This window comes from Candoia aspera, chromosome 5, assembly GCF_035149785.1.
Source record: "Candoia aspera isolate rCanAsp1 chromosome 5, rCanAsp1.hap2, whole genome shotgun sequence".
Taxonomy (NCBI): Eukaryota; Metazoa; Chordata; class Lepidosauria; order Squamata; family Boidae; genus Candoia; species Candoia aspera.
The window spans coordinates 32,812,155-33,100,512 of NC_086157.1; the positions used below are offsets into that span (position 1 = coordinate 32,812,155).

General features: G+C 39.7%; 5 protein-coding genes and 1 pseudogene across 13 annotated transcripts; 1 reads left to right on the forward strand and 5 right to left on the reverse strand.

Moving 5' to 3' along the window:
- Positions 1–8,920: 8,920 nt before the first annotated feature.
- On the reverse strand, positions 8,921–35,475 carry CCDC138 (coiled-coil domain containing 138). Its single transcript, XM_063304907.1, has 15 exons — positions 35,345–35,475; positions 34,329–34,389; positions 32,131–32,260; positions 31,834–31,952; positions 30,141–30,319; positions 29,875–30,033; positions 28,907–29,026; positions 26,858–26,935; positions 26,664–26,768; positions 25,242–25,394; positions 23,379–23,495; positions 22,491–22,683; positions 16,420–16,596; positions 10,365–10,503; positions 8,921–9,125 (listed from the first exon to the last, which is right to left on the reverse strand). The coding sequence occupies exons 1-15, from the start codon at positions 35,408–35,410 to the stop codon at positions 8,954–8,956; spliced, it is 1,968 nt and encodes a 655-aa protein (XP_063160977.1). The 5' UTR covers positions 35,411–35,475; the 3' UTR covers positions 8,921–8,953.
- Positions 35,476–36,962: 1,487 nt separating this feature from the next.
- RGPD4 (RANBP2 like and GRIP domain containing 4) lies at positions 36,963–78,749 on the reverse strand. Of its 3 annotated transcripts, none has more exons than XM_063304910.1 (29): positions 78,534–78,749; positions 72,521–72,588; positions 71,591–71,702; positions 70,084–70,236; positions 69,189–69,419; positions 68,130–68,275; positions 67,681–67,873; positions 64,713–64,803; positions 64,138–64,347; positions 63,774–63,952; positions 62,997–63,172; positions 62,520–62,643; positions 61,993–62,154; positions 61,021–61,158; positions 60,791–60,937; positions 59,717–59,893; positions 59,554–59,637; positions 58,135–58,270; positions 55,637–55,734; positions 50,972–55,430; positions 43,693–43,857; positions 42,752–42,838; positions 41,452–41,654; positions 40,508–40,775; positions 40,082–40,180; positions 39,804–39,949; positions 38,720–38,993; positions 38,285–38,619; positions 36,963–37,523 (listed from the first exon to the last, which is right to left on the reverse strand). In XM_063304910.1, the coding sequence occupies exons 1-29, from the start codon at positions 78,606–78,608 to the stop codon at positions 37,218–37,220; spliced, it is 9,042 nt and encodes a 3,013-aa protein (XP_063160980.1). In that variant the 5' UTR covers positions 78,609–78,749; the 3' UTR covers positions 36,963–37,217. The 3 variants fall into 3 exon arrangements, with proteins under 3 accessions (XP_063160980.1, XP_063160979.1, XP_063160981.1); XM_063304909.1 differs by having other exon boundaries at positions 43,693–43,860; positions 78,534–78,748; XM_063304911.1 differs by lacking the exons at positions 50,972–55,430; positions 55,637–55,734; positions 58,135–58,270; ... (15 more) ...; positions 72,521–72,588; positions 78,534–78,749 and adding an exon at positions 49,382–49,442 and having other exon boundaries at positions 43,693–43,860.
- A 4,470-nt stretch (positions 78,750–83,219) lies between these two features.
- LIMS1 (LIM zinc finger domain containing 1) lies at positions 83,220–163,661 on the reverse strand. Of its 5 annotated transcripts, none has more exons than XM_063304916.1 (11): positions 163,470–163,661; positions 109,043–109,202; positions 105,067–105,133; positions 100,762–100,882; positions 98,816–98,965; positions 97,151–97,301; positions 92,719–92,811; positions 90,305–90,353; positions 88,059–88,134; positions 87,133–87,327; positions 84,927–85,027 (listed from the first exon to the last, which is right to left on the reverse strand). In XM_063304916.1, exons 1-10 carry the CDS (start codon positions 163,502–163,504, stop codon positions 87,180–87,182), a joined length of 1,050 nt encoding a protein of 349 aa, XP_063160986.1. In that variant the 5' UTR covers positions 163,505–163,661; the 3' UTR covers positions 84,927–85,027; positions 87,133–87,179. The 5 variants fall into 5 exon arrangements, with proteins under 5 accessions (XP_063160984.1, XP_063160983.1, XP_063160986.1 ...); XM_063304912.1 differs by lacking the exon at positions 163,470–163,661 and adding an exon at positions 111,383–111,836; XM_063304914.1 differs by lacking the exons at positions 87,133–87,327; positions 163,470–163,661 and adding an exon at positions 126,901–127,105 and having other exon boundaries at positions 83,220–85,027.
- LOC134499396 (U5 spliceosomal RNA) lies at positions 132,712–132,802 on the forward strand (annotated as a pseudogene).
- A 12,418-nt stretch (positions 163,662–176,079) lies between the features above and the next one.
- GCC2 (GRIP and coiled-coil domain containing 2) lies at positions 176,080–206,586 on the reverse strand. The gene is made up of 23 exons (XM_063304917.1): positions 206,480–206,586; positions 203,478–203,537; positions 201,695–201,779; positions 201,353–201,420; positions 199,829–199,933; positions 196,320–198,800; positions 195,208–195,268; positions 194,340–194,440; positions 193,294–193,392; positions 192,501–192,620; positions 191,769–191,933; positions 191,584–191,688; positions 191,206–191,368; positions 190,664–190,764; positions 190,490–190,567; positions 187,634–187,771; positions 185,365–185,480; positions 183,479–183,655; positions 182,762–182,979; positions 182,128–182,322; positions 180,819–180,958; positions 179,070–179,271; positions 176,080–178,392 (listed from the first exon to the last, which is right to left on the reverse strand). Exons 1-23 carry the CDS (start codon positions 206,483–206,485, stop codon positions 178,322–178,324), a joined length of 5,055 nt encoding a protein of 1,684 aa, XP_063160987.1. The 5' UTR covers positions 206,486–206,586; the 3' UTR covers positions 176,080–178,321.
- Positions 206,587–211,203: 4,617 nt separating this feature from the next.
- Positions 211,204–220,680, reverse strand: SULT1C4 (sulfotransferase family 1C member 4). Of its 3 annotated transcripts, none has more exons than XM_063304919.1 (8): positions 220,524–220,680; positions 219,985–220,187; positions 218,811–218,939; positions 217,654–217,751; positions 215,902–216,028; positions 214,199–214,293; positions 212,625–212,805; positions 211,204–211,441 (listed from the first exon to the last, which is right to left on the reverse strand). In XM_063304919.1, the coding sequence occupies exons 2-8, from the start codon at positions 220,154–220,156 to the stop codon at positions 211,329–211,331; spliced, it is 915 nt and encodes a 304-aa protein (XP_063160989.1). In that variant the 5' UTR covers positions 220,157–220,187; positions 220,524–220,680; the 3' UTR covers positions 211,204–211,328. The 3 variants fall into 3 exon arrangements, with proteins under 3 accessions (XP_063160989.1, XP_063160988.1, XP_063160990.1); XM_063304918.1 differs by having other exon boundaries at positions 219,985–220,191; XM_063304920.1 differs by lacking the exon at positions 220,524–220,680 and adding an exon at positions 220,341–220,430.
- Positions 220,681–288,358: the final 67,678 nt, after the last annotated feature.

Genomic DNA, 288,358 nt, shown 5'->3' on the forward strand with positions numbered 1-288,358 from the left:
TTACTATTTTAAGGAAGTACATCCATAAAAACAGGTGGGGAATAATTATGGATAGTCATACTGTAAAGGTATACATCAAAGAGCAAAATGGGTTCAGAAGGATGAGAGTTTTGAACAGTAATGCAGAAAACTAGTGCAGAGTCTATAGAAGTGGGTGGCAATACATCATCATCAAGATCTGAACTGTCAAGATCTGAAACCTAAGGTTGAAAGACTATGGCATAAACTGGCAGTGGTGGTCCCAGAGGTTATCGGCACACTGGGTGCCCTACCAAAAACCTTGGACAGCACTTAGAAAATCTGCACATTGACAAAATTTCCATCATAAAAGGCCACACTGCTTCGAGCTGTACATATAGTACACCAATACATTATGACATCCTAGGTTCTTGGGAAGAATTTGATGCGAATGAAGGCCAGCACCTAAAGAACTTGCAGCTGTGATCTCACTTTGTTGTGTAAATAATAATAATAATAATAATAATAAAAATGGATCCTGCTGAACATTGAAAGATGACACAGATTTACTACATCTTAGCGATGAGGTGGACTTTCCTGCTGTTTTGGTTTGGCCCCAAAACATCTTGGTTAGATGAGTGAGTGAAAGATTTTGAATTAAGAAGAACTGCGAAGAGCTTAATGAATGAATGAATTTCTGGTAAAAGAAGGAAATCTCCTTTTAGATCTTTGAAACAGAGAAGTTCCAAGTTTCCTTAGTCTAGAGAAACGTGTGAGCTATTTCTTCACCTAGTTTGAGAATACAATTGGTTCTCTCTCATCTCATTGCCACAAAGAAGGAAGATAATTTTCCACTTAACTCACAAAAAATGTTAGAATTGCCTGCTTAGGCAAACTCTGCAAGAGAAGATGAAAGGAACTGCATCACTTTCCTGGGGGGGGGGGGGGGGGGGAAGAAAGAAAGAAAAGAAAAGAAAGCCATTTCCTAAGGGTAAGGTAAGCTGTTCAATTTATAAAAGCTGCCCTGTAGCAACTATGAATTATGAGCTTTGCTCACAGATCTTCTTTAATTTGAACTGATAAATTATATCATTCAGGATCATGACATGTAATGTGAATGAAAACTCTTAAGGGTGAGAGGAGAAGATCGCCAGGGGCATATTTCCTATCCTTCAGTGAAAGGCATCTGCTAACACTTTTTCCATTAATTTATTCTTTAAAGGCAGCCTATGACACATGGAAAAAGAGGAACCCAGTCATACCTAAAAGTGGAATTGCTAGTTCATAAACAATTCTAGAGAGTTTTGGTTTTTATTGTTTTATGTATTGGTTATACTGATATACCTGAAATGTGGTAAATCATTGAGAGTAATGCTGGCATGTGGTGGTCTAGAGCAATTGTTCTCTAACATTTTGGTCTCCAGACTCCTTTACATTCTTAAAAATGATTGAGATCCCCAAAGAGGTTTGGTTTATGTGGGTTATATTTATTGATATTTACTCTATTAGAAATTAAAACTGAGAAATTTTAAAATGTTTATTTATTTGACTTTGCAGCCCCCTGAAAGGGTCTTGGAGACCCCCAGGGATCCCCAGACCACACTTTGAGAACCACTGGTCCAGAGGAATGGTAAATCCATAATTTTGTGTGTGTGTGTGCCTTTGAGTCAGTTTTTGAAGTTTTCTTGGCAAGGTTTTTCCAAAGTGGTTTGCCTTTGCCCTCTTCCTAGGGCTGAGAGAAAGGGACTGGCCCAGGGTCACCCAGCTGGCTTTGTGCCTAAGGCAGGACTAGAACTCACAGTCTCCCGGTTTCTAGCCTGATGCTAAAAGGAAATGTTAAAAGGAAAAATTGATGAATATGCTTTAGTATAAATCTTCTTATATGTTTTCATTTTACATTATATAACATGCATTTTATTCCTGTAGACCATGTGGAGCAGCAGAATCAATTAGACAAGATGAAAATATTGCAATTAAATAAATCATGCAAAATGATTTACCAATAGTAGAAATAAGTTATTTTTAATGCGGCAGATGGCATAAATTGAGTACTGCAAAGTAATTTGTTTGATAAAGTTCCTCTTGTTGTCAGTGTAAGTTGAACAACACACCAGTGTGGGATCTCTCAGTATCCTGCAATAAGCTAAACTTGCTTTAGAATTTCGGAGTCTTTAAAAACTGATTGATTGATCAACTATGTGTCATCAAGTCATTTTCGACTCCTAGCAACCACATAGATTTCCTCCATGATGATCTATCCTTAACCTGTTCTTTCAAGTCTCCCAACAGTGCATTCATCGCCACTGTAACTGAGTCCATCCACCTTGCTACTGATCATCCTTTCCTCTCTTTCCTTCCACCTTTCACAGCCTTTTCCAGAGAGCTGGGTTTTCATATAATACGTCTGAAGTAGGATAATCAGTGAGAGTGCGTTGGACTGCAAGAAGATCAAACCAGTCCATACTCCAGGAAATAAAGCCAGACTGCTCACTTGAGGGAATGATGTTAAAGGCAAAACTGAAGTACTTCGTCCACATAATGAGAAGACAGGATACCCTGGAGAAGATGCCGATGCTAGGGTGAGTGGAAGGCAAAAGGAAGAGGGGTTGACCAAGGACAAGATAGATGGATGATATTCTAGAGGTGACAGATTCGACTTTAGGGGAGCTGGGGGTGGTGATGATCAACAGAAAGCTCTGGCATGGGCTGATCCATGAAGTCACAAAGAATCAGAAGCGACTGAATGAATAAACAACACAAGGATAATTTGAGCCTGGGTATTTGTGCCTTGAGTGAGAACTCTGGGTTGATTTGTTTGATGATCCATTTGTTTGCTTTCTTGGCTGTCCACGGTAAAATATTCAAAACACTTTAATTAATTTTTTTAAAGTTTAAAATAGCCTACTTAAAATAAAATGTGAGTATGTCTCCCATCTATCATCTCTAAAGTGGAACAATCATCCTGTCAAACCAGTTTGGGCAAATCCAGATTATATCATATTTAAATAAATGGGAGGAGTTAATCATAATTTCATAGATTTCATTGGGTTTTCTTCTAAGGATGCTTGCATCTGGATTCAACCCATTTATTACCTGGCCATTTTTAGTTAAGTTTTAATTAAGAAGAAATGAATGGAAACGTGACATGCTACTAATCAAAGCCCCAGCCTGTGGAAGCATATTTAAGTATAGGGTCTACGGGCACTTTCAGAACATAAAAATGGTGGGTGACTGTCACCCAGCACTTTGTGGGAAAGTGTGCCTAATCCACCTACCACTCAGAAAGATACAAGTCAACTTGGGGGGGTGTTGGGGAACACTCTCAATTTGCCTTCAGGTCAGTGAGTGTTTGTGAATGAATATACTCCATGGAGGTCATGTTCTATGGATAGGTGAGCCCCCATCCTCACGACATGTATTTTACAAGAGCACCCATAGTTTGATTTTAAATATGCCCCTTAGCTCCAAAAATATTATCTACTAAAATAAGGCTTCTGGCAGAGAGAGAACAGTTGATTAGCAAGATTCTTTAAAGTTCCCACAGTTCAAAAGAAAGAAGAAAGATCAGTCATGCCTTTTGAACAGCAGCAAGCTGTATTTTAAAAGGAGAAAAAGAAGAGTCCTTTTTGACAGGACAGTTTGCAGGATGAATAGATGCCTGCCTCTATCACAAACGCCAGCAGAGCAGACATCGTGGCATCAGGGACACTAGTATGGCCATCCTAAAATACAGATAAGTGAAGCCCCCCCCTTCCCCCCCCCATGAAGGCTGTCGAAATGAGTGTGTCTTTCACAGGAATATGTGCTTGCAAATATTGATAACGACAAAACAATGCCCAGTATTTGCAGAAATTTTTGGCTGGTGACCTTAAACATCCACTTTGATGCAAGTTGGCTTACTTCCAAGTAAAATGAAGACAAATACTAAGCCATGATTGATAGATTTTAAATGCCAATATTTTAAATGGATAGATATTGATAAATTTGTATGGACACCCATCTCAACACTGTGACTCTGGATGGTTAAAAAACAAAAGAACTGTAACACCCCAATATATATCATTCTTATTTATATATAGTAGGAATCCAACAAAACTTCTATTCAGGATGCAACAGCAAGTGCCTACACAGAATTTTTTTCCTTCTGAATCATGAATTCCCATTGTTGCTGTAATAGTCTTTCTGAACCACAGGGCTATTTACCATGAAAAAAAATGGCTTAAAATATTTGAATATCCACTAGATAACAGGAAATAGGGCTACGTGAAACTTTCTTTTTTAAATTGACATTTCCATTTCCATCACTATACTATAAATATTTATGTAGTCACAGAGCAAAAGTAACAAGCAAAAGTAAAGCAAAGTACAGATTTTGTAAGAGCAAGCTCCCAAAGAAGAAAGTTTATATTATTTGGGAGTTTTTTGTTTAGAAACATGGAATTAATGACAGGAAAATATGACAGAACTGTATGAAATTATGCATGCTGTGTAAAAAAAAATTAAATAGCTCTCAATTCAAGTTCATCCCTCCCACCCCACCCCCCAAAAAAATTTGGTGGGAGATTCACAGATAAAAATAGAACCATGCAAGTATTTAGATCTGAAGAGGTAAAGGTGATTCAGACTACATGTGAGCTGTACCTCCTTAAGTCAAACACTCCTGCTGTGAAGTCCAGGAGGAGGTTTGGCATCTTTAAGATATCTGGTTGGTCACTGATGGAACAAAGCTATCTCATCCTACACGGCTGTTCCCATGTTCTTAAGGCTGAACAGGGAGGAGCTAGGACCAGGAGTGTCCTCCCCATGCATCAGACTGAGGAATAGCGTTCAGGGAAAATTGCCGAAGTGCCTTTCTTCAATCCTGCGTGTGTCAGTCAATTCATTGCATACAATTCTATGACCCTCCACTCATTCAATTAAGGTGCTTTTCCTGGAAGGAGATAATGAACTGGAATGGAGGATGGGGCCCACTGGAGACTCAGAGAACAGTTCACCCAGCATCAGTGGATTCGGACCAGAGTGGGGTGCATTCATTCAGTTTATACAGCTTCTGGCTTGCCCCAGTAAGCTCTCCCCTCTCCCCAGTCCCCCCATCGCTGGATTGTGTACGTTCAAGGCAAAGCAGGAAGGCTGGTATAACTTACACAGAGGCAGCAAAGCAGCAGAAACAAGTACAGGACAGAAGCAAGCCAAAGAACGGCATAAGAGAAGTGAAAGCAGAAAGACCCTTCCCAACCCGCTTATTAAATTAAAACATGCTAATGCCATTTTAATTTTTTTTTTTCAAATTATAACCTCCACTGCTCTGCCTGCAAATAAAAACTGAATTTAGTAGACATCCATGGGAGGAAAAGCTAGCACAATCAACTCTCAGAAAAGCTCCTTTACTACTGTTTTGGTAACTGAGCATTTTATTAGAAACTTATTCATATTCTGATCACTGTATTCTATGTTCTATTCCTCACTGTCCCAAGCTGCACGTTTGCAATACAGAAATCATGCATGGGCATGTCTCTTTTAGGGGTTGAGTGGCATGATTAACTATCTGTTATATTTAAGTCCGTAAGTCTCCAAAAAGTTAGGGCTATGGAAAAACTTAGCTGTGCGCGCATGTACAAAACATTTATAATGAAAGTTATAACAAGTTCCAAAGTTTTCCATTCCCGCCTTTGGGTTTTACTTATTCATCTTATGCAAATTGCTGTTCTCATACAAGTCCACTGTAATCACAGGTCTGAAGACTCTACTGGATGGCTGGCTTATTTTAGTTCCTAAGAAATGGCAAGTTTTTGAAATGGAGATTGCAAAGTTCTGGTCTTGCTTCAGCCATAGCTCTGTTTCTTTTGCAAAGGCCTGCTTTTAAGCTGAGAATGACAGCACCTTCTCAAATGAGTTTAGCAGGAAGGGTTAGCACTAAGCAGGGAAACTAGCTGGCCCGCTCTACAAGGATGACTAGGAGGAACTTGTAAATCAAGTGTTTACACATCCACCACTTTTTTTTTAAATAGAATCTACTAAACGCTCTAGACCAGTGCTTCCCAAAGTTTTTCCTTCATTACCCAAAACCGCTTATCAGAAAGTCATTTTTAACCAATATAGGTAAAACACTTTAAGTCAAGTTAAATGTCCCTGTTGTGATTGGGTAATGGGCTAGGGTTGTCATTACCCAAAGAAAAACCACTTTTACTCAATTTTGGGTAATTTACCAGGTTTGGGAAGCACTGCTCTTGACTAATCAAGCTGAGATTTTTTTTTCTTGTTACCTTTCCCCCAAGACTGCTTCCCCCCATTTATTTATTTATTTATCAATTTATCGCCCCCCATCTCCCCTACAAGAAGGGACTCTGGGCAGTTCACAATAAAAACACAATATAATATAAATAATATACAATAATATCAATAACATAAAAATATAAATATGTTAAAATATAATAAAATCCAGATGGCTAAGACAGTCTCTCTGTCCGCAAGCAAAACAGGGCAATTCTACAGAGCTAACCATCCCCAAGAGGAACTATTCTCTTTCCCACCCCAGGCCTGATGACAAAGCCAGGTTTTTAATTTTTTTTGGAAGTCCAGGAGTGAGGAGACCTGCCTCAGCTCCGGGGGGAGAACGTTCCAAAGGACAAGCGCTATTGCAGAGAAGGCACGCTTCCACAATCCCGCCAGATGAAACTCTTTAACAGATGGGATCCGTAGCATGCCCTCTCTGCATGCCCGGGTGGAACGGGTCAATATAATGGGGAGATGGTCCCTCAGGTAGCCTGGCCCCATGCCATGTAGGGCTTTAAAGGTCATAACCAACAACTTGAATTGGATCCAGAAGCAAACTGGCACCCAGTGCAGCTTGCGCAGTCAAGGTGTTACACGTGCTGCCCTAGGGGCACCTAAAATTACCTGCACGGCTGCATTCTGGACCAGCTGTAGCTTCTGGATACTTTTCATAGGTAGCCCCATGTAGAATGCATTAGAGTAGTCTATATGGGAGATAACCAGGGCATAAGTGACTGTTCGGAGGGCATCTCAATCCAGGAAGGGGCGTAACTGGCGCACAACACGAAGCTGCGCAAAGGCCCTCCTTACAGTTGCTTTTAGAAACTGAGATGCTGTTTTCTTTTATTAAAAGCTGAAATACCCCCAATGAAGAACCAACTATTAGGGCTGCACAAAACATTCCAAAGACATGTTTTGCAACATGTGGCAGCTTGCATGAAGACTTTTCATATTGTTATAGCAGCTTCATCATCTGCAAAACTTGCCCTCCTTCTTGGTGATCTGCTTTTGGTTGTCTACGTGGGTCTGTGCCCAGACAGCCACTTTGCTCATCATGTTCCTGTCATTTTGCTGACTCCACCATTTCCTTGCAGCCTCCTGAAAAGCTGCTATGTGGGTTGGGGTGGTTCTATGGAACAAAATGGAATAGACAATCTAAATTCAATCCAATATATTAAGTTATGAATGAAAAGGCTACAATCCCAAAAAGTAAAATAGTTCAAAGAGTATATTTTCTCAAAGAATAATACTGTCAACATAAATAAGGATTTTAAGTTATTTTATTACTTTAAAAAGACAATCCAGAGTACTCACTATAAAATGGCAATAGACAATAAATACACAAAAAGGATAAAACAGAAAGTATTTTTGAACCTTATGAGACCCAGCATATAGAAAATATCAGAGGGAGTAAATTAATGCCTTCTAAGATTGAGTTCAGTAGCTGGGCTTTTTCTAACATAAATCTGGAAATGTTTTAAATTTTAATGATTTTAAATATTTAATGATGCAGAAGAAGTACTTTGGAATGCACTATAATACAAGCACAAAAACTCTTTAAAGCAGCTGTGTTTTTAATGTGCCTTCTTAAAGCAGCTGCATGTTTTCAGAGTCTTTAAAGATATAGCTACTTTAAATATATGTGCTTCTACATGTTTTGAAGCATGTCTTTAAAATAATTTTCAAAACATGCACAGTTCTATAGATTATTGCTTGACTTGAAATGCTCTGAAGAAAAGTAGGTTTCTTCTAAGGGTGCCCCATAGCAACAGTCTTCAAGCACGCCACATTCAAGCTTTGTGGAGTTCCTGACACTGACAAAGAAGCTCTTGGAAGCTCAGCTAAGAATCAGTGCTCTCTTTCCATAGGCCAAAACCAATCTTTCCAGCTACTAATAAACTCCACAAATCAGGTAAACACATATTTAATGAAAGAACATACCACTCACTTTAGTGATTATGTTCTCACTGTATTGCTGGGATGAAAGTGCCAGGAACTCTGATCATGTCAATTATCACTGAAACCTTGGGGTCAAGCATTAAGAGGAGGAAAATGACTATCTCTAGAGAAGGTCCAGCTGCCCAGGCAAAAGAATATTACTATTCTTTCTGTACTGACTGGGTGAGCAACCTGCAGGTCATAGAACACCGGCTGACTTCCAACCCCATATCAAAATTTTGTGCCATGATTTTTTCATGGTTTCTAAACAAAATTGGATGCATTAAACTTCTGGGAAGCTCCACAATGCACACATTTTATCCCTTAGCTGCCCCCCAAACAAACCAAGAAAATAGGCTGCATATGGTCCCATCACTGCCTCACCAGTCATGCCCTCAAAGGTTGTGGAAGGGGAGAAAATAAAGGGTGGCCTCTGCCCACAAAAATATTGCCTGCCCTGTCCTAATGGATGCAAGACTAATTATGCAAAATGATGCTGTTATGTGGCTCTATTCGGCTTTGGCAGCATTTATCACGTTGCAAGGACAGGGTATTGTGGGCTGCTGAATGCCTGTCCTTTTGGCTTAAGACCAGTCTAAAACAAGTAAAATACTTACAGGTAAACAATCCAGTATTATAAAACTGACAAATTCTCATTAAAGCAGTTCTAACCAAAGCATTCTGAAGGCTGGCACAACCAAGACACCTATTCCCATTCCACATCTTGTTAATTCATATAATCCAAACAAGCCACTAGAAACAAAATTTATTAAAATGCAACCTGCTAGTCACTTGCATTTTGACTATTTTCAAGGGGGTTGTTTTTTATTAAACCCAAATTAAAGAGAATCGAGTTGAGGTTAATACATAAAAAGGCATGATCTGGATGTGCTGTCCTCAGTAGTTCTTGAATCATCAGGTGGATAGTAAACAGCTCAAACATCTTCTTATTACTCCTGTAACATATTTTGAAAAATATTAGGCAATTAAAAAAAAATCAGTTCAAATAACTAGGGTCAGAAGTTCAATTACATTTGATTCTGAAGGTTTAACTTTTCAAACTGAAATAAACAGTATTTGCTGTTATTCACAGATATTTTAGGTGGTTATTTTTTAATAACAATAACAATTTATTAAATTTATATACACCTGGCTCCCAGCAACTCTGGGTTTTTGTTTTTGCAGCCTGGAAAATAAACTTCATAGGCTGTATGCAGGATACCCCTTTTAAATAAATATGACACAATGATACCTGCAAGACATGGCACTGGTATCCATTATTGTAGAAAAGGGAGTAGAAAAAGAATAGGCACAAACTAGTTAGAAAAGCCTTCAAAAGTTGAAAGAGAAAGCCATTATTCCCATATTTTACAGACGCGGTGGCGCTGCGGGTTAAACCGCTGAGCTGTCGATCGGAAGGTCGGCGGTTCGAAACCGCGCGGCGGGGTGAGCTCCCGTTGTTAATCCCAGCTCCTGCTCACCTAGCAGTTCGAAAACATGCAAATGTGAGTAGATCAATAGGTACCGCTTCGGCGGGAAGGTAACGGCGTTCCGAGTCGTCATGCTGGCCACATGACCCGGAAGCGTTTATGACAATGCCGGCTCCAAAGCTTAGAAATGGAGATGAGCACCGCCCCCTAGAGTCGGATTCGACTGGACTTTACGTCAAGGGAAACCTTTACCTTTACCTTAAGGTATGTTCAGATTACATTACCAATGTTTTTATTTATTTAAAATGTTAAAAATATCATCTGTACAAATATAATTTTAAGAACAAAAACTTCACTTAAATATCTATTATTACATTTGAAAGCTTGAGGACTCTCCTGCCCTGCTATATGGTTTGTTTGTTTACTTAACACATTTTTATAGCTCCCCATCTACCCAGGGAATTCTGGGCAGTGAACAAAAATAAAAACATAACCGAACTATACTTGTAGAGCTGCTGAAAAGTTTCTCCAGTTTCCGATGAACTTTCTGTCTGTACCTCAAATCCATGTCTTTCCTTGGTGGTTTGTGATTGGGTCTGCCCTATTTTATTTTGGCTGACTGCTGTCTAGTTCAGCTACTGCATCCATGTCTTTTCTGTTACTTTTCCCACGAATCTCCCAAGCTATGGAAATCCTGGGCTGTCCCACTCCAACAAATACGTAATATCACTACTGAGCAAAATATTTCGAGGTTGGAAGACTTACTTGATTTTTGAAAGTTTTTGAAGCAGAATGCTGAGTTTCTCCAGGAATTGGATATCAGGCGTAGAATTTCGAAGAAGCACTGAACAAGTGCGGAAAAAGAGCTCATTACTACAAGCTTCCAGAAAACGATTCAAATACCCTGAAAAATAAAGTGCTCAATAAACATAAGGAGCTCAGCAATCGTAATTGGTGTGTATAAACATAAAGCATGTTGTATCCAAACATCCTCCAACCTGGAATTCAGCAAACTATCAAGCTTTCTAAATTCAAATTTCAGCAGATAATACAAAACTGATGATACGTGGTATTAACCGGTGTAGTTTCCAGTTTTTGTTTGAAAAGCATTAGAATCCATTCCAGAGGAATTTAAATTCTGAGGTGAACAAATCTCTCATGCCCGTCACTCATACATACATATATGACTCATACATATAGTCAGTTGGAAAAAAAATGGTATTTTATTTATTTATTACTCAAATTTAGCCACCGCCCATCTCCCCCAGAAGAGGGACTCTGGGTGGTTTACAATAAAATCCCACATAAAACATAAACATTAAAATCACATAAAACAATTATGATAAAACACGATAAATAAATAAAATCCAAGAGAGATGTAAAATCCAGGCTGGTGGGAGGGACTCTAGGGTGCAAGCCATCTCCAAGAATGGTTATTCACTTTCCCGCCCCAGGTAAGACGGCAGAACCAGGTCTTCAGGGCCTTCCGGAAGGTCAGGAGTGAAGGGGCCTGCCTCACCTCAGGGGGCAGGATATTCCAGAGAGCGGGGGCCACCACAGAGAAGGCCCGCTTTCTGGACCCCGCCAGAAGAAATTCTCTTACGGACGGGGTCTGCAACATGCCCTCTCTGGATGATCGGGTGGGGCGGGCCAATGTAATGGGGATGAGACAGTCCCTCAGGTAACCTGGCCCCATGCCATGTAGGGCTTTAAAGGTAATAACACCCTGAATTGGACCCGGAAGCAAACTGGCACCCAGTGCAACTTGCGCAGCACTGGTGTTATATGTGCCCACCTAGGTGCACCAAAAATAGCCCGCGCGGCTGCATTTTGGACCAGCTGAAGCTTCTGGATACTTTTCAGGGGTAGCCCCATGTAGAGCGCATTGCAGTAGTCTATATGGGAGATAAGGGTGTGAGTGACTGTTTACCTTTGAAAGAACAATGGTAATTGTATTTTTAATCCCTGTCCTTTACAGGGGTGGTTTCTTAGAATATCCCACCACCATCTTGACTTGCCCAGCTCTACTTTGCCATGTAGGTTTTGATACTTCAGCTGAAGAAGATGAGGTACAAAGAAGTTGCCATCCATGTGCCTCACTTCTGACTTTAGAATGCTGACCAACTGTCCTGAACAGCAGCTTACCAGGACACATTTTACCAATCAGCCTCAATGACAGTTCCAGAAAATCTCAATCCTGAAGGTTTAAAAAATACCTTTCATACCAATCTGTGCATGTGAAAAGCACAGTTTTCAATGCCTTGGCTTTCTTAATGGTGGGAGAGACAGCTGTCTTGCTTAGCATAGTTCTGGGTTACAACTGTTTTCTTTAATGATGCCAGTGCCTGCATCCTCTTGTCAAGCAAAGCACAGAATTAGCCTAAATGTTTACAGGGTTTTGTTGGATTTCTGAAATATATTAATGAAGTGGAAACCCATTTTAGTTCTGTGATTTCCCAACAGTATGAATAAGGAAAAAAATACCAGAAACATCAGTGTTTGCATATTCTTCAACACAATCATCAATATGGTAGTATCTTTGCAACATTATTTCTAATGAAGGAAGGTTTCATTTCTTAGGGAACTAGCTGAGGTTTCATTTTTCGCAGAAAATGTTTTTCTCTCACTATTTGTTTCCATTTCCCGCTTAAGCAGCTTGTAGCTATCAAATTTATTACAATACAATAATATATTTATGTTCTGCTTCTGTAAGCAAAAAGCTGAAGAATATTTGAGTGCAGTCCATTCTGTATAAAAGGAAAAACAAAATTTTATGAACATGTAAGAGAAAAAGATTTTTGGTGTTAAATGTAGGAGCAATATTGTAATCCTATTTATTTGTTTGTTTGTTTGTATGCTGCCCACTTGTACAACTGTAGGTGACTCATAATACACACAGTAAACCACCACAAAATCCAATGTGTTACTTTTTAGCTTCCTCCAAATAAATAAACACTTTAAATATTAGCATGCAAAAGCCACAATGTCTACCGAGTTTATAAAGTGCTTTAAAGATTTCCTATCAATGCAATGCAATCAGTGGTTTCCATCTGAGTGTAGATTTTCAAAGGAAACATCTACAGTCTAATTACATATACACTGAGTATCAGATGTAAAAGCAAGATTCTTATTCTGCTTGTTTCCATTGCTTCTGCCCTCCTATGCAGGGTTAAGAGTATCTTGATTATTCTTTTTGCCCCAATTAAAAGGATATTGTCTTATACATAATCAGACTCTTTGCCTATTGAATCTAGCAACCTCTGCTGTCATTCTGTATAGTACAGATGTCAACATCCAAGGTACCTTAGAAGGTATTATATTACTTATTTGCAAGAACCTCTAGTACTAGAAAATGAAGTTAGGTCAGCACTCCAGTCATTACCAAGTCAGAAGGCTACAGGAATTAATGGTATATCTACAGAAATATGGCAAGCAACAAGGAGAATCAGTAAAGGTTCTAACCAAACTATACCAGCAAATCTGGGGAATGACACAGTGGCCAACAGATTGGAAGAGGTCAGTCTGCGTACCAATACCAAAGAAAGGAGACTTAACAGTGTGTAAACTATTGTACAATATTCTTAATATCATATGCAAGCAAAGTAACATTTAGGATCATCCAGCACAGATTAGAGCTGTGCATAGAAAGGGAAATGCCTGATGTTCAACCTGGCTTTAAAAAGGCCAAGGAACCAGCCACATTACTTCTGATACCCGCTGGATAATTGAGAAATCCAAAGAAAACCAAAAAGAAATTGGTATGTGCTTCATTCATTATAATGGCCTTTGATTGTGTGGATCATGTCAGGCTGTGGATGGATATCTCTGAACATCTCATTGCTCTCATGCAGAACTTATACACAGGACAGGAAGCCACAGTATGGACAGAACATGGCAAAACAGAATGCCTCCAGGCTGGCAAAGGAGTGAGCCAAGCCAATTCTCCCCTTATTTATTGCTTGGTAGGGTAGCCTTAGAAAGATATTTAGATGCTATGATGCCTCTACACTTACAAAATCAGAATTATGCAGGGAATGGTTTTCCCTATGACACTTATGAAAGACAAAGTTGGACTTTGAAGAAGCAGTATGGAAAAAAGTATTGATGCTTTTGAACACTGATGTTGGAGAAGACTTCCAAGAATACCATGGATAGCTAAAAAAACAAATGGATCACAGAACAAATCAATCCAGAGTTCTTATTCAAGGCACAAATGATCAAGCAAAAACTATCATTATCTTGGACATATTTCATGAAGACCCAGGTCCCTTGAGAAATCCATAATGCTGGCAAAAGTGGAAGGAAAGCGAAGAAAAGGATAAACAGCAAGGTGGGTGGATTCAGTTAAAAAGGAGATGCATGCACTTTTGGGAGACCTGAAGGATGAGTTTGGGGGCAGATTATCCTGGAGAAGGTCACTAAGAATCGACATAATCAACATAATCAATCAATCAATCAAATCCATCCATACAAAAATCTATCTAAATCATGCATACCTACAGTCCATTGCTATTACTGATCTTTCTAAGCCAAGCTTTCGTTTATTTACTGTTTAGTGTTATTTCTGAATACAGGCACAGTCACAGAGACTTCAATTAAAGCCAACAGTTCTTTAGTGTTCCCAGAGGGGTGAAATCCCAAACTGTGTGGGTTCAGACAGCTCACTTCTGTTTTGTACTACATGGAGCAGTACTGCTTTGGTCATCTCTGTCTTCAAATTAGAAGAAAAAGACAGTCCAAACCTATCAGACAGAACGTTACAGACAAGATGAGGAAGGAAAGGGAATCCTTTAAAAAAATGTATGCCACTTATCCTACATAAGCTATAAAGTATTTCTTGTTCTCCAACTTCAAATGCCTCTGTTTAAGATAAGTTTGCACCTGTTCTTTAAAAGAATAAAGGATGGGATGGATTAACTCTTGCAGCAGTGAACATAGTTAATGCTATGGAGAAATCATACTAAGGAGAAATCATACTCACAAAGTCAAGAATCTAAATCTTAGCCTTTTAAAAATATGTGGTAGGAATGTGTAGGTTCCTTCTTGTATAGATGAGAAACAAAAAAAGATGCATGCCAGAGGCTTAATAATTAAGAGGACTGTATCTGTAGCTACACAGTACTCAGTTTAATTCTAGATAACTACTAGTCCCCTTTAACCTTTCAACAAGAGTTGGTGCAAAGTCATCTTTAACAAAAGCAACAGCTGAATTCTTGTTATCTGCTCAACTATTCATTAGTGGCATCTTGAACTAGTTAAAGGCCTTGTCAGGTGAACTGCTTGAGTCTGAAGGATTATGTTGTACACCTTCCAAAGAAGCAGGAGAGAGGAGTATGAAATTATTTCCACCTAATTTCAGGCTAACCTTTACCCCAGCCTTTCCTAACTAGGATTTAGAATTGAAAGTCACATTGGAGCAAACCTTAAAAGGCAAAAGCCTTGTAGAGCCTCTTATTTTGAAAAACTTTAAGACAAGTCTTATTCTCAATTGTCCTTCCACAAAACAAACAAACAAACTTTGCAGTAGCCCCAGTACTGCTCTTCTGAACAGGATGTTTAAATTGCAAGAATAAAAATGCAATGTTTTCAAGCAAAGGTGAAGAACTGGTTGTGTGCAGTTCTTCAGGACCAATTTTGTGGAATAGGAGAAGGCAAGGCCAACTCCTTTCTCTGCACAAACCTTTCCTTCTATCTCTCTCTGCAAGCTCATTTAATAACAGTGTCTTTAATAACTTCACATACGCTACCACTTCCTGCCAAAATCTGGTAACATATAAAGCAAATCCTGTGTGGTAGCTATTTAGAAAAATGTTAGGTTTAAAGCTGCCACATGGATTTTTTGTGCAACTGACATAAAAGAAACATACTCCCAACAATGTATTAAGTGTCAAAACAGCTCTCTTAACATTAGGATGCAGAGGCTAAAGAAAAAAAAGAGAGTTATTTCCTAGTTAAGATAAAACAGCATAATCACTCTAGGCAGAAATTGTGGGATGAGTCCTTAGCAGTGATTTATCTCAGTGGAAAATCAAGCTGTCTTGTTTGTATAGGAATGCAGAGTGCTTTCTTTTAGTTCCACTAACTGTGAGTTTTAAACGCAGAATGATTATTCTGTTTGGCTGGAGGCACATCTGGAGATCTTACTTAATTCAGTGTTAAAGTATGACCGCAGAGACAGAAATTACAGCGTTCTATAGAATAGAACCAACAGCTGCAGTTCAATAGTGTTTACACGTGAAAGGTTATACAATTCAATTATCCAGGTAACAATTTAAGAACTCATTAGTTAAACTGTAGTACAAGAAACAAAGCAATCTTGTAGATAAAACTGTTGTGTGCTTGATTGAGTTTATTTCTAGAGAGACAGCTTACACATACTAAGAATTGAATAACCATTAGGAATCACAAAGAATTTAAGGGCATCTTATTACTAGAATTGATATTTACATAAACAGGCCTATGCTGATGCTCTCAGAGCTTGTTGAAAAGGCCAGCCCTACAATATCCAGCTGGACATTGTGTTTCCATACATTGGAACCTCATACAAAGATCCAATGGGCATAAGGCTTGAAATCATGTACCTTCTATAAAGGGTAAATCTTTTAAAGAGCATTCAATTTTTTTTAACTAGCTTCCCAACACAACTATTAAACTACAATGGGGGAAAACACATTTTCTTTTGCAGAGTTTCTTGTTCTGCCTAATAACAACAACAACAACTCTCCTGTGCAATAACCTATCAAGCAATATACCAAAAGTAAACTTAGAAAGCATACAAAATGAACAAAACAATGTTTAAAAAAGAATGTTGATCACTTACTAGATTCTGTTGTCATCTGAAGTAAACTGTCAACGGCACTGGAAAGGAGGCCTCTTCTTGATATTCTTAGGTGAGTCAATACAATGGGCACAGCTTGGTAGTCCAAAAACAAGACTTTCCCTTCATCTGTCTTCAGATCAATGCAAAGTGAATCAAAGGCTTGTGCCAAATAATCAGCTAAAAGATACATTAGAATTTAAATATTACAGATGTACACCACTGTTTCTAGTCACCCATAGAGGCCATCTCTAACATGCATAAGATACTACACAATATGCTACATCAATGTTTTTAAAGTATTCTGCTTACTAAATGAATTATTAAATGAATGTTTGCTCATTATGTGTGTCAAGCAGCAGCATATTAAGAAAGTTGACTTGAAGCAAATTATGCTCACAAAATCCTGTTATGTTTTATTAAACACAAGTTCCTCAATAACTATATAAACTTTACATTTACAGCATGCCTAGGTTATTTTAAAATGATTACAACCATCTTATACAGTAAGTAACAAAATCCTTGCTCACTGTAGGTGATGTTTCTTTGCATGTGTTCCTTTTGTTCATTTTACCCCTGCCCTAGGACCCCAAATTTCCAGGACAGGATGTTATTTAGTTACTATACAGCACAATTCTTTTTTTTTTTCCTTCTTCATAATGGGGAAAGTTTTGAGAGGACAAATATTCCTCTCAAGTTTTAGAAGTGACCAAATGGCAAACTCATCTAGTTAAGGAGCAGAACTCCAACCTCAAGTAAGCAACAAGCATTTCCCCCAAGGGACAGTACAGGCCCAAATTCTGTGGCAGTGATGGCCTCTACTGAACCCTTGGTCTTGCATTTTAAGCCAATAAAGTGTATGTGAAACAATTTATAATCCTGAATCCCAGGGTACGCAATCTTTTTGAGCCAAGAGGCATATTTGAAACTTTGAGTGCCTACTTTTGAGTCCTTTCATAAAACACCTCCATCGAAGATGCCTATTCACCAGGACCTGAGACAAGGATGACACCACTCCAAACAAGCTGCTCTCTACCATCCCCAGCTTTTTAATTTTTTATGTGTGGGCATATTTACAAAGCTTTGGGTTGCAGCCACCACTATTTTATTTTTCTTTAAGTATTTATGGGCCTATGTGGGTACAAGAGACATTTGTGTAAATAATTATGATGCTAGGGAATTTGGCACAGCATGCCTATTTTTAATTTAAAATGTCTAAAGCAGAGTCAGGTAAGAAGCCTGGAAGGAGAAGGACCTAATAGACCCCTTGCTGAATGCTCCTGGTTTACAGACCATTTAAAGCAGTGTTTTTCAAACCTGGCAACTTTAAGATGTGTGGACTTCAACTCCCAAGCTGGCTGGGGAATTCTGGGAGTTGAAGTCCACACATCTTAAAGTTGCCAAGTTTGAAAAACACTGTTTTAAAGTGATCAATGCTCAGTAATACTCATAGAGGAGTGGTTTTTGTGGGGTTGTCTTCAAGTCAGTCTTGACTCCGGGTGACTGCCTGGACTAGTTCCTGCAGTTTCCTTTTAAAATTTTCAGAAGTGGTTTGCCATTGCCTCCTTCCTAGGGCTGAGAGTGACTGGCCCAAGGTCACCCAGCTGGCTTCATGCCTAAGGTCGGACTAGAACTGTTTCCCAGTTTCTAGCCTGACGCCTTAACCACTACACCAAATCGGCTTTCTACACAGAGGAGTAGATGTAATGAAATGAATGACAGTTGAGTCACAATTGATTCAAGCCCCACTTATTTCCATAGATCTATTCTAATACTAATCTAATATATTCTAATTGGGGAAGGCAATAGCAAACCAGCCCGATACAGTCTGCCAGGAAAACGTCACGAAAGCGGCATCCCCCCAAAGGGTCAGACGTGACTCGGTGCTTGCACAGGGGGCCTTTCACCTTCTTTTTTCACATTCTAATTCTAATTAAATCTGAACACTAAGTCAGACAGAAGATGCTTGTTTTAGTTTCACAGATTATAAGTATAGCTATAAGCACAAGTGCTTTGCATTCAGTTTTCATTATAATCAAGCTATTCTTTTAAACAGACAGACAATATTTAAAAAAACAATAAACCTTCCTGCCTGAGAAAAAATACATTCACAACAAAACTGTAGACAGTGCAGCCTAAAAGATAAAGGAATATAAGGATATTTTGTAGTAGACTTCTTATAGCATTATGATTCCATAGTCTATTTCTCTCCTTTCATCCCTTCAACAATGTAGGCTGCATTCTACAAACATCTAATAATTTAAACATGCCCCAGGATTTTCTGGTTTTTGTTTCAACATGGCTGGTTCTCTGGAATGGATATAGTAAAGTAGAAAAAGATCAATAGCTGTTTAGATGTTTGAAGAATGCTAACACTCATCTACTCAGACGACACGTGACTGATTTTTTTCACTGGTCATTCAAAGAGTAACTTACTGTTGTATTGTGCTGTATTTATTATTTTATTTATTTATTTATTTTCTATCCTGCATTTTTTAATATATATAAATAACTCAAGGCAGCAAACATACCTAATCCTCCTTCCTCCTCCTATTTTCCCCACAACAGCAACCCTGTGAGGTGAGTTGGGCTGAGCTAACCCTCAGTGAAACAAAAATAATCCATATAGTAGCTTGCTAACATCAATCTGAATCATAAAATGTTGATAGAGAAAAAAATAGGAGCAGCAAAATCCTACAAATGTTTTCTAAAAAAGAAAAAATCCCATGGTGTTTAATGTAGATTATTAGTTAGTATGTTTAAATCTATACCCTAAAATAGAAAGTAGGTAATAAGTCTATTCATGGTAGACTTATTACCACTTGAAAAAAACTGAAAAAAACTGGCATCTTAACCCAAACTACACTAATTCTGGACATATTTCAAATACTGTAATATGTATGTAGGTTAATAACGTAATATTGTTCTCTTGCAAGATTATGTAACTCAGAAATCGCAAAACCTTACTTACAGTGCCCCCTACTGTATTATGTCTTTAAAACAATACATTGTTTACTAAGTATATCAGTACAATTAATTTAATTGATAATGAACACACATTTCACAATTTTATCTGAGAATGGAATTTTGGAATTTATTATAAGGCTCCCCCCACCCCCCCACCATGATGGACTGAGGGCATCCTTCATTGCTCGTACTTGCTTTAATAGGTATGATCATGGAGGTCTTAGATACATCGGTGGGAGGACTGACTCACTTTCAGTCCTGCACTTGAAAAGGTCACTAAAGAACTCCATCAGAAATATAACCTAAGAGAAGACAGTGAAAATATCCCCACTCCCCACCCCGAATAATTCAGCAAGTTAATGTTCATTTGAGGCAGTGACCATACTCTCCATCCACCGTATAGAAAGGTGTTCCCCAGTAAGGTCTCATTCTCCTAAAGCGAACCATAATAAAGCAGTCCCCCATTAAACGTAGGACGACTGGCTGAAGGAAGGCACTTTAGGAGGAATGGACAACCCACTGAAGGATCTTCTGCCAAAGAGGCTTCAACTGAAACAAAAGTACCTAACGGAATATAAGATAAATCGGAAGACCAGTTAGCTGCCAACACATGGCTCCCAAAAAGTCATTGTTGGAGAAAGCACTGAAGTGTTGGTAGGGTGAGCTGTGACACCCAGTGGATCGGGAGCCAACAGAGGTCCTCAGCTGCAGAAGTTTACTTGGTAACTCTAGGTCAGTCAGTCTCTGCCAGCCCAACCTAGACTGGGAGGAGGGAGCATTACATCCCCCAATAGAAGATAAGATCTGTAGCTCAGGGTTGAACTGTGAAGTCCTATTATATCCACTGTCTGAAGTAAAGGAGGGATATGAATCTAACAAACAAGCAAATAAGCCAGGGTGATGTAATCCTTAATCCATCTATGGATGACTGCTATTTGCACCTCCCAATCTACATTCATTGAAGAAAAGAAACAAAAGATTATCTAAAGACTGAAATTCGTATTTGCACAAGTTTTTTTTTCCTTTCTGGACATCTAGTTTGTGCCACATCATCTTCAACCTGGACTTGCTCAAGGACAGAAGGAAAAACTACTTCCTTACTTCTACGAAACATGTATTAACCTTGGATAGAAAAACAGGGCCTGATCTCAATACTATTGCCCAGCTCTTTTCAGCAAGAATTTTTTGTTGTTTATTCGTTCAGTTGCTTCCGACTCTTCATGACTTCATGGACCAGCCCACGCCAGAGCTTCACGATAGCAACAAGAAGAGCTACCTTCCAAGATAGCAATGTAAGGTCTCCCAAAGGTCTACTTCTGGTGACAATGTGGATGTTTTTTGGCAAGAATATGGAACTTTGAACAGTCACTAAACAAATGGTTGTAAGTCAAGGACTACCTGTATTTCCACTTTAAATGCCTTCTCTGTCTTGTAATCCACACTTTTTTTATCCAATATTTCTGATTTTACTATTTTGGCATCAAGCAAGATTTGTTTCACACCTGTGATTTGTATATTAACATCCTTTAGACATAGTCTATCCATAGAAGCAGACATCGTTACTAATGATATTGTGGCTACTAATTTCTAGCCCTATTCTTTGAAGATTTCAAATGTGAAAATATTTCAAATGTGGTAGTGTTTTGTCATTTTGTAGTCCTAATCCTAATCAAAACCAAAGGCAGTTTTCTTTTTGCCTTGAATCTTTAGTTCCCTCTAGCATCCAATTTAAATCATAAAGATTCTTATCTCTGTTATGAGTTACAGTAACCAAAGAAGCTTTGGTTCCCACAAAAAGCTGTTTATTTTATATAGTTAGTTCCAAAATCTTATAGTAAAAGTTTCAATATTCCAAATTTGTCTGGACCCTTAATTCCAATATAACTTCCTTGGTTCAAAATCTTATTTAGCTTTTTGCTGTTTATTTCAAATTCTTTAGGTTCTTAAACTTTTAGTTAATTTTTCTTTTGTTCAGAAATAAAGACAGACTCATCAGGTGGCTTTTCAAACTTGTTGTTCTGAAGACCTCTAATAGCTTTAAGATGGCTAGATAAGCAATTTCCAAAAGTGATTAGAAGTGAGATTAGAGAACTTAGTGTCCTTTAAAAGGCTCCGCTCCAGTTGTGAGCTTGATGATTGATCCCTTCATCTCCCGGCATTCAAACCTGTGGGAGACTACTGTCCTGTGGTCTCCTTGCAAGGAGCAGCCGTCTGGAGCACATGAGGGTGATCTCCCGTCCTCTTCTTGTCTGGAGATATTCTGAAGAACCAGTCTACTCACTGGTTCTTTGGTCTTTGCCGTGGAAACCCTCCAATTCAGATTCTGACTTACCAGACAGGCCCATAACTTGGAACTAGTATCCCAGCCCTTGGGCTGCTTGGCTCCTTCCTTAATCTTCTTCTCCCTGTTCACCCTCTGATGATAAGAAAAGTACTGCATGGTAAAGCCAACTACCATTCCTGATCATCAGAGATTGAGATGAACAGGAAATGCATATACTATAGCCAATATTTCCAGAGTGGTTCAGAGTAATAACTTGTAGCAGTCTTTGTAGGTGCAGCCTAAAGAAGATGCCTCCAAGTTGCACATTGCCAAGATGTAAACTGAGCTGGTATATGCTGCCGCTCTGGGAGATAGCTCCAAGAAGGAAAAGGAAGGGGGATAATTTATGCAGAAGGTTGTTCCATCTGGAATCAAAGCTGCTGGGATCCATTCGCCTGATGGTTGAGGTCACAACCATCAGAAGATCCTCAAACATGTCTCTGGAGAGAGCCAGTTATCTGCCCTGTGGTTTCCATGATGGCCCTCGCTGAAAAGAGTGAAGAAAGGAGCTTTCAGAGTATTCTACAAACCAAAGATAGATCCGAACTGGTGGTAAGTAGTATGTAAGAATTTTGTGATTCTGCCTGATGCAGCAAGTGAGAGGAGCAAACCTAATAAAGGATAGCCTTTCCCAACACTGCAGGAAAAAGACATGTTTCTGCACCTTAAATATTTTAAGCAATAATTGTAGGAAATCAGCAACTTAAAAAAAAATTCTAAAGAGACTAATAATTTTCCTAGGTTCCTAGTGTTAAATATTTTCAAAAATATTTATAGAACTTACCTTGTGTAACTACTTTGATTATAATTAAAGTTGATACAACTCGTAAAGATAAACTACAACTTTTAAAGAAAGATGCAGCCTTGGGCTTGGAATCAGTAGCAAGTTCAGAAGAACTGTATTGACTTCCCTTAGGGACAACGCCTTTAAATAAGTCTTCACCCAGCCTTCTCATGGTTGAGGTCATTGTTGCATGCTATTTATGCAAGCAATAAAAAGTAGAAAATGATCATACTATTCTTTGTTAGGTATTGTCATAACATATTTATTCTATATACATTTTATGGTAATTTAAATGCTACAGACAAAGATTATCAATATTGCAATCTGGTCATTTGAAATATGCAATGTACTTTCAAACCAGTGATCTCAGAAGATAAATACTTAATGTAATAGACCACTGACGCTACGTTTTATAATCTGAGTTAGAGTTGAAGGTGTCACGGTCCAGACAGAAAGTAGATTTGCTTATGGAAATGCTCAAATTCTGCCTAGCACAAATCTCTAACGAAGATGCATTGTTCCATAATGATTAATTATAAGATTGATACAAATTTGCATCAAAGCAGAAAAACAAAAGGAGATCATGCTGGCTTGAGGCCAGTAAAAAAATTATGTAAATTGTATAAAGAGAACCATACAATTTAACAAAGCATAGTGTTCAGATCTAGAATTCTAGTGGTCTATACAAGATGGATTTACAAAAGGACAACTGTGTTTTACAAGAAAAGAAGTTGTGGAATATAACTGTATTAATATTAAAAATGATTTACCTAATATTAAATAATACTAATCATTTCATTTTTAGATTAAGCAATGGCATAAAACTCAAACGCTTCAGAGAAACAATCTTATTGAAAAGCACATTTCCAGCATGAAAACATAGATTACCTGGGTACTTCCATCTAACTGCCTTAAAGCCCAGTAAATGCACTTAACCACAGGGAAGTGCAGGTTAGGATTCACAAAGGGCAGCCACTGAAGTTGTTCCGCAACTAGAGGCAAAAGCTCCAAAACACAAACAAAAAATTGCAATTATTTTCCAAATTGGGGTCTCACAAATAGCTTCTTCTTGGAAGCTGGTTCTTATGTTTTTACTCTTACATGAAAATAAGTGCTGCAATAATAAAAAAATTAAAATCCTCAAAAGTTAAATATTAATCTGTGAACTAGAGGAACATAATGTGTTAAGTTTTTTCTCACACTAATTTTTTTTCTCTTATTTTTTCCTTGCAAACTTTCCAAATCCAGGCTGGAGCTCCAGCCCGCCCAGCCCCTCTTTTTTGGCTGATCCAGGTACTAAAATTGTGCTCCAACTTGATTAGCAATAAAAATGTTGACATGTTTCTATAACTTTGAATGTTAAATAATTTAATTGTATTCAAGCAATAATGAATTGCCAAAAATGGTTGATTCTGTCTTTTTCACTGAACATTCCAGTTTGAATTATCTCAATCCTTTTACAGATTAGTTTAATCCTTAATAGCCTACTTTTACTACTGTACCAGTTTCTAATCTAGTGGTTTGCCATTGTCTTCAGCCCTGGGATATGGTTATGGTCACCCATCCATGTATTAACCTGGTCTCTCCTGCTTACATTTCTGAGATTAGCCAAGATCAACTAGATGGTACCACTTATCAGGGCCACAAACTGCTATTCAGGATAACATTCTAGGGACACAAATGGCATATAATTTGGCCAGTCACTATTTTGCATAATAGGTCCCATTTGGATCTGGGTTTGTTTATAATGGCTGGGATCAAAGAAGGCTGTTGACACAGCAATACTATTATGGAATGAGGATCTCTCCATGCAGGGAAACTTTACGTACACTTTGAACTTCCTGCACTAGGAACACAAGCTGGATCACAGTGTTAATAATGGAAGCCTGTTAATAAAATCTCTATTGCAGCTAAGATCTTGAAACTTAATTTTCTGAGAAATAGTGTATTTGACATTATGCTGGCATTAATAAGTTTTAAATATTTTCTGTATGCAGCTTAGTTGAGAAACAAGTTTTATAAAAATCTCTTTAAAAAACCACACTAAACTCATTCTTCTGGCAGTATCACAACTTTTCTATTACAGAGGAACATAAAATAAGCTTAGTTTGGCCTGAATGGAATGGACAGTGCAATCCTATGCATGCTGAATTAGAAGCAAATCCTACTGTAACCAATTGGCTTGCTCAGGCCCGCAACTAGGGTCTGTGTCACCCAGGGTAAACATGGATTCCGTGCCCATTTTGGTGCCCCCCTGCACTCATTTTGGCGCCCCCCCAGTGCTGCTCCCAGGGCACATGCCCCACTTGCTCCCCCCAGTTGCGGTCCTGGGCTTACTTTCAGGTAAACATGTTTTGGATTGCAACTAATGGACATATATGAACACTTTAGTTTTGTAATTTTCCATCTCAAGTAACCATCATCTCTAGTTTAAAAAATTCTTAAATGATGCAAGATTAGAATTAATTGATCTGAGCTAGCCTGGAACAAATCCAACTCACAATGAGCAAGATATGCTAATTACATATCATGAAACATACCTGTGGTTATATCTGAAGTTACACCCAGTAAACATGGATCCCTCGTTTTAGATAACAGGCTGCCTAATGATATTAAAATGAAGAACAGCCTAGGATCTACAATATCAAATTATTCTGTTTAGTCAGCAAAACACTTAAACACACAAGTACTGAACATACAGATTATACCAATATAACCTTTTTATAAAATAAGTTGGAAAAAATCCTCTACCTTGACGCATTTCTCCTGTATGTAGTTTCTGTTGGAAATAAGCTTGTGAATGTTTTCTTTCTCTTCCTCAACAATCAATTTGCAGAGGTGCTGCTCTGAGATCCAGTCCATTAATACCATTAACAGGTCATAAATATGTGAATTAGGTGGTAACTGCAAAAAAAAAAAAACATCAGAAGGGAGATTTGAAATTTTTTTTTACTACAAGATGATATTGACAGGATGAGCCAACTTGTATGTTTGAGAGTCGCAACATGCATCTGGTTTGAATCAGCTGCCTCGAAAGTGCATGGAAATCCTGGCTGGTGCTGGTAGGAAGGTTGGGAGGAAGGGAAACATTTTTCCAACTTGACGTGCAGGATAATCATCCTGCAAAACTGAAGGTGGAACTACAGCTGCCCCTTATTTTGCTGTGGGGAGCCACTACAGGTAGTTCTCAGGTTATGACAGCAGTTGGGACTGGAATTTCCGTTCCTGAGCAATGTGGTCGTTAAGTGCGACATCACATGACCACATCAGTTAGTGAAAGCGATCCTGACAGTCCTGACTGCCACTGTAACCTCAGGACCGTGTGGGTCGTTAAGCAGGAAGAGGTGGGAGTCCCAGGCAAGTAGATTGGCAGGTGAGACCTTGTGATAGGATGTGGGAAAGACCTTGGGAGATTGGGTCAAGAGACGCCACCAAGGGAACGGTCAGGTAAGAGACTGAATTTGACTTGTCAGGCATCCACAGTTGCACATACAAAAGTACACACATATTAACTGTCAAATCAGCACACTATAATGTAACTGCAAGCATTCCTTGTGTGTTTAACCATCCCTCATCTTTGTCTTACTCCCTGCTCAATGCTGAACCATTTATGAAGGATTCCATTTCTTCTCGTGCATCGGTTTAATGTTGGCTGGGACTTGGTTGCTGGAGGCAGAGGTGCGATACATACAGCAACCAACCTTCAACTCCATATTTGTACGAAGCATTCCGTAATTCAAGCATACTCTCTAAATCAATAAATATATGAAAAGATTTTAATTTCAGATTTCTTTAGCTCTTGATCTTTTCCATTTCTTTCCTCCTTAAACATATATGCACGGTTGATACATAATGTATGTTAATGACACAATATCATTAGTTTATTAAAAAAAAGAAGAAGAAAAGATATTTGGCAAGAGTTTTTAAAATGATTGCTAGTAATTCTAAGAACTCACTGATTACCTCCAATAATACAAATGAATGTAACTCAACATCTCATGCATACAAATATCCAGTGTCACAAGGCACTCTTGTATATAAAAGGGTTAACTGTACATTTTATATGCGCAGCTGCCCTTTCCGCTTACAGCCCCTTACACAAAATAATGCCTTTCTGGCTTCAAAATTCTGAGTTGGGGCCATTGCGTGTTTCATAGCATCTGCTTTACTTACTTTATAAGCTTTTGATGGTGCTATTGCTCTCTCTGACTTCATAGGCTTATGGTCTTGGAACAGGGCTTCTTTAGATTTCTGTACTGATAAAAATTCATGCTTTCTCTGAAAGAGGTCAGAGAGATAAAATGTAAGATTTCTGAGGGTGTGGTGGGTGGAGGGCAAGGATAAAAAAAGCCAAGATTAAATGTTACCTGTAAATTCTCTAAACGAGCCTGTACTTTTCGAGACTGGACTTCAAGCTTCTTGTTTTGCTCAGTCACATCACTTAACTAAAAACAGGGAGAAAATGTTGAACCCAACCTTATAATTAAATGTTTCTATTATTCTATTACTTTGTTTTCCCTTCCAATATGAGGAAAAACTCATCTGAAGTTCTAAACTCATCTAAAAAGGGAAGACTCCAGACCAGGGTTTCCCTAGGGTTCCTTGAGAGGTCACTAGGGATTCCCTGGGAGATGATGAGTTATTTAAAAAATTATTTCAAATTCAAACAACTTCACATTAAAGAGGGAAGTTTCATTCTTTATTTTCAGTTTAAGAGCATTGTTAATGCATATTTACAGGCCTACACATGAAACGAATGTAATAATTTTGTCACTTGTGGCCTATATTTGAGCCTGAATGTGCAGGGGTTCCCTGAGGCTGGAAAAATATTTCAAGGGTTCCTCCAGGGTCAAAAGGTTGAGAAAGGCTGCTCCAGACAGATGGTTAGTCCAGAGTCCAAAATGACCTAGCTACATCAACCAACAGTATGAAGATCAAAATCATGCTGACTTCAATCCTAAATACGTCCAAAGCACATTTATCTAATGGCATGTTTTACTGAAACTGTCAAGGATTTTATTTTTCAGCACTGTGGTTAAAGACTATTCCACACATATTTTCACATTTCCAGCTTCATGCTGACAACATCAAATCAAATAAACCTTTAGTATAGTCATAGACTAGCATAAGGGGATGGGGGCAGCTAATAAAAAGAAACATAAAAAGATAAAAGATAAAAATAAAGTTAAAAGACATACATACATACATACATACATATATAAGAAAGATAGAAGGTATAAAATATAAAAAGTGAAAATCTAAAAGTTGTAAAGAGCTAAAATATAGAAGGTATAAAAGATATATATTGTATAAACTAAATATATGAGACACAGAAGGTATAAAAGGTATGAACAGTTAAAGAAAGGAGAGGTGGGAACATTAGAAGAACATAGGGGAGCATTAAAAGTTTGCATGTGAAAGGCTATATTTGTTAGGTGACAGAGCACCCCAATATAGCAAACCAGGTGCACACTGAATCTAATCTTATAATGCTGAGCCCCAGACACAAGCCAGAATTCCTCATCTGACAAATTTCACAGAACCTGGCAATGACTGTCTGCTGTACCAGGATTAGTATCTGAAAGCAACAGGATGGTGTAAAATTGTCCTGTGTGCCCCAGGTATTTATGTAGTAGTGGCAGGATGAGACTAGTGTCTCTGTAGTACAAGCTCTGGAGAAGCACAGATTCTGCTGTTTCTGTGTGTCCAGAGTCACAAGGGCACTGCTGCTCCAAGGACGGAGTCTTCCCCTATTGACCTTCAAGGATGCCTGATGGGAGGGGAATGCATGACTTTGTGCCAGAGTAAGGGGCCTTCTGGGCTTAGGGACAGTTTAATTAGGTAAGCCATGAGGAAGGCAGAGTACCTGCTGGCAACACTGACAAGAAATCTTGGGGCCCTGGTTAGGCCTGACTGGCCATGTGGATTACATCTTTCCTAAGGTGCTTTGAAAGCTACTTACATATCTGAAAGCACGTAATAAGCAGCCACAATTGATTGAGGCTCCCCATGATTGTGGTTAATGGGTGTCCTTTTCAAATACTGCAGATGTGTCCAATCTGCAATGGAAACATGGGCACTTATGCCCACTGCTAAAATGTATGAAACTGTAACAGATTTACCATAATTTGAAAGCTTTAATTTTCAGATAGAAGAGCTTAAATCATTAAAAGACTATTAAGCTACACTAATTCAAATGCTAATTTTTCAAAAGATACCATTATGTACTACGGTAAGTTAACACAAATTTTCACCGCAACTATATTTCTTAAACAGCATCATTTGTAGATACTTGTCACTGTCGTCATCACTACCACCACCACCCCGGTATTAATACTTCATTTTAAAAACAATACCCTTCTAAATTTATAGCATTTATAACACCAGATTAATGAGTCTGTTAAAACTGCTATTGCCTGTTTTTTTAAGGTGTCATTCAGCTCCTTTAACGTTTCAAATGATGTCTTCAGCCTTTTGTTCTCCTTTGTTTTTTCTTTCAAGGCATCAGACAACTGCTTTATTTCAGCTCCATGTTGCTGCAAACAAAACTAAGAACTTTTAAAACAGGATTAACCATGGTTTTCAAAAATCACTGTAAATCAAAAACAGTCTCTGCATATAAGGTAGACGTGATATAAATGCAATATATAAGGAAAGAAATAATTGTACCACCCAGCACTTTCTCAAATAAAAATCCAATATCCTCAAGCTCAAAAAAGAAAAAGATAAACATTCTAAAGGAAGATAAAACTTAATCTTCCTTGAGTAACCTTTCTGTCAACATTCTGAAATATAGTCCTCTCTAGTACATGGCAGAAAAACTGGCTAATAAACAACAGAAAGGAAAAAGAAAACAAAACAAACTTCATAGTCATGCTAACAGAAGCAGCAATAAGATCAAACTCTAATGCATGCATCATAGATACCTCTCTCTCTCTAGATACACACATGCGCGCGCACACACCTATCATGGCTACATAAGCTCTACACCATCAGTCCGAGTTTTGCTAACAGAGAAGTCTTTTTCATTTGTCCTTCCCATTCCCATAACATCTTCTTCAGGGCTTCCACGTATCCTTTGATTACCCAAACGTTTGTTTCTCAGTCCACTTCCACTACTGATGCCCTCTATTTAGTGTCTTCTGTAAATTACCCAGGAAAAGAATTATTTCTTTACTCTAGGAGTAGAGAACTGATACATTACAGCACAGCCTGATTCCCTGGCTGCACTGCATTCCCAACTGCGTGGGCAATACTGATGTCTAAGGACATTATCTGTCATGTCCTTAGGGAAGACATTTCACTACTTCTATCTGATGTTATAAATACTGCCTGTGTTTTCGTTAGAATAATCTTGTCAAACTTAAGAAGAATTTTGTAATACCTCCTTCATAATTTGGAATTTTGTGTGAACTTCCTCTTCAACACCCCTTATCTTGGTCAAAGCAGCTTCGTGTCTACAAAGCTGTACTTCCCGTTCAGCTATGAAGCACTCTCGCTTTTCAAGTTTCAAAGCATATTCTTGCTGACTTAATTTCTCTTGCTGCACCATAAAAGACAAAAGAACAAAAAATAAAATACTGCAACATCTGCTGATATTGGAAAGAAAAAGAAAAGGTACTGATACCTGAACCATAATTATGATTTTACCTGTAGCTTCTGATGGATGATAGATAATTCATGATAAATTTGATTGAACTGGGGTGTTATCAGGCTTTTCCCATTCAATTCTTGGGTTTCAGAAATGCTCACACTCTCTCTTACTGCATCACCGTCACTATTATAATCACAGTACGCGGCCACTGTAAAAGTGGATGGCAGAGTAATATCTAACAGATGAAAATGGAAGCAGCATGATCAGCATGTTATTCCTCTATTTTACAAAAGCCATTACAAAGGGATTTTTCCATTATGGAAAGACTGTATGCTGGTTGTGCGATTAACCAATTTTCTAGCTGATGACGTGGTAGACAGGGTTGTGCCTGTCAATTAGTTCACATTATAAGTTATCATCAACGCATTCTGTTAACAGGGAAGTTTAACGGTTGGAGATAGTTCAACAGAATTGCACAGCACAATTAAATCTGAAAGCTTAGCCATGAATATGCATGAACCAAAATGTTGCCCAATTATTTATTTTATAGATTCTGCCAAACCTTGACAAAACTTCCCACAAGGTACCTTAACATACAAAATTATCAATAGGATACAAATTAAAACAGATAACAATATCAAGACAATGTAAATAGATCAAAATTAAATAAATAAACACACCAGATTTCACAGGGAGAGAAAATCCTGTAAGTGCTGAAATTTACATTCAATTCTTTTTCCCTTCATCCCAAAGCAACTGTGGCCTTAAGACTCTTTGACGTCTTAATTAGAATGTTTGATACATTTGCACCTGACTAACTTAAAATTCCTTAGGAGTGCCAAACCTCCTCACCAGTTATGTGGGTGCCAAATAATAACAACAACAATAGCAATCTCTCCCTTGAGGTCTCATGTTGTCACCTGAAGTCACTCAAGATTTCAGTGTTCTGACATTTGGTGAAGTTGTGAAATTTTAATGAGATTTTTTTAACTGGACACAAATGCCATGCAGTGAAATTGTGCATTATTTAGTATGCCCATGGTAGTTACATTGCCAATACTTTTTGTAGCTGTTATATCCTGTTACTTGGAATATAACACATCCTTGCCACAACTTTGAAAAGTACTCAGGATTACTGTTAAAGAAATACACAAGAATCAAACCTTGAAAATATCCAGAGTGATCTCTAGCTGCTCTTATGATTTCCCCAGAATGGAAAAAAAATACTTATTTTTCTCCATTCTGAGAAGAATGACTAAAGTTAAAAGTCCTGGACATGACCAACTAAAGCAACTCATAATGATTGTTTTGTTTAGCAAGGTAGATAAAATGAGCTACGTAACTAATACCACAAATCATTTTGCTATTCAGCGAAACACAGATTTAGTGCAGAAACTTGCCAATATGTTTAATAAAATAAATAATACTCCACCCCTTGTCTGGAACTAGGGAGAGATATTTCCTCCTCGTTGGCATAGTGACAATTTGTCATTACTGAATCCTGAAAACCTCAATATGGTGAAAAATGGAGTCTCCATGAGTGAAATGCAAATGTGAATTAAGAGGACACAAGGGAGGAGCTTAGAATAAAATTCAATAACCATCTTGCATAGAATGACACCAACGGTATAGTTAAGAGGCTAGAAAAAATGTAGCAGCAGATCAAGCTAATGATGAATTCTGCATAATTTCAGATGTGAAGCTGTTATTTCGCTCAAGTTGTGTTAGAAACAATAAGTATTTGATTACCTGTTTCTGAGCATATGCCTTCACTTTGGATTTCACTGCTTCCAAGAAAATCTCCAATCAGTTCTGGCTGTATATGAAGCTGGTCTGAACTGTACAGGGACGCCAACTCATCATCTGGCCTAACAAACACAATTATTATGGTAAACTACGCACGATATAAGACAACGCTAGAATAACCAGAACGTTTTAGAATAAAAAAATATTGTACTTCACAGGAAATTACTGAACTGAATTAAGTGACCTTTAGGTTATGCAATATAAAGGATATACGTTTCAAAGAGTAAAGAAGTTTATTACCAAGCGAGGTTTTTCAAAGTTTTTGATGAGTCCAATAATCTTCTATTCTGCTTTCTTCTGCAGTACAGAAGTTTTGATTGTGACGAATTTATCAGTATAGATGCAACTGTATCATCAAGTGAGCTGTCTCCTGTGAGGAAACTTTACTTCAGTGAACTACAGTTAGAGACCATCATGCATTAGTTACAGAAGAGCATCACTGAATTAATTATGGAATATTTTGAACTGCATTACAGCAAACAAATAAAGAATGAATGTTGAGTTATTAAATGAAGGTACACACCCCAAATATGCATATTGCCAATTCTTTAATTTAAAGGGAATTTTCCACCCTTCCTTAATCTTCTGGAGCAGATCTAAGCGGCACAATGTTGGGATGGAGAATCCATCTTACTAAAAATGCCACTCCATCTATGGGAGATCTCTGTTGGTTAAAAGCCTGTTTCTCCCTCCACAATACAACATCCCAATTTCTTTGGAAGGTGAGGCTCTTCCTAAATAAAGTAGTAAAATAGGATGTAGAAAGATGTCTTTGTCTCATGGTGGCTAATTCTGTTCTCCGCAAATTCTTGATGATGCTTGTGTATTTTTTAAAAAGCAACAGATTGCTTTATACAATTGCTCAGTATCATTAATTGGCTAATCTTTGGCTGCAGTAGTAAAATTTGAGTTAAATACTTTCACTAAACAGAATTTGCTTTTATAATATTGTGATACACAATGTTCCTCCTGATGCAGGCTCAAGTTCACGTGACTACATGGATATGCCTATCCTGTCTTCTTGGCAACAACATGGAAGTGGTTGACCATTGTCTTCTTCTGAGATACTTATTTACTTCCCAATTGAGTCTTCAGCTCTGGGATTTCCAGATTGTCTCCCTTCCAAGTTCTAACCAGTCTGAACCTGCTTAGCTTTTTTTAGATCAACCAAGTTTGAGGAGGTGCTGCCACTTGGTGTGACTGTTATAATACATCATTTTTAGGTCAGTACAAGTTCTACTGATTATTTGCTCTTCTGAAGTTTTCACATAGTATCAGTGTTATTAAAAAATGTCAGAATATTACTTGCTACTACCTGGTATTTTGCAATTTTAAGGTATGGAAGGGAGCAGCTAATTTGTATTTTTAATGCCTAGAGTTGTGTAATTTTTAAATGATCAATAAACCAGCCTTGGACTCTAAATGTTATAATATCTAGCCTGCAGATATTAAATATGTTACACAGGATATTCACCTTCAGGCCCACATTTCAACACTGGCGTCATGGATCAAGGAGATTATTTCTGGTTTCTAAATTGGTGGGAGCCCAATTAAACACTTTTAGGGGGCAGAGATCAAATATGCTGTCACTCAGGGTTTTTTTTTACCTTCAGAGAAAATGTACTAGTAGGACTCAAAAATGACATCCTCTTTGTAAGGCCACACAAGAACACTCTACAAAAACCAGTAATATTCCCTGGACCAGATTCTGTTTTTACAATGAAATATTTCATTATGCCAGTTTGGCTAGAAACCAGGAGACTGTGAGTTCTAGTCCCACCTTAGGCATGAAAGCCGGCTGGGTAACTTTGGGCCAGTTGCTCTCTCTCAGCCCTAGGAAGAAGGCAATAGCAAACCATTTCTGAAATCTTGCCAAGAAAACTGCAGGGACTAGTCCAGGCAGTCCCCAAGGATTGGACACACTTGAATGGCAAAAAAATAAATAAATCATTATGTATCTACAGAGAGGACAGCCATAGCATCATCTTGGTCAAGGCCCAGATCTAGAATCACATCTCAGTAGCATCTCAGTTACTCTATCAATATGCCAGCATGTGAACCCAAAAACCTATTTGTGTGTTTAAACTTGTACACAATCCTCATTCATAAATTCGGAGTTGGAAGAACCAGTTTTCATAAATTTGGAATGAGGGAGCAGGATCATTGACCAAGAAGACTCTCAGGAAGGCATTGATAGCAGGAACATAATCAGTTTATGATTCAGTATATTGGATGAAGTTAGCAACTGGGTTACAGTAATTCAGTGGATCGTGCTCAGTAAACTGTTACTATGTTATGCAGACAAAGCTGCTGCTAAGAAAGTACCATCCTTACCCATTGTTTTTGATGGAGAGATAGAAATAAATATTAATGAATGCTCTCTACTGAACCTATTTTTGTTAACAAATGAAACAAACATGTCTTTTTAAGTGTCTTACCTGTAGCTATCAGGGCCCTTCTACTTTTACTTTTGGCTTGTGTTACATCCAAAAGATAACCCTGAAAGAGGAAGTGTACACCTGAATTAGAAGCATCATCTACATAGCTGCTTATGACATACACACAGATTTTTATTGTTCCTCTGCTCTCACTCTTAAGACTCTCCCTCCAAACCCTTTTCAAACAATGTTCCTAAATCAGACTGAGGACCAGTTAATATTTTATTTATTTATTTTATTAAACAAATGTATATGGCCTCCCAAGTCACACACAGTGATTCTGGGCGGCTTACAGAATTAGAAAGCAATAAAACAAGAAAAAAACCAATAAAACCTCCTCACCCACCCACCCTGGTGGCAACAGACCCACTCTATATCAACCATTTAATTGGCTCTGTATCTGCTTGGGGTCCCCAGGCCTGCTGACAAAACCTCTTCAGAGCCTTCTGGAAAAGTATCAAGGTGGGGGTCAATCTTATCTCAGGGGAATGATATTCCACAGGGAGGGAGCCACCACGGAGAAGGCCCCTTTTCTGGGTCCTACCAGGTGCACCCCCCTCATTGATGGGACCCACAACATACCCTGCCTCCCTGCTCTGGTGGGCAGGGTAGATGTAACTGGGGTGAGGCAGGGTATCCTCAAACAGCCTGTAGGGCCACTGAGTGGGGGGAGATTTGATGTCAGTCACGGACAGTCCAAGCTGGGGAATAAGGAGCACAAACCCGCTAGAAAGGCCCATTTGAATATCGCTTCCAAGGTGACCTGTCTTGTGCGATGCAGGAACCCACACCAAAAATACGCGCCTCTGAACACGTGCACATTATCTTCCGAACCCCAAGTGCAATGGCCACAGGCCCACCAAGCCCACCCTTGTATTTCAGGGCAGTGGCAAAACTGGCAGTTCAGCATTATATCCGCAACGCCTCTTTCAAACTCCACTCCGCGCCCGGATCTCGTGGGGATGGAGCTACAGGTATTCAGACTAGCTCCCGAGCCCCTCGCGCACAGACCCCACCTCTCCGCTCAGATAGCGTCTCCTCCAACGCTCAACCGAGCTGCTCAGCTCTGGGGAATGCGCCATGGAAGAGAAGCCAGGCAGGTAGTCCCCCCGCCGCCCTCCCGCCTTTCATAACAACCACCAGCTAGGCGAGCAGGGGGCGGAAGGAGGAGACAGCCAAATGAACTAAAAGGCGCTTGCGCGAGGTGGCTTTGCTCCGCCCCCGCCTTCCTGGGCCCCGCCTTGTTTCCAAGGCGACCGGCTAAGCCGCGTCCGGAGCCTTAACGTTCTGCTTCGCTGCCGCGCGAGTAAAGGTGCGAATGCGGGACTCCAGGGAGCTGGGGGGGAGGGGGGGCTGGTCTAGGCTGCGGTTCCATTAGCCGAACAGCGAAAACCCCAGCTAGGCTGGCTATGTTTGCACAGCATCTTTATTTACGACCTAGTTTTCAGGAGTTGCAGGACACCAGGAACCCTAAACCAAGTACAGGGGTTGGGTACTGCGATGGTACAAAATTGCGATGGCACAGAATTCTGAACCACGATGCCGAACGGCCATCACGCTGGTACCTATGGAGATTCACATCCTTGTAAGGGCACCTTTTCTCCACATCTTGTCAAATTTGATGGTGCCCTTACAGCAGAACAAGCAACTTTGAATCTGGTTTGCTGGCCCAGGCTTTTCTCTAGAACCGAGAGACACATCACAACAGTATGAAAGTTGTTTGCCATTATCTCCCAGGATTATTTTCCTACTTCCTACTTTAGCCTATAACCCTTGTATTACCTGGCACCATCCAAGTACCAATCAAGCCCAAACCTGCTTAGCCTTCAAACTCAAAAAGTTCAGCCAGATGCTGCCACTTGCAATTATAACTGATAAGAGATAGAAAGAATGCCAATAGTTCCCTTCAGTTTGAATACAATTTTGCTTTAGGCACTACAGTTCTTAATGGCACCCTGCAACTGCTGTACAATGATTGATGGCACAACTAGTTTCCAAGCCAAGAATGCAAAACAATGCACACACCGCCTATAATTTCAGGCAGTAACCTATTTACCTGAAGACATTAAAACAAAATATAGTTTTAGGGCAACTAAATATCACCACTTAAGCCAGTGGTTCGCAACCTTTTTGGCACCAGGGACGAGTTTCGTGGAAGACAATTTTTCCATGGACTGGGGAGAGGGGATGGTTTCAGGATGATTCAAGCATTTCCCCTTTTTCCTGACCTTTTATTCTTTTTTCTTTGCGCCATTTGGAGATAGCAGCCAATGGGCTTGCTTTCTCTGACAGGAGGCAGAGCTCAGGCAGTAATGCGAGCGATGGGGAGCGGCTGTAAATACTCAGGCTGTAAATTCACTCGCTGGCCCACCACTCACCTCCTGCTGTGTGGCCCGGTTCCTCACAGGCCACGGACTGATACCAGTCCACAGCCCGGGGGTTGGGGACCCCCGACTTAAGCAACTCAAGCTGTAGCAGCATTTTGTGTGTTATAGGAAAACATTCTCTAACACAAGGAAAATATGTAGAAAAAAGTAGCAATCATACATTACTTTGTAATATTATTTGAATCATTCAATTAAGCCAAGAAGCATAAACAAACTGAGTAAAACACAGAACTCCAGACACCTGGGATTTCATTTTAAATTATTTAATACAAAAATCAGGAGGAAACAAAAGTACACCTGAAGTTGACTAGTGTTTGAACGTTTATTTCACAACATGCAAAGTCAACTGAAACACCTTTTAAAAAGTATTCAGCTATGAACTGTAACTTTACATTTATACATCAGAAGTGTTCATTTTTAAAACAAAAAAATCCTGAACATAATCTTGTCTAAATCTTCTGAAGATTTATGTTTAATCTCTGAACATGTCAGCACAATCATTTTATATTTGCCCACACTCTGTAATCACAATTCTTTTTGACACTATTCCTTTGGGAGAGCCAAAAGATTCTATTTTTTTCACAATATCCATCCCATCCTTTACAAACCCAAAGACAACATGTTTAAAGTCCAACTGTTCTGCCTTTTTGAGAGTAATAAAGAACTGAGAATTGTTGGTATCTCTGCCACGATTTGCCATTGATAATAGGCCAGGACCAGTGTGTTTTATTTCAAAGTTTTCATCTTCAAATGAATTTCCGTAAATGGACTGTCCCCCTGTGCCGTCATGGTTAGTGATGTCACCTCCCTGGAATATAAGAAATTGAGAAAGTTTAGTAAAATATTTAATAGATGGAAACATCTCAGATATAACCCAAAACATGTTTACCAAAAATAGTGCATCCTTAAACAGGAAAGAAACCCCTCAGTGAAAGTGGAAAATTATATAAGATCCAGATTGATTAAAAAAAAAAGGATATTCAGTCTATTCATATAGATGGTAGCATTCAAACATAACAATATACTGTGTTTTGCTTTTACATGGATGAGCCCAAAGGTTTAAGCTAGTATGTTCCATCTCCTAGACCTAAGATTCAGTATTATTCATACACAATGGCAACAAAGCCCAAATACAAATATAATTTCCAGGTGTGTTTATTTTCAAATTATTTTTTACTGGAAGACCTAAGAGTCACTTCAGGTGAGATGAATAGCCATATAAATTTGACATAAATAATAAAATAAAATAAAAAATATATAAATACCCAAAAGGTAGAGGATTGCTCATGATTACTAATGGGAAGAGAAGACCTTGGAATAAATTCTGCTGTGCCAGTGTTAAGAATCTCCCCTTCTGCTTTTCTCATCTGTGATTATATTTTCTATATTGGTAACCTTTTCTGTATTGGATCTAAATTGGCTCCAATTCAGAACAGTCTACATGTGGATTTGCAATAGTAACTCCACATTTTTTTCTGAGTCACAGTTTCCTGAGGAACTCAAAATATTATGCGTCAGCATGTGGACTGGTGAAATTGAAAATTAAATTTTGAATGTATTTTCACTTACTTGACAGACAAAATCTGGAATTATTCTGTGAAATCTAGTGTTTCGGAATCCAAATCCTTTTTCTCCTGTGCACAATGCCCTGAAGTTCTCAGCAGTTCGAGGAACAACATTGGAAAACAATTCTATTGTTACATGCCCTAGAGGTTCACCATCAACAGAAATTTCAAGATAGACCACAGGATTAGTTTCCTTTGATAATTCTGCTGCCAGGGATACATGTTCCTTCTGCTGTTCTGACATACTCAGTTGACACTCTTCAAATCTCCTCTTGAAGGAATCTGCCAGCTCCTGGGTTTTAAATCTAACTGCAAGCTGTTCTATCTTGACTTCACCATCTGAAATTGAAATTCAAGTATTATACATAGCACAGTGATCATGCTGGGTTATATTAGGAACAAAAGTGAAGCTATGGGACATCTTTACACAAATACTCACCAGCATAATCTGTTGCAGTCCAAACCATAGCATTGTTTGAAGAATTTAAGGGTTTTAAGTCTATTGCTTTTGTGATTATATGGTTTGCACAGACTTTGAGAACTTGATCCCTTCTCATTAAAATTCGGTAACATTTCTTTTGCGTATGGAAGAGAATCTTTATTTCTCCCACACCACGTTCTTTCCACTGATTGACTTCTCTGTCCCATCTGTATAGTTTTGCCCTCTCTTTGAAGATAATTTCTTCATCTTCTTCTCCAGATTTTACTTCAACCTAGCAGGAATAAGTAATCATGTTGAATTTGGACACTACTACAGCAATGTTTAATTGGAAGGATAAAGTGATAAGGCCTGTGGGCCTATTAGTGGAGTCTTGAATGACAAGACTTTTTAGAAAACTGACAATTAAATGTTATCTGTAAGTCTGTCCAATTAAGACAAAGTAGAAATACCTATGTCAAGAATTGTATAGGTCATCACCATCACATATGACATAGAACTTAAAGGAGCTGACACTGCACATAAACTAAACTAACCCAAAGATTAAAGTAGGAAGCACATTAAATCACATTAACATATGAGAGAGACAGAACAAGCAAATAAAATTCCAACATTGCACTGAACAAAATCAGTTTAAAAGACTGAATGAGACATGATCAGTATCAGTTTCCTTAGCCAAACAGGAATACCCTGAAGTGCTGCCTTAATTCCTTCAAAACATGGCCAGATTCAACTAGGAGAAGATGGCATATTCCAGTCTGAATAATCTTTATAGATTAAAACCAGCAATCAAAGTAATCCCTGCAGACATATACACAGAAGCTAGTCTACATTTTTTTAAAAAGTGGCAATGTGTTCCATATAATCCATGTTACATCAATAGGCTAATTTCTTTAGTTCCATCACACAGTAGGCTGAATCCCTATTTTTCATATCTTAATCTTTTCATTTATTTCATGCAAGATCAATACTGACTAGTGAAAAAAAGTAGCTACAAATAAGTGGAGTAATACTGTGTGCGCATTAAGCCAGGAAGCTGACAAACTAGATATATGCCTTCCTAGGTTCTGAATAGAAAACTTACCTCTGGCAGTGAGACTATTGGTTCAAAATGAATATCATCACTATGCACTACTTCTTCATCACTTCCATCATCATCATGATCCCCTTTAGTGGCTGCTTGTACTCCAAATACAGCTGCTCCTGTATTTGCCCACTTAAAGTTTTTGTCTGTTTAGGTGGGGAAATAAAGATATTAAAGGTTTTATATGCCCACATCAGTTTACTTTTCGTCTCAATTTTTTTTATAAAAGCTTCAACTAGTTTTCTCACATTGATGGTTGATAAACATGTATATCTTACCTTTAGAACCAAAAGCAAAATCCCCAGAATTGCTTGAAGCCAGATCAGCAAATGACAAGCCCGGTATGTCATGAAGAGCAAAGGAAAAGGGGTTATTCTCTACAAGGAAGGAGAACGTACAATTTTATCATCCATCTGTATACCAGAAACTTTCTCTTTCATCCCCCACTGCAATAATGACCTACACCAAAGTGCAGGTAGTCAGCAGCACAAGTAAGATACTGCCAAAGCGTTACACATCCCATTATGCATGCATCAAATGCATGCTACTAACTGAACAAGCAAGTCATGCTTCTTATGAAAGCTCTTCTACCTTTGTGGAGGCCAGCTTTTAACCATCCTGGAATTACCTGTACGGTTAATACTTTTTTATTTTTATCTGACATAGGATATTTGACATTTCATATACCAAACGAACAAGTATACCTTGATTTGCAGAAGATGTAGAACTGGAACCACTTTCCTTTTTAGTTGATAAGTCAACAGGTTTGTCATCCGTTCCTAATACATTCTGAACAGTGGGTGTAGTTTCAGGACTTGAGGTGCCATCTGTTCTTAATGTGTCCCATGCAGTATACACAGGCTTGGTTGTAGAACCTGACTCCTCAGTCATACTGCAGGCTACGCCTGGCTCTCCTTCCTTACTGGAGCATACATCATCAGTTGAACTAGTTACTTCTTCTACCTGAGCTTCCTGAAAGATGAATCCACATTTGTTTTTATTGGTTTTGTTTTGTTTTTTAATGTAACATGTATGTGAAGGTTATTTAGGTAAGTCCATCAGATAGCACTTGAAACACAGGCATGGTTCAGGTAATTCAAGTGTGTAGAAAACCTATTAGCTTGGCTTCATATTACATTCTTGCATTAGTAGAAAAGAATTCAAAGGGTTACACAAACCAAAGTGTTGTCTGTATGTAAAGTGGTTCCACAATGTTCCACAACTAGAATAAGCACTGAAAAATGTTGAGAACCATCTCCTGCAAATGAACCCAGCCAGATGTGACAGAAGAGAGCCAAGTTCCTGAGGATTACATCTACTGTGTTTTGAGGTTTTGCAAGCTACATCATAAGAACTCGGGGTATATCTCTATGCCATTCAACTTGATGTTAGTAAATGAGCAATTCTTCAGCTAACAGAATATGGAAGACCCTATTTTATATTCAAAATGCACAGGAAAAAAATGACCCTGAATACAGAATTATCAGTACACATATTTTTATACTAGTAAGACTGTTTTAGCAGCAGACTGAAGTGCAATAAACCGGAATCTGGAGAAGAACGGGAAATAGAGAAGTGAAGGTAACACATCAAGACTATGAGAAAATCACTTTGCATGGATAGTATACCCTATTCTTCTGTTACTTACTTTTGTTTCTTGAGTTTTCCTAAGTTCTGTCTGAAAGTCTTCTAAGTTGTCATTGTCTTCATCAGTGTCGCTGTTAATACCACAGAGAAAAGTTGGAGGAAGCTTTAGAATTTCTGCTTTAGCTTTTTCCTCAGGTGTTGGTTTCTTTTCCCAAACAACAATACACTCATTCCTACTTTCCGGTTCAATATGTTCTACAGCACCTGAGCAGATAATACATTATCATTTACAGAAAAGATCAGCAAAATATACCAGTTAAATAAAGCTTCTAAATATGCTAAGTAAATTGGAGAAAGCTTTTACATAGAGTCAAGCTAACACAGGGACAGAAGCTTTTGCAATAACGTAAGTAGACAGGGGCAGCTGGCACTTTTAGAATCACATGGAAACCAAGAAGCAGCTCTTAGGGTACAAAATTTTTGGTCTCATTTGTGGCAACAATTAAGAGATATTTAAGAAACAACAGAGGTTCAGCCTCAGGCTGAGGCATCAGTATGTTCAATTGTAAGGATCTATAATAGCCAAATAAAGTTGCCTGAAGGATAAATTCTGGAGACCAGGCCTCACAACTCATATGGATCTCACTAAGTCTAGAAAATCAGTAATAGTGTCATTTCCTTGTTATTGCTACACTCAAACTATAAAGCTACTTTGGCAATAGCTTTAGGATTAACTTTTATGATGCCAAACTGCAGTGGGTGAATAGCTCTTGCTGTGAGACTACTGAAATCTGAGGGTCCTTTTTCCCATATACACTAGGTTCCAACACATTCAAAAGAAGAATGTGAAAAATCTTAAGCAGTATTTTTCTCATACTGCTTAAGACTACAACAGAAGTTAGAGATCTACTGACTTTTAGATATCACTGGTTTCCAATTCTTACCCACCCAGCAAGTCTGGCCAATGCTCAGAAATTACTGGAATTCAAGTCCAACCACATGTGTAAGGTGCACAGGAATAAGTAATATCCAAACTGTTTAGAATTCTCTCTTTTCAATTTGAAATAGTCAATTCAGAGTTCAAAACAGATGTTTCAAGTTTGAAAAACTGTTTCACATCTGAAAGAGGATGTTTTTCATCATTTTGCAATGGGGCACTGTGAATCTGAAACATTTTGCATAGGAACAGGAATCCAACTAAAAGTCAATTTAAGTTTCCCTTCTTCTTACAGTTTTCAATTCTATTTCATTCTGAAAATCTGTGCTCTAGCACGAAATTATCAGAAGAGTTTAAGATTCCTTCCCTGTCTTGTTTGTAGAAACTCTAAAATTAATAGTTAAATTAGATTAATATTGTTTACTTGTATCCTTTATTTGTGTGTCTTCTTTAGGTTCATCTAAATACAATTTTCCATTAAGCCTTCTGACAGCTGTTTCATAGTCTTCATCTAAAATATGAAAACAAATAACCACAGAGTGATACAACATGAACTTGCAGCTGACGTTTACATGTATATCGTCTTAAACAAAATCAGCAATAAATGCTAGTATCTGTTGAACATGAAAATGGCATCACAGCAACAACAAAAGTCCAAGAACCTTGTAAAGGAGAACCCACGGATAGTCTAGCACTTTCCCTGATCACTACCTGCCTTTTCCTCAGAGGTAGAAGTAGAAAAACAAGGTCTGACTGGCTTTAACAGAACAAAAATTATATTTGCCATAGTTCTTTACTTCCATGGCACAAATCCTTGCCCTTGAACTTTCTGCAGGAAAGAATGTATAACTAGCATTCAAGAGTCTTTGTGAGACAGAGAGAGACACCCAGCCACTTCCAACACTCCTTTCCAGCTTAAGCTGGAAGGCAAGTACGTTAGCTTTCTCAACCTGTATATGATCAGACTTGAAACAAGCTCATGCTCTTCCATCTTGAAAATGAAGATCTGCTATAGATCTGCACCAGCACCCAGGAAGTGCAAGGCCACAATAAATTCAAAGGATCTGCAAATACACTTTCTTACGCTTATCACTCTTCCCAAAGCCTGGCTCCCAGACCATCATGGCAACTCAGACTATCAAATCCTGTTGCTTAGTGTGGCACTTTAGAACTAGTCTTTTACCTCCCTTGAGAGAAGCAGATGAAAAATAGGGCAAGTATCATCATTTTCATCCCAACTGGAGGGCAAATTGATGCAGAAAAGCATGGGAACAAATGGAACCTTGCAGAACTGACTCCAGGCTGTATCCTTTCTTATTCTTGGATCTTGTGTAAGACAAATAACTTTCAAGAAATCTTCCTTACCATCATCATCTTCACTCAGATACCCAGGTTTGTTCTTATAGCAGAAGAACGTTGGTGGTAATTTAAGAGATTCAGCTAGAGCTCTTTGCTCAGTAGTGGGTGTTAACTCGTACACAATCAATACATCATCTGATGTGACTGTATTTGGTTCCTTCTTAATTTCAACTGCTAAAAAAATTACAAATTAATTGCTTGAGCAAGTCAGAAATCAGAAATTACAATACCAGCACATTTACAAAGCAGACAAAAGTACATAATTAATACGAAGACGATATATTTTATGTCATTCAGCAAGAAGGAAAGCTTAGTTGATATGAGAAGGGTTTTTTTTCCCCCAGCCAAGAACATAGGACAAAATCATGCCATGCTTCTCATTAGACAACTGTTTCTAAACGTCTGTTATTTCCCATTTATTTCCTTAGAGAGAACAGAAGTAGGAAAACAACCTCTTTACAAATGATGTTATATGCAAATTCCAGCAGCCCCACCCTGCATAGCCAATGAGATACTGGAAGCTACAATTCAGCAGCATCTTGTGTGATACAGGATGAAACCTAAAGCCTAAAAGTAACTTTACATGGCTATGTACTTTGTTTCAGAAGATTCCTCTAGGGAGTTCAATGAAATTGAATAGAATCATTCAGATATTAAACTTGTAAAATAGTAAAGTTATTATTCCGCTAATTTCTGTAGTAGTTTTGGCACTGGTTTTAAAATCTGAAGTATCTTTTAACAACTGTACACATCTTTAGACCATTTATTTTAGACTTGGGGTTTTTTCCTCCTCCCCTTTTCAGCTTGAACTGGAACTGGTATTTTCTTCTTCAGGGGATCATACTGAGGGTGAAGGATAAGGGAGCTTTGGATCCAAACTTCCCCTGGTCTGTTCTTCTCTTTTCTTTTCCTAGGATCCAACATACTGATCTGCTTCACTCTTAGATTCTGCATCTTTCCTCCCCTATGGGAAACAGATCTGAACTCTTAATTTTGTGAACATGCCACACTTCATTTGGCTACTTGGAATCCAATTTATTTTGATGAAATTAAATTTGTAATGGATTTGTTATGAGGGGAACTCTCCTATTATGGATCCTGTATGCTGCTGCTGTTCTTTGACAGTGTATTAACTTTTTCTTTTTTATTGCAATGTGTAAGCCACTCAGAATCCTGTTTGGATTGGAGCAATATACAAGTTACAATAAAGAAACATCCTGTCAGAGAAGGCTTTATTATAGAGTTTATTCTGAATTATCAAATGACTTTAAGGTATCAATATTTTATATGTCAATTCTCAGGGCCAGGATTAACTAGAGACAAGATTTGTCCAAAGATTATATATTCCACTGATTTTGAAAAGGGAGGGATTTCAGCATTTCCCACTGAACTGCATTAATGGAATCATAACCAAAAAAGTAGCCTATATAATTCAGGGATTAAGAATTATCAGCTCTACGAGGCAGACCAGACCACAAAGACTCCACAGAAGACTAAAAACTACTTTTATTTAGATTGGCTATAGTGACAAAATCCTGCATGTCTGATCGTATTTCCCCTCCTCCATTTATATTTATGTGAATTGGGGGGGAGGTGTTGTCTGTCTGAGAAATGTTCATAATCCTCCACCATTGTTTGGACTTAAGCAATGTTTCCCTTATTGTTTTGGATCTTCCCTCGCTCCATCAAGGTCACTTACTCTCTACACGAATACAGCCTACATGATATCCCTAAAGTGTGTCCACTACTTTGTCAAACTTAAGAATTGTCAGTATCTTCCCTTTAACTTGTATCATGAAAAGGTTAGGGGTTGCTGATAAGAATAATATATACCACTGCCATCAATGTTAAAGTAGCTATCAGTAAGAATTCAGTTATTCTGTTCATTTCAACCAGCATTATGCTGGCTTTGTTGCTGTTTTCTATTCAGGACAAATGTATAACTATTGATTTAATTGTTCTCATTATATAATTCTGGAAAAGAATCAGAATAGAGAATTGTGGAAGCCTCCAAATTTGAAAACTGTTCTGCTGGTACAATGTCAATTTAGCATTATAACACAGGCAATCAACTCTAACCTACAGTGCTGCTGAGAAATATGCATGTATGTTACTATAAAATATAGGGAGCTGTGTTAGTAAGTCCTCTGACGGTACATTTCAATCAAACTCACATTTCTTCCTTGCCTGGCCTAAGAATTGCTCTTTTTTATAATAAACTTGGGTGGTGATGGTTGAAGGTAAAGGTAAAGGTTTCCCTTGACATAAAGTCCAGTCGTGTCCGACTCTACGGGGCGGTGCTCATCTCCGTTTCTAAGCCGTTAGAGCCGGCGTCGTCCATAGGACACTTCCGGGTCATGTGGCCAGCATGACGACACGGAACGCCGTTACCTTCCCGCCGAAGCGGTACCTATTTATCTACTCACATTTGCATGTTTTCAAACTGCTAGGTGAGCAGGAGCTGGGATTAGCAACGGGAACTCACCCCGCTGCGCGGTTTCGAACCGCCAACCTTCCAATCGACAGCTCAGCGGTTTAACCCGCAGCGCCACCGGGTGTTATTTAAACATCAGAACATAGTCAACCAACCCCAAATCTGAATCATGGGAATTAATTTTTGTCCCAAATAAGCCTGAAGTTTTTGATCCTAAATTATCCCAGTCATATGCAGTGATATGCAGGCAGGATTAACTGGATTAATTAACTCTTGGCCTGTTTCCAAAGCAGAACAGCACTGAAAAAAAGCTATTACAATTTTCTTCTTGCACGCACCCACCTAGGGGTGGAGAGAAGGCAGGTAAGAGAGACAGAAAACATCAGTGAGTAGAGAGCCAGTTTGGTTTAATGGTCAAAGGCAACAGACTAGAAACCAGAAGACTGTAAGTTCCAGTCCCTCTTAGGCATGAAGCCAGATGGAAGACTTTGGGCCAGTCATTTTCTCTTAGCCCAGGAAGAAGGCAATGGCAACTTCCAAAAATGTTGCCAAGAAAAGTCAGGGACTTGTCCATGCAGTCACCAAGAGTCAAGGATGATTCAAAGGGACCAAAAAAAGTATTAAGCACTGCTTCTAGTGCAAAGCTTATTTGGATTGCACTAACTGTTCAGCTTTCGCAAAATATCTTTGAATTGCCAATGCTGTAAGTGAACTGTGACACTTAAAATGTGACCAAAACACTACTGTATCAATTCCAAAGTGAAATCATATGGGAAGGCAGACAGTAAGATATTTTAAGTTCCAGCAGAAGAAATCTCTTTTCAAATGTAATTTAATTGGTAGGTCTGAGCAGAAAAGATCCAAGTATAGTGCAACAATATCAAATAATTGACCAATTAAAAGAAGAAAAATGACAGGTCCTTTTAATCAGATAGATATATTAATGGTAAATAGTTTAGAAACCTTTTCAAATTTCTTCCACCCAAATACATGTGAATCACAGTTATCTATTCAGTCAGAATTCCAGTGAAATCACTGAGTTTTAGTTCAAATGATCCTCTTCCCAAATAAACTATATGCCAGCCGTTAGACATTTAAATCTCCAACATATCTTAGAATGCATAATTCCAACACTGTGTAATCAAAATACTTTCATGCCTGCTTACTGTATCAGCCTGTACGTTTCCACTAAAAACGCTAGCCAAATCCTGAATGGGTGATAGGATTTAATGTTCCAGAATTCTAACAGAAATGTAGAATTAAGGGTTCTAGAATTTGTCTTTGTGTGTGTGTGCGTGCACGTGTGCAAATAAATGCTTTAGAAAAAAAATTAACTGAATTAGGTTCAGGTTTAATAAAATCTAAGCCTGTGAATTTTTGCTTTCCTAATAATCCTACTTATTAAGCTGAAAAAATGAATCAAGACATGTGGCAACAGCATAATTATTTTTAAATACAAATGCCATTCACTTCTGTTTCCACTAGGCTGTATTCCTAAGGGTACTCGTTTTGGAGTCATTTATTTCTGAATAAGCCTGCCAAAAATTGTACTACTATAGATGTCAGATCTGACAACAGAGTATGCACAATTTTTTGCATAAGTTGCTTCTGTAATTGCTTATATATTGAGGTCAAATAAAGTGCTAGAATCTGAACCATACAGGTTCCTTCTTGCAATTCTTACCCTCTACTTACTTCATATATGAAATTGATTTGGAAACTGCCGTTATCTATATGTTATTCACTTTTTAATGTGAAAATCAGGATTACAATATTTGGTTCATTAATTGACTAGTTTAACAAAAATACTTCAGCAGTTAAGATGGTTATCTACAGTTAATTAGGAATAATATGTTCTAATTTAGTACAGAACTAAAAAAATTGGTGCCAGTTTAAAAGACGTATCTCAGTATGTAATAAAGAATGGAAAATGTCTCTTTTGAGAACCTGGCTATACATGCATTATTTAAAAATCAAGTATCTTTTGTCTTCAGATCTGAGGGTTTTTACATAGCATTACTGCTTTATTTCGAATGCATAAATAACTAGAATAGAATACAGTACATGCATTCAAATTTGCAGGAAAATATTATGGTTAACTTTGTAACATAGAGAAGTTGTGTCAACATGCTGTTCACTTAGGGATTTACTGAAACACAGCAACTGACCAGGGGTGCCTAAACGTTGCGGGCAATTCCATGACTATGGAGGGTTTGTATGTATCTCTCCACTTATCCCTGCATGCATACATGCATGCACACACATGTGGGGAGGGGTTGCAAGGAAGGTGTATGTTGTAAGTAGCCTTGAAGGTTCCAAAAAGTTCTCCATTCCAACAATAGAGAAAACTAGCATGAAAAATTCCTTGTTTCAAGAAAATTTAGAAAATTTGAACATTAGGATTTATAGAAGTTTTGGCTTGGATTTAGAGATCTAAAGAGTAAAGTTCTATTGATAAGATGATCGTGAAGGAAACATTTACCAGAAGCTTCCTATGCTATTCCCACCTGCTAACAATCTCCTCTGGAATACTGGAGAACCTATGAAAAATAGAGTAAGAAGTTACAGAAGGAAGCGGCCACTTCCTTACTGCTTTCTATCCATGGAAACCTCTCTTCAATCAGTAACTCTTCCACAAAACAGAAGGAGCCCTTCTGTTCACCTATGAGCCAGTTTGGATTTAGGGTATCATATGCAAATGTTTTGTTTTTGTTTTTACTAACACTGCAATTTTTTTAATTGGATGAAAAGGCACCAGCTATGAGATACTGAAAAAGGAAAATAGAATTAAAAAAAAAGATTATGGATGACTGCTACTTAGGTACTCATGCTTATCCATGAATAAGCCAAATCCTCTGGAAAAAAATTGGAAAAGAAAAACTCCTTATAGGTTAATACAATACACCCCCATCATCAAAGTTTACTTCAGAAGGATAGTACTTACAACAATCCTCTCAATTTTTTTCTAACTTCCACTAAGACCAGCAAGCACCCTTACTAATCTTTTAGCATCATAAATCAAGCAACAATTGAAAGCTAACAGATAAGCGCTCAGAAGAAAAAAGAACTGAGCAATCCAAAATGGTAAGTGTTTAAAGAATCAGCCTTTGTATCACAAATCAATGCAGTCATTATTATTTTTCTTCAACATGCATGTTAATCTTTGTTTCCATACTGTTAAAATAATAGTTATTTGATGAGAATTTGAAAGCTGTCAGTGATTTCCAAGAAGTGATGCACCACTTCATTCATAGTAAATACCTTCACTACTGGGTTGAGAGGGGGATGAACTCGTCCAAAAGGCCATTGGGTTAGATTTAAAAAGACTAAAATTAAATCCTAGAAAATAAATTGTGTGATATAAGTATTGAATTACCATTACTAAAGGAGAAATGGACACTGATGAATAACTAAAAATACCCCTAATACTGCATGTTTATAATATAGGTAGTCCTCACTTAACAACCATTTGTTTAACGGCGGTCCAAAGTTATGAAGGACTTGGAAAAAGTGCTTTATTATCTGTACTCACACTTACAACCAATGCAAAATGCCACACCACCTCCACAATCACATGGTTGCAATTTGGGCACCTCACATCCAGCTCGCATTTATGATCAGTTGCAACATCCTGTGGTCATGTGATAGCAATTTGCAACTTTTGCACATTTCCAGGAAAAAACATCTATTGGAGTAGCTGGATTTGCTTAACGACCATGGTGATTTGCTTAACAACTTATTATTCACTTAATGACTGCAGTGATTCACTTAATGACCATTGTAAAAATGGTTGTAGAAATGGGTGCGGTCACATTGTGACTCACTTAACCACACCACTTAACCAGCTTTCTGATCCCTACTGTGGTCATTAAGTGAGGACTACCTGTACTCCAATAAGAATTGTATTAAATTATTATTTTTATTATATTTCTAACTGCAGCAATTAAGCAGGAGCTACAAACTTGCATGAGATGCGGAGTCCTACAATTCTTTAATCAGATCAACTGTACTTTCTTATACTCATAACAAAAGACTGAGTTGACTGAATGAAAATGTAGACGCTAGTTTCCAGTATCGCTGAAAATGACAGTGGAAAGAGCTCATGCAATCTATTAAACTATGGTTTGTACTGATGCTGTTGTTCAATAAGTCACAATGACTATGTTCACACACTACGCTTTGATATAAACCGTTATATAGTTTATAAACTATAATGGCTGGATTCATATAAAATGCAAACCCAAAACCAAACAAACTATATTATGGTTTAGAGCAAGGTGTATAATCCAGCCAATGTTGGCATTATGTGAAATGAGATCACCTCCACTCAATTGTCTAATTCTTGTCCCAACCAACCCAGGCCTTTTTTGAGGCTCCTTAATCTTTAAAGGCAGCTTTTTAGTGGATCAAATAAAGAGAAGGAAGCCTGGATATAATCTTGGGAATTAAATGCTAATAGCTGCAATTCAACTGCACTAATATTCCTAAAATTTAACTACAAAAGAACGTTTGTGAGAAATTTATATAACAAATACACTTAAAATATTAGGCAATTTCATTAATTATTTAAGGTGATTCATCTGTTTTGGCTTTTCAGGAAGTAAAAAAGCAGCCAAGTAATAGTTAGCATCTAAAGCCATACCTGAACATGTAATTGTAGGTATCAAAAAGAATCTAAAGACCATGATAGAAATCTATCTCTAAACCAGAACTTCACGTTTAGCACTGGAGGTTTAGTAAAAGTGTATGATAAGCATCCTAAATTCTTGAAGGCAGGTGATAGAAAAATAAAGAGATATACAAAGACTTCAACTGCAGCTTGTAAGCAAGCTAAAATTCAAGAATGCTCACCTTTTTCTAGTGTTTTAAATGAAAAGTTAGAAACCCCTTCCACTTTTGAGATAGTCACTGGAGTGTCTTCTTTGCCTTCCAAGGGCTTCCAATTAGCAGCGCCACCATTTTCCTGGCATTCTGCAAGCCTGCCAGTCTTCGTATCCTGTGTGCTATCTGGTTCTTTCAGATCCATGGCCTCACACACTGAACCATCACTTTTACTCTTGGGAGGGGCATTAAAGCTAAAACCAAAGAGTGATCCTGTTGCTGATGTGTTTCCAAATGTAAAAGGCTTTGATTTTTTGTTATTAAATATAGTTTTGACAGATTCTGAGCCAAACACAAATTTAGGAGGCGACACAACAGCTTTGGTTGGCATCTCAGATGTGCCCTCAACTACTGAAATCTCTGCAGCTGGGGTGACTGTTTCTTCAGCCTCCTTTAAATCAGTTCTCTCCCTGGTAGTTTCTTCCAATACTGCAACAGCGATCTTTCCACAGGGAGATTCCTTTGGAGTGCTGGTACGGGAAGAGAGTGGAGTGATTAATATATCTTTTTCTTGAGCATGTTTTGCTTCCTCAAAAATTTGCTTAAAGGAATCAGCAACATCTTGCAGTTTAAATCGCACAGCCAAGAGCTCAATCTTTCTTTCCTCTTCGGCAAAGTCACACGCAGTCCATACCCAGGCTCGCTCTGCACCTTTCATTTGCTGGATGTTCATATCGGGGGTTATTCGATGGTTTGCACAAAGCTTTAACACCTGATCCCTTCTCATAACTACACGGACTTGCTTAGTGTCATAGTTCTGCAAGATCTTTATATCCCCAATGCCCCTCTCTTTCCATTGGTGAGCATCTTTATCATATCTATACAGTTTAGCTCGGTGACTAAAGACCACTTGCTCATTCTCTTCACCGCTCGTTACTTCTACAAGGTCAGGTAAAGGTACAACTGGTTCAAAATACGGACCATCTCTTTCATCTTCTTGGGTGACATCAGACTCCTCATCTGTCCCAACAGAAACCCTACTCTGATTCTGTTTGGAGGGTGATTTTGAAGGACTTAGTGCAGATTTGAAACTAAAGTTAAACCCTGTTGTAGACTCTCCAAACCTAAACAGATTTTTCCGCACAGGGCTACTTGCCCGAGGCACTGCATACACTGAGCTGTCGGTGCTATCATCTAGTGCTTCCCCACGCAAGTCATAGTTGTCCCACTCTAATGTAGGCCCAGTACTTTCAGCATGTGGTTTTATAACTAGATCAGAATTGCTAGAGGAAGACACTAACGTTTTATTCTCTTCATCTGTGAGTTTAGTTTTATCGTCTGTCAGGAAGGTTTTGAGATCTTTCAACCCACTTTTCATTTCTTCCGCTTTTTGTATCAGCTCAGCTGTTTTTCCAGTATCTACAAGTTTGTGTGGTGTTTGAAGTGGTATATCCAGCAATAGTCTTTGACACTCTTCAAATTTCAGTCTGAATTCCTCAGCCTGTTCTGAAGTTTTGAATTTAGCTGCCAGTTGCTCCAGCCTTGCATCTCCGTCAGAGAAGTCATTAGCCAGCCACATCCATGCTTTGTCTGAGCCAGAGAGATGTTTCAGATTCATGGTAGTTGTGATCCAGTGATTTGCACAAACCTTCAACACTTGTTCACGCCTCATAAGCATCCGCAGTTTACCATTAACTTCATTCTTAAGGATTTTCAAGTTGCCCACTCCACGTTCTTTCCACTGCTTAACTTCTGCATCAAACCTGAACAGTTTCACTCTTTGTGAATACAGTACCTTCTCATCCTCTTCACCTGTCACAAGTTCTATTTTTTCAGGCATCTGAACAACAGGTTCAAAATGAATATCGTCGCTATCTTCTGTTTTATATGCATCGTCGTCTTTTTCAAGATCAGCAGATGTATTTACTTTGGAAGACATTTTAGCAATCTGAGAAGAAAAGAGTTTTTCACCTGCACCTGTGAAGCCCTTGAAATTAGGATCTTTTTTACCAAACTGAAACCCTTCACCTGTTTTGGCAAGATCAGCAAAAGTGAAAGTATTACTCTGATGACCAAAAACCAAATCACTGCTTGGTTGGCTACATGCATTGTGTAATTGTATTTCAGCATCCTTCTCACTGATCTTCTCTTTATCATCAATTCTTTTAAAGACATTAACTTCTTTATTCTGTTCATCACTTGCAACCTCTTTACTAGTGTCCTGAATACCAAATTTAAATTCTCCTGGGGGGATAGGCATTGAAAAATTAAACCCTCCTTTTATAGCCTTTGTCTCAGCAGTAGCGGGAATCTGAAATGGAAAGGGAGACTTCTCTGGCTCCGTAGGAAAGCCAAATTTAAAAGTCTTGTCTGATATTTCACATTTAAAACCTGTCTCTTGTGGTTCACCAGCAGATTCAGATAACTTGCTTTTGAAGCCAAACACAGGCGGTGCACCATTAGCAGATAAAGGCGCAGCATCACAGGATGGTTTTGGAGCCTGACAAGCTGCACAAGTTAGCAAAGAGCCTTCATTTCGTACTAAACATATACTACAGTCCCACTGTCCCTCCTTCTTCATAAAAGCAAGCCCAAAATCACTCTGGGGAACTTTTGGAGTATCTTTTGAAGTATCTGTTAGGCCAAATTTGAATGTGGTTTGAGAACCAAACATTGGAGTGCTAATCCCACTGGGATTCTTGCAGCTAATACAATGAGAAACACTTGCTTCATTTTTCCGAGAACAAATCCTGCATTCCCACTGGTTCTCCACTTTAGTGGCAGGGGGTCCAAATGTATTCCGTGCTCCCTCACTGCCAGGCTTCAAAGCTACAGATGATTCTACTGGAAGCACAGCCTGTGCGTCCCAATTTGATGGGTTTGGAGACTGGCACGCTACACAAGTTTGTGAAGTTATTTTATTCTTAACTAAACAGGTGTTACATTCCCACTGGTCTTTCTTTAACATGAACTGCTCTCCAAATCCATATGTTGCGTGTGTTCCAGAAACATCTTTCCCAAAAGAGAAGGATGAAGGGGCAGTTCCACTTGGGGTAATTGAGGAAGTGTTCTTGGCATTAGTGTTTTTTGCCGCACTGTTACTATCAGGACTAGGGACCTGAGAGCTGCCACTGATGGAGATCCCCCCACTCTTGAAGTGAAACCCAGTGCTCAGGAATCCAGTTTCAGCTTTACCAGACTCTTTCCTATCCTGTGTAGCAGTTTCTCTTGATGACCTAATGTTCGGAGCCACTTGCCGACCAATGTCTGATCCAGCACCTTTCAAACTATTTTGTGCCTCCTGAAATTTATGCTTGAAAAGGAGTGCTTCTTCTGGAGTTTTAAATCTGATGGCAAGTTGCTCAGGTTTTGCCAGTTCATCTGCATAATCCAAGGCATGCCATACAAAGGATTTGTCTGACCCAGCATTTGGTTTCAAAGTCGTATCAGGATTTATATAATGATTTGCACAAATTTTTAGCACTTGTTCCCGTCTCATAAGGAGTCGAATTTTGCCTGTTATTTTATGCCTCAAAATTTTCACATTACCAACCCCTCTTTCTTTCCATTCTCGGTATTCGCTATCAAAACGGAAAAGTTTTGCTCTGTTACAGAAAATCTCTTCTTCATCTTCTTCTCCTGTTTTTACTTCAATCTTGTCAGGCAGAGGGACAACAGGTTCAAAATGAGGACCATCATCATCTTCTTCACCACCGTGGACACTGCCACCATCTGCGTCATGACTTCTGTTTGCTCCATCTGAGTTTGGAGTGCCAAATACAGGCTTGCCAGGTTCTTGAAAGCTGAACATATCATCTTTACCAAATCCAGAGGGCTTGGGTTGATTTTGTCCCATTTTATCTGTTAATGAAATACCAGAAGAATTTTTCCCACCAAAACTGAATACGTTGCGCTGTCCTGTGACATATTCAGCAAGTGGTTTCTGTGAGTATCGATCCTCTCTGATAGGTTTATCGGATGTCAAAAGACCCAATAGACTGTCACTGTTACTATAGTTTGTATTATGGGGCTGTGCTACAACTTGAGGTGATGAAAAAGTGAAGTCACCATCATTAGATTTGAAATTAGAATTAAATTTGAAAGTGGTTGGCTGGGCAGAACTTATTAATGAAGGTTTTGCTCCCTCTACTGATACAGGAGGCTGTCCAAAGTTTGGCTTCCCAAATTCTATCACCTTTGTTTCTGCGGATCTGGAAACTGGAGGTGCTGCTGAGGGTTTAGTAAAATAACCTGGCTCAGGGAGGGGTGGATTTGTGCTTGTCGGTGGCACACTATAATTGTAGTAGTCTTCACTACCCCGAGGAGACAAAATTCCAGTTGCAGGAGAATCGAAACGCAGTGGAGTACCATACATTTCTTGTGAAAACATACAAGCAGAAGTATTCTGCAGTGGAGGAGTATGCATGGGCTGTTGATACGTATATATATGTTGCTGGGGTGTAAGTCTATTCATGGCATAGACAGGAGCCTAGAAAAGGACAAAGCTCCATGTTAGCTTTAATGCATCCTTTATCAAACACTGAATACTAATTTTAACAATGGCTTTGATTTCACTATCTTCTGCTAGTTCCTGTTTTGTTCCATAAACTGTGTGACTGCCTCAACTTTTTAAAAATTTAACATAAAGAATACAATTGGTAGCTTACCCCACCTTCCAGAAACACTGATCATTACCTTTGTGGGAGTCACATTGGTTGCTGCTGTTCGTAGAAGATACTGAGAATTATATGCTGGCGATGGGTTGTAGTAGACTGATGGCCCTGTGGTGGCAACTGAATACATAGAGAACATAATAGTTAGAAAATGTAAGCATTTACACATCTTTCTGCATTTCTACTATGCCACCATTTTATGCCATAATATGATGTCATAGCCTAATATTCAACACTTCTGATAATTTTTAAACCAGAGTTTAAGATTATAATATCAGTAAATTGAAAGTATCCTAAATCCGCCTTATCCCTAAAGAAATCCTTTAAATAAAATCTCCCCTTAAATAAACTGTTATCCAATTAAAATTCCTCATTGCTGGAATGTCATTGATTATCAAACTTCATAGAAATCTTCTAGAACCCTCTAGTAATAGCAGCAGTTTTATTCAGTGTGTAATTATGACAAAATACATTAAAGGTAAATCAAAATTATATACAACATAAACCAGTATTATAATAAAAATATAATGATGCATGTTATTTCCAATAACAATATAATAACTATATAAAACAGAAATTCAGTATTTTATTTATTTATTTGTATTTCAAATTTAGTCACGACCCATCTCACTCAAAGAGCGACTCTGGGTGGTTTACAATAAAATAGAAAAATAGCCTACAACAAATAGAAAATGAATATATAGAAAAGATTTCTTTGGTTTCATATAGGTCTTGCAAAAAGAAGCATTTTAAGGGCTTTTTTTAAACTAGAGATTGAACTCTACAGGTAACTCAAGGGAAAAATCAATTCCGGAGAGTAGGAGTTAAAATGAGAATTTTATTCCCTAAATGTGAGGTGGTAATTTTACCATAAAAAAACCCAATTGACCTTGACTGCACTACTGAGCCTAGAATAATTCCTAATTAAGTTTTTCATTAACAGGCTATTCTTCTATGCATGGCCCGGAAGCAAAACATCAGCAATTTAAACATTCCCAAAGGCCCATCCAATGAAGAGATTGATGAAAAGAAGTTATGTCAGGGATATATCAGGAGAGGTTCAGGATCACTTAGATTCACCAGTAAGGCTTCCTTGGTTTCTTACTAACCTAACCTTCACTCAAACTGAACAATGAACCTCAAGGAAGTCTAGTTCTAACCCTAACTTCACAGTAATACAAACAGAAATTTTAAATGCTGCAGTTCTCCCTGGAGACAATCCTATCATAACATGAAAAATTTAAGACTATTTATATTAATACTAATAAATACTCATCATAAAGTACCCCCCATTAAGTATAACCTTGGACCTCAAAGAAGCCTAACCAAAAAACAAATTCTTTACTCCAAAAGTTACATGGTCAACAATTCCTACTGTAACAGGAACATAAGACTACCAAGTATGGTAACAACTCACCAAAAACCTAACAGTACCATTAAACGTAATCCTAGTCCTTAAGAAAACCTAACTCTAACCATAACTCTACGTTCATACTTACAAGAAACATTACCATAAAATTTTCAGAGCAAGCACATGCTACCTTAATGCAAATGTAAGATCTGACTAATCATTAAAATTGACCAAAAAACTAACTGTTCCATTAGCCTTTATTTAACCTTAGACCTCAAGGATATCTAACCCTAATATCAAAAGAAATATATTCTGTAGGTTCTCTCAGAAATTATTGCCTAATGTAACATGAGTTTAAGTCTATCACTAACCAGAAAAGCTCAATGTAAAGCTAACCCTCAAATCAATTGAACCACAGATCTCAAGGAAGTCTAACTTTACATTAACTTCAGTTTAATGACAAAATAAATTTTGTAACTTGTCTGTGCTCTCAGACAGAATTCCCCATTGCAAGATGAATTTAAGACTGATAACCATAAAAATATACCCTCAAGCTAACCTTTGCACCAAACTGAATTACACAGCTCAAGGCAGCCAACATTAACCTTACTGTCACAAAATTGAAAACAGATTTTCACTCATTTGCATCCTTGGCTGAAGGTGAATGTGTAAAATTCTTTCCACCCTTTCTTTGTTTTCCTTTCTGAAGGCATTATAAGGGTTTTTATAAATTATTTATTTTTATTTATTTATTTATCAGATTTTTATCACTGCCCATCTCTCCCACACGGGGGACCCTGGGCGGTTCACAATAAAAACAATTTAAAATTTCAATAAAATCATAAATTCTACCAATAATCAATCAGTATAATTATGATGTTCTCCATCTACAAATTCTCATTCCATAACAGAAGTTACTTTGCTTAAAATTTTTTCCCTTTCTCTGGCACCCAAGGAAACTGGTTATTCCACATAGCTGAGTTCTTCTTGAGTGGTGAGAGAGGCCCCATCACCATGCTTCACCCCAGTTAAAATGAGAGTCCACTGGTACAAGGGCTGTTCCCTCCCCCTCAAGGTAATAGTGTGTATCTCTATACTTGCCTCTCCTACTAAATAAACTACTACAGGTACTAGTGCCACTAAAACTCTTATTTTCATCATGTATTTACCAGTTAATGGTGCTCCATGAAAGTTTTGTGCTCCCTGGTACCCATCTGGCATTGTCTCTGTTGCATAGCTTTCAGCAGGCCACCGATTAGACAGATTTGTGTTAGAGTTGTTAAGTTTCATTTCTTGCATTTCATGCTATCAAAAAGAAGAGGGCTGACATCAGAGATCCTGCCACCAAGGTACTTTCAAAAAAATCGTAATACAACAAAAAAAGGAAATCAGTGCATATATATGTTAATATCCTTCTTGATGGAGGTAAAATTCCATTCAACCTGTGTTGCTGGATCACCACATAAACTGTGGATCATGAAAAAATCAAAAGTGGAACCTACAACAACATGTTGCTACTAAAAAGGTGTGTTAATTTTGAAGGCTTCTAGGCTGGCCAGATCAATTCAGACTTCAAAAAGGGAATTTCAGGGGCAACAGGCAAAAGAGAACTCTTCTCCCTATCCCACCTCTGTATAGCTTTCTGCGATGCTCTATAACATTTAGGGGCTCTTAGCCACAAATCTGAGCATTTTAAAGCCACAACTAAACATGGAACAGGGAATTCTGAAGAATAGAAAAATGATGTTATTGGATATAACTTGGTGTGAAATATATCATTCCATAACATGAATCAGAGAGAGATCTAGTCTATCAATGATCTTTTTGTTCCTATCTCATTCTCCCCATTCTAATGTCTTTTGTTCATTTTTTTCTCAGAATTGGAGCCTACAAAAAGGAGCACGAAAACATATCTCCCTACCTTCTTCCACATCCCCCTGTGGAGTCCTTGCCTTCTTTCCTAGCTAGCCTCTCCATTCACCAACAAGTAGCAATTTGAAACTGTGGGGCTGGCATGGCTATATATATTACTCTGCAACAGCTACTTCTACCTGGTTCATTTTTTAATTGATTCAGTCATTGTTCCATAGTTCCCATATTAGAAAAAAATTCCCCATAAACTTTTTGTACTACAGGGAGCCACCAAGCTTGCAAATATTTCCACCTCTTGAATGTGGATACTGCTGTTTCACCTATATGGTATGGTCAAGGGAATCAAGTTCAGTGGTATTTAAAATAATAAACTAAAGTATAAACCAATTGTTAAAAAAGATTAAAATCATAAGCAAAGTGATTATATTAGTCAAATCTGTAATCAAAGTAATCAGATTTGAATCAGATCAGTAAGAGCTGCTATTTCCAAACAGTTCATCTACTGATTTTAAAATAAATAGCTTTCTTAATTCAGGAACAATTATCTTCCAATAAGATAAATCATAAATGCTCTAGAATGTTATTATAATCATTTGTATATCATTTTTGGGATATTTGACACCGGTCTCAATTCTACCTTCTAACATTAATGTATCACACCTCTGCCCTAAAACAAAATTTACAACACATGCCCAGTGCACAACTGTTTGGTTTACCTTAATTGACTCCACTTGCTGACAGATCATTTGTAGCAGAGATTTCTGATCCTCGACCCAGCGAGGTGGAGTTTTGGGAGAGAACTGAAAAACAATCGTTAGACCAATTAAACTAATCAAACTAATTAAAACAAGTTAGCTTTCAAATATTTGTTTGATGTACCTTGTAGCTTTTACTTGGAGATAGTGAAAATGTTGTGGGTGATGGAGTAGAATGTTTTACTTCTGATTCCACTGGATGGCTCAAATTATTCACAAGACTCCTTTCTTCCCCACTGTCTCCCAGTTCTTGCATTACGCACTCCAGCATCTCCTTAACCGTCCTGATGGATACCGGTAACTAGGGCAAAAATTGTAGAATATGTCTGATTTTAGATTCACTGTAAATATATACTGCATAATTGAAGAACTGTATGTTCTGCTTTAAAACATATCTGATTTTAGAATTTGCTACCTCATTTCATTAATTCAACTGATCACATGCACTTAAGGCAGAATGTGTTTGTGAAGTGTAAATATTCTAATTTACACTATTCACAATTTTGACTTAGTGTGATATGCAACTCCATCTAGGATGATTTGTAAATCATTGTCTCTTTCTTGAAATGGACTCACACATCTCTTTGATCCAAAAATAACCACATTATGAGCTAACATAATGTGCAACCCACAGCAAAATGTAAAAGCATCTGGTAAATTACAGATAAAGTTGCCTCTCAGAGTGGGTTGAGAAGAGGGCCACAGAACCACCTTGGGAGAGCACGGGAGCTCAAGAGAAGTACAGAACTGAAATGATCTGTGCACTTGTGTGATGGAAGAATAAGTTGAACGGGCGAACGTCTACTAAGTTGTTTATTTGAAAGAAAGCCTGGGATAAAACAGATGTGTACACTATGTAGTTTTGGAAGGGACATACAAAATGGAGTAGTCTTGTGTGCTGTCTATTAACTTGAAGAAACAAACTTGGTGTAAAAACTTTGGAAACTTTGAGAAAATTTCCTGGGTGTCTTTCTGGGAAGTAGGTTTCTATCTGAGCAAGAAACTTGAGTTCACAGGAATAAGTGCTTGTGTTGGGGCTCAAATGCCACCCATCTTTGTACCCAGTTTCTTGAGTTTCCATATATTAGCTTCTTTTAGGGAAGTTGCAACTATGCCTACTAAGCCATCTAACCTAAAATGATTCCTTATAGGGAGTTCCCTAAGATTTTTTTTTAAAAGGCTAAACTAAATAATGAACCTTTTCAATTACAGATGAATCCATGCAGCTCTCATCAATTATCTTTAGGAGATAATCTCTGCTCTTTTTCAAATATTTCCTGCCTTCTTCTTGTTCTTCTGGTGACAGACCATCGTTTTCTATCTCTTCAGCTTTCCTCTGGAAAATCTATCAAGCCAAAAGAGATTGTCATTTGGAATGCAATTCATAAAGAGAGGATAAAAAGATCTCATTGAGAAATTCATCCTTACTAAAGCAAGATTCCAATATGCAACAACGTTTTTAATAGCTTCAAATGCCTGCGTAGCATCATCTGTTTTCCCATCAACAGCATCCAAAATAGCAAATGCTATACGTGCTTCTTCTTGATATTCTTCAACCTGAGAAACCTAAAAAAAAAAATTACTTTGTTAGCTTTACCTAAACATTTTCTCAATATACAATTGTTTTATAAATGTCAAACTAAAGGTAACTTGATGATACCTAGAAAAGAGAATGACATGTCACTCCAATGATTTAAATACATTAGTAGGCAGAGTACCAAAATGCATAATACATGCAGTAGAATGATCAATCTTGTTTCTAATTAAACAGAATGGACAGTTTTCATTTCTAATTCATTCCTTAAATATAGGGGAGGGCAGCCCACTGTCACAAAGTCCTTGAAATCATGCTACCATTTGGTGTAGTAATACATGAATCTCTGTATATGTATTTGCCCTTTTCTTGATCAGCACCATAGGTTTCATGGCCACTGAAATCAGTTTTAAGTAAACAATTATTTAGACATGGAGGACACACTGAACAATTCTTTACATTATAATGAAAACATATAACTGGTTTAGCATGCAGTGGAGTGGAGAATCTTTATACCACAAGTTAATATCCTTCAAAACTTTCCTTCTGGTTGTGAATTCTATATAGTTCCAGTAAACCATTCCCTAGACTTTTTCAGATAATCCAGGAAAGCTGTGAAACAATGATCATAACTGCTACATGATTTATGAAGGGATAATAACCGAAATCTATTCAGGTACGATAGATAATCTTAAAGATATGGACGAGGAGGAAATTTAGCTTCCAGTTCTGAAGCGTAGAGGGTGATCTCTGCTTACAGGAAGGAAGGTAAGCAGGTATATATTAGAAGTGGAAACTGGACAGAACAATAAAAAAAGGATCTGATGTAGAAAATCTAGCACAGGAGAATTCTTACTCTTTATTACCTGGATATCTTCACTATGAAAATGTTTGAACAATGGGTCAATAGGTTCAGAAATACTCCTCTTTTTCTTTATTGTCTCAAGCATTGGCAAAACTTTCTTCCAATAATAAACACTTCGTCCAATGTATTCTCTTTGGTCATAGAAAGAATTGAGACTGCAGCCCTATGGAATAACACAGCGTAAATTATTCTTTATTAGTTATAATTCTTGTGACAGCTTAAATTATTCTTTATTAGTTATAATTCTTGTGACCTAGTTCACAATTCTCTTAAAATTCATAATTCTATCCACATTACAGAGATATGTATGAATATATGTGAATTATGCTCTTTTTAAGTCATCAAATGTAGACCTTGCTAGATATTTGTTGGAATCACTCATTAAATAAACTGCACTAAGAAAGTATCAATTACATTCTAATCTGGATTTACCATATCAGATCTAAACATCCCTGCATTTAAATGCATGAATTATACAAGTTTAAACAATAACTTTACATTTATAGAAAATGGCAACGGCCTACTTACTGTTTTAAGGAGACTTTTTGCCCAGTGCACTATCAGAGACGGTTGAAGACCATGTTTCCCTAGGGCCCTGAGGATGTTCAGTTCATGTTGAACTAAAAGTCTCACTTTTGCTGCTGTCCCAGGTCTGAAAAAAAGTATTGACACAGGAAATATTTCAGCTGTGTAATATTCAAATTACTGATTTCTCTTTGGCTAATGAGCCAATCCATTTTCAAATATAAACCAGAAATACAAAAATCAAACCAACAGCATTGAAAACCAGGCTTTCAATGAAAAGCCAGGCTTCTAATATCAAACCAAATTATTTATTTATGATGCCAGACCAATACAAATCTAGTATCAAAGTTCCAATAAAATTAAGAATTTGCTTGAATTGACCAATCTGGAAAATCGTGAGGAAGCAAGATCAAATGTTGGCCACTGAATAAAGGATACTATGGTACATCTACAAGAACATCTACAAGCCAGGCTACTTACACCGCTTGCTTATGAATGAGCGTATAAACGGCATCCCACCAGGCTCTTTGTCTTTCAGTACAAAGTTGCTTGCATATTGGCAGTGGTAGGAATCGAGGCTGATGTACAGTGTACCGAGTATTAAACTTCTCTTGTAATTGCAAGTGACTGGTAAATATTACCCCAAGTAGAAATACCTGTTCATAAAATACACATTAAATTGTACTAAAAATAGAGTATATGCTTATGATATGTTTAAAGGTTATTACCTTTAAAGCCCTACATGGCATAGGACCAGGTTACCTGAGGGACCATCTCATCCCCATAACATTGACCTGACCCACCCAGTCAGGCAGGGAGGGAATGCTATGGACCCCATCAGTAAAGGAATTTCATCTAGCGGGGTCCAGGAGGCGAGCCTTCTCAGCAGTGGCACCCGCCCTTTGGAATATCTTGCCCCTGGAGTTGAGACCAGTCTCCTTGCTCCCGGACTTCCGAAAGAAATTGAAGACCTGGTTCTGCCGCCTTGCTTGGGATGGGGAGGGTGACAGCTCCACCTGGGGGTGGCTGGCGCCACAGCACCCCCTACTGATTGTGGTTCCATCTCCGCTTGGATTTTATATTATTCTATTTACACTTTAGACTGTAACTTAGGTTGACATGTTTTTATTATTATTTTATTGTAAACCGCCCAGAGTCCCCCATTGGGGGAAATGGGCGGTGATATAAATTTAAATAATAAATAAATAAATCAAGAAAATATGTCAAGAAAACTCAATTTGGAAAACATTTTCTTACTTCAAGATCCAGCATACAAATTGATTCAGGAGCATTGGTTTCAAGCCGTGATGTTTCCTGGGGCAAATGGAAAAGTTGCTTTAGCCATTTACGAATGGCTGGCACAGCTGGTGCCGAATTCCACTGTAGACCAAGCCAAGTGATATGCTGGAGACTACCATCATGTGCTCTAATAGCACCTATGAAAGAAAGATTAAACCACTTGACTTCTGAAGACATATGGCACAATGTAAGAATACAGGAAAGAAATTAGTGTTGTTTTTACTTTAAAATTAACTTTAACTAGAGCTTAATTTAACTAGTTTATGTACCTTATATATGTAGCATACATTAAAAAATTAAGCACTCAAACCAAGTGGCTTACCAATATCATATCTAGCTAATTCTATGCATTCTGGTGCCTGTGCACCAACATTTTTGATATTGTCTGTCCCAAGAAGTGAGTTTTCTTTAGATGAAGCGTCCCCAAAGAGAGCATAAAATAAAGCAGACTGTCCACTCTCATTTGCAAATGACTCAATGATCTCTGTTAAAAAATCCTGCTTGCCATAGCTCAGGTTTAACAGCATATAGCCTGAAAAATAAAGATACAGTGATTAATTACAACAACAATAGAGTCTATTACACCAAAAACTACATTAGAACTCTGTAACTTGAATTCACAGACCTTAGCTTTTAAATTTATAATACTCTCAACATTAACAGGAAAGGAATATAAGCCTAAAAATATTCCAAATTGAACGTGATCTATTGTCACTGAGGGGATAAAGACTATCTCAAGATACTTAGATTTTTATCACTTTCTAAACCCACGAAATCATTTAAATTTTTATAGTTGTGACAATGATTTAAAATTTCTTCAACTGTCAACAATTGAATTGCATATCTTGCCTGACAATACACTGATTAATTTAACAAAACTGCTATTATAATTATTACCAGACTGGCTCTGTCGGTCACAGGCTAACATTTCCAACTTTTCTTGTTCAGCATGATCTCCTTTTATTAGTTTTGACTTTGGTCTAGGAACCTGTTAGAAATTAGACAAATATAAGGAATTCTCTTGGCAGAAAAATATATGGAAAAAATACATTTATTTTCTCTTCACAAACTTCAGATATCGAGACTTCCGGTAGGGACATGGAGGATTGAACAGCTGTGCTTGCAGGCTCAGCGGGCAGAACTGACAATGCAGCAATTTTTTCAGGCTCAGGCAGGTTTTTCCTGAAGCCCAGGAATGTTTTTCCGGAAAAAGGAAAACACCTGGAATCACCCCATCTTCCTCCAGACAGCTGCTTGCAGCCAGAAGATTGCAAACAGTGTTCGCGTTCGACTGGTAAGAGCAGCCGGGAGGCTGTGACGTCACCATTTCCAAGCCGCGCTGTAGCCTTAAAGGGACACTAAGACTGACCACCCCGTTTCTAAATCACCAAATTTATATTTCTTTTAAGTACGTGTACCTTAAGAGGGGCTTTCCACAGCAAGGAGAAGCAAGTTCTCTTGGTCTTATTGTTATTTTGGAGATCAATTTTTTTTAAAAAAATCTTTTTAAGTTTTGGATTTTGTTTTCCATTCAAATATTAAGGAGGATTGAGAGTAAATAACTGTCTCCCTGTTATTATTTTTGTACTAAATTTGAAGGTATTAGCATTTTCCTACATGTTGAATTGGCTGTTTTGAACTTTCAGTTTTCTGCTCCTACTTTCCCTGGGGAACTGTCTGCATACCTCACTTTCGCCTGTGAAAACACATTCCAGAATTCCTTCATATCTTCGACTGTCACTGGTTAAGCTCCTAGGGAGTGCCATAATCTACTGCTTGAGATATGGAGGATTTTAAACAGACTTTCTCTGATTTCCAACAAGATTTTTAACAGATTCTTTCTGATTCCTACCAAGTTTTTATGCAAGGCATTCAGGACATTGTGGAAAACATGAGGTCTAAAATGTGTCATCTGGTTGGGGATGTCGTGGATGAAACTGAGGAATTTAACGACGATAGAAATGTGTCTTCTAAGAGTGAGAGCAGGACTTCTGTAGAAATGCTGGATGAAGATCGGAGAGTCGAGTTGAAGAAATTAAAGGGAGAGAGCGAGTTGCAAGCCATAAGTGAAATTGATCTTCTGATGGAATGCCACGGAAAGGAAGGGGTTATTATGTATGGGAGGTCTTCTGAAGAGAAGTCAGAGTTTTTGAGGGGGCCAGCTGGGCTGTACGATTTTAAGAAAAAAGCTCTGTGTGCATTGTGGGGCTATGTAAATGCTCTGGTTTATTTTGAAGTGGGATAAAGGTTTAAGAATATTTAACTGGATTCCTTTCAGGGTTTCCCTGATTTAATTTATCTTTAACTATTTGGATTAAGATGATTAAGGTATAATTAAAAAATGTCTGGTTTTGGGTTTAATATGATTAAGGTTATTAAAATTGTTGTATTATCAAGTACAATGGCAGACAATATATATGTTTTTTAGTTTGATCTTTATTATAGTAGACAGGAGTGTATAGAATAGTAGTGGGAAGGAAATAATTAAATAAATGTTATCTTGGGGGGAAGTTGATTAGGAGGTTTATATTTTTTCTTTTCTTTTAATATAAGGGGAGGGAGCAACTGTATTTAGTGATTTTCATAATGTGCCAATGGAATGATTTATTGAAATAATGTGATTTTGGTTTAATATAGAGTAAGGGATTATGGAAAATTGTTGTATATCCTTGCTGTTAAAAGTCGGAAGTCACCTCTTTTTGTAATTTTGAAAAATTTTCTCATGTTTCTACACTTTTTTAGTTTTTTCTTTGTAGTTTTTTGTTTTTCTGTAGCTTTTATCTTTGCTTGAAACTTAATAAAATTCTTATATAAATAAAAAAACAAACTTCAGATATCTTGGACAGTCATAAAATTTGTCTTCCTACATTACGACCTGAAAACAAAACTCATTTTGATATTATGCTATATACCAAGAAGTTTACTGGATAAAGAATTATCTCAACTTCATGAAAAAGAATAGCATTTAGTACAATAAGGATTGCTTTTGCACTTGAAGACACTGACAGAACATTTAAAAATTAAATGAAGAGAGTCTAGAAAAGTCTAGGACATAGGGAACATAGAGGAAATGGAAGAGAAATCAAGAAAGACCAGATAAAAAAGTCTCGGGAAGAAATCCACATAGATCCAAGAAGAGGAGAAATACAGACAAGCCACACTCTTTTGCCTTTCATTCCATTACTTCATTTCATCCTGTTCTCCCCATCCCACCCCCATTTAGGTTGCATTATCCTTCCACAACCAGGAGATTCCTTTTTCTATACCTTCCTGGCAAACTATTTCTGAAAAGCTATTTCCTGTCTTTTCATCCTAGTCATTCTATTTGGGCACCAGAACAGTGTGTGTGCCTCAGCCTGGAAAAAGTATACAAAGAGGCAATCAGAAAAAAAAAATCCTCTTCGTGTTTCTAATTTTACTTCCAGATTGGAATATGCCAGTAAAAGATCCCTTTGAATCTTTCTCCAGCTAATTTTATCTGGTTCAGAGTCCTCTATAGATTGCAGATATTCCTACAAGAAATAAGTGGATGTGAATAAGAGCCTATTTCTTTAATTCCTACTCATATTGATACTTTTCAAGCTGCTGCCTTTCTATTTCTGTGGAAGAGAAATAATGGGCAGAGAAATGGAAATGGAGAAACCCTGATGTTGTTGAAAGATGCCTTTATGTGTACCATTGTGTAGATAGGTAATATCTCAATGTACCAACTTAGTAAGTATAACTAATCTCTAGTTTTTGGAAAAGAAAATGTACACAAGAATAGGAAGGACTGATCCAAGCTTTGTCCCCAACATTTCCACAGTATTACACAACACAAATCATGTAAATGATCAGAACAGAGATTTGCTTAAAAACAGTTTACCTGAAAAGCATGAAGATAACACAAAGCTGCAAGTTCAGAAACAGCTCTCCACTGCATCTCACTTTGCTGGGCCATTTTCAACAGCAGAGTTCCAGCATGCATATAGAAATGTCCTCTCATCTCCAGAAAAGTGACAGAAAGTTCATCACTTCCATCTGCATGTGGTTTTACTAAATGAAGTGCATGATCAAAGCTACAAAAAAAAAAAAACAGACAGTAACAAGTGAAAATAGCATTTGGTCACATTACAACAAATAAATTGGTTCAACATTGCAAATATGCAGAGAAAAGCATACAGTACTTCTCCCCCCCTTGAAAAAAAACATGACAAAGCCATCAATAAAACACAAAGGGTCTTTACTGAAGAGACAGCATTGAAACATAAATGCTTCTGAATGAAAAGGGACAGAATTTGAAGAGTTCTGTACTGATTATGCAAAGTGAAGTACCTTTCAAGGGATTCTCTACTTTCTTCTACATCTCTAGCAGAAAGTGTCATTACTACCAGATTAGAGTATGCCAGTAAAAGATCCCTTTGAATCTTTCTCCAACTAATTTTATCTGGTTCAGAGTCCTCTACAGATTCCAGATATTCCTACAAGAAATAATTCAAAGTAATAAACAACACCGTAATACTATTTAAACATCAGATCTTCATTACATTATATTTCATTATGCAAGGACAGACCTTATCTAATTAATTCACTCTGAATAAATACAGTAATCTTTAAATAAAGCAATTAGATATGCAGGTTACAGAAATAGTTTTTTTTTAAGGAACTTAAAGCTGACTTTTGGAACAAAACTGTGGTTCACTACTTCATTAAATGCCCAGGAAAGAAACAAAACTAAGGTTTGGGAAGAGTGTTATTCCCAACAGATTCATCTGAAACAATAAGGAATGCTAATATACTTTGTGCACTCCAGGAGATCCTTAATATCTACCGTAATACCTTAATGTCAACCACACCATACATCGCTGCAACAAAATTTCACCTTGGGATAAAGTAAAATATACTGGATCCCAAGCACTGCAAACAGGAAAAAAAAAAGCCACTAGACCCATTCCACAGATCTTCATAAATTCATTGATATGCAAGTTCTAGAGTTGTTTTTATGCTTTTGCTTGAGGCTGCAAAAATACAGTATCTCTGGCTATAAATTTAACCTTTCTTGCATAATGCTCTAAGACAGGCAGGCAATGGTGTTTTCCAGATATTTTATATTTCACCTCCATAAATCTCTTGTCATTTGGCCATATTAGTTAGAATAATTGGCAGTTTTAAGTTCAAAACATCTATAGAATATCAGACCATCCATGAACTGAAACACCTTCAGCATCTGGGAGGAAACATGAGGAATCATCACCACAATAAAAACTGTAGCTGTGTAAACCTAAGTCTATCTTTATTGCTTCATTACTTGCACAAACAAAAGCAATAATGTATGCTATAATATTTCCTAGCACAAAGGTTTTTCAATATCTATAAGAACACAAGTGAACAAACCTTAAATGTTTGAACAACACAGGAACACCATTCCAAATTTGACCGTAGGGATATTTTCTTCTCCGCTTCCTGGCAATGTGCCACAGCATCTCCAAGTCTTTTATTGGACAAGTATAATTTTACTAATCTGATATTAACATATACATCATCTGGTCTAGTATACAATTCTGTTTGAATCAAGTCAAAAAGCTGGTTCCACCCATTTTCACTTTTGCGATCCAAAAGGCTTTCCTGAATCAAAGATAAAAAAGGTAAAGAGCTTTAACATTGTAAAAGAACATTTGAAAAATAAATATAATTTTTGTTTCATTTTTCCAAAAAATTGCAGGGATAAGTATACTCATTTAGATATGTAGATTCTAATGCTGATTACAACATAAAAACAATTAAGGAATCCACTGCTGTTTGTTTAAAGATTTTAATATAACAACTGCTACGTAGCATTAGATTTGCTTTTTTAAAATTAGTAAAGAATAAAGAATCCCCAGACTGTACTTTTGATAAACTATTAGGTTATTGCCACACTTAATTTTGCATATAATCAACACCATCTAGAACTTCTGACCAAAACTTGTGTCTATCAAGATTCAAGCTGCACACAGTCAGTCAGTCAGTCAGTCAGTCAGTCAGTCAGTCAGTCAGTCAGTCAGTCATTAATTCATTAATTCATTCATTCATTCATTCATTCATTCATTCATTCATTCATTCATTGCCTGCTGCAATCTTGCAGCTATCAACGAATACAAAGTTACAATCAAACAGGAACTGGATTAGAGCAACATACAATCCAATCATAAAAAATATTACGAACAATATGTACAGGTGACATGACACTAAACACTTGTGGATTACATATCTATGTCATGTTACACACATATATACACAAAAAGATTACCTTCAACCGGAAAATTGAAGGACTTCCAGGAAAAAGTTTAGCTGCTCTCTCAACCCAATATTTTGCTCTTCCATCTGTAATGTCATTATTACATAACAGTTCCGCAATCTTCAATACAAGGTCTTTCTGTGTTGGATTCAATTCCACTGAACGCTAAAGCCCCAATTAAAATGATGAAATGCATGTTCAGTTATGTTTTGAAATATACACCAAGGTATTTAAGAGACTTTAAAAGTATTTGAATATGTGTAATTATGTTAGACTGAAACATAAAGGTAGAAAATAGGAATTAATATTAGGCAATCATTTTTCTTGTACAGTTTTACATCATAATAAATATAGTTTTACAAAATAATTCAAAACAGGAGCACATTCTTTTCCAGGCCAAGAGTCATGTGTAGCTACAAATGAAATATCAGGAGCCATGTGTGAAAGAGTAGACTGACCAGGAAAAAAAAATTCTAAATTAGACTTAATTTACTTACAGTTTAGTTTATTGTACCCCATGTGTTTCACATTTTTTTCTGTTGCACTTGTAAGATTTAGAGAGACTCTGAGACCTGCACTAAAAGCTTTGGCAAGCTATATACCACCAAGGGTAAACAAGAACTGAGGATCCACAAGATACAAATTTTCTAGGCTTGAGAAATATGCTTAATAAATCTTCCATGCTTGCAGTTATTAGCTCTTACAAACTCAGTTACATTATTTAGCCTCTGATTCAACTGACCATAAGATACTGGTGTAAGCAACCTGTCAAGAACTCCTGAATGGATCAAATGACTTTGCTGATTTGTGCAGGGCAGGGGGCAGTCTCCAGAGACTGTAACAGGCAAGTGTTTCAATTATATTCCTTGCCCGAGAGGACTAACAGCATTCTAGCTAAGCTAACAGGAGTTCGGCAGGGGAGTTCAACTGGAGAAAGGGAAGATCCAGGGAGGAGGAGAGACTGCGCTGCTGACGGATTGCTGACTGTAGTGTGTATGTTAAAAGCGCTACTTCTTGTACAGACCCTCAGCTGTATGGCATGGTGTACTGTTAAATATGTATGGTTCTTATGTTCGGTTAGTCTTAGCTGTTAATATCTGTTTACTGGTTTAGTTTTGATTGTTTTTATGCATTTATTTCTAATTAAGTGTTGTACGCCACCAAGAGTCACTTTTATGCGAGATGGGTGGCTATATAAATATGATAGATAGATAGATCAATATTAAATTGTAAACTGACTTCATTGGATGGAACTTTGCAATTACTATGCTATTCCAAATTGTACCATTCCTGATAAAAGCAAATAAAATAATACTAAACTCTTTAAAGCTTTATCTATGTTTAGGCACTGCCATTTCTGGAAGGAGCACAACATTTTATTGGGCATTAGGAATAAAAAAGACATGCTTAACAATTCTATGTTATCATTAAATGAAATATTCAAAATATATTTTATTATTTAAACATATAATAACCACTAACAGCAATGTAGGAAAAGCACCGAGTCATAATTTCTTACTTTATAACAGCCTACTGCTTTTTCAATATTATCTTCAGCTTCATACAGTTGTCCCAAGAATTTGTGTGCTTTGGGATCTCTTTCTTGGACACTGAGATATATAGATATATACCTTCAGAAAAACACAGCATGTTAACATTGTGACAGTTAATGACTAAATCAGTTCAGTCAGGACAAGCCATACCAATGTTTCGTAATTCCTCTTTAAATTAGAATTAGGAGCCCTTTTATGTACTGTAAGTCCAGTGATCCAAAATCATAGGACTTGACATGAAGCAATGTCTACCATTAATCTTACATATAGTAAAATGATAGCATATTGATATGGCTATTGCAGCATATCACTCACTATAAAAAAACCTAATTGAAAACTTGGGAACCCTCTCAATTAGTCAATCTTCAATAAAATCTTCAAAATACAGGCAAAGCCTCAATTTAACAGACTAATGGGAGCAAGAGTTGCCCATTAAAGATGAAGGTTCATTAAATAGCAAATGGGATTTTTCATGCCTGAAAACACACCCATAGATAAAAAAAGAAAAGGAATTCAAGCCACAGCCAAAGAATCACCATGATACATAAGCATTCAAGTGCTTCAGCAATCACAGGTAAAATACACTGGCATGCCAATGATATGTTGCAGCCATGAGACCGTGTGAAGGATGAGGATCAAATCTAAGAAACTCCGAAGCCAGAATGATCCCTGGTCTTATAGACCAGGATGACCCAGAAACCAGAGATTCTTCCAGAAGCAGTGAAGAAATCAGTGGCATACAGCACACTAAGCATTAGGCAGTTTCAAATGCAACACCATCCAGACCCAGCAGATTTTGTGTGTTAAATATGAAGTCTGTTAAATCAAAGGTTTACTATATAATCATGTGTTAAATCAACTATTTTGAAGAATGAATCTTTAAAGAGATTTATTACCTTTTAGCAAGTTCATATTCCTTTGCTTCATAATACAACTTAGCAAAAAAGAATCCTTTCATGGATTTCTAAAAAGAAACAAGTAATTTCTATTAAAATATTGCTTTTGGTTCAAAAAATGGAAAATTCAGAATTCTATGCACATATTCCTATTTTAAGTATTGTAAGACATACACATTCTACAATAAGAAAGTAGCTTGAGTTCAACCCTAAATCTTTTAAGAGCTGCATTCAGATATTTGAAAGAAATTACAAGCAATTAGATTTGGATAAAATTTTAATTTCTGTTCATTGCTATGCCTTTTTAAAGTGTTTATATAGATCAGATTTTCTTCCTCTAAAGTTTATTCTTTATTAATCTGATTTAGCAGCAGGTACTTCAACAAAGGATTGTTACCTTGTCGTGGTGCTGGAGCTTGAGCACCTCAATGATGCCATGAGCTAAACCGTGAAGGGCCACCCAAGACGGGAAGGTCATGACAGAGAGGTCAGACTAAATGCGATCCCTGGGGAAGGTAATGGCAACCCACCCCAGTATTCTTGCCATGAAAACTCAATGGATCAGTACAACCACAGATATGTCGGTATACCATCGGAAGATGAGACCCCCAGGTCGGAAGATGGTCAAAATGCTACTGGGGAGGAACAGAGGATGAGTTCAACTAGCCCCAGACGTGATGACACAGCTAGCTCAAAGCCGAAAGGACGGCTAGCGGCCGACGGTGCTGGTGGTGAACGGCGAATCCGATGTTCTAAGGATCAACACACCATTGGAACCTGGAATGTAAGATCTATGAGCCAGGGCAAATGGGATGTGGTTATTGGTGAGATGTCAAGGTTAAAGATGGACATTTTGGGCGTCAGTGAACTGAAATGGACTGGAATGGGCCACTTTGCATCAAATGACCACCAGATCTACTACTGTGGACAAGAGGACCACAGAAGAAATGGAGTAGCCTTCATAATTAATAGTAAAGTGGCTAAAGCAGTGCTTGGATACAATCCAAAAAACAATAGAATGACCTCAATTCGAGTTCAGGGCAAGCCATCTAACACCACAGTGATCCAAATATATGCCCCAACCACAGATGCTGAAGAAGCTGAAGTAGAGCAGTTCTATGAGGATCTGCAGGACCTACTGGACAACACGCCTAAAAGAGATGTTATTTTCATCACGGGAGACTGGAATGCTAAGGTGGGCAGTCAGATGACACCTGGAATTACAGGTAAGCATGGCCTGGGAGAACAAAATGAAGTAGGACATAGGGTGATAGAATTTTGCCAAGACAACTCACTCTGCATAACAAACACTCTCTTCCAACAACCTAAGAGACGGCTTTATACGTGGACTTCACCGGATGGACAACACCGAAATCAGATTGACTACATCCTTTGCAGCCAAAGGAGGCAGACATCTATATAGTTGGTAAAAACAAGACCTGGAGCTGACTGTAGTTCCGATCACGAACTTCTTCTTGCACAATTTAGGATCAGACTAAAGAGATTAGGGAAGACCCACAGAGCAGCTAGATATGAGCTCACTAATATTCCTAAGGAATATGCAGTGGAGGTGAATAGATTTAAGGGACTGGACTTAGTAGATAGGGTCCCGGAAGAACTATGGACAGAAGTTCGCAACATTGTTCAGGAGGCGGCAACAAAATACATCCCAAAGAAAAGAGAAAACCAAGAAGGCAAAATGGCTCTCTGCTGAGACACTAGAAGTAGCCCAAGAAAGAAGGAAAGCAAAAGGCAACAGTGATAGGGGGAGATACGCCCAATTAAGTGCAAAATTCCAGAGGTTAGCCAGAGGAGATAAGGAATTATTTTTAAACAAGCAATGCGTGGAAGTGGAAGAAGACAATAGAATAGGAAGGACAAGAGACCTCTTCCAGAAAATCAGAAACATCGGAGGTAAATTCCAGGCCAAAATGGGTATGATCAAAAGCAAAGATGGCAAGGACCTAACAGAAGAAGAAGAGATCAAGAAAAGGTGGCAAGAATATACGGAAGACCTGTATAGGAAGGATAACAATATCGGGGATAGCTTTGACAGTGTGGTCAGTGAGCTAGAGCCAGACATCCTGAAGAGTGAGGTTGAACAGGCCTTAAGAAGCATTGCTAATAACAAGGCAGCAGGAGACGATGGCATCCCAGCTGAACTGTTCAAAATCTTGCGAGATGATGCGGTCAAGGTAATGCATGCTATATGCCAGCAAATTTGGAAAACACAAGAATGGCCATCAGACTCGAAAAAATCAACTTACATCCCCATACCAAAAAAGGGAAACACTAAAGAATGTTCAAACTATCGAACAGTGGCACTGATCTTACATGCCAGTAAGGTAATGCTCAAGATTCTGCAAGGTAGACTTCAGCAATTCATGGAGCGAGAATTGCCCGATGTACAAGCTGGGTTTAGAAAAGGCAGAGGAACTAGGGACCAAATTGCCAATATCCGCTGCATAATGGAAAAAGCCAGGGAGTTTCAGAAAAACATCTATTTCTGTTTTATTGACTATTCTAAAGCCTTTGACTGTGTGGACCAGAACAAGTTCTTAGCGGTATGGGGATACCAAGTCATCTTGTATGCCTCCTGAGGAATCTGTATAACAACCAAGTAGCAACAGTAAGAACAGACCATGGAACAACGGACTGGTTTAAGATTGGGAAAGGAGTACGGCAGGGCTGTATACTCTCACGCTACCTATTCAACTTGTACGCAGAACACATCATGCAACATGCTGGGCTTGAGGAATCCAAGGCTGGAGTTAAAATCGCTGGAAGAAACATTAACAATCTCAGATATGCAGGTGATACCACTTTGATGGCTGAAAGCGAAGAGGAACTGAGGAGCCTTATGATGAAGGTGAAAGAATTAAGTGCAAAAGCTGGCTTGCAGCTAAACCTCAAAAAAACCAAGATTATGGAACCAGGTTGATTGATAACTGGCAAATAGAGGGAGAAAACGTAGAGGCAGTGAAAGACTCTGTATTTCTAGGTGCAAAGATTACTGCGGATGCTGACTGCAGTCAGGATATCAGAAGACGTTTAATCCTTGGGAGAAGAGCAATGACAAATCTCGATAAAATAGTTAAGAGCAGAGACATCACGCTGACAACAAAGGTCCCCATAGTTAAAGCAATGGTGTTCCCCGTAGTAACATATGGCTGCGAGAGCTGGACCATAAGGAAGGCTGAGAGAAAGAAGGAAGATCGATGCTTTGGAACTGTGGTGTTGGAGGAAAATTCTGAGAGTGCCTTGGACTGCAAGAAGGTCAAACCAATCCATCCTCCAGGAAATAAAGCCAGACTGCTCACTTGAGGGAATGATATTAAAGGCAAAACTGAAATACTTTGGCCACATAATGAGAAGACAGGACACCCTGGAGAAGATGCTGATGCTAGGGAGAGTGGAGGGCAAAAGGAAGAGGGGCCGACCAAGGGCAAGATGGATGGATGATATTCTAGAGGTGACGGACTCGTCCCTGGGGGAGCTGGGGGTGTTGATGACCGACAGGAAGCTCTGGCGTGGGCTGGTCCATGAAGTAACGAAGAGTCAGAAGCGACTGAATGAATAAACAACAAAAAGCAGCAGGTACCCACCATCTGAAAATGTGATCATTCCAGCTTTCTGCTTTTTAAATCTTAACCAATTTAAAAAGTCAGATGAAAAGTTATCTGGGGGTACCCCACAAGCACAGATAACAAAAACTCAATTTTTAAATTCCCCTATTCACCTCACTCAAGAGAACACTTACTTAAAGCATAAGATTTTTTTTTAACCCGTTCAATCATGTCCGATTCTCAGAGACTGCCTGGAAAAGTCCCTGCAGTTTTCTTGGCAAGGTTTTTCGGAAGTGGTTTGCCATTGCCTCCTTCCTAGGGCTGAGAGAAAGTAACTGGCCCAAGGTCACCGACCTGGCTTTGTGCCTAAGGTGGGACTAGAACTCACAGCCTCCCGGTTTCTAGCCTGATGCCTTAACCACTACACCAAACTGGCTCTCAAAACAAAGCATAAGATACACATCATTTAAGCACTAAACAACCTAAAGAAATATTCCATGTGATGTGATTTATTATAAGTTAGGGCTAGCAAATTGATGTTACAAACATCTAGATAGCCACTAGCAAAGAGTTACAATATTCTGTACCTTTTGCTGACATAAAATTGTTGTCTGGATTTTACAGTGCAGATTTGGTAGCCCTACTGGGTCATTTTGAATGTGTTAGTTACAAGTATCTTTTTTACACCATCATATGCAAGATATATTCTGATTTTAGATCAAAGACTCATATTCTTATTTTATGTCATCTTATTTTCTGTTAATTTTTAAAATCTAGTTTAGCGGTTCTCCAACCATTTTGGGATGCCAGATAGATTTAGAATTATCAGATACTGTTATGGGCAACCTCACAAAATGGCTGTCATGGCTGCTGTAGCCAAACACCCATTATCCAAAGGCAAACTGATGAGGGTGTTTCCAACTGCTACCCATCCTCTCAATATTCTCTCTACAAACCCTGGTTACTTTTGTCTTCTTTCTTGAGAAGTCATATCAGCCCTTCAGGGTAGACCGGGTCAGGAAACAGACACCACAAGCAATATTAGAATTCTATTTTATTGATATAAGCTATAACAGAATCTTGAAAGCCTGTCACTTTCTCCTTCCCTCCCTCTTATACCAGAAAGTCAAGGCAAGGCAATCTTGAGTTTCCTCCTCACACCTTCCTGTTTTCCCAGGCAAGTTCATGTTTTCCTAATGACTGCCACATATCTTCTTCAAGGCCATCTCATTTCCAGATGGATGCACTTTCAAGGAAAGCATTAGGTTGTAACCACCTACCACGTTATTGTCTAATAATTCTATAGCATCTTTTTATGCTTAAATATGAAATTATGCTTTGAAGCATAACAACACTCCATTTTTTAAAAAAAAAGTTAAAGAAACAATAAGAAATAGATGGAATAGGCAATCTGGGTGATGCCAAGGGTCACCGAACTTACAGATGAATGCCGTATTATCTACCCAGAATCTACTTGCAAACATTTTTAAAGTGATAACTAGTTGGGGGAAAATAGTTCCACTGCGTAATACAAGTCTAAAAGGGAGAGAAGTAGATCAACACTTGGTTATGGCTAAAGGTGATGCACCAATCTAGTTCTCTGGCCATTATCACCTGGCCTGGCCAATGCCAACTCCAAGACAGTCCCCCAGAGGTTGGGTCACTTTACTGAAGATTGGTTGCAAAACAATACCTCCAGTGTTTCTACCTTGTCTCAGTTATTTACTGTTATTTGTCTAGGAACAGTTTATCTACAAATCAAGAATGTCATAGCATGAAGATGACATTTTACAGCAGTTTCACGTTGCAAGATGCACAGAGGATGAGACAGCCATACCCCAGTGTCCACAGAAAAAACAAACAATCATCTTGTAGGACTGACCTTCTCAGGACTGAAACTACTGCAACCCTACATCCCCAAAGCCACCCTGAATGGATGGGTACCATATCTGTTATCATTAAAAGTTCAGACAAATCAACAGAATGTCACTCGTCCCTTCGCTACTAGGAAAATCGCCCACTAGGGTCATATTAGAAACTCAATTAATGAGTGAAACTTTTGCTTTGCTGTTTCTGGATTGCTGCATCACCTGCGCTTTTGCTTTCTAAACTAATGAAGAGAGATTTCTATATCATTAGATCAGTAAGAGCCCCACTGAGTTCAAAGCCCAGTATTAGAAACTTTCATTAGTCACAGACGACTACCCCGGTTTAATCCCTGAAAGAAGCGGCACGAGGGTCGCTTCCGCCCCCAACCGCCTTCCATCTCACATGAGCCGCAGCGCCAGGTCTCCGGCGCACATGCCGGAGCTCGTCCGTTAATTGGACAGCTGCGAAACAGGCCGCCGGGAAACCCAATCACCGGCCGCCTTTGAACGACTTAAGAACGTTGGGGGGGGGGACAAGGTAAGGAGAGCACCCGCCTCCACATGTCTCCCCTCACTCACCTCCTTCGGCGAAGGGGTCGAGGCCTGTAAGGAGGAAACATAGCGGTCGACTTCCGCCCTGTTGCGCCTCATCATGGTGGCGACCGAAAGCAGCCCGGCAGCGGCCAGGCCCCCGTGTCCTTCTCGGCAGACGACGCCGAGCGGGGGATCCCAACTGAGCCGGAACTAGACTGAAAGCAATCACCTCTCCCAGAATGGTGACGCCACCAGGCGCGCTAGCTCGCGCAGAACTAAATACCGCTGTTGCGTCAGTGGGGCCGCGACGGAAAGGAGACGGGAAAGAGCGGAAGTGACTTAATAACAGGATCCGGATTTAGCTTCATAGAGATAAAAAAAATTAAAGACACTCAGTTTGCCTCATACATCTACCACAGGCAGAGGCATGATGGGAGCGAAACTTCCGTGTTTGGGGAGAGAAATGAGAATTAACGTTTGGAAACGATAGCGAAATCCAGGAATTTGAAGAAAGCTGTCTCTGAACAAAAGTGTGATGCCCATATGGCAGCAAGGAAAATATCCCGTTTCTACATTCTTGCAGCCTGTAGAAATCTATCTGGTCGCTAAGAGTCGACACCAGCTTGATAGGAAAGGGAGGAAACGTAAAAAAGAGACGCTGCTGCAACTATCCTACGTTTCTTTCACACTCTCTTGCCAGAAAATGGATATTTGAAGCCCACATGGCAAATTGACATGGACGATATTGTGTTCTCCACATAGTCTTCCAATGAAATAATATTTTATGTACCGTAATAAAACCTAATCTACCTACTTGTACAAGCCCTATTGGCTGTACCTCACTTAACAGGGATTATTGGCAAATGTCAGGTTGAATAGCTACGAAACGTCTGTGAGGTGTTTGCAGAATAATTCTTAATTCTAGAATTAACCATCCTGTTTTCTCTGATACACTTTCCCCCTGCAATCATGTGAAATATTGATGGGGCTTTCCTCTTCTCTCTGATAGGCTTATGTTGTCCAAGCCCTTGCTTCTCAGCAAAACTTCAGTATTTTTATTAATAACATGGATGAAGAAATGGAATGCATTTTATATTTGCAGAGGATCCCAAATCGGATGGAATAGCTAATAACCTAGGGGACAGAAGTAAAATAAGCTTGATAGTTTAGAGAAATGGGTGTAAGGAGAAGAATAAAATATAACAGCTGCTCAAAGCCCTTCACTTAAGAATTAAAAATCAAATGCACTGGTACAGGATAAGGAATACTGTACCTATGTTGATAATACTTGGATAGCATTTGTGGAATAATGATTGGTTGCAAACAAAATACAAGCCAACAGTGATACAGCAGCAAAAAACCCAAATACAATTTTAGGCTTCATTAGAAGTACATGGTCCTGCTCATCAATAATAACCTTTCTACTTTATTTTGTGTTGATCAGAACCCAGCGCAATTCTTTTATCCAGTACTGGGAACCACACTTGAAGAATAGCCCATAGAAAGAGCTGAATCCAGTTGCTTGTCTCTGTAGTGTATTTGCCACCAAACCCCCTGTCCAGCCCAGATAAAAGAAAGAAACCTCAAGATTCTGGAATTTTTGTTGGATCAGTCTGTCCTTGTCTTCTACACCAACTCTGGAAAATCTGCCAGGTCTTCGAGAAGCTTTTTGTGGTAGCTGGTCATTTCAAGGAGATATGCTACAGTACTGGGTTAGAGTGACAGCTATTCAGAAGCCAGCTTTCATTCACATTGGTCAAGCTAGGGATTGACCCCAGGCCAACTTGGTAGACGGTGGTTTCTCTATCAGATCTGAGAAATACAGATTCTGAGGTCAATAGAGGATTATGAGAATGTTCTGTTTAGGGATGTATCTGGCCCTCTACTTGTCTTGCATTGTTCATCACTCCGGAGTAGTGTTTCTCATCCTTGACAGCTTGAAGATGTGTAGACTTCAACTCCCAGAATTCTCCAGCCTGCATGCTTCTGGGAGTTGAAGTCCACACATCTTCAAGTCACCAAGGTTGAAAAACACTGCTCTGGAGAATATTGGAAATAGTGGGAATGCGATGGAGATGCCTGAGAATTTACTGGCATCACTGGACACCAGAAAACTGAGTGCCTCTGTCGCCTTGTTTAGCTCTTCTGTCAGGTGTCTTGCTTCTACTGAGCCCACTGAGAGGAAGGCACCGGCTTGTTACACTGTAGCTCTGACCATGAAAAATGTTGCTATTGTCACTCTGATTACGTGTACCACAGTTCATGTAGCTGCACTGATACATTTCAGGCTCTCTTCTCCCCTAATATCAGTGATGGAGTCTCCACCCTCAGCCTTTGGGACACGGCCATCATTTTAGCATCAGTTATGTGTGGAGACCAAGGCAGTGATTGGGAAAAGTAAATACCAAGGTATTTAAAAGAATTTACTTGTTCCAGTACATTGTCATCAACAAACCATTTATGTCTGTCTTTTGTCAAAAAAAAAATCTTGCTTCTAGGGTAGAGGGGCAGGTTAGGGTTAGGTTAGGGTTAGAGTTAGGGTTAGGGTCAAGATTATAAAGTAATCTTGAGGTTCAGGATTTTTGTCTTTGCCAAAACAATGCAGAATCACACAGACATTTAGAAGCTTTCTGCCTAATTAAAGGCATCTGTAACCAGACATATTTGGCTTTTAGTGGAGATATATTAGGGCAAATGCAATAGGTTGTTGATGTTGTGTGAATCAAGGAACAGCTGGGGAATGGATATCTGGAGGAAGGAGGAATCTGCAGCTGAGGAGCAAGCAGGATGAGAGATCTGCAGAGTGGACTGGCTGGTGGAAAATGAGTGAAGCATTTGGAAAGGACAGACTGGGAGTCAGTGAGGAAAGCTTGACCAAGGGGTTGGAATTCCAAGAAGTTCAGGAAAAAGTTATTTTTCACTCTGTCTATTCTCTTTAGGGTACAAGCAAGTCTAAAAGTTAAAGTACTATTAAGTTGTCTGAGTGAGCATACCAAAGTATGCCAAACACCAGTTTCAATGAGTGAGATAATTAAAACTCCATATGAAAATGAATGTATAAAATGAGTAATGTGTTAAGGACACTGGATATATTAGAAATCAGCCTAAAATATTTGCTGGCAAAGCACTGTAACCATAAACACCACAGTAATTTAAAGAAGAGCCAGTTTGGTCTAGTGGTTAAGGCATCAGGCTAGAAACCGGGAGACTGAGAGTTCTAGTCCTGCCTCAGGCATGAAAACCAACTTGGTGGCCTTGGGCCAGTCCCTCCCTCTCAGCCCAACCCACCTCACAGGGTGGTTGTTGTGGGGCAAATAGGAGGAGGAAGGAGTGTTAGGTATGTTTGCTGCCTTTTTAATAATTTAAAAATTATAATAATTTTATTATAAAAATAATAAAGGCAGGATAAAAATTAAATAAATAAAAACTGTGTGTGTGGGTCTGGAGCGTTCCTGTCCTCTTTTCCCACCCACTGACAGATAGTTAATTATAAGTGACTGTAATCTACAGTTTGCTCAGGGTTTTCAAAATTCTGCATAAACCAAGTTGTGTAGTTGAAAGCCGCATCATCTGCATATGCGTAACAGAATAGCTACCTTGACCAACAGATGGTGGAAAAAAGGGGATGGGGGAGAAATGGCACTAGGATACAACTCTGCTGCTTTTCCCTTATTTGTTGTAATTTTTCCTATAAATCTATTGGCTTTATCTGTATGCATCTGCATAAATACCACTGTAAATTCTATATAGATCAGAGCCATCACAGTCTTCTGTTCATGTTTGAGGCTATCAACTTTCCCCACTGTCTAGCTCTGTCCACCAAGTTAAACACCATAGATCAACACGTGCCACGAAAAGGCATCTGGATAGTTCTTCCAAATCAAATAGGACAAGGCAAGTATTGATTACCACCCCTCTCCAAATCCTGCCTTTAGGATGGAAAACCTGACTCCTCTCAAGACAGAAGCCTTTGCCAAAGATATCTTGCATACAGTGTACATCTGATGTCAATCCACCCAACAGATGATAATTTGCTAGATTTTGGTCCTTTTTTTGTGTATATGTACCACCATATCAACCATCCTTAAGGGATCTACCTCCATGGGACTGATGTAAGTGAATAAGGCATGGGGGCACTCCCAAAGTTGGCTATCTGTTATTGAACTTTGATGATACAACTTTGGGGTGCTGGGGGCAGTTATGTGCCCTTAGATTTGCTCACCCCTGCTATAGGGTGTTGTGGCTTTTATAATTCCCTATAGCAGAGTGTTTTAATTATTGGTGTTCAAATTACTGAGACTGAAGTTATAGGATTGAGATTTATGCTACAGAAATTTAGTTCTGTCTCTGAATTTAAAATAGTTTGAGTAGGTATGTTGTATGATTATTCAGCATTAAGATTTTCATTTTTATACTGTACGCTTTCCAAACTGCATAGTTGTAAAAATCAAAGTAGTTTATTAATGAGAGTATAAAGAGGTGTTTTTTTTCGGAATTCAGAATTTTTTAACAAAGCATATTCAATCTACATGTTTATTCAGAGGTAAATCCCTTTGAATTTAAAGTGCTTATTTTAGATAAATTGATTATAATGAGTGTAAGTACTGTTGAACTCAATGAATTTTACTTCTCAGGATTGTAGTATTCATCTAGGTCCTATCTAAGTGTAAATGACAGATAGCTACCACTGTATTTTGTTGATTCATTACCACAATACACTGTCCACAATAATTGAAATAAGTTCAGGTTTTATTTCACGTAAAAATTAAAAACAACTGAGCTGAAGAGGGGAAGGAAAGAAAATGTGCTTTGCATCCTTAATACTTTCCATTATTTTAAACGAAGTTCAAAATGTTTAGTGTATGCCACTTCTTAGAATACAAGGCATATATTTTTGGAATAAAATAACATAATGAGTAAATATTTTGATTAATGTTGTAAGTATACAGCATAATTAAGGCACAAGGAAATAAAATACAAGAGGATCCAAGAAAAATCCTCACAAAGTTCAAGTAGTTGAGCTCTATTCTAGTTGACACAGAAATATGTTGGCATTTCACACACTGGCGTTCAATCTTGGCAGAATCTGGAAGCATTCACTGCAGTTCTCAAACAACTACAGTCATCAGAAACTTTCTGTGCAAACCATTTCTGCATTTATGATAGTTTGAAATAAGGTTTCATTAAAATTCACCGCCAACTTAGCTATTTTTTTAAAAAAGGATCTCAATAACTTAAAATCTTTCTCTTAAGCCAGCAGACAAAATCAACAAGATGTCCTGATAGAATAAGAACTCTTCCTAAATCTTGAGAATATTTGCTTATATTATTACCATTTTCCTTACGACAGCAATATAATATTGGAAAACCATTGTGTTTCATCAGTTCACATGCTGAGGTTAAATAACAAGAACTCATTGCCTATAAAAAAAAAACTATCTGTAGTTTTTGGTCTCACAATTTTTAACACCATGGTTGATGGTTTACAATCAAAGGACAGGAATCTCAGCAGGTAAAATATGCTTCTAAGCCCTCACACCACAAGAGATACTTGTCTTCTAACACACAAGTCTGATTTTTATTTTATTTATTTATTTTCTATCCCACTTTTATTATTTTTTATAAATAACTCAAGGTGGCGAACATATCTAATACTCCCTCCTATTTTCCCCACAACCACCACCCTGTGAGGTAGGTTGGGTTGAGAGTGTGTGACTGGCCCAAGGTCACCCAGCTGCCTTTCATGCTAAGGTGGGACTAGAACTCTCAATTATAAAATTGCCCCATCTGTTTTTGTAAGTACTATGGCTATGAGCCCATGAACTTTTCTAGAAAATACTTAACCATGTAATCCTATATCTGGCTACAGAGCTGAGACCCATTGAATTCAGCAGAACTTACTCACAGGTAGGTGTTTATAGATTTCCTGCCTTAAATTTCTACTTTGATTTGCTCCTACAGTCACTCCCTGACAGGCACACGATGCTGAGATTTGGTCTATTTGCCAAGAATTTGCTTCCCTAATCTGTTGGGCTGGTTGAGAATTCTGGAAATTAAAACCCAGCACATCTGGAGGATTCCAAATAAGAGGATGCTGTGCTAGATTATGTTCTGTTGAGATCAGGACCAGTGATCTGATAGAGTGACCTCTACTGCATTTAAAGGCTTTAAATCTTCCACTGTATGTTTTAATCCTCCACTTATGACTGAGTTATCTAAAAATGTATATAAGCATAGAATACATAATTTAAAGGGTAGATAGAGCATTAAATAAGACGTTAAAGGTGCAGTGGCAAGGCATATATTTTATATGAAGCTAGTCATGCAGAGGTTTTTTTTAAAGCTTAGCTTTCATAGACACAGTGAAAATAAGTCGGAACACCAATCTCTTTTCCTTAATTCCGCAGAGCTAGATGAAATAATCTCATTTCCTCCCTAGAGTTTCAGCCAATTTCTTCAGTCTCTTCTTGAGCTCCAGTGGGAACTTTTCATAGCACTTCTTACAGACAGGCTTCATATCAAATTCCACAAATTTATTTCTGGAAACAAAACAAAAATACTTTTATGTTGTTGAAAATTAACCTTCACAATATAAATTAACCTTCACAATTCACTGTAAGCCACACTTATTTTCTATTACATTTTTAAAAACACAAATAATGAGTCCTCAAACATCTCAGTTTAAATCAGGAAAAGCAGAACTTTACAGCCAGAGACTTGGTCAACATGTGTCAGAAAATGCATTCCAATAAATCTCCCCATCCTCCTATTATTAAAACCTAAGAATATTCTTGCTAGACTAAGAATGAATAGTTCTATTTTTTTCCCCAGAAAACCACCCTACTTCAGCATACATAAACATCTCACTTGGTTTCTAGTATGATTCGCTTCTCCACCATACCTTCCAGCTTGTTATACAGAAAAATAAGCTTTTCAATTTTCTCTTCCTCAGTTCCACAACTTTTGCCATCTCAATGCTGAGGAATCAGGAAAGATCTTAGAAACTCAGGGGCTGGTTCAGGCAACTGCTAAGGATGGAAGACGAGCATTTCAGACAACTCATTAGGACTTCCAACTGCTTGAGACAGCTGCCAGCAGGAAGAGCACATCAAAGAACTACAGATCAATGAGATCAGCTGCCAAAAGCAAACTCGTAGACTGCTAAAGGCTTGGTCATCCCTGGCAGCTGATAAAAGCAACTGGGAGAACTGACCTTTCAGCTAACCTAAGCCATGCTGCTCTGTTTCCCAAACTTGCTGAAAATTCTCAAAGTGCGGCAAAAGTCAATTAATAGGTATAACCAATGCATTTGGAAGTAGTTTTGCAGAGACATCTGCGGCATGAATGAAAGCAGCATTGCTTTGTAACTCCACCCGTTTTATACTCCCACTATGATGTCACGCACATAGACGAAAGGGGGAAGGGACTTGCACTGAGACTTCTATTGGTTTGATGAATGCATTGGAGCCTGCAGATACCACTGCAGCTTTGAGAGAGGACTGGTATTCAGAGGGCTGGTAGTTCTCCATCTCTAATTTAAATTTATCTCTAATTTATCTTTGGGTGCCTTCCCACTTAGCTTTTGAGTGGGGGCTTCTAGATATAATCCTCTTGATCATACCAGGATATGCATATGCAGGAAAAAGAACTGGCACAACTCCACAATCAGGACATTCTATGAAATAAAGCGGGCAATAGAGACCTGTCGCTTGCACAAAAAAGTGGGTCTTTTTAAACGACTTTAGAACTCCAGTACAGCACCCTACTGTGCAGCCATGTGTGAAACAGAGAGCTTCAGATAACATCTAACAAAAAGTTTCTCTTTAAGGGGGATTTCTTTCTCATTTCTTAACAACAGTGCTGTGGAAATGTATGGATAGTGTTAATGGAAGACTTATGCACACTGACTTTACACATTCCTGAGACTATACAAACTAAGAGTTGATCTCCATGGTGGAAGGATAATTTTTGCACTTAGAGCAAATATGACATGAATGCTTTTTCAAGCAACTTTCTTGCCTAAATCTCTTGTGTTAGAAGGGTGAACTGAATTTATTACCTTCAAAAAGACATGTATTAAGTAGAGAGGTTATACTTTTTCTCAACAGATTCCTTCTGAATGAAGCTTTGCAAATGATGAATGTCAACCAATAGTTCTATGACTGGAAGGTATATGATACTTTAGGGACCCATCAAATGATTTCATGCGACTATTTTATCTTTCCCTCCTTAATTGATGTGGAACAAATAGGTTGGAAGCAGCAGTGAGAAAATACAGGAATATTACAAATTAAGACACAAAGTCTTGCACTCACACACTCACTCCTCTCCAATGAATGAGGCAGAGCAAGAAACAAAACAAAAACTTGTCTGGCAGAATCCATTTTCTAGATAAGACCCCATACGAATTAAAGACCCCCAAACATAATCTGCTTCAGCAGAAAAGCATTTCTCAATCAAGGACTCCTCTTGGGCCAGATTGTTTTGGCGGGAGGGAAAGGCAAGTTTAATCACAGGGAAGAGGACCTATATGTCTAGTCCTGGGACTGAATGTGTCGAAATTCATCATTTAGATATTTAAAAACACAGTTTTGTATATCATGGTAAAAGAAAAATAAAGGAAAAAACCTTCCCACAAACTAACCCAAAGAAAGGGAGGAGCACAGCTGGTGAAAGGTAGAAATGAAAGATTTACAGACAGACAGGCTTTTTCTTTTTATGTTTATCCTTTTCCTTGGCTTCACGCTCCCGCTTGGCAAGTCTCCGTTTAAATTCTTCTGGCATTTTTTCATAACAGTGTCTGCAGACAGGTTTGAGATCGATTTCAACAAATTTGTCCCTTTCAGGTTGAGCAAAGAGGGAATGGAGGAGAGAACAAGATAGAGTCAAGATACAAGTAAAGTAGAAAGAAATCTGCAGAAAAATAGAAATAAAGAGGAAGTGGTGAATACAGCCTTAGGAAAGAATATCCTTGCTATTTTCCAGGGACTGTGTTATTACAAGAAGAAAAAGACTTTATCACAGCAGGCTTATCAAGTGCATTCCTCCATGGAGTACATTTCTAAGTTTTTAAGGGCAGCTCCTCTACTTCTAAAGGCAGAAGACATACCCCAAGAACACTGCAGATACTCTAGGAGGGGGAAAAAATCACTCTGCACCTCTTGTGTGTTAGAGAGCAACATGAGCAACCCACTAAATTTACAGCCACCCTGTCCTAAACTGTTCCATATAGTTGAACTTCTTTGATTTCCATTCAGATGCAGAGTCAATAAAAAAATTATAGTAAATCTGTTTTCCCTTGGTACAACACCTTTCTGCTTATTCTATTCTGCAGAAATGCAGAACAAACAGTATTGCAAGCTCCTGAGCAGAGTAAGCACTGATGAACGAAAGCAGGACAGCATTCAAGAACGTAACCTGGCTTCTGCCTTGATTGGACAAGGCCCTGGTCTGCCTCCTCTCTTCCTCAAGACTTGCTGTTGCAACAATCGTAAACATTTTCCAAGGGAGGCTCAATCTACAAGTGACATCATTGATTCTGGGATTATCGCCCCAAACTGATGTACTTACTTGAGTGTTAACTTGGTGTTACAAGTAGAACATGCAAAGCAGTTTACACACCATGCTTTATTCAAGGCAGAGACAACTAAGGAAGAGCAAAGAAAAGACAAGATGAATCCAAAGCCAAACAATACTGACTGCATTTATTATCATACATTCATAGCATATATCGCAAAAGTAATATTGAAGACAACAAATACAAGGCTGTCCAAATCATCACATGTGGTTTAAAATTACATATTTGCATAGGCATAATGGATGGCAAAACCTTATATTGGCCCTGTGATCATGGGCATATGTACCACATGTCAGCACCAACATAATCATACTTAGCACTTACATCAGGACATATTACATCCTGAAATGGTGAATCAATGGTTGTAAGCCTCATCTTGAATGGCTAGCGGCAAGGGATTATGGGGCTAGCAGTTCAAAATTCTGGAGAGCACCAGCTTGTCTATTCCTGTCCTAAATGCTCACATTCCAGGCTAAATTCAGCAACTGGTATCACCGGACAGCTGCCAGAGTCGGAACTAATGCCTGTTGCAGGCTGCGCTGCCAGGAGCTGAGACATGGTAAGTAGTTGCAAAGTTCTGGTAATCTAATCACAGTAGCAAACAGCTTGCAGCTGCCCATTAGAAGTTGTTTGCTCTGCTGTTGCCACCCAGCGTTAAGTATAGGGATTAAACCTGGCTTTCCTTACAGTGTCTTGTGACTGTTTGGTCCTTCCCAATAGTTCACCAAACTGGTTCTAAAATAATAACCATAAAGAATTGTACAAAGAGTGGAGCCTTCCCTTTATATATTACATTTTTTACCAGTCAGAAGCAAGCATGCAGTTTCATCTTTCCAAGTGTTGTTGTTGTTGTTGTCACTGCATTTAGACATTTTTGTCTAAGTCTACAGTTTTTAAATGTTCAATTTTAGGGAAATCATTCTACACCAATCTGCCATGGAAACACTGTGCTCTGTAGCAGAAAATTTAACAATGCCCTATAGAATGATTCAGGAAGGGTAATTGCAAGGCCTTACTGCTGAGGTATCTGAACTTCCTAAAAATTGGATGACCACACTAAAGACATTAAAAACTCTAATTCTACTGGCACCTAGTGGGTGTCTGGAATTTTGCAGCTCAAATAGCCCTATTAGAATTACCATACTATTATGTATGTTTATAATACATCGAAGATGGCTTACTATGTTAGATAAGCAGAAAGTTTTAATTCCTTTCTTTTAATAAAAATCACTAGAAAAATCGTGTAAAGGTACAACATCAAGACTACGACACCTCTGTAGTCTCATCTAAGTACTTAAGCCAAGTATCTAAAATTATTTTCTACAATATTGCCCTGAAGGTCTCAGAAAGATCCTTTCCCACTTTTGCTGGAGAAAAAAGGTCCCATCAAAGTATTGGGCATTTCTAATCAGCCGTGGTCTGAACTACAAAAATGTCTAGAACACAGTCAACGTTACTCTGATGTTGAAGGTCATGAATGGGAAATGATCTTACTTTCACAGACTCTGTCTGCTCCTGCTATATTTAAGGCTAAAGCCTCCAAAGAACCACAGATTTCCCTAGAATATGGTTTTAATAGGCCTGCTGAAGATAAGCAAGTCCATTTTCATTTATCTCACTACAGTTATTCTTCAACTATTTTGATTAAAAGTCAACTTGTGGATATGCTTGACCAAAAGGAAAGAGTAATGCCTGAAAGATCCATTCAGGGCTTCATTAAGATCCTTGTAGGCTTAGGCACATTTTTATTATTATTACTGTAGTTGTTACTATCCTTGTTGAAGTAATAATCCAGATGCTTAGGATGATAAAGATATTCCCTGGACCTATATTTGTTAGTAAGTCTCATGGAATAAGTCTCAATAAGTATATGCGTAATAAAGTAGTAATACTATCTTAAATATGTTTAGTTTTAAGATACACAAATTTTGATTTTACTGTTACTTTCATATATTTTTCATATCATACGTTTTCATAGGACCCAAAGTTTTGAAGATACCAGGCATTGTGGCTATTGTGCCTAATGGATAATACAGATGTGGATCCATTGAGGGAATGGGTGGTGTATCATTTTATGTGTATTTAATTTATATATTATATATTTAAATATATAAATAAAATACATTAAATGCTTTCAGGCCCATGTTCAGCATCTTGGGTATTTCTTGACTATTTGGGGTATTTTACTTTAAAATGAACGTTTTAATGATGAGAGAAGTACATATCCATGGAAACTCACCATCACCTTCAATCACACGGTTACAGTGGAAGCACACATCACCAAAGAGCTGTGGAAATGGAAAATATAAGTCCCAGTCAGAAATTAACAGAATTTGAATTAGAAATAAAATTAGCATTGAAACATACTAAAAACATTTGTGGGGAAGGTTATAGATAAAGTGGTTGGATGGCAGCTATAGAGGATCTTGGAGGAAACAGATGATCTGGAACTGTTTTAGTTGGGTTTCAGGCTGGGGTGTAGTACAGAGACAGCACTGGTTGCACTAGTGCTGGGACAGGGGTGTTGCGTTCATGCTTGTGCTCCTTGATGTCTCAGAGACTTTCAATACCATCAAACATGGTGTCCTTCTGGACTGACTGTGCAGGTTCGGAGTAGGAGGCACTGTACTGCAGTGCTTTGCCTCCTTCCTCAGTGGTCGTTTCCAGTCAGTGTTGATGGGAGGGGAGGGATCACACCCACGGCCCTTCCCTTGTGGAATGCCCCAGGTCTTCATGCTCTCCCATCTCCTGTTTAACATCTACATGAAACCATTGGGTGAGGTCATCTGGCAGTTCGGGGTCTGGTATCATCAGTATACTGATGATGGTGGCTACCTATTTGGGGGCTTATTTGGGTTTATTTTTGCTTCTTGGCATTATTTTTTAATTTCTGACATTGTTCTGATGTACTTATTTATTATTAAGTTCTGAATTTTATTTTTGTTGATCTTGTGTGCCATGCAGAGTCCTTTTGGATTGGGGCGTGTTATAGTTCTATAAAAATTAATAATGGATAAAGCTGTGGCTCCAAGTCATCATTTGGTGGAGCACTCTGAATATGTCTAAACTCAATTGGGCACAATACAAAGTTTATACTTGGACAATACAAAACCTATGAGCATCACAAAGACCTCAGATTGCCTGCTACTCTTGATTGTTAAATCTTCGTTAAATTAAAAATATTTTTCTGCCCTAAAGGTAGTTTCAGCTCTTCTTTCCTCCACTCCCCTCAATGCCTCTGCAGCCTCTTGGCATTCTTCAGTTAGAAAAGGAAGAGGGCAAACAGCTAAAGCTTCTGAGCCGATGCCAAAATTCTGGGGGATTTTTTTTTCTAAGAGAAAAAGAAGAAACAACTTCTGCGCAGTTAAGCTTGGAGAACTGGGAAGTGGAAGAAATAGGAAGGGTTGGGAACAGGGATGGATCTGTGAAGTATGTGTGCAAAAAGTGATAATAAAGGTGAGAGAAAAATAACTAGACTGAGGGGATCTTCAGTGCTGTGAGTGCAGGATGAGAAAAAAGTTGGAGGAAGAGATCCTTAATGAGAGAGAGAACTATGAGTTCAAAAGACTAATTCTGGATCTCAAGTCCAATTCTCCCATACAGTGTTTCTCAACCTTAGCAATTTTAAGATGTCCGGACTTCAACTCCCAGAATTCCCCAGCCAGCTATGAGTTGAAGTCCAGACATCTTAAAGTTGCTAAGGTTGAGAAACACTGCTCCCATATATTTAGTATTCTGAGCAAGCTACTTATCATGTAGCCTCATAAGTTCCTTTTCTATGAAATGAGCTTCTTTTCAAGCAGAATACTGTTGATTCAAAACATTATTTTGTAATTGGGGGCTCATTTGTCTTTTATCTTGCTATCCTCAAATTTTGGAGAACCTTGGTCTAGGATATCACAACATGTTTTATTATTTTAAAATAATTTTAAAAAGCTATGGGAATGCCTACTTCTACACAGTTTGAATTCAGTGCTGACATTCAAAACATGTCAAGTTCAAAACATGTCAAGTTCAAAATGCTCTTTTCCAAGCTCAAAATAGTTGTTTAAATTCAAACCAAGTTAAGACCTCTGCATGTGTTTTGAACTTGAAATGGCTGAGTTCAAAACACTAGTTTCACACCTGAAGCAGAATGTTCCAGAATGGTCAGAGAAACATACTTCAAACTTGAAACTCTTTTAAACTAGAAATGGAATGTTTTGAGCAAAAAAAAAAAACAACATCTCAAATTTGAAACTTGCTATATACCCACAGGGAGTAAGATATAAATTAGGAAGCTTTTAATAGCTCCATAAAAATGTTTTGGGGGCATACATACAGTGAGCATATTTTCTTGAAAAAAATAAGGACAAACGAGAAAAAGGGGCAAATCTGAAAGAGGTTCATAAGGATAAAAAGATCTAACTGTTTAGGTTTATAAATCTGCTTTACAAAGGAAAATTCAAGAGCAAAGCCAAGAAAATAAATAATTAAATTAAATAAATCTAGAGGACAGCTTTCTGGAATAAAGGACTGTCCTTTAAAATAAAGGATGTATGGTCACTGTAGGCATACATAATCCTTAATTCTTATCAACTGCAGTTTTAGATTTAAAGTATTAAGAGACCCTGGCTGAGTTATTAAAACACAAAATGCAAGATGCAGCCATACCTGATTATAGTGGGTTTCACAATATGCCAGCCCCTTCCTTTCATAGTGACGATGGCCCAGGAATGGTTTCTCACACTTGGCACAAACAAAATGCTATGAGATAAAAAGGAGAGGGTTAGTTTTATTTTTAAATAAAATAATTTCCCCCAAAACGTCAGTCTCTATGTAACCATTAAGATATCAAATTAAACTTTGCTTTTTAACACACTCACAGGAGCAAACTATATGATGGCTGGCCTTCCTCTCCCTTGTGTAAAAAAATTTCCTACTAGTTTAGCATCTACCTCCTCACACCTCACTATTTTGCAAGGCTATTTTCTAATTTCAATATTTCAATATTTTAGTAATAGTTTAACAGAGTATTCCTATACTCAAGTTACACTAACTTAGTGAAGATTTTTAAAGGAACATCTTACAATGGTATGTGAATCTAATTCAGAAGAAAGCTATTGGTGAGTCCTCTTTTCGTGAAGATATTTGAGCAGAGATCGGACAACCACCAATTATGGATGCTGTAATGACAACTGTAGGCCTATGACATCGTAGGCCTATGCTGAGCATTGAAATGGGCCAAAGGTTACCCCAGAATCTTCCATGTAGTACTTTATAAGAAGTAAAAATGCAGCATATATCTACAATCTGGAAATAATTTACTCTTTCTCTCTTTTTAAACTGTATTCTGTATTCACATTGTTATAAACGGTGTGATCCAGAAAGTCAGATCAATCTGATGTACTGAAACAGAATCTGCTGTCTGCAACCCTTGTGTAAAACCCTGTCTATGAATAGATAATATGCTTTGGGACATGCACTTCCTCTTAGCTTAATCTACCATAACTGAGTGCAGGACAGGAAATTAAATAGTAATTTTATAATACTAGAAAAGTTAAGTTATTCTTAAAATACTAACAGGTGACAAAAGTGTATGTACTTGAAATTAGTCACTCAGAGTAATTTGAAAATTGTTTATTCGTTTAGTCGCTTCCGACTCTTCGTGACTTCATGGACCAGCCCACGCCAGAGCTTCCTGTCGGTTGTCAACACCCCCAGCTCCCCCAGGGACGAGCCCATCACCTCTAGAATATCATCCATCCACCTTGCCCTTGGTCGGCCCCTCTTCCTTTTGCCCTCCACTCTCCCTAGCATCAGCATCTTCTCCAGGGTGTCTTGTCTTCTCATTATGTGGCCAAAGTATTTCAGTTTTGCCTTTAATATCATTCCCACAAGTGAGCAGTCTGGCTTTATTTCCTGGAGTATGGACTAGTTTGATCTTCTTGCAGTCCAAGGCACTCCCAGAATTTTCCTCCAACACCACAGTCCAAAAGCATCTATCTTCCTTCTCTCAGCCTTCCTTATGGTCCAGCTCTCGCAGCCATACGTTACTACGGGAAACACCATTGCTTTAACTATGCGGACCTTTGTTGTCAGTGTGATGTCTCTGCTCTTAACTATTTTATCGAGATTTGTCATTGCTCTTCTCCCAAGGATTAAGCATTTCCTGACTGCAGTCAGCATCTGCAGTAATCTTCACACCTAGAAATACAAAGTCTTTCACTGCTTCTACATTTTCTCCCTCTATTTGCCAGTTATCAATCAAGCTGGTTGCCATAATCTTGGTTTTTTTGAGGTTTAGCTGCAAGCCAGCTTTTGCACTTTCTTCTTTCACCTTCATCATAAGGCTCCTCAGTTCCTCTTCGCTTTCAGCCATCAAAGTGGTATCATCTGCATATCTGAGATTGTTAATGTTTCTTCCAGTGATTTTAACTCCAGCCTTGGATTCCTCAAGCCCAGCATGTCGTATGATGTGTTCTGCGTACAAGTTGAATAGGTAGGTGAGAGTATACAGCCCTGCCGTACTCCTTTCCCAATCTTAAACCAGTCCGTTGTTTTGTGGTCTGTTCTTACTGTTGCTACTTGGTCGTTATACGGATTCTTCAGGAGGCATACAAGATGACTTGGTATCCCCATACCACTAAGACCTTGCCACAATTTGTTATGGTCCACACAGTCAAAGGCTTTAGAATAGTCAATAAAACAGAAATAGATGTTTTTCTGAAACTCCCTGGCTTTTTCCATTATCCAGAGGATATTGGCAATTTGGTCCCTAGTTCCTCTGTCTTTTCTAAACCCATCGGGCAATTCTCGCTCCATGAATTGCTGAAGTCTACCTTGCAGGATCTTGAGCATTACCTTACTGGCATGTGAAATGAGTGCCACTGTTCGATAGTTTGAACATTCTTTAGTGTTTCCCTTTTTTGGTATGGGGATATAAGTTGATTTTTTCTAATCTGATGGCCATTCTTGTGTTTTCCAAATTTGCTGGCATATAGCATGCATTACCTTGACAGCATAATCCTGCAAGTTTTTGAACAGTTCAGCTGGGATGCCGTTGTCTCCTGCTGCCTTGTTATTAGCAATGCTTCTTAAGGCCCGTTCAACCTCACTCTTCAGGATGTTTGGCTCTAGCTTACTGACCACACCACCAAAGCTATCCCCGATATTGTTATCCTTCCTATACAGGTCTTCCGTATATTCTTGCCACCTTTTCTTGATCTCTTCTTCTTCTGTTAGGTCCTTGCCATCTTTGTTTTTGATCATACCCATTTTGGCCTGGAATTTACCTCCGATGTTTCTAATTTTCTGGAAGAGGTCTCTTGTCCTTCCTATTCTATTGTCTTCTTCCACTTCCGCGCATTGCTTGTTTAAAAATAATTCCTTATCTCCTCTGGCTAACCTCTGGAATTTTGCGCTTAATTGGGCGTATCTCCCCCTATCACTGTTGCCTTTTGCTTTCCTTCTTTCTTGGGCTACTTCTAGTGTCTCAGCAGACAGCCATTTTGCCTTCTTGGTTTTCTCTTTCTTTGGGATGTATTTTGTCGCTGCCTTCTGAACAATGTTGCGAACTTCTGTCCATAGTTCTTCTGGGACCCTATCTACTAAGTCCAGTCCCTTAAATCTATTCTTCACCTCCACTGCATATTCCTTAGGGATATTAGTGAGCTCATATCTAGCTGCTCTGTGGGTCTTCCCTAATCTCTTTAGTCTGATCCTAAATTGTGCAAGAAGAAGTTCGTGATCGGAACTACAGTCAGCTCCAGGTCTTGTTTTTACCAACTGTATAGATGTCTGCCTCCTTTGGCTGCAAAGGATGTAGTCAATCTGATTTCGGTGTTGTCCATCCGGTGAAGTCCACGTATAAAGCTGTCTCTTAGGTTGTTGGAAGAGAGTGTTTGTTATGCAGAGTGAGTTGTCTTGGCAAAATTCTATCAGCCTATGTCCTGCTTTGTTTTGTTCTCCCAGGCCATGCTTACCTGTAATTCCAGGTGTCATTTGACTGCCCACCTTAGCATTCCAGTCTCCCGTGATGAAAATAACATCTCTTTTAGGCGTGTTGTCCAGTAGGTCCTGCAGATCCTCATAGAACGGCTCTACATCATCTTCTTCAGCATCTGTGGTTGGGGCGTATATTTGGATCACTGTGATGTTAGATGGCTTGCCCTGAACTCGAATTGAGGTCATTCTATTGTTTTTTGGATTGTATCCAAGCACAGCTTTAGCCACTTTACTATTAATTATGAAGGCTACTCCATTTCTTCTGTGGTCCTCTTGTCCACAGTAGTAGATCTGGTGGTCATTTGATGCAAAGTGGCCCATTCCAGTCCATTTCAGTTCACTGACGCCCAACATGTCTATCTTTAATCTTGACATCTCACCAATAACCACATCCAATTTGTCCTGGCTCATAGATCTTACATTCCAGGTTCCAATGGTGTGTTGATCCTTAGAACATCGTATTCGCCGTTCACCACCAGCACCGTCGGCTGCTAGCCGTCCTTTCGGCTTTGAGCTAGCTGCGTCATCACGTCTGGGGCTAGTTGAACTCATCCTCTGTTCCTCCCCAGTAGCATTTTGACCATCTTCCGACCTGGGGGTCTCATCTTCCGATGGTATACCGACATATCTGTGGTTGTACTGATCCATTGAGTTTTCACGGCAAGAATACTGGGGTGGGTTGCCATTACCTTCCCCAGGGATCGCATTTAGTCTGACCTCTCTGTCATGACCTTCCCGTCTTGGGTGGCCCTTCACGGTTTAGCTCATGGCATCATTGAGGTGCTCAAGCTCCAGCACCACGACAAGGTAACAATCCTTTGCTGAAGAATTTGAAAATTACTTCCACTAAAAAGCACACAAAGTACTTTCAAATAAGTAACACTAGGAATCATTTTTTACTATCAGAATATTCTTTCTTTTCTATCAGTTCAGGAAGACAAACTTTTCCATTCTTACAATGGAAGAGCTTATGGATTTGTTCATTACAAAGTATCCTCAGTACAAAATGACACAGGGCTTATTACATGTTTTGAAGACCCCTGAATCTTCCAGGTTGTATATGCCCACAAATACACTAACAAAGAAACAGAAAGCTTACCTCAACATGCCACTGTTTCCCCATAGCATTTACCACTCGCCCCTCAATTGGCCTCCTGCATGCCCCACAGATGGGGACCCCCATTTTATCATGGCAAGGCAAGCAGTACAGCTCCCCTTTCAGTTCTCGAGCTTCCGCAGTGAGTTCCTTTCTGTTCACAAATAAAAGAAAAAATGTGAAGCCACAGCAACTGAAATATAGTTACTTGAAAATGTGGCTGAAAAAGCTTTTTTTTTAAATAGTAAGGATTCCCTTTGTGAAAAAATTAGTATCACCAAAAGATGATAGTAACTGGTGTGGGCACAGACAATTGAACACACTTTATTATACATGGGGCAGGCTTTTATTCTAGGTATTGGTCTAGATATTATATGTGGGCCAGACTATTAGTCTAATGTTTAGGTCAGGGTCTGGAAGCTTCTAATCATCCAGTTCTTGACTAAGGAGAACCACCACCTTTCACTCCTGGACAGACTGACAGAGCTGTTGGAAGTTCAGCAAAATCTAGAAAGCCAAAGTTGCCCATCCTGGTTTAGATAGATACTTCTGGAGTAAAACCATGACATTCAAAATGAAATTTTCATCTTGCCATGAAATTCAAGAAGCAGAGTTCAGATTTGTGCTTCCATAAACAATACTATGCTGCCAAATATATTAGAATCCCTTCTCCTGAGAAAATGAGACATTCTGATAGAAGAGCCAAGAATGAAGAGCAAGTGGACCAACTCTTTCTACATAAAATGGTGTTTCTGAGGAACAGTCAGCCTTCCCAGGTAGACTAGACAGGAAACACAACCAGATGAGCTTATTCTACTTTATTGTAGGGCTATGTTAAAAGAATCTTGCAAGCCTGAAAGGACAAACCTCCCTCCATCTCTATTACAGCCTGATAAGTTAGAGAGGTTCCTTTCTTTCTCTTCCTGTTATGTAGCTGTGGGCTATGCCATGGGCTATGCCCCCTCCTATTTGATCATTCCCTAAGCAGTATCTCTCCCCCATCCACTGGTCTCCCAAGGTCATTCCCACATACCATTACAGCAATATATAGTGATTAAGGTTACAATACCTGATCAGGAAATTGATTTGGGGTCAAAGGATCACACTAGATATTACTTTACAAACATAACAGTTATGTCTTTGTAACTTTATAGTAAATGTACACAACCCAATCTGGATTAGGCATCTAGTCTGGAATAGGAAGCTTTAATCCTTTGCTTCAAACAGTCTAACTGGGGAGCCCATGCTTGAAATTTACAAGTGAGCAATGGATAACATTTTTTTGCTAATGTGAAATCCAGATGTGATCTTTGTAATCCAGACTGGGATCGGGGTTGGGTGGGAAAGGAATTAAAGGTTCTTTTAGAAAAAGAAAAAAAAATGCTAGATCTGTCGTTAGTTAAAAAAAGAAACATAATTGCTAATTATAAATTATATGTTGTTTGATCCTAACAGAGCTACATGGGTTTAGTCCTATGCACAAATAACTGATTTAATTACTGAACACAATGGGACTTACACAAGATGGGGACGTGTGTGGCTTATGGAATATCTTGCTTATTGTTTAATCTTTGATTGAGTGGATATTTTGCTTTCAGATTTGATTATCAAGCATTATGATACCAACATTTAAATGTTAAACTTTCTTTCATAATAGATTTCCATTACCCGCAGTTGGCACAGTTGAAATGATCAGGATGGTAAGGGTCATTCTTGAAGATGAGCGGCTGTTCATCAATTATGGCATGGCACTTTTGGCAAATATATTTGCCAAGACCTCTGGCTTTCTCCCGATTATGGCAAGGACGGCAAAGATGTCTAACAGAAATCAAGGAACAAACAGTAAGAAATAGTAGAATATTGAAAAAACAAAACAAATGTTTAACTTGAGCTTTTGCTGCAGTCTTGTAATCAGAAAATTAACAACTTTTTGTAAGGAAAAATTATGCTCTTTCCTTATAAGGAAAGATAAGCCAGTCCATTGCATTAAGATCTCTCCTTCTCAAATTAGCAGTGTCAAAGATTACATTGCCCTTATTTTGACCATGCAGGTATCAAGGACTAGTCCAATGAGCATAAGACAGTCTTCTATCCTGCAATGAACAGTTTCCACACTTCAAATACATTAAAACATTGCATTGGCTCTTGGTTATCAAGTGTCCAACGTCTTAGGTAAAGGGCTATTACATTTATGGTTGTAAAATCTTTTGAGCAGAGGCAGAGCAACAGGAATTATTTTGATTTATATCCCCCCTTTGTATTCAAAAGGCACTCAAGGCCCCTAACAATGTTTTTTTTTTAAATCAACAAAAACAGCTCACTATTAACTAATTCACCAAAAAGCCCTGAAAAAGTTTGACTCCTTTTCTAGAAGGTGAAAGAGTAGGAGCTGAGGCAACTTCCATAGCTTGAGATCAGTACAGGAGAAGATCTTCCTTATGATTGACAAGTAGTTTCTGGAAAGTAAAGGTACCTTTAAGAGGCCTTCAGCTGATGATCTGAATTTGCAGAGATACATATCAGGATTGATGGTCCCCCAAGCCATTTCAGGGTCGAAGCCTTGAATTAAGTTGTACCCAGAAAAACAACTGACAACCAATGCAGGTCTATCAACATAGGAGTAATGTGGTCCCAGTATCATACTCTGGTTAGAAGCCTGGCAGCCACAATTTGCAGGAGGTTTCTAGAAACTTCTCAAGAGCTAATGTGGCTTAGTGGTGAAAGCCCTGGACTAAGACCAAGGAGATTCGATTTCAAGTCCACCCTCTACCCTGGAAGCTTGTTGGGTGACTTTGGACCAGTCACTTACTTTCAGCACAACCTACCTCACAGGGTAAAAAGGGGGTGGGTGAGATTGTTTTGGTTAAGGAAGGAAATAAATAAGCAAGGAAGCAAGCATTGCCACATACAGTACATTGCAGTAGTCAGGTTGGGATGTCAATAGAGGATGGTAAATTTTGCCAAATTGACTCTCTTAGGAATTGTCATAACTAGCACAAAATAGACATAATTGTGCAAACATACTCTTCCCTGCCACCAGTTAGGAATCCAAGGATAGCTAGAGGTCAAAGTGCACTCTCAAACTATGGACTTGCTCTTTCAAGGTGAGTGCAATTCAATCTAACCTATTGTCCAATTTCTTCCATCTTTTCTGACTGTAATTTCAGCTTGTATTTTTCCAAGTATTATTTACTAATATCTATAGGTACATGTTTTCCTGGCAGACTTATGGGAATATGTAGTTGATATGTTACAAATACAGTTATTTCATATAATGTGAAAAAATTCTCAGAGCATGAAGTTCTAAGTTGGAGGGATGACAGAAGAATTGGAATTTTTGATTGTGGATGAAAATAGAGAAAGAAGCTGGTTTTTATATTGATTCCAACTTCAGTTTAGCAGAAAGGAAGAAATAAATTTTCAGGGAACAATGAATGAGGGCAGAAAGTAGTAGGAGATTATTATCTGAAATTCACAGGCCGAGCAATTTCTGATAAAAAAACAGAAATAGGTTCTTGACACAATTATGGTAAAGGACGTTCCAAACATTTAAAAAGTTATAGAAAATTCATTATTCTCAGATTTATAATCAAGGGAGAAGAAGTAACACTGACCTGCCAGCATTCTTCACAAATCCAATGTCTGCCAGTACCTGTTGGCAGATATCACAACAGAAGCATTCTGGATGCCAGCTGTTATTCATAGCTTTAATAACCCGACCAATAATGAATTCACCTACAATTCAACAGGAGATATTTAAAAATAAGTTAATTAAAATATTAAAATGTGGGAGATAATATGATGGCTGTATCTTTCCTTAACAAACAAATAAAACATTACTGTTATTTTGTGTCACTGTCCCTTTCCATACTTTATGACTATATCTAGATAAATTGGGTCTAAAATGTATTAATTTGCCAAGTATAAACTGGGGAGTCCTTGGTGCTCTCTGAGCCTTGTTGTCTTCTTGCAGACATTTCATTGCCAGACTAGGCAACATCTTCAGTCTAAAAAGGGACTGGGTTTGCTCTCTGTTTATATACCGTGGCTTGTGTTGGTGGGGGTGTTGTTCTCTCCTTGGGAGTTCCTTGGTTGGGCTGTTGTTTGTGCTTGGCTGATTGATTGAGTTAATGGTTCCTCGATTAGGGTATACTGTGCTGTTTGATTGTTCATCTGGAGTTAATCCTAGTGTTAATCTTTGCATATCTGGGTGTCGATTGCTGGCGGGGAGGTGTTCTGGTCTTTTGGCTTTTCTATTGTCTCATTTGAATGGTATGTAAAGGTTGTTTACTTCTATGTGCCTGTTGATGCCTGACTTGTCTGAGTGCCAAGCTTCTAGGAATTCCCTAGCGTTTTTGGATTTGGCTTGGTCTAGGGTGCTCACAGTTTCCCAGTTGAAAGTATGGTTGAGCCTGTCCATGTGTTGTGAGATTAAGGAGTTTTCATCGTGTCTTCTGACTGCTACTTGGTGTTTGTGGATGTGCTCTGCTAGTCTTCTGCCTGTCTGTCCTACATAGTGGCTGTTACAGTCCTTACACTGTATGTTGTAGATGACTCCTATTTTTTCTTCTTGGGCTTCTGGGTCTTTTGGTTGCTTAAGATCTTCTGAAGGGCTTTGGTTGGTTTGTGTGCTACTGTGGTGCCATGTGGTTGTAACAGTCTGTTGATAGTTTCCAAGATATTTCCAATGTATGGCAGAGTTATCTTTTTCATAGCTTGTGTTGGTTGTGCTGTAGTGGGCTGAGTGGTCAGGCACTTTTTGATAAAGTTGTGTGGGTATCTGTTTTGCTGGAAGATGCTATATAGGTGGTCTGTTTGCTTTTTCTGGTGTTCTGGGTTGCTGCATTGCATTTGTGCTTGTCTGAATAATGTCCTTACACAGCTCCTCTTGTGGGAGGTTGGGTTGTTGCTTTGGGAATGGAGCACTTGGTTGGTGTGGGTTGATTTCTGGTAGACTTGTGTTTCTAGTTTGCCATCATTTCCTCTACTGATGAGGATGTCCAAGAAGGGTAGTGTGTTGTTGTTTTCTTCTTCCCTTGTGAATTTTATTCCTTTGAAGATATTGTTGATGGTTTCATGTGTCTCCTCCAGTTGTCCTTTTTTATTATGATGAAGGTGTCATCTACAAACTGGATCCATACTTTGGGTTGTATGCGTGGGAGTGCTATCATTTCTAGATGCTGCATTACAATCTCTGCTATGAATCCTGAGAGTGGTGGTCCCATAGGTGTTCCTCTGATTTGTTGGTATATTTGTCCATCAAACTGAAAGTAGGTGGTGAGGCAGAGATTGATGAGGTCCATGATTCTGGGTGTTTCGATCTTAGTGTATCTGGCTAGGTCAGGTGTGTTGCGTAGAACTGCTGCCATGGATTCTTTTGCTAGTGCCAGGTCTATGGATGTAAAGAATGCTGTGACATTGAATGACATCATAATTTCATCTTCTATTTTTAGGCCTTTGGTTTTCTGGAGGCATTGTAGTAGGGAATTGATAGAATATTCACTCTCCTCTGTGAGATGTCCAAGTTTTTTTTCTTTAGTTATGTTGTATGTGGGGGCCCCTGGTAACGATGAAATTGGACAAAACAGTATGCCTGACTTGTGTATTTTGGGGCATCTGTAGAACCGTGGGAGGATGGGTCCACTGGATTTCATCCGCCTCTGTTCTTCTTTGATAATTTGACCTTTCTTGGTTAGGTCGTTGAGGGTTCTTTTGATCTGCTTGTCCAGTTTCTGTATGGGATTGGTGTTTACTGCGGTGTAAGTTTCTTTGTCCTCAAGTAATTCTTTGGCCTTTTGCATATATTGCGATCTGTCCATAATGATGATGGTGCAGCCTTTGTCTGCTGGGAGGATGATGATAGTTTGGTCCATCTTTAGGTGTCTGAAGGCTGCTCTGTCCTCTCCTTTCAGTTGGTTCTGTCTCCAAGTCCTTCTGATTTGTGGTATGATTATCTGTCTTACGTCCTCTTGGGTTTCTGTAGTAAGTCCTGTAGTTTTAAATGCTGCTTCTCAAGCTGCAAAGAATTCTAATTTATTAGAATTCTAATTTATTTGCATCCTCTGTGGTGTTGTTGAGGCCTTTCTGTAGGATATTGAGTTCTGTAGTGGATAGTAGGCAGCTGGACATGTTGACAACCCATTCAGGTTCAGGTACATTCAGGTTCAGGTACCTCTTTAACTAGTTTTTAATTTTGATCCTAAGCTGGTATTTAATTTAATTTAATTTAATTATTTAATTTAATTTAATTTAATTGGTATTTAATTTTGATCCTGTTGCTCAAACTGTCAATATCAGATGTAAAGCAACCCCCCCCCCCGCCCATAATATAAACTGTTATATTACAGATGGTTAGAAATTCTGGAAATTGCAAAATATTTAGATAGTAAATATGACACTTTGAAGTGTAATCTATTAATATAATTTGATAATTTGATATAGTTGAGTAGATTTAGAAAAGTAACTGACAAGTCAAAATATATTGTTTTGTAATGTGATTCTCCAGTTGTTTGATATTCATATTCATATCTCACTTTTATATAATGGGAAGATGCCAGCAAGATGAGGGGACTGACAGCAAGATGATAAGGATGGCATATCGAAAAATAACTGTGGTTTAGTACTTAAAACATAAAAATCAATAAAAGGTTCAAGGCTATGATTCTCAGATGTTCCATTAACTACACGTTCCTTCTATTTGGGTGCTGCCTCTCATTATCTAGCTTTGATATAAAGTATCCTTTACTCATTTTGACTGGGGAGGAACACTCCTTAGCAGAAATAAACGATTGCATTCCTCCTTTTCCAGGCAACTGAATCTAACTTGTTATCCTGGATCTCTCATGATTGGGTAAAACAACAAGAATCTTGGGACTCCTTAAAATCTAACTTATTTTCTATGGCATAACCCTTTGTGGATCAGAATCCTCTTCATCAGATACAGAGAGTATTTTATGTATGATTCAGCCAACTCTGGAAAAAGATGCTAATAACTGTGGAAAATGAACATTTATGGGCAGGTAGAGCAGAACACTTCCTCTTTTCAAAGTTGGCAGAAGAGAGACTGACTTGGGCATGAATGCTGTTGAATCTAGCAAGCAGAATCAAAATGTGTGCTTCTGATTTTTTTTCCCCTCTCTAACTACTATAGAGTAACTTTACAAAGAAGCTTATATATGCAGGTGCAAAACATAAACACCTGCAGGCATATAGGTACACCCTAATTCCTAATTAACTTTCCTCATAGTATTACTGATAGCAGTTCTGATTTCTTCTCTGTTATTTCTTCTATATGTTAGAGCAGGAATTTCCCTTCTCCTAGAAATAGCATGTCTACACTTGATAAACACACTATTATCTCATTCTAATTAAGCTATGTGACTTGATGCTCTTGCTAAAGGGCACACCAAGGGGAAATAGATACTCTAGTCTGTTTTTTCCATAGCAACATCCACTTCACATCTAAGAGGTACAAGCTTGGGTTTAAACAGGATTATGTTCTAACAAAATCTTCAACTTAATCTAGAATGGCATGAAAATGTGCTCACAAAAGACTTTCAGTCAAGATACTTCAGAATTACAAACACGTTCATTACAGAATAAATGTTTTTGTGTCAACTGGATGTGGGTCTGGAAAAGTGTTTAATATGACTGTTCTTGGCATACAGTCGTCTTCTGAGAAGAGCCCTCCCCAACCAAGATAGTCATATATATGTTGGATTTTCACTCCATTTGCAGATGCAAGGTGGAGTTACAGAGGCTGAAGTGCAATACCTGAAGACATTGGGAAAACTTTTTAACAGACATATGTCTTGTTTGTATTACTGTTCAGCTTTCTTTTCTAAACAATGTATACTTTATCCCTCTCCTCTTGTAAAGGGCTATCAGACCTTTATAAAACATATTTTTCTGAAACTCACCACACTGATGACAGCAAGGGGCAAAAAGCATCTGAAAGTCATGTTCACAGTACTTCCTTCCTTCAAACTGAAAACAGACAGTTAGGCCAGGCTATCAGACAGGAGAATAGGTAAGTATGTTTCAAACAGACTATGGCTATACTCTTGAATTGCTAAGAGAAGTTCCAATATGATTTTATATTTGAACAAGCTACACTTATATAACATGCATTATTATGTAAGTAGAGAATGACTCAGCACTGAATTCTTTTTACACAGGCCAGGATTATGTGCAGTGGCTGATGCTTCTGATGAAATGATCTACATTTGGGCACAAATCAAGATATATTCTCATCATGAACATCTGTTTTAGCATTCATTGCAGGAAACATATTTTGTTAACCATATATTTCTTTCCGTCCTTTACATTTCCTGAAAGTCAGCTCCAGGAAAATTGCTTTAGAAAGATGGAAAAGTTTGTGCCAGGTCCTTTTTTCCCCCCAGAAAACATCACCTTCTTTCCAAAGTATGTGATAATGTACTAAAGTAAACACAATTATTTTCAAGTAGATGTTAAATAAATAAAGCATTTCTAAGACACCATCATGGTATCAGCCAGCTTGATATTATGGATAGCCCTAGTGTGTGTGTGTTTGTTTATTTGACTTCTATCTTGCCATTTCTCCAGGATCTCAAGGTTACCTACTGTACATGGAGATGTATCTTCATTTTACCCCTAGAACAACAAATTTGGGAAGTTGGTTGAGCTGGGAGAGAGTGACTGGCCCAAAGTCAACCAGGGAGCTTCTCTGAACTTAAATCTGTTCAATGGCAATTACTCCTATGTGTATAGAGGCATTAAGAGGATAAATGAAAACGATATTTCCAAATTATGGGTTAAGAATGAGCAGTGAACTAGAGAGTTCTGCTGAATATTCAGCACCACATACCTGAGCAATCCACTGCTTGTTTACTAACAAGTATGAGTGCGCACAATGAATTTACTCAGTCCCACAACTAGGGTCTGTGTCACCCAGGGCAAACATGGATTCCATGCCCATTTTGGCACCCCCCCAGTGCTCATTTTGGTGCCCCCCCAGTGTGGCGCCTGGGGCACATGCCCCACTTACCCACCCCCCCAGTTGGGGCCCTGAATTTACTAGGCACAGAGCAGCAGTTTAAAGCTTGGAAGGATATTTAAGTCAGTTACATATCTTAAATATGGCAAAAAATTCAATGGTGAGTACAAAAGAACTTGTGCCCATGACTACCTGAATCAAATGTCAGGAATATCTCTATTTGCTTTTGCTTTTTTAAAATGGAGACTCAGGCTAGTTTGAATGGAGCTTAATTATCAAAGAGCTCAGTATTATGCTATTCATCAAATATGACGTTGGTGATAAAATTTCATAATGCACTACAATTTTTTTAAAAAGTTAATGCAGCATTTCAATTGTTGCAATGTAACACAAATCAATGAGAACCATTTCATAATCTGTTAAATATTTTTTTCTGTAGGTTATCCTATTGCATTTTACAAGAACTGTCACAACAAAACCACAGTTAAATTGGTGGGCATGTAAAATTGGTTTTGATTCTGAGCTTTTCTTCCTAACAAAAATGTTTGTCTGAAGTTCAGTTATCTGAATAGTTTATTATTTATTTTGCTGAGTAACTGTGACAGAGTACATTGTGGATATTCAGATATAAGATTTAATCAAAATGGCCTTCAGGGTGGGTACCCTTGATCACAAATACTTAAGAGGGCAGATATCCAGTAAATACAATGTGTAAGGAAGCAGAAGGATAAAGTGCTTCACGGATTACTAGCATCAATGGTCAGGCAAGTTTTGTAGGAATGAAAAACGGACTATATAAAATATTTTTAAATACTACAAGTTCAGATGAATGTATGTATGCTTTCAGTTTGGCATAGCATAAAGGAGTTTCCGAACTCAGACTCATTATGCCTGATTTTCTGGCCATGTCTACTTTAATTTTGTTGATCTATCAAAAATACTTAAAAGACTGTAATAAATGCATACTTTTGCAGTGAAGTTTGTTTGAGACTGACACATGTCTAAGCTCTCAATACTAGAGGCTCCTAAAGAAAAATCATATCTCAAGTTGCTATAAAACAGCTGCAAATCTCTAGAACTTTTACTAAAAGTCTGGATATTCCCTTCCCCAACTACCACAATAAAATAAATCTTGTTAGGATTGTACTACATGTCTTTCAAATAAATAAGTCTTGTTAGGATTGTACTACATGTCTTTCAAATAAAATATTCAATTATAAGGTGTTTGGAGCTATCAATACATAAAATGTTGTAACAATGATACAAATTCTTAGCTTGGGCCAAAGAAAGCAAGCCATTACATCTGGTTCAAGACCCTTGAAGGTGGATCTGTGCACACTGTGGGCAAATCCTCTGGGAAAATGCCAGAGAAAACTATCCAGCCTTCGGAAGAGATTGCAAACCCTGAACTAAACCCAAGAGATCTTTTCCAGGATCAGGGAATTCCTTGGCTGAACCAGTACTAAACCACCCATCTTTGATATAAGCCTGCTTAAAATTCCAGTCTATCACATTAGGAACAGTTGTGCTGCTCCACTGTCATGAGAGAGATCTTACACAGGCTATGTAAAATTAAAACAGGCTCTCCTCTGTCTCAGCTGGTTGGGCACGATCATTTTGTGCTAGTTCAGGAAGCAGCACTTCTTCCTTTAGGAAGCTATCCTGACCAAGGCAAACAGAAATATTTTGACAGTACCAACCCTTTCAAAAGTTCTTAACAGGGCTACATTTTAATCCCTGTCATCTCCATGATTCACCGCAAGTGTGTTAGGACATACCAGTAGCTTGCAGAAACCATTTGAACATGTTTTCAGGATGCAGCACAATACCCAGAATGACTCTGCTTAAAAATTAATTGAAGATGAGTTCCAGACAAGGTGAAAGACAAAAAATTCAATTCTTTTTAAAACTGAATCTCCCTTATTAAAAATGCGACATGCTTTGCATTTAGGGATAGCTAATAGTATTTTCACCTTAATCCCCTATTCTAGACTGCAGCTTTCTTATGTAGCAGGGGTATTACAACTATCTCTAACCAGTGTAGCTGACCTACCATTCATTAAACCTCATGATAATGATAAATATGAGAGGCATCTTTTTTCTTAGTGGCATAGTTCCTTGAACTTCCTTGTTTGTATATTACTATCTTAGATTGCATTTCTTTGCCTCTCTGGATTTCTTGGCACCAAGTTACAAGCTATAAGAAAGCTGCTATTGGTTATCCATTTGTGTACTGGATGGTATGCTGTGGTATGCCCTGTAGGCAAAAGCTACAGATGACCAATTTTGCAAGTGGTGGTTTATGATGATATGGACGAAAGGCTAAGTTAACCAGGGAGACCAGAATTCAAATCCATGTTCATTCATGACCCTCACAAGATGACCCCAACCCAGGTTTAGCCTTTTCACATTGCTTATTTGACAACACTGTTGTAGAGTCAAAATGGAAGAGGGGGAATAATTTTAAGCTCTTGAAGGAAGCTGATAAATAAGTACCCATGGTAATTTAACACATGGTAAATGGATATATTTATTACTTAATGCATTCTTCATTAATGTCTGTTGCCCACCAAATGTATTAATGCTGCAAGTTCTAAAATCCCAGCTAGCAGGGTCAACAGCTATACTATTTATATTATCTGGAAATTCTGGCAGTTATGAACCCAGCACCCCAGGAGCGAAGCAAGACAGTGAAGGCTGACCTTATGTGAGGCTCACAATTGGTTTCCAAAACACATTATCTGATGATAAATTTGGGGTTTCTAATATAAGATGTGCTGGAGTGCACTGTGCTTGTATGGCGGGAAAGATCACTGAACTCTGCCTGCTTTCAAAAGTGTCATCTTCTATATTTGAAACAAAATACTGAAACAAGGATTAACTTCTAAATGCAGAAGCAACCACTCAAAGGAACTGACCTCATAAAAAAGTCCTTCAGGGAATTGCTGGAAACACTGGGCACACACAAAGCACTGTTCATGGTACAGCTCCCCATTGCTGTTCACAATCTTCTCTGCAGATGCAAAGCCTCCTCGGCAACGTTCACACATGGCATTGGCAAGAGCATTGGCCATGTTGCTATAACAAAAGAACAAAAGAGAACTGCATGAGAACCTAGCTCTGATGATCATGCGTTTATGTCAACAGGCAGTTTATCCAGCTTGGCAATAAACAAGGCAAGTCTTTTCTATGGATTTTATTAAGAGAGGTAATCATTTGTAGGACGCTGGCCCTACCCCAAAGCCAATGGGGAAAAAGAAAGGAAAGATCACCCCCTTCTTAATCAGCACTGGCTCCTCTCTGAAAAATCAGAAGTTGGTAGCAAAGGCAGACTAAGCAGCTGAAGGAGGGAAGGAGTCAAAGGGAAGTTTTAATTCTCACAGAAATCCTTGGTATCTGTGGGAAAGAAGCTTGGAGATGTCAAAGGTAACCTGGAGAGATTACTACTTCTCCTTCCCCACCAGAATTCTCTTAGGACATGCCCATACTTTAAAGAAAATCACTGAACTGCAGTAACCCTACCAAAAGGTGTGTATGGCCTAGAGATCTCACATTTCCTTCCTCTATGCTGGGAATTTCCCTCAGTGGCATGGGGTAATCACAGGGGTGTACCCACTGACCATGGTAGTTTTCAGAGGTTGGAGAGAGGATGAAAGCAGTGGTTGTCCTGATGTTTTTTTTAATTAACAATTATTTAACTTCACAGAATGTACTGGGCACATATCAGAGTTTTGATTTAACACATGCTATGTGTGATAAAACAATACTGAGATAATACTCTGTCCCAATTATGCATCAGTCTTTGGGCTGTTTGCTATGTGACACAGATCTAGCTCATATTCTTCCTCATTGTATAGTATGAGATGCAGGAACAAATTAGTAAATCACATGCACAGGTATTTCATCAGCATATCCAATTGGTACATATCCTTTGTCCGCATTTTGTAGCTTTCTCCAGCACATATTTTATGAGTTACACATAGAAATCCAAATTCTCACATCTCACTGTATGCAGCATGTATCATGGGCTTGGTCAATAGATCAAACTGTAGGAAAACTGTCACATATGAAATAGTTTGAAGTTCTCTTGAATCTATGCAACATAAGTATTTGATCTAAAACCCGCAAAATGTGTTTAATTTACTTTGGATTGAGCCAAAAATCTATCTGAATATTTCTGCATCCCTGAGTGATGACTATACAAGCCGCTCTCAACAGTTTAGAAGAATACTTCAGTCAGTTTCCACAGACTGTATACAGAATAAATAATTTGGGAAATGCCAAGCGTGCTAATGTTATCTTAACATAGATTAGAATCCACAATAAAACACCATGGTTCCAACTAGAGAATAACACAAAATGTTTGCAATGGAGGTTCTATGCTAAACAGTTTGTAATCTAAGAAACTGCAAATCTTACATTCAGCATTAAGTGAAGTGCATGAGATAGTAGCTACAGTACTGTATTACCATACAGAACTGAGACAGCTGCAGAATAGCTCATTTGTAGCTACCACTTAATTCTCCCAGCATTTCCAAAGCAATCCCTCTATAATACTCATGATGTAGAATACATATTAGCCCCCCATTTTTGCAACATAAAATTCTTTCAAATTAAACTTTGACTTCAATATTGTTGTGAAAGTCCGAAATAGGTAGCTTGTGCTATTACAGTATGATATATTTTTTCAGAGGTAAGGTTTTACTATGCTCAGTAGAATTTATATTCTGCTAAAAGTAGCCTGGATTGCAATTTAAAGCAACAATCCTATGTATACTTCCCTGGAAATAGTCTAACATTTCAAAGTAGGCATGTATAAGATTTTTCTACCAGGATTTAATGCTGTACATAGTTACTAGGAAATGAGCCATGTGAAAAAATCTTTTTCCTCTGCATAAAGGATTAGGATGCATGGCAGTTTCTATACTAGTTAGCCAAATAAGGAATAAGGAACTTAGAAAACATGTTTTACATTGCAGGCAAGTATTTCATACTATATATGAAATTGGCTATTGCCACTTCATATTGTAGACTGTAAAGTACTCAAAGAGGACATCAGGAGTCCAATAAAGGTTGTTAGTTTTGGAATCAGAAACAAATACACATATTACATAATACAGTACACGCAATACCCAGATTAAAATACAAAACCTCCGCAGCATCTTGTTACTGGGTAGATCATGTTATATTCTATCACTTAGTCATACGAAGAAACGCAAGTAGCCCAAGTTCCAAATCAACTGAGAAAGTAAACTTACAATTTTGCATAAAAGTCACATATTTCTTTGTATACTTTTACGTCACTGTGCCTGCGCTGCAATTTTGACACGGCTCTTTCACCCTCACTCGCATGGTTATCTTGGGCATTTTGATGAATGTGTGATACTTCTTCATTCTCTGGAATTGCATAGGAGTGTCCTCTGCTTTGGAATTCCATTCTTAATTTGCAACTGTTTGAAAAACAACTGTAGCAGAGAGCTCTGAAGAAGCCACCGAGGAGAGGAACAATCCTTAATGGGGACTTGACTAAGAGCTGGATTTATCTGCGTGCAGTTTGAAGAGCTTCGCATTAAAGTTCAGCTACAGAACAGTTTGAATGTCACTGTGAGGTTAGGGTTGTCAGAGGAACCCAAGCAGCAGATTCCACTGGAAGGTGGTAACGGCAACTTAGGCGGAACAGATGATCTCTTCTATTTACTGCTATTAGCAAGAGTTGACTAAGGCAAGGCTATTAGAGAAAAATGTAAGCCTGGGCATGCTAGTTGTCACTGACCGTTTAATGTGGAAAAACTTACTCCAGTATGCTGGCATGCCTTTATATTTATATCAGGACTGTTGACGCCGTTGCAAAGATTAGAAGGAAACACTGTATTAGGAAAACCTCATTCAGGAAAACTGTTTTTTAAAAAGGACCTTTTGCAAATTCTTGATTTGTTTTCTGGGTCATTTCTTTGCAGTTTACTCCTCTCCCCTTGATTAGAGGACACATGTATCTAGGGCTGAGTAGTCTGCATCTTTTCTGCTTTAGCACATTAGCAAGAGCAAGACTGGGCAACTAGCATGCATGATCGTAGTATCTTCATAAGATGCCTTTTTGATATGAAAGATGCATTTTCAAGTCAGAAAAAACATTAACAGTAAGAATATAGCACTATGGCACTTTTCATAAGACATTCTTTTGTAAGTCAAAGGATAAAAAAAAAACCTACCATCATCATCATCAACATCAACCATACCATCATCATACAATTCTCCTGAAGTAATCCACTGAGTTTGTGTCTTACAAATTTTTATATGAGGTTTGAAGCAGACATTCCCTACTGATGGTATGTTTTAACAAGGGTCACTGGGTCATGCTAAGTTACTATAGGAGCTGTCCTAGTTTATTGTAATGTATTTGTGGCAAGATACTTGATTTGGGAGGTCTTCAACAGGAATAGCATGTTTTTGGAAGGACATTTTTATAGCAGATCTAACTCCATGCATGGGTATCTCAGATTGTATGGAAACTCACAAAATGGTACAGATGATAGTACCAAGTACAAAGGGAGGTATAGAAAGAAGCATCAAGTAAAAAGGTATACCAAGGATGTGAAAAAAGAGGTTAAAGGGTATGTTTTGTTACTGTGAAACCAGAATACCCAAATAGGCCTTTAGGGTGATCCAATTCTCCATCTAACTGTGCTCCAATATACAAGAGAAACAGGAGGTGGAATTTTCCTTATGAACTTTACAAACTTGTTAAAATTTCCTTATTAAAGAATGTATCATTATGTATATATTATCAAGTTAATTATTTCCAATTTGTTGATTCTAAAGGCATTGTTTAAATTTACATGGCAATTCATGTAAAGGCATGTTTACATTCAGTTGGCAGCTATGTAAAGTTCTAGGATAAAAGAAACACACACAATCCTGAAAATCAGGAATCCAGTTTCCCTCCCACAAAGAACAATGGATTACGATCAACTAGATTGCAGCTAGTACAATTAGAGATTAAGCAGATATTGTATCACCCAGGTGACTTTACAATCCTCTTTCTTCTTTTGATTTTTTAAAATACTGTCTGTTTTGAAAATAAATAAAATCTAAAACCATTCAAATATTTGTCAATACCACCTCATTTTTTTCTAGCACAGAAGTGTCTACAAGTCCATAAAATGAACACTATATGTATGTTTGATTGTTACATACCAGGGTTACCGTAAGACTTGAAAATACATGAATACAGGTAGTCCTCAACTTGTGACAGCAATTGGGACCGAAATTTTCATCTCTAAGTGATGCGGTCGTAAAGCGCAACCATGTTGCTTAGAGATGGCAACCTGCAGTCCTGATTGTCACTGTCAACCAAATCCCACAATAGGTAGACAAGGCAACTTCCTGCTGGTTTCCCACAACCAAATCAGTGGGGAAGCTGGCAGGAAGTTGCATGTCCCAGGGTTGGAGAGGGTGTGCAGGGAGTGAGGGAGGCGCAGACAAGGGTGCGTAAGGGTGTGAGGGAGGCACAGCGAGGCTTGGGGAGGGTGTGTGAGCAGGGCCGCAACTAGTGGGGGCAAGTGGGGCATGTGCCCTGGACGCTGTGCTGGCGGGGCACCAAAATGAGTGTGGGGGGGAGCCAAAATAGGCATGGAATCCATGTTTGCCCCACATGACAAAGACCCTAGTTGCGGCCCTGTGTGTGAGAGTGCACAGAGGTGTGTGAGGGGGCATGGTGAGGCTCAAGAAGGGTGTGCAAAGGTGCAAGGGAGGGCACGTGGGGGTGCGCAAGTGGCCAGTGTGAGTGCAGAGGGGCTGAGAGAGGGTGCACGGGTCAGGGAGACTTACCCCAGTGACTTGGGACCTTACCTGCTGGCTTCCCCATTGACTTTCTGGGGAAGCCAGCAGGGAAGGTTGCAAATGGTGATCGTGTGATCACATGGTGCTGCAACCAGTCATAAGTTGAGCTGGTTGCCAAGCACCCAGATTGTGATCATGTGACCTTAGCGGTGGCAGCCAGAACTCTGAGGACTGGTCATAACCACCATTCGTTCAGCGCCATTGGAACATCGAATGGTCGCTGAACAAATGGTCGTAAGTTGAGGACTACCTGTAGATATGACGGATATTCAAGACATAAGTTTGCTGTTGAAAACAGATGCCAGGAACTGTGTCCTGAGACTACATTTATAAGGGCTTGAAATAATATATATTTGTCTTAATGTCCATTTTATCAAGGGCCAAACTACACATTCTATAAAGCAAGCTAGTTATTTTAAAGATTTGCCATTATATACGTAAGTATTTGAGCCTCCCATACAACTCTCACAGCTTCTGTACATCCTGACCAAGAGAATCAAGAATTACAGTTACTACAGCCAATTTTTAGCAGGGCATTATATTCCTGCCCCAATACAATCTCTACATTCCGAATTCCCCTGAATGGCAATTTGCCTTAAAAGGTCCCATTTTCAGCAAGAGGATGGCCTCAGAAGGTTTATCTCCTTCAGTGTTTCTTGAGTGAATCTTTGTCTACTTGCAGCTTCCAAGTAGATTTTTAAAGAGCATAATTCACATGATATGTGGTTTAGCCATGAATTGGCTTTTCTTCTTGAATCTGATTAGTATTTGCAGCTCAGCTGTCACTTAATGGGTACAGAATTCTGGATGGAAAACTTGTGGGAATCCTACATAGGTATGGAAAATATGTCCAATAAGTATTGTGCCCTTTCAGCATTGCCATTAATGTGTGTCTTAACACTTTTTAACTGAAGGTAGCACGAGAAGCAGTTAGAAGAGGTTGTGGGAGAGGTGAAATTTAGAGATTTCACTGTTATTTCTTAACAGTAAAGCTTTTTAAAACTATGGCTTATGTAAGCATTATTTAAAGAGCTGTACAGTGGTACACGCATCCTTTACCATTAAAGGATAAAATATTTAAGAATATAGCAATCATGCAAGGCCTCAGACGTTATTAGTCACCTACTTGTACATGTCTCTTCAGCATTTCAGACAGACTGAGGAGAACAAATAACACATTACAAAAAGAAGACATCTTCCCTTGGTTTAAAAAATGAAAGATGTTCATCACTGGCAGTATTTTCCACAGGCAACTAGGGAAGTAATTTATGCTACGTGGCATACATTTTAAAAACTTGCAACTGGTATTGGACAGTTTCTGAAATTCGTGCTGTGATCTTTTCTTAGAATGTAAGTTTAATTCAGGGAGATTTTCTATTAAATAGATGTGTTTCAAAATCAGCTTAAGCTTCATATTGGCCTGATTTCTATCTAATGCTCTGCTATAGGCTACTGTGATGTATTTGTTTTCAGTTTATGTGATGCTTAACTGTAATGTGGCTTGTTTGTTTTCAGCTTTTGTGATCTGTGAAATTATGGTATAACAGTATGTGTGAACCTGGTCACCTAATCAAAAATCCAGATTTAGTGTTATATGTGAACTCAGCCATCGAGGTCTTGCAAGAATAAGTCAGAACAATCCCAAGATCCCTTTAAATACTGCAGGAAAAAATGAGAACTATAGTGAGTGATACTTTTCTCTGCTTCAGTCCTTCTATACATTCAACTTTTCACATAATTCTATTAGGATTCTGCTTAGGAATCATTGCACAAGACAAGGCACATGATACAGGGATTTTGACAGAACCCATCTCAGTTCACTGAGTGAATTCACACAGTTCACTGAGTTGCAATTTAAACCTTCAAGCTATAGTAAAAGTTGGATACATAGAAGTACTTCTTTTAATCAGAAGCTTTTAAAATAGTAAGCTGCGTTTCTATCCTGACATACTTACTATAAGAAATGTTTTCAAAGATTACCTTAAAACAAGAAATTTCTTATATTAAGGCAATGAACTTAACAGTTCATCCAGCACTATAATTAAAACTTTGATTAGTCTAGGTAAAGCTTGCCATGAAACACTTCTCATATGTCCATCATGTTCCTTATAAGGTTGGAGTAACTGTCAACACCAGACTTTCTGGCTTGAAATTACATTCTTATTATAGAAACGACTCCATTGGAGATACCACACTGAAGATTGACCTTCATCAAAGGTGGAAAGGGCAGTATTGATTGCTCTGCTAAACAGAATGTCAGTCCCTCAGAGTTCTCTCTGTAAACAAGCAACAAAATCTGTGTTTTTATCAAGAGAATTAAAAGAATTCTCTTGGAGCACGTGTATGATTATACAAAGATAATGACAGAGGAACTCTTTCAGCCTTACTCTACTTCTAGCTTATCAAAACAGTTTGTAAAATCACAACTCCACTGTCTGAATAATTACTTCAATGTAAAACAATATTTCAACAAGGCAAGTAACAACCACCAATTCAAAATGTAATGAAAACATCACAGACTGTTAAGGACAGCTATTTTCTCACATAGAGGAACAGTGCTGCCAAATAATTTTGTAGCATATTAAAGACTAAGAAATCTACCAGATACACACAGAAAACTTGCCACCAAAACGTGTTCATCTTTAATATGCTACAAAACTTACAGTATTTACTCATTTGTTTATTTATTTTTCAAATTTTCATCATCTCCCATTTCCCCCAAAAGGGGGACTCTGTCCGGTTTACAATAAAATTAACAATTAAAACCATAAAACATGTAAATTATAGTACAAACATCCAAATATACAGTAAATAGGAATAAAATAAAGAGCCTTGTGTGGCGTGGAGTGGTAGCCGGCAGTATTGCAACCGAAACTTTCCCCACAACTCAAGTTCGATCCCAGCGGAAGCTGGATTCTCGGGTAGCCGGCTCAGGTCAACTCAGCCTTCCATCCTTCCAAGGTCGGTAAAAGGAGCACCCAGCTTGCTGGGGAAGGGGACGACTGGGGAAGGCAATGGCAAACCCCCGCTATAGTCTGCCAAGAAAACATCGCAAAAGCGGCGTCCCCCCAAAGGGTCAGACGTCACTCAGTGCTTGCACAGGGGACCTTTCACCTTTCACCAAAATCCAAGTAGCGATGAGATCTAATTCAGTGGGGAGGGCTCTACGGCACCAGCCACCCCCAGGAAGAACTATTGCCCTTCCCATCCCCCAGAAAATCTCCCTGCCTTCCAAATAAGCAGAGAAAGAGATTCTAACTTAATTTATTCTATGACCTGCAGGAAACTTTTTAAAATGAATGTAAAGACATATCCCCATAAACAGCGTAAGAGACAAAATCTTGGAAGTGTCTTATCAAGATCTTGCTATTTGTGGAAGCTTTTAAATGAAATGCTACTCTAATGCAATACTCTAGTCACCTAAGCTTAAAGTCAAACCACTACATTTACTGACTGCTGGAAATAATACTTAAAATAAAGATGCTGAGAACAGTTACTAGGCTTCTGCTGTTAGTATGTTGCTTATACCAATGATATGGCATGAGTTGTAAAAGCAATAATTTGCTCCATTTTTAATTTCTTGAAATGACAAGTCTTCTATCTGAGCTTGCTGGGAAAAATCACTGTTTACAGGAACAGAGTGTAAACAGACTAGTCAAGGCTAATTCATATCCAGCAGATGACTGATAAGAAGTTTCAGTAGTTGTTTAAGGAACACTGAGAGAGTAGATTTACTAAACAAACTTTTTTCAAGGACACTGGGAACAGGCATGGAATACACTGAAGTATACAGGGTATTTCCTCACATACATACATACATACATATAGTACATACATATTAATCTATTCAATTGTTTCCCATTCTAGGAGACTGCTTGAAAAGTCCCTGCAGTTTTCTTGGCAAGGTTTTTCAGAAGTGGCTTCCCATTGCCTCCTTCCTAGGTCTGAGAGAAATGTCCATGGTCCCCCAGCTGGTTTGTCCATAAGGCGGGACTAGAACTCAAGGTCTCCTGGTTTCTAGCCTGATGCCTTAGCCACTATACCAAACTGGCTCTCAGCATACACACACACACACACACACACACACACACACACACACACACACACACACACACAGAGAGAGAGAGAGAGAGAGAGAGAGAGAGAGAGAGAGAGAGGAAAAGGGGGGACAATTAAAACAATAATAATTAGGGATTGGATCTAGAGTAATTGGAACATTTTCAGAATATTATGCTCCTGTGTGCTTAGGAACCTTGGCAAAATAGTGCCCTTTACCCAACCATGGCTGTTGCTTAATGTATCTTTGCTGCAAAAGTAGATTTATCATATTGATCCATACCGTAGTCGCTTCCTGTTTAGACCACTGCAACCTGTTCTATGTGGGCTACAACAGAAGGTTTGAGGCCTACAGATAGTAGTAAAAGCTACAGATAGGATATGGACTTTGCACTGCTCCTACATTAATTATACTAGCTTCTAATTTGTTTGGGGGCATATTTCAAAATGCATGCTCTTACTGATAAAGCCCTGGCAGCTTGAGATTATAGCATTTTCTAGACTGCCCCTTCCAACAGGAACCTATTCAGAGCTTATCATTTTCATCTAAGGCCTTCGATTAACATGGGAATGCAGGACAGGGCCAATTCTGAAGAAGACCTAAACTAGGTTTCCATATCAACTTCCGCTCACAAAGGAAGTCCTAGTTTGCCAGAGAAATGCTAATCTGTAAAATGGCTTTCTATCAGATCAGATTTTTGTTTGTTCATGTAGCTGTGGTCACAACTCTCTACAGTTTCAGGAAGAAGTCTTTTCCATCAACAACCATCTGATCTTGGCAACTGGAGATACCAGGAATTAAATCCGAGAACTCTTATGTATAAAGCTATATCCCTTTGAGCTGTGGTTCCTCCCTTCTGCCACTTGTAGCACTCTCTCTAAGCTGATTGCAAAACAAAGACATCAAGGCATGTCCATGTACCAGAAAATGAAACCAGCCTTCCTGGCCACAAACCTAAAAGCAGGACAAAACCCATTGTACTCAATTTATGCTCATTCTCTAAGAAGAGAACAGCAAGTTGAGGACAATAGGATATGATTATTCTTCTTTCTCAGACTAATGACCTAACAACTGGATGAATTTAACTGTTTAAAATTCAAAATCTAAAACACAGTTGCTTCCAGGAGAGGAACAGCATACCAGAACTATAACATATGTAGGCTATCAGGCATCTCTACATGTATTTTCTTCTAACTTCATGTTCAAAAACTCCTTTGGGTCGATCTATCAATCACCCTTGGCTCTGTCATAAAATGTACTGGACATAAAATGTCCTGCAACAGAACAGATAAGCAAGTTCCACTCAAGGTGTTGTTGCCACTCGCTTGTTCTTCCATCTGACAGAAGGATGTGTTACCTCCTGCTTACTTTTCCCACCATGAGTGGCCAAACACAACATAGCTGGAGGATCTGCTGCTGGCATGACAGCCAGTCATATCAGGAAGTGTAATTCCTTCTACACTGCTCCCCCATCCTGTAATCTTTACTTTGGGGCTAGTGAGTAACTCTGAAAACATTTCTAAAGAATGATTAAGCAACATGCCTGCAAAAGTGAAGGGTAAAGGCAAGGGCAAGAAGGGTGGGGGTGGAAGGGCTGTGATGCTCCATGCTTATTCAAGCCTTTGAGCAATAGATATATAATAAATATAAACAGGCTTTGCAGCCATACGTAACAAAGGTAACTGTCAGTAATACAAGGAAAACAGCGGTTACTGTTACTGTTTTTAAAAGAGAAATGGAAAATGCTACAGCAGGAACACCTAGTTGTGTAAGGATCTCTCTCTCTCTCTCAGAATATCTATCTACACATGCAGTACATAAACACACATACACACCCCTTCCAAAATAGTGGTTTCTTGGTCTTGGATAGGGCCTAAAGGCACAGCTGTAATTCATGTCATAATAACAGGCTACATTAAAACTGTCTTAACTTTTAACTCCAAAGCTAGTGGCAACTTGTATTGAACTTCAAAAGTGATCATTCAGTTTGCAGCAGAGACACATTTTTAAAGTGGGGGGGGAGAGACTTAATGCAGTCAAATCCCTCCCTCCATCCTTCTTAGGAAATAAACCCAATGTGATAGTTAGGCCTTTATCAAATTTTCTTTAAGAAACAGCTTCACCCAAACAGTGGTTTTCCTGAAGAATGACCCGAAACTGTGATGTTACTTAAGCACCCACAGGAACACTGAAGTGCCCTGTATTCAGCATGGAGTATTTTCTCAATGTGCAGCCATAAAGCCTGAGATAATACACTTTTGCAGCCAGCTCTGTTAGCACATCAAAGTGCATGAACATCTTGCAATGCACAGTTGTAACACAAGTTTCCTGAGCTGCACACAGTTAATTGCACATGTTTATTTATAAATGGATTACTTTGTAATTATGATACAATACATCTCAAAGAAGATGGACTGTTGGGATTAAGGGAAACAACATGGCTAACAGAAATCACTGTGAATACCCTGAACATTTTTCCTGAAATGAAAATTGCAAGGAAAGGATGACCAATGCAACTACAGAGTATTTCTAAGATGCACCAGAAATTTTCGGGCCACTTAAATATTGACCTGAAGATTTGACCTGAGGGTTCACATCAATGCTCTAAAAAACTGTAGGCTCACTCTTATTCTAATTTTTGATTACACACACACACGCATACATATTTAAAATGTATTCAATTTCTACAGTCATATCATTTTTAAAAAAGAAAGAAGAGAACAATAAAAACCAATTCATAATGAATTAACAATTTTAAAAAGTGGTCTAATAATGATAAAATACAGTCAAGCATATCTAAATTCCACACATGTACAACTATGTATCTCCCACCATTCTTTACAGAGCTTGGTTTGGCATAAATGACTTTTATTCTTCTCCTCCTTTATAAAGATAAAACTGAGAAATAGCAAATTTTATGGCTGAATGACAATCTGAATTCAAGTCTTCCTTATCTGTCTAACACACTAACCCATGAACTGGCAAAGGATGCCAGTTCCCATAATACAGTTTTTGCAACTGACCAATCTGGTTGAGGCAGAAGAAGAGCTAATTCTAAAACGTTTCAAGGCTCCCAGGTTGCCTATCACTAATCTAAACATTATTTATTCATTTACTGGAATTAAATCCTGCTTTTTCTCTGGGAGTTCTCGTTTCATTTTATCTCTACAACAACCTTGTGAGGGAGGGTGAAGTCGATTTCCATTACTAGTCATAATCTAGAATGTGGATCTCCCCAATTTTAGCCAACCACTACACTTAATCCTTAATCTCACAACACATGGACAGACTCAACCACAGTTTCATCTGGGAAACTGTGAGCACCTAGACCAAGCCATAGAGATAGGGAATTCCTGGAAGCTTGGCATTCAGACAAATCAGCCATCAGTAGACACATAGAGATAAACCACATTTATACACCATTCAAAAGAGACAACAAAAAGCTAAGAAGGAAATAAAGACCAGAACACATCCCCTCCAGCTGCCAACACCCAGATAAACAGGGATTAACACCAGACAAACAATCAAGCAGAAAACAATATCCCAATCAAGGAACTACCAAGGAAAAAACCACATCCCCCACCAACACTGATAGGGCAAGCCACTGCATATAAACAGGGAGCAAACCCTACACTCACTAGCACTGAGGATGTTACCTAGTTGGGTAATGAAATGTCTGCAAGCAAGCGACCAGGCGCAGAGAACACCAAGGACTCCACAGCTCAACCCTGAACTACAGATATTCTCTTCTATTAGAACCACTACACTACACTGTCTTCTATATGTAACAGTTGTGAATAATGTCCTTCTTCGCTTTATAAAGAATGGAAGAGCTGCAATTTCTCTAACACTCAGCCATAAAGGTATATGAAGTATTCTACATTTACGTTCTTCAGCAAAGGATCGTTACCTTGTCGTGGTGCTGGAGCTTGAGCACCTCAGTGATGCCATGAGCTAACCAGCGAAGGGCCACCCAAGACAGGAAGGTCATGACAGAGAGGTCAGACTAAATGCGATCCCTGGGGAAGGTAATGGCAACCCACCCCAGTATTCTTGCCGTGAAAACTCAATGGATCAGTACAACCAGAGATATGTCAGTATACCATCGAAAGATGAGACCCCCGGTCGGAAGATGGTCAAAATGCTACTGGGGAGGAACAGAGGATGAGTTCAACTAGCCCCAGACGTGATGACGCAGCTAGCTCAAAGCCGAAAGGACGGCTAGAGGCCGACCGTGCTGGTGGTGAACGGAGAATCCGATGTCCTAAGGATCAACACACCATTGGAACCTGGAATGTAAGATCGATGAGCCAGGGCAAATTGGATGTGGTTACTGGTGAGATGTCAAGATTAAAGATAGACATTCTGGGTGTCAGTGAACTGAAACGGACTGGAATGGGCCACTTCACATCAAATGACCACCAGATCTACTACCGTGGACAAGAGGACCACAGAAGAAATGGAGTAGCCTTCATAATTAATAGTAAAGTGGCTAAAGCAGTGCTTGGGTACAATCCAAAAAACAATAGAATGATCTCAATCTGAATTCCGGGCAAGCCATCTAACATCTCAGTGATCCAAATATACACCCCAACCACAGATGCTGAAGAAGCTGAAGTAGAGCAGTTCTATGAGGATCTGCAGCACCTACTGGACAACACGCCTAAAAGAGATGTTATTTTCATCACGGGAGACTGGAATGCTAAGGTGGGCAGTCAAATGACACCTGGAATTACAGGTAAGCATGGCCTGGGAGAACAAAACAAAGCAGGACATAGGCTGTTAGAATTTTGCCAAGACAACTCACTCTGCATAACAAACACTCTCTTCCAACAACCTCAGAGACGGCTTTATACATGGACTTCACCAGATGGACAACACTGAAATCAGATTGACTACATCCTTTGCAGCCAAAGGTGGCGGACATCTGTACAGTCGGTAAAAACAAGACCTGGAGCTGACTGTAGTTCCGATCACGAACTTCTTCTTGCACAATTTAGGATCAGACTAAAGAGATTAGGGAAGACCCACAGAGCAGCTAGATATGAGCTCACTAATATTCCTAAGGAATATGCAGTGGAGGTGAAGAATAGATTTAAGGGACTGGACTTAGTAGATAGGGTCCTGGAAGAACTCTGGACAGAAGTTCGCAACATTGTTCAGGAGGCGGAACAAAATACATCCCAAAGAAAGAGAAAACCAAGAAGGCAAAATGGCTGTCTGCTGAGACACTAGAAGTAGCCCAAGAAAGAAGGAAAGCAAAAGGCAACAGTGATAGGGGGAGATATGCCCAATTAAATGCAAAATTCCAGAGGTTAGCCAGAAGAGATAAGGAATTATTTTTAAACAAGCAATGCGCGGAAGTGGAAGAAGACAATAGAATAGGAAGGACAAGAGACCTCTTCCAGAAAATTAGAAACATCAGAGGTAAATTCCAGGCCAAAATGGATATGATCAAAAACAAAGATGGCAAGGACCTAACAGAAGAAGAAGAGATCAAGAAAAGGTGGCAAGAATATACGGAAGACCTGTATAGGAAGGATAACAATATTGGGGATAGCTTTGACGGTGTGGTCAGTGAGCTAGAGCCAGACATCCTGAAGAGTGAGGTTGAACAGGCCTTAAGAAGCATTGCTAATAACAAGGCAGCAGGAGACAACGGCATCCCAGCTGAACTGTTCAAAATCTTGCGAGATGATGCTGTCAAGGTAATGCATGCTATATGCGAGCAAATTTGGAAAACACAAGAATGGCCATCAGATTGGAAAAAATCAACTTATATCCCCATACCAAAAAAGGGAAACACTAAAGAATATTCAAACTATCGAACAGTGGCACTCATTTCACATGCCAGTAAGGTAATGCTCAAGATTCGGCAAGGTAGACTTCAGCAATTCATGGAGCGAGAATTGCCCGATGTACAAGCTGGGTTTAGAAAAGACAGAGGAACTAGGGACCAAATTGCCAATAACCGCTGGATAATGGAAAAAGCCAGGGAGTTTCAGAAAAACATCTATTTCTGTTTTATTGACTATTCTAAAGCCTTTGACTGTGTGGACCAGAACAAGTTCTTAGCGGTATGGGGATACCAAGTCATCTTGTCTGCCTCCTGAGGAATCTGTATAACGACCAAGTAGCAACAGTAAGAACAGACCACGGAACAATGGACTGGTTTAAGATTGGGAAAGGAGTACGGCAGGGCTGTATACTCTCACCCAACCTATTCATCTTGTACGCAGAACACATCATGCGACATGCTGGACTTGAGGAATCCAAGGCTGGAGTTAAAATCGCTGGAAGAAACATTAACAATCTCAGATATGCAGATGATACCACTTTGATGGCTGAAAGCGAAGAGGAACTGCGGAGCCTTATGATGAAGGTGAAAGAAGAAAGTACAAAAGCTGGCTTGCAGCTAAACCTCAAAAAAATCAAGATTATGGCAACCAGCTTGATTGATAACTGGCAAATAGAGGGAGAAAATATAGAAGCAGTGAAAGACTTTGTATTTCTAGGTGCGAAGATTACTGCAGTTGCTGACTGCAGTCAGGAAATCAGAAGTCGCTTAATCCTTGGGAGAAGAGCAATGACAAATCTCGATAAAATAGTTAAGAGCAGAGACATCACACTGACAACAAAGGTCCGCATAGTTAAAGCAATGGTGTTCCCCATAGTAACATATGGCTGCGAGAGCTGGACCATAAGGAAGGCTGAGAGAAGGAAGATCGATGCTTTGGAACTGTGGTGTTGGAGGAAAATTCTGAGAGTGCCTTGGACTGCAAGAAGATCAAACCAGTCCATCCTCCAGGAAATAAAGCCAGACTGCTCACTTGAGGGAATGATATTAAAGGCAAAACTGAAATACTTTGGCCACATAATGAGAAGACAGGACAGCATGGAGAAGATGCTGATGCTAGGGAGAGTGGAAGGCAAAAGGAAGAGGGGCTGACCAAGGGCAAGGTGGATGGATGATATTCTAGAGGTAACGGACCTGTCCCTGGGGGAGCTGGGGGTGTTGACGACCGACAGGAAGCTCTGGCGTGGGCTGGTCCATGAAGTCACGAAGAGTCGGAAGCGACTGAACGAATAAACAACAACATATTCACGTTGCCCTAACAAATGTTTGGCAGCCTGGAGCCAATGAACCATTAAGTGAATGAACTGTTAAGTGAACCAAAGCCCAGGACTGCATGCTGCTTCTACACCCCAAAATAATGAATGACAAAGAGCAAGTGGATCTTCCAACAGGATCCTTCTATCCAAACTATCATGGTCCATTCACTCTTGGTTTCTTTTTCAGCCACTCTGAATGGTTTATAGCCACATAAAATGGCTCAGTCCTCACTGGGCTGTTGGAATCAGGGGGAGGAGGGAATCTCCCTCATTGCCAGTATTTTTCTTTTTAGAGTTACAGGTAGTCCTCACTTACTGACCACAACCGGGACCACTAAGAGACACAGTCGTAAAATGAAACTTCATGTGACTGTGCCAACTGATGGCATCAGTTCTGGCTGTGGTCATTAAATGAAAAACCTGTGGTCATTAAATATGATGTCACGTGACTGTGACACACTGTGACCATCATAAATGCATGCCAGTTGCCATGTGCCCAAATTGCAATCATGCAACTGCAGGGATGCTGTGACAGCCGCAACATCGAGGACCAGTCATAAATCTCCTTTCTCAGTGCTGTTTTAACTTCAAACCGTTGTTGAAGGAGCAGTTGGTAAGTGAGGACTACCTGTATTTCAAGCTGCATTGGGATCTCCCAAGCCTTGTGACATCTCTCACAAATGGATGGTGCTTTTTGGCTACAAAAAGAACTCACTTCTAGGCAGTGGAAAAAAAAAAAGTGGTGGTTAGGGGGAATTCCCAACCGCTACCTGTAAGTAAGCTATCCGTTAAGCCTTTTCCTGAATTGGCACTTTTTTAAACTAGCCTCTTTTATTTTTACAGGCTACTCTGTATTACTGCTATACCACAACCAATTTTGCTATTTTATTTCTGAGATTGAAGAATTAAGCAGACCTATAGTTCTACAGACATCCAGAAACCCTTCCTTTCAATTAATGCCTTTGATAACATTTACTCAGAGAATTTTTTTTCTTTCTGTCTGTCTGTCTTTCTTTCTGAACAATAGGATAAGAACACCAGTTATGATCCAAAGCATTGAGTTCATTTTAAAAAATAACAGGTATTTTTTACTGAATTTAAAAGTCAATATTTTTAAAAGTGTGCATTGATGGGGGGGGGAATCATATTGCTTTAAAAAAGGAATCCAATTTTTGGACTCCAGCCCGTATCAATTGCTTTACTTTTTTTTGTTCTTGTTGTTATCCTCCCATTATACGTGGTTTTACTGCATTCTTTTCTCAGAAGCATTTCAATAAAAATATCCAATCCAAAAAGAAAAAAAGAATGAGCATGACCTAACAAGTAACACTTTTCTTTTCTTTTTTAAAGAAATCCTCTCTTGAATAATAGATTAACCCCATTCAGCTCCCTGAAGGCCATCTTTCTTTCACTGCCACTGAGTTTTACTAAGACTTATTTTTAAAATATTGTCCAAAACTAATACATTGTGAAGAAAACTAAGCTGTAATCCAAGGTCTGTGGCCACGTCTTACTGTCACTGCTAGTGCTTCTGTAGCATTTAGGCTAATGAACAAACTACTGAGCTTGCTTTCCAAAAGCTCTTTCCTCTTAACTCCACCTAAATTATCTGCTCCGTGACTATTTCTGATAATGCATTTCTTGTAGCTAAACTTATTCCAACCACCACCCTGTAGTCTATGTGATAGTTTTTGCTAAACGGTTGCATTAAATAAACCACGCACTGAGCTCTTGTTAACCATTAATATATATTTCCCTAGCACTCACCTTAGCTTTTGCTCAGGTAGCCCATGAAGACCCAGGCTATCTGGGCGATCCCGTCTTCTCCTGTATAGACCTGAATGAGATAATTCTTTCAGCTGCAACGTAGTCATTCTGCTCTGCCCTGTTCTCCCCCCAGAAAAGTTTCTGCTGAATGGCAGGGCAGCTGCCAAGATGCTTGAAGAAAGTGCGTGGAGCAGTGCGTCTGCACACCTGCACAGACCAGCATTAGAACTCTCTTCACACAGGCAGCTGCTGAGCTGCTTCCTGTTTCTCATAGGTACACACCCTCTAGAAGAGTACTGCGTTTCCTTTTAGCAGCAAGTCTCGTATCTAAGGGATGCTCGCAGAGCAAGCTGAGGGCCACTGTTTCGTACCTAGGACAAAGGCAAATCAGGCCACTAACAAAAACAGCAGCAAAATCTCCTCAGTCCCATTCCTGCTTCTCATAATCAGATAAAAATCTCAGCCAACTAAACTGTTACACCACCTTGAACTGCAAGAAAAAGAAAAAGAAACCCCAGGAGCACTTTATTGATCTGGGGAAGCTTGCTGCTTTAAGTTTAGAATGAATTGATCTGATCCATCAAAATTGAAGCAGAGTGCAATTAAGTCTAGACTGAATCCAATCAGGTAAAATAGAAGCAAAGAGTAATGAAAGAGAGAACAAATGAAAACTTTCTTTAACTTTTTCTTTAACACTCCGTCAAAATGCAAAATGAAGACTAAAGATAAAGCCACAGGGAAGAACTGTCTCAATATTCTGTTTCTGTTTAGCAGCATCAAAAGTTGCACCATCCATCACCTATCATTTCACTGTGCTGTGGGACAAGATCCACAGGAGACTATGGAAATGAGAAGGAAGAAAAGGTTTCCTGCCAAAGAAGAAACTGATAACTTGAGATTTCCAAGACATTTTACCTTGAAACAAAGAGCCACCACTTCTAATTTTCAACAGGATACAAACTGACTGAAATTGGATCCAGAATTGAAAAGCAACATTGCACCACTATCAAAATGTAGAAGTTAACCCCAAGTAGATGCAACACGGAAGGGAATATGCAGAGAACAAGAATATGCATTGAAAACTGGTATTTGTATTTATGTTTCCAAAGGAGCATCCGTGTTGCTGTTTTGCAGCAAAAGATTCTCCAGTGCTTACGTTATAATATAATGGTTTGTCTGCAAGGTGCCACAGGACTGGGGTGTTACTATTATTTTTTTAAAATTACAAAATGGAGGGTTTTGCTCAAAGGGTTCTTACAATCAATCAAGATATTTTTGGGCAACTATTCAGTGGCATAAGAACATAAGAGCAGCTTTGGTGGGACAAAACAAAGATCCACTTAATCCAGCATCTAGTTTTGTTAAGTGCCCAGTTGTATACAGGAGTCCCAAAGACAACATGAAGTCTACGGCTTTCCCATTTTTCGCACAATTGGTATTTCCGAAGTGAAGCCCTGATGAACGTGCAAGTTCTATCTAGCTTTTAATGACCATGGACAGATTTATCTTAATTAAAAATACCATATTCTTTTTTAAAAATCAAGTTTTTTTTAAAAAAAGGAACACCTTTCGAGGAAATCCATTAGCATATTTTATAGCAACAAATTTCCCCATGTTGATTAACCATGAATGGCTCTGAAATAACAAAGATTGCCAGATGTTATTGTTTTTCTTTTCCCTGGAGAAAAACAGAAAATCACTAAGAAAAACTGAATTTACCCACACATGACTAAGTCCAGTGACATCTGCTGGTTAAGTTATATAATGACATTATCCACAAAAGCTACGTTTCCTGTTTTGTACCAGGACTCTTGTGTCTTTTTATTTCAAGTACTATTCATTTTTTTTAAAACTGGCCCAATGAATTATTATGTACGGAACTCGACAGAAATGTCATACAACATCTTTTCTGTAGGAACAGACAATACTTATCCCATACTCTGCTATATCTATGGAGTTGTTATAATTTTAAAAGCACAAATTGTATTTCTTGGGAGTCTGTAGGTTATAAACCCAGAATACAATCTGTAGGAATAAAGTTGACCACAACCCCTTTTTGTTTTAGTAAGAGTATATCCTATTAAAGCCAAAGCACGATGCAAATTGTTGTTTTTTTTTGTACGACTGGCTGCCAAGTGTGAGATCAGCACATTTCTAATTGTATCCATCAAACATAGTTAGATCATAGCCAAAATCCTAGTTGCAGGATAGCTTGCAGAATAATTTATAGAAATGATAAAATTAAAAAAGAAATTATAATGACAAGCATCTTGGCAGAATTTCCTCTTGCCAGGACAATTCTCACCTGGCAGTTTTTAATGCAATCTACTATTCATAAATCTTTTAGTTTATTTTTGGCAAATGGAATTTGCACACGCACACACACACACTCATATGGGACTTCATACTTAAGCTTAAGACATGCTGGTGCTATCAAATCAAGAGCTATGTTCACAGAGCATTAACATGATTTATTAGATTTTGGCTTAGCAAAACTCATACTCTGTAGTCTGTAAACCATGGTGCATGATTTAGCATTAGGTGTGAACTGGCCACAATGACCTATTCCAACAAATTATGGTGAAAAGAAAACATGGTTTCTGCTTTCCCCATTTCTACAAAACATGATTGGGACTATCTCTACATTAGCTACATTCTCTTCCTCTCAACATTTATTCTATGTGGGGAAAAAAAAAACCCTGTTCCTTAGTCTTGGGTCTGAAATGTGACACTTCTCCTGGAAACAGTGAAATCCACATGGAGGGGTATGAGTCAAAAAAGTAAAGATTGCAGCTGCAAATGTGCAACTGAAGCCCTAGCCCTATCCCCTTTTATGTGTGACTCCCACTTCTCATGGACACTCCTAATATGATGGGAAAGACCTGTTACACAAAACCACAGTTATTACATTCAGGGAGCAAGCTGGCAGAAATATTTATTGCGAAGACTGCAAATATATTTCATTGGGACACTGGCACAAGTATTGTTTATCCCCTTGAGACCCATGTGAGGAAAAATAAAATCTGTCTGCAGAGAGTTCCTTGCTACCTGTGATTAAGCAAACAGTGATTTATCAAATCTATGGACTGAGTGTACCCAAACAGTGTGTGATACTTCCTCATTTAGAGAAGATGCAATCTGACATAGTTAACTAAGCGTTTTAATAAAAGCCTTAGCAATTTGTGATGGTCAGCAAATATTTTCACCAGAGGGCTTCTTTGAGAAGGGATTGGGTTGGAAACAATAATCCCTAAGTGGCTTATGGGAAATACAGTTGATTCTGATTTCAGTCCATCTCAATTCCTACTTTTTGGAGCCTGGAATAGCCTGTTGGTTTCCATGAATAGTCACATAGATTTGATTCACACTTAGTGCTAAGTATCCAGAAGACAGGATGGTGGACTGCAACTGAAGGGACCAAGGTGCATGTCCCACTTGATGATGGTGCTCCTCAGCTGAGTGAACCCATGACTCTCTCTCAGCCCAGCCTACCTCAATGGTAGGGAATAAAATAAGTCGAGACCCACTTTTGTGTATGCATATCCAGAGAAAGGCAAAATATGCATGTAACCAATGAAATGTACAAATAAATAAGCACACTATAGCTTGCTTAATCATGATTTACAGAATTAACCACAACTGGCTGATTCACACAATAAGGTACTTGAAACCGTACTGACCACATTATCGCTTAGTGCAATATGTGAATCCAGTAAATAGTTAAAGCTTTATTTAACAGTACAGTTATATGAACAGAAGGTACACGGCATAAGAAGTTGTTTCTCTTTCAATAAATACATCAACAGAACTACTCTCGTGTGCCTAATTATAGACTGAATGACTTTTAAAATGCATTTTAAAATGCACATGAACATGCACTTTTCTTTTCCTTCCTTTTTACTGTCCCATAATCAATTGCTTCTCCCCCTTCTTACTCCGCCTCTTTCCAGGTTCTCTTAGCTTTATAGTTATTTCCCTTATAAGGAAGTTGCTAGTTAACTCTTGCATTAATGGCAGCAAACAAGACAAATAGAGCCGGTTTGATCTAGTGGTTCAGGTGCTGGGCTAGAAACCAGGAGACTGTGAGTTCTAGTCCCACCTTAGGTGTGAAAGCCAGCTGGGTGACCCTGGGCCAGTCACTCTCTCTCAGCCCAACTCACCTCACAGGGTGGTTGTTGAGGGGAAAATAGGAAGAGTAAGGAGTATTAGCTATGTTCGCCACCTTGAGTTATTTATAAAAATAATAAAGGCGGGATAAAAATTAAATAGATAAATATCCCACTGAAATAATTTAAATAAAATTTGACAGGTTTCCCAAAATACTAACATAGACTTTTGGCAAGGAACGCTAAAAAAGCAGGATAAAAATTGTATGAATAGAGTAGATTACCAGTGTTTTCAATATATACTTTAAACCAGTAAAAAAAGTCTAACTAATCCAAAACCGCCCCTGTATTAAGTTTTTGTTTTCAGGATAAAAGTTGAATATTCAATATTGACACAACTCCATGACTCCCTCTTCCCCTATCATAGGCAGTTTTGGTTCTCTTCCTGAATTCCTTATATGGAAGTTTCTTTTCGTTAACTTCAACACCAAATTCTTTAATAATTATTATTTAGAATTTTTATGCAACCAGAGGAAATGAGAGAAATAAGATCATTTCATTTCTGCTGAAATATTACCTCCGGTTCCTGAGTTATTTCCATTCAGGTGTATTATTCTAAGCATTACTACGTAATATTCCAGAATTTGGCATTTTGCCTCCCACTGCACTTCCCTCCCTATCCTTTTTCCTGTCCTCCCACTTAGATTGTGCCCTAAAGGCAGGAACTGTCTTGCTTTACTGATTTTAAATAAGCTGCTCTGGGTGTCTATTTCAGCTGCAGTAAAATGCTTAGATGAATATGCAGGAAGATGATTCCAGCTGGCCCTCTACTCAGTGGAACTAACAGCATGGATTCTACAGACTGTAAGGATGGAGAACCCAGGGGCAATGGTTAATTGCACCTGGGTGCTCTAACCTTACACATCAAAGGGAAGGAAGGATAGAGGAGAAACTCCAAGCAATGAAGGGGCAAGGGATAAGAGAGCAGATGGCAGCAACCCCATTCACAACTGAGAGGCCACCATCACGCAAGCTGTCAACGCAGAGGAAGGGGTGGGAGAAAGAAAAGTTGGGAAGACAAAGGAGGGAGGCGGGAGGAAGTGGAGCCAGTTGTGGCTTTGACAGTCTGAGGTAAAGACCTAATAAAGAACTTTGCATATCCATCATGGTTTGTGCTGTGAGTTTCTGAAATTAGGCCTTAAAATAACCTCACACAGACCTCCTTTGCTTCTCCTTTAGGCCTAGACAATGGCAATTAATGGAAAAGGAAAGAGGCCCATGGAAGGAAACATACTGAAAGAAGATATGGCTGGTAGGAACTCCACTGGTCGCATTGCTACTATCTACCTTATAAAAAAATTTTTGTCCCAAGATGGTATGCGTGGAGCAGCCCAGTTAGTAAGCTCTCCTCAGTGCTTGTTTTATTTGGCTTCTAGCAATTGTTTCTGGACTCCTTATTTTTATTGTACAGTATCTCATTTCATTATATCTTTGATTTATCTTATTTTATCCCCATATTATGCTTATCACATGAATCCACAAGTCTGCCCTACATCATGAAGGTTCCTGGAGCAATGGGCAAAAAGAGACAGAGAACCAATCCCAGGACTCTGAAACCAGCCAAGGGAGCAAAACAATTTAAGATTAACAAACTCTTGACTAAAAAGGCTCCTACAGAAACCCTAATCTCCTGCAATTTGGTGAATTTGGCTGGTTTCTCTTCAGATTGTGTAAGTCTTTCACCTTTTACTAAAGATTTCTGTGGAAAGAAACAATCGCTTTGTAATTATTCAAAGCCCTCAAGTATTAATAAAAGCCAAGACTGGAACTTCTTCATTAGCTTTTCCTACAAGAACCTTCCCATTTAATTGCAAGTGTTTTACCCTCCCTTAGAGTATTCAGAGCACAATACTGTCAGGAGGGTGTAATGATACTCAATGCTTTCTCCATACTAGATCGTATTTTCAAGTGACTCCTGGTTTAGGCTGAAGGTTTACAAACATGTCTTATAGATTGGAACAGAAGTATTTAGCAGTATAAAACAGCTGAAATTAAAAAAGCAATGACATAACTATACAAAACCATAAATTATTATTTGCTTATTTTTCTAAATTTAATTTTTCAAGAAAAACCAACAGAAACTATATTATGTGTCTATGTGTTAATGTATTAGTGGTGACAGTGTGGTATAATATTAACATAAGAAAAAGGAAAGCATTGTCCTTCCATTTCTGTACAATAATTCTTCTGGCCATCCCCATGCAGAAAAGATCCACAATTCTTGATATCCTGGGTAAGTCTAAATATTGGAGACATAACCAAGAAGAACATATGCATTGTTGGTAAGCAGTGAGCATTCTAGTCAATCCTGTGGATTTCCCGCTTGGCTTGTGATAACACTCCATAATGCTATGCAAAACACAGTAAGTTCTGCAACAACTCCCTCTGCTGATAGAACAGCTGTCATGCTTCTGTGGCAACATGAATGATATCAAACTGGGTACATATTACACGAGAGCCAGTTTGGTGTAGTGGTTAAGGCAGGCTGGAAACCAGGAGACCATGAGTTCTAGTCCTACCTTAGGCACAAAGCCAGCTGGGTGAACTCAGGCCAATCACTTTCTCTCAGCCCTAGGAAGGAGGCAATGGCAAACCACTTCTGAAAAACCTTGCCAAGGAAACTGTAGGGACTTGTCCAGGCAGTCTCTGAGAATCAGACACGATTGAACAGATTTAAAACAAACAAACAAACATATTACACACTTTGATGCTCCAACCCAGTCTCTTTACTTCCTTTTTTATTTTCACTGGCCTATATAACATTTGATTTACCATGATTCTGAATTAATGTTCATTTCATAGGTATTAGATTAGTCAGCCTAAAGCTTTCCTATAGTTCCTATCTACTTTATACAGAGGATTGATTGATTATGTGCTGTCAAGTCACTGTCAACTCTTAGCAACCACATAGATAAATTTTCTCCAGGAATACAGAGAATATCATTCCACTATTAGAGAAAATGAATTTTAACTGTGGTAGAAGAATATATGCAGGGACACGGTGGCGCTGCGGGTTAAACTGCTGAGCTTGCTTATCAGAAGGTCAGCGGTTCGAATCCGCGTGACGGGGGGAGCTCCCGTTGCTAGTCCCAGCTCCTGCCAACCTAGCAGTTCGAAAACATGCAAATGTGAGTAGATTAATAGGGACCGCTTCAGTAGGCAGGTAACGGCATTCCGTGTAGTCATGCTGGCCATATGACCACGGAAGTGTCTACAGACAAACGCCGGCTCTTCGGCTTTGAAACGGAGATGAGCGCTGCCCCCTAGAGTCGGACACGACTGGACTTAATGTCAAGGGAAACCTTTACCTTTACTAGAAGAATATATATTTCTGGATTCCAGGGAATGGAGAAGGGGTAAATTTGCTACTCCTCCCACCCCATGGATCTCTTGAATTTCTATTCATTAAAGGCACCAAATCTCAAACACAATGAATTTGGCAATCCTAAGAGTGGTAGTTTATATTCACAAAAGTCTGCAACATTAGTCATATTTGCAAACATTACTGAATAGGTAAGGAGACTTGGAATTGTAGTCCAACATTTGTGGAAGGCAGAGAAAGCTACAAAAAACAGTCAGAATTAAAAACTGTTTTTGTAAAAAAAGAAAAAATAGTGATGTGGACATATGTAAAAGTATATATTAAAACAAGAAAGTAGAGAAGTATTTTCAACAGTAAAGAAATAACAGATCAGTTGCATTTCTGCCCTTCTGCAATGAGTCAAGAACAGAATTTTGATCCTTGTATTCTCCATAGCAGTGTTTTTCAGACTTTGCAGCTTGAAGGTGTGTGGACTTCAACTCCCAGAATTCCCCATGCTGGCTAGGGAATTCTGGGAGTTGAAGTCCACCCATCTTAAACTTGCCAATGTTGAGAAATGCTGCTCCAGAGTATGAAGGAAGGATATAAATCAAATTAAGGACTATGATCATACTGCTCTTAGAAGTTAATCACTTTTCTTGAATTGTTATGCCCTTAAAGCAAGGAGGAAATTATAGAGTACTCTAGGCTACAACTGCATATCAAGATACTTGCTTTAACATCCCATGCAAATATAACCACAGAAATCTGTCTACAAGGTTGCTTCAGACATGATCACAAAAAAGCCAAAACAAACTTAATGTGACTCTGCCAAGTAATAGGATATTGCCCAAACTGTTCCTGTGCTTGGAATGGCTTTGAAACGGTTTTAATAGTTGAAAAACATTTAAATACAAGAAAATCAGCATCTATATGTATATGTACATGTTAGAAAAAAGTCTGAAAAAAAAAAACCAAAGCTAGCAAAAGAATTCCTCCCTTTTGTCCACTCCTTCCTTTCTAAAACTAGCCAGCTAACCAGCCAGGCTTTCCCATAAGAGTAAAACTGACTAGCCCACAACTACTTTAGTCTCTCTCTTGACTCTTCTTGTGGGGAACCAGAAGTTCTGGTAGCTGTAATAAGGAATCAGGACTTTAATAGCATTCCCTGCTTGTCAGAGTTGGAAGATGATAGGGATCTTGAATACAATCTCCTTCTTAGTTCAAGAATCCAAATTAAAGCCTCCACAACAGATGACTGTCTAGCTTCCAGCTAAGCACATCATACAAAGAAGACTCTGGAATAACTCTTCAGGAGGGGCCTGTGTATACTGTGAATATATATATATTTTTCTTTAAACTATTCTGCAGATGTTAAGTCACATTCCAAGAGGCACAATTAAAAAGACAAGAACAAAAAGCACAATTGAAGGCAATGCCATCAGATGTAGAGGGTTTAACTGCAGTAACTCAGCCAACAGATACTGCCCCACAAGTCTCACATATCTAGAAATGTCTAGATAGCCATATAAGGCCACGTTTGTTAAAACATCTCTCTGAAACAATAACACAATACATTAAACAGTAACACAAACCATGTAAACTGGAAGAGAATTTAGCTCCCTTAAAAGAACAACATAGGAAGATGCCAATACTCACACTGTATTGTCAGTTGACAAAAGATCTAATGAATAAACTTGAGCGGTATATGGCCTTGGGCTGAACGTTTAGCATTCACTGAACTTCCTCATGGTCATTGCTGACAGAGGCGATAAAGGCAGTGTGACTTTGCAAACCACTTCCTATTATTTTTCACTCTGAATTTAACTTGAAAAGGAAAATAAACAAAAGCTCATAGACTCTGGTAGCATCATCACTTCCAAACGCCATTTCAAAACTGTGGACACAGGGTTGTTTTTTTTTTAAAAGAGCACTTTCTTGCTCAAAAATATGTTATTTCCCCCCATCCCTCTATTCTAGATTCTGTACCTCAAAACACTACATAATCTCAAACGTAATTAGAACCTCATATGATGCAACCTTTCTGAGTTCCCTGATATGTAAAACAGGTGCTACAAGGCCTGAACTGGAAGAAAAACACTTTCTATTTAGACAGAGGTGGGAAAAGTTCTTAAAGCCAACTGCATAACAAAAGGACTGGGAAAGTCCTGCAGCACTACCATCTACTACTTTTACAAAGGAACTCAGTTTTTTTTTTTTACCTTGTTTTCTTGTTATCAGCACTTTCTTAACTTGCTGCCCTCAAGAGGAGTGGGACAGAGGTGCACAAAAGGCATTTTTGGAGGGATCAGGAGGGAATGGCAAAAAATTGGATGAAATTTCAATGTGGCTGTAAGCTTTAAGGAAAAAGCCAGAAGACGTATCTATGCCATGGAAGTGAATGGTCCAACAAACTCAGATGGCCATGTGGAGGGGAGAAAACCTCATACAAAGCCAAACATTATCTGCAACAGTGATGGGGGGGCACTTCCTGGTGATGATGGTCAGTAGAGTGCTTGTAGGAAGCCTGGGCTTGATCCAATTATGCCTTGAGGAGGGGTTAAGCAACTTAAAAGTTCCTGGAGAAAATGGAAGCATTTATATAACAGTTAATGTACAGTTCTAAGGAAGCATTTATCCTTTTTTTTGCTAGGTGCAGAGATGGACGATGGACCAAGCACAGGTGGACTTTTTCATTCAAAAGTTGAAATACAGCCTTCATAAAACATGCCTTAAATTGTGGGCTTCTGTCAGAAATGATATTATTTCTTTCTGAAAATTTGTTGAATGAACAGATGAGCTGTTTCAGAAATGCAATGGAAGCCATGATGGAACGAAACGAGTTAAGAAAATAAACTCCATCAGAAAGTTATCTAGACTTCAGACATATGGTAGGTTAGTTATAAAGTCCAAAAAAACTGTCTGCCATGGCCCGTGCAGGAGATTATGGGATGCAACAGTCTAGACTAAATTTAAAGCAGGGTTTTTCAATCTTAGCAACTTTAAGATGTGTGGACTTCAACTCCCCAAAATCCCCATGCTGGCTGGGGAATTCTGGGAGTTGAAGTCCACACATCTTACAGTTGCCAAGGTTGAGAAACCCTGCTGTAAAGGGATGAGAACAAATACAGAAAGAAGAAATACAGGAATTAATAACTGCACTAATATGAGGCCACTAAAAGTCACAGAAGAAATGGGATGTTTTCAGACCTTCAAAATACCCACCCCACATCTCTCTTCTAGGAAGAAGAGATGTATAAGCCAGCCATTACGGTGCAATTCTTCACATTCCCAAGAATAGAGGGGGCAAGAAGGCAAACTGTCCCCCTAATGCTCATTTATCTGAGCTGGCACATAGGGGTCCTGCTCCTTCTGAGTACGGATTTGATCACGTAGGGAAGAAGTCTCACAGGGTGGGCCAAGTATCAGATGGGGGAACCAAGGTTTTCCAGACGCAGAATGGAGTTAGACAAGGTCATAGGGCAAGAAATATTCAGACTTAAATAATAAAGCATCAACTTTATGTTCATGATTTAGGAATCTAAGAAATATAAATGTTAAAATGAAAACAAAGTTAAAATGAAATCTACCTCACTTTGCACTATGTAAGCTTTGGATAATTCTTTTGATCCATTTGGACCTTGTTAGGGTGATAGTCCCATCTGCTATCTTGTCTGGTTTACAGGTAGTCCTTGTTTAGCGGCCACAACTGGGACTGGCAATTCAGTTGTTAAGTGAAGCGATTGCTAAGTGAAACTGTGACTGCATTTATGATCTTACTTCAGCTTTCCTTTGCTTTACAGACCTGCGAAGGTTGTAAATGTGAGGATTGGTCATGAAGTTACTTTTGCATCACCATCGTAACTGTGAACGGTCACTAGCAGTTGCTAAACAAGGACTATATATATTGGTTCACTGATGCTGATTGATTCTGATACAGGAGCAATGCATTGGCAACTTGACTGATGTTTAGTGGGGTCAGCCATTGTTTTTCCTTGGTCTTGAGGCAAATGGGAATGAGGAATAGGCAGATCAAACTATCAAGCATCTCACAGTAAATCTCAGTAAATTTTGGCTGCAAATCTCAGCTCTCTGGACACTAACTCTTCTGAATTACTCAGCAAGAATCTCACCAACACAAGCTGGCTTGATTAATTTATTGCTAACAAGAAGGTACAGAGAAGATCTGTTTACAGAAGACAACAGCTTATATACAGATCTATGATCTGGGTTTATAGTCTAGGCATGACCTTTTTCCTGTTCAAGTATCCCATTTCCTTTGGGTTAATCTGTTTGGAGCTTCATGCCAATGATGGGTATTACTGGAGAAAGTGGTCAATTGTAATTTAACCTTCCCATGAATCGAGTGTGTTTTTGGCTTCAGATATTTCAAGTTTTAAAAATCCAGAAAGCCAAAATCAAACCCGACCTTTCCTTCTTTCTGACACTGATGTTTTTTTCTCATTCTTCCAAACAACAGACTATTAAGAAGGGGGCAGATTGGTACATTTCAGAGGAGTAAATTGCTTATTTGAGGAGAGCTTCTGAAATTAGCCAAAGGGTGACATTAAATTTGGCCAAGGTTCAGTGCAAGTGTCACAGGCTGCCCACCCTTGACCTTCCTCAAATATTTTAATTAATGGTACAACCTGAGATCCTTTTAGATTATTTAAGCAATTAAAAAACAAAATTTTAAAACAAATGCATATTCTGCTTCTCATATTTCAGGTGTTGCTGCTACAGATTCTACAAAACAAAGTGACTATAGTAGTTGAACTTCCCATAAGTAACATCGCTGTTATATTTCCCCAAATCAAATTACACTCCATTGTAAATGTTTTACATTATGATTTTGAAATGCTTTGAAAATCATTTTCTAGGAGAGAGTAAAAATATGGAATCATTTTTTTTAAAAAAAGGCTTCCATCTAAACTTTGTATAACCTGCTTTCACTGTTATTCACAGAATATAAACATACAGTATATGTAATAGAGTAGCTGAAAGAACCCAAGGAAGCATGCATCTTAGATTCTTTTGTTTGAAGGCAAGGACTGGGATTCTTAAAATATTCAGGTTTTAAAACCTGAAATATCTCAAGCTAAAACACACACTCAATTCATGGGAAGGTTAAATATATGCTTAAATGTATTCTGAATACTTAAAGGATAGAACTTAGGTGGAACTCAAAAGACCTTAGCGTTGGTTGCATTCAGCCCATATATTTTTGGGTGCCATTTCAACAAACATGTTTGTTTCTTTATTTATTAGTCATATTCATATTCTGCATGCTTCTGGTACAAAGCAGCAATTCATTATAGATGAAAAGTGTATTTCTTTATACTGTGCAAGAATACTGTATTGTGCAAGACTTCCGAAGCTAACCACAGTAGCAGACAGGAAATATGGAATGTTGATTCATGATGACACTAACATTTTCGGTGCCTTAAAGGAAAACTGTGATAAGATTTCACTGCAAGACACTGGGGCAACTGTGAAGTTTTCCTCATCTGCTTTTCACAAAGTAACAGAAATTCCAATCTTCAAGCCATTTGTTTTTTTCAAATCACTATGTTTGAAGTCAGTGGAACAGTCTGAAAGAAGATGAAGAATTATGGTGCTGATTACACAAAACAACAAATTCTATTGTCTCATGAAGAGTTTTGCAGCTTGAGCAAGAAAAAGGCAAACATTCAAAAAATACAAAGGCAGTGCAAAGTCCAGCTGACTAAATTCGGCTTTCTTGGCAAAACAAACAAAAATATAATACAAGGCATACTGGATTTGCCATCCTGGCCTAAGAGGTGAAACACTATTTTATATACTGATTTAAAATACAATACTTTCAGTAAGATTAAAAGAACACAATAGCAAACATCAGAAAACAAGCCTGTGACAAAAATAAACAGTTATTTCCCAAAATGCAAATCCACCACCCATTATGCAATCAAACCCACCTTCAAGAGAAGGTCACAGAAAATAAATGACAGAAGAGATAAACTACTGTTCCACTGGGGGAAAAACATCTAGCCTGTTTCTTTTGCAGTGGGACTTTCTTTGGCAAAATCAGCATGCAGAGGTCTTATGCAGATCCCTTCTTTAGGTCTAGAAGTGAGTTTCAATTTGTATAGCCGATAAAGCTGTGGGGTGGGTGGGAACCCTATATTGCAACACCATTTAAAAAGTCATATGCCTGATTCTATCAACAGAAACCTTATGTTTAATGCATGCATAATTCATTTACCAAACAGACTTGACTCATTTGCTTCATCTCAGTGAAATCCTATCCTTATCATCCAGAATGTGATGTGGCATAGTCAGTTGCCATTTGAATCAGATGGATTTATTTACTGTGATTCAGGGAGCTGCTGCTGTTCTTCTGATGGCATTTGCAAGAACTGTAATGTAAAAAATGTTGTGTGCAGGTAGGATTTTACATGATTGGAATAGGAAATTGTAGGAAAGCTTTACTACCTTCTGTATAAGAGACCACACAGCATGAGGCTTCCTGCTTCTACACCACATTTTCCATTACCTACAGAAGATACTATGATTTGCATGGGCTAGTCTGATCAGTGTGCATTGAATGGTCAAACTAGCTTATGCAAATGTTGGCTTCTTCTGTACATTTGCTGAAATCTTCCAATATTTGGAATATAAATCCTAATACAGAAATATTATGTGTGTGTGTGTCCATGTGTATGTGAACAAAGGGTCTTATATCAGCAACAGGTGCTGATTATATAAGCTTTGTAAATAAAATAAATAAAAAAGCATAAAGAGACAGAGTTCAAAGATTATTCCAAGGGAAGAAATAGACATAAATGTGTTATGTCCATGACTTTAAAAAATCCCCAACAGGTGAGGATTTGGGAGAAAAGTCTGAATAAATCATGCCACATGCCAAAATAAACAAGGACAATTCTTTAATTTTTATAAAAACACAGATGCAAAAGCCAAATCTTTTGGCATAACCATCCTTGAGTGCCCTCCTGCTTCAGCCAAAGAAGTTTCAGGGCTTTCTGCAAACATCCTGAGCCATGTTAAACAATCACTAGGGCAGGCCAGCATAACTTGTAGAGAGGAAAGGACCACACTGCTATATTAAAAATAACTGTGGGCCACAAAGGAACAGTTGGCATACCAATCAGATGTTTAGTGGCTAGTAGCATCATAAGGCCTGGAGCTGTTGGGTAGTATGTCTTTCAGAGCAAAGGTAGCTGTGAAACACTTAGTGGTGGCAGCAGATCCTTCCTGGTGGTGGCTACATTTGGTGGTAGTGGATATGTTGAGTTTTCAAAAGTTGCTGGTGGGCTACACAAGACTGCTTGGTGGGTCCCACGGACTATATGTTGTGCAGGCCTGTGCTAGAACATATTTGGTGTAGGACTCATTCTGAGGACAATTATCTGCTAGAGAATACAGTGGTACAATTGCATAGCAATGAACACTTACTTTGGTGGTTGGCTGTGTGTTTGTGTGCGCACGCACGCGTGCCTTCAAGTCAGTGTTGACTCCTGGTGACTGCCTGGACAAGTCTCTGCAGTTTTCTTGGCACGGTTTTTCAGAAGTGGTTTGCCATTGCCTGCTTCCTAGGGCTGAGAGAGAATGACTGGCCCAAGGTCACCCAGCTGGCTTTGTGCCTAAGGTGGGACTAGAACTCGCGGTCTCTTGGTTTCTAGCCTGATGCCTGAACCACTAAATCAAACCGGCTCTCTTACTTTGGTTAAGTATTTTGTATCCTCAAATGCCTTCCAGAGGAATTTTCCAAGGCTTGTTGTCATCTGACCCAGGAAATAAATGTGGTGATACCTTTGGAAACCTGCTGTGGTAAATTTGCTAGACACTTTGAAGACAGAATTTACTCATCTTTAGAGTGACCTGAATGACAAGTTAATAAGGACCTGTTGAGATGGTCCAATGCATTATATGGCTGAGATATGTAAATTTGACATATACAGCAACAAGGCCATACCTATGCCTTCTTGAACCTTTGCCTACCTTTTCTTTTCAGGCTCAGCTGTTGTGGGAGGGGGATGCTAATGTCATTATATCATAAAGTTGCATTGATCGCTTCTGGAAAAGGCCTCTTTTCAGGCAAAGTGCTCAAGATGGTGACAATAGCAATATTTCAGGCCCTTGAAGAAGGTACACATTATTTGGGGGATTCAGTTTGATTTCATGTTTTGTTTTAGAATGGGACAGCCCTAATGAATTAAAACACATGGGAGAAAGGATAAGCACTCCAACCTGCATGAATTGGGCCTGATCAGGATTGGAATATTATATAATTCCTCTTATGAAATAGCAGTATCATCTTCAGACTATCAATTAAATGTAATATGTTCTAAGACCTAAATAGTTATCTTGGCTTCCTAGGTTCTTTGATGCACTAAACGGTATTCTACCATTAATTAATACAAACCTCATGATGTATTAAGTGTTTACTGATTAATATCTGCCACAATAAACTGCAGTATTATCAATTTTTGCAAGCACTATTTCCAACAACTTTGTACACAGGGTTGTTGTGGAGAAAATAGGAGGAGGAAGGAGTATTAGGTATGTTCGCTGCCTTGAGTTATTTATAAAAATAATAAAGGCAGGATAGAAAATTAATTAATTAATTAATAAGTACTCCCTCCTACAGGGGGTCTTTATATTGGGTATTTTCCTGGCCAGTGTAAATACTGAAAACTCTATGTCTAGTAAGATACCATCCTTAACGATGGAGAATGTGGAAGAATACTCAATATGGAGCTTTTCTATACTCAATGGCAAGATTTTAGCCCCACAGATGTTTCAGATTTCTAGGCCCACTGTTCAGTTGGAACTGGCTCTGCTGAGTAGCGTTTCCTTTTGATTGATATCCTTAAGTCTCATCTCCCAGGTCTCAGAACCCAACTTGAAAAATGGACTTTGCACTGGGACCACTATTAACTATATTCCTCTGCCAGCTGCCAATGTGCTCAGGAGGTTAATTTCTGGATCCCCTTGACATCAGGGAGCTGTTGAGGCCATACTGCAGCAATACACAGGACATGGGACTAAGGAGACAAAGAACCTCACATGTGCCTAGAGATTATCTTTTCTAAGATGATTAAAGATTTGGAGGTATTAAATGGGTGAAATTGTCCACATATCTAGCTTTTCACCATCTGTTTGACTACAGTGGGAACAGAATCCCTGACCAGACAATCTTTTGGATTGAATTTGAACCATTTTTTTGCCCCCAAAAAGCTTAACTCCAATAAAGGTGAATACTGAATTCTGACAGAAATATTACTTATTACAACACATTCCTACAGTAACATCTAAAAGACAAATGAGCCATTGGCAATGATGGGAGGAAAAAGTCTGTAATAAAATTTAGGATTATATGGGGAAATAAGGAGGAAGGTTCTCATTGTCATATCTGAAGGATATTTGGAAAATATTGCGCAAAGCCCTTTTCTTTAGACGGGAGATGAGAAAAAGGAAAATATTCTGAATTTTTTTCCTTAGAAATATCAGCTATGAAATGAAAGGAAAACTCATGCATTCATTTTGTAGCAGGTACATTCAGAATGCAGTCTTGAAACTGTCAAAGCAGCATAAAGTGAAATAGACCTAGATGGAAATGGAAATGTGCACCAGGATAAAGATGGCTGACAACAGCCGTATCAGAAAATACTCTGTGTAAAATGGAAAATAATAGCCTTTCTGGGGTAATGGTATAGTAATGTAATTTTATACTCTGGACTTAATTATTTGAGGGAAGGGGGAGGAAATTAAAGTGGTATTTCATTTACTTTGAAAGATGGTCGTTCTGGTGAGACCTTGAACGTTTGTCCTAAAGTCCTGTCTTGCCAACACCATTGCTCTGCAGCTGAAGACATCTCAATAGCAGATTAATGAAAAATAAAATGTTGCCAGCAGCTTTTCCACCAGCAGATGGAACTAAAGATCTATTGTGTTTATTACCTTTATGTCATGTAATCAGCAAATTCTCAACAAATGGGACAGATATTAGTTCTGACAGAGATGCTTAGGATCACGTTGAAATCACAAATACATTTATTCTAATTTCTTTCAACTCAAGGTTCTCCCTTATTTTCATCTTGTTGTTCAGCTATAAAATAAACTATGCAGCTTAAGTATATTTTAAAGCTTAAACACATTTGTGTAAGAAACAATCAACTGCAAGTCTAGGCGACTTTACAAGGTAAAATTAATTCATTCTTGTCTTTCAAAGATAAAGCAAAAACATAGGATATAATGCAGGAGAGTGTAATACTAATCTGCAGGTATTATATCTTAGCACAGAAATAGCATCCATTCTTTCAGTAAATCAAGAACCGAGCAAGGAAAATGCATCGAATTTTATTTTCTAGCCACTTAAGTGAGAGGCTTATAGAAACTCTTTTTAACCCCTTCAGAATGGAACACTATGAACTCTTTTTAGATATAATATCCATTGTGCTTAATAGGTTTTACTTCCAGATAAAGTGTAGAAATGCAGCCTTCTTTCCGAAATCTAAAATCAATGGATCTTTTTTCATCCCTGAAACAGCAGCTGTTTGCTTCTGGGATTAAGGACGGAGTCTATGAAGCAAGAGGTCTACTCCTCTCTTTCGCTTCTGGGCTATTTTTAAGAAAGAAAGAAGCAGATCAGCATTTTTTACTATTCCTAGAATTGTGTAGCAGAAATGAGCATGTTTGTTTATCTTGTTCGAAAAGGAGCAAGTTTGCAGAAACTGGGGGAAAGCCAAGACCTGCCACTAATCTCAGTGGAGATGGAGTTTGCCCAGCGAGTAGGAAATGCCAGACCACCAGATGACCTCAGACCGTGCCTTCCTGAAGTATGACAGTGCAGATACTGGCACAAGGATAGGGAAGAAGTACCGGCAAAAGGTAGTGAAAAGTAGAATCTAAAGCAGAGGCCCTTTTTTGGAACATCTGCGTTTAGTATCTGAAGTTTATTGTGTCTAATATTAAGAACTGAAGCTGCAGGCAGCTGGGGTTAAGATTAATAAACATCTTGCTTACTGCTACCTATAATTTAAAAATAAGTAAAATAAAATAAAATTACAACAGGTGCACGTAAGCAACTTGTATTAGGCAAGGGGGCTGCCTCATTTTCCTTTCTCATCATAATCCCAAGAAAAATCCACTTCTACCCACCCCACAGTTGCTATTGCCTTTTATAGGAAATGTTCCACTGTCCCCAATAAGGACTGAGGAAAGTCCTTATTGCTCCTTATAAGCAGCCCCCAAAGGGCAATTTTTACTGAGATGGGACTTAAAAGGGTAAGGAATCTATGGCCTTCCAACTGTGGCTAATGACAACTCCCAGCAGCTTTAGTCACCATGGCCAACAGTAAGGGATGCTAGAATTGCAGTTAAGCAACATCTGCAGTGCCAAGCTTTTCCCAAGGCAAGGCTAACTATGTCTCCACAGTCTTGCAATGAAATGCAGCCATGCCTGTGCCCATCCCCACCTCACCTTACATGCCAGCTAGATTTGGTGAGTGTGTGACTGCATGTTAAGTGTCATGCTTGGCGCTTGTTTTCCCTTCTCACAATTTCTCTTGAGAGGACATCAGGAGCAGGCATTCTTCATTACATTAAAAAGCTGCATTCAAACAAAGGATCTTGTGCAAGTCTATTTAACAGAGATTAGACTCCCGGGTTTTTTCATCAAGGGCCGTCTCCCAGTTACTTAAGCCCTGAATTTTATTATTCTCTCTCTTCTAATGTATATTCCTCTCCGAGTCTTACTCTACTGAAGACTTTCTCCCCATACAATTTTACCCAAGTTTCCTTCAAAGCCCCATTCAGTAGAGCATTTCTGCTTATAGCCTGTACTGTTGAACTGAAAGCCTTCCTTTCACCTCTCAAAAATCCCTTTGTTACCACACAAGCTGAAATATATTACTCAAAGCCATCAGGGCACCATCAACTTTGCTGGAAGGAGAAACCCACAATTTCTGTCTTTATGAGTACATTAAAAGAGATAGAAATACTTTACTCCTGTTACTGCAATGTTCCCCAATATACATCAGGCATTACAAACCCTCTCACAGAACAAGCATGAGAATAAAGGAAGAACTTCCAGCTGAGGAAAAGTATGGGAAAAGCACTAGGACAAGTCTACCCACATCTCAGGCTATAGAGTAAAAAGAGTGGCTAAGAATACAGAACTTTCTTCTTGCAGTTTTAACATCAGGACTTAGTACCCTTCGGCAGATTGTAACTTTTTGTACTCTGCATCTAGTAATGCCTGCTGTGTACCATAAACAATGGAATTTTGGCATTCTGGGCCATGGTTAGAAATTTCATGACAGCTCTCCACCTGTGCACTGCTGCCCAAGAGGAGGGCTCACTGAGGTATGACTCAATTCTTTTCTGAGATCTCCCTCTGCCCTGCAGCAGATCCTCTCTCCATGTAATGGTGCATCTGTGGTTATATCAAGCTGACTATGATGGCATTTTACAAATACCCAAGTTAATTTTCATGATATTCCTAGCATGGGACATGTAACTCGGCCCAAAGCATAAACAGACAAGAAATTGTTCCTTTATAGAAACAGAAACTCTGACTTACAACCATTCATGTGATGTGAAAGGTCCCCTGTGCAAGCACTGAGTCATGTCTTACCCTTTGGGGGGATGCCACTTTCGTGATGTTTTCTTGGCAGACTAGAGCGGGGTGGTTTGCCATTGCCTTCCCTTGTCGTCACCTTCCCCAGCAAGCTGGGTACTCCTTTTACCGACCTCGGAAGGAGGAAAGGCTGAGTTGACCTGAGCTGGCTAACCGAGAATCCAGCTTCCACTGGGATCGAACTCTGATTGTGGGGAGAGTTTCGGTTGCAATACTGCCGCCTACCACTCTGCGCCACACAGTTCTAGAACCATTCACAGTGCTGTTTATATGCATAAAGATATATACAGTATACAGAGAGAGAGAGAGAGAGAGAGAGCTTAATTAATTTAAAAAATTAATCAATTTATTAACAATTGTACAACAAAGTAATTAAAATTATTGTACGGGCTTATTTTTGACAGAAAACAAGCAAGACATTGATATATTCAAGAATATCTGTCCGTATATAATGTGTAATTTGGACTGTATAACTATAACTTACAGTATGATTTACTTATTCTTGAAAACTTGCATCTGTTATATTGCTCCTATCCCACTTCTTTCACATTATAATGTCAAAACAAAGTGGATTTCATTACTTACTATTAATATATACTCTCTTAGTCAAACCACTTCTCTGGCCGCATTTCCAAAAATAAGCAACACAAACTCATTTATTTTAATAATCCTTTCATCGTCTCATTTTCCTGTTCTTTTACAGAATGCTGCTTTCTTCAAACTGTAAAGGTAGTGCACATTTTCTTCTTTTTTTTAAAGAAACAAGACAAAAGCATTTATTTTTCCAAACACATCTTATTTAATTATGAATATAACTTATGAAAATTATGGAAGAGGGGCAATATGGAAGAGCACCAGGAGGAAAAGCAAGGGAGAAAGTATTTGCTAATTCTCAGAGGCAATCAAAGAATACTACCAGATTTGTTGTTTTTCACAAAACACAGAGAAATATTTTCTTGGAAATATTGCCAGTTAGAATGGCAGTGGTTGCTTTATGCTGAAAGCCCCACCCGAGCTGTGGCAAGAAGCTGTAAGAACATGAGAAAACTATTTATGGGCCAGGCCAGCAAAATGCCAACGGGACAGAAAAACATTCTAAGTACAGAAGGCATACTTTTAAGGGGTTTGCGATCTGCAGAGTTAGACCACTTCACTTGTTACACGATACATTAGCAACAACGAAGTAGAATAAAGAGCTGGAATCTTCCGAAGGTGTTGGATTTCAACTCCCAAATTCTCAAAGAGCATTTGGGCACATCATGAGGACTTCAGGTTGGGGAAAGTTCCATCGTAATCTGAAGCCTGTTTCTAAGCTTCTATGCTGTTGTAATACTCCAAGATCATATAATGCTGTTAAATCAAGTTTGACGTCTGGTGACTTCATGGCCATGGCTATGTCATTTTCTTAGGAACAGTAAAGAAATGTTTTGTCATGCTTTCTCCTGGTATACTACTAAGAAACACGAATATGGACAAAGTAAACATATCAAAAGATAGGAGGCAGGAAGACACTTGGGGAAAAAAAGTGAATTAGCCAAAAGAAGCTTAGTCTGGACACAGATGCAGGTCTACAACAGCTGCTAAAAAGAAGGGCAGGAGGGAAAAAAGAATTGTGGTTAACTTCCCAAGTAGATAATGACTTTTTGTAGTGTCTTTGTTCTTCAAGATATGCAAGGAGAGATTTTACAACGTGGCCTTAACCCAAACAGCCATTTAGTGCTTGGATTTCTGACAAATTCAATCTAACTGGTAATGCACATATTCTTAAGAGCAGAAAAGTTGCCTGACCATAAGGAAAAGGGGACATTTCTATCAGTCTGAAGAAATGATAGGGACAATGGAGGACTACACAGCAGAAGCTAAGCTAGAATTACCTGGTTGAAAGGGACCTGATAACCCCAAGTGATCAGGAAAATTGAAAAGAGAAAGGGAAGTGACATGTTCAAAAAGAATAATCATAAAATGTGCTGTGTGTAGATAAATAAGGTCTTGCCGAACTTGCAAACATCTAAGTATTCTAGTCTTCAAGTGCTTTTTTGCAGCTTCAGGGAACAGAAATGAAGATGAGTTTTTGTAGGCTGCCCTACTTGGCTGATAGATCCTGCAATCAGAAGGATTGAGTCCCTCTTCTGGGGGGACATGGGCAGTGGCAAAATTTGAAAAATAAATAAAATCAATGGACCCATGTCCTTGTACAGGGACATTATTTGGCCCTGCTATACTTGAACAAATTAATAAACTTTTCTCTCTGCTGGAAACCAGGTTCATCTTGTCTATATATGCCTCGGGTGTGGAAGAAAAGCACCTAAACTGCTTATCATAACAATTTTCAAGTAGTAAATATAAAATATAAACACAATACAACTGTATAAAAACATATCGAGCAGATCAGCTCTCCAGATATTAATACCAGCATCAGAGCCAATGTATTCCTGAAAACAAGTTATTGAAAGCACAGCACAGAAAATGCTTCAACATTGCAATTTGAGAAAACACTGTCATGCAGCTTGAACATTTTTGCTCGTTAATTTTTGCTCTGCCTTTAATTTTTATTTTGCTTCCCTGTAATAATATTCTAATGTGCTTCTACACTACAAAAATGTTCCCACGGGCATCACAAAACATGGAGTAGCTCTCAGCCACAACTGATCTATCTTCGGAGAAGTAACAACTATACTGATCTCACCAAACAGTAGTGTGAGAACAATGACATTAAAATGGGGGTGAAATTCTTTCCTACAGACATCTGAACAGAGATTTAAATCTTTGTTTAGAAGACAAACCACAAGCATTTCGGCTTGATGGCACACAATTAAAGCTGAATTTACTCCTCTTGTCTTTCCCAAGCCAGCTTGCCTCAAGCTGGAAATACATTACTATTACCTCATTCATTTGAAAAGGCAATATAGGCAATATATAAGTATATAACATTAATACAGGGTGTTTATAAAGATTAAGAACAAAAAGGCAGGCCTTGCCCCAAATGTCATCAAAAGGAAAACAAAGAAAGGAGATTCAATAATACTAAAAGCATATCTACATGCATTTATGGATAATCAGAAATTACCAAGCTCTTAGCTTGGTGAAAACAATCCCACATTCTTAATATACTATCTCACTCAATTATGTAGGTGTCAAAAAGCCTAACTTCCATTCAATTCACAGGTTGCAATCAAAAGGTTGTTAACACCCCAGAACAAAATTAACCAATTTTCATTAATTGTAAAACAGACACTCAGACAACACAAGATCATCAAGAAGCCAAATTTGGGAAGCCCTGGCAATGGATACCCATGCCCTCCTCACCTCCTGATTGTGCAATGCATTTTATGGGACTTCCTTTTAAGACCACCACTTGGAAGCTGTAGTTGGTGCTGAAAGCAGCAGTTCACTCATTGGTGAGTGAGAGACACCAGTGTTATATAACCCTGGTTTTGCAGGTGCTGCATCCGGCTCCCAATAGGCCTTTTGAGTACAGTTCAAAGGGCTGGTTTTAATCAGTAATGCCATTTATGATTTGGCCCCTAGGTATCTGCAGGAACACTTGTATGGTGATGTTGAGAGAGCCCACATGGGATCAGGGGAGAGACCAATGTATGTACTGTATGTTGTGTTTTTGGTTGTGCTTCCATGTATTGTGGAGTATCTTACCTCTAGAGGTAATGAACGGTACCCTGAATGGTACCCTCCTTTAGAGTTTTTGGAAGGCAGTCAAGACAGTTCTGTAGAGCTTTTAATTGCTGATGATTGAAAAATGTTGCTTATTGGATGCTGAGTTTTCTTTTGGGGTGGGGGTTATTTTACAGTTTTACAGATTTTATATGTAGCTGCTGGGAGTCTTTGTGAAGTCATTGGTATAAAAATGCCATAAATAAAAATAAATGTATGCACATAAAGGCTGAAAGTGCTGTCTAAAATTAATTCCCTTAGAAATGCCTAGTTGCAGATATCCCTTCACTTTTAACAGCATGCTTTTTTCAATTCCAAGCAAACAAGCTGCTATGTAAATGAAAATACTAGAACTTCATTCCAGCCTTTGTATCAATTGTAGCTGAAGTTAATTATCAGCAAAATATTGTTTTCACCATGGGTTCTGCACTTTTAATATATAATATTGTTCTTTACCATTGCTCTGGGAGTTATCGGCCAGTATAATGGCTACATTGGCTATAGCATATTAATTATTTATGTGAATTTTAATACCAAAGAGACCTTAAGTATTTTTAATAGTACTGAATTGGAGTCTGATGCATCTCTCTTTAATAAAATTGTACATTATGTCTGGAAAACATTCTCAAGTATATGAACACCGTATGTTACCAATTACTGGCTTTTTTTGGCTATGTGACTGCAAATCCATTGTCTACTTGTCCTCCAGTGTAACATACAATTCTGGAATGATGGAATAGTCTTTTGTAACTGATTTCTTATTGTAAGTTCTGAGCTGTTTCATAGAGTTTTTGATCCTTTTTTTTTTGGCTTGCAATTTCAGGGCTATAATTTTTCTTTTTACCTGCAATCAATCTTTGGCATAATTGCAAGAAAGATTTTCAGCAATTGCCAATTCAGACAGTGAGCAAGTTTCAATGTACATGTATGCATTTCAAAAACGTTTGAGTCAAATGCATCCCTCATCCTATGCTCAGAGCTAATTCAATAACTGAATCCATTTAAGAGATAACATAGTTTTTTAAAAAAATACTGTTGTGTCACACTCTCCAAAAATTAGTATTTTTAAAATGGAATTCACAGAAAATAACTTTTTTATGTAAATATATAAAATGTATAAAATATATAAAAATGTTAAGTGCTATAAAATTGGGCTTGTTTCTGGTGTATGGACAAATGTTTACCATCTTGACCTGACTCTTGTGATAATTCGTAACTCTTCCCAAGACTTCTCAAGAGCATCCATCTTTATTTTTGAGCCCAAGAAAATACCAAGATTTCTTTGGACTGCCTATTCAAGTCAATGGACGTTTAGTCATCTATTTGGTGGTCTTGGAAGGCAACTGATCTCTGCTGACACAGTGGTTCTCTTTCACCATGGGAACAGCTGGTCCTGCCTTGGTAGCTTCATTTCTCACATCATATAGGTTAAACAGAAGTGCGGATTATATGCAGCTTTCCTACTCTGAACCACCCTGTTTCTTCAAATTCAGTCATTATAGAAGATTTGTTACTTAGAAAAATAATCAGTCATTCTTAGCCTTAATGTATTCCACATTTTGACATGTTTTAAACAAACCCTAATCCTAACTCTTGCTATAGTTAATAATGTAAAAGGTAAACTTCTTATATTCTCTCATTCTATTATCCAACTTATGCTAGTTATCTGATCATATATGCCTCTGCCTTCTCTGAAACCTGCTCGTTCATTTAGCATTACTCTCTTCTTTTTTGCAAGATACACAAACCTTGCTTGCCAGAGGATGCTACTGTGTTGGCACCTTTATTTTCAGTACTCATATTGACAAGTCCTTACTGATACCCAAAGAATGGAGCCACACCACCACAATAGCAATCCAAAAAACGGTGACAGGTCCAACTCAGTCAACTATCATCCAGTCAGGTGGTTAAACATGATATGCAAGCTACATGCTAACACTTCTATCATAAACTTCTTGACTAGATGCTCCAAGAAAAAAGTCTCAGCCACAGAACAAGGTTTTAGTTCAGACTATCCAGCTGATGTTCAATGTATCACACTATACCATCTGGCATCTCTGCTCCAGCCTCCCAGAGGGATCTCTCTAGGCTGCCTTCAGTGATTTCAGGGCAGATTTTGGCTCAAATCCCTGTAAACTGAGGAGAAAATTAGCAACCTCATCTAGAGATGGTTGCTTCCTCAGTTGATAATGATGCTTTATGAAAACACCTCTATGCATGTCAAATACTTGCATTCTGGCAACCTGATGATTCCTATCTCCATACTTAGGGGAGTCAAGTAGGGATATATTTTGGCCTTCTTATTATTTATGTTTAAAGACATCATGGAGATTTTTACCAAATGGGACTTATGCATAACCTCAGGCCATGAACCAATTCCTGCTTTTTATACGCTACTGCTGCTGCACTATTAATGTCCCCACTCAATTTGGGATGATGCTAGCATATTATCACAACAAACAGTCAGAAATCAGTTATTTCAAAATGAACATGATTGTATTCTCTAAGTGCCATCTCATGAATTGTAATGGTATGTGGGAATGACCTTGGGAGACAGGAGGAAGAGCTGCAGACTAGACAACCGTAAAAAGGTATCTCAGAAAGTATCTCAGCCCACAGAAGGAAAAGGGGTGTGGAAAGTTTCTCAGAAGGGAGCCTCCCTAGTTTTCTGGAAAGTAAAAGTGATGAAGGGGAGAAATGCTTTCAGAATTTGCAAGATTTTGTTACTGTAACCTTACAATAAAGGTAGCGTTAATACTCATGGTTTATGCTTCTTGTCTGGACTACCTTGAATGGCTGACATCCTTAGCCCAATTTTTCATGGCTGATAAATAATCTCCTCTTGGAAGAAACCAATAGATCCTGATTTGGCTTCCTGAGGACTCTCAACCACTCTCTGCTTATGTTAGGGTTAGAAAAAGCCATGGATGAGGCCAAGCACAGAGTATTTAATTTAAATATATAAAATTATACAGCCAAACCTCACATCACTGCTCTATTGCCTTTATCAACACTCCCTCTGTCATCTCAGATACTTCTAAAACATCTTTTCTGTCCCACACAGAAGATTCATTTGATGCCTTATCTTCAAAGTGATGAACTGGAGATTCAACTTCCCTTTCCAAAAATAGTTTGTGTCTGCATTTGCACAATTACAGCTAGTGTGCCAATTGCAATGCTTGCTGAGCCAGCCAGACCTTGCAACAGTTATCCACACCTTGAGTGAAATCCAGCTTGACTACTGCAATGAGCTGTATGTGGGGCTACCCTTGAAAAGTACTGGAAACGGCAGTTGATATAATATGCATCAGCTATACTGCTCACCACTGCAAGGTACGGAGACAATATGCTGCTTGTACTGAAGGTCTACACTGGCTACAAATTGCTTCCCTGGCACAATTCAAAACATTGATACTGATGTTTAAAATATCTGCAGGTATTTATTTAATATTTAAATATTTTAAATATAGCACCTCTCCTGCTATGTACCTGCCTAGCAACATAGATCAGCAAAAGAGGCACTTTTGAAGATCCCTCAGTTGTCATGAGCTTGACTATCTGGTAGACAGAAAAGGACCTTCTCTGGCACAGCTCCCAGGGTATGGAATTCATTCCCTGGGGAGATACAAATCACTTCCACTCTAATATTTAGGAAAATGGTAAAAACACATCTTTTTTTCATACTTTTTGGTCTAGTGGTTAAGGCACCAGGCTAGAAACCAGGAGACTGAGGGTTCTAGTCCCGCCTCAGTCATGAAAGCTGGCTGGGTGACCCTGGGCCAGTCACTCTCAGTCCAACCCATCTCACAGGGGGGTTGTTGTGGGGAAAATAGGAGGAGGAAGGAGTATGAGGTATGTTTCCCACCTTGAGTTATTTGTAAAAATAATAAAGGCAGGATAATAAATAAATAAAATAACTGATTCCAATATTTAATTATAATTCTGATTTTAATTGTATTAACATTTAGCCTATTTTGTAAACCCAACAGTTTATTTATGTGTAACATTTAGATCCTGCTTTCTTCCCCCAACAGTTCAAACTACCTACCAATAATTCAAAGTTTCACTTTTTGCCGTTCTTCCTGTCTCTGAGTTCATATTATATAGTCTGCTTTTTATAGGAAACAAAGGTTCACTCACATACCATTGACAAAAAGAATGTTTCCTTGTATCATGGAAGGTCTCATGCTCCTTGCATGATCCTACAGGACTCAAGTTGGTTATACACGCTGTAGTGTGACATTATCCCTACCACTCAGTTCAAGTAAAATAAGTAACCTAAGAAATGTAGAGAGCACTTGCTTACTGACAAACATGAGTACAAGCAATTTACAAGCATCTTCTTCATCTCTGTTCTTAAAATTCTCCTTATTAATCTGTTCTGAGCTTTTATTTACAGATTATTGTGAACATGTATTCACAGTCTGCACATACTTATTTCCTAAAGTTCTACATGGACACCATTTGGTGTCATGTGAATTGTTTCTTTTTCAATCAACATCATAATCCTCATCCATCATAATATCATAATTTCAAAGGTGGTGTTGAGGGCTCACAGTGCAAAGAATTTAAAAATTGCATTTCCATTGCTTTATAGAAAGGCAATATTATTTCTGGACCTGAAAGCCATATCTCCATCCTTCCAAAAAATATTTCCTCCACCCTTGTTCTTCTTGGGTTTTTTTTAGCTCCGCTCTCCCTCTTTGCCTGGAAGACTACAGGGAGAAAGACAGATCACTCTTGCTAGAGATCCAAACTAATCACTTAACTTTCAATTCTGGAAAACAGGCCAAGGGCTGCACAAAGCTAATTGAGAGCCACAGGTGGCTAGACTCACAAATTAATCTTTAAAAGGAAAGAAATAATAAGTCAGACCAAGCAGTTCAGGCAGAAGCAATTTCTAAACTTATTTACAGTCAAAGCATGTTAGTGGTGATTTTCTCAGCACAAAACGCAGTCCTGCAGCTTCAGTTAGCAGTGAAGCAAGCCTTTCAGAATGCTGGCCTAGGCTGTTGCATTGAACTCCAGAATCCCATGCTCTGCTCATTAACCTTTTGCTATTGCTTTATAGGACCCTCAGAACTCTATCGCACCAGGATGCAGCCACTGTACTCACACGGCAAGAACCCCCATTCTTCCAGACTTTCACACTCCTTTCTTTTAACATGATCACCTTTTCCTGCACAACTTTTAGCAAATTTCAGCTCATTTCTGAAAATCAGTTCAGCCTAGCTGATAGCAGAGCTTTAAATTTACTACTATGCAGTAGCCAAAAATGATAAAAAGCAGGTAACAAAATGCGAATGCAAAGCAACCAAGAGCTAAATTTGATTAAATACTTCATTTATAGCAGTTACTCATTTATCTGTTTGCAAATAAAACACAAAAGGTGGGACTAAATTTAAAACAAAGCATCACTCCATTATTTGCCTTAGGAACTGAATGAGAGATTTTTTTAAAAAATCAGTCCAGCTTTATTATAAGCAATCAGCCCTGCTGGGAAGAAAATGATTTGGAATTTTGGACCAAAAGCAGTTCCCCAATGAATGGTGATATATAAGTACCCTATAAAATTATGAAACTCACTAAGTGACTTTGGGCCACTTAATCAAACCTACCTCACAACTCAGAGAAAAGACATGTAATAAAAATAAATTGTGAAAACAGTCAACAATGACTGAGAAACACAGTCATTACAGACTACTGCATTTTGTCTTTTTCAGGGCAAAGAAGAATGGCATTTCGGAACATGCCATTGTTGTTGTTGTTTATTCATTTAGTCGCTTCCGACTCTTCGTGACTTCATGGACCAGCCCACGCCAGAGCTTCCTGTAGGTCAACACCCCCAGCTCCCCCAGGGACAAGTCCGTCACCTCTAGAATATCATCCATCCATCTTGCCCTTGGTCGGCCCCTCTTCCTTTTGCCCTCTACTCTCCCTAGCATCAGCATCTTCTCCATGCTGTCCTGTCTTCTCATTATGTGGCCAAAGTATTTCAGTTTTGCCTTTAATATCATTCCCTCAAGTGAGCAGTCTGGCTTTATTTCCTGGAGGATGGACTGGTTTGATCTTCTTGCAGTCCAAGGCACTCTCAGAATTTTCCTCCAACACCACAGTTCAAAAGCATCTATCTTCCTTCTCTCAGCCTTCCTTATGGTCCAGCTCTCGCAGCCATATGTTACTATGGGGAACACCATTGCTTTAACTATGCGGACCTTTGTTGTCAGTGTGATGTCTCTGCTCTTAACTATTTTATTGAGATTTGTCATTGCTCTTCTCCCAAGGATTAAGCGTCTTCTGATTTCCTGATTGCAGTCAGCATCCGCAGTAATCTTCACACCTAGAAATACAAAGTCTTTCACTGCCTCTACATTTTCTCCCTCTATTTGCCAGTTATCAATCAAGCTGGTTGCCATAATCTTGGTTTTTTTGAGGTTTAGCTGCAAGCCAGCTCTTGCACTTTCTTCTTTCACCTTCATCATAAGGCTCCTCAGTTCCTCTTTGCTTTCTGCCATCAAAGTGGTATCATCTGCATATCTGAGATTGTTAATGTTTCTTCCAGCGATTTTAACTCCAGCCTTGGATTCCTCAAGCCCAGCATGTTGCATGATGTGTTCTGCGTACAAGTTGAATAGGTAGGGTGAGAGTATACAGCCCTGCCGTACTCCTTTCCTAATCTTAAACCAGTCCGTTGTTTCGTGGTCTGTTCTTACTGTTGCTACTTGGTCGTTATACAGATTCTTCAGGAGGCATACAAGATGACTTGGTATCCCCATACCACTAAGAACTTGCCACAATTTGTTATGGTCCACACAGTCAAAGGCTTTAGAATAGTCAATAAAACAGAAATAGATGTTTTTCTGAAACTCCCTGGCTTTTTCCATTATCCAGTGGATATTGGCAATTTGGTCCCTAGTTCCTCTGTCTTTTCTAAACCCAGCTTGTACATCTGGCAATTCTCGCTCCATGAATTGCTGAAGTCTACCTTGCAGGATCTTGAGCATTACCTTACTGGCATGTGAAATGAGTGCCACTGTTCGATAGTTTGAACATTCTTTAGTGTTTCCTTTTTGGTATGGGGATATAAGTTGATTTTTTCGAGTCTGATGGCCATTCTTGTGTTTTCCAAATTTGCTGGCATATAGCATGCATTACCTTGACAGCATCATCTTGCAAGATTTTGAACAGTTCAGCTGGGATGCCGTCGTCTCCTGCTGCCTTCTTATTAGCAATGCTTCTTAAGGCCCGTTCAACCTCACTCTTCAGGATGTCTGGCTCTAGCTCACTGACCACACCGTCAAAGCTATCCCCGATATTGTTATCCTTCCTATACAGGTCTTCCGTATATTCTTGCCACCTTTTCTTGATCTCTTCTTCTTCTGTTAGGTCCCTGCCATCTTTGCTTTTGATCATACCCATTTTGGCCTGGAATTTACCTACGATGTTTCTAATTTTCTGGAAGAGGTCTCTTGTCCTTCCTATTCTATTGTCTTCTTCCACTTCCACACATTGCTTGTTTAAAAATAATTCCTTATCTCTTCTGGCTAACCTCTGGAATTTTGCATTTAATTGGGCGTATCTCCCCCTATCACTGTTGCCTTTTGCTTTCCTTCTTTCTTGGGCTACTTCTAGTGTCTCAGCAGACAGCCATTTTGCCTTCTTGGTTTTCTCTTTCTTTGGGATGTATTTTGTTGCTGCCTCCTGAACAATGTTGCGAACTTCTGTCCAGAGTTGTTCCGGGACCCTATCTACTAAGTCCAGTCCCTTAAATCTATTCTTCACCTCCACTGCATATTCCTTAGGAATATTAGTGAGCTCATATCTAGCTGATCTGTGGGTCTTCCCTAATCTCTTTAGTCTGATCCTAAATTGTGCAAGAAGAAGTTCGTGATCAGAACTACAGTCAGCTCCAGGTCTTGTTTTTACCGACTGTATAGATGTCCGCCACCTTTGGCTGCAAAGGATGTAGTCAATCTGATTTCGGTGTTGTCCATCTGGTGAAATCCATGTATAAAGCCGTCTCTTAGGTTGTTGGAAGAGAGTTTGTTATGCAGAGTGAGTTGTCTTGGCAAAATTCTATCAGCCTATGTCCTGCTTCATTTTGTTCTCCCAGGCGATGCTTACCTGTAATTCCAGGCGTCATTTGACTGCCCACCTTAGCATTCCAGTCTCCCGTGATGAAAATAACATCTCTTTTAGGCGTGTTGTCCAGTAGGTGCTGCAGATCCTCATAGAACTGCTCTACTTCAGCTTCTTCAGCATCTGTGGTTGGGGTGTATATTTGGATCACTGTGATGTTAGATGGCTTGCCCTGAATTCGAATTGAGGTCATTCTATCGTTTTCTGGATTGTATCCAAGCACTGCTTTAGCCACTTTACTATTAATTATGAAGGCTACTCCATTTCTTCTGTGGTCCTCTTGTCCACAGTAGTAGATCTGGTGGTCATTTGATGTGAAGTGGCCCATTCCAGTCCATTTCAGTTCACTGACGCCCAGAATGTCTATCTTTAATCTTGACATCTCACCAATAACCACATCCAATTTGCCCTGGCTCATAGATCTTACATTCCAGGTTCCAATGGTGTGTTGATCCTTAGGACATCGGATTCTCCGTTCACCACCAGCACCGTCGGCCGCTAGCTGTCCTTTCAGCTTTGAGCTAGCTGCGTCATCACGTCTGGGGCTAGTTGAACTCATCCTCTGTTCCTCCCCAGTAGCATTTTGACCATCTTCCGAGCTGGGGGTCTCATCGTCCAATGGTATACCGACATATCTCTGGTTGTACTGATCCATTGAGTTTTCATGGCAAGAATACTGGGGTGGGTTGCCATTACCTTCCCCAGGGATCGCATTTAGTCTGACCTCTCTGTCATGACCTTCCCGTCTTGGGTGGCCCTTCAAGGTTTAGCTCATGGCATCATTGAGGTGCTCAAGCTCCAGCACCATGACAAGGTAACGATCCTTTGCTGAAGGAAGTATGGGTTAGTGACACGTAATAAAGTTTGAAAAGGATCCAGGAACAACATACACAGTGTGTAAAACTCAGCTTCTTCCAAAATGTGAAATTCATGTGAAGAGATGGCTTGCCATATCCACTTTTGCTGGGGAAAATTATCTTGTGAAAGAGGATAACCAGATCAATTCATCCTACTTTCCAATGACTGCTTACAACTATATCTGCCCAGGTGAGCAGCATTTCCAAAAGCAAAATATGAATGAAGACATACCCTTAAAACCCACCGAGCAAGTACCTAAATATTCCGGATAAACTCTATTCCTTGGAACACATACGTTATATGGATGGTTTAGGGACACGCAACTGATATGACTGCTTCAGGAAACAAAAATGTCCCTATAATGTAGGAAGCTGAACAGTGAGTGAGAACTAAAAAGAAAGGAGAGGAAAGGGGAGGGGAGGGGAGAGGAAATAGACAGCCTGGATCTTTGCCACAAATCTGAACAGATCCCATTTGTTTCAGAATGTTCCACAGAATAGATTCTTGGTTTTATGGAAAAAGCTCTCTTTAAATCTTCCATCTTCTTAAAAAAGCCATTTGGAAAGTTTTGACCAAAGTAATTTACAGTATGTACAGTAGATACTACAGATCAGAGTTGTTCTACTGAATAAGAAATGCCGAAAGACAGCGGGGAGAGGGGGGTATATAATTTCAACCATGTACCACAATTATCTTAGGTTAGATGGGATACCAAATGTTGTGGACTAGTAGCTTTGATGCAGGACTGCTTATAGTGATCTATTTGCTACATGGGGAACATGCGCATGTAGGAATTTGAAGCACCAAATAGTGACCCCCACAAATGACTTGATATGCTTTCCGAGTACAGAGGTGTATTATATGGATATACTAAATGGAAGCAAGGGATGGGTTTGTCAGGAGAAACAAAAAAACGATTGCAGTGGGAATGGGGCACTTAAGTGTGTGCGGTAAAATACAGAGTCAGGAATGAATGGGTAATGTATGAATGTGGTTTGAATAGAACAGTGAGCAATAGTATATAAGAGCTATGTTGAGGTATTTTGAGAGAATGCATGAATATTGAATTAAAGAACAAATATATTACGGAAGAGTGAATGGGCTAAAAGAAAAGGGAAGAGTCTTGATTGATGAAACTGATGAGATCCTCAAAAAGAGAAGTGAAAAGTTTAAAGACGAAAATGCAACATATGAGGCTGGAGGTAGTCATGGTGGAAGCAAGCGTGGTTTGCAAGGGCAGAAAAGTATGGGAAGATATAGCGAATGGTGTTAATGTAAATGAGTTTTACATTTACTATCTTTATTTATCAAACTTTATCACCACCCATATCCCTTCCAAGGAGGAAGTCTCATCAGTTTACAATAAAATATGTTTCCTTTTCTTTTCTCATGCCTTTCATTTATTCCACTTCCTTCTCTTTGTCTGTGTTTTGCATACCATTGCTTACCTCAAAAGGGAATCACATGATGGGTATGATGCCTGGAAACAGTCCTCAAGGCTGCTTCACATATTAGGTAAAAGTAAAGGTTTCCCTTGACATTAAGTCCAGTTGTGTCCGACTCTAGGGGGCGGTGCTCATCTCCGTTTCAAGCCAAAGAGCCGGCGTTTGTCCGTAGACACTGCCGTGGTCATGTGGCCGGCATGACTAAACAGACGCTGTTACCTGCCCGCCAAGGCGGTACCAATTAATCTACTCACATTTGCATGTTTTCGAACTGCTAGGTTGGCAGGAGCTGGGACTAGCAACGGGAGCTCACCCCGTCACGCGGATTCGAACTGCCGACCTTCTGATCAGCAAGCTCAGCAGCTCAGCGGTTTAACCCGCAGCATCACCGCATCCCATATTACTGTTGTTATTTAAAAAATTATTTCATGTATTATCTTTATGCATCTTTATGCATGTGATAGAAACATGCCTTTAGGAAAAAAGGGGAGCACAGAGGTAGCCTTATAAAGAAAGCAGTGTTGGACTGTATGTCGCTGCTTGTGAAGTGCATACTTTTTGCAAGCCATGATTTGCTGCATTGTAAAGGAACGTGTCAACTGATATCCACTGCAGCAATCCAAAAACTGGCAACTTGAAGCTCTCAGGATAATTTCATTTGAGCCCTTGTCCTAACTTCAAAACACACGCAATTAATCAGTTCAGACTTCTGGAAGAGCTGTGTGTCCCTTCCCTGTAGCCTTTGCTTGAGAAAAGAAACAGGGCAGGGGAAGCACGCAGAGCAATGGCCATAAAAGGCATCTGCATATTCTTTTTAGTAGTGAAGTATTATGTTGCATCTGCGTGTATATTTCTGCTCTCTCCTCATATGGCATCGTAGTGGGTATGTGTCCACTGGAAGCACAGGGCAAGCAGCCTAGGGTCCACTCAGGGTCACATGACTGGAAGGGGGGAGGGCAGAGAATGGAGCAATCACCAACATTCTGAGCCACTGCCTCTCCCATAGACACACACGGTGAGATTTTTTTTCCTGGATTTTATCTGCAGCCCCCCACCTGATATAGCCTATTTTCAGTTTGGTATTTCTCTCACCACCTTTTCCTGATGCAGTAAATTTCTTTCCATTCTGTTCAGTTTTTGAAGAGTTAATCTGTGGCCAAACAAAGTCCTGCCTTGTTAAATATTTATTATCATCATCATCATCATCATCATCATCATCATCATCCCACCTTTTTATATATAACTCAAGGCAGTGAACATACCTAATACTCCTGCCTCCTATTTTTCCCCACAACAACAGCCCTGTGAGGTGGGTTGGGCTGAGAGAGAGTGACTGGCCCAAAGTCACTCAGCCGGCTTTCCTGCCTAAAGGAGACCTAGAACCCCCAGTCTCCTGGTTTCTAGGCCAGCACCTTAACCACTACACCAAACTGGAAAGGAAAATAATTTCTTTCCAACATTCCGTTGGGTTAGAAAGAATAAAGAGAGCATCAGAAGCAACCAACGGAAAAGAAAGGGTGTCTTTGGGCTCTGGCCCCACCCACTTCTAGCTTCTGCCCTACCCACCGCATGGCTCCCAACAGATTCCCCCTCGAGGTAAACGTGGCTCTCCGCATCGCTGCTTGCAATCTGCATCCAAATCGAATTTAGAGAAAAAGAAATAAAGAAGGAAAGCTCTCGAATCGCCTGTCTGCTTTCCTTTCCAAGACAGCACTGCTCTAAACTCCTTGTTTATGGTTCTTCCGTTTCTAAATTGTCTCCATGTGTCTGACATAAGGTGTCTGCCGCCACGAATGCCAAATATTGCACTCCCCCGCTCCCGCCCGGCTTGCGACCACTTCCTCAGAGAAGTCCACTTAGCCCCATTCTGCACCCACCCTCAGCTCCCCAATTCCTTGTGCCCGCGCAAACTTCCCTCCCACTTGCTCCAATCCCAGGCAGCGTATTTCCCCGGCTGCCCCCGGTCTCTGCCCAGCCCTCTCCGCGGCACGGCCCTCCGCCAAATCCCCGCTCTCTCAGGGGCCTCCGCGGCTTTGGCGCGCCCTCTGGAGAACCTGGAGTCCGCCCGCTCTCGGTGCTGGGGCTGCTGCAGGAGGGCGCGGTGGGATTATCTCATCCCTCCTTTCTCCGCTCGGGAGGGAAGGGAATGCAGCCTTCAAGAAAGTTGCTGCAGGCGAAGAGGCGATGGAAGGAAATCACAGTTTCTCCCCTCCAAGCAGCGGAGAAAGAAGCGGCAGGAAGACCACGGGGGCAGGCCAACAGGGAGGGCGGCCCGGGGGTGAATTTCAGCCGAATTCCTACAATGAATGGGGAGATCGGGGCGCTGTCAGATGCATTCGGGACAGACTTACCTGTTGGTCATTCCAGCAGCCGCGATCCCCAACATCGCGAAACCAAGGTAGCAGGAAAGTCCCGCAGCCTAAAACAACTTTCTTTCCTTCCTCCCTCCCTCGCTCGCTGATTTCGGACGCTCTTTGGCTTTTCCAGGCAAGTTCCGCGCAGCAGCTGCAGGCGGGGCCGCCCCCGCAAGGCAACACAGGAAGGCAGAGCAAGGGAACGGGGAGGCGGCGGCGGCCGCTATGGCGCGTCACTGCCCAGCCCACCCTTGTTCCAGCCCTCTCCGCCGTCTCTTCCCGCGCCCGCGGCGGTGAAGAAAGGGAGGTCGGTGAGGAGTGCTCCGGGGCGTCTCGCAAGCAAACCCGCCAGGAGGGAGCTTCGGCTGGGCGACCGCGGGTCCCTGACCGTGGGAGCCCTCTTAAGAGTTCTTGCCTTCCTTTCTTAGCCGTGCGAGAGCTAGCTAGCTGACCACCCACCGCTGGAAACTCGCCTCTCCCCAAAAAAGGGCCGGACCAGCATTTGTGTGTGTCCCCTGTATGTGTGCACGCGCGCTTATGAGGTGGGGGGCTTATTCCCCACCTGTCTGCCTTCACCTTTGCTGCTTCTCTCCTCTTACGTCGATTCCTCGTCTACCCGCCGCCCCTTCCCTTTCGAGTCCTGGGCTCGACGGGCTTCAGTGCGTGGAAAGTGCCCCCCTTCCTAAACCCTACTTAGCTCTTATTAGTCAGGCACTCTAGGTAAATAATTATAAGCAGGAAGCGTGATCGAAGTCATTAGGAGCCCTCCCGGACTTTCCTTCCAAAGCTTGAAACCCTTTTTCTTATGTCAGAGTAGTCATTCAAAAGGGTCAGGGATGGATAGGGTGCTGCGTTAGACCTTCTGTCTGAAGAAATCTTGAAAAAGAATTGAGATAATAGTTGTTTTCTTGGATGTCCATATACTTAAGAGCAGTGTTTCTCAACCTTGGCCACTTTAAGGTGTGTGGACTTCAACTCCCAGAATTCCCCTGGCTGGGGAATTCTGGGAGTTGAAGTCCACACACCTTAAAGTGGCCAAGGTTGAGAAACACTGCTTAAAAGTATTTCTAAATTAGACTTTGATTACACAAATGGCCTACTCAAGTCACTGAATTTTAATGTGTGATCTAGATTACATCATCCTTTAAAAAAAGAAACCATTAAAACCCAGAATAGCAGTCTGATATCTTTAGATTAGTAGCATCTTCACCCTTCAGGGATCTCAGTAACCATGACAAGAGCTTAGCTAAGGTTTTGATAGCTGTAACACGCTGCTGACAGCAGCATGGGCTTAATAAGAACTCAGGCAGTTCCTGTACGGACAAAAGAGTTCAAGGCTACAAAGATTTGAAAGCAACTGCAACAACAAATACATACCTCTTTGTCAGCACAAGAGTCATCCAAAAAACTAAATGTCTCCAAATTGCTATTAAACTGAGCTTGCCTGGTTTTAACCAGGTAAGTATAATGGGGATGGCAGCCTGAGGAGAGATTAGATGGGATGTGAACTGTGGGTTTAGCAATATGGCAGAAGAAATATCCACAGCTTTCTGAGTTGAAAGGTGTAAAACCTATTGGCTGTTTAATTCATACAATGGATATGCTAGAAGAATGTTGGGAGTATAAAATGTGACTGCTGAAATAACCATAGGTCAACACTCTGCAAGATTTAAAAGTTCAGCTGGGTGATCATTCAAACCGCAGACCGCATGTGATCCTACAAGCATTTGGGAAAGTGAGGTCAGTGGATTTAGTTGCTTAGCACTGTAATCGGAGCCAACATTGACGGTTATGTGAGCATCACTTTTTTCAAAAATATTCCACATTTCTTTACTTGGCACTTCTATTATCTAAGTAGGAAGGACTCAAAATATAAAAGCAAAATGAAAACAAATTAAATTACATCAAAATAATCCAGTGGTAGGAAAGGTAATGGTATTTTAATCTTGGCATTATATTTTAAGATGAATTAAAAACCAGAGCAAACTGAAAACAAATCTATCCGATGCTCTGAAGAATTCCCTTGAGCATCCGGTATGCAGAGTTGGAGAGGCCATTCGAGAAAAAAGCTTTTGCAGTTTTCATCTGATAGAGAAGTGCTTCAGCTGGAGTGGTATCCTTAAAATAATCTAGTCCAAAGCCATATAGAGTAAGCACAAGCACCTGGAAACACACAGAGGGGAAAGAAATTGTCACCATTCACTGTGTTAGATTTTTGGTTTGGGGATAATGCTTTCTTAAACCAAGTTTGACAGCAACTGGAGCAATGTCCTGCATAAAAATCCTATTTGCCCCATCCAACCACTATGCAGCTATCTGCATGCAGGATATACTGTATGTAAGGGTTTGTGTGTATGTGTGTGTGCATGCGCCTTCAAGTCGGTTTTTGGCTCCTGGCAACTGCCTGGACTAGTCCCTGCAGTTTTCTTGGCAAGGTTTTTCAGGAGTGGCTTGCCATTGCTTCCTTCCTAGAGCTGAGAGAGAATGACTGGCCCAGGGTCACCCAGCTGGCTTTGTGCCTAAGGCTGGACTGGAACTCATGGTCTCCCACTTTCTAGCCTGGTGCCTTAACCACTACGCTAACCATCAAATAAATATTTACAATTATTTATTTTAATAGTTTATTAAGGGAAGCATGATTTTTACGGATCCATAGAATAGTTCATTCATCACTGTGGAGCTGCTGCTGGTGGACTCCTTCAGTACAGCTTTACATGCAAGAATCTATGTCTTTATTTGGATTTGTCAGGTAGTGGGCTGCAGCTCTTCCTTACTTGGAGACATGCCAGCAAAAGAACTTCTGAATCTAACACCCAGATCAAGATACTGTCGGTTTCTAAGGAAACTCTAGCAATGGCCACCAGTTAGTAGCTGCAGGGGGAATAACAGCCACCTATCACCCATACACTAAGACAAGGTAATAATATGGACAGGCCTCCAGGACACCTCTCTTCATGATATACAAGCAGCTAAAGAGCAGGACGCGGTGGCGCTGCGGGTTAAACCGCTGAGCTGCCGATCGGAAGGTCGGCGGTTCGAAACCGCGCGGCGGGGTGAGCTCCCGTTGCTCGTCCCAGCTCCTGCTCACCTAGCAGTTCGAAAACATGCAAATGTGAGTAGATCAATAGGTACCGCTTCGGCGGGAAGGTAACGGCGTTCCGAGTAGTCATGCTGGCCACATGACCCGGAAGTGTCTATGACAACGCCGGCTCTAAGGCTTAGAAACGGAGATGAGCACCGCCCCCTAGAGTCGGACACGACTGGACTTTACGTCAAGGGAAACCTTTACCTTTACCTTAAAGAGCAGGAAAGCTCTGACGCTCCAATTTCCCAGACATTCCTATTGCTGGGTTCAAGTCCTATGACACATGCACACGTAATGTAGTCTGGCATAACCCAAACCCCACAGAGCTCCATTGACAGCCTCCACATAATCTTTACAGGGACAAGTAAGATGAAAGTATTTTGCCAGGCAGCAGGATTGGATGAGGAACAAGGTGATACGTAGCTCCATAATGTTATCGGCCACCACCTATGGCTCACTGATTTAGGACACGCAAACAAAGGGAGCACCTAAGACTTCACCCACTCTACAAACGCTGAGGAGAAATTCCCTACCACCACCCCAACCTACAGTGGGAAACCGAAAAAGCCACCAGAGGGCATCTGCCTTCCCTCAGCCTCAAGAACCAGCCAAACCACAGGAACGCTGCCTTCAGTGGGAACCCAAATTGGGTGAGATAGTCAAGTCCCATACGGAGATCACCCCAACTTTTGAATTCAGCATGTAGTTCCACTTTGAAAAATGGTCAGAAGGCTCTCATGTGTACCATTAAACAAATCAATAGCTGGACCAGGTAGACCAAGGATGGCAATCTTTTTGAAGTTTTACTTTCTTTTTAAAGTATTTATTTTGGCCTCTGAAGCTTCATGGGGCATAAAAATGGCATGGCCTTGTTCTTGGGGTTGGGCACTGGATGTTCAGCCTTTGTGTTTTTGGGGGGAGGATGGTATCCTATATGTCCATTCCAAATCCTGACAATGCCAAAATAAAGAAAGAAGCATTGTGACATCATGATGCAACCTTTTGTACTTGTGTCACGACATTGCACAGAAGTATTTAACGGATGGAGTTGGCACTACAATGTCACAATGCATTTTTTGCCTCTTTCCTGCCCTGTGGATGCTCATGGATGCAAAAATAGATGCAATAAACATGATTTGTAAATAAAAAAACACAAAAAAAAATATACGCCACTGAACATCAGTGGTCTTTGTACTTTGGTCAGCAACATGACCTGGGCTTCCCTTGAGGCAACATAAAAAGAGCCAGGGGCACATGCAGTCCACAACCCTATGGCTACCCACCCTGGCCACTGACTAAAGGTGGGGAAATGTCATTCTCCAGATGCTGCTGACATCCCTCAACCTTGTTAGTACTGAATGCACTTCCCGAGAGTTGGAATTCAGCAACATTGAGGGGTGGTACAGGTTTGTCAACATAGATCCATGGCCTGTTTCCTGCATGGTTGACTTAGCTCTGCTGTCTCAAACATCACCTTGGCAGCTGCTAGAACCAGCCTCGCCCTTTCACATGCCAGAACATCTGGGCAGACTTCTCACACATTGTAATTCCACCCATCGCAGGTGCATTAGTGGAATCCTTTGGCAGCAGCTCATGGTAATGAAATATCCAGTTGTTGTGCTGCTGTGCCCTAAACAACCCTGCAACCACTTCTGTTCAGCAGCTGGATCCATGTACAAAATCCTTGTGCAGTCAGTTTATTTTTCTATAGAACTGTAAAGATGATTGTGCAAGGCAAAAGAAACCAATAATTTCTTTTACAGAACATTATAGTAAGTGGGGGACTACGGAGTGGAAAATAGGCTCCAATCTTACAATTAAAGATGTCTGTTTTGGCAGTTCCACTTCCAGTGCTATGAAAAAAGCCCCAGGGCTCCTTAAAATTCTGTGAAATGAAATGTTGTTTGACAGCAACATTTATCTTGAGCTGTCATCTTTAACATATGGCTGATATAGTTTAAAACGGTTTACTTTCCTCAATGTATTTATTTATTTATTCAATTTCTATAGCTGCCCATCTCAACAAGTGACTCTGGATCACTGAATGTAGTATTACTACATTCTAAGTATTTTTATCTGAGTAGAAATTACACAGAATGTTCTTTTGCATAATTATAAAACAGAGCCTTAGTATGTGTATTTTACTAGATTTAAAGGCCTCCTGACTCAGAATTACTCTTGGCAGCGAACATTTTAAAAGAGTAAAATAAAATAATAAACAGAGGAAACCATGTATGTCCAGACAAGACAAACTCCATACGCTACAAAAAAACACAATAGGGGATCAGCAGCCACCCTACCCTAGTGCCTGGGAAAACAGCCAGTTTTTAAAGAAGCTTTTAAAGAAGAAAAGTTTTTTTCTCCCATCGGGGTGGGAAAACACGGATATCTGGGGAAATGTTATTCCAGGGAATAAAAAAACCTTTCTTCTAGCTCACCATCCAAAATTCCACAATCTGCCCCCAGAGGTCTGTTTCCAGCCACTTCTAAATCAATCTGAATAAAGCTTCTCTTCTGTATCACCAGCTCTTCCAACCAACTGCATGCTCATGCAACAGGTACTACACTATGAGAATCTTGAGAAGTTCACTGACTTGCTTAGACTGAACTGGGCCTGAGCTTTTGGAGAAAAAAATAACTTCAAACTACATCAAGCCACTGGTTAGGAAACGGGTGTACATGTAGTGTGTTGGTGATACGTATTTTATTTACAACTATGGAATCACCATCTCATTCTATAGTTGAAAGAATCAGGGGATGACATAACCAACTTTTTTTTTCAGCATACAGTCTACTAAATCTGCAAAATTGATACACAGTCACATAAGTTTGTACCCAATTCTAATGCTATTTTGTACGATGAATGAAATTTGTCTTTTAATCCATCTGTAATCATAACTTCAGAAGTTTTATAGTACCATGTTTTATATCTGTGTTCACTGAGCATACTTGCTGGGAATGATTGGAATCTTAGTCCAAATCATTTGGGATGCTCTGAAATAAAATGTGTACAGTGGCACTTTCTTTACCTACTTTTATATTAATAAAATATAAAAATTGCCATCGTTATTCTGCCCACTTTTGAGATTCAGGTCCATTCTAGAGGAGGAATAGATTTTAACACACGGTGTTGGATATAGAAGCTGGTGGAGCCTCTTATGTTTCAGGCCAGATATCAGTATCTGGAGAATGGGACACATACACAAAAAGGAAGAAAATAACAGAAAAAGCATTTTAAAAATCTAGAACAAAAAGCAACTTTTGACAAAAAACCAGCTTGAGATAGAAAAGTTGACCCAAGTCATTAAAAAGTGCATTAAAAATTCCCAAATAAGTTGTTTCTTCAATGTATATTAGCAGTTGTATCCCAACTGTTGTGTTTTGTGGTTTTTGTGGTATTGAGATAGCATTTATTTAAAAAATAAATATTTTTATGAGTGTTATGAGCCTTTAAATTCTTAGCCAGCTTGCATTAAATCTGACTTAGAGTGTAAAACTTCCTTCCCCAAACCCTCTGCAATTCATTTCAAGAAAAAAAAATAATACAGTAAAGCTTCAATTTATCAGACTGGTAGAGCAGGAAGTGTCTTTTCTTTTAAAAAATTGTATGTTTATTCTTAAAATATTAAAATACAAAGAAAGTAAAAAAAGCAAGATGATACACAAAAAAATGACTGCTACATTTGAATTAAAAAACTATTGTAAAAAAAAGTAAATTACTTTTTGGTAATACATCCTTCCCTCCCTTTGTTTGTATCCCCAACCACAAGCCACAGTTTAGATATTTGAACTTTGCATCGAACATTAATAATTATTAGTTTCTATCTGATTCCTAAAAACTGTATTCCAAGTATCTAAACCTGCCTTATATATATATAAGGGAGCCATTTCTGCTTGAATTTGGTTAAACTTCAATTGTTGATACGTATTTGTAGTTTTGCCATTACAGCATATTCTTCCATTTTAGTCTCCTAGTCTGATATTCTAGGCAAGGTGTCTCTTTTCCAGTGGTATGGTAGGTTTATTCTTGCTGTGGTTAGCATGTGTCTTAATAAATTATAATTTTTTCATTTATGTTTTCTGGAATTATGCCTGATGGGGTATCTTTTTTGTGCCAGTCAGTCTACTCTGTGCATGCAGGAAAACCTGTTTGCCATTTGTGTGTGGACAAAGTGGAGATGATGGAACTGCCATGGCAGGAAGGGCCATTAAGCAGGCCTTGGCAGCAGTTGTTTCAGAACTTTACCAGGTAGGCCAAGGAACTTACAATGGCACTGAACAAGTGGCACTTATGACCAGTCCTCCTACTTATGACACCGCAGCATCCTCCGGTCACGTGATCGCCAATTGTGACCTTCTTTGCCAGCTTCCTACAAGCAAAGTCAATGGGGAAGCTGGCAGGAGGTTGCAAATGGCGACCACATGATGTCCTTGCTTAATGACCTGCTGGAATTAGCTTAACAATGGCAACCGGAAGTGCAGGAATTTCCATCACTAAGCGGTGCAGTCACGTGACATTGTGCTTTATGACTGCATCGGTTAGCAATGGAAATTCTGGTCCCAATTACCATAGTTAAGTAGGACAACTGCTTTTTCCCTTTGTTGGATGGCAGGGGGATGAGGAAATAGTGCTGGAGTGACTGGAGAAAGAAGCAACAAGGTGACCTGGTGGTAGCATTGATGGGACACTACAGAGGAAGGAGCTCACTTAGCTCTACTCTCTGGGCTTCCACAGTGGTGGCAAATGAGGTATGGAAGGATGCCACTGGTGGTGGGATGAGGAGCACTTTGGCAGCAGTGACAGTGGAGCTGGATGGAGCATGGCACAAGGAGATGCTCAATTAGCTAATGCTTGAACAGACTTTCTGTGCTGTCATCAAGGGAGGTATGAAACTGGAGGGGTGGCTGGTGGCAGCAGGAAGCCTGTTGAGTATGACTTGGTGGCTAAGGGTACTGGGGAGAAGGTGGTGGCATAAGGCATGGTGGGCAATAGAGTCTGGCTGCCCTGCTAAGGCACACACAGAAGAAACAACAGGAACTGATAAAGTCCAGATGCAATAGACTTGTCCAGTGTTTCTGAAAGCAACCGGAACAAACTGTCTTTAACCTGCACACAGTTGCCATGCAACTGTATGAGCAATATAAGCCAAGATTTTAAAATTGTTTTTGATCAGATGGTAAATATTCCAACATGTGTACAGGTTCTCTAGTTTTTGAAGGAGTTTGAAAAGAGTGAAAATAATATCTATGGGAGTCTGTAGTGAGACCTTCAGAGAATTAGCTATACATGTTGACATTTCATATTGTATTTGAAGCAGCAAAGGCAGATTCATCTGTGTTCCCTAAAATAGCATTTTAAAAAGGTATGCATTACAGAATGATGTATTATGCCATGTGTACAAAAATAGAGCAAGATTACACTTAATATATTGACAGAGTTATGTTAGTAATCAGTTTGACTTCCTTTCTGATTCACTGCCAGTTCTGTCTGAACTTTATTAGAGACCCACCTTAGGAGTTTTATTCCAGCCAGTTGGCCTGGGAAGAAGCAAAACAAAATAACCAAAATAAAATATTGTCATTTATCACCCCACCCTTCCAAATCTATGGCTTTTAAGTGTTTATTCATGAAACAAAACCTCCAGGAGTCACCCAGAAATTAAGTATTCTTCTATATTCATTCCCATATGCATTAGCATTACAAAACAACTTGTTTAAAATATTATGTTAGCATTCCACAAACCTAAAAGATATTACATTACTATCATATTATGAACTGATGATGTGCTCACGTTTAGGTAGAACACTACAACTTTCTTATATGTAAAAGTGTTCTTGCTCTGCCAGTGTAACACATTAGCTTTAAGAATATTTATGGTAGTAATCCTGTATGGAACACAAAAGTCAAAGTTATGCAGCTGTGCAGTATTGGCAGCTCCTGATGTTCTAGTAGGCATTTGGTAAGAATCCAAGACAGACAAACCCAACCTCAGTAAATCTCAACTGACACATCAAAGCCCCATGTGACCAAAATATGCTGCCATTTACTCAGTGTCCATCTGTATCTTCAAATCCATTTTATCTTTAAATAGCTCATGTGCTTTTGGTGCATGAGAGACGCAGTCCAAAATCGGACTACCGTATGTGTTTTGTAAGGAAGGCTGGGGCTATTGTTCTTTAGTTCCTCCAGTTTGAAGGAGGATTGAGGGATTGTTTTTTAAAATGATACCAGAACTTACACTAATTTTTCTTCCTATCCAAAATGGTGGGAAACATCCTGGAAACAATTTTTGACCACTGTCCGGCTAAAATTCGTAAGTGTGATCAAAGAGATGTGTGGGAAGCCAAAAAGATGTGGTCTAAGGTAATAGGTTGCTTACTCCAACATTAGTGCATGGAAATGGCAACTTTACTGTCTTTACAAAAACAATTGCCCCCGCAGGAATTGTACAATTTTCCACTGGCCTCCAACCCTACCCATAATTTTGTTGGGCCAGCGGAAGCTAAAAGGCTGCAACCTCCTCCATTCTCGTGTCCCTGCTTACGGTTGCCAAGGAGTCAGTATGGAAGCTTCTGTCCCAGCATTACTGTTCAGGGGGAGAAACATGAAAGCTTCAAGTGATCCTGTTGAAAACTATGCAGGGAAGAGGCACATAAAACTTACTCTCTACAACCCCATTATAGCAGTGGTATTGTGACAGGGAATTTGACAAGATATCCTAGGCTCCTGCAGCCTGACACATAGAGGCCTTTAAAGTCTGCAGGTGACCTGAGACAGATAATGTCTTGGTGACCTTCTCAGATCCAGTTGTAGAATGCTACTACTTTCCATCTTGGTCTATTAAGAAAGTTACAGGTCCTCAACTTATGACCACAATGGGGACCAGAAAGTCTATCGCTAAGTGAGGCAGTCATTAAGTGATTCACACCCAACTTTATGACCATTTTGCCATGGTCATTAAGTGAATCACATGGTCATGTGGTTAAGCGGATCCAGCTTCCCCCAGACTTTGCTTGTTAGAAGCTGGCTGGGAAGGTTGCAAATGGCAATCATGTGACCCCAGGACACTGCAACCATTGTAAATACATGCTGGTTGCCAAGCTCCTGAATTTTGATCATGTGACTGCAGGGACACTGCGACAGTTGTATGTGCAAGGACCAGTTGTCACATTTTTCGGCACCATCATAACTTTGAACGGTCACTAAACAAATGGTCGTAAGTTGAGGACTACCTGTAATCCTTTTCCCCACAGCACACTGTATAAATTTTCTGTTCCTGCAGTATTTCCACATAGTAATTTTTGCATTAGTGCTATCCTTGATTTGTCACAGGTGATTAAAATGGGAAATAACATTCTACGTAAATTTCACCAATATTCTGTGATATTTCTCTACATCTAGCTTTGATGGTTCATTTGAAGTATTGTGTAATTGCCTTTCCCTTTTTTTCTAAGCTGCATCAGACTGACAGCTAGATCATGCTAAGATTACCTGAGATAAGTAGGTGATACATTTTTTCATTCAGTCTTCCATCAACTAAAGCATAAGCTCATAGGGGAGGTGTCAGTCAGAATATATGTATATAGGCAACTATTAAGTTAAAACTATGTAAGAGCTCAGAATGTGTAACAGATCTTATTCAGACGACATTTCTTAATCTAGGATGTCGTAACTGTGTTCTGGTTTGGATGCTTTTTCTTCAGCAGGAGACAGAAACACATGTGTGGGCTAGTCCAAAACAGCTAACAATTAAATTAAGAGAAAGTACTGAGACATCACTTTTCTGTCTTGAGGCTTTGCTTAAATCCATGCAAATCATGTTCAGTCTGGTATTATCTTGCTAATGGGCAGTTTGGCTATATGCGACGTTTTGTAAAGAAACCAGATGTACAGCATGCAGAAAGACTTTTTAAAGACTTCAGTGACAGATGAGCCAAACTGGAAAGGGCAAGGAAGCCACGCTTCTCACATCTGTCTAAGAACACAGACAGGCATGTACCATGTAGCTGGGCTCTGGGAAAGTAACTGGATATCATGGCTGCACCCTTTTGTAATTTGCAGTCCTGTTAGTAAAATTAGATTTGAAAACAAGGCTACTTCATCAGCATTTCAGCTTGGTTATGAGACTGTAACCGAAACAAAATTCTGCAAGACTAAATTGCAAAGTTGCAATTAGAAGTCCCTTCAATTAGAAAAGATGAAGCATAGTAATTATGAAACAAGAATGTAGCCAGTTCTCAACTGTCCATAAAACTCAGATCTAGTACGATGTAACTTTGAAAAGAAATACAGTAAAATTAGGGGAGGGAAATCCAGTAGAGAAATTCCCATTTCTAAAATTCTGCCAGGGTTGCACTGGCTATGGCAGAACATTTGCATGTGCGCATGGACAAATAAGCAGACAAGTTGCAGGGGTGGCCTACCACCGTGGTGGAACAAGGATGATTTTGTTCCAGCGTCCTCCACATGCCTCTTCTCTCTCACCACTGTCAGAACACTAACCTTGTAGGAGGGATGTCAATGGATGTATCTGCTCCATTGAGACTGATTTATAGAGGCAGTCCTTCATCTACAGACATAGCCACTGGCCGTGATGATAGTCATGATGATGTCATAATGACAAACACATTATTTTGACAACACACAAATGACATGATTATGTAACTAGCACCGTAATGTCTGATCCATGTATGTATAATGTGTCATTTGCACAGCATCATCACATATGTTGTCACCCCCCCACACACCTGGCGGTCACAGATCTCTCTCTTGTTCTGTCCAGAGAGAAGGAGATCCACTATATCCAGTGAACTTTGGATGCCTTCCTGGGACAAGAAGACTGTGCCCTTATCTTCATTTTCTATTTCTCTGGAAATAGCTTTGAAGGCGAAAGGTCCCCTGTGCAAGCACTGAGTCATGTTTGACCCTTTGTGTGGATGCCGCTTTCGTGACATTTTCTTGGCAGACTATAGCGGGGGTTTGCCATTGCCTTCCCCAGTCGTCCCCTTCCTCAGCAAGCTGGGCACTCATTTTACCGACCTCGGAAGGATGGAAGGCTGAGTTGACCTGAGCTGGCTACCCGAGAATCCAGCTTCTGCTGGGATCGAAGTTGGGTTGTGGGGAGGGTTTTTGGTTGCAATACTGCCGCCTTCCACTCAGCGCCACATGAGGCTTCAAAGGTGAAAGGTCCCCTGTGTAAACACCAAGTCATGTCTGACCCTTTGGAGGGATGCCACTTTTGCGGCATTTCCTTGGCAGACTATAGCGGGGTGGTTTGCCATTGCCTTCCCCAGCTGTCACCTTCCCCAGCAAGCTGGGCACTCATTTTATCGACCTTGGAAGGAGGGAAGGCTGAGTTGACCTGAGCCGGCTACCTAAGACAGAATCCAGCTTCCGCTGGGATCAAACTCAGGTCATGGGGAGAGTTTCGGTTGCAATACTGTCACTTACCACTCTGCGCCACACTGGAAACAGCTTTACATACTCTAAAAACAGCAGCCCAGTAAACTTTTACAAAATGCCACATTTTGTACCCATTATTTTAATTTGGAATCCCCACTCCGCCACAGTATCCAAAATCTTTCTCTGTAGCATAAGGTATATTTAAGGCATGTGAATAATACATTACATTGACAAGTTTCGTATTTTAATATACTGAGCATACAACTGAAAATGAAAAGTAATAAAGCTATATGCATAATTTATTCACAGTCTGAAATAATAAAAACAGGATTTGAAATGACCAAAGTTTATATTGTCACAGCTATTATTAACAGTGTGCAGATAAGGAAATAATCAGTAGCAGGTATTCAGGTATGCTAATTCTGGAAGTAGTGAACTATTAATGACGTGCAGAGATTTTCCTGTTCAGTTTAAGTATGTAATGTACATGATAGGGGACAAGCCAAAGTATTGACTTGCGAAATTCACACTTTTTAAAACAGGAAAAGGGAGACATCCAATTCTGTTGTTTGGGATGAGGTCAATGAGCACTCAGTGACAAACTTCAACATTTCAAGCAGCTTTCCCCACTCATTGCTCCTCAGATATTCAATTTCAATTCTTTGAGGCCACCCTGGCTAAGAATTCTGGGAAAGGAACTCAGCACATTTGGAGGAGGTGAAAGACATGGCTACATTTTTCCTTCATATGATAATCACACTATTTTCAGATACAGGATATTCACTGGAGAAAGCTGGTGAATATGCACTAGATCATTGCTTTCAAGAACAGGTATCTCCAAAAATTCAGATTTCATTCACAGTCAACACATGGCACAAGAGCATCAGCAGCTCCTTCACTGCAGACAATCAGTGCACCAAGACAATTGTCTCTTAATCCACTTGGTTTTGTGCTGGACTCTAGCAGAAACCTATCTGACAGCACAACTGGCTGGTGGTTAAGGTATTCTGCAAACAGGGTTGCCAGCTTCAGTCAAACTTAATGAAATAAATGGAATTTAAATTATTAATGGATCTGAAGTTTTGCGGACTCTAAATCCAAGCTTCTATATATTTCAGCATCTTCTCTGTACATAAAGAGATCAAATACTGAAGAAGGGTGCAGAAAAAGAACATGAGTCATAAAGGTAAGTTTGGATGTGGCAAAATGGTATCCTTTCTTGACAAACCCATAAAACTGGAAATTACATTTCTGTATTTTTCTTTGGATAACATTCAATTTAGATAATGCCCAGCAATTATATTTTGGATTTGCCATCTATAGCAAGCTCTATCCTTTTTAATCTTTTAGATATTACTAACATAAGCAACATGTTAATGTGTCCTGGGAATGAGAATAGAATACAGTTTCTAACTGATATTTTAAAGATGCCTATTTATTTTGAATTTGATTTTTAAAATAGTTTGCTTTCAGTCCTTCTCAAGCAGTGATTGAAAGTACATTGTAATAATCTGTCAGAGCAATGTCCCAACACGAGATGGCATATTATTAGTTTGAGAAACATTAAATAAACTTGGGAAAATTCTTAGGGTTAAATAAAGTGAATGTAGGGAAGACATTCACTTTATTTTTGCATTCAGAAGAATAAGCAGTTTTAAAGCTCAGATTTTTTTTTTTTTTAAGTTTTGGGTACTAAAGAAACAATGTTTTGAACAGCATAGAAAGTCTGTGGTCAACCTTTTTTTATCAACGATAGGCTTACCACAGATCACCAAGCTGAATCATACTTCTTTTCCCAGGCAAATAAAAAGGAGGGTGCAAACAGTAGGCCAGCCGTCCAGAGCTTCCTAGATGTTTTGAACTCCAACACACGTAATTCCAGCCACAAAGCCAATGGCCATGTTGGCTGAACATTTTAGAAGCCGTACTCTACCACTGGAGGACAGCAGATTGTGCAAGCTTGCTACTGTTAGACATCCCAGTAAACCTGCAGAAGTTTGCTCCATGAAAGCTTACAGATTCATTTGATGATTGAGGCAGCTCCAGCCACACAAAGCATGTTATGCAAAACTGCCCCACCAGTGAATGAATAGGGTAGCTCTTGCTGGGCAGGTCATTCACTGGATGTCTGAAAACTTCCACACTTGCACTAAAAAGGGAGTCATAAACTGAGACTAAAAGACATTACTCCAAGCCCTTCAACAAGTCTGATTTAGAATAATACCATTTCTTAAAATAACTAACTGAGGCAGGGGGCAAAACCCCAAACAAGAGTCACCCATGCTACATATAGGGTTCATTCTTTACGGCTGAAATTCTCCCCAGTGCGCTGCAGATTTTGAATGCCGGAACAGTAAGAACTCATCGGAGTCCCGACCAGCTGTGTAAGTAGGATGCCCATCCGGAGGCCTGGGATGCGCTCTCTTCGTCACCTTACAAAACACAACACAACCCGTACTGGCTTTAAGTATCAAGCCCCAGATTTAAATGACAGGACATAAAGCACAATTCAGTCTTTTAGTAAATTACACTATACCTTTAATGTGCATAGTTAATATGGTTAGTATGATTAGAACCACAGTAATTACCATCGGTAGGAGAGCCATGTTAGTCTGTGGTGGCAAAAGACCAGAAGGGGTCCGATAGCACCTTTTCTGACTAACACATTTTATTAAAAGGCATAAGCTTTCCTGAGCTGTGGCTCACTTCATCAGATGCACAGAGAACCCATAAAGGCAGAGTCAAGCGAGAAGTGTCAAGATCTTCTGCCAAACAGACACTCTCTTGTTGCATACAGACTGGCTGGACAATGATTTTCAGACACTTTTGCTCACTGCTTTTTTTTTTTAAATGAATAAATTAAAAAACATTTTGAGAAAGAAAATCATGTCTACAGTTAAATACAGTTTCAGATAATTTGAACGTAAGTAGTCACAGATGGTTTCTTAGAAGCAACAGTTTAGATTGCACTATTACTTTTGTTAAATAGACTTTTTTCAACAGTTTCAATTATAGGAAAACAATGGTTGGAATTAGTTGCAAATTTACCACAAATGTTACCATGTGTCCCTTCCTTTAATAATGCTAGTAGCAAAACAGACTCACATACCTTGAGCAATTGCAACAAGTTTTCCTTTTTCTTCAGGACTTAGTTGCAACATGGTGTCTATTACTGGAAGAAGCCTCTGTCTTTCGCTGCCGGATTTTAGAAATATAAACTGTAACAGCACGTTCTTCAAATATTCCAGATTAGCAACAGATTTCTCTCGTTCTTGGTTTCTTTCTAATCGCCTTATTTCACTTTTAAGAAGCTGAGATGGAAAAACAAGCAATACATTTCTTAGAATGAAGATGAGAAAGCACAGAGTTTATTAGGCAAAACGTTATATTAGAAAAATAGCCCTGAAAACAGTACAGGAGGGTCTGCCCAGTTAAAAGATCCAAGGTAGACTTAATGTAATGTAATACCAGAGACAGGAAAGGCCAGTTTGTGGTTCTTCAGGTAGGCTTGAATATATTTCTTGCAATTCCTAATCATTAGCAATGTGTCTGAGGCTGAGGGGAGTTAAACTCACAATTTCCTGATTTCTCGTATAATATAATAAATTCCTCTGCACAGTCAGGCAAGGATTAACTGAGTGCACCAACGATCTTAAAGAAATCTGTCAGGGAGTTAGAACATTGCACTGTGTTCCTTCTGATTTCAAGTGTCCCATTTTATACTTTATACCATACTGTGACATCTTCTCTGTTTCAGAACACAGAGAGTTTCCAAAAACAGATAACAAACTCATATCCTGGATCCATTCCTTAAAATCGGGGAGTGGCTTTCTTTCCAATTATACAGATTTATTCTCTTTGCCATATCCCAGGCTCTACAGAGCCAAAGCTCTTTGTGAGATGACAGATTCCATGTTTTACAAATATAATTCCACATCACATTAAAAAACTTAACTATAATCATTTTTAATGTATTAATTTGAAACCAAAACGAAGTAATAATAGAACAGGACCAAATCATGTGTCCTAAAGAACCTTCAAATTTTGTATTTTGCCAACATAAGAAATTTAATGCCCATCCCTTTTTAAATTCTTTGAGGGATCCTAAACATTATTTGAGGATTCCAACTTAAACTTTGATATGGTCAAACTCTCTTCCCTCTTTCATCCCTTCTGTATTTTATTTGCTTATTCACCTACCAAATTACCTGTGTCTGGGTTTTGCCCAACCAACTAAAACTTCTCACGAGAGATCACCACTTACAAGAATAGGAAATGAATGAAGGATGCCATGACAGTAGTGTGTGTGAATTGTTAAGTTGTGCAAACAAGAGCAGAATATCATCAAATTCACATATACCTTAAATCTAAGTTGGAGCATAGTAAGTATATGACCTGTCCCACCCGGTCAGGCGGAGAGGGCATGTTTTGGACCCTGTCCATGAGAAATTGTCAATTGGCAGGGTCCAGGGGGAGGGCCTTCTCTGCCATTGCTCCCACCCTTTGGAATAAGCTACCCTCATAGAGAAGGCAAACCCCCTCTCCTGGCCTTCTGGAAGGGGCTCAAGACGTGGCTGTGCCACCTCACTTGGGGTGGGAGGGGGGACAGTTCATCATGGTGGTGGTTGGCGCCTTGGTGCGGCCCCGGGAAATTTTGACCAGACTGATTTTGCCATCTCGGGCTTTAGATTTTAGAGTTTTTATTATATTTGTATATTTATATTTTTATAGTGTATCTTTTTAATTGATATTTAATTCCTACTGTTTTAATTTCTTTGCGAACCGCCCAGAGCCGTTTTCGAGATGGGCAGTGTAAAAATACGATAAATGAGTAAAATAAATAAATATGACTACTAACCTTTATTTGTTCCATTAGGATAACATTGGTTGCTTCTGACTCACGAAGCAATCCACTTAAGTGATCAGCACTCTTTGAAGTTGTATTTAACTTCTGGACCAGCTCTTGTTTTGTGAGCTCTGTTTCCCATTGTGGAGGTTCTAAAATTGTTTACAAAGAGATGATTTCTGGCTTGCTCAGTACATTTTTTAACTATAAGGGTTTTAATTTATGGCTATAACCCAACATTATATGCATTTTTAAACTTATGAGTTTTAAAGTCCAAATTTCCATTCTCACTCTTGCAAACAAGATCAAAACCAAAACCCTTTTACTTCATGCACGTTCAGAATGTTAGTCACCAGTCATTCCAAGTATCAAGCTTACATACTTAATATTGGTCAAAATTGTTAAATTTGTCAACCTTATAAAAAAATAGTATCTGAAAATTCTACATCTAACTGTTTAGAAGTTCAGTTGGCACCATCAATTTAAGAACAGCAGAGATTAGTAAGACAAAGGTAAGTAAAGGTAAAGGTAAAGGTTTCCCTTAACATTGTCCAGTCGTGTCCGACTCTAGGGGGCGGTGCTCATCTCCGTTTCAAAGCCGAAGAGCCGGCGTTTGTCCGTAGACACTTCCGTGGTCATGTGGCCGGCATGACTAAATGGAACGCCGTTACCTGCCCGCCGAAGCAGTACCTATTAATCTACTCACATTTGCATGTTTTCGAACTGCTAGGTTGGCAGGAGCTGGGACTAGCAACGGGAGCTCACCCCGTCACACGGATTTGAACTGCCAACCTTCCGATCGGCAAGCTCAGCAGCTCAGCGGTTTAACCCGCAGCGCCACCGCGTCCCTCAAAGACAAAGGTACTTCATCACAAATGGGAATTTAGGAGGAGTTTGTTCACTTCTTTGCTCCCTGTATCTCTAGCTCTAGGGGAAGATGCAAAAGAGCTCCAACAGCAGCTAGATGAAGAAACTTGCACCATAAAGAGCTAACAACTGGCTACTTTGACAGACACAGCCAGGTCAAGGCCATTCTCCTCCAAATTTCAAAAGCAGCCCAGCACTGGGAACATCTGAAAATCCATGGAGAATTGTAAACAAGTTTATTCACATAATAATACATAGCCCAAAGATTCAGAGGTAGAATAGCAAAAAGACCTGTGCACATTTCTTAATAACTTGTCTACTTGTTATATTTTAAATGCATAGTTAATTATTTTCAATCTGCTGCTGGGATATAAAATATTTCAAATGAATGATTCTGGTAAGATGCTGGAAATAAACTTTAAAACTCCCATGCCCCACCATACGGCCATCTTACCAAATTTCATTTCTGGAGTGTTGAGAAGCTGTTCTAAGGATGGTACGTAGGTACCGGCAGAAGATACAGACTCTGTGTCAGTGGTTTCCATTCCTTCGCCTTCTTCTCTAGTTACAGCATGCACATCAAGAAGAGGAAGGTCAGCGCTTCTTCGTTCTCGCAAGCTTTTGTTTGGTAGACCGGAAGGTGCAGAATCTGAAAAACAAATGAATAGAAAATAATTGAGACTACTAGCTGGGAGTTAACATGAGCGCTATAAAATCATATAACAAAACAGCATAAAAAATGCTGAGTCACCCAACAGAACTGCTCCGAATATGTGTTTTTAAGGCTACCCATTTTTGTTGCAAATGAAGCCATTGCATTAAATTATCAAATATATAAATTACTGTTCAGAGATGCTTCCAACTGTGTTACCTGAAGTAAACTGTCTTCAGTTGAATCTTCACAGACCATAATGAAATAATAAAACACTTGATTTAGTGACAAATTCACCTTAAAATTGTTTATTCAAATGTATGTGACCTGGGAAGAGAATAATCTTAATTTAAATTTAGGCAAAGGAGTACTGTTGTCAGGTACCCTCTGCTGAATTTTCATTTTTTCTTCAATGAAAAATGGACCACTAGCTTACTTTTGATGCTTGGCTCACTTCTGAGTTGAAAAAGCTGGGTTTCAACTTTAGATAGCTGTTGTTGTAATGTTTCCACAGTTTTTCTGTGCTCCTCTTGCAAATGTCTGACTTGGTCCCGGAAACTATTCCGAAGAGCTTCATTCTGGGCTGTCAGCTGACTCACAGTCTGTGCATGTTCAGATTTTATTACCATGTTTTCAGATTGTATTGTGCAAAGTCTGGAAAACATCCCACCCGTCCCAAGTTTCAATATTAGAAAAAGTAATAAATATCCTGAGACTAAGAGGAAGGAATGTCTACATTACCACTGTTGACCATTTCTCTTAACAGATTACTTTATTAAGAGATATTCCCATTAGAGCCAGTCTGATCTAGTGGTTAAGGCTCCAGGCTAGAATCCAGGAGACTGTGAGTTCTAGTCCCGCCTTAGGCATGAAAGCTGGCTGGGTGACCTTGAGCCAGTCACTCTCTCTCAGCCCAACTCACCTCACAGGGTGGTTGTTGAGGGGAAAATAGGAGGAGGAAGGAGTATTTGGTATCTTCGCCGCCTTGAGTTACTTATAAAAATAATAAAGGCGGGATAGAAAACAAACAAACAAACAAACAATGACCTTTAGTTCTAAAGATTATTAATGAAAGAGATATTTGGATGCATAATTAAAAAAAATATGGCTAGTCACAAGCCAACAGTAAAAAGTATATGCTAAAAAAACATACTTTTCTCGGAGCTCTGCTTCCTTTGCTACGGTTTCTTGAAGAATCTTATTGTGCCTGTCCAGCAATGTATCATGTTCAGTCTGCAAGGCCTGAAGGTCCACCAGATTAATTTGTAAGTTATGTTGTGTATCTTGCAATTTAATTTTCAGTTGCTCTATTACCTTTTCCATGTGTTCTCTAAAAGAAAGAAAAGTTCACAACGTATCCGAAAGTGTGTAACTTGCTTTAAAAATTACAAGTTATTAACATAAATTACAGGTGAGCAATTTGAACTCTTTTGAACAAGAAACTTCATGAAAAGTCCTCCCTCAAGTTTGAAGTGGGCCTTTTTGAGCATTTGGTGAGTGTTGCACATTAAATGTTTCAAAGCATTTTATTTATTTATTTAAATAGCTCCCAGAGCCACTGGGAGTCAGGTGGCATGTATATTTAGTATTTCATTTCATTTCATTTATTTTGCAGGTCTCTAAAACAGTTTATTCTGTATTTTATTGGGTATTACCATGGGATCAATATGGTTTAATTGGTATCAGTATGTAATAGAATTGTAAAATAATAGTAACAGGAATGATAAATGGATTTGATTTTCTGCAGTCACATCCCAAATATGTATTCACAAGTATGTATACTCCATGAAATGTACATGGAAAGGCCACATTTCCTGGCTACTGTGTGCATACGGGCCAAAAAGTTATGCCTTAGGGATTGAGTCCCATCTATTACTCTAAATTCTCATGCACATGCAGGAGATGGTAGAGCAGGAGATTGCTTTCCAGGAAAGATCTCAACCTCTGAACCAGATTTTATCGAATGGCAAACACACACACAAACACACACAAAACAAAAAGCACACGGAAGCTACTGAAAGCATCAGTTGGAGGCAGAGAGTTTTGGATAAGATGCTTGGTTGAGAACAAAAGTAACCTTCTGCTACTATCATTCTGGAAAACAACGAAGTCAGTGTTTGTCAACCTTGACAACTTTCAGATGTGAAGAATTCAACTCCCAGAATTCCTCAGAAAGCATGGCTGGCTGGGGGATTCTGGAAGCTGAACATCCACACCTCTTAAAGTTGCCAAGGTTGAGAAACACTGATCTAGGTGGAGTCCTTGGTGCTCTCTGAGCCTTGTTGTTTTCTTGCAGACGTTTCATTGCTGGACTAGGCAACATCTACCGTGCCACTGAAGATGTTGCCTAGTCTGGCAATGAAACGTCTGCAAGAAGACAACAAGGCTCAGAGAGCACCAAGGACTCCACAGTTCAACCCTGAGCTACAGATATTCGCTTCAATTGGTACTGATCTAGGTTATGGGAATCTTTCTTGTTTCCTACCTCTGGGACAGATGCACCCTTTGGAACCTAAGGTACTGCCGTCCAGTTATATGGATATAACATGAACATACGTACATACAGATTGAACTTTAGCTTTTAGAGTTTATGGTTTTCCTTGAAAAAGAGTATGCTGGATCTGGAACACACCGATGTGACTATTTTATATAAAATACAAACATACGTCAACTATTAGGACTGCTTTATATTGCTTTTTTAGATGTTACTTTAGTTGTGGTGAGGTCTTTACTGAATAGAAAGGGAGAGTAGGCAGGAACAAACTCTGCTAAGTTTCTTTTATATTCCTTTCTGGAAGAAAGACCAAGAGGAAGAGCTAAGCTGGTCACTAGCATTTTGCTCATTCAGCCAATTTTAAAGGTAAAAATAGCCAACTGGTTAGATACTCTCTGTTTAAAAAATGAGAATAGAAATTATTCAGATTTTATAAAGGTAGTGGATTCTAGATGATCACGCTTCCCTCTTCAAAGGTGATTCTTGAACCTGGAACTAAAAAACTGATTCAAAACAAAATTCAACCCATTGTATGTAAAGCTTACCTTTCTTGTTTGGTCACATCAGTTTCAGATTGTGAAGATCTATTCTTCTGTTTTAATACATTATGAACACGGACTTTGTAGTTTTCAAATTCAGAGGTTACAGCAGAATGTTCTGCCTGCAATGAGATACAGGATAAAATGAGAATAACTACAGGTAGTCCTCGACCTATGACCATTCATTTAGCAACCATTTGAAGTTATGACGGCGGTGAATGAATGGTGGCTACCACTGGTCCTTGATGCTCTGGCTGTCCCAGCACCCCCATAGTCATGTGATCGCGATCTGGGTGCTTGGCAACTGGTGAGCACTTACAACCTGTTGCAGTGCCCCGAGATCATTTGTAACCTTCCCTGCCAACCTCCTCAGAGAGTCAATGGGGAAGCCAGCAGGGTGGTCAGAAGTCTCTGGGTAAGCCTCCTCCACCTGTGCACTCTCCCCCAGTACCTCTGTGCTCATGCCACACTGGCCACTCCTACACCCCTGCGCACCCTCCCCAACCTGTGCCCGCACCCCTACTGACCGTGCCGCACCCCCATGCACCCTGCCAACCCAGCAACAGCCACTTACCTGCCTGTCGGTCTGGGACTTGCAACGTCCTGCTGGCTTCCCCACTGACTTTGGTTGTGGGAAGTCGGCAGGAAGTTGCCTCGCCTAACGACCGTGGGATTCAGTTAACGATGGCAATGCAGTCGCACTTTACGACCATGTCGCATAGCGATGGAAATTCCGGTCACAACTGTCACCATAAGTTGAGAACTACCTATACATTCTATATAAACAGCTAAACTATCACATATGATCCAATTGACATAAAAAACAAGAACAGAGTAATTATTTCTCTTTCCTCATCGTTGTAAAATAAACTATTCTTATATAACAAGTATATATGCCTAATTTTGTGGGAATAGCAGAAAAAATACTTTTGTTTCAAAACTAGGATCAACATTATTTCACAGCCTCCCCATACACCACGAATGATGGAATAAGTACAATGTTATTTGAAACAAAGTGTATCCAGCTGCTTCATAGGACAATTACTATGCAAGCTAGGGCAAAAATTCTACAAGGCCTGATTTAGCCATGGCACATCCAGACATAAACCAGTCCCTTTCTAAAGCTACATCCATCAAAAGCCTAGTTATAATTACATTCTGAGTCATTCAATTTTGCAAAAGCAAACAAGATTGAAAATTACACATTAAATCTACAGGAGCTTGTTAAAGAGCCCACAAAAGCATGCTCTGCTATAAACAGAGTATCTATCTTTTAGTCTAGTGCACTCCACAGATTACTCAAGCAGGCCTCCCATAGTACAAATATTCTTAGCATCTTGTCATAATTTGATTTTCCATCTGCTTTTCAAAACAGTCTTCAGGAAATAGAGCCTATGCTTCTCCAACTACTATTATCAAGTACCAACTAGCTAGTGAAAATGTAAATTAGTTCTTCTTGGGTCAGTTCCCATAGAACACACCCTTAAAGGGTGAATACTTAAAAGCTGCTTTTTTATACAAACCTACGAATTAAACCTTGGTAAGTTAGTATTTCTGCCTAAAACACACCCACAAATAGCTTTTCACAGTGCCATCCTCAGTTTAAGTGCCTTGCAATCAACTGAAAGGCACCCCTTGTCTATGCAGCCTTTGGAGCAATGGCACAATACTGCAGGGAAAGATACCAAACGCTTACAATAGCAGATGTAAGAGACAAGTTGTATACCAACTGGCCTAGTTGTGACAGGCATGGATGATGAAGTAATACTTCTTCAAGAAAGCAATACATTGTGCTGACCGTGTTTGAACTTTTCTATTGCCTTTTAATATGCATTCCTCAAAGCTGCCCTCATGTCATCTACTCAGTGGGAAACTGATCTGAGAGGTCTTCAACACCAGGTGTTTAAACACTATTCATGGTCCAAATGACTGAATAACTGTAAGCTGACGTCAGCTCCACCTGGTAGGCCACACTAGGAAATCTATAAGGCTAAAACTACTTTTACTGAGATCGGCTAGTGACAGAACCTTGCAAGTCTGATTGTGCTGTGCCTCCTCCCTCTTCTTATACTCCAGTGAATCAGGGAGGCCTCTGCCTGAGCCGCTTTCAAACGTGATCTGGCTGCTATGGACCAAATGCTTTCAGCCCCTTTTGCCTAAGTAACAGTTCCTGCACATTTCCATCGAGGTCATCTTCCTTACCCTCTAAGCTGTCTACTGAACTGTCCATAGAGGAATTGTTATGAGGAAACCGGACTAAGTTGGCTCGAAATACCTTTGCTGCGCTACATTCTTCTTGGAGAGCAGCTACTTTCTGCTGATAAGTACTCAAAACCCGCTGATGCTGCTCTAGCGAAGTCCGCAGATGCTCCTGAATTTTGTGTTTTTCGGAAGTTAGCTCAGACAGCTGAATCTGCAAAAGAATATTTATTTCAGTAGAATTATTATTGTTCACTCAAGGTTTTTTTTTTTTTTAAGGATAATAGTAAACTGAGCCATCTGCTTCAAAGCTTTCACCTCTTGTTCAAGGCGGCTGTATTCACCATTTTGAATCGCAACTAATATATATGGTTGTGGAAAGAGGAGTTTAATCAAGCAAAACTCAAGACTGGCAAAGCCTTGAAGTGCTGCATCCAAGTAAGCAAATCCAATTTACAGAGGAATGACTTAAAGAACGTTTTTGCTATACAGTATGGGGAAAGTGCTCAACTGATGTAGACCTTTACATGTAGATCACAAAGGGGTGCAAAAGTGGCTTCTGCTGTTTTCCACATGCATAAAATGAATGGTGGCAGCTGTAAATGCACATGCATGCAGCCCAGAATTCAAAATGTGCAAAAACCTTGGAAAGGAATTCTTGTGCAATTCCGGAACTGCCTCTAAAGACAGGAATTCCACATGCATCTGGGCCAAGTTCAGGGATCCTCTGCAAAAGGCAGGGTAGACATGCTGCTCCTTATACTTAGGGCAATTTCCACACACTTGGCTAGAGATCTGAAGGGGAATCTGTACTTCGAAGTAGACAAACACAAAAATACACACAACTCTCCTTTAAAACCCCAGCTAGCCATCTGGTGGTCAGAAATGTAGAGGTTGGGTTGTGTACATAGCTCTACCAGGTAGTCCTTGGTTAACAATGGTAATTGAGACCAGAATTTCTGTCGCTAAATGATGCAGCTGTAAAGTGTGATGTCATGTGACCACATCTGTCATGAGTGCCGTTGAGCTGAAGACATCAGCACAACGGCACACATGACAATAACGAGGAAGCAGAGGAAGGGGCTCAAGATAAGCATAGCACGCACAACAACAGCCACAGACTCTAGCCGGAGGAAGCAGCCATCAGCTCACAAAGGAGAAAGAAGAAAAGACAAAGGCTAAGCGGATCGCGAGACATACCCAAGCTGTTAGCACAAGCGCAACGGAGATCGCCCAGCTGACAGCAATCACCGGCTGAATGAGGAAACCGATGATGGGCGATCCCGGGGCACCAGCTGGGGCCTTGCAACCCTTCACCTACCGGCAAGACAGCATGCAGGACAAAGGGGGGATGACGTAACCCAGGGTGAGGGGGCGCTGACCGGCGCGGGGTATTTAAACCCCGCACCGGCGCGCTCCTCTCACTCTCAGCTTTTTTCGCAACTGACACTACGTATGAAATAAACCAGAACCTGCTCTCCTAGGAATCAGCGTCTGTGTTTTACTCTGCGGTAGGCAGTGCATGACAACATCGCTTAATGATGGCAATCCTGGCAATCCCCACATCCGTCATTACACAAGTCCCAGGCAGCTTGCAAGCAGGCCGGCAGGCAGGCAAGTGGCTGCTGCCAGGCACGGGAGGGAGTGCAATTGGCCCACAAGCGCTGCATGAGTGTGGGGGAGGGTGTGTGGGTGGCTGTGAGGCACAGCATGAGTGTGGTGGGCTGCGGGTGGCTGCTTCTGGGCAGGGGAGGGTGCAAGCAACTTACCAGAGTGACTTGCGACCTTCCCTGCCAACTTCCCAATGACTTTGCTTGTGGGAAGCCAGCACGGAAGGTTGCAAATGGTGATCACATGACCATGGGAGGCTGCAACCATCGTAAGTGCAAGCTGGTTGCCAAGTGCCCAGATCGTGATCACTTGACCATGGGGGTGCTGGGACGGCTGGGACTTCGAGGACTGGTTGTAAGTACTTGTTCAGCACTGTCATAAGTCCAAATGGTTGCTGAATGAGTGGTCGTTAAACAAGGACTACCTCCTTGTATTCTCTACCTCCATATATTCAGCTGAATGTCCAGAGAATTCTTGTATGTAAAAGTTACATGTCTATATGATACACAGATTAAAATATATAATACTGATATATAGTTTGAATTCACTTTCAAAACACACATAGCACAGGAAGGCAGTGTTTTTATGATAGAAAAGATGTTCTTACATAAATAGGTTTTCCTTGTGGTCATATAAAAAAAACAACAGGAGGAATGAAGTATAAAACAGAAGGTTGTTGCAAATTTGCACTCAAGATGGAAGTTCTTTATGACAATTCAGTTTTCAGCCTCATTTACTTATATTTAAATCAGCATGCTGGTTGGGGAATTCTGGGAGTTGAAGTCCAAAAATATTAAAAGTTGCCAAGCTTGAAAAACACTGATTTAAATGAATATATTAGGGACAACCAGAGTGCCATTTTCAGAGGCCCTCTTCATTTCAAACAGGAGTCATAAGCACAACAGAAGTCGTCAGAAAGCGCTTAAGCCTCTTCTATCGCTTGGACTTAAAAATTAAACGGTTGGCTCACAAGTGCTACTACTGTCCACATTTTTAATACTTAACTGATGAGAGCTTTATGCTTGATAGATATGAAGTGACCATATTTTAAAGCATCTGAGCTCCAATTCCCACAATGAAAATAGATTTCATTGTGGGACTTCATATCCACAGCATTACTGGTAGTGAAGGAAACTGGAGACATATTCACGGTCATTCAGAATTCAAATTTTTTCAATGGGTTGAAAGGGGAGTGGAAGTTGTGATAGACACATTCCAAGAAGACCATGTACCCATGGTATAATGGTATAATATCCATGTAGATACAATACCATCTTTTTTACTAGTCTAAAAGGAGAGGGGGAAAAAAAAAGGATCTTGCCTTGTACCCTTCCATTTGCTGCTGACTGGCTTCTAGTTCTCCCTTCAGGGATGCCTGAAGTCTTAGAAGTTCATTTTCCTGGAAGAAATTATCCATAACGCTTTTAAACATGATGTTATATTCTGTTGTCAGAAGACAGTAAAGCAGAATAAAGGGTGGAAGACACGGACTTACTGCTTGTTTTGAGTCCGCCAACTCTTTTTTTGTTTTTACCAGTAACTGTTTGAGCTTGGCGTTCTTCTCCTCATACTCCTGTACAGAGTTCTGAGTGGATTCTAATGAACAAAATAATTCATATTGCTGATTTGTTTAGAAAAACAGCAGAAATGTCATGAAATGTGATTTCCCTACTTAGGAGTTTATGCAAATTTTAAGATTCTCTTTTATTTTTATTTCAGTTTACAACAGCAGGTCCCATCATTGGACAAAATTTTGCAAAGTTTCAACGATCTGTTTTTAACCCTAACAACGGAAGTCAATACTTTGTTACGTAAAATTGTTTAATAAGCATTTAACTTACGATGCAATATTAACCACTGGAACAACATTAATTTTGGGAACATGCATTCCTGTCTGTAAACTGGAGGCTACTGAGTTACATTACAATATGTCAGTTTTATAGCTTATTATTTTGAATCAGAATTCAAAACCCTCTTGAATTGACAAATATCCTTCCAAAGGCAGAAAGAGAAGCTTCATTCTAAAAAGCTGCTTACTGATTTCTTCCTGTAGAATTTCTTTCTTCTCTTTTTGTATTTTAATTTCTTGCTCAAGAGCTTCAATTCTGCTACTTTGGTCAGTAATCTTTTGATTAAGTTCTTTTACAAAACGCTCATAATCAGCTATTTCCATATCCATCAATGTACTCTTCTGCGCATCCTGCATATGAAAATATTCAACACATGATATTTGCAATGTTAATTTTATTTCTGGTCTAGAAGTTATTAGCCATTTCTCTTCTATCCTAATTTAACATGTGGAGTATTATCCAAATAAAAGTTAAGATTCTGAACCTACCAGACAATCAAACAATATCAAAAGATGACAAATATGTATTGAAGCATGGCAAACAAATAAGGAAACTACTCATATACCTTTTTTGCCAACTCTAGCTCTTCCAAAACTTTCTGAAGATGCTTCTTTTCTTTCTGTAGTAGTGTCTGAAATTCTTCTGCTTTTCTGACAGTGTTAGCATGGTCCTGCAAAAACAGTTTGTGCTCTAAATTCAGATAATCAAAGCAATTATTTTATCTTCTGCTTTTATAACAGTGCTATTTACCCTTATTTTTTGTTCTTTTAGAAGCTTTTCAGCTTCAAGTTCCTTATCGACTTTTGCTTTGGCTTTCTGGATTTCTAACAGCTGGGTCTCTAACAGCTTGACATTAGTCTGAAGAGTCTCAACACGAGTCAAGAGGTCTTCATTCGCAGAACGCCACTGATCTTGCTAAAATAAAAGAAGTAACAAGTTAATATAGTTATGATGGCAAACTATTATTATATTCTGTACATGGGAACTTCTAAGCAGCTATCCTTTAAAATGTTTGCACTGCCTGAAGCAAGAGCTAATCTCCCTCTTCGTTTTCCATCAAGAGCTGGGTAGGCTTAAAGTCAACATTGGGTAGGATCAGAGCACAAGGTGAGTGAAGGCTTTCCTCCCTTTGATTCTGTTTTCTTTTTTCTCTCTCTCAAAGAGACTGCCTGGGAAGGACAAACTGTATCTAATAGCTTGCTTGCAGAACAGAAAAATCTCATTAAAAAAAGGAAGATGAGAACAGTCAAGAGCAGCACTTCAATAAGCTTTCCACAGGCTTTTGGCTACTCACTAGTGGAAATAGAGAACCGGACTAAAAAATCAGAAGTCCAGTGTCAAACGATGGTCCTACATTTGAGCCTTAAACAGCAGTCTCAGTTTTCCCAACTTCTCCCTCCATTTCTTCTAATTAGTTTTATCCTCTGCTTTCCAAATGCTAAACTGACAGCAAATGCATTTGTGTTTGTTATTAAGAAGTACCTGCTGAACTGAACTCTCCAGCTGCTTGGTCAGGTCATCAATCTGATGTTCAAAATTACGAGCTCGCATCCTTTCAAAATCCAGTTGTTCTGCTTGCTTGTCAAATTCTAATAAAAGGTTCTTGGAAAACACACATAATTTAAAACATTGTTGGAACATATATAGGTCCATACTGCATTATGCATGTACAAAGGAGCATGCATCTTTTTCTTTACTCTATCACGTTAGACAAATTGACTTTTTACACCAATGCAAGTAAGTCTACATTTTGTTTTCTGTGCTCTCGTGTGAAAACTGTATTGCTACATCTGACTGCAACTATATTGTGGCTTATTTAAGTAGCAATCACATTTTAGGTCAGCAATAGATCCATGACATCTTTTTTATGACGGCTGGGCTCCTCTTTTAAATTTTTTTTTTTAATTTTAAAAAATTGGAGAGCTAGCATACTTCATAGCAAAGCACCAGCCTCCAGCATCATGTTTATTTCCAAAAATGCCTCTGAGCTCTACCCACTCCTCTTCGGCATTCCTTCAAACTGAAAAGTGTGGGTGACTGCTGCTCAAAGTCTTCTGGGTCCACCTGTTCAGAAAAACATGGGAAGAAATAGCATTTTGGGGGCACCCAGGTTTTTTTCCCTGATAAATGGATGTCTGGTAAGCGATCATATCATACCAGGGCAGCTATTTTGTGAGGATGCTTCTAACATGTTTTCAAAATTCCACTTGTGCACACCAGACCAAAGCAGCTGCCTGTCCCTGAAATATACCTGGGAAAGGTGAAGTCTATTTACCTTATAGCTCTCAGCTCCCTGAATGATGTCTCCCATTGAAGAAGAGAGTTGCTCTTTTTCTGACTTTATTGATTCCAGCTCTTCTCTAAGTGACTGCACCTACACGCAGAGGAGAATGTTAATCGTGGTGGCAAAGATGATCCTCACTGAATGGAAGGATGTGTTTTTCACTGATCCACTTTTTCTTTGAAATTTCCCACAGCACTTCTACAGTGTTAATGGCTCCAATTCTATAGGAACATTTTCATAGCTTGGAGAAAACCCAATGTACAAGAATGTTCTATTCCATGAATACGCTTCACCCATTAAATTCTGGCTCCCACTCAAAGTTTTAAAATTATAATCACTACATTGCAATAACTCACAACTGCTAACAAACCTCCAAAGTCATCAGCCTAGCTCTTTCAACAGGAAAATCGTTATGTGGAAAATCCATAATCGTGTTTGTATGATTAAGAAACAGTTCCTGTGATTAAACTTGATATCTAAGTGTGTTACATCAGTACTATAGTTAACACAAAGTACTCTTTGTAGCTTTTAACAGTTGCTCATGGGAATAGAAAAAAAAATCCTTGACGTAAATACAGAGCAAGTAATTGATTCTTTTAGGAGTTAAAAAGAAAAATTCTCATTATTCCTAAGATGTATTTAGGAAGCCAGTTCAAACTGATAAAATATACCTGCAAGATATTCTATTGAACCTGCAGACTACTGTTGCTGCATGCTTGCTGCAAAATAAACCAAAAACTTGCCACCAACTCCACATGCATAAATATATTTATGTAATTAAAAATAGGGTATGCAAATTATGAAACAATATACGCAAAATAGCTTTTAATGATGAAAGAAACTATTCAGATAAGCTGAAGAATTAACCCTTTAAAAACAATGGAATAAATCAACAGCAGACCTTAGAAACTTCACATGGTGCCCAGAGTCCCTCTTTTGAGGGAGATGAGCAGTGATGAAATTTGATTTTGATTTGATAACATTACCAATACCTCAACATGAATGAAAGTGCATAGGTTTCCCTTGATTCAAGTTACCTCTTTCCTGCTAGAATCCAGTTCTTTCCTCAATTTTACAGCAACAGCTTTAATTTTATTTATTTTTTCTTCCTTCTCTTTCAGTTCTTTTTCCAAATTCACTAAAGCAAACCAAAAGAATGCTTTAACTTTAAAAGCAAAACATTTTTCTATCATCAGTAACGACTGTATTAAAAAGAATTCATTTCATTACTTATATCAACTGCTGCTTAAATTGTATTCTGTATTTACTAACCATTTCAATGGACTTCAGTTTGAAGTGGCCTAAAGTTTGACACTTATTTAGCACCACCACATTCATCCAGAACTGGATAATGCATATCTAATATATTAAAAGCGCAGTAAAAGTTATTTTCATTATTTCTTTCTCAGTGTCTTGGACTTGAAATAGATAAAGGAAAAGATCACTTCCTACTTCACCCCAACCTTTCATACATATAAACCCACAAACTCCAAAATCCTTTTTAAAAGGGAAGCTGTAATTTTCAATATTTACTTGAAAGCCTGTTATTTAAATTATCTTTTTTGTGAGCTTTGTCAATTAAGCACCATGTTCTTAAGAACATTATACTAAAACTAAAATCAAAAGCCTATAATTTAAGGCAGAAGCAAAGTTTCTTGCTTAGCAGACACTGCATTCATGCCTCTAAAGATTACACCGATATTTAGCCATGAAGTAGTAAAGCAGAGACTGGTGGGGCATTATTCCATGTAACAAACTCTAGAAAAGCATTTAATGATTTCTGTATAACCTCTTTTATAGCAGTCTAACAGTCAAAAATGGAACCCCCCTCCACAAAACATTATACAGAGGTCTTTTTTTTTTTTTTTTTTTAAGAAATCTACCAACAAAATGTATATGAATTACCTATTTTCTGTGTTTCTGATAACTGCTGATCACCATCAGCAGAAGACTTCTCAACAGATCCCTGCATTGTAAACAAAAATAAATGAGATGGGGAGTTCAGCAGATGACTGCTGTTGCTTGGTGGCGGGGAAGGAGACAAGTCCTAGAGACAGAGCATCCCATCATGATCTTGACATAAAATAGTCAGACTGGGCAATTTCTTGTATCTATACAATAAAGAAAACCCAGCAAAATGATTTATATAGCGTGAAAGGCTTCCATTTAAATACAGACATTACCATTTGAGCATTATTAAATTACAAAAACATCAGCATTGCTGATTAGTGAAGGCCCTTCCTACAGCGGCACTATGACAGGTTTACAGGTAGTCCTCGTTTAGCAACTTCCTTATTTAGCGACCATTCAGTTATGACGGTGATGAAAACATAACTTTGCAACTAACCCTCACAGGTCTGTAAAGCAAAGGAAAGCTGAAGTAAGATCATAAGCACAGTTGTGGTTTCACTTAGTGACTGCTTTGCTTAATGACCAAGGTATCGGCCCCAGTTGTGGTCACTAAATGAGGACTACCTGTATTTTGGATCCGCCAATGACAAAAAAATCTTTAAAGGTATTAACTGGTAGTCAGGAAAATCAAACTTGATATCCATCTCTGAAAACTAAGGAGAAAAAGGCACCTTTTAAATTGATGTAAGAGAATCTTTCATCATTCAAAACACCATTAATGTTTTATTATTAAAAAACCTCTGACTCCTAAAAGAAGGCTAAACTAAAAGCCACTCCCTAACCCAAGTTTGGTTAAATGGTTATTTTGACTTTGATAATACTTATTTTTTTCATGTGACCATAGGCACACATACAGTACATAAATTCATTTCAATCCTATATATACCCACTTTGGAATTAAAACAAATTCTCCTTTCATACATAGCTGTGTCGGCTAAGATGAAAAAGAACCAATGAGAGTTCAAACAAAGGTACATCTTCGCACATACTCTCTTATGAACATGAGGAGCAGATCAAAAGGGAAATTTGCTCACATATCTTTCCTAAACCTTTCCAACTTAAGTCTTGGGGAATAAATCTGAAGACTTCGATAATAAAAGCCTAACCTTTAGCAAAGAAAGTTCAGCTTGCACATTTCTCAGTTCAGTCTCCTTTTGCTCCAGAATTAAGGTTAACTTTTTCTGTTCTTCTTCTGATTTTTCTTCCTGCTCTTTCATTTTGCTTTCTTGATTTGTGTGTTGTTCAGAAATATGTTCAATATGAGCTAGAAGATCATGGTTCTCCTTCCTGATTTTCTCACTGGTGTGTTTCAACTCCTGAATATCAAGCTGAAGTACTTCTTTTTCTGAGAAAGCCCCTTCTAATTCCTCCCTTAAAAGACATTTTTCTTTTTCATAGTCTTCCAATAGAGATCTGAGCTCTGTACAACAAGCTGCACTTTCTTCTTGGACCCTCTGTAACTCCTGCCGCAGATGAACATTTTCATCTTTCTGTGAGATCAGAGTTTGTTCCTCTTGCTTCATTTTTGCTAAAAATTCATTTACAGCCTGCAGTGTGCCAACAATATCTTCTTCTTCATTTTCATCTGGGTACTTGGAGCCCATCTTTCCAAGGAGAGACTGCAGCTGACTAACAACAAGAGATTTAAAGGCCATTTTTTCCTCAAGTAGTTTAATCAAATGGCTTTTTTCTTCACAGACCATTTGCAGTTTCACTTCTAAGCTTTCCACTTTATCTTTGGATAGATTCCAGTCTCCTTTTTCAGATGACATATGGTCTAGCTCCTTCCTTGCTTGATCTTGTTCTTCCTTCAATTTGTTGTTTTCACTTTTAAGAGTCTCTATTTCAGATAACAGCCTTGTTCTATCTTGTTCAAAGGCTTCCATTTGTTGTTCAAATCTGATCAGCTTCTCCTGGTTTGTTTCTTTTTCTGCAGAAACCCCTTTCAGGGTCTCCCCTAACCCTTCTGCCTGCAACTCTAATTGATGGTTGCATTTGCTAAGAGCTTCAACCTGTTGCTGAAGTTCCATTACCAGCCCTTGCTGCGCCTTGCATTTTTCTTGGAGGTCTTCTATTTTCTCAGCCGAACCTTTCATTTCGTCAAGGAAGCTACTATTCTGCGAGGAAAGTTCATTTTCTTTCTCTTCCATTTTTTTTATGTCAGACTCCCTTTGGTGAAGGCAACAAACCAGTGTCTCATTCTCTTCTTGAAGTGTCCCTATTTTATGCCTCAGCCCTTCCACCTCCTCTTTTTGGGAGGAGAGCTGTTCTACCTCTCGCCGGAGAGAACTGACTTCTTCTCGGAGGACATCCTTTTCATTGAAAGCAGCTCGGAGCTTTTTCTGCAATTCATCGACATCAGAAGCCTGCTGTTGCTTCATACATTCAAATTCTCGGCTTATCTTCCCAGCTGATTCTCCCAATTCAGTCTGCAAAGTTTCCAGTGTTTCTCGCAAGCTCTCGTAACTAGCAACGGCTTCTTCTTTCTCCTCTATGTGCCTCTGACACTGTTCTTCGAGATCCTGTATTTTAAGAATGAGTGACTGATTTTTTTTCTCTGTGCTTGATGTTATTGCTTGATTCAGTTCATATATTTCTTTTTTATGTTTTTCTACTAAACCCTCAATTTCTAGGCTATTCTCTTTTAAGGTTTTTTCGTATCGTTCTTTTGCTGACTGGAACTCTGATTTCAGTTTTTCAATTACACAACAATGATCCTCTTTGGCAAGTTGCAGTTCATTGATTTTGAATTCCAAATCTTCCCTTTCATGAAAATACTCATCTTTTATGTGCTGGACTTCCATTTCCAGTTTCATTTTAACATTGTTCATATAAGTTAATTCATCTCTTAATATACTATGTTGAGATTCCAGTTCTTTGAAAGCTTTCTCTATGTGCCCAGTCTTTTCTGCTATTTCTGTTTCAATTTGAGCATTTCTAGTCTCATTTTGGTTTTCTTCATCTTTAGTCAAGGTCTGCCTTATGTATTCCAGTTCCTGTTCATATTTCTCCTTACAAGCGTGCAATTCATCCTGCATGCCTTTCTCTTTTACTCTGTGTTCTTCTATCAAGTCCAGCTTTAGCTTATCTACTTTAATTTGTTCCTCCTCACATAATTTAGCAGAGGCTTCAAGCTGATGTAGTAGTTTTGATATCTCATCTTGGTGAGAAGCCTTCAGTTTGTCTAGCTCTTCACCTAAGTTATCAATTTTGTTTTGATAATGCTGAGAATTACTTTCAATAGTATTTTGCAGTTTGGTAATTTCCTCCTCTTTAGATTCATTGGAAAATTCTAGCTGTTTCCTTAGATTCAAGATCTGCTCTTCGTAAAAGGTCTTTGTCTGCTGGACCTCTTCCTGTAGTCTTCTGACTTCTTCATGCCCTTTAATTTGGCAGTTAAGTTGTTCTGTGTGCTGTTCTTGTTTTTTCATTTCTGTATGCAGCTCCTTTTGCAATGTGGCGATAGTTTCATCATATTTGGACTGTTCTATTAATGCTTCATTTTTAAGACTTTCAATTTCTTTCTGGTAGGTGGTTTTCAATTGTGCAAACTTCTTCTGCAATATTTCTTCCTGAGCAAGAGCATCCTAATTAAAAAAAGGTAAATCAAATTTGTGATTGAAGCAGCATAAAAACATAAAAGCACTTGTAAAAGACATACTTTTAAAGTGTTTTTAACTTTTCACTAAGTTAATAACAATTAAAGAGCAAGATATAATCTATTTAATAACCCACCCTCTCCAAGCCCATTTTACAGAACTAACAGTCTAGAGATATAGAAATATATATGTACAGTTACTATCACCAATATCTGCCTTCATCCCAGCTTAGAGCAGTGATATTTCTGGTAAGGAAAAAATGTACATTTCATCTAATGAGATAAGATTGCTAAATAACATAGTAATATAATATAGAGTTCTTAAATAATATAAACTTAATTGACTTAGTTACTTTCCAATTTATTCTGTTTATGAAACTCAACATGAAATTTATGTAGCAATAAGCTTTATGTCTAGTGGTAGCTGTCTCTTTAATAATATGTAACAGAACTGAGTATCAGATCAGATCCTAAATTATTTTTGGAGACAAGGTATTTCATAGATTTTTCCAAAACTGATCAGAAAACAAATCAGAAAACAGTACACTGTTTGATAAGTTGACAAGTATAATACAAATTTAGAATTGAGTATACTTCTGTCATATTTCCATAATGTCTGAATGGCCCATATATAACATTTGCATCCTCACATATAACTGTGCATTAGTGTTTACTTTTGCTTTCTCTCTCTCTCTTTAAAAAAAAAAAGGTTTTTCACAATCACTAAGAATTTGCAAATCTTACTACGGCACACTGCTGACCCACACTTCTGTCTTCAGCACTGGAACCCCCATCTGAAATAGATGTAGTTCCTCTAGGATGACTTCACCTAATATCACATTCCTATGGGGTTCATTCCAGGATCTGCACCTGCCTATTTGCAGGAGAGAAATGGGCAGCTCATGCGAATTACAATTAGGAGCCAAAAAGTTTAAATGAAAGTTTTCCGTGACACAAATCTATTTAACAAACTAGAATTAGGTCAAATATTTTCCATGAACTCTTCTTACGGAATACCTCTGCTTCTTGCTGCTTTTTCACATTTTCTTTTTTCAGAGCTAGACACTGCTGCTGGGCTTCTGCTTTTTCCAGAAGAATCACATCCAGCTTCTCTGTAAGAGCCTAATTTGGAGAAGAGAGGGAAAACACACACATGCACACACACATATATATACACGTTATCTTCCAAAAACAGAGACGTATTGTACTTAATTTTATTAAGTACACACACACACACACACATATATATATATATAAAACATTTTTTTATTTTAAAAGATACATAGCATTTTCCTTAAATTCTCTGGGTTTTTTTGCCAGTGAAAACACTATAACCACTGTCATCTCCTGGAGTTATTGCTTGTTTGGCATCATACCCACATATTTGAGATTTGTGGGGGTGGGAAGAAAGTTATTCAGTATCATGATTTGATTGTCATGTTCTGATTGCATAAAAGCTATTCAGAAGGATTTGTTTCAATGGTAATTACAGCAGTGGTACTTCAGTGAAATTCATCTGTAGACATTCTTCATAAATCAATGACATCTTATTTGGGGAAGGAGAACAGCTCTGTCATTGCCATTAAAGTGAGAAAACTAGCAAAACCACTCATGGATACACATCCCGTGGGCAACTCTGGTTATTTATTTATTTTTCAAATTTAATTACCATCTTATAGAAGATACTCATCATCATTACTCCCAAAACACTCAGTAAGCTTTGTTTCTTTCCAAATTCATCAATAAACGTATCTACTTCGTATCTACTCTATCACATTAAGTTAAGAGAGAAGATGCAAAATCAAGAAAGGAATGATAAAGGAACTTATAAATATTTTTATGGTTAGCCTTGTTAGGAAGAGGAGACTACAGTAGAATGTTTCACTTGTTTTTCAATTAGTGCAATTTTAATCCTACCTGAGCCTTAAATTGTGGTTCATACGAGCCAAGCAAACCATGGTTAATGAAACCATGTTTTAGTAAACCCTTTTCATTGTAGAGTTTGAATACAAAACTTAACTGAGATTAAAAGAAAATGGAAAACAGCTCCTCATAGCTACACTGGGGAGGGAAGAGGAAGGTGGGCATGAGCCCAGGCTTCTGCATATAGTATTACATTGCAACATAGTATTCCATATAGTGTAGTTGCCATTATATCTAAGAATAGGCAACACCTTCTTACTAGCTGTATGGTGAGTTAAACAATTAAACTGAACCACTGCTTTCACTATTTCAACTTGTAGGTTTTTTTAAAAAAAGAACACATTTTCATGAGGCTATCATAAACAATATAATATTCAACTCCAAGGCAAAGAGCACAGAAGCTAATAAGCAGTCCATTTTAAGAGAAATTCAAATTAAAGGATAATCACAATCAACCAACAGCCTGTATTTTATCTCTAGGTAAATGATGCAAAAGACATAAAAAGTAGTGTGAGCTATATGACCTGAGCAATTATCATTCTCATTGGACCAAACAATGAATTTCTTGGGAATTAAATATCATTGCACCATATGTTATGCACTGTTATGGATTCATACCTGAATAATATCATCATCTCCTCCAGCCACAGATGTTGTTTTTAGTTTCTCAATTTCATTTTCCAGTTCTAGAGAAAAATTACCATTTGAATATGGATCAGTATCTTGTTATATTTGTATCTTTCCACAATACCAAAATACAATCTATACAACCAGTAGAGTTCAGCATTATTAACAAAAACATGCCCAAATTAGACTAATATACATAGTTCTTCCCGGATGCTTTACATCCTGAATGCTAATGCAAATTATGGGGGTGGGGAGGAAGGATTGGCTGATTTTCTCCACAGTATTCTGCAGTATGGCTTTTAAATAAATTTAAATCATTTTCAGTAGGGATACCTGCACATCTGGATTTCACTTTCTGTAAAAGCATCATTTGCTTCTTTGCAAATTTGATAAGATCTTCTCTGGGTAATGCGTCCAGCTGTAAAATCCATAAATGCAAATTAGAATGCATGCATGTTCAAATTTCATTTAATCATATAGATTACCATACAAAACATGAGATCTGGTTCTGCTCTTCAGCCAATACTTTTACTGCAGATGGCTATCTACTTCAGGACTCATAAGAAAGCACTGTAATACACAATGTGAACTTTTTGGCTTAATATCAATGTAAAAAACATTTAGTCCCAGTAGACATGCAAGATGTGATCAGCCTTTCAGAACAGTAATACTTAAAGGACTTAAGTCTTGAAAATTACAATAGGCCTGCATATTCCTCCACTGTAATGTTTCAAAATATTATTTTGGCCAATTAAATAAAGCAAGATAGCTTGAAGAACTCCATAAACACTGCTCTACTAGTCCAGTGACAAGAAACCTTCAGCCTCCAAGTAATTACTGAACTACAGACAATACTGTAATGCGGGATGCTAAAAGTTGCAACAAGATTCCTCGTCAGGAAGAAAGACCCTTCGATCTAACCATATCTCATAAATCCAAGTCTTGGTCTCACAGACTAAAGAATAATGTATTACCTGAATAACTGGACATTAATTTCTAACTGAATTTTCAGCAGTTTTTCAAGTTATTGCAAAGGTTAAAATGCAAAAAGGACTGACAAGAAGGAAAAAAAATACATACAAATGTCTTCAGATTTTTATAACTCTTTTACCTGCCAAACTGATTACATACAGAAGGAAGTTTAGACGGAATACCTGAACAATGTAAAAGCTGTATTTTATTTTAATGAGATTATTGCATGAAAGACCAGTAAAAAAATAAAAAGTAGAACTTCAATCACTTTTCAGGGTATGATTAGAACATATGTTTCCAGCAAAAACTATATCCATATTTACTTGCCAAATAAACTTGTTAATAACTGCAATGACTCTGCTTTTACATTTAAAGCAAATGAACCATTTTATTAAATCGGTCCTCCTGGAGTACTGTATCCCATTCTAAGCACCACTGTTCAGAAAAAAAACAGTGACAAATCAGAGCAAATTCAGAGGATTACTACCAAGATGGTGTCTGTCTGTTAATCAAGCCGTATGAAGAATGGTTAAAGGATCTGGGTATCTTAGCTTACAGAAGAAATAACTAATAGGAGATAAGAACAGTCTAAAAAAATCTGAAGACTTGTCACATAGAAGAGAAAGTGAATTTATTATTGCCTCAGAGATCAGGTCCAACTGGTTAAAACTACAAGGAAGCAGGCTCAGACTAGACATCAGGACAAATTTCCGGACTGTATAAGCTATCAGCCAGTGAAACAGGCTGTGATATGGAGTTCTCCTTCATTATAAGTCTTTAAACAGGGGCTACATAGTCACCTGTTAGAGATGCTCCATTGAATCCTGCACAGAGTGGGGGGTGGAGGTAGTAATCTAGCCCAGTGTTTCTCAACCTCAGCAACTTTAAGATGACTTCAACTATCAGAATTCCCCAGCCAGCATACTGGCTGGGGAATTCTGGGAGTTGAAGTCCATACATCTTAAAGTTGCTGAAGTTGAGAAACACTGATCTAGATGACCCTGATAGTGACTTCCAACTCTATGATTATAAACATGCCACTCCATGGAGGCATTATTTCATTATTCCTACAAAAATGTTTGTAGAAATATTTTATTTATTTATTTATATTTCAAATTTAGTCACTGCCCATCTCAAAGATTACCTTTGATTTCCCTGTGGCTGTGGAAGGAGAAGCTGCCATTTCTGGTCCATTATCTTGCAGCTAAGCAGAAATAAAGTTTTATATTGAAAAAAGCATGGCATATCAGAATTTATTATTTGTTCTCCAATCATATACTTATTCCAAAAAGCAGCTGACAAAAAAATAGCATTTAAAACAATACCATCCTTAAACCAGCTAAAATAGTAATTAACATTTAAAAATACAAAAAGAGATCTTAGCAATTCTGCATTATGTTTACCCCAAAATATTCAATGATGCTTGCTAAAGCTATGTAGTGCTTTGGATTTGACTAAGAAGAGGTGAATGCAGGATCTATTTGTTGCTTATTAAATCAGGTGCGTCTTTTTCTGGGGCTGCATTGCTGCTGCAAGGTTTCTGCTTTAATGGTAAAGGGGAGGGGCAATGGGAGCCAGTTTGGTATAGTGGTTAGGGCATCAGGCTAAAAACCGGGATACTGAGTTCTAGTCCTGCCTTAGGCAGAAAACCAACTGGGTGACCTTGATCTAGTCATTCCCTCTCAGCCCTAGGAAGAAGGCGAAGGCAAAACCACTTCTAAAATTGTTGCCAAAAAAATTGCAGGGACTCCATGTGGTCATCAGGAGTTAAGACTGACTTGAAGGCACAAAATTCCTTTCATGGGGGAGCATTAGACTTATCTGCAGGCTTCCGCAGCAGCCATGTGATCTCAGAAAAAGATGGATTTTTATATGATACACAGACAGGTGCTGCATTTATGCTCTTGGGTATTCCAAAGCACCTTTTCCAATCTTATCCAAAGCATTCCACAGTTTTACTGTGCACAATTTACTCCTGGAAGAAAAAAATTACAGGATTATATACTGAAGTTCAGTTAGGAAACCCACTACCTCCTCTGGATCTGATAAAAAGAAAAATGTGTTTGGATATTATGAGAAACAAAAGTGTATTACGATGTAAGACATTATTCCTGGGCTTATATGCTTCTCTTCTCTCCTTCTCTGGGATAGCTATGAGGGGAAAATACAAATTTTCATCTATTTTAAATTATTGCAAATAAATGTTTGATAGGACCAAGTTAGTTTCACAATCCACAATTTAAACAGGCCATAGTTAACATTAATCAGACTTGTCATACCTAGATGATATGGCAGGGGGATATTAATTTGTTGTTAATTAAAAACATGGGCAAAGGGATTTTAAACTCTTTTTGCAGCTATGACAAGTGAGGAGAAGGGAAAGAGGCCAAACTGTGAAGGGGGTACATTAAGCTTATTCCTGCCATGCTATGCCAGGTATACTATAGTGCCCACACAACTGGGTGATACTTGAACATTATGGCATCTCACTCTAAAATCCTTAATGACTTTATGTTAATATTAAAACTTTGAAAAATAGAAGTGAACCTTAAAGAATCCTCCAAGGCACATCCTACAGAAAGAAACATCAGTCTCCCAGCACCACCTTCTGGTAGAAAACTTGTAGCTCAAAACAAGGAAGCTTACTCAAAAAATAAACAACATATTCCTGGAACTCATTGCTTGTAGATACTAACTGACAAGGAAAGTTTAGCTCAATTTTCTTCCTACAACATTTAGAACTATTTTGGCTTTGTATTTTTGTCAAATGCTGATCACCTTTTTGTAGATTACTTAATCTGAATAATCTCAAATTGATCAAATAGGTTGTATATATGGGGAACAGTATTTAATGTCAATATTTGCAAAGCAAGATATTGCCACACTGCATATTTTTTTACTCAGTGCAGGCTTGTAATGTTGATATGCAAAAGTGATTATTTTTCATTGACTATCAGCAAGAATTCAAAGAGTTAAGAGTCTCAAACTGATCCTTAACTTTTTCAGTTAGAATTTTATAAAGCAATGTATTTTATTCTCCTGCCCTCTGATCTTTGGAATACTCACCTTAAAACAATTACCCACTATATACACAGAGGCATATATATTCCCCATTATTTCAGTACCATCAAAATGTGTTAAGGAGGCTTGGCTCTGTATATTAGAATTGCAGTTCTTCCATTTTTAAAATAGGCAGCAGTTTACAATGAGGTATAAGGCCAAACATAGCTGAGGACATCAGATTTTTAAAAACTGGTCTTGTTTCTATGCAATAGGCTGGCACACAGAAGGTTAGAAGATAAACTCATTCCAAAGACAGTCATCAAAATGTCAGCAGAACAGAGAAAATTATATTCAGAAAGCACATTATAATGTCCCAAACCTTCCCAATTAGCCTTTTAATTAACCACCATCCTGCTTCATTTAGCTGGGGGGAGGGCAGATGCGGGAGAGTCCAGACATCGCTATATTTACTTGAATTCATGTTCCCTACTACTGACTTTCATTCCACAAACCCACTAAGAGAAATATGAATGATAACTGCAAGGTGCTTTTTGATTATACCACCTGGAGTTCATTATCTCAAAAAAAAGTCAGAATGGGTTTATACATTAGAGTAAACCATAGATTATTTAACCACAGTTTATTGAATAAACTATAGTGAGTTCACCCAACATATGAAGCCAAAATCAAGCAATGGATTGTGCCCACATCTCATTAACTTGTTCTTCACTGTAGATCTGAAGTGGGGAGAAAACCCAACTTATAGCGACACGGGCTGTGCTGAGTAGGATCTATTCCCAGGCTGCTTAAAGAATTGCAGCCGTTCAGGTAAATCCATTTTGCAATGTTTCCAGAGGACTTGTGGAAAGAGAAGCGAGCAGGGAACCCCCACGGGTTCTGATCAGTCAGAAAAGAATATCAAGCCAACTGGAGCACCATCCAGTGGGATTTTATCGCTCCTCACCCCGAAAAACGGGGCGACCCACCCACGGCGGTGGCAGAGGCCCTTTTACAGCCGGAGGGAAAGAGAAGCGGAAAAGCCAAGCCAAGCCAAGCCACGTCGCTTGCAGGCGAGCAAACCAGGGCAGGTTCGACTCCCCACGCGGCGCCCCACGGCCCCCCCACTCCCTGCGGCCGGGTTACCTCCATCGCGGCGCTGATTCCGGCTGAGGTGGGGAAAGGGAGATCGCCTCCACGCCTTCCCAGCAGCTCCGAACCGCTTCCGCCTTCGTCACCGTCCGTCCGCGCGCCCTCCGCTGACGTCAGCGAAACCACTGCGAACGCGGCCGAAGCGGAGCTCGACTAGGGCTGCAAACATCCGGTTGACCACCAGATGGCAGCAGCGAGTGTCCTGCAATCGCGTTGAGGACCCCTAGCGGTCGCCTGATTCTTGCCGCCCAGATCTAGTGCTGTAGTTCTAAGCGCGGCCAAGTTTCGAATTTCGAATTTTCGGACGCTGAATTGCCATGGCAACGGACGGGCTTCCTTACCTGTTTCAAGTTTCTTTCTATATCCCTCCGCTCCGACTGGCCTTCGCTGTTTTCTCCGACCTCTCTTTAGCTTGAGATGCGGATTCTGCTGTGGCGGGTGGGGTGGAGTTATATTACCACCACCGCCACGAACACTGCATAAAATAAATCATTATTTTTATATTCTTCTTCCCTTCAACGACTTTTTTTTCCCGTTCAATGGTGTCCGATTCTCGGAGACTGCCTGGACTAGTGCCTGCAGTTTTCTTGTCAAGACGTCAGAAGGAGTTTGCCATTGCCTGCTTCCTAGGGCTGATTTTACAGTACTTCAATTTATAACTTCTTTGGGAGCAGCTGGGGGCAGCATCTAGCCCCACTGACTGAGGGTGACAAGCTAAACAGGCTTAAACCTAGTTAATTGGATGGAAGAGTAGCAGAGCTCCCAGGCCTGTTGATTAGGTTGGGAAGATTAAATACTTTTTTTGGAAGGAAGCCAACAAAAGCTGAATGTCACAAAAATTGCATAGGTGGGGTCTTTGGGTTGCAAGGCTACACTGAAGGCTTATTTATCTTTAGCCTTTGAGGCTTGAAACTAAGTTGCAAGCTTGAAACATGTGGGTCATGTACTCTCATCTGGGTGTGCAAGTTGTGACTACAGTCAGGCCAAATTAAATTATGTTGCTGTATAAATATATAAACTAACATTTTTAGCCTCATGCATTCCAAACGGTAAAACACAATGGGAAAATACTGAGGTCAAGCAAAGCAAACTGAATTACCAAATGGGCTAGCTTTCTCCCTTCTAAGATTTTTGAAGGAGAAAATGGGAGATAATATCCGCAAAAGAGTCCCTCCTTTGTGGGGGAGATGGGCGGTGATAAGAAATTTGATAAATAAAATAAAATAAAATATATTTCCCATTAAATTCCCATTATAAATATATTATAGCCTCGTGTGGCGCAGAGCGGTAGGCAGCAGTATTGCAACCGAAACTCTCCCCATGACCGATCCCAGCGGAGGCTGGATTTTCAGGTAGCTGGCTCAGGTTGACCCAGCCTTCCATCCTTCCGAGGTCAGTAAAATGAGTACCCAGCTTGCTGGGAAACAGGACTGGAGAAGGCAATGGCAAACCACCCCGTTATAATCTGCCAAGAAAATGCTGTGAAAGCGGTGTCCCTCCAAAGGGTCAGACGTGACTTGGTGCTTGCACAGTGGACCTTTCACCTTTCACAAACATACTTACTCTGAGGTAATTTGTATTGATTTTTGATAATGATTTCTTTTAGGAAACCATTAGATTATCATTGTGGAGTCTTTGGTGCTCTCTGAGCACTGTTGTTTTCTTGCAGACGTTTCATTGCCAGGCTAGGCAACATCTTCAGTGTGAAGAGGGAGTGGGCCTTGCTCTCTGTTTATATACTGTGGTTTGTCCAGCTTGTGTTGGTGGAGGTGTTGCTCTCTCCTTGGGAGCTCCTTGGTTGGGCTGTTGTTTGCTGCTGGGTTGATTGGCTGAGTTAATAGTTCCTTGATTAGGGTGTATTGTGCTCTTTGATTGTTCATCTGGTGTTAATCCTTGTGTTAGTCTTTCCATACGTGGGTGTTGATTGCTGGTGGGGAGGTGTTCTGGTCTTTGGCTTTTCTATTGTCTCTTTTGAATGGTATGTAAATGTCGTTTACTTCTATGTGTCTCTTGATGGCTGCTTTGCCTGAGTGCCAGGCTTCCAGGAATTCTCTAGTGTTTTTGGATTTGGCTTAGTCTAGGATGCTAACAGTTTCCCAGTTGAAACTATGGTTGAGCGTCCATGTGTTGTGAGATTAAGGAGCTTTCATTGTGTCTTCTGACTGATAGTTGGTGTTATGCGCTCTGCTAGTCTTCTGCCTGTCTGTCTTACATAGTGGCTGTTACAGTCTTTGCACTGTATGAAATGTCTGCAAGAAAACAACAAAGCTCACAGAGCACCAAGGACTCCACAGTTCAACCCTGAGCTACAAATATTCGCTTTGATTGGTAAATTATCATTTACATGCAAAAATATGTCAAGTTTATTTTCCTTCAATAACCACAAGTTGCTCCTTAATGTGGGTACATTTTGACTCCTTCCACCTAATGTAAAACATTGCTAAGGGATAGGATGCTTTCAGACTAGGTTTTACTTGCAATCATCCTCTGATAAACATGGATTTTACAAGGGGGCAGGGCAAGAGTGTCTTCCATTTGTAATCCTCCCATGTTTTTTTTGCTCCTTTTTCCACCTTTTTCTTTAAAATGAAATAAAATCTGTCAAAGAAGAAAATAGCCACATCTTTTTGACTGGTAGCACTAGAAATTGATTGGAAACACCTATATTGCCTGAGAAACTTGACAATAAAGATTTTTCTTGCCCTGTTATCAAGAAGCTCACAGAAGCACTGCTCCTCAAGTAAAACAAGTGGAAAGTATTTTTAAAATAATTTGGAAGATCCAGGTCTTATTTATTTATTTATTCCATTTCTATAGCCGCCCATCTCAGCAAGTGACTCTGGGCGGCTTACAATGATAAAAACCATAAAACAATTAAACCATTACAATTAAAATGGTTACAATACAAAATAAATATGGCTGAAAAGGCACGCCTTCTAGTCCCTGCCAACTGACATTCTTTGGCTGATGGGATCCGTAGCATGCCCAATCTACCAGATCGAACTGGATGGGTAGAGACAACTGGGAGAAGACGGTCCCTTAGGTAACCCGGTCCCAAGCCATGAAGGGCTCTAAAGGTGACAACCAGCACCTTGAATTGCACCCGGAAGCACAGCGGCATTCAATGCAGCTCCCGTAGCAGTGGTGTTACGTGTGTCAAATATTCAACTCCATTTACTACCCGGGCAGCTGTATTCTGCACCAGCTGAAGCTTCTGAATGTTCTTCAAGGGCAGCCCCATGTAGAGTGCAGTGCAGTAATCCGGACGGGAGGTCACGAGGGCATGAGTGACTATGAGTAGTGCCTCCCGGTCCAGGAATGGGCGCAACTGGCGCACAACCTGAAGGTGTGCAAAGGCCCTCCTAGCCATGGCTGCCACCTGCTCTTCGAGCAGGAGCTGTGAGTCTACGAGGAGCCCCGGATTGCACCCATTTTAACTCTATGTTTTTAAACAGTTCATGTATGTGTGCATTAATTCCATTTTAATTTGTTCAAAGGAAGTTTGATTATTTAAACAATATAAATCAGAAGATTAATATTCTAGAAACAGCTACTGTATATCACTTTCTGAAACATTTCATATCTGAAAGGAGGTGGGATTGCATCCATGTTGGCCAGATATAGGAATGCTTTTAAGGAGTGCTTAAAAGAGTGAACAAGTTAAGAAAACAAGGCAGGATAAAATAACAACAACAACAACATAGTCACCCAGAGAGATAGAAGCCCAACAAGAAACACCAAGGGGAGAAAGCAACTAGAAGGCTTTCTCTAAGTGCTTCAAATTTAGAGCTAGACTTTTCTGGGCTGAGATTTTTTTGAAACTTTTTCATTGCAGGGAATAGCTCTGGAAGATATGGAACAGTAATAATATGAAGTATTGATAACCCAAGATGGTGACTGTAATAGCTAGATAGGTTAAGTTACGTTGGTAACTGGATTTTTACATGTTTGATCATGATTCATGTAAGGACAACATACAATATTGAGAGAAAGTCATACGGGACATAATGAGTTTACTTGCAAATCCTTGTGTGTAGGACCAGATTATCTGTGGTTCTGAAACCAACAACTAGGTAAACCTAGCATTTAATTACAGTGCCGGAAAAATTGTGATCTCCCACAGAGATAGTCCTCAAGGATAAGTGTCTTTAAGACCTGATGGTGGAATGTGCATCATGATGTCATGACACAAATGATACAAATTATGTAACTGGCATTCATTTGTGCAATTATGTTATTACACATGTGAGGCCCTTCCTTGATGTCCAGGTGCTCAAGGGATCCCAAAAGTTCTGGAAAACATCACCAAATAGAAGTTGCCATGGTATATTGTCAGATCCTCATGGGACAAACCTAAATATCCTACTTCAAAGGTTCTACCGCATGCAGTATGAATGCTTCTTAGTAAGTAATGAATGCAAATTTAATAAATATAAGTTTTTAGCTGCTTGTCAATGATGTAGTTTATATCTCCTTTCCCACCCTGATGCTCTTCAGAAATGATGGGATTATAATGCCATTAATCTGCGCCTAACAGGTTGAGGGCAGTATTGGCTGGCTGCTTATTTTATTTTATTTTATTTTATTATTCATTCAATTTTTGAAGCTGTAGTCCAGTTTATATGGAGAATGCTCGATTGGGGTAGGATGACATAAAGTAAAGAAGGTCATTACTGGGGAGTATAAAACTATAAGTGTGAAAATGATACATTCTGCACTGAATGAATACATTTTTATTATCCAATACATCCAAGTAAGCAATCTGGAGAATAAAAGGACTGATCCCTAGGTTTAAACTTCAGACTTCAATGACGTAAAACACTAATGACTTTTTTTTCTTCCTCTACAGCTCCATGCGGAAAGTAAGAGAAGTTCCTGCCATCTTCTTCTTATAGTCTGAATCAAATTTCTCATTTTGTGCCACAGTAAAATAATCCTTCCAATCCCCTACAACTCCTAGAACAGAGACAAACACAGTCAGAGAAATCAGTTAACTTTTACATGTTCTCTTCAATTATATTCAAGTTCTGTTTTTTTCCTATGCCAGTATTTAGTAACATAATCAGGTTCTAATCTATACTGTTGAAAATAATTATCTAGGCCAGAAAGACTGCTGTCAAATTCCAGATGGATCTTTTAATGTTAAATATATATGTTCAGTATTAATTTTAATCCAGGTTACAGTTCTCATGCATTAGTCATTTTTTAAACATCCTGTTTAGTCTTTTTTCACCCAGTTTTGTTGTGACTGAGAATATTCCACTGAGGTAGAAAGACGCATACAAAATCTTGGGCTTGGTTAGGACTTGGATGGTATATGACCAGGAGTCCCAAGGTGTTGGCTAGACTAAGGCGTTGAAACAAAAACAGTGCTCAAAGCTCTGGCTTTTGGGAGGATGTGTGCAAGTATTTATATTAAATCCACACCTTGTCACTACCAACCTTTTTACTTTTCGTGCATGAAAAGGCACTGTCTTGTGTATGTACATAAAGATATTCAATATAGTATTGTACAAATATTTTTATTTAAAAAAAGAATATGGCAGTACTATGAGGAGGTAAAAGTGGTTCACAAACCTGTTGCCAACATTCTTGCCGATTACATCTGAACTAATGTTCAGTAGGGACAATTCCTTTATACATTAATCTGCTTTAGCTAATGGATCATGTGGATCACATTCTTAAATGCTTCATTGCATAACATGCTTTTTTTCCACCATGGTTACAAAACACTGAATGTGTAACTGGAAAAATACTAGCCTTATGATAAGAGGATTTAGCAAGGAATTCCTATTCTTTTATTTACACATGCAGGTATCTGAAATGTTGTGCATGTGGTTCACAGAAGTGAACGGGGGTGGGAGGGAGAGGCCAAGGTGGGTGGAACTAGTATGAAGCAGCCTGAATATAGCCTGTCATGATCTGACCTTTAGTATGGATGGGATGCATCGGCTATATGAGCAGTAATCAAATTGTGTGGATGCTAAATGCAATTCCATAAGAAACAAAATGAAAAGACATACAGTATGTTGCAAGATAATGCCAAAGAAGGTGTTCATCTAGACATAGGAGGAGGGAGAGGGAGAAGAAGAGGAAGATAAAATATTGAAAACCCAAATATTGCAAAATACTGTAGCACCTTTTCTCATGAATGGGGAGATTGAATGGTCCATTATTTGTGGAGGTAAAAAGGTGTAGTTTGCCATGGGGTTGTCTTTCATTATTTCAAATTGGGTGTAATGAATTATCTTCTCCAGAACATCCTTCTCCACATCCTTCTCCAAGAATTGCAATATTTTCTGGATTTCACGCCTAGGATTCTGTGAAGTGGAAAGAAGCAAAATAAAATCGCTAACAGAATAAAGAAGAGTAACTAAAGAAAAAGTAAAATAAGTCATCAACAGTTTCTATATCTAGTGATGGGTATTATGGAGAAGAGGACCTTTAATTCATTCTCTCACAGTTCTTGAAACTAATTTACAGGACAAGGGCCAGGAAAGGCATTGGAAAGTAAAGTTCCACTTCAAATAATGAATGATAGAATTCAGTGCCACTACATACAGTACACGACAGCTTCTTTAAGTGGCATTAAAAAGGATTAGATCAGAAAAACACCTCTAAGAACAGGTGGCTTACTGGCTGTTAGAAATGAAAATAAAGCCCATTGAATTGAGCTTGACTCCTGGTGAATTCATGATCCTGTGAGAGTCTTGTAGGGACATGTCAAAATCTGCAAGATGGCAGGCAAGGCTTCAGGATCAAAGCTCTGCCCCTTTCATAGCAGTGGGGCTTCAATCACAATGCCATGTCCACCATCTTGCAGATTTTGACAAACCTCATGGAAGGTGCTGCATGGGAAGATCTATATGATTTTGTATATAATAATGTAGAAGTGGTTTGTCATTGCCCTCTTCCAATTTACTCGATGTATTTCCAGGTACATTTTATTTTCATATTTTCAGGTACTAAACGGATTTGAACTTGTTTAGCTTCCTTGCGCTCAGGCGGTGATGTCTAGGTGATATATACATGTGTGATTTTGGTATGGAATCTCTGTATTAGTCATTCAGTGACTGATTATAGGCATATAGATAATTCTCCTACAGTGAATTTGTGGTAAAACATCAGTCTAAATGAATGGTTGAAGGCACTAAGATAATCCTTATGGCAATCCATAGAGCCTAGTGGTATAGCTGTAGGGCTGTGACAGGGAGAACCAGCCTCAATTCTCCATCTCACCACAAAAGGACACTGAGTGATTCAGAGCCAACTACTTTATCTCAGTCAGATTCATGTCATAAGGTTGTTTTAAGGAGTAATGAAGTTGCTTCTCTGAACTTATGACCATTACCCTGAATGTTCAGGTGCTGCTCTAATCACTTGACAAATTCCTATGGATGCCAATGGAAGAGGATCCCTATACCTCTTTATTGTATTTCTTGTAAGCTGCCCAGAGTCCCCCCTTTGTGGGGAGATGGGCGGTGGCAAAATCAATCAAACAAACAAACAAATACATAAATAAATAAATGCCTGTTGTTTATCAACAACAAAACACCAACTAGATAGATAGATCATTGTGGTAACAAGTTAATGTGATATATGTTGAGTTGTATTAGCTGAGTTCCAATATGTTCAATAGAACATTCACTCTTAGTTTAAATCCAAAGAGTTTACTTTTAGCAAGTTTGTAGATTGAATTTCTGCAACACACACCTCTTTCATATCTTCATAGAGAAGAAAGAGAACACGATTACTAGCTTTAGCCTTCCACCATCCTTTTACATGATCATGCCAGGATCCCCATAGCACTGCAATTTAAAAATAAGGTTAACTAGCATTAGAAGGAGGTCATGATGCTGGTTAAAAGATTGTTCAAAGATATATATTGCAAAAAACATATTTCTAAAATATATGGAAGCTTGCCAATAAAAGAAAGCATTTATCTGGGATCAGACAGATCAATGGCTATGACTGTAAGAAAGGCAAAATGGTTTTAAAATTAGAAATATACATATAAAATAGTTTATAGGCAGGAATGTCAGTGCTAATCCAGTGGGTTAAGCTGTTCTATTTGCTATGCATCAGAGTTAGTTATAGTCAAAGAATTGAAAACAAAATTATACTATGGCAGGGGACAATTAAATGGCTCATCTTGACACTTCCCCTCCACCATCTAATTGCATCAGCATCCAGGAAACCATACTCCCATTTAGAATGAAGGAGGACTCCTAGTATTACAAGTGGTTAATTGGACTCATAAGCAAGCCCTCCATCTGTTTGTCTGTTCAAAATTAATCTAACATACTGGGCTCTGTTTTTTGAGAAAACACATCATCTGTGAGATATGACTGTTTGCCAGTTAGCCCCTGAAATTTCTTCAGGTGCATACTTATGGTTCCTCTGATGGGGCAACAAAAGGCTCTTTCAGTTTTGGGGGTGGATGTGGGGAAGGGACAAAACCGCAACCCTGAAACTTGGCAGATTAGGATAAGCATTTAGCACTAGGTATTCAACCATAAAAAATTAATTATTCTGCAACAACTATCAAAGACATTTATTTATTTCAAGCACGGTGCCATTTTCTAGAAAATACTAACAATGGCAAATAGTATTTAAAACCAAGAAAACAGTAACAGCAATATTATCAGGAAACAACAAAGAGACAAATTTCAAAGATTGAGGAACATAAAAGCTAGAAAATGAGCCAAACATTAATAAAAAACATTGATCTTCAGAGTCCCTTCAACAGTATGAATACCAGAATTATATCAGGAACTGCTGAAAACAATTTTCTTTTTCTGATGGAACAAGTGCCTATGCAGGGTTCTCAACATCTCAATTATCAGTGCAAATATTGGTGAATTTCATTTAAAAGAAATGGATAAAATTTTGGATAGGTTTAAAAGAAACATAAAGAAGACTCTTCATATACTTTTAACTTATATACTATTATATGGAAATTGACAGCTGGAAAAAAATGGTCCAGCCTTCTATTTCCATGTAATAGGTATGTAATTCAGAAATATATGGAGAATGCCTTCATTATGCTTTAAAAAAGTATGTGCCCTTCTTATTACTAAGTGGCTAGTCCTTCAACATTAGAAAGAAAAGAATTATGGCCCCATTGATTCAGTAGACTGAAGACCTGATGAATGATGTCTCTTACTTGAGACTTATGAATGAATGCTGAGAAATATAGATTATGTACAGACAATTGCAATGAAATATGGTAATTCTCTTCTGAAACTTGTGTAAAAATATTTATATAGGTATACTGATATATGAGGCCATTATATAGTTGTTGTACTGCTTTCTTTTCTTCCTTTTTTCTTTTGCTATTTTTGAAATTTCTTTGTTCATTTATTCAATCAATCAATCAGTCAAGGTGATTCTTTTAAAAAACAAAAGACACTCACCTTTTCCATCTAAATATTTCCCAAAAAATTCCTCCCATGTTCCTGGCTCAGGCATCATTTGATTCATTCTATGGAAGTGATAATAAGACACTAGATTGTCTTTAGCATTTCTTGCCACATATATGATCTGGATTGAGTGCAGAAATGAGAGGACACCAACATTATTACAACTCAGGATGAGTTAGTGATGAACTATGTATGTTAGGTCTGTGAAAACCTTTGAAGGAGCACTTCTGTTCAATGAAGCTTTGACTGAATTCCCCCTGTTGTAGCAGATTCACACACTGGAGACCCATTTTGATGCAGGAAATCAGATCAGGTGACCATGAAGCACTTTGCAGATTTTATGGCTTTTTAGCTGCTTCCATACATTGAGTACATATGCTAAAGGAGGGTTGACTATGTGATGGGCATTGTGAGTCTGACATAACTGGCCAACTAATGAGATTTCTCACCTATTAAACTCTGCCTATCTGAGCAATTTTGGATTGGCCACTTTACTTTGGACCTCATTCATTTTCTCAGCTCCCAACTTTTTAATCTGGCCACAGAGCTTGACTTCATTTTCTCTTGCACTAATGGAATCTTGTTTTGGTGCCGGTGCTGCTGACACAACAGGAGGTTCAAGTCTTCCCTCTTAATATGGGCTCAAAGCTGATCAGTTCAGTATGCACTCTTGGATCAAACTTTCCCTCTCAATACTGCATGGCTCAAATAGACTTAAGTCTCCCTAATAGTCAGTAATTGGGTGCCAGACTAACACAGTTGTTCGCCCAAAATTTTAAGAATAAATGAGTAGATGGGAGGCTTTTTCTGCCCTGCCCATCTCTGTGGCCTTCCATCACTCTGTACTAGCGTTTCTGCTAAGAAACTCAAAATATTGCCAGCAAGCCACAACCCAATTGTGCCTGGAGGAAGCCAAGATTCACCAATGTGTCTCAACTAATTTGGCATCACGCTGAAAGCAATTATGATAAGATGCTTCCTAGGAGGGGCCAAGCTTCCAGGCAGTTATGCCAGCCTTACTGAAACACATTAAAGCTTGTGATCACTAAAAGTAAGCCACCTCACAACAGCCAGTCAATGGGAATTTTTCAGCCTTATGCCAACTTGCTATCCCAGAAAAGCAAGTGGAAAAATAACAGTTACTATATATTTCAAAATATTTTTTAAACTAGAACAGGACAATGAGGATGGGAAGGGGGATTGATGGGTGCAGTCACCTCCTTGGCTGCTTCTAGGGTAACACATCAATGTATGAAACACCTCTTTGTGTTCAGCTATTGTATTATGTTCAGCTAAGCTGGAACTGGTAAGACAGACTGAGATGAACAGCACAGGAAGAATATCTGAATGCATTTCATGATGAGTTTCTTTTCAATAAAGCATTCCACAGGAAAATAGTTATCTGGATACTAGGCTTTGGCTCCACAAGCAATAAAAGATGGAAAGACAATTAACACAATGTGAGAGACCTCTCATGTCTGGGTGTTTGGGTTGACTAATGTTCTGGTATCATTTCTACTCTAAATGGAATCGATCCATGTTTCCAGGGGGTCTGTGAGGGTGTGTATGTGTCAAAAGTCAAGATGGAAATTGCAATGGCACAAATGAGGCTCTGCTCCTTTTTATGTGCATTGTGCATAGAACACATATGAAAAGGTTGTGAGGGTTTGATTGCAGGATTGCCGCACCATCCTGATTATACCATCCCTGCTGATTCCCCTGCTGGTTTCTTCCCCAACTCATTACCTTACAGTTTTTCTCCCAAAAGGATGGAGGAATCAACTGGACAGGAAGATGAGTTTTCAATGTTCTTGGTGAAGGCATAGCTTCAGCTTTCTCCAGGCCTGTGAACCAAGCACATTTGATTCAGGAATATCCTTTCAGCTTTAATATTGTTTTGTGGGGCTCTGAAGCAGACTTCCTACAACTCATGTACATTCCTAATGTGTTGCTGCAGCTTGTCCTACAGTGAAACACACTGTTATTTATTCCCTTCCCATGATCTTTGCAGCAACTATAAATATTGTCTCCTATCATGATCTAACCTTGGAATTTTGGAACATCCAAACACATCTCATCTATTGGGTCAATTTGTTCAGCATTCCTCCCTCCCATATTTATAGTTTTAATCTATTTATACTTTTTATCCTTCTGGATAGTATATTTTTAAATCACTTTGTTCTTTGAACAAAATGTTCATAGTGAAAAACTGGGGAGGCAGTATGGTTTTAGGTTTTGGCAGCTAGCAGCATCAGAGGGTAGGAGAGAAAAGAACTGATGCCACTTATTAGGAATGCTTTGTCACTTGATACAGTAGAGGGTTGCTGTTGTTTTTAACAGTATGGTCAAAATGTATTTTTTACCCTCCTGTATTTTATTTTTTCATTGTTTTTTTTAAAGGTACTGTACAGTTGTCTTTATGTCAGGCGCAACTCCTGGTGACCACATGGACTCAACCATGTAGGTTTCTTGGCATCCATGCAAAAGTGGTTTGCCATTAACTTCTTGTATCATTTTTCGACTTCCCAAGCCATCCAATAATCCTGGAATTCCATGCTGGTCTCCAATGTAAATCCTAACCAGATCTGACTCTGCCTGGTTCTGCCATCTCCTGAGATTTCATCTTTTTACTTACCACGAAATAATAATACTAATAATATAAACCTGTTAAGAATGGAACAGTGGAGTAGTGTCAGGAGTTACTCTTCTGGAATCACACAGACTCTGATTTGTTTGTTTTTTTCAGAATGAATCTTAGTGTTTCAGTCAAGGAACAGTAGTCAAAATTGACTAGCAAAGTAAAATATGTTACTGTCTAGATTTTTTTTTTTAAATCCTTAGCAGCAGGATTGTACTTCTTAACTAGAAAAGATAGCTGGCAAATCTGGTTCTGGAGTACTTACCTGAAGGAAAATGTTTGTTTATAACCCATTCAATGAAAGGATGTCGGTCATAAGTTGAACCACGTTTACATTTTTTGATATTACCATCACACTGGATCATGTCTACAATCTCCTGTGTCCATGTTGTACCTAATAATATAACAAAAAATAAAAACAAAATTGTGGTACCTTAAAGGCTAGCAAGATGATATGGTACCAGCTTTTATGGACTAAAATCCATTTCCTCAGAAATGAGACACTATAATATTGACATATTAAATACTGGCAATTAATGGAGAACTTTTAGAGGAACATCCATTAAGGGCATATTTTTTTGATGGCCTGGGATGCATGAAGAGTAAAAGGCAGCTCTCCTGAGCCTGGTGCCTTAGATAATAGTCTCTTGGCTAATGGGAACTACAGTTCAGAACATTTGGAGAACACTGGATTAGAGAAGCCTGCTCTAACAAAGATTATATATGGATAAATTACAATGAAATATAATCATCCTTTACTGAAACTGTTATATGAAAAAAAGCATATAATATATACATGAATGAGAAGGTGAGAGGAAGAAAGAGACAATTGTACTGCTTTCTTTTTTTCTCCTTTTTTCTTTCACTATTCTTTTTTCTTACTTTTATTAAACAAAGGAAAAAAATAAAAACAGAAGGCTATTCTAGGATGCATTAATTCATAGATCCTCATTTTATACTGTAACATTGCTGATGTACTCAGGTTGATCTGGGACATTAATAGTTAATTTTTAGACTTTACATGATTAAGTAATATTGTGCTTTTAATGTTGTACATATTGTATTAACAAATACAAATGCATAATGATATCATCCAGTGCAAATAAGTAATTATTGGAAATAAATATATTAAATATGAGAAACAGGTCATAGTTTACAGTCACAAAGCACAAATAAAATCTTTCAATGTCATATGGGAACAATCCACTGGGAAGCTTTCCTGTATAAATTCTGTGAAACCAAATGTTCCTGCAACTCTTCCATTCATTTCAATGTGTCTTGACAAGATAGCTTCCTCTGGGCTGCATCAACCCTGTTAAACATCCTAGTGAAACTCTTAGGTAGAAGTCAAAGGGGCCAAAGGACATTCCCTGTTTGTATATTACCTATGTTTATGCTGGTCTATGATTGTAATAAAGTTTTGATTTGATATTACCTACCTGCCTTTGCGTAGGTTGCAATGAGTAGATCATCTGGTTTGGCTTGGAAAGCCCAGATTTTATGCCATATGTTACAAATAACTTTTGGAAGAGGAATTCCTTCCACCTCCCCAACTTCAGCACGTTTCACATCCCAGTCCACCTTTAGATCTTCTATCTTTTCCAAAGGCATAAAGAACAAATGGTTTAACAATGATTCAAATCTACCTGAAATAAAATAAAATTAATTGCTGGGATCCGCTTTACGAATCTATATACAGTAGGTGGGTACAGTACAGTTATAGCTGGCATTTCTAAGAAGTAAAAGTCTATCATAACACCCCCTGCTTCCCTGCTGGCAAGTTGTTCTTGGAGACCTACAAGCTCACTGAAGGATGTTCTGGTTCTTCGGTAAGAAAGTTCTGAACCAACCCTTCAAAATGCAGAGAATAATTCCTCAGATTTGGAGAGAATGAGCCATTTCCCAGTTCTAGAGTTTGGGAAAGAAGCTCCCATAGGAAGCCAAAGACTGAACTCCTTATGAAATGAAATCTACTCACGTAAGATCTTCTCAAAAATAGAATGCTCTTAGGAGAAGCTCTGATGATCTCCTGCTTCGCCCTGAATGAACGCCGAGAACTCAGGTTTCAAAACTGTCTGTCGTAAGAGTTTATAGCTAAAACAATGACTTTTCACCAGCTTGGCATGCCTGAGGTTACCCTGCTGCTGTTCAGTTTTTGCTTAATCCTGGGTGCTGACCCTTACACTTTGCTTGGACTTTGAGAAATATTACACCATCATTGATCTTCTATTACATTTTGTGCCTGCTGGGATTTCACTGGCTCATTTCAAACAGGGCATGGTGCTATAAATTCTCTCAGCCTACTAAGCCACTCCTACCACATCTTCCTCTACCACCACTTACTTTTCATAATAGTTGAATGAAATTCCTGTTTAAAGATAGTGTACTTCTGAGTCTTGCAGGAAACAGACTGCAGAGGTACCATTTGATAAACTGTTAGAATTACGGTACTGAGAAGGTAGAGAAAGATACATGGTTAGTCAAAATCATAAAATCAAGAGGTGGGATTTGGGCCTCCAAACTAGCCTTTTTTCTCTTTCTTTTGCTGCTGCAATGTGCTTTGGACTTCCTGTATAGAACAAAGTGGTGAAACAGCAGGAGAAGGAACTGCCCAAGTCTAAGCAAGCTGACAAAAATATATTCTGAGTCCCCAAATTCCTATAATTAAACTCTTCTGTAATTAATTTATCTCAGAGAGCTCTGATAGGATGGCTATGTGTCCTACTTTCCAATTATTTCTTTGAAGGACCTTCAAAGGACAGTTCTCTATTTGAAGTCACCTTCTGTCTGAACAATTTTCATTTTCAAGATAAAGAACCATATAAAGAGGACAGGGAGTCCTGAAATTGTTCATCAACAGGTCACCTTGCGAGTCTCTCACTAAGGGGACATTTATTGTTTTTCAATTCAAATTGTAGTAATTACTAAAACTTGCATGTTTTATATTTACTTGATAGCTCATATGTAATTGTTGCTATTTATATCAGTATACATTGCATTTTTTGAATTATACAAGAAAAGATTAATTCCTGTTTTGAGAGGTTTACAGTACAAGTATACAAGAAGAGAAAATAGTAGTATTAATAAAGCATGGGAGGTTAACAACAGTAGAACAAATCTCATACATTCATCTACATGATGAAAAACCTTTTTTTTTTTGGTTTTTTTATCCCACCTTTATTATTTTTATAAATACCTCAAAGCAGCTAACATACCTAATACTCCTTCCTCCCCCTATTTTCCCCACAACAACATCCCTGTGAGGTGAGTTGGACTGAGAGAGAGTGACTGGCCCAGTCACCCAGCCAGTGACTTTGAAATTGGTACAAATCCAGATCTAGCAAATCACAACACATTTTGAGCAATGGATACACCCGCCCCCACCAGTATTAACAAAGATAAATCATGAAGAAAACAAACATGAGAGAAGTATGGAGAAAATGGACAAAGAGCAGAGAAACAAATAGATTTGCCTGAAGCTGTAATAATTTCTGTAATGCCAGAAAGCCCCAGGATTACAAACAATGGATTTCCTTTAGGTGTCAGTTTGCACCTCCCCACCTGCAGTCTTTAAATGGAACATGATACTGACTCTTAACCCAGTTGGGTAATGCATTAATCCCTTGGTTAAACGGACTGATGTGAATATAAAAGAGAGGTAATGTTCATCCGTTTTCTTCTTTTCTTTTTAAAAATATAATTCCATGGTCTGATATGGGCTGAAAAATCAATATTTCATAACTTGCATGTTTATGTGGTCCAGACTGCTTTATAATTCACAAGGCAAAGAAATGTGAATTTACATTACAGAATTCCCATACATGTTTTATCATAAATCAACCTCATTAAGTTCAAAGGAAAATTATGATAGGTAAATGTATATAGCATTGAAGACACAAAAAATGTACATGGTTTGTGATTGATGTCCAGTCCTATCACCTTCTTGTCTATTTATTCCTTGTGACTAAGGCTCCGGCCCACTTGCCCAAGTGACCTGCTTAATATGTCATTTCAATTAAAAGAAAGTTTAAAAGCCACTAGGATTCCTTAAGATCAATAAGACTTTTATAATTGTATGCAGCCCAAAAGAAAGTCTACTATTCAGCTTGATACAAAGGTAGGAACTGATTTTCTGACCAAAGGAAAAGACTCTTAACCAGGAGTTCTGAAGGCTAAATACTAACCTCATGGTAGGACTTTGGAAGATCTGAAGTGAGAAAAAGTTAAAGATCCCCTTCACCAATGCTGTCATGATCCCAGTCCAAATTTTGACATGAACTTGTAGTACGTCATGATCCATGTCTTCCAGAACTTTTTGCCTTCATTAAAAATAAGCTAATGTTCTTTCAATAATGTCATCTTTGTATTATGAGAAAGAGGACACTAAGGCTACTGGTGCTGGGAGATTTCAATTTGCTGCTAGTGGTTTTGAGTCTAGGGTCACTCTCTGATTGCCTTCTGGTTTCCTAGTGTCACCCTCCACTGTGGGGAAATTTAATTGGCCTGCCCTTACTTGTACTTGTTGATGACCTGGAGTGGAGCCAGGGTAGAGCTGGTTCTTCCATCCTTGGGCTCCTTGATCTTTAAGCAGCTTCCAATATGTTGACCATAGTATTCTTCTGGACCAGTTCCAGGGATTGGGAATTGGGGTCACTGCATTATGGTGGTTGCCTTCCTTCCTTCACAGCTAGTTCCAGTCAGTGTTGACAGGGGGGAGGTCGCTCCCTAGGTTCCTCCTTTGAAGGGTACCACAGGATTCAATGATCTCTCCCTTCCTTTTCAACATCTATGTGAAACCACTGGGTGAGGTCATTTGCTGGTTTGGGGTCCAGTATCATCAATATGCTGATGATATCCAATTATACCTTTTGACTCGAGGCTGGCCAAATGAAGCTATCAAAGTCCTGTCCCAGTGCCTGCAGGCTGTGCAGGCCTGGATGAGGAGAAACTGACTCTGGCTCAATCCTACCCAGACCGAGTGGCTGTGGCTGTCTGGACTATTTGTGTATGGGCATTTTCCATCTTTATTCCTGGATGGGGTTGCATTTCCCCAATCAGGAGTGATGTGCAACTTGGGGGTCCTCTTGGACTCACAGTTCCTGCACAAAGACCAGGTAGCAGCTGTGGCCAAGAGGGCCTTTGCACCACTCTATCCGGTGTGCCAGTTGTGCCCTTTCCAGGATTGCTTATGCCCTTGTCACCTCATGGCTTAATTATTGCAACTGGTTATGCCTTGGGCTGTCCTTGAAGATCACTCAGAAGCTTCAACTGGTCCTGAATGCAAAGGTGTGAGCAGCAGTGGGCTTGCTACTGCACGCCTTTGTGAGACCAACTGCACTGGTTGCCAATGTGCTTCTGAGTACAATTCAAGGTGGTGTTTATTACTTATAAAATCCTACATGGCATACGGCCTAGTTATTTGATGGATTGCTCGTCTCACTTCCCCTTGAATGAACAGTGTCATATTTCCAGACCCAGAAAGTGCAACTTCTCTGCAGCAGCACCTGCCCTCTGGAATGAGGTCCCCCTGACATCCATACAGCTGCCACCCTGATGACCTTCTGGATGGCCTTGAAAACCTGGCTGTTCTTCCAGGCCTTGGGGTAAGGTGGATGGGACTCCCCTGTTTGTGATGTTTTATATTTTGATTTATTGTCTGGATTGTCATCTTGTAATTATTTTGTAATTTGTTCTGGTCTAATTTATTGTATTTCATTGTTTTTATATTGTTCTTTATTCTGTGAGCCACCAGAGTTGGTTGGAGTCAGAGGGCATCAAAATCAAATACATACATACATACATACATACATCTAATATGAAGCATACTCCAATGTTGGTTTGATTTATTCTTCATTGTACTTTTTCTAACATATATTAACCTCTGTGGAAGAACAAGATAGGGATTTTAGCTAGAGTATCAAATATGAAGCAACAGAAGACAGACAATCTAAAAGTGCAATAAATATAATGGAAACAGAAGGTGAAGGAAAGAGTAATGAAATCTCCATTTCCAGATAAAAAATTATGCCACTGACTGCATTGTTCTGCCAAGAAGTTCTCATCACATCCATGGAAAGCTTTTACTTTAATTAGATCTATTGATTTTCAGTATTTAATTTGATATATTATGATTAAAACTTATTAGTAGGCATTTTTTCATTCCGAATGTTATATTTAGACTTCCATTCCTTTAACCATTTTAGAAAAGATGACCTTAACAGCAACTTCTTTATCTTTATCTACTAAATTAGCTGTCCTAAAATATTATGGGGAGGCTTTCAATAGATGAAGCTTAGGGATCTTGTACTTCTATTTCTCATTTTCTTCCTTCCATATTACAACTAAAGAAATTCTGTGGAACTGATTTGTGCAAAATGTGGCACTGTTGATGGATGTGCCAAATACTTTGTTTATCTGGTTCTAATTTTGTTTTGTTGCTTTATTTCTTTTATATACCACTATTTCCCATGGGAAGTGAAAACTATGGACCTCATGCAGTTTTTGTTTATAGTCTTTTTTAACAACAATTACACAGTTAGAATATATCCAGATAGTAACCAGTGAACAATTTATACACCAAACTGCAATTATTAAGAGTGCTGACCCTCTGCAGCTTGATGATCGTTCTTCACTCTAATTTATGAGATACAGAAGCTGTATTGTATCTCTGTAATCAAACAGATTGCAAAATTCTATTTCCAAAATGCAGCTGAATCTTTAATACAGTATTGGGATCAGTATGGGTCTAAAGTGCCTCTAGTGGTCATATCAGAAAGCATTATGCTGATGTCAGTTACGATCCAGTATGTCAGCTACATACTTATCTAGGTGCAATTCCATAAAATCCAGTGGGATTTCCTTTCAAGTACAGATATATCTGATTGACTTGTGAATAATTATTTTCAAATGTAAGGACTAGAGTGCTTATTAACATTTCAAAAAATAAGTTTGTCAGTATTATGAGAAATATTATTATACAAACACTGATATAAAAATACCCATTTTCTGAATTATGGCAAAATAAACCTTAGCAAATTGCCCCATTTAGCAACTTGCAGTTAAGTAGCAGGCTCATCCTGTTACCAGAATGCTAAGCAGAGGATGTTAAAAAAAAAATTACAAAAATGAACGAATTATAGTAACGACAGTCTTAATTCCTGTGGCCAAGATTATACAGTATAGCAATGCATGTTTAATGTGATTACCAATCATTTATTTCCACCTTTTTTCCATAGAGTTCAGAGATGAACTTGCTCACAGCACCCAGTGAGCTAGAATGTGGACTTGTCGTTTCGCACAAAGTGCAATTTAATGCATGGAGTGGAAAGAATAATAGATGCAGGTTGTTCTGACATGGGTTCAAATCCCCATTTAGCCATGAAATATGTTGAGCAAATGGCTTGAACCAGCTCACTGGCTTAATTGCCATGCCCAGTCCAACCCAGTGCCCTCTTACAAGAATAAAAAGAGGTGATCCTATCTAGTAATCACTTTCAGGCAAGCCTTGCATAGTTTAGGTTTAAAACCAAACCAAACCAAAGTAGAACATTGAGTCTCACTGAAAATTTCAGTGAATCAGAAAAGCCATGCAGTGAGGGAAAAAAAAATCCCTTGACACTCCAATCTTTTAAGTCTGGATTTTAAATTAGATGCACCCTTTTTCCATAGCCAAGAGAGTTCCTAACCATCAGCTGGAGGAGAGAAAGCCGTTTTATTTGGCTCATCAGGAATGGAGTGGAGACAGATGACTTTGCTGCTTGCCTGTGGCCTTCAATGTGCTAAAAAAAAGGGGGGGTTGGGTTTTTTAAAAAATGTGATAAACAGGCTAGCTGTTACACTCCTCTGGTTCCTTCTGATGCCACTTTCTTCTATATTTCCTCTAGGAAGACAAATGAATTACAGCAGTTTCCTGGGCTCTGCATGTGCAGCTGGAGCACTCCAACATTAAGATACGATTTTGTAGCCAAGGGTAGCGAGATAATAAAATCTCATTAGGCTCCTACAGCTTTCCAAAACACTTTCTTGAAACATATCAGCTTGTGCAATGCTTCACTTTCATACCTTCCTCTGCAGCACATGACCTCAGTGATGTTTCTTGTAAAATGCATAATGTAAAGAAATGGCTAGAGATGGAAGAGATAGCGAATGTCTTATTAGTAAGAAGAGATTTGGGTTTTGAAATCCAGGAAAGGTAAAAAAAATAAGAATGGGTGATGAAAATAAACATTCACACAACCAGATGTCCTTCATCTAGTCATGACACTTTTCTTCTTAGAGTGAGGTGCAACCCTTTAATCATGGGGGCAGCTTTGAAACTATCAGGAGCCAGGCTGGCAGCACTGTGAAGAAAGAGACAATTTTGTTTGCAGCAAAAATGGGTCTTTGGGTAAAGCAGTAAAGGAGGATTAGTGATTTCCTCCTGCCTTCCTCATGAAAACCTCCACAGCCCCCCTTTATTATGACAGTCTTTTCAAGGAAGCACCCCCATCATTCTTTCTCTGGATGAGGTTATGCTAGTTGAGGATCATGAGCATTGGCCCAGTACACAGCTAGATGTGAGTGAGTGGGAGAGTGGCTAGGTGGGGTTGGTTCTCTTTGAGGCAGGTTGGATACTCTTTTGGGGAATACACTGGGAAATGAGAGCTTAGGTGGGGGTATCCCAATAAAAAAAATATGTTACGTACCTTCGGTGGATCTTCTCTTCTGCATTAGCTTTCATGGGTAGAATAGCATAGATACCATTAAAATCAAGGGCTTTCCCTGTCTGATGTGCAAATGGTTGGTATAGATGCCAGGGGAGTGACTTACCAATGTGCATGATTCTGACTCACTCAAGATGCCCTAGAGTCCTACTTTAGGGGAAGAGGTGGTGGTAGGGGAAGAGCCTTTATATGTGAGTTCAAACTTCTGCACTGCAATTTGTGCTTTAGCAGGATTTCATGGCTGGACCACTCCTTAGAGTTCCAGCATATCTACCTTGTAGGTACTTGGTTCTGCTGTATAGCCACAAGCTTCATCAGTATTTCCACTGCTAGGTGGGAAAAACACTCCACTGGGGTCTGGCAAGAGAAATTCCATTAGGATTGGGAGCACTCATAGTTGATGCTTCTTCTTTTGTCTGTCCCAAGGAGTAGGGAAGGAAGCACTGAATACATCTGAGGCTTTCTGAGAGTTTGCTTGGAAACCACATCTGGTTTCAATCATCCTCAGCATATGTTTTTAACTATTGCATGGGAAATCCTATCACTAAGATCAAAAAGCCACAACATTAATTCCATGCACCAATGTAGTATGTTATACAGAATCACAAACAGGAATGTCCGTACCTCCACATATTTAAAAAAAACTACTTGCTATCTGGCAAAAGGATTGAAAAGTCAAGGAAAAAATGTCACATTATACTGGGCGAGCGTATTATTTCATATATCATGTAGCTGAGCCCTAACCCTTGCCTGAAGCTAAAGTAGGTATTTGGTTCCCAGGCTATCAAAGGGCTTTCAAACTAGTGGCATTGCAGCAATAGTGCATACTGAAAAAAGGAAACTGGATTTGTCTAACAGATGCTGTTCCCAGTTTGCCATTAACCTTAGCTGTATTATATAACAGGAAAAATGCTTTAAATTTTCAAGGTGCTTATTAATGGATTTGAGTGTGTGCAGACTGAGTAACCCTTGCTACCTTAATTATGGAATTATCCAGATATACAGAAGATGGAAATAAAATACCCATCTAAGCCACTTAGGCAAGAATGCTGCCTAGTTTACATGATGAGAATGTTAAAAGTGTAAAGTATTCTAGTTTGTTGCTTTCATCCAATGATAATGGTTAAATGCATGTCAAAATATATGTCTCATATTTTATTAAATATTAGTAAATATAACCTTTGAAATGAAAATGTTGAGTTTTCAACTTGTATTTTACTGAAGTATTGAATTATTAACAATATGCATCATATATTTCCCCGTAGATATATGATGCATTATAAATGTCTAATATTTAATATGCTGTATGCAGTTAAAATTCAACAGTGTCAGCATGTCTTAATATTTCTTTTGCCCATCTCCAACCTACTGTCCTCCCAGTTAGATTATATCAATTCAAGACCCGGCAGCAATTGTAGATAGGATCCAATATAGCTGGAAAGTGCCAAATTAGGAGGTGGCTGTTCCCTGCCACATAGAACTTACCTTAAAACTGATTGAACAGAATCAGAAATCTCTAAGTATTCAGTCATTTAATTGATCATTAATAATCCGAATCCATTTTTGTATGGTCAATTTAAGCATTGGTTAGCTACCTCCTGGCCCTATCATTCTGGTCTCTCTTGAGCCAATGTTGTGATTTTATTTATTTGTTTGTTTATTTATTTTTCACCTCCTGGTGGGAACTTGTCTTCTTACCAAGGGCCTTGCCCCCCTAATGCTGTCTGATAACTATAAGTCTTACTGGATGAATTCCCTTGAATGCAAATTATAGGCACATGGTCTTCCTGTATAAGAATTATTAAAAAGGGGCTATGTTCAGGCAATTAAACTCATTAAATCATGCATTATGAATGTGGAGGGCCAGACTGATCTAGGCAGAGCTCCTAAACTGCTGGCAGACCAGTATGTAAGGTACTTTCTAAATCCTGCCTCAAACCTCCCAGAATTGGTTTACTCAGGGCAGAGAAGAGCCTTTACCCTGGCAGTGCTAGAGGGGAGACATAAAAAAATTCCCTATCCGGAATGATTGTGCCCCTGTCAGGATGGGGGGAGGAGCCAAGATGGCGACCAACTAGCAACTCCTGAACTAAGCTCCTGAACTGTGACTGGCCTCACGCCCCCTGGCTTAGCCCTACAGCCCAAAAATGCTATCCAGAGGCAAGAAAAGAACCAGGACCAGCCCCAGAAACGATATTGGGACCCATAAATATTTGTTTGTTTTGTTCACCTGTGGGGATGGGGAGGTAGAAACAACTGAGCATGTGCTACTTGCTTGTTAGCATTATAGCCATGTACAAAGTACCTCTATAACACCCCTGCTAGTGGACTTCCCACGTTGTCCCAGGCATGTGTAGGAATCTTTCCTATTGTCTGACAAGAGCTCCACCATAACATATAACGTAGCAAAATTTTGTGTGGTGGCATGGCAGTTCAGAAAGATGTTGGTTTCTCTGAAATGTTACCAATAATGTTTTCTTCACTCTCAGACTGTTCCCTCCCTTTTCCTCTAAAACGCCTTTGCAATAACTTCGTTGGAATAATTAATCACTTCCTCCTATATACATGCTTTTGTTTTTGGCTGGGGTTTTTAGATTCACTTTTTAATGAATTGATATTTTCCCATTTTATGCCTTGTCTAGCATATTTTATATAGGGCAATTTTATAATAGTTCTGGTTTTATCTTGATTTTATCCATTGTATCTTTATCCAGGTTTAGCTTCCCTATTATATATTTTTATAGCTTTGACTTTTTATTATTTTAGTTATTAGTATCTACTTTCTACTGTGGTAGGTTTAACTATGGCCTGACTGGCTTTGAATGTTTTCTTCTCTTTATTATGTGATTTTTTTTCCCAGCTCATTGCAGGCTAGAATGAAGCCATAGGCCACAGGTCTGTCTCCTGTACTTCACAGCAATCCAAGCCTGTATGTAGCTTTCTGCTCCAGGATTTCTAAGGTTCTTCTTCCCACCTTCCCAAGGCAATGACTGTTTCACCACTCTTCAGGGCTTCACTCAGTTCAGTTGACATAATGGTTCTCTTGACCTTGGGAAACTTTGGATCCTGTTTTGGCAGCTTCATCCCTAATACCTGCAGCTAGTGTTACTTGTTTTTTTAACCAAGAGAGATCAGATTTCCCTTTTCATATGTATTTGAATTGCTTTTCCCTGACTCTGTCCTATGGGAAGCAGAACATAAATATTTGTACCTGCCCATTGCTGAGAGTAAGGAAGATGACCTTGATGGAAATATGCAAGGACCATTACCTAGTCAAAAGGGGCAAAACATTTTTAAGTCCAGAGCAATGGGATCAATAAAAATAGTTTTATCTTTTCTGTGGAGTTGATTTCCTGGTCTGGTCTTCCTAGAGGAAATGACACCCACCCCCTTCTGTCATCTTCATAGGTCCTCTTTTGGGTGCCTCTGCAAAAGAACGGGAGACAGATGGTTATGATAATAGGGCCTTGCCCATGAAATTATGCTTAGCACCCTCTCTGATGACTTTTCAATACCAGGCAATAATTATTTTGCCCTGATTCTACCTTATGACTCCATTAAAAGATAATTTGGCCTTCCCTACTTGATGCTTTCCATTTCTACTGGATTACAACAACACCTACCAGCCCAGTCAGGAGATCACTGAATGTTCTGATCTGGGATGAGAAAGCTGCTATTAAGCATATCTGGATGGGATCTGGTTGGGCATATTGGTGAAAATCCTGGAATACATATACAGTACATGAGTATAATACAAACCACAAATATTTGGTCAAGTTGGTGATAAAACCTAGGCTACAAGAGGATTCAGGTAAATCTGTGTTTAGCCTGATCCTGTCAGCCAACAAGGGTAGACCAAACTAAGAAGCCAATGCCAATTAATTAATTAATTAATTAAGTCAGGACTACTTTTATTGTAATACCTGTACTAACAGAATCTTGCAAATCTGAATGTGCTTCCCCACCCCTCACTTTAACTTCATGTGAGCCAGGGAGAGCTTGTCTGAGACGTTTTCTCAAGTTATTTTCTTGGCCTGGACTCAAGCTCTGCATAACTGACCATTGCCTTGGTAGCGGCTCCTCTCCTCTCCTTCAAGGCCATTCCCTCTGCCCTCCATAGATCCTTAACAGGTCTTCTGGAGAGACTGTTCTTGCAACTGATAGTCTCATGGTGTTCTGCTTTCACTGTTTTCAGTGTATATTCAATAGACAATTTGTTTTGTATCTTCTGGGATTTTGGAAATGACAGAAACAGTCAGAGGCTTTCTCCTCCCCAGAGCAATAGCTGCAAGAGAATATAAAAATTCAGATTTAAAGTGACACTTCACTTCATTGCTTTTGCTTATTGAAAGGTGTAAAGATAAATGTTTTGGGGACTGCAGGAAGAAGCCATTCCGGATTAAAGGGCTGGTGTCAGAAGATGTCAGAACCTTTTTCAAATCCAGGAAAAAATATGAGATCAAAATCTCAAGTTCTCTACGTACAGTCTGGATGCTGGTCTATGACCATAATAAAGATTTGATTTGATTATGTACAGCCTGGCAATTTGAAATATTTAAATAATTACAAAATAATGCCCTACTTGCTATCTGTATCTCCATAGGATGTGTAGGATGTGTATGTGCTTGTGTAAATATGTACATGCATACATTAGGGAAGTAATAGAGATATCCTATGAAACTATTCTGAATGGGTCAAAATGGATGGATTTTTTTTCCTTGTGTTCCGGAGCATTGTTTATTGCTGTATATGTCCTTGGTCTGAAAATATCATGCAAGCTTCACAGCAGTACTCCCAGTATTGTGATTAATGTGTTTTCCAAGAGACGAGCAGAGAGCAAAATAGTGTAACAAGTCAGTAACCAAAAAGGTTTATCTTGTAATAAAATATATTAATGAGATCCCATCTCAGAGCAAAATGTCAGGGCTCTGTAAGGTTAATTTACACAAGGAAGTTGCTTAAAATAACCAACTTTTCCTCCTCATAAAAAGTAAGGAAGAATTTGTTAAAGGTATCTGAATATAGGCTAGTTGACAAATACTCACCCCTTGATTATTCAGAACATTAATATACAACTAGCTGAGCAAATGCCTGAAATGACTTTAGCAGGGTATCCAAAATCCCAGACATTCACTGAACCAGCACAGAGAGAAGGTTGAGCATCTGTATGAGCTAGCTGTCCCAACAACAGTATTGCTTATCATATACAATTACCAGAAATGAAAACTATAATGTAGGACAATTGGAATAGTACCACCACAGAAATCTCAAGAATCCCTTTAGCTACCCAAAAGCTTGCAGAGTTTGGCGCCAAAAACAACCAAACATGGAAAGAATTCTACAGTTGTCAGTTATGGTATCGGTATTGAGAACATCCCATTGTGGGGTAGCTGTATGGTTAAGAGGGTATCCTTACAAGAGTTTAGTTAGATGGAGTAGCTTTCTATACCTACATCTGAATGGGATATGTGTATGTATATGTGTGTGTGTGTGTGTGTGTGTATACACACACACACAACACACACACACAGAGTGTATATATATATACACACACAGTATACACACACACACACATATACATGCATATATATATATATGCATATATATGTGTGTGTATGTATGTATGTATGTATGTATGTATATATATATATGCACGGTAAATGGATGAATGTTCAGAGTCTTTTGGAATAAACAGTCATAATAAAATTGAGATCAACCAACCAACCAACCAACCAACTAACCAACCAACCATGTGTACTTGAAGACCCTGATGGGAGTACATAACAATGGTGGTGTAGAGCAGGTCTAGAGTATTCCTTTTTTATTCATGCAGAATTTCTATCTGTGATGTTAGATACCTGTACATAACAGCTTACACATACAAATCACCACTTGATGAATATGCAATAATGAGCCAAACCTGTAGCAGTTTTAGTAATTTTATTATTACTACATCATTTCTCACCATGATCCTATCCTATATCAGTCTGGCAGCAATTTATATATGATTAAGAGTATCATCATTATTAGGGTTGTGCAAGGCTTCAGGTTTGATTCCAAAACATGTTTCATGTGCCTGAAGATGCAAACATAGCATCAGTCTGCAACTCTTCAAAGAGTTGCTGCTGGTGCCTACTTACAAGTCCCAGTCCTTACAACAGTAGCCACATCTTTTCTCAGGATCATTTGTCAACTGCAGAGCAAAGCCCCATCATTCCAGAAAAGATGCACTGTAGCTATTGTAAGGACTTGCAAATGGCTGCTATGCTTGGGCTCCTGTGTGCTCCAAGGCACCATTGCTGAAGAGCTGCACAACCTTTTTCTTTTTCACTGCTCTGAGGAACAGCTATAGGCACTATGCTATAGGAGTACAGTTTTATATTTATTTTTTATTAGTAAAGATGAAATTTATTTATTGATTTACAGTATTACTCAGATTTCTTTGCTGCTCCAATCATGAGATGCTGAGAAGTTTATAGTCCTAGTACAATAGGGATGAATCATCAAGAAAACTCAATAGTGGGGTACCTGGTGATCTGGAGGTCATTAGCATACTGATGATACCTCACTTTCTTCTGACCAATAACCTTTCCTGGTGGCTTCACACAGATGTTAAACAGTAAGGGGGAAACTATCAAGCCCAGTGGCATCCCAGTGGAGTAACCAAGAATTTCCTGATCAACTTGGAAATTGCAGCTCAAGAAGGAGCATTTGATGGATGTCTCAGGGATTGATTCTTTTCAGATCCCACAATCCTGGAACTTACTAGAGAGTAATGTTTAAGAGCATTAATTCATAGAATTGTTTTCTAATAGGAAAGACATGCCCAGATAGCTTTGTTAGCATTTTTCAACAATTCTTTCATATGCATGGAATATTAAACCTGTCAAAAGCTTTGAAATACTGACAGATCATCCTGAGCAAAGCACAGTACTTTTGACAGACCTGTTTGGTTTTTCTGCTTCTGCAGCCTTGCTTCACTGAGCAAGGAATGCAGTTATGTTTGGCTACGTTCATTTTTTACTTTACAGGGGTCGCAACCCCAAAAACAGAGTGACAAAGGACTGTCAATCAACATGAGATGACTCTTGGCTCAAGATCTAAATTTTAAAAAACAAACATGTTAGATACATGACAATCACAATTTAACCTGTGAAATAAAAATACTTTTAAAGTTTTGACAGCCTGTGACTTGGATCAAAGGATTCACCATTTCTGACAACACTGTTAAGCATTTAAGCCCCAAACCAGCAGGGTGCTAGATGGATGTGCAAGCAAATAGTGTATCATCGCTTCTGGGATTTGAGTTCCTCTCTGCCAATTGCAAAAAGTGATCTAGGAGTTTACTGGAGAAATTCAAAAATAGTAATGAATTCCTTGCCTGGACCCATTTGCAGCTGTGGTTCATGACCAAAGAGTGCAGTGGGACAGTGAGCATTTTCTGTGGGGGTCCCTCTCCCCTGGAGCAGTCTGATTCCCACTCTGATGACCTTCTGGAGGCTTGCAGGACCCTGGCTTTTCCAGAAGGTCTCTGAGAATTGATTAGAAGAGCAACTGTCACGAGAATGCTTTGATTCCTGTTTGTTTTATTATCACTGATTGTCGTTGAATTACTGCTTTTATTAGAACTTATAATGAGATGTGGTGCTGAATACCAGCTTGGATGGCTCCAAAAAGAGGTTGGACCAATTCATGGAAGTCCTGGGGATCAATGGCTATTAGCCTTGATGACAGCATGATTGCCCTGAAGGCCATCTTCTGGGAGACTAGTGGACTTCCTTGTGCAGGTGGTTGGCCACCTCTGAGAACAGACTGCTAGGCCAGATGGGCCAGCCATCCGATACAGCAGGGCACTGCTTATGTTCTTATGCTTTGATATCTGTAAACTGTCTTATATCCATCTGGATGATGATAAATTTCATAACTCAAATAGATAGATAGATAGATAGATAGATAGATAGATAGATAGATAGATAGATAGATAGATAGATAGATAGATAAACAAAGGAGCAAGAAATTCCAGTGTACTCATATAGAGCAAAAACTGCTTGCAGATGGAATGCAGAAACTGATTTTTGCTCAAATGCTGTCAATGCTCTATGTAATAAATCCCACACTTTCTCCTTTGTTATGTTGCTAAAACATCAGCAGAGGGCGTACAAGTTAAATGGAGGAAAAAGCCAATGACAGTCAGCCTTGCAAGAGGAAACTTAATAGGAGAGGTTGTCTTACTTAGCATGAATGAAATTCCACTTCATATTTCTTTCTTTGTTATTAAAATACGAATATATTTCCTGATTTGATAAACTCCCTTTGGGCCTGGGGAAGACTACATGCAGTCTGAATCTATCTTCATTTATTCAGTGGAACACAGCAAAACTTGGATTACTTTAAAAATACGTATGTTAAAATAATTATACATGGTAAATACAATGATCTATTTATAATGGTTCTGATTCATCGAACAAAAAATGCTTCCAATTTGCTGATGTGGTTTATCTCATGAGTTTTAGTTTGCTGGTTCTATTATTTGTGATTGTGACAGTCACTAACATTTTTGTTTTAGAATGTACTACCAACAATTTTAGAATGTTGGTGGCAAAATATTTTTTGGCCCTGGTTTCTTTGTATAAAAGCATCTAGAACAAAAGTTATACAATTTCCACAGAAAAATAACATGTCTAATCTGTCTTAATATCTCAGTGATACAGGGAAGCTAATATGAAAAAAAATCAGAGGTGATTTTTTCTCATTTTGATATGTGTTTACAGCTGATATTATTACATTTTAAAAAATGTACTCATTAGTTGCCACTATCTCTAATGGATTATAAAAAATTTATACTTTTCCTTCTACTCTCTATATTTGTGGGAATATATACCAAAAATCAAAATATGAAACCTCCAGTTGTTGCCCCAAATTTGGGCACCCTGAGTTGGCGTGGAGATGGAAAGAATCTAGTCTCTGAATTTGGGAGAGAAACACCCAATAACTTTGCAAAGTGGCTTTTTTGCTTCCTGACAATATGGATCACAAGTACTTTAGGCAAAGCAAAAAGCTTTTATTAAGGGGTGTGTGTGTCAAGTCTTTTTATAGGGTGCAAATGATTACATACCTTTGATATTTGTGGTAGGTGCATTACAAATCAAACAATACAAGACATTGATGTGCAATAAAGGCTTTGTTTGTGTTTGTTTTGTCCTTAGATAAATACCACAAGTGACAAATTTTTGGGACCTGAGATACATCCTTTCCTTTCTCATCCAGGTTTGTTTCTTTCTTAACACTTGCCACTTTAATCAAGGACTTTAGAAAACAGCCCCATTGTTTCACTATCCCCGAAAGGGCTAGTTTTTAAACACACCAAAGGACATGGCTTTTTTCAAAGGAAAAACATGGTGTCCTAAACTTCAAAAGGAGGCATAGACTGCAGTGCTAAAATGCTAATATCACTTTTATTAAAATGCTAATAATAAAGCCTAAAATTCCACTTAACACAATCACATAGCACAGTAATTGAGTGTATAGGATTTCCATCTAAAGTATGAAAGATGCTATTTTGAAATCTAGATTTGTGTGCTTGACTGCACTAGGGAATTATTGGCTAACACATTTGGAAAACACCAAATTGGGGAAGGTTGTATAAAGGGGTATTACTAGGGGTATCTGCAGGGAATGGTAAAAAAGAAAAGTCAAGATGGCAGCCACAACAGTGTGATTGAAGTTCCACCCATTTTTTACGTGCATCATATGCACATAAAAAATGGGTGGAGTTTTGGTCACACCATTGGGACCACCATTTGGGCTTTTTTGACCATTCCCTGTGGATCCCCCTGGATGATGCACACCTGCTTGAGTTATCCAGTTGCAGTTCAGAAGGGTTGGGCTGAAATGATTGGGTCCTGCAGCAGCTGTCAGCCATTTACCTTCCAGCGCAGTGTTTCTCAACCGTAGCAACTTTAAGATATGTGGACTTCAACTCCCAGAATTGGAGTTGGGGCTGGCTGGGGAATTCTGGGAGTTGAAGTCCACATATCTTAAAGTTGCTACGGTTGAGAAACACTGTTCCACTGTAATGAGAAAAGACTGTTCCCAATCCCACCGCACTGCTCTGCCAAGGTAAGTCTCGCAAGCTTCCAACTATGATGAAGTGGGCTGAAATATCCACTATTTTCTTTTCTCTGAAAGGAGTTAAAGGAAAATCCCTCTGAAAAAACAATGTGAGGTAGGGCAAATTGACACCGTCACAGTGACATGATTACTCGCATAATCACATCCTTTGGGGCTTCAGCTCACACTTCCTGATTTCACAGACTTCCAAGTGGTTCATCATATGCCAATTTTGGCGGCGCTGCTGCCCAAACCTCTCAGCTATTATTTGGCTGAACACAGGAAGCCGGATGAGGAGGAGGCGAGAACATGAATAGTGGCCCTTGTACCTGTCATGGTATGTCAGCAGCTTAGCAGGTCATTCTGGGCAGTGAAATGCCAAAGATGGATTTTCTCTGAAGTTTTAAAGGTTAGAATGAAACCTGAAGTGTACAAGTTTTAAAAGTGTCAGAGTTTACCAGTCTGAAATGACTGAAATACTCAAAATTAACTATAATACAGAAAATGAGCCTAACACAAAAAAGGATTATTTACTTCAGAATTTTTAAGAAATCTGTGCATTAATAGGTATTTTTGAATTAGTTCTCTTAAGCCCAGATGTGTTGGGACTGGTCCTGGCTGTTCAGGGTCAAAAGGAACTCTGCGCATGCTCAGATACTCTTCTGTATTAAGAATTCTTCTGCTAATATGCTATATTAAATTTTTGTCCTGCTATTGATCTCTGGGTATCTCTGTCTTACATCAAGTCTTAACCATCTTAGTGTCTTTCTTCCTTCATTGTTATGCTGTAGCTGCAACCCCAAGTTTATACAGCCCGTTCAGAATTAGACATGTCAAACATAGAATGGTGTGCTAATCCAAATACAGTGTAAAAATCATCCCAATCCCCTGCCTTTTTAAAAGCTTTGCTTGGGTTTTTCTTTTTATGCATATAGCACTTTAAAAAAATGTTTTAACTGATACCTGTATAAAATATTATGAAGTGCCTTTCTAAAACTCAATTCAATTTTTTAAATGATGTTGGTTTGTCCTTTACTTTAGGCAGGGGTGGGGGTCAGAGGCATGTGCAGAAAAGAAGAGGGTTACACTTTCCCCCTTGTACTGTATTCTTAATCTAACATCAGCCCACCAACAAAATGAAGTTAATCCACGGAAAGGGAAAAAACTTGCTTTGGTCATACAAGAAGAAAGAGGATGACTGAGTCAAACTTTGAGTCAGCCGGTATGTGTCTTCAGTATAGCGTTGTGTGCACTTAATCCATACACTCACACTCCATCCTATATTTGAACAGGGTCAGCTGCAATTCTTTCTCTCCATGCCTCTGGTGAGTAGATGGTCTGGTCACTTGCTTGTCAGATAGTTGGTATAGAGCAATAGTTGACCCTGCCATTGTGATGGGGTATAATGGTATGTTGCTTGCAATATATAAAAATCCTTAGTGTTCTGGGTCAGAGTTGAGTCAAGCTGATCTTAATAAATGCAATCAGTGCACCTCTTATATCCTTGCCTCTTCAGAAATGAAGACCCCAGAAGTGAAGTTGTATTCCTGTGCAGGAATGATGGCATGCCAGAGACCAAGTTTGGTCTCCAAACCCCATCTTATGCTAATTCAAGCAGAAGGATGGAAGGCTAATTGCCTCATTCCTAAACAGACATAAGAAAACAGCACCCTGTTTGATGTTAGTTAAGTAGTGACCAACTTAAAAAGAACATTAAGTGGATGCTCCAAGGTCAAAGCAGAACAGCAACTTATTGGCAATATGCCAATATGGCAAAGATGTCTATTGTACTTGAGAGCAGTTGGCTGCCAAAAAGGAGAGGATGAACAGAAAATTGCACTGTTCCTCACAGTGGCTGGAGAATATGCCCTTGATTTGCATGATATTTTTACAGTCATGGATGAAGAAAGAAATAACTTTGAAGCCCCCCTTCAGAAATTTGAGTCCTACTGTGTGCCAGGAAAAAACATAATGTGATCCATCTTCAGATCATGCCCACCTAAGGAGACTGAGAGTTGAAGGATTAGTTGCAGATCTGAAACTAAGGAGCAAGTCTTGTGATTTTCATATGTTGACTACTCTTTGATCAAAGATCAAATTATTTTAGGCCTAAGAAAGGAGGGGGTGAGAATGCTTGCTCAGTTCACTTCTTGTGTCAGCACCTCCTCATAAATAAACAACATGCTGCCAACACTCCTTTGGCGAGAGGTCTCGCTGAATTCATTTGCTGGTGCTTGCTGAATGAGGATGCAGAATTGGCTGTGTCATTTACATGAGCCAGTGTGTGTGATGGGCAAAGGGTCAGAAGGGAGTTTTTTTTTTTCTGTGCCTTTGAGCCAGTGTTTGTTTGTTTATTTTCAAGATTTATAAGGCTGCCCACCTTGAACAATGCGACTCTGGGCAGCCTACAGCATAAACACACAATAAATCAAAAAGAAGGAAAAAACACAAATGAAACCATATAACAATATACAACAATATAGACCAACAACATATAAATACACAATCTAAAATGGTGACCAAGCACACAACAAAACAACCACAGGAGGGACTCCCACTCAACTGGCCTTCATGCCTGGGGAAGTGTTGACTCCTGGCAACTGCCTGGACTAGTCCCTGCAGTCTTCTTGGCAAGCTTTTGGAAGTGGTTTGCCATTGCCTCCTTCTTAGAGCTGAGAGAGAGTGACTGGCCCAGGGTCACCCAGCTGGCTTTGTGCTTAAAGTAGACTAGAACTCACGATCTCCCGGTTTCTTAACCACTACACCAAACTGGCTTTCAGAGAAGGGTCAGACTGGAGAATAACTTTAGACAACAATCTCACCAAGAGCATTCAATAAAAGCATGGTCCCATTTTGGTATGCTGTGTATGCAAAAATTGAGCTGAGGCTTCAGTCACATGGTCATGGCTGTCATCATGATACCCCTCCTCATCTCACTATCTCTCAGCTCTACCTACTTGATAAAGCTGTTGTTATGGGGAAAAATTGGAGGAGTGTGGTTGTGTACAATACCTTGAACTCCTGGAGGTAAGCAGGATACAAATCTGATGAATGAATGAATGAATGAATGGGATAAATCCATCCATCCATCTCACCAACTCTGATACATCATAACAGTATTACATGTTTCTGTAATTTCTACTCCCTCAATCCTGCCCAGTCCTCTAATCCATGGTACCTACACGGAGAGAGGTAATAGTGTCGTATTCATATAACAATTGCCTCCTAAATCAATACAGAAATAAGCATTACTTGAATACATGGACAGGCTTTGTAGTAATCCTAGTGTGGTTAAACAGAGATCTTGTGCCAAGGGTAAACCATCCATTTTTGGGTGATTTGGGGAAAAATGCTACCCATCCTTAAGGTCAGCATCCTTCCTGATTCTTGACTCTGCTATTCTATGAACATAACTTTATTAGACTTAATAAATGGAAAGTCACTGTTTTACTTAGCCTAATATTAAGATATCCTTTTTTGTTGTTCATGCTACCATTTTCTGTACCAAATATTATCAGGTCATTTTTTAAAAAATGCAATAATTTTCTTAGAATATAAAACCCTTGGTTTCGATGGTATTCATGTTTTGCTTCACTGAATGCTTTCAACATCATTGGTTGCTTTGAAAGGCAATTTAGAACTTCAGTGTAGAAATGCAGCAAATGCCTTCAGGAAATTCAATGCTGTACAACAAAAGATAGGCAGCCTTCACTTACAAGGATTACAGAATAACATGCATTTATAAAATGTAGGCTTTGCAGGTTATCAACATCTCAACAATCATGATGTTGTATTCCTACAAAAGGCAATCTTTTTCAAGTTGGATTTACAATTCTTAAATGTATACTGTTTCAGGAATACTTTAAGTATCAAATCTTTTTTCATACTATATTTTCCTTACTCCCATACAGGATTAAACTGATTATGTCTCCAGGAACAGTTTCCCCTTCATTTTCACTTTAAAAATATTGATTTGAAATAAGTGCTATTTGGTTTCTCTTCAGCCAGGCAGCTAACACTTTTGTTCTTGATGTTTTCCAGATGTGTTACTCCAATCAACCCATCCAGAATAGCCATTAAAGTCTTTTATCCTATAGCTTAAAGTATATCCAGACAACTCTATTTGTAAGCTGCTGGGTGTGGTTTTTTTTACTCCTTATCACAGAGTTAAAGAGATATTGTAGCCATCTAGGCCAATCCCATGCTGATATTGGATATCCAGAAAAAAATAGCATTCCTACAGTGACTATCCACCCTCTGTTTGAGGGCCTCCAGCCAGGAAATTTTCAGCATTCCTCTAAGTCTGGAGGCTCAACACAGTCCTAGATCATTTGGGTGAACCCGTCAAATTATTGTTTATTAAATTAAATGGGCAAAATCATGTGAGGTCATAAGATCCCACCAGTTTTCAGCTTCTTATATGAAGTTTTAGAGGTGTGATTTCTGAAATCTTGCTAGGTTTGAGTATCTCATGAGATTTGCAATAATTGTCATTTCATTCTTTAAATGCTAGCAAGGGTTGCCTACATCATTATAATTCACTTGTAATTCACAATTGCTATGTACTGTTTGTTGGAAAAGACAAGAAAATTCCATATTGTAAGACAGTTTACCCTGTTAACTCTGGAGAACCTAAGCCACCAGAACATTTCTTCCTAAGCTTTCCTAGGGCTGAGAGAGAGTGACTGGCCCAATGTCACTCAGCTGGCTTTGTGCCTAAGGTGGGACTAGAACTCACAGTCTCCCAGTTTCTAGCCTGATGCCTTAACCACTACACCAAACTGGCTCTCATACTGCCCTGATGTTATAGTCCTACTAGTGTTACCAAAATGCTTCTCAATCTACTTTTAGATTGTCATCTTAGACCCAGCAATGATACATATATAAAGGGTATATATGTATCATTGCTAATTTTTGAGGAGTGGATTAGAGGGAAAAAAGTAACTATTGATTGGTATAAGGCAGCTCCTCTATTCTGAGTTATTTGATGCTAAATTTATATCGCCTGATATAAGAATAAATACTTTATTGCAGTTTTAGACCAGAATACAAACTAAAAATACAGTCAGTAAAACACAAATGAATAGATAAAATAATAGTAATAAAAAAGTAAAGATTCAGCATAATTAGACTTTAAAAAACTTAACTCACAATTCATATCATTAACTCAATTAAATCCTGTAGAGGCTACAAGCATGTGAAGAGTCCCTGTAGCTGTAAAACAAAAATTTACAAGAAAACATGTAACTTTCGAGTCTCTCCCAGATAATATATATATATTGGTTATATGTAAGGGCATAAACAGGTCACTGATTGAAAGTGATTTATATGATTATCTGGTAAGGTCAAGTATTGATGCCTGGTGCCTAACATGGTTGCTGACCCTTCATTTAGGTTATTGATTCAAATGTTGAGCTGCATTTACTATCATGCAGCTCCTCTGATGTTCCAATGAATCTTTCCTAATCTAAATATAGTACAAAGAATAAATCTTATTACAACATTATAAAGAGCAATCATATTCAACAAAAAATTATTTGCTGTGCTAAACATACCCAGTTTCTTCTTGTTAATGGGTCTCATAGCTTGGTTGGGTAAAGAGTTGCATTTCATACTTATTGATGATATCTGAGATTAGTTTTGATTTCAAAGTGCTTGTGTGTGTGATTTTAGCTTTTATATCATCCCATTCCCTTGCATATCAAGAGCCACAATGTGGATCTTAAGTCTTCTCTCCTCAACAGAAAAAAAATGAAGAATCATATAAGAATCTTACAAAAAGTATAAGATGATGATGTCAGCAAGAACGCCTATAAAGTTCTGTGAATAAGGCAGGATGATTGCATAAATAATGCCTTATCTGGAAAATCTTCAGAAATCCAAGGCAGCCAAACTAAGGCACTATGGCCTGAAGATGTTAGGAATGTTTATGGATTGATAGAGAACTAGAATTTAATAGAGGACAGACTATTATTGCTCAGTTTTCTATTTTGCTATATAATAATGAGTTTTCATGAAGGAGAAACCCTCCAAGTTAGGTTTCTGGATTAAGACAAAAATGCTGCGAAATGATGTTTAATAGACAAGTTTTTTTTTTTTTTTACTATTCATGGCAAAAATAGAAAAAACTGCTCCACTTAATGAGATTGGTTGTATTGGAAGTAACAATTTTCTTGGAAGTGACACAGTTGATGGAAATGTGAGTATCTCTCCCTGTGTAACAAAAGGTGAGATGGGGTTTGTTGCAGGTGATTTTCAGAAGGCGAGAGAGGGTGGTAGCCAATGCTTTCATTATCAATATACATGAGATGGTCTTACTAATTGAAATAATATTGATTTTTATTGCTCTTCTCTTTGTACTGTATGTACATATATCTTTTTGTCCGTATTATAGAAGAAGACACTGTTTCAATAAAGCTGACGTCTTTCTGTACGATACTCAGTGTTCCCCAATGTTTCAGAACCTTAAATTTGCCTGCATGCCATAGCATATTTTCAGTGTCATCAGGCTTACAGAGAGAAATCTGCACATGTGCTCAGAAACTCTCTGCATGACATTTCTTCTTCTTCCTTCTTCTGAAGGTAATAGGCTAATGGGATTACAGTTGTCAGAAGAGTGAGGGGCAAAGCTTGTGACAGCTTCAGTATTGCTGCTGGTGTTTCTTATCTCTCTCTCTATGTATTACTTTTGCACTTTGCCAGAGGAAGAAATTGCTGAGCTACTTTTTTGAGTAGGAAAAGAACTGGAAAATGGAGATAGAGTAGTGAACGGTTAGGTGATTCAACAACCTAGATTGCTTATTGCTCCTTATGGGTCTTCAGTCTGAACAACTCAGTTTTGGAAGAAAGACTAATCCACTGATCTGCCAAGCTCATTTATCTTCCTTGTTTCACCTCCTCCAGACTGCCAAATGTGATGCAACCAGAGGCAGGCTGTATATTTCCTATATGAGATGATTCAGTGGGAAAGAAAGAAAAGATGAGTAAATGGGAGACTTGGATGGCATATGTCCAGAGATACTCAATGGTACTCATTCACAGAGCTATTATCCAAAGTGTAGAAGATGAATAATGGGAGATTTGGGTAAAGAATGACTTCTTTACACAGTGCATATTTAAAACTAGGGAATTCGCCACCATTCACCACCACCTCATCTGATACCTTTAAATGGAGATTAGATAGATTAGATGGAATGTTGGGCTATTCTTCAGTCTGAACAACCATGAGGAGCAATAGGCAGTCTACATTGTTGAATCACCTAACCATTCACTACTCCATTTTCCAGGAGACTACTCAAAAAAGTAGCCCAGCAATTTCTTCCTCTGGCAAACTGCAAAAGTGGTACATAGAGAGAGAAAGATAAGAAACACCAGCAGCAATATTGAAGCTGTCACAAACTCTGCCCCTCACTCTTGATAGTAAATGGGAGACTTGGCATGATAGTTACTGTCTCCAAGATAAGAGGTAACATACTTCTGAATGCCATTTGCTGATCAGCAACAGCAGGAAAAGTGTTATGTCCTGCATATGGGCTTGTCACTGGCATACAGTGTCATTGTATGAATCAGAATGCACTAGGAAGGATTTTGACCAGATCAAAGATGATGATTTTGGGGCCTGGTTAACTGATAAAGCCCTACATGGCATAGGGTCTGTTTACTTGAGGGACTGCCTGTCTCCCATAGTATCTGCCTGGCCAATCCAATCTGGCAGAGTTGGTAGTCTGGGTTCCTTCTATTAAGCAATGCCACCTATTGGGACCCTGGAAATGTGCCTCCTCTGTAGCAGCACCTGCCCTCTGGAATGAGGTTCCCCCTGAGATCCAAACAGCCCCCACCCTACTGATATTTTGACAGGCCCTGAAGACGTGGCTCTTTGCCAAAGCTTTGGTGAAAGTAAGTGAAGCCCCCTTTGCTTTTTTTTCTTTGTTCCCATCTGGGTTTGTTTTCTCTGACACCTTTGTTTCTTTTGTTGTGTTTGTGTTTTTTGTGTTTTTTCTTTGTTTTTAAATGTTTTTAACAATTTGAGAGAGTATTAAAAAGTAAGTAAGAACTGAGAGGCTATCTAGCTCAAGGGTGGGCAACGTATGGTTCTCCTGATGTTGAACTCCAGCTGTAGTAGGTTTACCATTTGCTTTGAATTGAACAACATCTGGCGGGCCAAGGTTGCTCTTCCCTGATCCAGTCAATGCTCTGGTCTGAAGCAGCAAAATTCAGTGGCCAACTATTCTTCTGCCTAATCAACAACCCAGAACCTTTTGGCTATGTTATCATAATATACTAATCCAGATCAGTATTAGGTGCAGCATGTTGTATGAACCCACTAATCCAGTAAGTAGTAGGCCAGGCTACTTTGATCCCAAAATCCACTCCTCCTCCAATCAGTCATGTTGTACAGTCTGAAGAAGACGGTCATGAGGATGAGATCAGTCCCCACCTAGTCAGTCTTCCAGTGTAAGTGATTATGTTACAGGGAGGCAGAAAAAGCAAGATTCTCTACTACAAATCTCACTGGCTAACAGTCACAGAACACCCCTCCCAAATTCTGGTTGGCTGCATCATTTACGAGGCGGTGCCACTGCTGCCTGCTTAATAGGGAAAAGTCATTGAATTTTTAAAGCTGAACAGTGATTTTTCAGTGCAGGACTGATGGGATACCAGACAGGACTAGAGGAAGTAGCTGGTGATTTTGTATTGCCCAAAATTGCAGCCCTTGATCAAGTGTTTGTCCGATGATATGCTGTAGATAAACTAATGAGGATCTATGATAGGAGTAGTGGATGAATTAGTTAAATGTGTTGTGTGAACCCAGCCGCTGTATGGCAACCAAGTGGAAGCTATTCTACATAAAAGAAATTATTACCGAGCAAATAATGTTGTATTAATAATGCAGTATAGGAGAACTATTATTGTTGTTGTTGTTGCTTACATTTATATGCCGCCTGACTCCCACTGACTCTGGGCAGTTTACAAATTGTTAAAAACATTTAAAAACAAAGAGAATGGCCTCAGTTCCTTCTTTTTGACCCAAATAGCAAGACCAAAGGCCATACATACTGCACCGCATATGAAATGTTGGGTTTCCAAAGTGAGAAGATTTAATTGACCCCCGTTACATTTCACGCTCCCAATCTTGGTGTGATTCCCCTGCAGTGACAGCATGGAAAAGCAAAGGAAATGACTGGACCTTCAGGAGTCAGAGGACAGCACCAGGCTGCCCGCTTTTGAAGGACAACGATGTTTTCCATTTGGCTGCAATAAAAGAGAAGGTAATAGAGTGGTCTGCCTACAATGAGAAATGGAAGAAGATATCAGGACAGACGAAGCATGCTTGAGAACGGGAGCAGAGCTTCCTGATGGGCTCACAGCCTCATGGTCCTTGGTTTTGCCCTGCCTACAAACTGGCACACAGACAAAGTGTCAAGAATTACTAAGTTGTATATAGTTATAAAAATAAAGAGCAAGGAATCTAGGATGTGGTTTCAGGCAATGGAGCAACAAATATAGGGATATATATATATATTTTTTGCAGATACAGTCTGATTCTCATAACAACACATATTTCAGTAATGAAAAGATTCCAATAAATGACAATCCTAATATAAATAATAGCTGGATGCCTGATGCAGTTGTAATCATGGGGGGCCATCCCTGCCAGCAGTTGGCTTTAAGCTTGATTGCAATCAATGGGACTTGATTACCTGATTGTATGAGTGCTGGACTGAAACTTTACCTTTGTATTTTTCTTTTATATTGTGTTTAATAAAACATACAGCTGTAAGAAAAATAATAGACTTTAAAAACATGTAGCTCAATGACTGCATCAGAGACAATTTTTCTAGGGCCAGAGGCTGCAGTTACATCTGTAAAAAATTATTATTAAACTTGAACTAATTCAATCTGAGTTTGTGATCTGAGGGCCAATTGGTTCAATTTGTGCTGCTGTTAGATTAAAGATTTCATTAAAAAAACAAATCTCCATAGGCTAGAATTTGGGCAACTTGATCTGGGCTGCAAAACTCTAGACAACCACTAGATGGAAGCAAAGAGGTTTAGGGAGAAAATTCAACAGTTTGCTGCCATCTAGTGATTGCTGGATTTTTCCAGTCCAGATGTAATAGCCCTACTCTAATGAGGGCATTAAATGCCTACACTGCTGAAGAAATACTGTTCATTGCTTAACCCCCCCCCTGCCCCATGCTGCCCCCTTTAACTTATCTGTCTAGAATTTGCCATGGTTATTTCTCATGATAGGATCCATTACTGTTGTCCATTATTATTTCATCACAGTGTTCCTCAAAGCAACCCAAAGGTTATAGGTACCTTTTTTTTTACAGCCAGATTTTAAATGCTTCTTGAAAATAATTGCATCCATTTCTATGAAATCTGTCAACACTTTAGACCAACCTTTCTCAACCTTTTGACCCTGGAGGAATCCTTGAAATATTTTTCAGGCCTCGGGGAACCCCTGCACATTCAGGCTCAAATAGAGGCCAGAGGTTACAAAATTTTTATGTTCGTTTCATGTGTAGGCCTGTATATATGCATGAACAGTGTCCTTAAACTGAACATAAAGAATGAAACTTACCTCTTTAATGTGAAGTTGCCCGAATTTGAAATATTTTTTAAAAATAAATCATGATCTCCCGGGGAGCCCCTAGTGACCTCTCGCGGAACCCTAAGGTTCCATGGAACCTGGCTGAGAAACCCTGCTTTAGATAGCTTGTAAATATCATTCACTTTGGGGGAATAATAAAGCTATGGACACTGTAATTAACCCGATTTTAAAGGATTGCAATTTCAATATCTCTGCACTGATTTCTATGGAATTTGGCATGCTTCATCTCCTCATCGTGGGCTTTCCCATAAAACACCTTGCTTGACCAAAACAAAACAAACTGTGGTCACTGATGTGTTTGTTTTTCCCATGTTAGATAATGGGAAGGCAGAACTGGAAAGGAGTTGAGATGAGCTGTCCCCAGACTGACCTGTGTGACTGGGCATTTCCTCGAGCATTAGGTTCTAGAAGTGAGTCTGTTGGTTTCTGCATTGCCCTCATGAAAATCCACTAATCAATACTGCTGGGGAAAAGGCTAAGGCACATTGAAGCAAAGACTAGCCAATTTTATTATCCCATAAGTCTCTGTGGCTCACATCCAGTTCATCAGATATATGGAATCAGGTTGTGAGAGGAATTTCATAAATGCATACTGGTTTGAGAAGGAGAGGAACATGGAATTTTGAGGGTAAAGAGGATCACTTGAAATTGAGATTGAAAGACAGAATTATTTAAACTTTGGTTATAATACATGTGTCCTGGCTGTTCTTTGAAGCAAAACCAAGTACTCCCTCTTTAACAATGAACAGTAAACTGACTTTCATTTAACAGTAGATTGACTTTCATTTAACAATGAAAGCATTCCTGTTTTCATTCTCATAGCTCACTTAAGTTTGGGGAAACCATCTTCTAGTGGCCTTTTCTATATTAGTAGAGCCAGAGGCTTAGTTGGCAGAGATAGCATCCATAATACTTCAGGGATATGCCATTTCCCACAGTTCTTTGGAGTGCTCTGTAGTCACTCTTCAGCAAGATGGGAATTGAACTGGAGTTCTATAAATCCAGTGTGGTCAGCCTTGAGAGGTAGTCCAGACAAGAAGCATATCCAGGAATACTAGCTCCATCTTTATTGTAAGGTTACATTAACAGAATCTTGCAAGTCTGAAAGCACATCTCTCCCCCCTCGCCTTTACAGTCCAAGAAACCAGGGATGGTTCCTTCTGAGATGTTTGCCATGCCCCCATTCCTTCTGTGGGCTCAGCTGCCCCTTATCTGACCATTGCCTAGTCTGCAGCTCTCCCTCCTGTCTCCCAAGGTCATTCCCACATACCATTACAAGTGTAGACCATTAAATGTAATAATATTGGGATATTGATTTCCTGGCAGGTTCCCAGAGGCATCCATAGGATCCAGTGCTTTCAGCAAAATGAGAAAAGCCACTGTGATTCAACCTCAGCCCCTTTTATATGCTCGTCCAACGTACATAGGCATGGGGAGGAGTTGTGTTGTATCACAGCAACACCGCTTTTGTGATTTTCCCCTCACTGAATCTGCTTGCTTTCAGGTTGATGAAGCAGATTCCCATAAGCAAGAAGAAACAACAGGACAGTGATGCTAGCATGGGAGCCAGATCCCGCAGCAAACCCACATGTCTACTTTGTCCCCACATCAAGTCTGACATCAAGCCTGACTCCAAAAGGACAAAATTAGAGCAATTTTAATCTCCCAGGGCACTCCATGGCAGACTTCAAAGAGACTGTTTTGGAAAACCAAAACAGGACTTCAGCAACACAACTGAGAGAGAAATGCTGAATATATATACATCAAAAGAATTCTGGCAATCTCCAAAGGTCTCAATGAAAACACAATGGGGTTTTAACACATTGTAATTGTTAACTGATTACAATTTATAATCTGTCTCACCTGTAACCTGAATTTGCATAACCATCCTGTCTTTCCCTCACTAACTAAATTCTACATCAGTCTAGCCTAGTGATTCTCAACCTTGGTCGGTTGAAGATGTGCGGACTTCAACTCCCAGAGTTCCCCAGCCAGCATGCTGGCTGGGGAATTCTAGGAGTTGAAGTCCACACATCTTCAGGTTGCCAAGACTGAGAAACACTGAGCTAGCTACTCTGTGGATCTGATGAAGCAAACTGCAGCTCACAAAGCTTGTTTTTTAAATAACATTTTAGTTGGGAAAGGTGTTATCAAACTCCTTCTGATTTTTTACTCCTGTAGACTAACAGGGCTATCTACAATGCCTGTTGCACTATGTATCACAGATGATATTCGTGTTACCCAGAGGGGAGAAAAAAAGCAGAATTAATAAATAAAACATAATTAAGCATGATAACAGTCCTCTAAGAAAAGGAATAGATTAATCAAAATAATGCTCAGACACAGATGCACACAGTTTCCTTCAGTATAAATCAGAAAAATATTAAAGTGCCTGCCAGGTGAGTTTAAATTAAAACATAAACTAAATAATTTTCCTAGGTGATAGTGCAAAATGTAAAGGCATTAACTCTCATATTACTTAGGTTATGGGAAAAAACAATGCAAGCATCAGACTAATGTTGTTAGAAATGTATTTTCCATCCTTCACTTTTTCTGTCCAAGCAAAATTGAACTTGAAACAGGAACTGGTCCTTTTACACTGATTACAAGTGCATTCTGTGTGTAGAGTTAACAGCAGTAAAAGAGAAGGTTAAAGTGGTTGGTCTCTACAAACTTTTAAAAGTAGCTATAAGGAAGTCCATGTTTCTAATGGAAGTGAAAGGGATAAACAGTTCTGTGATTGACAGGACAGAAGGCTCGTCAATATTGTTCAATCAACATATAACTTAGGATTTATGTTCTTAGGATTTATGTTAAGTTTCCCATGCTTCTTCCGTTATCTGCAACTAGAATTTTCCCACAGTTATTCATAGGAGTATGTTGGAAGGAAGGAAAAAAAGTGGCAGGAACTTACACACACACACACAGTAGAGATTCTTCTACAATCATGCGTTGCTTATTATATAACAGTGCTATTCAAGTAAAGAGTTGGTGCTTATTGCTATTATACAGCGGCCTTACCGTAACAAATTACGAGGTATCTATATACACAGACTCTTTCACAGTTCATTAACTGTTTTATTCCCTCCCTCCCTTATTCACACAGGTTTTATTTATCACTGTTTTGTTAGGCTAACCCAGTGTTTCTCATGCTGGCTAGGGAATTCTGGGGGTTGAAGTCCACACAGCTTAAAGTTAATGAGGTTGAGAAACACTGTGCTAACCCTTTTACATAGCAGTTTTTGGGCTGCTCTTTAGCCTGGAGAGGAGAAAGGAAAGAGGGAAAAATAACTCTTTTCTGATCCAGTAGCTTGGTCATAGGTTTCTACGCTGGCTTTAGGCCTGACCGTTCCAAATCTGTTCAGTCCTTTTCACCATCCAGTCTGCGCTGCAGATCTCCCTTTCTGATCCTGCTGGCTCCTCCTGTGTGTAATGATTGCCCAGCCCAAATACTCAGACTCACAAGAGGTGCTTAAATGAAATCTGATTTATTAGGGAACTTAGGACAAATACAGAGAAAGCTGAGAATGAGCAAAAGCGCGCCAAATACAAACTTAAGACTCCTCCAGTGCGTGCGTGTCCCGCCCCCGTTGCAACAGCCCCGCCCGGTCCAGGTGCTAGCAAACGTCAGACCTGCTAGCCTGGGAAACTGACCTTGAACATAACAGATAAGAGGAAAACATTCCAAAGCCAAGCCAAGAGATAAGTACACCCATCCTCCCATGAAAGATGAAACACGTATCCAATTAATGACATGAGAAACGTTACGATGTCTCAGAGACATTGAAACGGCGAACATGACATACCGCCTCCCTAAAAAAAATCAGGGACCCGGTTTTGTTGGATAAGCAGAGTGGAAACGGGCAACGAGGATAGGAGAAGCCACATCCGGTGCTGCAACCCATTCGGGATGGGGAAAATGCTTCCAACGAACTAAATACTGCAAAGTATTGCGAAGGCGTCTAGAATCTAAAATGTCTTTAACTTCGAAGTGTTGTTGCCCATCGATCATGATGGGGGTTGGAGGCGGAGGTTGATCATGCCAGCGGTCAGAACGAATAGTCGGTTTGAGCAAACTGCAATGAAAAACAGGGTGTAAGCGTTTGAGATTATGGGGCAAGTCAAGTTTAAAAGTCACAGGGTTAATTTGAGCAACGATAGGGAAAGGACCCACAAATTTAGGTGCCAATTTTTTAGAAGGTTGTGATGACTTGATAAACTTAGTGGAGAGGTAAACCAAATCACCAACTTGAAAGCCAGGCTGAAGGGCACGTTTCCTGTCAGCAAAATGTTTGTAATCCAATTGGGCATCAGCCAGTGCTCTTTGAATCACTGGCCAGGAGTCTGACAGTTGCGTGGCCCAATCTCCCGGTGAGGTAGATACGGCAGGGGGTTGGGGCAAATCCGGGATGGGTACAAAGTCTCTGCCCTGCGCCACACGAAATGGGGTTTGGCCAGTGCTTTGGTGGACGGCATTGTTGTAAGCAACCTCAGCGAAGGGAAGGAGATCCACCCAGTTGTCCTGCTGATAATTCACAAAAGCTCGGAGGTATTGCTCTAGAGTAGAATTTAACGCCTCCGTGGCTCCGTCCGTCTGGGGATGCCACGCCGTGGACAGGGCTTGTTTCGTGCCTAGCAGTTTGAGGAATGCCCGCCAAAATTGCGAAGTAAATTGTGTGCCCCTGTCCGAAATTAAGCAAGAGGGACATCCGTGTAACCTGTACACGTGTACGAGAAAGAGGCGGGCCAATTGCCGTGCCGAAGGAATGCCCACGCAGGGGATGAAGTGGGCTTGTTTTGAGAAAAAATCCTTGACCACCCAGATGACCGTTTTTCGTTGGCTGGGGGGTAGTTCAACAATAAAGTCCATGGAGATTTCATCCCAAGGGCAAGCCGGGGTAGCTACGGGCTGCAACAGCCCCTGTGGTTTACCCACTTTGCGTTTGGACATCGCGCAGGTAGTGCAGGAGGCGATGTATTCCTTAACATCTTTTCACAAACCCAAAATGCCTGGCGACCTTGTCATCGTGTGAACGGAGCAACACCTCTTTTCTTAAGCTTTCAGGCATGTAGAGGCAGTCGGATTTCCAAGCAAGTCCCCGGTCAAAAGTAACATTGTCCTTGTTTGCGAGCAACCAAGTGTCAGTTTTTAATTCCTTTAGAAACTTTTGTTGCAACGGGGAAGGAATTGACAAAGCGCTCGGCTGGGCGGCGTCTGCAGCGGGTGGCTGCTGCGCGCGCGTTTGACTACGCGTCACAGCCTGCTTGCCCAATTGGGGCGCCGTCCACAGGGTGCTAACCACCTCTGGCGCTGCCCCAGAGTCCTGAGGTTGCCTTGACAACGCATCAGCCAGGAAATTCTTTTTCCCCGGAATGAACTTCAATTGGAAATTGAACCGATTAAAAAATTGAGCCCAACGGACTTGTTTTGGGCTTAGTTTTCGAGGGGTGCTAAGAGCCTCCAAATTTTTATGGTCAGTCCACACCTCAAAGGGATGATTCGCCCCCTCTAACAGATGTCGCCAAGCTTCCAACGCGGCTTTTACTGCGAATGCCTCTTTCTCCCACACATGCCAACGTCGCTCAGTCTCGGAGAACTTACGGGACAAGTAGGCACATGGCTTGAGGCATCCTGTCCCGTCTTGTTGCATCAATAATGCCCCAATGGAATAGTCGGAGGCATCAGCCTGAACCACAAAAGGTTTTGAGGGATCAGGATGTTGCAAAATGGGCTCTTTGATAAAAGCTGCCTTAAGCCGCTCAAATGCCGTTTGACAAGCAGGCGTCCAGCGCAACAGCGCCCCTGGGTTCTTTACTCTCCGAGTGTCTCCCAAACCCTTGGTTCGGAGCAAATCGGTTAGGGGTAAGGCAATTTCAGCAAACCCCTTTATGAATAATCTGTAATAGTTACTGAACCCCAGGAAACTTTGAAGTTGCCTGCGGGTGCGGGGACTTTCCCAGTCCATGATAGCCTGGACCTTGGTAGGGTCCATTTCAATGCCTTTATCTGATATTCTATACCCCAAATAGTCAATTTGTGTCTGGTGAAATGCACATTTAGACAGTTTGGCATACAATTCTGCTGATCTGAGTTTACTCAACACCCTTTTCACCAGAGACACATGCTCTTCCATGGTTTCGGTATAAATCAATACATCATCCAAATACACCAATACCCCCTTAAACAGATGCTCATGAAGTACTTCATTGATCAATTGCATAAATACCCCAGGGGCCCCAGCCAACCCAAAAGGTAACACCTTATACTGGAATGCCCCCAGCGGGCAATTGAATGCCGTTTTCCATTCATCCCCCTCCTTGATGCGTACACGGTAATAGGCTTCTCTTAAATCGAGTTTAGAGAATATTTTGCCCTTTGCCAGGTGTGACAACATGTCTTTGATCAAGGGCAAGGGATATTTATTGGAAATTGAGACTGCATTTAACCCACGGAAATCCGTACAGAGTCTTAATGTCCCATCCTTTTTTGGGTGGAAAAGGACCGGTGCCCCCACTGGCGAATTCGCTGGCTCGATGAATCCCCGCGCTAAGTTTTTGTCCACAAAATCCCTTAACAGGGTTAGTTCCTTTTGGGTCATGGAATAAATCTTTGGTTTGGGCAATTGGGTGTTGGGCACCAGCTCAATGGCACAATCCGTTTTTCGATGAGGGGGCAATTGGTCCGCTTCCTTTTCTCCAAACACATCAGCAAACCTTTGGTACTCAAGCGGCAAGCCTTCCAGAGGAGGGGCCAGGCAATGCGGAGTCGCAGCTGCCGCTACCCCCACCATCTCCTCTGGAGTACCCCTCCCTTCTGGCGCCTGGTAGAAGCCATCTCTAAACGTGATAGTTCGGTAAACCCAGTTTATTTGGGGATTCTGCTGAACCAACCAGGGTACTCCCAAAACCACCAAGGGCCCCCCCACCGGAGCCACAACAAATGACAAGCTTTCCCGGTGGCTGCCCAGCTGCAAAGTCACACGTCTTGTGAAGTGGGTGACCGGTTTGCCCCCTGCCATGGACCCATCCAGCTGCGTAAAGGCGATGGGTCGCTGCAAGAGGGATGTGGGTAGTTCCAGAGCTGCTACCACATCGGGGTGCATCAAGCACCTGGAACACCCCGAATCAATCATGGCCCACACTTCCACAGTCTTGGATCGGGAACCCAATTTCAACTTCACTGTGAGAATGCGGTAACTGCCACTCACCGATGAAGGCTCGCGCCCGTCTTCCACCACCTGCCCCGCGGCGCCCTTTAAAGCAGGTGGCTGCCGTTTCCCGCCGGCTGCAGCAGTTCGGGCTCCCCCTCGTTCTCGAAGAACATCATCTCGTCTCCCTCGGTTTCCACCACCGCTGCTTTCTGCTTGCTGGGTAGGGAAGGGGATTTCATTGGTGGCTTCCCCGGCCGGTCTTCCCCCTTTGCCTTCGGGCACGCCGCTACTCGATGCCCCTCTTTACCACATCGCAGGCACTGGCCTTTCGCATACCGCTTCTCGCGCTCCTCGTTCCAGGCTCGCTGTCCGGGTCGCCCCCCAGTGCTCGGTGGGCGACTGGGCTTCGTCTCCTGCCCCGATTTGGCAGCTCTTCGATGCGCGAAAATCTCATGGGCATGCTCAGCTCTTCCCACGAGCTGGATCCACTCGTATAAGGTATAGGGGTCGTCCCTCCCCAGGGACCAGCGCAGCACCTCGGTGTTCAGGCCGTCTTTGAATAACTCAATGATGGTGGCTTGGGACCAGTCCTCCACCTTCCCGGCCAACGCTTTGACTCTAGCACGTAATCAGCCACGGATCTTGACCCCTGCTTGAGTTCTTTCAGAGCCCGCTTTGCCCTCTCCTTCGCCAGGGGATCCTCAAAGTGTTGCCTCAACGCCCAGAGAAACTCGCTGAATTTCTCCAATTCAGGCGCTTCCGACTGGCACATCTGGACATACCAGTCTGCCGCCCTCCCTTTCAGTTTGGTGGCAATGGTGAGGATCTTTGCCTTTTCCGATTGAAAAAGCGACCCCCATTCCTCCATGTAGGCTTTTGCATTTGTCAGGAAAAATGAGAGTTTGGTCGGATCCCCATCAAACTTGACAGGGAAGTCTCTCATCCCGCCTTCCGCCGGGCTGCGCCCCAACCCCGGGGCGGCGGCGGGTGCCGCTCCCCGGGGTGCCGGCGGCGCCGGGGCAGGGGTTGGCTGCACGGGTGAGGTGGCAAATTCCATCTGGACCGTCTGGTCTCCCTCTCGCACCCGCGCCGTCCGTCTCTGCTCCGGGGACTGCCCGTGGGACGAAGGTGTCGAATGCCGTTGGCTTGACCCCTCCCGCGTTTCCCTCAACAAAGTCACATCGAGACTCAGCTGCTTTAGAATGGTTTCCAACGAGTCCATTTTCGACTCCAGCACCCGGATGCGATCCGGGGTGGGGGAGCCCTCTTTAGGCTGCACCTGGACCACTGTGGGGGACAGTGGGTACCTCTGCCTCCAGGACGGACCTCCTGCCACCGAGACATCCCCTTGGGTCTCATCCCAGGTGACCAGCTCACCCGGGGTGGTTACGGTGGTCTCCGGGACAGTTTTCATGCCTCCAGCTTCACCCTCCGACTCAGAGCTCGCCTCTTCCAGGATGGCTGATAGCTCTCCCACTTGGGACGGTCGGTCGGGTCGCCTCACGGTTGAGTCCGGCTCCCCTTCTTCCATCATCATGATGTCGGGTTCAGTCATCGCCGGCGCTCTCCCTCACAGGGTTAGACACTCGCCTAATCCTGGAAAGGGGCCAGCGGAGTTGGGATCTTAGATTCTCAGCTTTATGTAATGATTGCCCAGCCCAAATACTCAGACTCACAAGAGGTGCTTAAATGAAATCTGATTTATTAGGGAACTTAGGACAAATACAGAGAAAGCTGAGAATGAGCAAAAGCGCGCCAAATACAAACTTAAGACTCCTCCAGTGCGTGCGTGTCCCGCCCCCGTTGCAACAGCCCCGCCCGGTCCAGGTGCTAGCAAACGTCAGACCTGCTAGCCTGGGAAACTGACCTTGAACATAACAGATAAGAGGAAAACATTCCAAAGCCAAGCCAAGAGATAAGTACACCCATCCTCCCATGAAAGATGAAACACGTATCCAATTAATGACATGAGAAACGTTACGATGTCTCAGAGACATTGAAACGGCGAACATGACACTGTGTCATCAGCTCTCTGTTGCTCCTTCCTCCAGGGATCTTCTCTCCAACTCTGTGCCTGCTTTCTTCCAATGACTCCAAGCCTCATTCCTTGATTCACACAACCCCTCCAATCCTCACAGCAGAACCCAACCCCCTCTCCATGGCCTAACAACCTTTCTCCTTATATACTGTATTTTCACCTAGATGCACGCTCACAGGTAACTACGTTGGTCTGAGAAGCTCCTAGGGTTCTATATGACACTTTGCATGGAGTTGGCACACAGACAAAACCCTTAACCTAGGGACCAAATTATAAATCACTTTCAGTTGGAGCAGCTCATCCTGCCATACAGTGTAATTAATAAAATCAAGTCACCTTTGATTCAAGTGTGGCTCCTGGCACTACAAGGGCAACTCCACTAGTTTTCTTGGTCGCAATATGGAACTTGTCAGTCTAAGCCAGTGTTTCTCAACCTCAGCAACTTTAAGGTGGGTGGACTTCATCTCCCAGAATTCCCCAGCCAGCCGTCTTAAAGTTGCTGAGATTGAGAAACACTGGTCTAGACTGCAGTCCTGGATTTTCCTGGTGGCTTCTCATCTAAGTACCTAACCGTGTCAGGCCCTGCTTAGTTTTTCAAGATCAGCTGCTGTTGGGTTGGTGCTGCAATTTCTGAGGCTACCCATTTTAATAGCTGATCTGATCAACAACGTTGTCAGTTTCCTTCAGCCCCCATGGCCCTCTTGATTCTCAGAGGGGGCTGGCCTGATTAGTACTGGGAGGGCAGACTGCTAGGGAGTACCAGGGCTCTAGGCTCTAGGAGGAAGTAGTAACTAACCTGGAAGAAGACCTGTTTGGCTAACCTCTTTCCTATTGTTGCCAGGGAAACTAGAAATGCTCATGGAATTACCAAGAGTTGAGCTCAACTCAGGAGTCCTTACTTTTTATAGAAGGAATAAACAGCAGCGCCAAAGCTACTGTCAATGCTCCCTGAAATAATATTCTTAACACTTATTAATTTGCTGTATCTTCTCAGACTGAAATGAAGTTAGCTTGTGGAATAAATGGCACTGTGTTGGATTCCTCCACCCCACCCCCTGACAGCACAGCTCCATGAAAAATGTTATGACCTGACTTATGATGCCACAGCATTACTCTGAAGTATCCCTATTCCTGTCTTTGCCACCATTTCCTATTACGCTTCTTGTCATACTCCGTGCTGATCATTCATTATAGTTGATGGGTCAATAGTGGGAAAGCATTAGTCTCTTGCTGTTCTCTGGTGGATTTTATCTTAGGCTTTTTGCATTCAATCATGGCTAATAGCTCTTCTGGCACAGATTCAGAAAAATAAACAACATACTGTAGTGTTTTTTAAAAAACATTTATTTATTTACTGTTTTTAAAATGAATCCATTTGCTATCCATCGGCTAAAATGGGAAGTGTCAAAAGTGATGCTGTGTATAATAAAGCATTTCCCCCACTTTTATAAATATTTTTTGAAGTTGTAAGAGTCTCTGCTAAGAATTTGACTCCTCCTGATAAAGTAATAACATTTGGAGATGTACATTTTTGGCTAATAATAATAATAATAATAATAATATCATTTATGTTTAGCCCAGAGAACAAAGCAGCAATGGATAATCATATCTTTAGAGATATAACATTCCAACATTTTAACAAAAGTCCTTCCAAGTTTGGCGAATAACTTTATGCTTTTGTTTTTTATTGGTAATTCCTTCCTCTTAATAGATACATTTAAGTTCTTCTGTAATAAATTAAGTAATGGGACAAATGTCCATTCAATGCAAGTGGGCAGTGCAGTCTTACTGCATTTGTTCTGCAGAAAAATCACTTTGGGAAGAGGAAATATGGAGCAGGAAGGGAGGGTCTCCTGCTTCTGAATTCTTAACGCTCTCTTCCATAAAGGGATTGTCATCCACTTACCAGACAAACAGACAAATAACTATATTTGCAGACAGTTCCAGATTCATTCTGCTTTTTCAAGTTTAAAACAAAGGATCAACTAGAAAGTGATGTGAATGATGAGTGTTTCAAAATTAGGCAGTATTGATCTAGATTGATGAACAGTGTAACCTGTTAGAAAGCACTGCCCCATCCCTAACAGCCAAATGTAATGATCTGATTCAGAAATATCTACCTTTTGTTTCTCCCCAATTCCCTGAACATTTACAGTAAATAAACATCCAATTTAACTTAGAAAAATCTACTTAGCACTTGTAGCATTTGTCAAGTAAAAGAAAAAGGTCCTCTTAGTTTCTTTGTGTACCCCTTGGAGTGTTCAGAAAAAAATAAGTAGGATTGGTAAAACCAGCCAGGGACTATATAATAAATAATAAATATGCATATTTTAAAATTAAATCTTGACTGAAGGATAAATGTATTCTAGATACTTAAGTTTTAAATTGTTTTAATTTAGTATTATGTATATTTTGTAAGCCACCCAGAGTCCAGTGGAGTGGGCGGCTACATTAAATCTAAACTAATAATAATATGCTAGCTGGGGAATTCTGAGAGTTGAAGTCCATACATCTTAACGTTGCCAAGTTTGAAAAACACTGGACTATAATGTTTGGGTGGAACTGACAATATGCTTAATCCTGTTCCATGGCTCAAAAGTTTTTCTAGGAGAGAACTCTGTCTAATTTCTGAAGAATATAGGTAAGTCTGCCTTTGCCTGGATGAATAATGATAAGTTCCATTTGAATCTGTGTCTTACCAGACCTATCAGTCAGTCAAGGAAAGTTTCTGACATCCTGTCATATATACTTTCTCAGATGAACATCATTCAAATAGAGTAGGCTGACACTGCCAGCTATGCATAGTTAAATACTACTTCAGTGACATTCAGCAGTTTTCAAAGTGTGCTTTGTATGAAATAAACTTGAGGTTGGTCAAAAGTGCGTTAGGGATTTGTCAATGAAATGACAAACTATACTGGACCAATTCATATGGAAGATATAACTGAAGGGGAAGGATCTAGGTCAGAGATCCCCAATATCTGAGCAATGGGCACATCTGAATTTTGAGAACATGTAAGAATTCACACAAAATGCTTGCAATTTGCTGTTTCTTAGTTTTGTCTGCTTTCTGGGCAGATGCGCACACTTTTTGACAAAGCTTGGAACTACAACCCACCCACTCAGAGGTTGACAGCCTCTTGGGCCCTAAGGGGAATCCAGTTCTAGCTTTACTCTTTGTTAGTATTGGCTTAAGTTTCATTTATTTATTATTTCCATTTTTATTTTATTATTGTAAATCTTAATAATTATATTGTTTCAATACAATGATATTCGTACAGTATTAATTAAAATTATTGACATTCTGTTGTTTAGATAACTTAGAGTATTAGAAATAAAGAAAAGAGAAAGAAATATCCTATCAGTTATTAATTGCAATTTAGAAGGTTGATATTGATTATTTGACTTTTTCATGCAAAATTAACATTTAGAAAAAAAGAAACTTCTGCAGACTGTATCAAAGCATTTGTTGTACAATAAAGGTTTTGCTCTTGAGTTAGTTACTTAGTATTGAAGTCTCCACTGTATAATTGCTTAATACAGTTTCAGTATCCCAACTGTTCAGTATGGCTTCAGTTTTTGTATCCCAACTATTCTATCCTGTCTTTTAAGGAATAAACCAGAACCACCCAGTTCAGGTGGTCCTCGCTTAACAACCACTCGTTCTGCGACTGTTTGAACTTGTGATGGCACTGAACTAGTAATACTTTTGACTGGTCCTCAAAGTTCCAGTTGTTGCAGTGTCCCTGCAATCACATGACTGTGATCTGGGTGCTCGGCAACCAGCCCAGATTTCCAAACATTGCAGCGTCCCGCGGTGATGTAATCGTGATTTATGACCTTCCCTACCAGCTTCCCACAAGCAAAGTTAATGGGGAAGCCAGCAGGAAGTCAGAAATTGCAAACACGTGAGGTCCTCAATTAGCAACCTGCGGTGATTTGCTTAATGACCAGGGATTGCCAGAACTGCTGTTGTTAAGCAGTGCAGTCACATGATGTTGCGCTTTATGACTGCATTGCTTAACGATGGAAATTCCCAATTACCGTAGTAAGTAAAGACTATCTATATCAGGCAAGGTCACATGTTGATGCCTAACATAGTTGCTGACCCTTCATCTATGTTATTGATTTGCGTGTTATGCTGCTATTGCTGTCATGCAGGTCCTCTAATATTCCAATGAATCTACCCTTTTCTAAAAGTCCTTTTTGATGCAGAAAATGTTGCAACCCTGGCCTGAGGTTCTATTAACTTTCTTCTTGCTTCAACTTGCCTCCCACCTTCTGGAGACAGTCAATTACATCCTAGTTAGGTTGGATGGGAAAGGAATTTATTTATTTATTTATTTAAGCATATTTATATGGCTGCCCATCTCATGTGACATGACTCTGTGTGGCATACAAACAGGCCATAAAAACAATTTTAAAAACATTAAAAAAGTACAAAAATTAATATAATTATGAAAAGGCTAAGAGAGAGTGTCAGATTATGAACAATGGCACCATCTCATCAGATTACCGTTCTCTTGCAAGCCCCAGGCCTGTTGACACAACCAGGTTTTAAGGGACTTCTGGAAGGTTGGCAGAGGTGGGGCCAATCTCACCTGGGGGGGATGACGTTCCACAGGGGAGGCGCCACAACAGAAAAGACTTGTCACCTGGGTCCTGTCAAATGCAACTCCTTAGCAGATGGGACCCACAACATACCTCTTTTTCTGGACTTGATGGGATGGACAGATGTAATTGGGAAGAGGCAGTCCCTCAAAAAACCCAGCCCCATGCCATGAAGGGCTTTAAAAGTCAAAAACAACACCTTGAATTGGACCTGGAAGCAGACCGGCAACCAATGCAACTGAGAGGTGTAATGTGTGCCGCTCCCGGGGCACACATACAGTAACTACACACCTGCTACTACACACCTGCTGCATTCAGCTTCTAGCTGAAGCTTCTGGATACTCTTCAAGGCTAGCCCCATGCAGGCACGTTGCTTGCAGTCAATTTCACAGTATTTGCAAAAAGCTAGGTTTTCCCTGAATACATAAAAATTGGAGAGGGATGAGTGGGTTGGTCAGATATATTATGCCTGAATTCAAGTGAGGCAGCAAAGGAGGAGGAGGATGGTGGAAAGGGAAGGGTGGGCTGGTTGAGTAGAGTGGCTAAGGGGGAGCAACATGCAGGGAGAGGGAGTGGGGCTGGGCAGAGAGGCCACCCTTGAACGTAGCAGTTAAGGGGAGGCCAGGTGAAGTAAGATACCAGGGAGGATTGGCGGGTGGGCTGGTGCCCAGATTATGCAGAGGAAGAGGGAAGAATGGGGTGAGAGGCCTCAGCCTTGTCCTAGTAAACCCATAAGCCTCCTCCAGATTTGTCTTGTCTGAAATCTAGAACAAGCAAACAAGATTTTGTGTTGGCTGGAACACAGAGGGGTCTGGAAAGGCCTGCTGAACTTCTGAGCCACAATGCACTTTCTGTTTCGTGCACATCCCTGCTGAAAATGCTGATGGTTTACTTTTTTTCTTTGTGTGTGCCTCATTGTGTGTGTGCCTCGTGTGTGTAGGCAAGATGAAAAGATTTTTGTTACTCTAGGAAGGGGTAGAATATTGTTTCCATCCTGTTTTTTTCAACTCTCCTCTTGGTCACCCAGAGGGAGAGCAGATAAGCTCATGGTATTCCTTGTCTGTTTTCAGCATTTCACGGTCTGCTGAAGACAATTGAAAGTCAGCTTCACACTGGTTTGTGAGGGGTTGGGGGATGTGAAACAGAGCAAAATGTGTACCATGTGCAGAACTGCTTTAGCCCTGGCTTTGGACTATGCCCTAGACTTGTGTGCAATAAGATGGGAGTTTGGGCCAACAAATCTTCCATTAATGTAACAAGTCTAAATACTGATTTCATGTTAATACTGTTTTTAACAGAGTCATTGTGAAATATGTTTTCAATTTCCACAAGGTAGGCTGCATAAATAACCTCCCTCCTCCTACCCTCAAGGGAACTGTCAAGCAAGCAAATAACATTTTACTATGGCTGATGTAGACAGTGGCTTAAAATATGTTCTCTTGGTCAGATTCCATTAAGTATTCCGCTATTTAGTTCAATAATGTAATTAACATTGTGGGTCTCTTGGCCCTTTTTAAAGGAATTAGGCACAATGACTCACTTGGGCTTTATGAGAACAAACTCTCCTGACTCAAAATGATTCAATCACTAAAATTGAATCTGGCAGCTTTTGGAGATATATCTAGAGCAGAAGAGCCGACACTTAACCTGATTTAGGGTCATCCTCGGTGTTTTTCAACCTGCACTGAAGAAAAAAAAAAAAAAAGGAAATGAGAATAGTGGGATACATTATTTTACCTACAACCCAGAGCTTCTCCATCATAATACTGCCACCGATATTTTTAAAATACAAAATAGTATTTAAAAATAAAACCCAAACATATAGAATAAACCTTAAGAAGTAGCAAAGGCTATACTGAAACTGAAGGAGAGTATATTATCAATGTATTTATTTCAAATACATAGATTTATTCTTTCTTCTTAACATACAAATATTAATCTGCAATTGTCCATGCAGTCCAACATGCGGAATCCATGATCAAGAGAAAATACTGCTTTTGTGAAAGCATTTAGGTGCAAAATATGAGGAAATGTCTTTGTTATTTGGTGAAAACTCTGTTATTCTTTTATGAAAATAGGATAATGATCATGGGATAACTTATGAATCCAAGGTAACACAGTGGATATGTGGAGTCCTTGGTGCTCTCTGAGACTTGTTGTCTTCTTGCAGACATTTCATTGCCGGACTAGGCAACATCTTCAGTGCGAAGAGGGAGTGGGCCTTGCTCTCTGTTTATATACTGTGGTTTGTCCAGCTTGTGTTGGTGGAGATGTTGCTCTCTCCTTGGGAGCTCCTTGGTTGGGCTGTTGTTTGCTCCTGGGTTGATTGACTGAGTTAATAGTTCCTTGATTAGGGTGTATTGTGCTGTTTGATTGTTCATCTGGTGTTAATCCTAGTTTTAGTCTTTGCATATCTGGGTGTTGATTGCTGGCGAGGAGGTGTTCTGGTATTTTGGCTTTTCTATTGCATACATCAGAAACATCTCAGAAACTACCAACAGACTGTTACAACAACAAAACTCAGAGAGCACTAAGGACTCCACAGTTCAAACCTGAGCTACAAATATTCGCTTTGATTGTTAACAGTGGATATTATTTGTATCTAATGTTGTTACCCAAGCTCTTGTTTGGACCAAAAGGTAGAAAATAATTTTTGTATAAATAAAGAAATAAATATGGCTTGTGGTATAATGCAGGAGAAAGAATTTTCCTAGCTGTTATTTGCATTGAGAAGGCAAATACCCTTGATCTTAACAATCACAAGGAATTGGACTAATTTTTTCCCTGTCCTCTCTATCAGATGATGATGGGGGTCCTTAGCAAAGAAAACCACATCTATAAATCAAAATCTTGGGAGTGAAGAACACTGCAACATGCCTGAACTGGGGCCATATCTTGACTACATACACACAAATACTGTATGGCAACAGAGAGTTAGTGTGTTGTTTTCTTATTGCTGCCATCTAGTGGTTACCCATAGTTCTGCAGCCAGATCTGATAGTCCTAATCTAGGAATTAATCCCACAGCTGCATCCATGTACGTAGCCCAGTTAATGCTAAACTCACTGGGCCCAAAGCATGGGCAATGGGTGATGATGCCATGAAAATTATTCAGTTGCTTTTTTTGCCAGATATCCCAACCAGAAGAGAAGTCCTTGGCTTTTAACTATTAATGAAACAACACTTAGTTTACATGAGCAGTGGTCATTTAATCTAACAAAACTGCTAAATTGAGTTACATAGTGACATTGACCAAAGCTCTAAATTTAAGACTTTATCTCAAGCCACCACAATCTCAGATTGTATTCTAGACTTCCATGGAGATTAGTAAAGGAGAAAGATAAAGGATACAGTTATATCTGCATCTGATTTAGATAATTCCCAAGAAGCCACTCTGTGCAAGTTATGATAAAATCAACTGTCTTCATTTAGTGAATTACACATATTTATAATTAACCTTGGTTTGAAATAGAATCTTTAAAATATCCTGCTTTCACTGAGAATCCTTCTTGACAATAATTGCAGAGTTTAAACTTTCCAGCAGAATGTATTGGATCTACAGTAACTCATGAGAAAATCAAGCTCTTTGTTTAAGCTTCACTGGTTGCCTTATGTACAATACATATTTTATGAGTAAGTAGATCATCACTGAAATCTATATGTCTATTTAAGAGTTACATCAATCCAGTGAAGGTAAGGGCTGTGTATTACTGCTACTTGAGCCAACAAATGTTTCTTCTTGCATCTGATGAACTGTAGCCCATAGTAAATATGCTAAAGTGCTACAGGTTTTTTGATGTGGGCAATACACTTGCCTTTGTTCAATTTAAATTGATTTTCTTCTTCTTCTTTTAATTTCTCCCAGGCCCCAGGGTTCTTTATTTTTAGAGATTTCTCCCAATAAATCACTTCCCACTTCTTTCAGTGCATCCAAATAATTAAAAGATGCCAAGAAATTGGAAGAATGCCAGATTGCCTCTATCAGTTCATACAGTATCAATGATTTCTCACAGCATTTTTCATTGACACTAAAGTGCTGTGAAAAGCACTTCACATAAAGATGCTTTTGGTTTAATGAAGATGTTGTATATACTCTTTCCACCATCATGGAAAACAACTATCTTCAACAAGCTTCTATACCAACTCTCAGAGCATATCTATCCAGCCTACTTTCTATGATGTGAAGACGGCCCGCTTTCCTTTTGCCAAGGTCATATCCTCACAATGGTCCTCCATCATTGTAGGCAGCCTGAAACCTGTTCAAGATGTTCTGGCATGAAAGTAGTGTTTTCCCAGCTATTCTAGCAGAAGACCTCCCATGTGGACATTTTTGGTCACAAGGAAGAGGAGTCTTCAGAAGCTGGCAATCTGCTGTGCTTCAATTGGTCCACTGCCAGACTGCCCCCACCCATCTGGGAACTGGGCTTCCATGGCCAGTTGTCTTGTGGCTGCCAGAGGGACCAGACACCTCACCGGCATAGCCTGTGTCTACTTCTTTTGTGTGGTTCAGTCATGGGTGCATTGACCTTGCAGAAGCTCAACTGCAGGTCTACTAGATAGCTGATATCGACACACAAACTGAAAGGCTTGACAGAACTCACATGAATTTCTGCCCCCAAAAGAATGTTCCACAGATGCTTGTCACCCACTGCTTCTCCCAAACACACATTCAGCTGCCACTTCCACAGTGAGAAGATAGCCTGCTGCAGCCCCTTGTTTGAGCCCTTGTTTATGTGGCAGCAAGGTCTTTCTTTCATGTATGCATGTATGTATGTATGTCTGGCAGCAGCTGCCCAGTTTGGTGTTGGTCTGTGTGGGAGAGGCTCTCTGAATGTCTGGCTTCTTTTTGCTGAATCAGTTGCTACCCGAAAAGAAATCCATGTTACTTTCTGTGATGGCCTTGCTGCTGATATGTGGTAAAAGGTAGTCTGTCTCAAGGACAGGAAGAAACCACATGGATGTGCTCTCAGCAGGGGCATCTGCCACGAGTGTGTGTGTAAAACAAATTGAGTTGGCAGCTGTTGAAGCCCGGCCCCTTTTTAATATGGATCATCACACTAATAAAGAGCAGGGATGTGATTATACAGTATGGTTGCCATCTTTACTTTTAACCCCCCTGCCCCACGACACCCCTGGCCCTCAGTGTCACAAACTGATTGTCATTCAAATTCTATTTCTGCCTTTTCTTTTTCCTCTGAGTTAGAGCTAACAGTTATTCTCTGGCTAGATATCATCACTCATTTTTAAAAATATTTAAAGGCATCTTCCCACTTAACTGAAGTCTGTGAGGACAAACCCCTCTGTATGAAATGCTCCTTCCAAAATCACAAGAAACATGACTCTGAATACAAGTTGCTAGTCCAGCAGCCATGTGGGCTTCCTACTAGAACATGGGAGACCCGGGTCCAGGTTCAGCCTTGGCCATGGAAGCTTATTGGTGATGCTAGGCCGATCATTCTTTCTTAGGCCGGCCTACCTCACAGGGTGTTGTTGGATGGAAAGAATGAAGAAGATTTTCAAGTAAGCCACACTGAGCTCCTAATGGAGAGGTGGGATATAAACCTAAAAAACAAATATAATACAAGATTAACTGACTGAATAAATGACATTTAGTACTAAGCTAGATAAGTCTGTGGTTTATGTTTCTGCATTAGTTCATTTGTTGCAGTGGGTATGTTTGGGAATGAGTGCCATCTTGCAGGAGCCAGGAGAGGTGCTGTCAGGGTAGCCTTACTCCCAATAAGACACGGACTCACTTAGAGGGTCTAAGGATTTCCGGTTTATTGAAAGCAGATTGCCTACATAGAAAAAAGACGGGAATGCGGGCGTGGTGGTGGGGTACCCCGTATATACCTGCGTGGCGGACCTTGTCCTCCTCCACCCCCCATTGTCCTACAAGCTGGATCCAGATGGGCGATCTGAAGCGGTATGGGTCTGTCGATGGGCGATTCGGGTGATCTCCGCTGGTCTCCTTTGTCTTCTCATTCTTGTCCGGTGCAGGTGCATCCCCTGGGGTAATGTGTGGAAGTTCCCCCGATCTGTTAATGGTTCTTAGGTCTGGGCAGAGGTGTGCCTCTATTGTCCTGGTGATTGTTTTAGGCGTTTGTGTGCTTAAAGGCTAATGGTTATCCCTTCCTCCTTCCTGATAGGCATGTTCCCCATTGTGATGCACATATGCCTTGCAATGGGGAACATGACATACTGCCCCCCCAAGAAAACTCTAAGGTGCCGGTTTGTCAGGGCATGCTTCGTGGAAGCATTTGACAAGCCGTTTTGCTAACACCTCTTGCGCTTGTACCCACTCAGGGTGGGGAAAATGTTTCCATCTGTTGAGGTACTGTAAGGTGCCCCTTAGCCTCCTGGAGTCTAGTACCTCCTTAATTTCAAAATGTTGTTGTCCATCTATCATGATGGGTGGGGGCGGGGGGGGTTCATTGTGCCATTTTGAAGGGGTGACTGGTTTCAGTAGGGCACAATGGAACACTGGGTGTATGCGCCTCAAGTTGTGTGGTAGCTCCAACTTGAAAGTCACTGGGTTGATAATTTCCATGATTGGGAACGGGCCAATGAATTTGGGTGCCAGTTTCTTCGAGGGCTGCGGGGACTTGATGAACTTAGTGGAGAGGTAGACCCTATCTCCCACTTTGAAGTTCGGCTGCGCCGCCCTGTGGTTGTCTGTGAACTTTTTGTATGTTGCTTGAGCGTCTGAGAGAGCCAGCTGGATGACGGGCCAAACCTTGGCCAGTTGCACTGCCCAGTCATCTGGGGAACAGGGCGGGGTGTCTGGCTGGGGCAATTCCGGGATCGGAACAAAGTCTCTACCGTATACCACTTTGAATGGGGTGTGACCTGTGCTCTGGTGCACTGCATTGTTGTAGGCCACCTCAGCAAAGGGTAGCAGGTCTACCCAGTCATCCTGTTGATAATTTATAAATGATCGTAGGAATTGCTCCAGGGTGGAGTTAAGAATCTCCGTAGAGTCATCTGTGTGGGGGTGCCAAGCCATGGACAGTGCTTGCTTGGTACCAATTAATTTTAAAAATGCCTTCCAAAATTTGGAGGTGTACCCCTATCTGTCACCAAACGAGAGGGGGCACCGTGTAATTTATAGATGTGATTTAAAAAGAGGCATGCCAGCTGTTGCGCGGAGGGGATGGAAGCACAGGGTATAAAGTGTGCCTGCTTGGAGAAATAGTCTTTTACCACCCAGATGACCGTTTTTCTTTGGCTGGGTGGTAGATCTACATTAAAGTCCATCGAGATTTCCTCTCAGGGGCGGGAGGGGCTTGCTACTGGCTGCAACAGTCCTTGGGGCTTCCCCACTTTTCGTTTTGACATGGCACATGTGGGGCAAGCAGCGACATATTCTTTAACGTCCTTCCTAAGAGTAGGCCACCAGAATTGCCGCCTGACTAAATGCAGCGTTTTGACAAACCCAAAGTGCCCAGCCGTCTTGTCATCGTGTGACCTGCTCAGAACTTCCGCTCGCAACTGTTCTGGCACATACAAGTTATTCTGTTTCCAAGCTAGGCTGTTTGTAAAAGATACATTGTGTAGGTTATTTTGCAACCATGTGTCTGTTTTGGTGGCTTGAACGAACTGTTGTTGCAAGTTCGGTGAAATTGACCTGCATCTCCCTCCGTCTGCGGGTATTTGTGCTGGGGTACGTTGGGTTCTTGTTTGGCTGTGCGTGACAGCAGGGCAGCCCAGCTGTGTGTTGGTCCACACAGTACCCACAATGTCCGATGCCTGACTGGCATCCTGAGGCTGCCTGGAGAGAGCATCTGCTAGGAAGTTCTTCCTCCCTGGTATGAACTTTAATTTAAAGTCAAATCAGCTGAAGAACTGCACCCAGCGTACTTGCTTGGGGCTGAGGCATTTTGGAGTGCTGAGAGCCTCTAGGTTTTTGTGGTCTGTCCAGACCTCAAAGGGGCAGGTGGTCCCTTCCAGGAGGTGCCTCCATGTCTCTAGGGAGGCTTTGACTGCGAACGCCTCCTTTTCCCACACGTGCCATCTCCGTTCCGTTTTGGAGAACTTGCGGGAAAGGTACGTGCAGGGCTTCAGCTGATTGTCAGAATCCCGCTGAAGCAGGAGTGCCCCAATGGAGAAGTCGGATGTGTCGACTTGTACGACGAAAGGCTTGGTGGAGTCGGGGTGTTGCAGCACTGGCTCTGCTGTAAAGAGGCTTTTGAGGTGATCAAAAGCCCTTTGACAGTCAGCAGTCCAGTTCAGGAGCGCTCCCGGGTTCCGTGACTTTCGTGTGTCTCCCAAGCCTTTTGTACAGAGTAGGTTAGTTAGAGGCAGCACAATTTCCGCCAGCCCCTGGATAAAACCCCTGTAAAAATTCGTAAAACTGAGGAAACGTTGTAGTTGCCTCCTCGTGCGTGGGCGCTCCCATGCCAGGATGGCTTGGACCTTACTTGGGTCCATCTCGATGCCCCTCGCCAAGATTCTGTAACCCAGGTAGTCAATTTGTGATTTATGAAACTCGCACTTAGAGAGCTTGGCGAATAGCTCTGTCTTGCAGAGTTTCCTGAGCACTTGCTTCACTAAGCATTCGTGCTCTTCTTCTGTCTCTGAATATATTAAAACATCATCTAGATAGACAAGTACCCCCTTGAATAAGTGGTCGTGCAAGACCTCGTTAATTAACTGCATAAACACTCCTGGTGCCCCCACCAACCCAAATGGTAAAACTTTATATTGAAATGACTCCAGCAGGCAATTGAAAGCCGTCTTCCACTCATCCCCCTCCTGCATTCGTATTCGGAAATAGGCTTCCCTCAGGTCCAGCTTTGAGAATATCTTGCCCTTTGCGGTTTCTCCCATCGCTACTGGCATTTTCCTGGGTGCTGGGGTTGGCTTGGTTGGCGCCTTCCATGAGCTGTCTCTCGCCTTCGCTTTCGGGCACGCTGCTGCCTTGTGGTCCTCCTTCCCACACCGAAGACACTGACCCTTGGCGAACCGTCACTCCCGTTCCTCTTTCCAGGGCTGGGGTGTCGACCTTGCCGGTCCTGCTGCTGTTCGGGGCCCTCTCACCGACTCTGCATGCTGCGCCTCCCTATTTGCTTGGAGGAAGGTGTCCTGGGCGTCCTCTGCCTCTCCGGCCAGCAGGATCCACTCCACCAGAGTGTTGGAGTTGCTCCTGCACAATGCCCACCTTAGGACGTTCAGGTTTAGACCCTCCTTGAAACATTCAATGAGGGTGGATTGCGACCAGACTTCGACCTTCCCGGCCAGGGCTTGGAACTCCATGGCATAATCTGCCATGGAGCGCTGTCCTTGTTTGAGGGTTTTCAGGGCTCTTTTCACCCTCTCCCTTTCCAGGGGGTCCCTCAAGTGCAGGTCTATTGCCCAGAGGAACTCGTCGCAGTCCTCGAGTTCTGGGGCACTTGCCTGGCATAACTGGACATACCAGTCAGCCGCCCATCCTTTTAATTTGATTGTGATGGCATTTATTTTGCCCTTTTCCGTTCAGAAGCAGGGACCCCATTCCTCCATATAGTTCCTCGTGTTTGTGAGGAAAAAGGAGAGTTTTGTGGGGTCCCTGTTGAACTTGACCCCGAAGTCCTTTATCGCCGTTCTTGGTGGGCTCCAAGCCGCATCTGGGCATCTAGGTGTACTTCGGGCAGTCGGGGCTCTTTGGTCTCGACGTGGGGATTCCCTCCGCCAGGCTTCGGGTGGTCCAGCTGTCTCGCCATCAGGGTGGGAGGGGGAGAAGCAGCCCATCTGGCGGGTTCTTGGAAGCGGACTGCCTGGCGCTGTGTCGTCCTCTGGACGTCTCCTCCCTCTCTCCGGCTGGCGCATCTCTGAGGGGGGGGGTAAGGGGTGTTGGGCTTCTGGTGCCTGGTCCCTCCGCACCCCGGCTGTGGGATTTGTACACCTCTGCTAACCTCAGGAGCAGCTGCTGCATCGCCTCCAGCTTGTCCTTGACTGCGCTCAGCCTTGCCACCGTTCGCAAGCCCTTCTTGGTGCGGCTGCCCCATCGCTCCCCTTCGGTTCCCGACACCATGGGTGATGGGACGTCTCGCGGGGCTCCGGGTGATCCGGGCGAGGATTCCGCCGTCTCGTCCACGGTGACCCAGGTGCCTTGGGATTCTCGGGTGGCATTTGCCATTGCTTCGCCCTCCGAGCTTGATCCCGAGCTCTCCTGGGTCTCGTGCCATCGGGGCATCGGGCATCTGCCGCTCGTGGGGTTGGGTGTCCTGTTGCCGGTCGCTGGGTAGCCGCCTCGTTGTGGGATGAATTCTTCCATCACCAGCTTGGTTCCCCCACAGATTGGATCTGGAAAGGTGCTAGTGGGAATTTTTTTTTTTTCTGATTCCCGTCTTTATGTCAGGGTAGCCTTACTCCCAATAAGACACAGACTCACTTAGAGGGTCTAAGGATTTCCGGTTTATTGAAAGCAGATTGCCTACATAGAAAAAAGACGGGAATGTGGGCGTGGTGGTGGGGTACCCCGTACATACCCGCGTGGTGAACCTTGTCCTCCTCCACCCCCCTTGTCCCACAAGCTGGATCTGGATGGGCGATCTGAAGTGGTATGGGTCTGTCGATGGGCGATTCTGGTGATCTCCGCTGGTCTCCTTTGTCTTCTCATTCTTGTCTGGTGCAGGTGCGTCCCCCGGGGTAATGTGTGGAAGTTCCCCCGATCTGTTAATGGTTCTTAGGTCCGGGCAGAGGTGTGCCTCTATTGTCCTGGTGATTGTTTTAGGCGTTTGTGTGCTTAAAGGCTAATGGTTATCCCTTCCTCCTTCCTGATAGGCATGTTCCCCGTTGTGATGCACATATTCCTTGCAACGGGGAACATGACAGGTGCCTTCTCAGTTGCAGCATCTGCCCTGTGGAACAGCCTCCCCCTGGAAATCTGGATGGCTCTGATGCTGCTGGTCTTCCAGAGAGCTATAAAAACCTGGTTTTTCCCAGAGGCATTAGGGCCAGGTTGATAATGGAGCCTAATAATGGTGAATATCATTGATTGAGGATTATGTGTAAGGGGCCTCATGTGTTGCCCAGATGATACCTCATCCCGTGCTGACGGATGATCTCACCCAGAGGTTTCATGTAGATGTTAAATAGGAGAGGAGAGAGAACCAAACCTGTGGCACCCCACAATAGAGGGGTTGAGGGTTGGATCTCTCACTCCCTATCACCACCAATTGGGATCGGCCCTGGAGGAAGTAGGTGAACCAGCGCAGAACCATGCTGCCCACCCCCAACTCCCTGAGTGGTCCCAAAAGGATACCATGGTCAATGGTATCGAAAGCCACTGAGAGGTCAAGAAGAGCAAGAATGAATGCACTGCCTCCATCCCGCTCCCACAGAGATCATCCATAAGTGCAACCAATGCAGTTTCTGTCCCATATCCTGGCCTGAAATCTGACTAAAAGGGGTCCAGATAATCCATTTCATCCAGAATCCTCTGGAGTTGCAATGCCACCACCTTCTCAACCACCTTCCCCAAAAAGTGGAGGTGGGAAACTGGACAATTGTCCAGTACATATGTTGAGAAGTAAGGAATGCAAGCCTTAGTGTTTTGCCAATTCACACCAGACACTTGAGGAGCCTAGTAAATAAAGAGAACTCAGCAAAAATTGGGTCTCAGGGTGGAAAAGTCAAGTGAAGGACATCCTTGAATGGAACTGAGCTTCTGGTGACTATATAGGCATGGTCATGTAATTTTCTTTGGAAATAATACAAAAGTGGTTTATCATTTCCTTCTTCTGGGATATTTTTCAACTTCCCAGTCTGGCCTACATCCCAGGAATCTCTTGCTGGTCTTCCATCCATGTGCCAATCCTATCTAGCTTTTTGTATTAGCTAGATGTGACCTCAATGGCAAAAATAAATAAATAAATAAATAAAATCCAACTGAGAAAAGCAACTTTATAGCAATTTTGGAATCACTTATCTGGTCCCTCTGTAACACATGAATATGCAAGGGATATCAGTTCCAAATGAAACAGCTAATATTGATCATTCTATTTGCAGCTAACTTAGGAAACAATCATGAATGATTGGCCATATTAAGTTCCCTTGAAGAAAAAGTATAAATTCTTTTTTCATTGTTCATGATCTCTCCAGAAGGGAATAAATGATGAAGCATCAATTATTTTTAAATCAAACCACCTGGTTTTGTTGGTTTGTTGTATCTGATTCAGCTTGTAATGTTAGCACACGCTGTTGCAGAAATAGTCCTGCAAATATTCTGCTCTTTCAGATTCTATTTTTCCTAGAGAATATTGGTAACCCAGAACATGTCAGCTTGATTCTGACATCATCTGTCGCCAGGGACCATTATATCGCTTTGTTTTATGACAATGTTTTATGCTGCCTATGACCACAGCATGTTGCCAGACAGCTTGAAAAGATATATGCATATGTATGTGCACCAAAACAAAGCAAAAAGTAAAAACTACATGACAGAAAACAGTAATGATTCTAGAAGTCATTAGCATGTATAACTTTCAGTAGCAAGTTTTTTTTTTAAATTTAAGCATTTATTTATAATCACTATTGTTCATTTTCTCAGAGGCACAAATAATTTCACTAAGATATGACTTGCTTAACTGCAATTTGTGTCTAAGGCACTATTGGTTGGACTGGGTGTACCCAACCCACCCAGCCTCTGCATGTTGACTTATGTTTTGTTCATTAAATCTCAATTGGCTCATTTCATGATAGTTACATACAACAACATGATAGTTTCATGCAGCTCACTCAGCCATAAACCATGGCTCACAAATGACAGTGGCATGAGTTACACTAACACAAGCAATGCCATGTGTCATAGATCTACCTATAATTCAATGATTAAAGGCTCTGGAGTTCTACCAAATAAATATAGTAATTTGAAATAATAATGATGTCAGTACTACCTTAAATTCTTTCTATGGCGATTATATAGATACTATTGCCAGAATATTACATTACATTACATTACTTTTCATTATGTTAAGGAAGACCTAAATGTTATACAGGCTGTGATGAACTTCAAAGTCCAACGTATTATGCTTCCATAAATCAATTTTGTAAAGTGTAAGTGCTATCCAAAGAAACAAATACTATTATTTGAAGAAAAGAATCCTTATCTCCAGCTAGGAACTGTAGTTTTGATTAGAAAGTAATCAAATTAATTAAAAAGCCAATTTATCCAGAATGTGGGTGAAACAGACATTATTCCTATAAAATAGACATATATTTGGATTCACAGCCAAGTTGTCTGTTTGCATCACTTGTTGACTTTTCTGTATAATGTATTTCTGTTGGAGCAGGAGTTGTCCTAACAGCCAGGAACCACGCTGAGACAAGGAATAGGTCTCTAGTGTTTTATTACTGCTACATAACAGAAAATCCTAACAAACTGAAGAAGCGTGGGAAAAACCCAGACATATAAACCCCAAAGGCTAAGGCGGGCCCGATCTGTGTCTCTCTGAATGGCTACCTAATTCCTCAGTGCTACGCATGCGCTTTACAGCCTGGATGGGAGCCCCCTGCTCGCCATCCTTACTCATGACAGGAATGTTTTTCATCTTGAAGTCCAAACTTCATTGTTCCTTTTCTTTTAGTTTCATCAGTCCGTCTTTCTGTGAGGGGGATATTTTGACTGGTTATCTATGACAGCCATTTTGTAAATAGATTCTTTTCCATGGAAGTCATGTGATATTGCACCCTGGACATTGTGTTAAAATTCCAAAAATGCTGTCCAGGCCTCCCGCCCCCAAGATAAAAGGCCCTTGACTATAACACCTAGAAAGAATTTCTTCCAGAGTGATAATACATTGGAACATTTTATTGCAGAGCCCTCTTATTAGTAATATTTCTGTTTTCAAGCTGTAAAAATACATCTGGTTAACAAATCTTCCTTTAACAATGTATATGAATAAAAAAGCGTATTTATCCTCTGAAATCAAGGTCTAAAAGCTTATCTGTGATGTTCCCTGCAATCATCTGCTCTCTTTTACAAAGACCTGCTTTTTTTTCTAGGTGTATTTAGGTACAGTATTTGAAATTTTCCCTTACTTTTTGATGATTGTCTCCAGCACAACCTGATCCTCAGGTGAAAGCTGTGCTGAGTTCAAAATGATTCAGTCCCAAGTAAATAAGTATTTAAATTGCAGTCCAAAAGCTTTTTTAAAACATCTTTATATCTATTTGTGCTGTGCTTGGTTGGTTGGTTTTATGAGCCTCTGAGGAGGCTCTTAGGCACTTACTCCACCCTGCTCTGCCTTTCTCTCACTGTTAGTTTTATGATGATGAAGAGACCATAAATTTATTGATTCTTCCCTCCCAACCTCAGCATAGTATTAGTTTATAGGCCAAAGGGAGTCTTCATCTCATTAGAAATAGGTGGTTTAACTCTGATCCCTTCAACCTGTTCCAGTTGCAGCAAGAGGTAGAAGAACTATTAAGGACAGTATATCTTTATGCATTAGCTCAAAAGACTGAAAACCTTCTGAAGACAATGATGCTGAATATAAGAAAACAGACTGGCCAAATAACTCTTGACTTTCTGCCTCAGGCTAGCATTAACTGGATTGGATTGACAGTTCTAATATGGATGTAGGGTGCTTCAGATTCAAACTGTGTTTCAGCACACATGGGCGCTCAGGTAGTACCTGTTGACAACCCCTTAGGCCATCTCCATCTTTTCCTGAGATCAAAGTCTCAGGAAGAGATGATTGCAGGCTTGTTGACAGATGTAACGGAAGTGCCCCCCCATCTGCACCAAAGTGTATTTTCCCTCTGAATCTGAAGCACTGCAGAATCCTATGTTCTAATATAGTCACTAGAGCTCTCTGCTCTTTATTCAAGCAGATTGATCTTTTTCATGCATTGGGAATGTTCTTTTCAGGTTCATGTGGAAGCCTGAAGAAAGCTGGGCTGCTTTAATAACTAGCAGAAAGGTGCTGTGCTTGTGCTTGCAGAATGTCTGAAACACTTCTTTTAATCATTTTTGAAACATGCAAAGTCTTAATAGTTATTTAGAGAAAAACATAAAACGCATTGAATGATATTGTTGAGAATAGAGTCTGCCTGTGTGCACCTTAAAGAACAGAATATGGGAGTGTATATCTTGAAATTAACAGTGTGTAGCCCTCCTGGTCACTGGAGGACAATTAGAAGCAGTTCCTGGTTCCTGCTTTAATAGTCTGAAACTGTAGCATCTGGAATTGTCTTAATTACTGATCTAGTTCACTGGGAAGGAGAAGACAAAATCACATTCATATGATTTTAAAAAACCTTTCTTCACTGAAGTGTTTATTTCTAATCTAAATACTCTGTGTGCATTCTCTGAAGAATCTTTTTAGGTTAGGTTCTGTAACAAAGCCTTAACCTGACATCAACAGTGGCTTGGGTCCTAAGGAGCAGTAAGTTCTTCATGAACAGTTACCACCCAAAGTGATCTCTGTGGTGAGCAAGACTCTGGCTTTGATTACCTTCACTGTCCGTTTCAGTGCCATGATTTATGACCCTAAGTTTGGAGTCAGGGGGAAAAAAAAGGGAAGATAGTTAAATAGGTGGAACAATGGAACAGATCTGGCCAAGGATATTCTTTGGATAGGCAAATTCTGAGATGTGGGAACTAAGATGTTCTAAAAAAGCATAGTGATGGGCAGAGAGGAAGCACCATTATTCCCTCTGCCCCCTCAACTAGGAGGATGGGAGACAGCCTGGCTGGAAGAATAAAAAGTAGATAAAAAGAGATGATATGGTTCTGAAGCAGACTGAAGCCAGAAAAAGAGAACTGAATTTTGGAGTCTGAGGGATTTTAGTGTCCTGGTTATTCCATTAGTGATTAAATGTGGAAGCGCTGGATTTGGGATATGCAGCTTTATCAGTGATTGATTTATATATTTTAAAGAAAAATAATCTTACACACAAGCACATATATGCCACCACCACCACTTCTCTAAAGGAAGGAAATGACCAAAGTCTTACTGATTTGTGTTCACACAAGATGCTTAACTGGGTCAGTTCCAAACCTGTTGCATTTATAGATCTTGCTAAGTTTGGTTCTTCAGCAAAGGATCGTTACCTTGTCGTGGTGCTGGAGCTTGAGCACCTCAATGATGCCATGAGCTAAACCGTGAAGGGCCACCCAAGACGGGAAGGTCATGACAGAGAGGTCAGACTAAATGCGATCCCTGGGGAAGGTAATGGCAACCCACCTCAGTATTCTTGCCGTGAAAACTAAATGGATCAGTACAACCAGAGATATGTCGGTATACCATCGGAAGATGAGACCCCCAGGTCGGAAGATGGTCAAAATGCTACTGGGGAGGAACAGAGGATGAGCTCAACTAGCCCCAGACGTGATGACGCAGCTAGCTCAAAGCCGAAAGGACGGCTAGCGGCCGACGGTGCTGGTGGTAAACGGCAAATCCGATGTTCTAAGGATCAACACACCATCGGAACCTGGAATGTAAGATCTATGAGCCAGGGCAAATTGGATGTGGTTATTGGTGAGATGTCAAGATTAAAGATAGACATTCTGGGCGTCAGTGAACTGAAATGGACTGGAATGGGCCACTTCACATCAAATGACCACCAGATCTACTACTGCGGACAAGAGGACCACAGAAGAAATGGAGTAGCCTTCATAATTAATAGTAAAGTGGCTAAAGCAGTGCTTGGATACAACCCAAAAAACGACAGAATGATCTCAATTCGAATTCAGGGCAAGCCATCTAACATCACAGTGATCCAAATATACGCCCCAACCACAAATGCTGAAGAAGCTGAAATAGAGCAGTTCTATGAGGATCTGCAGCACCTACTGGACAACACGCCTAAAAGAGATGTTATTTTCATCACAGGAGACTGGAATGCTAAGGTGGGCAGTCAAATGACACCTCGAATTACAGGTAAGTATGGCCTGGGAGAACAAAACGAAGCAGGACACAGGCTGATAGAATTTTGCCAAGACAATTCACTCTGCATAACAAACACTCTCTTCCAACAACCTAAGAGACGGCTTTATACATGGACTTCACCAGATGGACAACACCGAAATCAGATTGATTACATCCTTTGCAGCCAAAGGTGGCGGACATCTGTACAGTCGGTAAAAACAAGGCCTGGAGCTGACTGTAGTTCAGATCACGAACTTCTTCTTGCACAATTTAGGATCAGACTAAAGAGATTAGGGAAGACCCACAGATCAGCTAGATATGAGCTCACTAATATTCCTAAGGAATATGCAGTGGAGGTGAAGAATAGATTTAAGGGACTGGACTTAGTAGATAGGGTCCCGGAAGAACTCTGGACAGAAGTTGGCAGCATTGTTCAGGAGGCGGCAACAAAATACATCCCAAAGAAAGAGAAAACCAAGAAGGCAAAATGGCTGTCTGCTGAGACACTAGAAGTAGCCCAAGAAAGAAGGAAAGCAAAAGGCAACAGTGATAGGGGGAGATATGCCCAATTAAATGCAAAATTCCAGAGGTTAGCCAGAAGAGATAAGGAATTATTTTTAAACAAGCAATGCGCGGAAGTGGAAGAAGACAATAGAATAGGAAGGACAAGAGACCTCTTCCAGAAAATTAGAAACATTGGAGGTAAATTCCAGGCAAAAATGGGTATGATCAAAAACAAAGATGGCAAGGATATAACAGAAGAAGAAGAGATCAAGAAAAGGTGGCAAGAATATACAGAAAACCTGTATAGGAAGGATAACAATATCGGGGATAGCTTTGACGGTGTGGTCGGTGAGCTAGAGCCAGACATCCTGAAGAGTGAGGTTGAGTGGGCCTTAAGAAGCATTGCTAATAACAAGGCAACAGGAGACGACGGCATCCCAGCTGAACTGTTCAAAATCTTGCAAGATGATGCTGTCAAGGTAATGCATGCTATATGCCAGCAAATTTGGAAAACACAGGAATGGCCATCAGACTGGAAAAAATCAACTTATATCCCCATACCAAAAAAGGGAAACACTAAAGAATGTTCAAACTATCGAACAGTGGCACTCATTTCACATGCCAGTAAGGTAATGCTCAAGATCCTGCAAGGTAGACTTCAGCAGTTCATGGAGCGAGAATTGCCAGATGTACAAGCTGGGTTTAGAAAAGGCAGAGGAACTAGAGACCAAATTGCCAATATCCGCTGGATAATGGAAAAAGCCAGGGAGTTTCAGAAAAACATCTATTTCTGTTTTATTGACTATTCTAAAGCCTTTGACTGTGTGGACCATAACAAATTGTGGCAAGTTCTTAGTGGTATGGGGATACCAAGTCATCTTGTATGCCTCCTGAAGAATCTGTATAACGACCAAGTAGCAACAGTAAGAACAGACCACGGAACAACAGACTGGTTTAAGATTGGGAAAGGAGTACGGCAGGGCTGTATACTCTCACCCTACCTTTTCAACTTGTATGCAGAACACATCATGCGACAAGCTGGCCTTGAGGAATCCAAGGCTGGAGTTAAAATCTCTGGAAGAAACATTAACAATCTCAGATATGCAGATGATACCACTTTGATGGCTGAAAGTGAAGAGGAACTGAGGAGCCTTATGATGAAGGTGAAAGAAGAAAGTGCAAAAGCTGGTTTGCAGCTAAACCTCAAAAAAACCAAGATTATGGCAACCAGCTTGATTGATAACTGGCAAATAGAGGGAGAAAATGTAGAAGCAGTGAAAGACTTTGTATTCCTAGGTGCAAAGATTACTGCAGATGCTGACTGCAGTCAGGAAATCAGAAGACGCTTAATCCTTGGAAGAAGAGCAATGACAAATCTCGATAAAATAATTAAGAGCAGAGACATCACACTGACAACAAAGGTCCGCATAGTTAAAGCAATGGTGTTCCCTGTAGTAACATATGGCTGCGAGAGCTGGACCATAAGGAAGGCTGAGCGAAGAAAGATCGATGCTTTTGAACTGTGGTGTTGGAGGAAAATTCTGAGAGTGCCTTGGACTGCAAGAAGATCCAACCAGTCCATCCTCCAGGAAATAAAGCCAGACTGCTCACTTGAGGGAATGATATTAAAGGCAAAACTGAAATACTTTGGCCACATAATGAGAAGACAGGACACCCTGGAGAAGATGCTGATGCTAGGGAGAGTGGAAGGCAAAAGGAAGAGGGGCCGACCAAGGGCAAGATGGATGGATGATATTCTAGAGGTGACGGACTCATCCCTGGGGGAGCTGGGGGTGTTGACGACCGACAGGAAGCTCTGGCGTGGGCTGGTCCATGAAGTCACGAAGAGTCGGAAGCGACTAAACGAATAAACAACAAAAGTTTGGTTATTTTAAACCAGGGTTAGAGATTTGTGTGTGTGTGTCTCTCTCTGTGGGTTTTGTTTATTGTTTGAATCCAAGTCAGTAGGTTAATTCATTATTCAACTGATCATGCAAACTCAAAATATGGGTTAATGCAATAATCAGATTCATTGTGTTTGATAACATTCAATAAATGGCCAGTAACCACCTTCCCTTGGATTTTTTCACACTTAAAATTGGGTAGAGCTAATAATAATAATTTTCCTGTCTTGTCTTCTAAAGCCCTGTGAAGAGATACTGATTCTTTGTTAGCAGCATCCTGTATCTTCTCCTGCTGCTTATTCCATTACATGATAAAAGGATCCTTTTGATTTAGCAACATATCGAATTGCTGCAGTGAGAAAGACTTCTTTCCTAAAGAAAAGCAATTAATTCAGCTTGAACAATTATCACCTTTTACTCCAGGCCTTTAAAACGCATTCCTACCTCCACCCCTCCAAAGTCAATAAAAAGAACTGTAGAGTTATTCAATTGCTTTTGTTGTTCTGAATAATTTGTCCAACAAGAACTTTTGTTTATTTAATTTATAGGCCTCCTGACTCCCAAATGACTGTGGTTGGCTTATAACTATGTAACTATATCTGTATCTTATATCTATCTAAATAAAAGATGCAACTGACAGGAAGAGCAAAATATTCAAAGCAAGACCAAAATAAATCAAAACAAAGCAAAACAAAGCAAAGCAAAACAGACAAAAGGACAATGGAGGCTTCACAATAAGGTCTTCAATAGTTTTCTAAACAAGATGGGAGCCACACAAACCTCTGGGGAGAGATCATTCCAGAGGGCAGGTATTAGAGTAGAGTAGGTGCACTTCCTGGGTCCCATGAGAGGGCATTCTTTAATTGATGAGACCCGCTGGTCCATAATGAATGGCCAGAAATGACTAGAGATAGACATCCATCAGATACAGCCAGGCCCTATGCCTTTAAGGGTTTTAAAAGTGATATACAGCACCCTGAATTGCACATGGAAGACAACTGGTAACCAATGTAACTCACAAAGCAATGGGGTAGCATACACATAATGTGGCACCCCATTCACTGGCCATGCTGCACATTCTGGATTAGCTGTAGCTTTGGGATGGTCTTTAAAAGCAGCCCCAAGTAATCCAGGTGTGAGGTGACTAGAGCATGACTGTCTGTTTAAAGGTACTCCTGAACCAGGAAAGGGCACAACTGTACATTAGATGTACCTATGCAAAGGCCCACTTGAGCACAGCTTTCACCTGCTCTTTGAGCAGTAGCAGATAATCCTAGAGGACTCCAAGACTATGTGCAAGTCTCAAATGGGGAAGTACAACCCCACTGAGAGCCAAGGATGGAATATCTCTGGATTCAGGAGGCCCATAGACATAGCCACTTGGTCTTGTCAGGATTGAGCCTGAGTCTGTTCTTTCCCATCCAGACCAGCACAGCCTCCAGATACTGGGTCAGGACTGTACTGCATCAGTGACTGAAACTGCATCCCTCATCCGGTTAGGGGTTGAGACATACAACTGGGTATCAGCTATGTATTGAGCATATTTGACCCCAAACCGGTGGATGACCTCACCCACTGGTTTCATGTAGATGAAGGGGAGAGAGCATTGAGCCCTGTGACACCCCACAAGTGAGGGGCCATGGGTGAGATTTCTCCTCCCTTGTCAACACCAATTGAAACTAGCCACATAGAAAAGAAGAGAACCACAGTAAAACAGTGACTCCCACGTTCAACTCCTGAAGCCGTTCCAAAGGATACAGTACTTAATGGTATTAAAAGCAACTGAGAGATCAAAGAGCACAAAGATGGAGGTACCACCCTTATCCTGGCTCCACCCCAGGTCATCAATGAGTGTGACCAGTGTTGTATCTGTTCTAAGTCCCAGCCTGCAACTCGACTGAAATGGGTCCAAATAATTTGCTTCCTGTCTGAAGCTGAAGGCTGACCACCATCTCTTCTACTTCCCCTATAAAGGAAAGGTTCAAAATTGGATGGTAGTTGTCCAGGGCTATTGGGTCCAGTGATGGCTTCTTGAGGAGAGGGCACACCTCTTCCTTCAAGGCTAATGGAATCATCCCCTCAGTCAAAGAAGCTGATACCACTACATGAACCCAACCAAAGGTTTGACTATCCAGGAGGGACCTGGATTTAACAAGCAGGTGGTTAAGCTAACAGAATGGAGAAACTTCTCCCCTTCCTTGGAAGTTATAGGACTAAACTTGCTCCAGATAACCACACAAGGCCCTGACCTAGGGAACTCAACTGGAACTGACCAGTTGGAATCCAACTCTGAGCAGATCCGAGTGACTCTATCTTCCTCCAATGGTGCTGTAGGCATCTCTTCATGCACTTCATTTCCCAGAACTCTTCAGAAAACCAATGTGTATCCTGGGATTGGCAATAGGCTGCATAGAGGCAATCTGGCCTAAGGCTCCAGCTACATGCCCATCCCGGTTTGTATCCACAGCCTCAGCCAAATGGTCCCCCAGACCCTCAGGGAAAAACCCAAGGTACCTCTGGAAGCTTACTGGGTCCATCAGTTGACTGGGGCAGGCTGATCTAACAGGTCCTATCCTCCTGTGAGGGGGGGTGCATCAGCAAACTGCAAAACAATCAGAATGTGATCTGACCATGGTAATGGACTAATGACTATGTCCTCCAAAACCAGATCATATCTCAATTATCCCAAGACAAAAATCAGGTCTAATGTGTGACCCCTTTTGCTTGTGAGGTCCCTGATGAATTGGGAGAGGTCCATGGTTGCCATGGAGACCATGAATGCTTGAGTTGCTCTGGACTTAGCATCATGAGGCAGAAATTGATGCCATAATATAACAACCGTAAGTCAGCCATAAGTCTCAGTGTCTCAATCACTAGCCCAGCAGTGGAATATAGCAGCTCAGGCAGGGAAAATGCTGTGGAGCAGGAAGGGCGATAGAACAGTAACAGCCCCAGGTCACATGCAGAAACTTGGAATTTTGGATTTGAAGATGACAGGTTAATATGAACCTGAATAAGCCTTTTAAAAAGCCAATGTGGTTTAGAACCCTGAATCTCAGAATTAAGGTGAAACCTAAGTATCAGACCAAAGCATATGAAAATGTTACATCACATCCCAGCAAGAGGTTTTTCAACCTCACTGAAATCAGCTAAATTAAGGAGACTTAATTTTACTGGATCATGCCCAGGAATCTGTAGAACTTTGATTTTTTAAAAAAGCTTGTGTGCTTCCCTCCTCCATTGATTATATTTCTTCTTCCCCAACATATAGGGAAAAAAATATCAGAAGATTGCATTTTTATTTCAGGAAAAAGATACAATTATATAACTTTTTCCAAAGAAAAATCTTATTCAATCAAAAGGGATTTTTGTTGGAAGAATTATTGCAACATTCATCCCAGTATTTTTAGATTTATCTTATATCCAAGAGCACTTTGGTATTCCAATATTACTGTAACTTACTTGATAACTTACTTGAAACTACAGCTCATGTCCTGCTACATTGTACCCTCTATAAGGACTCAAGGACCCGCCTTATAACTCCTTACCTGGTAAAACACCCGGAAAATTCTGATCTATTTTATGTACAGTTCTTGTTATCAGATCAGTATGATTCAGTCTTCTTGAACGTAGCTAAATTTTGTTATACTTCCAGTAAAATCAGGCAGACTTTGATTATCCACTAATGAACCCATTACCAATGGTAATACTTTATCTTGTTTTGTTTTTACTTTTTTATTTTTAATGTGTCTTTTTGTATGCAATTCTGGTCAGTGATTGTAAAAAAAAAACACCTTACTTGATAGCAGAGTCAGATCATTAATATTTAATATTTTCTTTTTTATCTTGATGCCCTCCAAGATCTTGGGATTGTAATCACAGCATAATTGGAGGGTAGCAAGTTGAAGAATACTGGCTTATGAACCCAGATAAACAGTTATAAACAGGTATGCTTCCTCCTTTTCCCTTAGACATTTCAAATTTTTCTAAATTTGCAGCAAGTTAAGATGGAAGAAGTACAGTTTGGAGGTGACAGAATTGATGGAAGCATTTCAGATAGGCAATTGCATTATGACATACTCCTTACAGGCAGAAAACCTGCAAGACTTGGGCTGGGCTAAAATCATATTAATAGGGGATATACGTGAATAATCAAATGTTGCCCACATCCTCTTTTGGTCTGGTACCAGCTCTGTCCAGATACTTACTTTTGTGGATACTCAGTGAGTCATGCAGTGGAATAATTAGGAATGTGGGCTCCATAAATTACTGGGTTGTGTCTCCCAAGATAAATGCACAGCTGCTCCAACTGTAGTGGTTGTCTTTAAGGTGTCACTATTTAATGTATTTTGCCATTTTTAATGAACCTTTAAAAGAAAAAAAATTATAAATAAATGGATTCTGAGGAGGGGGTAGGTTCATATTAATTTTGTAACTTTTCTATGACCGCATTAGTCACTAACTCAGGTTGCCTCTGGCACCATTCTCCTCACTTCCCTTAAGAGTTGAAATATGAATATGCTTCCAGAAACTCTGTTTTACAGAAAATAAACCTTTGGCAGATGTGACTAATAGGTTTTTAGAGTTTAAGGTTCTTATAATTGCATGCCCTTTGCAAATGCTGCGTAGTTTATTAATATAGCAAAGGTAGAAGGTAGCATAGAATGAGAATGCTCACTCCCCATGTGGTTATTTTATTTTATTTTATTTTATTTTAATTAATTGAATAATTAAATAATTTTACATCGTGGCTGCATGGAATATGATTGGATGGATGATCAATGGAGCTAAAGGTGGTTGCCATGACCTCCATATGCACTGCAGATGAACCATGATGAAACAGACATTGTTGCTACCAATGTTCCAGTAGATTTACTTCAGGAATGACAAGAACAGCAATACCAAGACTGCTATGCCCAGGCCTGTTGGAGGGAAATTGAGGCCACACCTAGCAAACCCCCCACAACATTGGACATGGGACCAGAACATATTACAGCTTCAAGGCCAATATTACATTCCCACTGGATCCCTGAAGGGTATAGTTCTGAGATTGTGCCATGACAGCCCACCAGCAGGGCATTTTGGTCACTTTAAGACTTTACAATTGGTGGACAGAGACTTCTGGTGGACACAACTCCAGAGGGAGGTAGAGCAATATGTCGCTTCATGTCATGTTTGCTGCCGAACTAAGGATGTCCCAGGAAAGCCAGCTGGAGAACTACTACCATTGCCAACACCAGAAAGATCCTGGCAAGCCACCTCTCTTGACTTATCACAGACCTACCCCTGTGAAAGGGAGCACTCTCACCAAAATGGCTCATTTCATCCCCTGTACAGGCCTGCCCACAGCCAAAGAGACAGCAAGTCTCTTTTTAAAATGACATATTCTACTTACATGGGTTACTAAAGCGCACCTGATTTCAGATCAGGGCCCACAATTTACTGCCCAGTTTTGATGGTTTGGGGGTGCAAGTCCAGTGGAGAGTAGAACAAAGGTGCTCAATGAGACTCCTTGCCAAGCAAGGAAGTAACTAACCTAATTAAAGTTAGCTGGCTGCAGCCTGATTTAAGAGGCAGCCCTGGCCCTTGTTCCTCTGCTGGAAACAACTGTCCAAACTGTCTGCTTTGGCATGTTCCTGTGAATTCTGCTCATGAACCCTGAAACTCTGACCTCTGGATTGGCTGACAAACCTGACTTTGCTCTCTGAACTTCAGACTGGATTTTGACTTCTCTTCTGCAAGTTCCTGTTGAAAGCAAAACTACCCAGTCTAGCTTTCTTTCCCAGAGACTCTGTTTTGATTTACATTCCTTTCCTTGTCTGCCAGTTATGAACCCAGCCTTGAGTAAATTGCTATTCTTACCTAGCAACTGTGTGTGTGTGAGTTTGAAACTTGAAACAGGACACTATGGTTGATGGTGTTTATAGCTGCCAAGGAATCTGACAGGATCAGGAGGAGTGCATTACCTCCATTTAGGTTCTGGCATAGATCATCCAAGAGTCTCTGCCATCTCTGCCTGTACCCAGGTCTGAACCCTGACTGAAAAGGTCTAAATAATCTGTTTCTTTTAGGGTGTTGCAAAGTTGGTATACCACCAATGTCTCAGCAACCTTGCCTGAAAAACAGAGATTAGAGACTACACAATAGTTTTCTAAAACCACTGGATCCAAAGATGGCCTTTTCAGAAGGGATGTACTACAGCCTCCTCCAAGACTGTTGGTAACTCTCCCTCCTGCAAGGGGATGTTGACAGTCTTTCTGACCAGCAGTTACCTTTCAACTGCCCTCAAAATAGCCAGGACAGAGGTCCAAAGAACAGGTGCCAGAAAGCAACCTAGACAACACCCTATTCACTTCTAGATAATGTAGCAAAACAGTGACCTAGTTACTATCAAGAACCCTACCCATGTGGAGTGAAGACTATGTCACATCTGAGCAACTTTATCAATAAAATGTTGTACAAAATGGTCATAGAAACCAGGTGACAGATCTCTTTGTTGACCCTTCCCTAATAAGGAGTTGGCTATCCTAAACAAGGTTGCTGGATGAAGGCCTGTTGATGCAGTCAGGAGGAGAAATACAGGTGCTTCTTTATCACCATAGTGTAGACCTGAACATGGGTGTGTAATGCTCAGTTAGATTTGCTTCTTGCTTTCTTCCATTACTGCTTCAGGTATAATTTCCAACACTTCATTTCCTGAAAGGCCTCAGTAAATCAAGGCATCAACTGGATTGGCCCACAGAAAGAGGCTGCTGGGGACCAACACTGTCCAGTACTTGGTTTGCCTCCTGTTGCCAATAGTTCAGCAGGTACTGCATAGAACTGCCTGCCAGAGAGCTGGAAAATTCCCCAAGCACCCTTTGGAAGCCAGTTAGATCCATTAGGCATCAGGGTGGGCCATTCAAATAGTTCCCCATGCCCATGGAGGATGGGTAGCTAATAATCACAACTGGATCAGGGCATAATCTGATCAGGGCAATGGGGTTGTAGAGAGCTCTTGATATGTCCTTGAGGGAAATACCGTATTCAGAAGCTGTTACAAAAACAAAAAGGGCATAAGCATGGGAAAAGAGATAGTTTTAGGAAGTGACTGGCTTCTGCTTGACTCACTGGGTTATAAGAGTGAAGAGAGGGAAAACACAGTCAGACTTACAATATTAATATTTTAAAAATTAATATTAATTAATGTTAATATCACCTATCTCAATAAAACTTAGTTCTAGTCTTCTTGGGAAATCTGTTTCCTGGTCTGGACAACCTTGAAGGGCTGGCAGGAGTCATGAAAATCCACTTAACTTCAGCTCTGAGACAACAACAAG

Bases quoted from the DNA above. Each gene is read 5' to 3' on its own strand.
- SULT1C4 (XM_063304919.1), bottom strand. From the start codon at position 220,156: ATGCCTTTGGAAAAGATAGAAGATCTAAAGGTGGACTGGGATGTGAAA. The intron at 218,940-219,984 runs GTAGGTAATATC...TTATATTATTAG, and splicing joins TGCAACCTACGCAAAGGCAG to GTACAACATGGACACAGGAG. The intron at 216,029-217,653 runs GTAATGAGTTGG...CACTCAATCCAG, and splicing joins TTTGGGAGAAAAACTGTAAG to ATCATATATGTGGCAAGAAA.
- GCC2 (XM_063304917.1), bottom strand. The intron at 198,801-199,828 runs GTATTCCGTAAG...TTTTTTAATTAG, and splicing joins AAAAGCAGCAAGAAGCAGAG to GATGCTCTTGCTCAGGAAGA. The intron at 178,393-179,069 runs GTATGTGAGTCT...GTGTTTTGTAAG, and splicing joins ACTTGTTGCAATTGCTCAAG to GTGACGAAGAGAGCGCATCC.
- CCDC138 (XM_063304907.1), bottom strand. From the start codon at position 35,410: ATGGCGCATTCCCCAGAGCTGAGCAGCTCGGTTGAGCGTTGGAGGAGA. The intron at 30,034-30,140 runs GTAAAATCATAA...TTTATGGTGCAG, and splicing joins TCATCCATCAGAAGCTACAG to CAAGAGAAATTAAGTCAGCA. The intron at 22,684-23,378 runs GTAATCTATGTT...TTGCATAAATAG, and splicing joins AGTTAGATGGAAGTACCCAG to CATGCAACAATGACCTCAAC.
- RGPD4 (XM_063304909.1), bottom strand. From the start codon at position 78,608: ATGATGAGGCGCAACAGGGCGGAAGTCGACCGCTATGTTTCCTCCTTA. The intron at 58,271-59,553 runs GTAAACCAAACA...TCTTTTTGATAG, and splicing joins AGCAAGTGGAGTCAATTAAG to CATGAAATGCAAGAAATGAA. The intron at 41,655-42,751 runs GTAAACAATATT...TTATCTGCTCAG, and splicing joins CACACAAATAAAGGATACAA to GTGCTGTAGAACATATTGAA.
- LIMS1 (XM_063304912.1), bottom strand. From the start codon at position 111,561: ATGGAATTCCAAAGCAGAGGACACTCCTATGCAATTCCAGAGAATGAA. The intron at 100,883-105,066 runs GTGAGTTTCAGA...GTTGAATTGTAG, and splicing joins CCCTTGCTGTCATCAGTGTG to GTGAATTCATTATTGGTCGG. The intron at 97,302-98,815 runs GTAATGGAAATC...ATTTGTGAACAG, and splicing joins TTCAACTGTGCCAACTGCGG to AAAGGAACTCACTGCGGAAG.